Below are 243793 nucleotides of genomic sequence, written 5' to 3'. Positions count from 1 at the left end.
TTCTCATAACGTTAATTTCTCTTATAATGAGATTCCTTGTAACCCATGCAATCATACTGTTTGCTTTACTGATACAACTTTTAATATGTTTCGACCATTTCAAATCTGAAGAAGTTAACACTCCAAGATCTTTCTCTGCTTCAATACATTCAAGTGTAACACCACTAAATACATATTCTTGAAGGGGATTTTCATTAAATGGAACATGCATTATTTTGCATTTGCTAGGATTAAACTTTAACAGCCACACATTTTGCCAGTTTTGCAAGCTTTCTAACATATTGAAAGTGCTTTCAGTGTCATTGGCATCCATAATAACTTTAAGATCATCTGCAAACAGTTTAGATATACCATTAATACAATCAGGCAAGTCATTGATAAAAATGACAAACAATAAAGGACCCAAAACAGACCCTTGTGGGACGCCTGATAAAACATCACGAAGGTAGGAATATGCTTCACCAACGAATGTCTTAAATCTTCTTCCAGATAAAAAGTCTTTCACAATATCTAAAGTGTTACCACTTCTACCCAAATTTCTCATTTTTGTAAGTAGTCTATGATGTGGAACACTATCAAATGCTTTACAAAAATCTAAGTAAAACACATCTACGGGTGCACCATCCTCTAATAGTTCGATGATACATTCTACACTCTCTAATAGATTAGATAAACAAGATTTACCTTCTACAAATCCATGCTGGTTTGATTTATCTTCTTACTAACAAAACTCATAATATGCCTCCTTACTAATTTTTCATATAATTTACATAAAATGCATGTAAGTGATACTGGCCTGTAATTTAGGGCATCTTTCCGACTACCCTTTTTATAAAGAGATGTAACATTTGCTGTCTTCCACTGTTCTGGAATTTTTCCACTTGAAGCACATGTTTGAAATAATTTAGTCACAGCAGAAACAAAACTTGAATTATTATATATATATGTTCAAGTTCTTTTAATAATTTAGGATGAATGCCATCTGGCCCTTTACTTTTACTAATATTAATTCTTTTCAGTTCTCTGCCAACATCATCCATTGTTATCTCAATATTTTCAATGTTTAACTCATCCGCAATAAAATAACATTCTCTGTTCAAAGGTCCATCTGGTTCTTTGACAAAAACTGAAGCAAAAGCATCAGCCAATACTTCGGCAGTTTCAAAATTACTTTTGGTCAAAGATCCGTCCGGTTTTTCCAGGGATGATACACAACTTTTTAACACTCTTTTCCCTCTTAAATATGCATAATATGGCTTCGTATTATATTTCATACACTGTGTAATTTTTCTTTCATAATTAACTTTACATTTAAATGACTTACTATCAAACTGTCCTTGTTGGTTCAGTGCAACATTAAGATTTTCAGAAGAAGGATTATTATCAAAAATATACCAACATTTATCTGTCTTTTTCCTGCATCTTTTTAAGGTTGAGTTTGCCCAAGGCTCACATTTAAAGTTCTTTTCCGTCGGAACTATATCAGATACTAAGTTAAGCTTTGAGTGTAACTCACTCCACATATCTTCAGAAGTTAAAGTACCCTCACTAAAAGACCAGTCAATTTCAGCCGATCTGTGTAACAATTCTTTGCCAGAGACTTTTCCCCATAACTTTCTAGGCTCCTTTGCAGCCTCATCATCTTGCTCACTGTTACTAAGACTTAGATATAATTCTACATTAAAACAAACATGATCGCTCTTCCCCAAGGGGGAGACAATCATTACTTCATTGACAATAGCTTCGTTTGTAGAGAGAACCTGATCTAGTGTACTCTCTTGAAGTTTACCGCTGACAACTCTACGTCTGGTAACTTCATCTGTGATATACCAAACCAAGCCATTGTCTTGTACACATTCCATAAAATTCTTTTCTATAATTAAACTCTTATTACTTGTTCCTAGAGGAGCATTAACAGTTCCACTAAGCCAAGATATATTTGGTAAATTTAAATCTCCAACTAGGATTGATTCAACATTAAAAACAGCTAGTTTTGCAATCATTTTGGTCATCGCATTGTTCTGCGCTTTAGAAAGAGACATTGATCTATAAATACATGCAATATTTACCCTACCAATGTTGCTATCGAATTCAACAGCAATCGAATCAGTGACCCTAAACCAATCTATGACAACTGGGTTCAAAGAGTCTTTAATATAAATAATACAGCCTCCACCACTACTAACAGAACTTTCTCCTACTTCTTCATTAACTGTAAAATCTCTATCTTTTCTAAATATTTTGAAACCAGGTATGCTAATTTCAGCATCAATAATTTCATTGTTAAAATGAGTTTCATTTATGCAAACAATGTCAGACTGGTACAGCGAAACAGCATTTCTCAATTCACAAAACTTGTTATATAAACTATTACTGTTACTATAAAACAATTTAAGGTTTAGGTATTCTTTATCTTTGCTTTCTCTGCAAGTCGCTTTCTCCGTTCCTGTCTCACAAAAAATTGGACGTCTCTGTCAGCTCTGTTCAGATCCTGATTGATCCAATAAACTTCTTTCTTTGCTTTTTCAGAATCCACTTCTATCTTCCAACCTTTACCATAGTTACTCCAATGCAATGCAGCCTCTTTTGATTTTAGTTTTACAATCAGCGGTCTAGGTTGATGTTCCCTGCTTTCACCAGATTCAGTTAATTTACCTGCCCGGAAACAGGACACAATCACGTCTTCTTCCATGCCACAGGTTTCATGTAAAAACTTGAGATCATTGCTTTGAGATCTGTTCTCTTTGATAGCCATTTCGGGAACGTGTCTGATGATCACATTACATTCTCTTTTGATCCGTTCGATCTTGTCAGCATCAATCTGTTGGACTGTTGCCGTCACTAATTGAGTTGGTGGCTTGTCACTAATAGTTGCCTGGAGGTCAACCTTTGCTGCATCAACGTAGCTCTTCACTTTTGAAGATGATTCATTGACTATATCTTTTTTGACAGCAGCCATTGCTGTTGGTAACTCGTTCTGCAGACTGTTTTTAACAGCATTGGTAACCGTTTCATTAATGGTTTCACTCAACTTAATCAGCACTGTTGTCGCATTGACAATGCAGTGTGGACACTTATATTTTGTTGATCAAAAGCACCTGATCCTCGTCAAGTCCTGTCAGTCCAACACAATCAAGATGACACCATTTGTTGCACCAATCACATCTGATCCATAGAGAATCATCAATGTGTTCGTTGCAGAAACAATCTTCTTCAGGTTTAGTACGTTCTTCTTCAGCTTGTTCATTCGTCTCTACATGTTCTCTACTGGCTGGGGCACTATCAGTGTGCCCCGTTTGCCCGTCATTGTTTACCATCCCTGAACTCAATAAATGTAATAGATTTGTAGTGTTGTAATTAGTTTAATTGTCAAGGACAGAAAGTCATACACCAAATGAGCATTATTATATGTTCATTGTAATAAATTTGTTGATCCTGTAAAATGAGCTAAAATTAAATTTCTTGTTTCATTGAGTTTCTTGTTTCATTGGGAACAGAAAATTTAGCAGTTCTTCTCAAACAAAGAAATATCCAACTTTTGATAACTAGAAGTGATTGTCTGTGATTTGTAATGTAAGCTGCACTAATGTTATCATGATATAATTTTATATTCTCAGATGTCAGTAGATGAGTTTGAAGATAGAGATGACAAGTGTGTAAACTGTCTGGAGATCAACCCTCGAGAAGTGAAGATCAAGTGCGAGGAATGTCCGGAGGGCCTCATACTTTGTTTAGAATGTTTCAGTTGTGGTGTGGAGGTGGGACAGCACAAGAAACATCACAGTTACAGCTTTTTTGATCCCGGAAGTTTTCCTCTATTTACCCCAGATTGGTGTGCTGCTGATGAGTTACAGCTCCTAGATGCTCTGGAGGAATATGGTTATGGTGATTGGGACCAGTGCACACGGTACTTAACAGACCGTACTCCTGGTGAGATCTGCAGCCATTTTGAAGAGTTCTATCTCAGTGGAGTTATTGCCAATTATCTGAAGGATGTATTACGAGATCCAGCCGCTAAATCGTGTTTACTCTCCCCCAGTCTGACTGTTACTCCAATGAGGGTCGAGGTAAACAAAACAGATTGTCTAGAGTTGGGCTACCTTCCTAAACGGGATGATTTTGAGCGTGAGTATGACAATACTGCTGAGGAGCTGATCAGCAAACTCGTGGCTACTCATAACGATGAACCAATTGAGGCAAAGCTGAAGTTCACACAAGTTCAAATTTACAATAAGAGGTTGAAGGACAGGGCTATGAGAAAGAAAATAGCAAGAGAGTACGGTTTGGTGTGTGACAAACAGAGAACTGTTGTGGTTAAGGGAAAGAAAATGGATCAGAAAGAACTACGTTCAAAATTGCTTCCGTTTGCCAGATTCATGACTTGTACTCAGTTTGATAAATTAGCATGTGGGTACACTAAATCTGAGAAACTGAAGGATAAAATAGAAGAGCTACTTGCCTTCAGAAATCAAGGAGTTGCTAAGATGAATGATAGTCGAGAGTATGAGGTTAGGAGAATGCAGCGAGAAAAGAGGAGACGTGAGGAGAAAAATTGGAAACACTCCTCCAAAACGGCTCTCATTTAACTCCATGAAGAGCATAGAATGCACCTCTAAATCAGAAAAAGAAATCGGAGAATTTTCTGACTCGAAAAGTTTGTCAAAAAACGAAAAAGACTTGTGTTCGTCTTTGCAGTTAACGCCTCAGAAATACATGTCTGCTAAAATGTGCATAATAAGAGAAAAACTACACCGAGATCTTGGTCTGGCTAGCAGTAGCAAGGCTAGTAGGTTCCCTGACTCTGTTACCAACCTTTCAACAATAGAAAGATCGAAAATAACTGAGTATTTACGATCAGCTGGTTTTATATCACTAGCTACCTAGCTGGATCTAAAGCTAGGTATAAATTATTTATAACCAATCAATATCTTTATAGTAGTTACGTGAATTAAGTAAATGTTAACTAGTGTCTAGATGGAAAAGCTCAGTGGAGTATTGAGTAATCAGCAATGGCTACACTTTTACCGCAAGGTACGAGCTCTGATAATATTTATGGTTCATTGAAGTTTGAAGTGTTGGTAGATTGCAGTTTACAGTATCATATTCTTATGAGTAATTGTTTAAAATAATCTTATTCTTAATGTTAATGATACTTTATACGTAATGTTGATTATATTAACATAGCGATGTGGTGGTCTATATTGTCCATGCTATTTCATGAATACCTCACTCAGTATTTGCAAAACTTTATACTAATACTATCATAGATTGTGAGAATTATAACGTGAGAATTAGCTTACATCAAAATAAGTTTGAGAATAATTTGTGTATATGTTATTTGAATGACAATGAAAAGTTTCAAAGCATAATGTTTTGCCATAGTTGAAAAAATCATGTTTAATCAACTTTGTCAAGTTTATTACATTATAATTGTATCTAACCGATTTTTTTCTTATTTTTTATGTCACAGTCACACCTAAATTTACTGGCAATCTTATTAGTTATTTTAGCATCGGTCTATGTCTTTAATTATAGGGTAATTTAAAATTATTGTTTGTTTTGATTTGCGTAATTATAACATAATCACATAATTAGTTTTAACGCAAAATCGTGTCCTTTTCTAGACATTGCTGAGCTGTTCCCTCTTACTACAGAATGCTATACCGCAGCTCTAACTTTATATCTTGTTTACGACTGTATAAAAATAGCTGCGTTATTTTGTCAAGATGTAAGTCTTCTTATGGAGATTTGGTAAACAGCAAAGGACTCGACGGGGCAGTAAAACTCGGCGACTCAAAGTTTTGGGATGATCAGTACTCTAAAGATGATTACAAGAAGACTGAATGGTATATAAATGCGACAAAAGCTGCTTCTTTTCTCCACCAAATTTTACTGCAGCGGGATATTCTTCATCCCAAAAAACTTAACATTTTATTGGAAATAGGTTGTGGAACAGCCCCTCTCATCCTTCCACTTACAGAATATTTCAAGAAATCAAAGTTCAAAATATTGGGTTTTGCAACTGATGCCTCTAATGTTTGTATTTCTGAGCTGAAAACAAGCCATGCAAAGTCTGTTTCTGACCTCAAAAATCCAAAACAAACTATTCTTCGATGTGATGCTGATGGGAATGCCTTAACTTTTATATCTCGAGGAGTTTACTGCAGTGTTCTTGACATCAGGGATTTGAAAGCCTTCTCTCAGTACATGAAGTATTTCCCTATAACAGACATCGATTCTTATAAGAGTCAGGTTGGCTTTAAAAAAGGGGACGACTTAAAAGGTTACAGGACAAATATCATTGCCATTGACAAAGGATGTTTAGATGCCCTGATATGGGATAAAAATATAGAGCTCGTCAAGAATGTACTCGGTCATTGTGATGCTGTGGTGTCAATATCCGGTGAAGATCCAGACATCAGGCTAGATTATTATCAAACTCATTATGGTAAATTATTTTCTGTTCATTTCATGGAAGATTCTGAAATCTACGGCTATAGCTTTATTAATAAAGGCAAGAATCTATCTGACTGAACTAAGAGCATTAATGTGAGTCACATATTTAATTTTATACTGGAAGTGGTTTATTTTAGCTTATTTTATTAAGAAATTAAGTTGTAAATATTACAGCTAATTACAGAATGTTGTTCCTTCCCGATTGTTCAGTTCCTTGCACATCATGATGTCACCACTTATATACAACATTGTATGGCTACATTAATCATCCATTTATTTAACTTTATACAAACAATTCTCGTGGAGTTTTATTGCTTGGCTGGCATTGTTCTAGAAATTTAACTCATATCAGTGTAATGTATAAAAGTCTACACAATTACCATACGTCGTTATGCTTTGAATTATGATAATATGGGCTTTGTGATCTTTCTGCAATTGTTGTGTTACTCGATTTGCAGACGTGCCCCTAATCATGCTAACAACTTCTTTCCAACCACTTGTTACTCAAACTTTACCACAACTTAACTTAAGTAGTGTTTCCAGAAAGGTTCAAGGTTGTACTAGAAATGGGAGTCGCTGATGAGTTATTCATGACACTTGTAGAGTTCATCTCCTCGGCGTTTATGATATTCGGGGGCGCTTTGCCTTATATCCCACAGTATTTACAGATGAGGTATTTACTGACTTGCTACTTAAAAACATAAATGACCGCATATTTAATTATAGGTCTCAAGTAATGAAGTAAAAAACTGAACTGGTTTCTGTACTTATCATAGTTGATATCAAGTTTATTTAATGTGTTATAATTTCAGAAAAGAGAATTCTTCGGAGGGATTCAGTTTAAAAGTTTGTTTAGTTCTGCTGACTGCGAACATTCTTCGTATAGCTTTCTGGTTAGTTAATTTAATTAAGTTAACTCGTTTCATTCTGTTTAAGTAGCTGTTTAAACAAAATTATCTTAATCTTGTAAATTTCGATGGATCAGTTTGCCAGCTTGATTGATCTGAATTCCGCTAATATTTACAGGTTTGGCAAGTTTTACGAAACACCTCTCTTGATACAAAGCATTGTCATGATATTTACCATGCTGTTCATGTTAGAGGTATGCATCAGACTTAGGAAGGAACATCCTTTGAGTTCAAACCTCAAGAAATCATTCACGGGTAAGGTTTTAGCCAGGTCTGCTATAATTGTGATCACGAAAAGTTTAAACTTTTAAAAATCTGATTATATATGGTTTATAATCTGGACTCATACTCCTTATCAAATTACCTACTCTAAAATATACGTATAATTAATTTAATTATCGTACCTGTTATGGTGTCAATACTAAAATAATTTACAGATTTTGAACCGAGTGATTTCTGGAACTGGAGTACGTATACTGATTACCTCCAAAGTATAATCTCCATGATAGTCATCATTTCCTTGCTCACCTACGCGTTTGTGGACAGCTCAGCGTATATTGAGGGTATCGGAACGTTATCTCTCTGTACAGAAGCTACTCTGGCATTGCCTCAACTCTTTAAAAACTTCTCGAGTGGATCGACCCAAGGGATGAGGTACTGGTCACTGTAATTTAAATCACTGCTTTGTTGTTGGAGGATAATTTGTTCCCGAATGCTGTTTGCATTCAGAATTTGTGTAATGTGCGCAACCCTCCGGCGCCTATAATTGATATCTAGCATGAAACAGAGTGGATTACTGAACTTTAGCCGTATTGCTAGTTTTTGGATGTTTTTGGTAGCCTTCTCCACGCATCACGTATCTGTTTTCGCGCGCACGCGCGCGTTCGATAAGTGGCCGGATCGAGAGTCGATTCAAAACAAAGCCGTGGACCGAATGTGGTAAACGTGGTAAAAGAAGAGGGTAAAGTTTTGAGTACCTATTTACGAGACATATTTGTATATTTGAATGGTACGAAAGTCGGTGGTTTTCGAAAAAAAACACCATATTTTCGGACTACCAAAATTTAGGTCACCATCATTATTTTAGCCAAATTATTTTTCACGTATTTTCCTTAATTATGACTTTATCGATTTACTATCAACTTTTCAATATAGTAAGTTATTAATATGATTCATCAAACAATTAATGAACACTAGTAATCGATCATGAATTGCTTTAAAAATGATTTTGGGCACGTTCCATTAAAAATAAGCAAGCTCTGTCACTACATTATTGGCCACGGCGGTGAAATATCGGGATTAGTGGAAGATAACAAACATTTTCGGTCTCCTTACCCTCTGGAGGATTATAAGTTAAATTGAGGCTAACTTTCAAAGAAATTGTTTACAAGATGAAACAGCTGATGAGAGAAAATCTTTGTATTTAATTTTCTCAAATTTTGGGTTTCATTTTTATAAAATTAGGAGATGAAAAAATCCCCAAATTAATTTGGGATACGAAATGTGGCGGTTTTCGGGAAAAAATTCCCATATTTTCGTTCCCAAATCATTGAGGTCACCGGAATTATGTCTCGTAAGGTATGCAGAATTACCGATGAAATTCAGTATGTGCGGAGATCAGAACGTCAGCAATGTGACCTTCCAGTAAAGGCTATGATTGATGCTGAGTATGTGATATGGTTGATACTGGAGTCATGGAGTGTGGGTTGAGTTAAACTGTTATGGTCGAGTTAAACAGTTTAAGTTTGGAGTTATGATTAAAGGGGAAATCTCAACTCCGAGAGTTTTATCTGACCCCATCTCTGATACTTTAGGTTGAAAATTTACATAATTTCTTACAATTTGCTTACCATTGCTTATACCAATTCCGTCATCAAATCACTCCTTTCAGTGTCAAGATGGTAATGCTTTGGTTCCTAGGAGACTCCTTTAAAACATTGTACTTCATCATGCGAGCAGCTCCCCTTCAATTCTTGCTCTGTGGATCAATCCAGACTTTGGTCGATGTATTTATCTTATATCAAGTCCTTTCTTACGGTGATGAGAAACCGAAATAAAGCGAACAAAAAATGTTACTTAAAATTTCTCCCACTTGTTTTACTAACCATTGTTTTAAGTTTTCTTTCCTGATCTGATATTTGAAAATATGTATTAGCTGGATAATAGCCTGCTGTTGCGGTAAAGGCCCACTTACAGCCGGTTAATAGCCGGCTACTATCCATAACAAAACACAAGTAAGTGTCTACTATTAGCCGGCTGTTAAGATTTCCCTTAAAATAAAGAGATCACCGAGTTGGGTAAAAAGGGGTGTTCAAAATTCAATTAAAACGGTTATTAGCCGGTTGTAAGGTATTTGTGGCCCCAGAATGGCTATTAGAGGGATTTAGAGGGCTGTTATCGTAACAGCCGGGTAATAACCGGTCGGCAGTGTACCTATTTGCCCTAATGTTTTGTAGTTTAGTGTTTTTTAATATATCAGGTGAACTCTTTCATTTTAGTTTGCGCCTCATGAAAACTATAAACCATGCACAATTAATGTGGATACTGGTGGGGAGGTGAACTATATGTGTTCTGGTTGGTCGCTGCTGGAAGTTGATAAGTTAATACCTGACTTGGCTCACCTCCCCACAAATATCCAAGTTTACAATTTTCAGATTTTTTGTTAATTAATTTTCGTTTGTAACCTCTGTACCACTATCATTGGCGTATCTTCTTAACTTTGGATGGATATTTGTCAAGTTGAATACATGATTTTTAGTTTTAGCCATTATTTTACAACAAGATATTAAATCCGACATCACTTAAGTTAAATTGAATTAAATGTTCATTCGAAATATATGTTTTTAGATAAAACTGCTCGCAGCAAATTCTGTATGAAAACGAATAAATTATCTCAAAATATTGTGACTGAAAGGCGATCTAAAATTTCGATGTCCACTGAAGTCTTTCAAAACAAGCCATCCAGGTTATGGTCCATGCTTCATTCAGGTGATGTTGTAAACCGCCTTTATTCCGTCAAATTGCTTCCTGTAGCAGGACCTGGGCACAAACGTGTCCTTTCCCAGAAGAATTCCAGTGCTTGGTCTCAGATTGGGTTCTCTGGTGGCTGGCGGTGCTGCAAAGTGGTTGGAGTGGGTCGTACCCTCACCCAGCGAGGTTTTGTCAAACAATCCTGGTTAAAATGTATTCGTTAGAAAACATACATTTTTAGGTGACTTCTTTTAAAGCACCTACAGTTAAAGTCAGTGGTATTAAAGCAAAGAATTCTAAGGTCCAAGACATGTTTAGCTTAACGTTTTGCTCTGATTCAGGTCATCCCCTTAGTCAATAGTCAGACATCCTCAGCTTGCTCAGTACATATATATAGTAGGGGTCGTAGCCTTGGGGCTTCTATCAAGAGGGAATTTTCAATTGATGCCCATACAAATTGATTTACCCAATTAAATGCTATAATAATTATTAGAACTACCAACCAGTATCAGGAATATAGCTTATATGAGGTCGGCCGTAGTTGCGTTTAGAGTAATCGCCGTTAGTGGTGACGAAGCTGCGGTCCCCGTTGGGACCGGGCAGTTCCTCTTTGTGGGGGAAGGGGGCATCTCGTGTGCTTGCCTCACCCGCAAACTGGTACGAGTAGCTCGTCATATTCTGAGGTGGTATCACTCGTAGGGTCTTGTCTGTTTTAAATTTAGACGAATCAACATTTATTTGATTGATATTACTCTAGTAGCAGAGAGGAGTTGAGTGTGCACTTCAATGTCCACAATTTTAGACCACACAGGGTCTTTCATTAGGTCATTCCAAACCAAAATCATCTAGGTAGCAATTTTGTATCGCTAGTCCCAGTCCTACAGGGCGAAATTTCTAAATTGCCCTCAGGCGCCAATTTGGGATTTTTGTATCTCGGCTTCTAAAAGACTTAGAGACTTGAATATTGGCTTAAAATAACGGCAATACCCTTATTTATATACAAGTTATGAAGCAATATAAGGTCTCAAGTGCCTAGTTTTAAAGATATTTACGAAAAACTGTTTTTTGGCTCATCGCAGCCGGAATTATCGGATTATTTTTATATCTCGAGCTAGAAAGGTCGTAGAAACTTCTCCGATATTGAAAAATATTCGCAATGAGCACATGTATATAAGACTTATGAATCATCGAGCCAAACCAGCTAACTACCGACCTATATCACTCACCTCTCATGTGGTTAAAGTATACGAGAGGGTGATAAGAAAAAAGCTGGTAAACTATTTGGAGATCAACAACCTCATATGTAGTAAGCAGCACGGATTTAGATCTGGCCGGAGTTGCCTTACTCAACTTCTCCACCATTTTGATGACGTTTTGGATTCTCTGAGCAACAATTCAGATTTTGATTCAATATACCTCGACTATGCCAAGGCTTTCGATAAAGTCGATCACAAACTCCTACTGAGAAAGCTCCAACTCTATGGAATCCATCCTAAAATCATAAAGTGGATAGAATCTTTCCTCTCAGACCGGAAACAAGCAGTTGTTGTTGACGGTCATCTGTCCATCCTTGCACTGATAATCAGCGGAGTTCCACAAGGTACTGTTTTGGGGCCGATCCTTTTCTTGATTTTTATCAATGATATCGAACATTGTATCATGCACTCTATAATTCGATGTTTTGCTGATGACACTCGCATATCCATTGCTATCAAATCGAAGCATGACGTCAAGCTCCTCCAAGAAGATCTGCAAAATGTCATTGACTGGTCTGAAAGAAATAATATGGCCCTTCACAAAGACAAATTTGAGTACATGTGTCATAAATTCAACCACCAATATGTACTATCTGAACTTCCATTTGTGGTTGAACACTATCAATACTCAGTTTCCAAAGACACTATACTTGAGCCAATACATCAGCTCAGGGATTTAGGCGTCATAGTGTCAAGTGATCTCTCTTGGTCCCCTCACATACGAGCCATTGCAGATAAAGCTCGCCAAAAAGCATCATGGGTTCTCAGTGTATTTCACACACGATCTCACTCCATCATGCTGACGCTATACAAATCAATGGTTCGAAGTCTGATTGAATATTGCTGTCCATTATGGCATCCCTCAAAAATCAGCGATATCCAAGAACTGGAGAGTGTACAGAAAGCATTCACCGCCAGAATATCAGGAATGCGCGATCTCCACTACTGGGATCGCCTGGTCTATCTATCTCTGATGTCTCTTCAACGAAGGCGGGAGCGATTCATCATTCTCCATATGTGGAAAATCCTCCACGGAAAGACCAGCAATGATCTGAACGTTCTATTTGTTTCACGCCCAAGGCTTGGAAACCTTGCAGTAATTCCATCAAAACGTAGAACCAGTTCAACAGCAAACCTCACCTTGTTTGACAACTCATTTGCAGTTCAGGGACCTAAATTGTGGAATGCAATCCCCTACCATCTGAATGTCATTCAAGATCTAGAGCACTTCAAAGATAAGCTCACAAAGTTCATGTTGTCTCTCCCTGATAAGCCGCCGATCAGGGGATATACTCCACCAAATACGAACTCTCTGCTGTGCTGGCGCAACGAGCGAGACTCTACTTCGCTATGGGGTGGTCAGAAGATGTGATGGCCCCGTCAAGTCTTGACGAAACTCAACATAGGACATAGGTAGGTAGGTCATTGTATGCTCTAAAATGCTTATTTGTAGAGATATTAGCAAAAATCGGTAATTTTGGCTACACCAATACAAATTTGGTAATTCGTTTTGTCTTTATTTTGCAAATTTTCACGTTGCAATTTTCAAGATGCGGTTTGTGGCTATCGATAGGGCTTTATATGCTATTGTATGGTTTTGATACAATCCTTCAGCACCTAGGACATAGGCAATAGGGGTCACAAACTCTGAAATGTCAGGAACTGGGCAGTGGCCGAGATACATATTTGATAATTACTTTGACTCTTGACTCACATTCATCTTTTCAACGGTTAGTTAGACATCTTAAACCAGTATTGAACGTTGAGTAAAACTTCTAATCCATTTGTAGCTCAGGTCATGTGCCCCAGAAAAACACGCCTGAGTGACAGTGGGCCTTATCGATCATGAGCCGCAAATCACAAGGGCATTCGTACTCTTGGCTTAAATTGGCTCTTCGTTAGTATCATCAATTAGGTTTTTAACTTATATTATATCATCTGCCTGTCCAGTGTCCATCCGTCTCTTTGAGATTCATTATTAATTCAAGTTCAGTCATTTCGTTTCTGTTCAACTGTAGGCGTAATGAGGAACTTCAGTCCAGCAATAAAGTCAATATCTCTAGATTTAGCAATATTTGGTTTCGCTACTTTTAAGGTTCAAGATTATATCTAGAGATAAAGGAGGTGAATCTTTTTTTATGCCAGTATGAATTATGATAGGGAAGACTGCTGAAAAAGGAACTTTAAAATGAGCTATGTTAAGCAAAAAATCAGCATTATACCATGTGCATTACCAGTGCTCCAGTATAACTAGTGCCCCGGGGGTGGGGGGGGGGGGGGGGGGGGGGGGCAATATTTTGGGGCAGTAGGGGCGTAGGGCTGGAAACTTACAACCTTGCTTGCTGAACACAATTACCTTAAAAGTAGCGATACCAAATATTGCTAAATCTAGAGATATTGACTTTATTGCTGGACTGAAGTCCCTCATTACGCCTACAGTTGAACAGAAACGAAATGACTGAACTTGAATTAATAATGAATCTCAAAGAGACGGATGGACACTGGACAGGCAGATGATATAATATAAGTTAAAAACCTAATTGATGATACTAACGAAGAGCCAATTTAAGCCAAGAGTACGAATGCCCTTGTGATTTGCGGCTCATGATCGATAAGGCCCACTGTCACTCAGGCGTGTTTTTCTGGGGCACATGACCTGAGCTACAAATGGATTAGAAGTTTTACTCAACGTTCAATACTGGTTTAAGATGTCTAACTAACCGTTGAAAAGATGAATGTGAGTCAAGAGTCCAAGTAATTATCAAATATTTATCTCGGCCACTGCCCAGTTCCTGACATTTCAGGGTTTGTGACCCCTATTGCCTATGTCCTAGGTGCTGAAAGATTGTATCAAAACCATACAATAGCATATAAAGCCCTATCGATAGCCACAAACCGCATCTTGAAAATTGCAACGTGAAAATTTGCAAAAAAAAGACAAAACGAATTACCAAATTTGTATTGGTGTAGCCAAAATTACCGATTTTTGCTAATATCTCTACAAATAAACATTTTAGAGCATACAATGATTCATAAGTCTTATATAAATGTGCTCATTGCGAATATTTTTCAATATCGGAGAAGTTTCTACGACCTTTCTAGCTCGAGATATAAAAATAATCCGATAATTCCGGCTGCGATGAGCCAAAAAACAGTTTTTCGTAAATATCTTTAAAACTAGGCACTTGAGACCTTATATTGCTTCATAACTTGTATATAAATAAGGGTATTGCCGTTATTTTAAGCCAATATTCAAGTCTCTAAGTCTTTTAGAAGCCGAGATACAAAAATCCCAAATTGGCGCCTGAGGGCAATTTAGAAATTTCGCCCTGTAGGACTGGGACTAGCGATACAAAATTGCTACCTAGATGATTTTGGTTTGGAATGACCTAATGAAAGACCCTGTGTGGTCTAAAATTGTGGACATTGAAGTGCACACTCAACTCCTCTCTGCTACTCTAGTATATTGGTTTTAAAAGGAGTTCACTGATTAAATTTCGAAACTTAAAGATGCGTACCCCCATCTTGTTTGCAGACAGTTTAATTTGAGACTTGGGTCTGGCAGGAATGTGGATAGCTTTGGTTGTTTTCACCATACTGAGCTTTCCGTCCATAGTTGGTTCCCTAGCAGCAGCAGTTGGGACGTAATTTTTACCGGAGTATGGCCTGTATGCGTCTTGTAATGTAGTCGACTTTTCCATTCTGAGGTGGGAAATTGTTATTGACTCGAAATGGCACCGCTACAATTCAATCTCAATAAGATTGGAATTAAATACTAAAGCAGTTTCAAAGCAGTTAGCTCAAAAGGTCTCCTAGCTTCCTAGCCCCGTTTCATATATTGTTAATTAAAATAGCACAAGTCAAAAGAAGTGTCGTATTATTACCCATCTGAAGATAGTTTTATTAGGTCAGGTGGTCCTGAGCTGATGAACTTCGCATTCGATTTTGCTGAGATACCGTCCGAATAGTCTGACGCGAAAGTTGTTGCGTGTGCCTTGTCTCCCTGGAACAGATTCAAAGAATCGGGGAAATTGAAGGCAACCGGTTTATATTCCGCTAACTTCGACATGTTCTGAGGAGTTCGAAGTTTAGATAACTAAATCAATATGTATTTTTTAGATTATAAAATTGCGAATGCAGTTTATTCAAAGTTGGGCCATCTACATGAAATATCAAAAACATTAATCAAGCAAAATATGTTATATCGTTTCGAACGATTGCTTAAATATTGTGATGAATAGTATTAGTCGTTATTAGAAAGTAAATACTGATAGATTTTCGACCATGCAAGATGATACAAGTTCATATATATCGTTAATCACTTTCCACCACGCTAGTACAGTCATAACAGATAATGAAACTAGAAACACCCCGCAAGAACAATGAAAGCTTTCGATAGCAATTAGACAAATTGGAACTTTATTTTAAGCTATCTGTGATCACTGATCAGGTATGAAAGTGAAGAACCTTTGCTTAACAAGTTTTGTAAAGTATTATTGAGCAGTGCAGGGGTGCAGCTGGGCCACTCAGAACAGAGCACAGCAGCAAAGCAAAGCTCGAATCACTGGAGATCTGCACGACACACATAATACCATAATGATATTGAAATTTTTAGTGCAAGCTGCACGCAAACTAAATTTCCTGATAGAAAACAGCCGGTCTCCATGTATTTGTAGAGTGCAAACACTGGGTGGGGGCTATTCTGTGGTTTTGACAGTAATTGATCACATGTGGTGATAAACCTAAATTAGACGTGAAAATTTTATTGAAAATTTGGTGGAATAATCTTTGCAAAGTTTGATGTATAGCAACAACAAAGGTCATGTAAGACACAAATGAAAGACTGAGTTGGTAAAGAACGGAGCGAGATCAGCCATGCAGGGGTTTTAAAACTTGGGCGTCTTGAGATGCAGCACATCTTAAAATCATGCTTAGTTACGAATAAATAGAGATGGACAACTTGTTAATCTTTTATACTTGGAACAGCTTCCGTAAATTTAAAATAATTTATTCAATTCTATATAATGATAGAAGCGAAGTTCAGCATGAGAGCTTGTGCAAAGTTTGCATGCAAACAATCAGAGTGTTTTATCGATGCACTAAACGGAGGTAAGAATAAAACGGCTGGACGGCATTTTGCGGTGTAACAGTCTGGAGTAGAGTGAGAATACTTGTAGATTTAATTTGTTTCGTAAATGTACATGAAGTACCAAAGCGAACGGAAAATACTGATCTAGAGTTAGATAAACAAAATTCTTGCATATCAAATGATCCATGAAAGTAGTATAAATGGATTGCACTTACCAGTAATGGATCTTCAAGTTGTAGATAAGATTCAAGATTCTTCTATTGCAGCATTTTGCGACGTATATGATTTTTATTTTAATCATGTAAAAATCATGTATCATCATTAAAAATGTAATCCGCAAAATTCTGTAGTAAAAGGTAATGACTAATGCATAATGCTACAGTTAATCTTTAAATGGCATGAAAATTGGTACCAAACTTATGCATTATGGGCCTGATCTTTGATATGTATCTAAACAATACACAATATAATATCTAATCTACAATTTACGACAGCTACATTCAAAATTTGGACACGAGTCTTGAAAAACCCTTGATACATGTTACGTATCCCAAATATCAGAGATATATATTTTTAAATATATATTTATTAAAGTGGCATGCAACGTATGTCAAACAACCACGTAGATCACAGAAATACCTGGTCCCAAGAGAATTGAAATGGTTCCATAAAATGGCTTCGGGATCAGGGTCAATTTTTGTTATTGGGGCCTTAAATCACATTTTCCTCACGTTTCGAGTCATCTGTAATCTGTAATTTAAATTACTGTCCTTTATGTTTAACTCGTTTTCGAAATTTATGTCTTTCCAATAAGATGATTGCCAATTAACCAACTGCCTAGCAACATTCAGAGGAAAAGATTTTCCTCAAGAAGTCAAGACCAGTTCACAGTTCAACATTTTCCGTCCCGAAATCGTATTTTACCCTGAGCTTCATTTTCAAATGTTTGCCTTCATTTTATATACTTTAGTTAAAAGCTAGCAAATTAAAAAGTGATCGATATCAAAAATCTTGTTTAACCACGTCACTTGACAGGATCTATCAAAAACTGTGGGGCTGGCACGAAGGGCAAATAGTTTGTAGTTGAAAACTATTTGCTCCCCCCACTGAGACCGCAAGCACGACGTGTTGCTTTTACTTGGGCCATTTAAAATCCTAGAGATGGTTGATAAAATGTCTCTACAGTGGTAGTAGTTGAAGTTGTAGAAGTCCTACTCTTCAGGGATAGAGATGATCACCTCAGCTGGGGCAGGTGCGACCATTACTTGGTGAGTTTGAGTACTCTGACATCCCACTGTAATTCCTTTTCCTTCTTCCATGTCAATGATAGTTGACATGTCTTTAACCAGCAGTTGGCTTGGAAGACTGGCAGCTTTTTCTGTAGCCCAACAGCCACGTTGTTAACAAGAACTGTACCGCTCAGAGGTTCTCCTGTCCAGGTCCGCTAGTTTGTCGTATAGTTCACGGACTGAGATGAAGGGTAGACCTCTCTCAAATCCGTGGCAGCAGAATACCATAGTCCCTCCTCGGACGATGGCGATGAGAATCAAGATTGTACTTGGTTCCATTAATGTAGTGTTCGTTAATCTTCGCGAAAGAGAGATGCAATGAAGTAATTAGCACTGAACACATGCGTGCGCGTTGTCATGGTTGGGAGCAGTTGGCACGTGCAATTCTATTTCTACATTTTGTGCGTACTGATCCAAGAAACAGTGTTCATCTTTGGATCGGTGCCAACTGCCCGAATCAATATTTTAGGCATCTGCCTCCAAACCGGCACATAATAATGCATAATGCAGAGTTAAGTTGACGGTATCGTGATTCGTGATATATTAGAAATTTTGATATATTAGAAATTTTGATATATTAGAAATTTTGTAGGTATGCCAGATTGTAGCAACCCAGGCGGCAGGCTAATGTAAAATCTAACATGATCGAATATGCAAACATTTGTAGTGCCCAATATTTGCTGCCTGGAGTCCTACTACGTACTTGATTTTAGCTATGTCGCCTCTGAGCCGGAGTTGATTATTGGAAGTAGACGTTTTTAACTATGAATATTGAATAGATGACGTGATTTTTTATAACAAGTTATGCTGGGATATCACTGCTTGGTCAAATCCCCCGATTAAGATCATACAATTAATCCGACTTAGTATTCTCTGTCTACTGAAGCATATTAAGATTGGTACAATTTAGATCTGACTACTTTAGTTTGGGTTGAGTCGGAGGGTCCGGTTCATCGTACTTATACACAAAGACGGCCAGACTGGAAACTATGTCATAATAAGTTACTGGATAGCAGCTGTGTTGGTCTGTAGTCGAATCGGATCTTTTGGCCATGCATATTTCGCGGCTGTTAGTCATATGTTTGTGGAATTCGGAGAATTACTCAGTATTTAGTATCCGGCTAACTGAAAGAAACAAAGGCTTGAATCCATTAGCACTATCAACGCAATATGTAATGCATTACGACATATATCATGGGTTCACGTTCAATGGACCTCTTAGAATTGCTCAACTTGGCATCATTTGTTTCCGTTTCACGCTCTAATCCGATCTGAACAGTTTTCTGATTCCAATTTCTACAACTTCATTAGGTGAAACCTACGTGCTGCGCGCAGCATTATCAAAATTTTCACCGAAATCGAAGACCGTCTCATCACGTTTTACCGCTTAATTATCCCACCGTACCACTAAAATTTCTGATATAGATTTGTTACCAAAATACATACTCTTCCGTTAAGAATAGAAAACTTAGTTCAACTACAAAACTTGAGCAATTTATAACACACCCTTAATTACAATGTGATTAATATTGAAATTGATCAAACATATCTTGAGTGAAACCAGCGATAATCCAATTTAACATAGAATGAAAAATGTTTGCCCCATATCAATTACATTAATATTTATAAATTTGAATGAGAAAGGGCTTTACACCTAAATTAATTAATCTACTGGTAAATTAAATTTCTATAAATGGAGAAATCAAGTCTTATAAAAGAGAGCACACGGGACAGTGTATAACAACTCTCCACAAATTCACCGTCCTCAACAATCTTCCACTTAGAGTCAATGAAAGTCAATCAATTCTATCAATTATTACCATCCTTGTCAGTGTAAAACTCACAGCGTTTGGTTTAATAAAAACCAAAATTTTGAACTGAAAGAATAGCCCAAAATTAAAAGAAATCTGATTTCATCTCAAAACTTGAAAAGCAAGGAATGAAAATCCATTCATTGGGTTGAGTGATAAGAAGTAACATTTCTAAATAAGCAATTGCATAACATTATCAAAATTAATTAGCTAAAACGCGGCAGAAAAACGCAGTCTGTTTACCAAAAACAGCACATTTATCATAGTTCTTGACAAAATGTTGACAAAAATATATCTGTCGATAAGACCTAGCTTGGGCAACAAATTTGAGCCCCTTCTTTCACATCATTATATAATATAATCGAGGTGTAGAGGCGCTAAAACAAAACATTTGATAAAATTATTTTTCCCACGCACAGAGGTACTCCTTTTTGTTGTCTCTGAATTGTGGCTTTTGTTTGGGGTTATCAAGAGGCTTCACTAAAAATAAGCGCTCCTCCCCATTTGGCGACGTAAATATTGGTGATTTGTGGGTATAATGTCTAATGATGTCCTCCATCGAGTTGAATCGTCGGTTTCCTATCGCGTACTGATTTTCGATTAGCTGAACTTTAAAGTGCTTTGGTTTGTCTAACGCTTTCAAAGATATCGAGTAGTCACCAACCTGTAGAGTTTATATTATTGTTTACTAAATAAGTTCCTAAAAATAAGAATAAAAGGGCTAAACTTTGAGTGGTATCACTTAATCAAGGCCTGTTTGTCACAAAAAACGGACTTGAGATATTGATTATCATTTTAATTACAATTTAATTACAATTTTGATATTACTTTCACTTTCAAATTTTATCTGACCTTGCTCTCGCTGTCTCGGATGAGGAAGTCTCCCTCATTTCCGTTCTCCATGAGAATGTTATCACAACTCCTCCGCGACATGGGACCGAAGTACCAGGGCTTACCAGAGAATGGACTAACATAATTGTCCGCTGGGCGCTCAACCGCTTGTGGCAGACGCGGGAAACTGTGGAAATATCTGGTTAACGCGGTAAACTGTTAAATAATGTGGTAAACGCGAATAGGGTGTTGAAAACGAGAAAATTTGTGAAAATGTGGAAAACGCGGGAAAGTTTCTTTGGGAATTTGTGGCCTCTTCGAAGCTGGTGTGTAAAACGCTATGTATGTATGAACTGAGTAATGTACAAAATGTGCACTGTATAAGTACAAATCGTATCTGTAAATGACTGTAAAGTACAAGTGCACTGAGCCCCTCACAGAGTACAAGTGCACTGAGCCCCACACAGAGTACAAGTGCACTGAGCCCCACACAGAGTACAAGTGCACTGAGCCCCACACAGAGTACAAGTGCAATGAGCCCCACACAGAGTACAAGTGCACTGAGCCCAACACAGAGTACAAGTGCACTGAGCCCCACACAGAGTACAAGTGCACTGAGCCCCACACAGAGTATGCACTGAGCCCCACACAGAGTACAAGTGCACTGAGCCCCTCACAGAGTACAAGTGCACTGAGCCCCACACAGAGTACAAGTGCACTGAGCCCCTCACAAGGGCTCATGATACAAATTTAGCAATTTTGTTTCGTTACTTGTAAACCACACTATATTTATACGATTTCATTTGCACACTAGGACTGCCATAGTATAAACATGTGTCACATGGCTTCCCTTTATTTCATGATAAATATCATATCAGCTGATTTCTTAGCTGATTTCTCAGGTGATTTCTCAGGTGATTCCTCTGGTGATTTCTCAGGTGATTTCTCAGGTGATTTTTCAGGTGATTTCTCAGGTGATTTTCAGGTGATTCCTTGACCATAATGATAACTTCGGATTACTGAATTACCCAGATAAGATAAATGCTCGTACCTCACTATTATGCTTGTGAAAACACTGCTTCACATCTCACTTACTATCGCACAACATTGACATGAGTCCAAACTTCAAATATGCACATCTTTCAGGCTCACTTCACGCTTCCCAGGTCAGAGAGTATCTGAATTTAGGAAGAAAACGTCTCGCAGCAGTTCATCACATTGGTGTTCTCTCGAGAAGAGTTGGTCACGTGCGCTACCATGGTAGCCTAAGTAGTGATTTACATAATACGATTAATCCGGTATAATTTCAACGCATGGCAAATAAAAGTTACTGTGGGCTATAAAAGATGTACCAAAACTTATTTGAGACTTGAGGGTATCCTGGCTGATTCAGCAGCTTGTTCTATCACTCTAGCTTGTCAGTTTGCTGCCGATACAACATTTACCTTTCATTTCATTTGCTGTACTCTTGACTTTGCACTTGCTTTTTCAATTATGTTTCTTAGAGTTACACGAGCTTTGACAGTTGTATGACATCATTAAGCTGTCACTGACCATTCGCCTCTCTCTTTTTTAATATCAACTCTTAATCAATATGTGAGAAATCTGTGTTAGGGTGTGTTATAACAAAGGCAGCTTAACAACCAATATCGTCAGCTAAATAGATAACTCCTATCTGCTTTTACACCAAAAATAAACGACCGACTTTTCTACACTACATATCTAAGGAACTTTCACATTTACGTCAGCAATTTTTTGCCCAATTTAGAGCCCCTGACCCCTTTTGCCAGAAACAGTCAGCATTGAACACCCCTCCCCTTAAATAGGTCAGCATTACGTCTACCTTTATATTTATAAACCAAGACAACACACCCATTCTTAACCATACGTTACAACATGGGAATATTACTGTATATAACAACAAACTCTCTCCGGTCCAGTCTGACTCATTGGGCAACCTTTTGTTGCACTAACACTGCCGTTTGTTATACCGCAGATCTGGTATCTTATTACAATAAATACAAAGCTAGTAGTATGTCATTGGCAGTGCAACACACCAAGATACACACACTCTCAATGCTATCAGCTCACAAGTACATAACAATATCCACAAAACATAATGCGCATACCACCAATGTACACATTTAAAAAATGATACAGAGATATCGTGTACTTATTATATACCAGGGGAGACACACTCACACACATGATGCGATAATATCACATCTCTCTCTCTCGGCAGCAGTGGTCATGTCACGTACTGCGGACCAGGCTCTCTGTATTGCAGTACAGAACATGTGACTGTGTGTATAGCTGCAGTGTGCAGTGTCAAATAACACAGCGCTCTGCAGTTGTAGCCGTTCGTGACTTTTGCTATTTCGGAACATTTCCACAATAATTCTGGTAAAGGAGTAGTGTGGGGTGTAGAGTGTCGGGTAAGGCTGGTTCTTATTTTACCATATAAGGTCATGTTACCATGGTATCACACTTCCAATAAGTTTATAGTGTGAAGTGTATCACTTAAACTAGTATATACGGTAACAAACCAAATTACTGTGAAAAGAGCTATCTCATTCCTGTTTTTCCCAGCACTCCAACAAGTTTTGCACAAGTTTAACACAATACATAATATCTACAGTACAGCTGATGGGAAAAGGTGAAATAAGGTAGGTGCTGATATTCATGATCTAAGAGTAGTTTAAGACCAGGGCCGGGTTAGCGTAATGTTGGAGAGTTTGTCACCCCAAACAACAGTGTATTGTAGTGCAACCAGCCTATATATGTGTCACGTGTATAGTGTTCTAGTCTGTTCTACTACAACATTCGTGCAGTTACCCAAATTGGTGTCATTCTTTTAACAGTATCAACACTACTGTTAACAGTTCCGCCAAATTTCATCCTTTTAACAGTATCACTAAAGCTCCAGTTCTAACCAATTTCATGACAATGGAAGACACATTACAACTTAATAAAGGTGAAGTATTATTACAATGACTGTAATTACACACTGAAGAGCAGGTAGCGGCGGAAATGGCCGACTAAAGGACTGGATCTAAATATAGACATTACCATATAAGGCAATGTAACCAGGGTTACAGTTCCATGTAAGGTTTAAGTGCGGTTCTGGTCGGAAATGTTCAGGATAGGGCTGGATTTGGATAATGGATTATAAACATTATAATTGAGAGAGTAAGTGTGATGTGTTTAGACTCAGGCAGTTACAAAACAGGGCCTTCACAGTTCGTGATGATTGCAATTATTATAGCAAGTAAATTTACTCTTAGAAGTATTGTTGTTAGTAGAGTTTCCTGGATTTAATTGTTTAAACTAGATAAAAACAAACACTTCACTGATAAGGAAACAAAGCCGAATTGTCAAGTTTTCCAGCGCACGTTTAAACGTAAATAGCAACGAGCCAATTTGCAAACTCAATTTAATAATTGAGACAATTAGGTAATTTAAATATGCTTGTCACACTATTAATCTGGCATTTAATTACTACACCAGGCATATAATTACTTCAGCAGTTACCAGAATAAAACTATAATTATAACTGTTGATAATATTCATTGCATTGCTGTCAATTTAGCGCACTAAAATCACCAATTAGAATATGTGCCGCATTTTGGCTGTCGAAATATTGCGTGTTAGAAATCAGTAAATTGTAAAGCAAAATCTCACCTCACCCATCTCGAAGATGGCCTGATTTTTCGCACTTAACACAGGCCAACTTTGAGACATTTCGACGGAATAATTTACTTACGGTAGAAAAAAAGATTGGATTGTGGAATTCTGAAAAGTGGAATACCCATATAAGCCCCGCTCTTGCTCTGATTCAAGTGACGAGATGACACCCAGGTCACAGCACCGCTTGGTACAGACATTACAGAACTCTATTTATACGGTGAACTCAAACTTTCAATAAGTTCACTGACATGGCCCTTGTCAGAACTCTGTAGGGCTTTGTAATGTCAAATTAACAAAGGATTATAAATGTCAACGTTTCAATGTGTTACGATATATTATATACCGTATTTTTTCTATCTTTCACCGTGACCTGGTCTGCTTGGACACAGCTCAGGTCTAATGATGATATAGTGGTGTTTTACTTGACTTAAGATCAGAATTACTGACCAAAATCCAAGAACAAGCTTGGAAGAACAAACTAAATTTTTTATCAGCGATGATTTAAAAGGTTGAAATAAAAAGAAGGCATGCCCAGATCTGTTGTATTGTTAACACTATGATTACTTCTCGTCGTCCAAGCATGATTGGATATATTTTATATTTTTTCGTTATTTTGAATGATACTGAACACTACGTTATATTAGCCGGTCATTATGATCAATAATAAATTAAATAACATTTTATTTATACCAGTACACATAAAAGATAAAAATACATTATTTTGAAACCCGAGAAGCTAATAATACAGCTGCTAGCGTCACTAACGATGGTTTAAAACCTTGCAACTACCCACTCTGGTGAGGTTGTTAAACAGAACACCATATCTTTAGGTTTGAAGGATGTGCAGGTTAGAGACAGGAGGTGGATTGTGGAAAGTATACTAACGTTATACTAACGTTATACTAACGTTATACTAACGTTATACTAACGTTATACTAACGTTATACTAACGTTATACTAACGTTATACTAACGTTATACTAACGTTATCTAAAGTATACTAACGTTATCTGTTTAATTTTTAAGATAATTTATTTTCTCGGACATTTCAAGTGTTTGTGCCTGTAACTATCAGTGTTTGGACGAAATTATCGCAGTAATAACTGTGAATCTGAGATGAGTAAAAATTGTGTTGACTTGTCACTTTTTTGCAAATTAGAAAAAAAAACAGGATAAGACACATTGAGAATGAGAGAGAGAAACTTCTCCCACTTTTGAAGTTCAGACGTGGTCGGTAACATTCACCTCAGTTTAATAACCTGCCCCAAAAAGAGCACAGAAAGTATGATACGTCAGAGAGCTCCTCACTTATTACATATTAGGGCAGGTTATATTTGCACCCAATAATAATGAATATATTGTGGTAAATATAGTACCCTGGAACTGTGACTTACACCCTGGAGAGTGAGAGAGGGAGGAGATCAAATTACATACCTCCCCAGATTCCAGAACTTTCATCAGATCAACACAAACACACACACCCTAGATAAGTATTATTACATCTTAGGGGATCAAGAGGTGGGTAATTCTGGGGGCCCGGGGCTGATTTTACTAGGTCAGATCATTTTAAGGGAGGGTAGCGTCAGGTGATTTCACAGACGAAAGGTAGAGACTGGAGTAAGTTATACGTTACAACATGATACTCTTACGAATACACTAATATGTGAGCTCTTATCTTTAGGATGGCCTGATATTGCTTGGTAGAACGATTATTAAGGAATTTTGGGCCATGGTGCGTGACTGCTTACGTTCGGTCTAATTTAATGTGTGGGGTTCTGAAGAAACGTTTCATTTACTTTTTACCTACTTCCAATACACATTCGATAGGATGTATTTTGAGCTCTGCGGGAAATGTCTTTTACTTTAACTTTATAATCCCCTATTCAAACACACTTGACTATCAGCTATGAGTAGAGGGGAACTACAGCAGGGTGTCAGTATAATTTGAAATGTAAATTCCCGTAATTGGTTAATACGGTTGCTGTCATGTGTCAAAACAGACAATTTCACTTTCTCACGCTCTTCGTCCGTGACGTCATTATCGCTTAGAACATCAGAGTGTCACGCTGATAAACCCCCTGCAGTGCTATTGCCTCATCGCTACAAATAAATTATGAAATTCCCCAGACGATATGGAATCTCTATCTTTAATGGCTCTGTGTATGTCACGTGTTTGCCACGGCCTGACGGGTTAGGAAGGAGTCTATTTATGTGATATGTACCAATCACCAGCGGCTTGCTCACAGACTGGCAAAACTTACAGTACTAAAACGGGCCATAAACTCAAAGTTTGGTTCACACGGCCCACAAGACTAACCTTAGAAACTGAGTAACATGTTCTAACAGTGATTACAGAATGGAGCTCAATAATTGAATAGCTTCTTACAGTTTAATTAACAATACTATTTGAAACCTGATAAAGAAAATTGATACTGTTCAGAATTATTCTTTAGAATTGTATTTTACTTTCAGTCTCCAGGAATCTATGCCCGTCTCCATGACAACCAATTATCTACCTCAGTGCACACAACTTCTTCCGGAACACAACATTACGCAGTTCACTGGAGGATTTCCTGCTCGCTAAAGTTAATTGTTGTGTTTAATGACGGGTTCTAAAATAGCTATTTCAGGATTTCTCTGACATCACATACTTTCCAGTACAATACTATACCAAATTACTGATTACACATTATTTTGTAGAAAATAAAAGTGAACCACTTCATGGATTAAGCTTCTTTTGTCTTAACTTTAATGTATTATTTATTAATTATTAGTATAGTTAACAAAATACGTCTTAACATCGCTATCCGCATTGAACTATGAAAATTTGATCTTGATAAACTGGTGTCATGCAGGTGGTGCTATTTTTATGCTGACTAATAACAAAATTCAGTTGCCCGATTTTATTACAAATTTACAAATATTAAGTCGGTAAAAATATGCGTAAGTTGCACTTGTAGCTGTTAAATACCAACCTTCTAAAAATAGGCCTGGCATAATAATACCCAAACTCCAAAGCTCAGAGTACATTTACCGGTTAGTTATATTTTCACCGCTGATAAATTACCCTCATATATCATAATATAATACGAACAGGTCGAATTTAGAGAAATAAGGACGAATATTAGGGGAATAATAATTCGTACCGTTTAAACCTGTGGTTTACGCATGACCACACATTCAGTGACTTTTCCTTGCAGTAAATAGTCGTATTAAACGGTTGGAGCATCCCACGGTTGTATCCTACAATTACTCTCCCTATTCCAGTAAAGTTGTATGTGATACTGATAACAATGTTCAGAGGAAACGTGCCCAACAAAACAGCATTCCCTGCTTGTGTAGTTGAATGATGGGAGTAGCCAAGATAGTGAATGTTAATTGATCCAGTTAGTACTGACAATCTTGTGTTATGATAATCTAGGACATGGGATTGGGGAAATGATACCGCCCTTATTGGATGAATATGTACACTGAGTGTAGATGAACGGTTCGTTATTTTGATTGGTTGTCAAGCTTCTCGACTGAGTGGACACAGACTTAGTCTGTGCTCAACTTTTCCTTATTTCACGGTAACTGGAAAGTAATTACACTAATCAGGACAGCACGAGATCTGTTAATTTGGGAGTAATTAGTGAACTGTGGGAACTGTGTGTTGTCTTGGTTAGATTTGTCTTTTAAATTAATGAGCAGATGATGACCATAATCAAAGGTGAGGATAAAAATGGTCTCACTTACAAACTCCGATTAGAACTCGGGTGAAGTGAGGAGCTAATATCAACTTTTTTCAAGAGATTCAAACTAAAATTAAGACGAACTCAGAAAATGTTTCCCATCATTGAATTCATAGTACTTAGAGGACATCACTCTTGCACTGAACTTTTGGCCAAGGGAAGAAGAAGGAAAACTTGAGAAGACAATACGAGCCCCTAAGACTATTAACTCTTAATAGCTCAAGATTCGTGCCCTCATTTCTCGAAAAAATAGATACAATTCCATCTCTCAGGAAACAAATCTGTTTTTTAAGGGTAAAAACTAAAAATATGTTTAAAAACGTGAAACTTACTCAGGTGGGGCGGGTGGAGTGTGGATCGCTGAAGTTTTGGGGTTGAAGTAGACTGGAATTGCGTTAGGTACTATATCTACCATGTGCCTCAACACGTATCCTACCTTACCACACGACTGAAGTTATTAATTTATTAACATAATGCAGTTATTAATTTATGCAGTTAATTTATGTAGTTATTAATTTTTAACATAATGAAATAATTGGAATGATTTCTGAGTCAGGGGTATGATGTCGCAGGATAATTTAAAGGGGGAATATATTATATATCTTCCTGTCATTTCCATGATATCATCACCTACTTGGAAAAAGTTAAAAAGTTATCATTAATAAGTTGCATTAATGCCGCACCCCATGCACACTAAAATAATTGCACCTACTTTTCTTGCGATCCATTTAGGTTGGTCGGTGGGATTCTTAACAATGTCCATCAGTTCTCCATTAACGAAGCTGAGATCGTTGTGTGAGACAGCCTCGCAGTTATCCTTGGCTCTAACTCCGCAAACAAATTCGTACTCCTGAGGAAATTAAATGTTAATATCTCTTAAATAAGTCATCTCTTAAATAAAGTCATTATCTCGTCATATTAAGTACTCATTATTCTGTCTCATTAGTCATAACCCTTATCATATTTCAAACCACACATTACATCACATCAGAGACCACACTTTACAGATTTGGCGAAACATAATATGTGCAAATAAATAACAAATTCAAATTTTACACAGCACTGTATCGATACATATTTGAAAATTCCGTATATTTTGTATCCATATTCTGCAGCAGGCTGATAATTTCAGTGCTGTCACATGTCAAGTAAGCCACTTTGAGTTTGGCAATAAACATCACATTTAATATGCCTTGAACTCAAAGTATTTCAAGATCTGATACCACCAACAGCAGAGATGGTAAATATGGGTATAATAATTGAACATGACACATTGTACTGACGAGTACTGGTCAGTGTAGATAAGAGTGCGCATATCTACATATCTACATTGCAGCTAGTTCCACCTTACTTCATATGTTCAGATGTTAGGATTATATTTCTTACACATATATGTGCAATGTGCATACTGCATATTAGCTGGAATTTTCTGGAACTGTAGATCCAAGTTGTAATATATATTATGGAAATGTGGGTTGAACTGATTGTGATTAAAGAGAGTAAGTTTGGATATCAATGAGAGGAGTTTTAGTAAAGTTAGACAAGTTTTAACGGGTTAAATTACAGTGATACCAACTTCCAACTGTTATTTAGTCGTATGTTTTCGGCAGAGCTTCTCAAATGGAGGCCGTCAAAGAAATTGTTTTTAATCGAAAGTCTCCAAGTATCATTCCACAATCCACACCATACCAAATGAATTGCGTAAAACTATTTCCGAAGCGGCACAATCTTACTAAGGGACCAGAATTAATTACTAATCTAATTCCTCAGAATTACCATAAAACTTCAGGGGTGGCTTCTTATCATGTGTCACTGTTGTCAACTTATGAGAATGACGTCAGACACGAAGTCATCAATCAGACGAGCCTACCAATGACGTGTCTTAAGATCCAGTCACGTGGTAAAGAAATTTTACGATGTTCTGTGTCCAGAATAACTATCTTATTAATACACGCCGTTACAATTTGTACTTATTTCAGAAAAGTGGTTAGATTTAACTTCCTACTGTCCGTGTTATATAATATGCTACACACAGCTGGTCGTTTGAAATGTGTACATTATACACTTAATACTAACTTACGGATTAGTACACAATAAATATTATCGTTTGTCTCATCTTGGCCGGCAGGTGAGGTGATCTAAGGTCTTGGTATTAGATCATTGAGATTTGGTGATCCCATTTCGAATTTTGGGTCAGAGAAGTATTTGAACTTGATACCGTAAAGAGAGGTATTTCGTTTTTTGGGTGCCCAAATTTGCTTTTTGCAAATGATTATTAAGGTAGTTATTGTTTTAAAACGTCTCATGGCTTGGTTTTTATGTATAAATAGTATTTTACAGCTAACAACTTTCCAACTAATGAAAGCAAAGTTTCGCGAGAAATGTTATACATATATTACAATAATTGCACATATATATATACGTGATATGATCGGTCAATAGATAGGACAGTTGAAAGAGTAACCGACACAGCTATTGAGGTGTACCATATAATAGGATTTCATTCCAAGTAGACACAACAATAAATTGTAAAAACTGTTTACATAAATACAACTTTAACAGTTTAACGCAAGGACTAAACTTGATCGTGTATACCTTACTCGGGAATATTATGACTGGGATAAAGTGGTGGGTTTGGGAAAATTCCGCCATATTTTTCCCGGTCATTAATTTTCCCAGTCATAAATTAACCCGCTATAAGATTCCCGAGTAAGGTAAACTAATAGTAATGCATTTTGATGCTTGGTGGGTTTTGGAAAATTCCGCCATATTTTTCCCGGTCATTAATTTTCCCAGTCATAAATTAACCCGCTATAATATTCCCGAGTAAGGTAATCGACCCAAAAACAATGTTCCAGCAATGTTTATTCATAAGATTACTCAGAACTAATATTTGTTGTTATGAGTCTCAGAAATGAGTTTTTGTTGGTTACAATTCTGTCCGTAAAATTTCCTATCTGCTTGTCCTTTTCTTTTTTCGTTGTGACGGAATTGTAATGAACAAAATCCTTATAATTATTTATGATATGTTTGATTTCTTGTTTTTGTTTGTCATTCAAATTTGGTAGACGGCCCAAACGTTAATGTGGCTCTAGCTATGCATATAATGTGTTGGTTCAGCCGAATGAATTATTATGTAATCAAGTTTATTTTTCTCGTTAGTTGTCATCCAGCCAAACATTAAGCAACTTATATTGCAGTAACATTTATCAATTAGTATATCAAAATATGTCATTGTAATTTTGCATGGCTGAAATGTAACGCTTGATTTATATATATAATGATTAATTGAATTTTCAAATAAAAAATTAAAAAATCGATCATCAGCTTGTTGTTCATATGTTTAAGAGGTTTTTGAAATATTTCACTTTTACTCACATCATCTGGATCAAACGCACTCTGCTGCTGCTGCTGCTGCTGTTGCTGTTGCTGCTGTTGCTGCTGCTGCTGCTGTTGCTGCTGCTGCTGCTGCTGTTGCTGTTGCTGTTGCTGCTGCTGCTGCTGTTGTTGCTGTTGCTGTTGCACGTTTACGCCATTATTACTGTTTGTCTGCACAGGGGGTGGTGGGAGAGGATACGTGGGGGTAGGCGGCTGGGTGTACGGAGCGTTGGGAGGGGGTATGCTGAAGGAGGGAGGTGTGGGATGCGAGGGTGTCGTGGGGCTGGGAGTGAGGTCTCCTTCTGACACATAGTTTGAGGGGAAGTATCCTGTTTGTCCGTCCTTCTCCCCCTTCCACCATCCATCTTTCTTCTTTTCCAGAACTATTAACTTGTCACCTGAGTGGAGATTTGTCAGCTAAAATAAGGTTTATTTTGTGAAACTGAATGTAGCATTCTATTCACGATTACAACAAACGATGAAGTCACTTTGATTATGAAAAAAAGTAATTCATTAATTTGCCAAGCACAACAAATAATGTTCTTCCAAAACCTTTATTAAGACTAAGCTCATCATCTCTTGTAGCTTCGAATTTGAACTTGACAGTAGCCATGATGTTGAGGGGAGCTGCAACTGCTTCAGATGTGGACTGCTTGGGTGCTGCTGTGCTGGCTTTCTTCTTTTTCTTCTTGAACAACTTATCAACAAACGATTCTCCTTTTATTCTCTGAATTTATAATAGTTTATCAAAAAATAAAAACCACAGCGAAATGCAGTTGTTAGCCACCAGATTTTTTTTCATCTGCAACACAAATAAATATTCATTAATTTAGCTGTATTAAACGGTGCTTTTGTTAAGTAACTTAAATTGATGTGTTGTATAATGCTTCCTATAAGAATCCTGTTCTTTTAATGGGGTAACCTAACTAAAGCCAAAATTTGAATAATAATAATATTCAGTGAATCTCATTAAGACTTAAGTTACATAGTAATATAAATTTCACTTCAGTGATAACGACGAAACATGTTGAAACAGTGAAATACCTCAAGATAATTGGATGGGACATATCCACAGAGCTGATTGTCATTTCGGACTCGCCACCAAGAACTAGAAGAATCTAATACGACCAATCTGTCATTCTTGTGTATCGTTAGTTCAGAGTCTTGGTTAGCAGTGTAGGAAAACCTGGTGATATTTTGGTTAAAAGGATGGATTTAGGCAAACAAAATAAAGTTGAATGGTCAAGAATTTATACTTATATCTGATCCATTTATGCGCTGAACCAGAGTCTAGTTGCAGGACAAAAATTGTTTTTATCGCTTAAAAATTGTAGCATGGTCATAATCTATGATTTAAGTTACATTGTTTGTAAAATATTGAAATGGTACAAAATGACATTTTGAATCAAATTAGGGATTTCAACATTGTTGAGTAACTTAAATTGTTGTTGTTGCATATTATGTATTATGGGTATGAAATCAAATCTTTGTTTTATCAACAAAAAACAACAAACCTGGCTAATACAAGTACTTCTTCTACCATTTTCGGATCATTGAATTGACAAGCGCACTTACATAAACATTCTGAGGATAATCTTAAGTAATTGTTTGGTCTACTTTCTACTTTTGCATTGGGAAATTGAAAGTCAACAAAACAAACATGATAAAATATTAAAGTCAAATTTCATTGAGGTGAATCATCTTATAAATAATGCACAGCTGCACCTTTGATGACATTCCTGACAAAACTCTGCAAATATTGGATGAAATGCTCTTAACACCATGGAATGAAATGTAGCGATATGTTCCTGTTGAATTGGAATACATCTGTGCTGCTCAAAGCCATGTGCAATGTGCATGGGAACTGAAATCTCTGACTGCAACTATTCTTACAGTTTGCACTGTATGGTCATGACAACTCTTAAACATTGATGGTGAGTGTGAAATAATATACTTAAACTACTATTTTAATTCTAATATCCAACAAGACGAGAACAGCAGTATTAGAGAATTAACGATCCAGCTAGCACACAAGGACATGATATCATGCTGACTTCAGATATTAGCACGTGATTTGATATGGAGTGCATATTGCAGTATTTGATCAATGCTCTGGTTTTAACTAAAATGATCATTAAAGTCCAAGTTTCAACCTGTTAATTTTACAAATAAGAACACATCAAGGTTGCACATGACAAAAGCCCAGGTATGGTCCATTAGAATATTGTATATAATAGTATATTAGCATATAATATTATGTTTGCAATTAGTTTTAAATTAAGGCGCATTAAATAAATTGACTGAACCGTTATCGTATAAATTAAAATATAATAACCAAGTAGACATTTGAAGCGGCCAGGTAGCGCAGTTGGTTAGAATGCCAGCTTTACAATCGTTAGGTTGCGGGTTCGAATCCCACTGTCTGCCTGGTCGTGGGGTGAGCGTTGTTGATGTTCAGCTAAGGAGCCTGAGTGGTCTTTGCAGCCCCCGGTCTACTCAGCCAAATACTCGAGAAATCGGGTGTGAGGGTTAAATGAGGAGCTGCACATTGCAGCAAAGTCTCGGGCGAAGAAAGTATGGTACACACTACCTTAACCGTCACTGGCCAAATAAATCCTTCGGCTTCCTGTAATTGGCTGGTTGCACTTGTGTAACAATGTGGCTGTTTTTTTAATTTTTATTAAATGCTTTTCAAATTTTACAGAGTACAGCAATAGATGAATATAAAATAGAATCGTTCAAAATATCGCCCCCATCTGTAAAATATGATGGGCACCCAAACACGGTAAACACATAGTGAACTATGTCCGCAGTAACTTGGACCCATTACATCGAATTAATCTAAATCCAAAAATTTATGAAAAACTATTTAATAACAAACAAATCCATGGTGAATAACTGTTGGAATACACCAAAGTAAAATAAGTGTCTTGATAATAGTAGTAGTAGTAAATCTTTCAAAGTACGAAATATCTCTTTAAAAGAGCATCCTAGGCACCTTATAGATATCAAAACGCATAAAAAAGAAAACAAAAAACATCAACCATCTTCTAACTTCTTCCACTCCTCCCTATCTAAAGCTAAAAATCTAAGGTCTTCGAAATCAGTCAAATTCTTAAGTCTAATATCAAGATTTCTACTAGTCAAGTCTTTTCTAATAACATCTAATAAGTTTAAACATGGTCTACCCCGTCTCCCTTCCATAAAAATATCAGAATTTATAGCAAATAACATAGAGGTGTATGCTGGTGAGTCTTCCTGTCCTCTTAAGATATGTCCTAACATTCTCCATCGAAACTTAGAGACTCTCACAGACAAGGGAGTGACATAACAACGAGCATAGAGTGCCTCATTAGAAATAACCCCAGTAGGCCATCTGATGTTGAGGATTCTTCGGAGGTGTTTGCGATGAGCAATATCAAGTTCATTCAACGAAGCTAGTGGTGCAGCCCAGGAGTTGCAGTTGTAGAGTAGAATAGAGACTACTTGTGCCTCGTAGATTTTGATCTTCCTTTGGACTGAAATCTTGCTCTTCATCCAAACTTTCTGAAATTTACTAAAGGCAACATCACCAAGGAATATTCGATTCTTGATATCCTTAACAGTGCACATCAACGATCCTAAAGTTTTGTTAGAGCGCCACTCTTCATCACCTCTATACACTTTTCCAACAATCACCTTGCGTTTAACAGTGGGTTTAGGATCTGCTAAATAAAAATGGACAAATTCAGTCTTGGAAGAATTGATATGAAGGTCCCACTGCTGGAATATATCTTTAGCGATAGGAAGCATTTCTTTGAGTGGAGCAAGTTCAGTGTTATTAAAGTCAATATCATCAGAGTATCCTGTTTCGAGTGGCATGAATTCTTCTGAGATAGGAGGATTAGGGATTGGATGATTCACTGGGTAAGGTGTTGATGATACTTGGGAGAGTACAGATCTGAGAATGAGTATAGACATGTCAAGTGCCTTTGACACCATCAGCAGAGAAACAGTACTCAATGTTCTTGAAGATGCTGGCTGTACTAGTGATGAAATTAGGATGGTACGGCTCCTACTATCAAACACAGTGTTGAAAGTAAAAGTCAATAATACTGTATCAATTGAGTTCCGAAGCACAACTGGAGCATTTCAAGGAGATGCACTATCAGGTAATCTATTTACTGTTGTTGAAGCCGCTGCACTTATTCACCTCAGATCTGTCTTGATAATAAAGCTTGAAAATGTAGTTGAAACGACAGCGAAATTTATATAATTCTTTTGATTTGTCAACAGATTAGCTGATCTCATAGCCAGAAAGAGGAAGAAAGATTTCCTGATCCTCTTGATTGATTTCAAAGACAGTTTAGTAAGTTAAAACAATTCGGTACAATAGCCAAATTTCTATTTAAAAAACCTTATCAAACTTCCCAGTGGAATAAAGATTTATAAAACGCTTTTTTGCCACGTAAGAATGAAACCAAAAATAAATATGGATAAATATGTTAAAAGGAAATAATGAAAATAAAGAGTAGTAAAAATGTAATTGCTGCATATCGTTAGTTTGACAACAAACTCGTCCAGTTTAATTCGAGATAGCGCTCGATTTTTGATATATACATAATGTCGGATTATTTAAATGTACGTGATGATAAATTTGCGCAGCGTGTATTTTACTATGTATTAAATTATTTCATATCCAAATATAAATGCAATTGCAATTGCAATTTTTGTGTGCAGAAATACAACTATTTTTAATTTGATATAATATTTATATAAAAACAATTCAACTAAATAAAGCAACGTTTATTTTTAGTATAAAATATTGCTCTAACCAGAGCCCTCTCGCTTGCAGTAGCGCGTGACCGCCGAAGCTTATATTCTACTTGTGAAACAAGCGCGAAAACAACAATTTATAATATGTTATACATTATAGCAATATTATAAAGAAAAAACTTTTAAATACGCAATTAAACCAATATTTACGGTTACTTAATTTGCTATTTTATTGTTTGCTCTACTTTAACGGGTGATACTCGTAAAATATCTGTTCCATATATTGTATATATATATATATATTTCATGGCTGGACTTCTACACAATAAAAGAAAGCGGTTGTGATTAGATCGTCGAAAGTCTTTGCATCATTTATTTACATCAATTCTGAGAAATTATATCATTAAAGTAACTACAACAAATACGAATCATATACAATTGAGAATAAATACAAACTAAAAGCAGTGGGAAAATCTGATGAACTGAAATTTAAAAAAGAAACTGAAAGCCGTTAAAAATGTACTCTTATCTTATCTCTCATCTAAATACTGATAACTGATTCTCGGAAAATCACTTAAAATCACAACAAAAAACCTGTAAAATTAATACTAAAGTAAAAAATGTAGTATGCACGTCTCTGGAATAATGGTATAACTAAATAAAATCTACAAGAATATACTAAAACTAAAACTAAGCTCCGGCAGATTTAAAAAGTATATGGTTACTATCAAGGGTGTTCATACCCCCAAACCGTTCAAGGGTTTTCAATTGGGTCTGGTAGAACCCCTCTCTAGCTTCCATAGCCTTTTCTTTGTCTGCTTTACTAATATTAGGCTCAAATACTAAAGCGTCTACTATAATGACAGAAAGGTGCTTACTAAGTGAGGAATTATAGGAGGCTATGGTACTAAAATCTAAATCATGATCAATATCTAAAAAATGGTTAACTAATTTACAACTTCTTATACCTTTCTTTATGTGACTCTTATGGTTAGAGAATCTCTTAGGGAGATTTGAGGTAGTATAACCGACATACGACTGTTTACAAGTCTTACACTCCATTAAATAAATGAGGTTATAACTCTGACAAGATATATACTTAGTTATAGGGAAAACTTGTTTAGAATGGTGACTACTAAAGTTGGAACAGGGGGACAGGAAATTTTGCTTACAAACATAGCATTTACCACAAGCATGGCACCCTGGGTCGACAGCCCCGGGAACCGCCCTTAGACTTTCGGAGTCTGGTTCCTGGATCTGACTTGCAGTTGTTTCTCTCTCATTATCACAGTTTAAAGTTCCACTGGCACGGTACTTATTGTGTACAAGCATGCCACCGATAGTTTGATTCTTTCGATGACTCACGAATACACTGTCCGCACGTACCAGCTTCTTCAGGGCCGGATCAAGGTTGAGAAGGTGCTTATACTTATGGATAATGCCCCCCATGTTGGGAAGTGCTGGATTTTGATCCATCACCATGGGTATTAAACAGGCAGTCGACTCATCCTTGTCTTTAAGGGTATACAAGTTTTTCCTATTAGCTATATCACTAAATTTGTTAAAGGCATCTTCTATAATACTGGAATGATAACCTCGGGCTAGAAGGTAACGTGTATAGACCTCTCTCTGCTCCAAGAAGTTAGTGTCTTCACTGTTGTTCTGTCTCACCCGCCTCGCCACTCCAAAAGGTATGTTTTTTACAACATGGTTCCTATGGCATGACGTGGGGATAAGGTAGCAGTGGGTGTCACTAGGTTTAGAGTAGAGTTTGGTGTGGACAACATCACCAACAGCATAGACATAGGTGTCTAGAAACTCAACGCCGTCCCTAGAGTAGTCGTAAGTAAACAAAAGGTTTGGGTGGATACTATTGAGCCATTCCATGAATTGTAATAGTTCCTCAACAGTACCGGGCCAAGCCATATAAATGTCATCACGTAATCTACCCCAGAATGCTGGTCTATGAGGCGGGCCATATTCTAGATCTCCTTCGTTAAGGCCAGAGGGGGGGGTAAATGGCACTTTTGTAGTTTTTGCATATTTGATAATAGCTACTGGAGACGAACAAAAAGAAAAAAACCGGATCAAAATCTGACCTTGCGCTTCTGAGATATCGCGCGCTCAATTTTGAGGTTTACCTGTAATTACATGTTAAACTGGAACTTTAAACGGCTGTAACTTTTTTGACCTTTCGATTCCTTAGTTGAGAAAACCGGCCAATCCCTGATCTTGAGATTTGGTACAGTGGTTCCGTGGACAATTATCCTCACATCTGGTGCAGCGATTTTTTTTATTTGACTCTGTTCTCAAATTATGAGGTTAACCATGTCAAAAATTCGGAAAATTTAATTGGTTAACCTCATAATTCGAGAAACGAGTCAAATAAAAAAAATCGCTGCACCAGATATCTAGATAGTTGTCCAAGGAACCACTGTACCAAATCTCAATATCAGGGAGTGGCCGGTTTTCTCAACTAAGGAATCGAAAGGTCAAAAAATGTGTTTTGAGATAGATGCAATTTAGTGTTTTCAAAATTTTGAATATTCACTGGAATGTATCACAGTTCGTTAGTTAGGACTTTTTATACACTTAATAACGTTTGCTTGATCAGACCTGGCCGTCTCCTAAATGATTTTAGCCACTTTCAGTAGTTAATGTCCTTGTATTGTAAAAAATGAGGTTAACCAAGACTTCCTGTAAACACTAACTGCTTAGAATTTGGTTGTTAACCTCGCTTTAGACCATATAACACTGGGATTGGTTTATCAATATGTTACTATATATGTAGTAAAACATTTGTACAGTATAACGATTAAGTTTTTGAGGTTAACATGTAATTGACTGGTCAGATATTCAAAAAATGAGAGGTTAACCTCATTTTTTAGCCATTTACGGGTAAAATCTTCTACTAAAATATGGTCAGTTCAAATCACCTTTGTCACGTGATTATAGTTGTAGGCATTGTGATACCAATAGATACCTCACTTCGATATTGTGGTACATTACATAAGTAAGAATCGTATGTATATTCCCTACGGTACCAAAATGTGATGGTTAACCTCATTTTTTTCATTTTCTCAAGATAAAAGAAAGTCAATCAACACGTCATCTATTTAGAAATTTGTATACCGTAAACTTACGATGAAAATAATAACTCTATCATTTGATCTATTCTCGATATATCTAAAAGAAGAGGTTAACCTCATTTAATCACGTTTGGATATTACTTTTTCTGATAATTATGAACCTAAAATTTAGAGTTTACATTTGCTGACCGAAATAACAAAAAATTATGGCGTGTAATAAAATATGAACCTCAATTTTATTAACCTCAATGTTGTATAGTCAATTTTGTGAAAATCGGTTAACCTCAATTATAAAATAAAGTTAATCAGCTACAAATATGTGAATAGCAGCAATGTTTTTGTCATCAAAAATTAAATCGATTTAGAAAATAATATTTTGGTAGAATTTTTTGACCCCTTACCCCCCCCTCTGGCCTTAACTAAGATATCAATCTTATCCATAGCACAATCAGCATACTCACATGAGTTCTTAGGACCCATCGCTGCTCCACGCTCCTGGCGGTATGTTATACCGTTAAATGAAGCAATGTTGTAATCAAGAGTAATTTCTAGTGCACTAATAATGCATTCTGTACTAAACAATTGATCACCACTACTCCTTTTATTCAGGTGCTTAGTGCATTGTTGGATCCCCATATCCCTAGGAATGTTGGTAAACATGTTAGATATATCGATGGCAACATGTATAACCTCCTTTCCCAACAATATGCTAGACTCGTTCAGGCTATCAATCTTCCTCAGAAAGTGAGGGGTATCAATAATTCTATAATTCAAAGTAGCCTTCTTCAATTCATACGCAGTCAAGGCAGAAAGGTTTTCAATGTATGAACCACAGCCGGTGGTAATCATCCTCCCAGGATACAAAGGTGGTTTGTGTGCCTTGGGATTCAGGTACATGTTTCCAGGCTGGTTAAGCTCAGTACATGGAATAACCCACTCCTTGACCTTTTTTGGACATACCTAATTCATCTTTAAACTCAATTGTCCAATTCGAAATTTTATCAATCAATTCTACAACTAAATCATCTACATTATTTACAATACTATATACAGATCTATCATTTAAATGTACACCTATTCGTTGAATATAATCTTCTTCACTAAGAAGGAAGAATCCTACTCCTTTATCGAATGGTCTGATAACAATGTCTTTCCAACCTTTGACTTCTTTGAGAGCTGCTCTGATGGGCGCAGCGATGTTATCTGGTGAGACGAATTTCTGAGTTGGCCTGTGGAGGTCTACTTCTGCTCTGCAGCATTTTATAAACGCCTCAAGTGCAGGGTTTTTACAAGATTCGAAAGTACGTGATGCATCAGTCTTTATAAGACAACGTTCCATGTCAGTAACTCTCTTATCTGCTTTGTTGGGTCCACATTTAAAGCTATCAAATACAACTTTAGCTCTCATTTTAGAAAACCATCTACACAAATCGTTCTCGAAGCGGCTTAGATCTGGTAGGGGAGGTGTAGGTGCAAACTTGTGAGACAAGAAAAAGACATAGAGTTGCTCTTTACTAAGCTCTTTGTCTGTAAGATTTACAACTGTTCTGGACATGTTTTCCATTGACAAGTCTTCAACCTTGGGAAGAGTACCTTTGATTAACGTCCTCTGATGTCTGTGGGATGTAGTACGATTAATCTTTTTTCTCTTCCTTCTTCTCCTCTTCTTCACAGGTTTAGCATTATCCACATATGAAGGTGCAACATAAATAGCATAGTCCTTATCTCTCTTCAACTTAGATTCATGACGCTTGGTTATATATATATATATATATATATATATATATATATATATATATATATATATATATATTTGAGACATTCAGTGAAACAGTAAAACACGAAATTCACATTAAGCTATCGATTGTGTAATCTTTACATGTCTCATTCTGAAAGCAAGTTTATTAAAATAACTGTTCTATGAAGTAAATTAAAAACATGACAAAAATAGATCAATACTGAGATGGGAAATTTGTGAGTAAGTCTCATTCAATCATAAGATATAAACAAAAGATGCAGAGGTGAAAGTAAACATCAAAATATATATATATATATACAGGACCGTCGACGAGTCCAACTCGGTACTCAACGCGCGTCCTGGTAGGTTGTAAACCTACAAGCTCTACTTGCTCTACTTTGGAGGACTTCGCCGCTTCGACGCGCCGCGCAAACTAGTATTCTTGCTTCGCACCGAAGATCGTTTTATATTCACATTTCTATTTAAAATTCAATTTAATGTATAAGTCAATAACTGGCCGCCAAAGCCGCGCATTCTTGAAAACAGGATTAAATTGTTCATGATTATACGACAAATAGAAATAAATTTAAAACTATCTGTGGTTTTTTTAAAATAAATTACAAATTATAATCTTACCTAAATCCAAAGCCAGCTTTGTAAAATTTACTATTAGATCATAATAATATCGTCAATACTCAATATTTACAATGCAACATTTCATTAATCTACATACAAGCGTACTCCAGCCCCTGCACGCATCCGTTCTTATGCGGCGCGGCTCAAGCTGCGCACGCACGTATTATTTTATACTTTTTGCTTTCTAATAAATATCGTGTCAATGTGTACGTCTAAATGTTCATGTTTTGTATAAACCGAATCCAATTGAGATTAGTGACAAGGATAAGGACCCAAGTGCCTGTACGGCTTTTTCGGACCCCTGTGGACCACTACTCTTGAAATCGCTCTACAACAGTACAACTATTGAACATTTATAACTGTTATATAATATATAACGTCATTTGACAATTATTATCATTAATCTACAATCTAACTGTCTTGCTGAGGGGAGTAGTAAACGCTTCACAAACTAAAATACTTACAACATACAAAATTTAAAACCATCAACACGGTTATAGTTAATATCAAGGGCCAATTTGGTATACCGCTATTTCGTTGTAATATCTAGTATATCTTCGCATCTTAATACTATAATGAAATACAATAGGATACATGTTTCGAGAAAGAAAGGTTGGTCCGATTATTAACAAAAGTAAACAAAAGTCCATCAGGGACTCCACGGAGTCGAAAAAGGTACACGGCTGCTGTCTGGTGCTGCTAGGCATTTGTTGATCAAGATGTTTTATTGTATTGGTTTTTGATGATTCTATTGTTCGTGACTAATCAAGTTCTAAGTGGGGGTATAAAGTGCTGCTTAAGATACTTCGTCATCTCATGTCCAGTATAATGAATAAGATAGTAAACAATACAGTTTCAGTAGTTGACCCATACAGTTAAGTCCGTCATAACTCACAATTGTTTAATCATCTGTCAATAGTCAAAGTCGTCGTGTGTTTAGTCGCTGAGTTAGCAGTAAGATAAGTTGTTACGCGCGCGCGCGTTTAATCCCGTCGACGTGAGATGTGACAATGAAAACGCTACAGAATTATTGTTTTCGCGCGTTACGTAGAATTTACTAGTGTGTAATACTGGTTAACACTGGGTGTACACTGAGTGTAAGTCGCTAAGTTTCATATACGAGCCGTTGAATATTTCCAATTTTGAGTGTATCGTGAGCATGTTTTACAGTGCAATTGTTCAGTACTAGTGTGTTTGTGTGTATATATATATATATATCATCTGTGGAGTATGGTGTGTGGACTGTGGTAAATAATGTGTTTAGTTGGAGTGCAGTGGTTGCATGTATGAGGAAAGATAAGTGGTTATTTTAGTAACTCACATTAATCAAAACTTGAGCTCATTTGTGGCAAAATTAAGCTCACACCAATCAAGTGTATCACGCTTGAATTGCAATTCTTGTAAAGCAATTTTCAATGTATTCTTGAACCCGTTTGTCGGAGTATTAAAAATTATCTTACTTGATGTTTGTCGACAGCTGTTCCACATGTAGGATGATTGGTAGATGAATTGTGAGGATGGTTGTGATGTGATGAAATAATCCTCTCGTCGTGGTGACCTGTTGAATGATGAGTACAGTGATAATGGTTCCTCTAACTTATTAATTTTGAATAGTTCTAAGAGACAAGTGTACTTATACAGGTTGTGAACAGTTAACAATTTCTGATTCTTAAACAAGGGCTTAGAGTGTTCTTTTTTCGTAAAAGTCCACACCTAGTCTTTGCTCACCAAATGGTCGTGTCCGGGCACAAGTTCTAAATTTTTCTAAGTAAAACAAAATTTTAGGTAAAACAAAATTTAAATTTTATTGCCATTACAATGAATAATGATATCATAATAAATATAAGTAGACATCCGATAATAAACTTGTTACATCCAGTACAACCCAAGATGTCAGCCGACGCGACTTACAAAAATAAAGAAAGCTAGCATGTTATGTTCATTGTTCATAGTTTTTCTAACGAGCATGCTTAGCACTTAGGCTGTACGGAAATAGCTTTAATTCTACGTCATATCAAAAACTTTACGTCATTTTTGAGATACAAAAATAAATTTTAAAATAAATAACTCTTTTGCTGTTTAGGCGCGGCACCGCGCTTGACCCACATGCTATACAGTGTGTAGCAACACAGCGCTGAAAACAGAAGCTGAATGAGCTATAACATATAAGCGGCGCGTGCGCCGCGCCTAAACCTAAAACCATAAACTTTAAATATTGTCAAGATATTAAACGAGTTTTGCAAAATAATATAGCATGCTGACTTCGTAGGATATTACAATTATACCAGTGCCAGTTCCAAATGTGAGTCAGCGCTTAAACCAAAAGCAGTTGGCAAAAGGAGCCAGTTGCCAGAAGTAAGCTTCTTTATCCCCAAATAGAATTCTTATACACTTTTTCTGTGTTTTAAAGAGAGGTTCGAGTCGGTTGTTGCTAATACCACCCCATACAGATATTCCAAATCCCAAATGTGATTCGAATAAAGTATGATATAAATCCTTATAATACTGTTTAGGGACAATGTGTCGTATTCTGCATAACTTACCTACTTCACATTTAAGTTTTGAGTTAAGTGACCGTGTGTGAGTTTTCCAATTAAGTTGATCATCGATAATGACACCTAGAAATTTAGCTTCTTGGACTTTTTTAATGACAACATTGTTCAAAGTTAATATGTTCTCGTCATTTTCTACTTCCTCTTTGACACGTGACGGTCTAAAGTGGATAGAGAAACAAATTTTAGAGATACAAATTTAAATTTTGATCTTTATTACAGATTAAACATATCATATATAACCATAAAAGCCGCGCGTCGGCTGATTGCCTCAACTTGGATTTGTAGTAATTTCAGTTTACAGAAGCTGAAGGACGGCAGCTCAAAAGCCCCAGTGAACCATCGGAAAGATCAAGGACTCGAGTGCCAATAGTGGCTTTTTCGAACCCATTTTCGCCGAATTGCTGTGGCCCAGATGAGCCGCGCCCTGCTGCTTAACGGCACATGATGGTTTTTGTTTAAATACTTATTTAAATTTAAGCGATAATTCATTTGGTGGTTTACAGTTTTTGAATCATGTTCATCATTTATTTTTCGTTCAATTATCACGTGTTTACAATTCAGTCATACCATGCATTATCATTGAAATAGGTTGATTTAGTAAACATAATCATATGAGTAAACCACGGTGTTATTGCAAAAAACCATGACAAGGGTATCAGACCTATATTAATCTAAGAGACGACACAAAACGAATCATCATACAACAAATTTTAAAATCCTGCGGCACAGGATCCTGTTGTTTTCCTACTCTACCTCTCCCAAACCCCTCTCTCCTTCTCCTCTCTTCAGGTTTATTCTTCAATTTTTAAAATTAGATAGCAGATATATTTTCTTTTAAATGAAGTAATGGCATTATACATTGTTTGTTATCGTGTGTATGTTGTGTATAGTGTTTGCTGACTGGGTATATGCGTCTCGTCCCATGGGTGGAGTTGTAGGCTGAGTATGTGTACAAATCTCCTTACTTCGTATGGTGAAACATTGAAAGGTTTGCCTTAGCCTTTGGGACGAGTGTTTGCCCAACGGGGATCCAAATATATGATTATCATGGACATTACTTTGACACATAAACTAATCAAACGACTTTAATGATTCCAGAAAATTTTACTAACTGCATTTAGCTAGTTTATAGTAAATACACACGATCGCAGAATAGAGGAGCACAATTGGGTTCCCTGTTCTGCGACTGTGTTTCCTCGGTGGGCCGACAGGTTTTTGTTGTGTAGTAGTGCTGGGGAAAAAAACGCTTTAACTATCAATGAGAGTACAAATTTTTAATTCTTGACCTTAGTGCCACAGTTTCTGTGGTAAAAACAAATTTATAGTTAAACGTTATATATTGTAGAAGGGCATGATTTACTCACATCACTAAGCATCTGGATGGATAATTAGCACACAAAGATAAACTGACCTTTAAACATGACCACCAGCTATACCACGTAACCATAGCTCCGAAATAAATAAATTGCTCTACATCTGGCCTGATCCTATCACATTGTGGTCCCCAGGGGTTCGGTAAAGCCCTTACAGGCAACTGGGTCCTTTTACCAGCCACAATAAAATTGATCATGCCAGTACTGTCATCTTGTCATAAACTGTAACCAACTATTTAAAAATTAGATATCTTTTGCTAAATTTTAAATTTTAAGTCATTGAGCAATCTTCTCAATTTTAAAATTTTTAAGAATTATATTTTACCCTAACTATGATGTGGTGGCATTTCATGTTACAACCTATTCCTGATACACAATTAAATGGAATGTTAATACAAAATAAAACTCGGAATTATAATAAATAAACTGAAATAGAAGGTGTTAATAAATTAACACTAGATATTATAATAATTCACTTACTCACTAACCTCCCTAGACCTGTACCCGATTCCCACTATAAACTAACTACTAACTAACTACTTACTAAAACTACTACACTAAAATATCACCAAATAATATCCGAACTAAAAGTCTTTACTTCCTACTAAAATATACTACTAAAACTATGTTTATACAAATTACACTTCTTCGTTACTATCTTCTTTCTTCTAGTTGACTACTACTTACACTCCTAGCTACTGTTTACTATATCTTCTTATCTTCGTTCCACACTCCACTACAATACTACACACACACACTAAAAACACCTGAAATATGATTCATAAGTAATACAATAAATATGAATCATTTACAACATAAGAAATATATAAACCTACAACTATCATCAATCAATATAAAAGAATAAACCTAAACTATAACCTACACTAGAACCTACCGGTGTTCTACTACACTATCCACGAAGGACTTCGCAGGCTGGTACACCTTCTACACAGCACTGTTACTCTAACACACCTTCTGTTACTCCTTCCTCGTTGGATCTCTTCTTTACCTCTTCTTCACCGTGACACCTTCTCACATTAGCTATAATATATATTTATAATACAAAGAATAATCTTAGAACTCATATATTATAACACTCATCCCAATTTAAAAATTTTTTAAAAAAGCCCGAAAACCGATCCACCAAAATACAAAAAGAACTGTCGTGCACAACACGCCGCGCCGTTCTAAATTTCAAATTTTGCTAGTAATAAGCAAAATTTTCCTCTCACAAAGGAAAAAAGTCTACTTAAAAAATCGTTTAAAATCCACGTCATTTTAAAACTTCCGTCTCAATCATCTGAATCAAAAATTATCAGATTTACAAAATTCAAAGTACCCCATAATACTGCAGAATTCTGCAAAATCATAACTTACGATTAAAAATGGTGTTTTCACCGAAACTCCCTTTTTAAAACATACCGTTTTTCTTGAGAAATTGCTGTGTTAGAATTTTACTAGAAAACTGATTAAACTGGAGCTAGGTCAATATTCCGAAGAATAAGCCGACAGTTTAGCAAAACCTCTCTTAGTTGAACTGGAAAAAAGCTTCCACCAACTGTAACAATCAAAATATAGGTTATTGCTCAACTGTTTCTAAAACTCAGTTTTCCAGTAAGATACAAACTAATCAACAGCTTTAACAATATCTTAACATGCACACTCGATATTTATATTTTATATGAATTGATCTATTTGTTAGCAGTGTTAAAATTGATACTGACAGGTACTGACTAACTGACAAGAAATTAACTGCGAAAAAAAATAAAGTGATGTTAGGAGATAGGACTTTGGCACTGAAAATTTGTTGTTAATAGTTACCAGTTCGAGATCATATACTCGACCTGAAAGTTTAAAAAGTTTCCGTTCATGAAGATAGGGATCTGTAATTCGGGGTTAAAATTATAGGAAAATACGTAAATGAGGTTAACTTTACACAGTGAATGTATCCAATTTTCTTAGTTTAAAATACCCAACTTTCTAAAATTTTAAAATCTAACTGTTAGGAAACACTGCCACACTGCAGTTATCAACATCATAACAGGTGATGTTTGAAATATTACAAATTTCCCTGTCAAAACACTCGCTGTTAAACAGGTTACAAAATTGAAAATATACATGAATATTAAAACAAGCGTTTAAATATGCACGTAAAAAGTATATAAAATTCCCGTTAAAAGTTGTAGTTTTGAACTACAATACAAAACTATAGATAAATTCTTGTAAAACAAATCTGTTAAAGTAATTATTAATAAAATGACACAAATTGGTAAATTACATTACACGTGTTGGTAATTAAAATGACATGAATGGTTCTTTGACACTCCTGAGTATAAGCTCAGGTCTTTGATGGTTGACACTGCGAATTCTGGAACAGTCCTGTCTCTATTTCTTTCTGACGATCTTCTGCGTTGGGACCTTTTTTGGGACCTGTTTTGGTACTTCTTTCGTGACTGTGAGTTTGTCTTCTTTTGTACAAAGCAATCTTTCCACCTTTTTATCAGTTAGGTCGATTACTTGAGCCTCATCCTCACCATCAACGTGCACATTATAGCTGTTCTTTTGTGCACCTGTCGCCTTTCCTGCTCGACTGTCTATCAGCCCACATTTCCATTCTTCATTGTCTCCATCTCTGAATCTTATTGTGTCACCCTTTTTCAGTATGACTGCGTTTTTCTTTCCTTTAGGTTGTTCTTTACTTGTCCATTTCGGTTGAGTCTCTTCTTCTTTGATTTCAACCGGAGGGGTAACCTCTTGTGGTATAGGTGTGATTTCCTCTACTTCAACTGAGGGGGTAGCCTCTTGTGGTAAGGGTGTGGTCTCCTCTTGTCGTACTGCTGTATCAACTTCGTCATTAATTGCTGAAGTAGATGTTGAATCTTCTTCTGAGTCTGAGTCTGAATAATACACAGTCTCGTAGAACCAGGTCGCTGTCTTTGTCGGGATTCTTTTCTCTCCCTCACTCTCATGAGAATCACGAGTCTTTGCCTTTGGATGAGGTCTTTGCTCTTTCTCTGGTACATCATCAGTTTGTGAGCTCTGTTCATTTTGTACTATCCTGCAGGGGTTAACGCGGTTAAACGCTCTTCCGTTTATTGACACCACTAAATGCCCTGATGTAGTATCTAAAATGGGTTCCTCTCCTCCCATTGCATAAACTTTTTTCTGCCTCATGTCGATAACAAAACGAAAGTCATTCATCATTTGTCTTGATAGTAACAACGGTATTTCACTATTTACTACATAAGTCTTCAGAGTGAAGTTTCTTCCAAACATGTTTACTGGTAGTGTTACCAGTTGAGTAGATGTTACCCTATTTCCGTCTCCGAAGCGGAACGTTGTTTCACAATGTTCAGTCTTTATCTTTATAGCTTCTTCTGGTGATAACGATTCTTTATAGATCTTTAACCATTGCTTTCCACAGACAGTAGAACTTGCTCCTGTGTCCAACAGTGCTTTATTCACTGTTTCTTCGAGAAGAAATGTGCATCTTTCAGCTCTTTCTGGATGGGCTATTGCTGATTCCAGTTGTACTACCTTGGTTAAAAACGTCAATCTTTTACTGTCATCTTCTTTCTTTCTTTCTGGAGTGAACTTATTATAAGGACACCCGATTACTCGATGTTCAGGCGAGTCACATATTAGACAAGTTGTTTTCTTGAAATTCTCTGCCTTTTTCATAAGATGTTGTTGTTGGTAGTAGTTGGGACTTTGTCTTTGGTAGGATTGTCCTGTAGGTCTTTGTCCTTGAAACTGTTGCTCTGACGAGTTAGGTCTTTGGTAGGATTGATCTGATGGTCTTTGTCTTCGGTATTTTCCACCTTGGAAATACAGAACATTCTCTTCATCGTCTTTTTCTCCGTCACTAGTACTGCTATGCTGGTTTCTCTTGTCACTACCAGACGAACAATATCCGCTTCTGTCACTAGCTGAGCTGCTGCTGTGGTAAGAATCTTTGGTATAAAATACTGGTTCTTCTTTGATTTTTATACCACTAGAACTAGCTGCTGAGAAGTAAGGATTTGCGTTCTTTCCTTGATCATTGCTGGTACTGCTAATAATTCCAGAACCATCTCCAAAAGTACGTTTCAGAGCTTTTACCATGCCATCATACGTAAGCGTTTCTGTAGTTGCTCGTATGAGTCTTTTCTGTTCTGATGTTAGGCTTGCTTGGTGAAGTAACTTGAATGCTTTAATCCCGTCCTCATAAGCTTCTTTGTCTGATCTAAGAGCCTTTAGGCGCTTGTATTTCTGTTCAAATGATCTGATGTATTCGTCAATACTAGTTTCTTTAGAGCGGTTGTACTGCTCAAAGTCTTCTATGGCTTGAAACAAATTTTGCGTGTCATCTTTCAAGAAGAGTTTGTCCAACTCAGTTGTCAGCTTCGCTACAGTTCCGAGTTCTTCAGGAGGAATCTGTATTGCTGCTTCGTGAGCTTTTCCAGACATAAATCCAATCAATCTGGCCGCCTGTTGTGCTTCTTTAGCTTGAGTTCCAAGTACCCATATATTGACTTCTTTCTTCCATAGACCATAATCTGTCGCATCATTCAATACTGGTATTCTTTCACTACCCATCTTTACTTTACTTTAAATCTTTACTTTTCTTTTACACTTTACTTTACTTTTAACACTTTACTTTTCTTTGACTCCTGATGGTTTTCTTCCTGCTACCACTGTTACAACCTATTCCTGATACACAATTAAATGGAATGTTAATACAAAATAAAACTCGGAATTATAATAAATAAACTGAAATAGAAGGTGTTAATAAATTAACACTAGATATTATAATAATTCACTTACTCACTAACCTCCCTAGACCTGTACCCGATTCCCACTATAAACTAACTACTAACTAACTACTTACTAAAACTACTACACTAAAATATCACCAAATAATATCCGAACTAAAAGTCTTTACTTCCTACTAAAATATACTACTAAAACTATGTTTATACAAAATACACTTCTTCGTTACTATCTTCTTTCTTCTAGTTGACTACTACTTACACTCCTAGCTACTGTTTACTATATCTTCTTATCTTCGTTCCACACTCCACTACAATACTACACACACACTAAAAACACCTGAAATATGATTCATAAGTAATACAATAAATATGAATCATTTACAACATAAGAAATATATAAACCTACAACTATCATCAATCAATATAAAAGAATAAACCTAAACTATAACCTACACTAGAACCTACCGGTGTTCTACTACACTATCCACGAAGGACTTCGCAGGCTGGTACACCTCTACACAGCACTGTTACTCTAACACACCTTCTGTTACTCCTTCCTCGTTGGATCTCTTCTTTACCTCTTCTTCACCGTGACACCTTCTCACATTAGCTATAATATATATTTATAATACAAAGAATAATCTTAGAACTCATATATTATAACATTTCATACTTAACTAAATTTCAACTTTGAAAGTAAATAGATTATTAGTGACAACAAAATTATAGTTTAAGACATCCATTCTGCATTGTGTTTCCAATATTAGAATTTATGATATGTATTGATTGAATAATTGGTAATAAATTTAACTTTTGTTTTATTAACTTTTGTTTTATTAATACTATTGTTCGACAATACAAATTTCTATTGAGATTGCTTGCAAGAGATGTAAAGTATTCACAAAATTTGTTAGCAATTATTCGTCTGCAAGTAATTCTCTGGCCATCTATGACAAAATCGTCCTTACGTCTAGACATATTCTTACCACGGAGTTCATTGATAACTTCCCAGGTCTTTTTTGAGTTCATGCTGTACTTCTCGAATTTTCTAGTATAGCACATAGCTTTTGCCATATTTATTGAGTTTTTGAGAAACTTGTCGAATTCCTTGTAGCAGATGTGCTTGTTTTGATCCCCGTCAGGTAGTTTTTATGTACAAGTCTTCTTTCATTCGAAATACAACCTGGCTTTCTTGTCTATGGAATTAATTAGCCCCTGGGTAATCCAAGGGTTAGTTATGCTGTTGCGTTTAGTGGTTCTAGGAGTGAGAAGTTTGCAAGACAAATCTATCTTTTCTTGAAATAACTGCATGAAAGAGTCAAATGTGTCACAGCTGTGCTGGAACCTATCTATATCGTTTTCTATTTCAAGACAGAGCTTCTCTAGGTTAGCATTACAATAGTCGTAGTGTATGGTAATTTTGTCTGGTGAATCAGGTTTAGGCACAGAGTTAGGGGGAAGCTCAACAAGAGTGAATACAGGGTGATGGTGGGAGACGACATCTGGGTCCCTACCCTCGCACAAGATTATTCTCAATTTTCTTGTTGTGTTCCACAACTATACTTCTGTATACTTCAGTGATTGGGCTGATGACTCCAGTGAAAGGGCTGGTGACTCTAGTGAAAGTGCTAGTGACGATGAGAAAGACCATAAACCAGGGATTCCTTCGGGAGCATGTAAGATTATATCCAAAGTTTGTTCGCCAATGGGGTGTGTCTGGGTGTCAAAGATCTTCAAGGTGGGTGCTACTTGTGATGAACTCTAGAAGGATGGGGTGGTAATACTCGGTCTGGCCGTCTGGAAGCCCATAGAATTCCAGTTCAGAAACCGAGTAAGGAGGTGCGGCTACTGATGAGAAGCCTCCTTAAAGTTTATTTGGGTTAGAAACGACATCTGGGTCCCTACCCTCGCACAAGATTATTCTCAATTTTCTTGTTGTGTTCCACAACTATACTTCTGTATACTTCAGTGATTGGGCTGATGACTCCAGTGAAAGGGCTGGTGACTCTAGTGAAAGTGCTAGTGACGATGAGAAAGACCATAAACCAGGGATTCCTTCGGGAGCATGTAAGATTATATCCAAAGTTTGTTCGCCAATGGGGTGTGTCTGGGTGTCAAAGATCTTCAAGGTGGGTGCTACTTGTGATGAACTCTAGAAGGATGGGGTGGTAATACTCGGTCTGGCCGTCTGGAAGCCCATAGAATTCCAGTTCAGAAACCGAGTAAGGAGGTGCGGCTACTGATGAGAAGCCTCCTTAAAGTTTATTTGGGTTAGAAACGACATCTGGGTCCCTACCCTCGCACAAGATTATTCTCAATTTTCTTGTTGTGTTCCACAACTATACTTCTGTATACTTCAGTGATTGGGCTGATGACTCCAGTGAAAGGGCTGGTGACTCTAGTGAAAGTGCTAGTGACGATGAGAAAGACCATAAACCAGGGATTCCTTCGGGAGCATGTAAGATTATATCCAAAGTTTGTTCGCCAATGGGGTGTGTCTGGGTGTCAAAGATCTTCAAGGTGGGTGCTACTTGTGATGAACTCTAGAAGGATGGGGTGGTAATACTCGGTCTGGCCGTCTGGAAGCCCATAGAATTCCAGTTCAGAAACCGAGTAAGGAGGTGCGGCTACTGATGAGAAGCCTCCTTAAAGTTTATTTGGGTTAGAAACGACATCTGGGTCCCTACCCTCGCACAAGATTATTCTCAATTTTCTTGTTGTGTTCCACAACTATACTTCTGTATACTTCAGTGATTGGGCTGATGACTCCAGTGAAAGGGCTGGTGACTCTAGTGAAAGTGCTAGTGACGATGAGAAAGACCATAAACCAGGGATTCCTTCGGGAGCATGTAAGATTATATCCAAAGTTTGTTCGCCAATGGGGTGTGTCTGGGTGTCAAAGATCTTCAAGGTGGGTGCTACTTGTGATGAACTCTAGAAGGATGGGGTGGTAATACTCGGTCTGGCCGTCTGGAAGCCCATAGAATTCCAGTTCAGAAACCGAGTAAGGAGGTGCGGCTACTGATGAGAAGCCTCCTTAAAGTTTATTTGGGTTAGAAACGACATCTGGGTCCCTACCCTCGCACAAGATTATTCTCAATTTTCTTGTTGTGTTCCACAACTATACTTCTGTATACTTCAGTGATTGGGCTGATGACTCCAGTGAAAGGGCTGGTGACTCTAGTGAAAGTGCTAGTGACGATGAGAAAGACCATAAACCAGGGATTCCTTCGGGAGCATGTAAGATTATATCCAAAGTTTGTTCGCCAATGGGGTGTGTCTGGGTGTCAAAGATCTTCAAGGTGGGTGCTACTTGTGATGAACTCTAGAAGGATGGGGTGGTAATACTCGGTCTGGCCGTCTGGAAGCCCATAGAATTCCAGTTCAGAAACCGAGTAAGGAGGTGCGGCTACTGATGAGAAGCCTCCTTAAAGTTTATTTGGGTTAGAAACGACATCTGGGTCCCTACCCTCGCACAAGATTATTCTCAATTTTCTTGTTGTGTTCCACAACTATACTTCTGTATACTTCAGTGATTGGGCTGATGACTCCAGTGAAAGGGCTGGTGACTCTAGTGAAAGTGCTAGTGACGATGAGAAAGACCATAAACCAGGGATTCCTTCGGGAGCATGTAAGATTATATCCAAAGTTTGTTCGCCAATGGGGTGTGTCTGGGTGTCAAAGATCTTCAAGGTGGGTGCTACTTGTGATGAACTCTAGAAGGATGGGGTGGTAATACTCGGTCTGGCCGTCTGGAAGCCCATAGAATTCCAGTTCAGAAACCGAGTAAGGAGGTGCGGCTACTGATGAGAAGCCTCCTTAAAGTTTATTTGGGTTAGAAACGACATCTGGGTCCCTACCCTCGCACAAGATTATTCTCAATTTTCTTGTTGTGTTCCACAACTATACTTCTGTATACTTCAGTGATTGGGCTGATGACTCCAGTGAAAGGGCTGGTGACTCTAGTGAAAGTGCTAGTGACGATGAGAAAGACCATAAACCAGGGATTCCTTCGGGAGCATGTAAGATTATATCCAAAGTTTGTTCGCCAATGGGGTGTGTCTGGGTGTCAAAGATCTTCAAGGTGGGTGCTACTTGTGATGAACTCTAGAAGGATGGGGTGGTAATACTCGGTCTGGCCGTCTGGAAGCCCATAGAATTCCAGTTCAGAAACCGAGTAAGGAGGTGCGGCTACTGATGAGAAGCCTCCTTAAAGTTTATTTGGGTTAGAAACGACATCTGGGTCCCTACCCTCGCACAAGATTATTCTCAATTTTCTTGTTGTGTTCCACAACCAGATATCACACCAGAAATAAGGGATTGGTCTACTACATTGGTGTGGATATTGTCAATACAAGTCCTGGAACAGCCAGGCATTTGGTGTGTTGGTACTGATATGGTTGGTGTGAAGCCGTTGTTGAATATTATTTCTTGGAATTTGTCCTCTGATGGAGATGGGTCTTTCAAAATGTTGACATTGAAATCACCAAGAATGTATACTTTTTTGCCATTCAATTTTGAGAGAATACGAACATATGCTTCGTTGAACAGTTCAAGTGATGCGTTTGGGGGACGGTAGATAACCCCTACAACAGTTGGGTCTTGCAAGCTAGTGATAGATACAAATAGTGATTCTATGTGTTCATTACAGAGAGATAAGCCAGTAATCTTGTTAAAGTTAAGGGAATCGTGCAGGTAAAGACACACTCCTGACCCTTTACTCTTGAACTGGTTTTTCTTTTGACAAAAGTAACGTGATTGGTAACAGGAGGAGTATCCGTTAAGCTGATACAGGGCTCCATTTTCGGGATTGGTGTTTGTTTCTGCAAGGCCGATAACAGAGAATTTGTGGTCGATACAAGACAGCTCAACTGCAAAGTTGTCAAAGTTGGATGCATTTCCATCAATGTTAAGAAATAATTTGGACAAATATTTAACTGAATTTTTAGGTAGGATGGTGGCATTCAACTCTTTTATGGAGAATATTTTGCAATTTTCAAGAACCTTTGAGCTATTGTAGATAGATTCTATATAATTGACTGGCTCATCATCAATGAGGCCATTGTTTGCAAAGTGGGGAGCTTGGTAGAAAGGGTTGTACCGAACAATATCATTGGCATCAGTGCATATTTTGCAGTATGTTCCATCTCGAAATTTGACTATGTTATCATCAGTTTTGCATTTTTTGTGCATTATTTTGTCACACATCTGACAAATTATGAATGGATGTCCAGCACGCACACGTCTATTGCAGCAGCAGCAAATTTCGCATATTAATTTGACTATCATGACTGAAGTACAGATCTACGGGGACGTGGGGAAAATCTATTTTGGGCCTTGGCAACAGCACTGAACAACCTCCCATCAACTGGGCTACCTAGGATCTTATGGGCAATTGCCCCGGGGGAGAGTTTAAAGATACCGTTTGATCCAAGGTGGATTGGGTCATCCGGCTTCTTGTATCTACAGAACTGCTTGTTCAGTAGACCCTCTTCATCGACAAAACTATCAAAATCTAAAGTTCCTATCCTAGTGTTAGTATTACAGTAACCAAATAATAAACTATTAAATTCCATGGCTCTGTCATTCAGCCAGGAGGACCTAGTTGGTAGGATGGGTGAGACTATAACTTTAGAATATGGACACAAATCACAAATATTCTTGAGCTTCTTCGTCAGCTCATTAGCCCAATGTTTAACATCACCCCCTCCCCTTTTAATATTATTTACACCACAGTGTACTACAACGTTCTTGTATCCTACACAAATAGCAGGGTCTAACTGATCTATTGTGAAACATTCAACTCTTTTTCCAGGCAGTTTGTGACCAAATGTCCCTTTCCCTGCACCAAACCTGAGGAACCGGGTGTTTGAGTCACCAATAATCAATGTTGCATTGGTGCTGTTGCTAACATAACGGAACGTTATACTGAATCTTATGTCCCTCTTCTCAGTGCTCTTATCTATTCTGTGGTCCCAGAGGAACTGGGACTGCTTGCTCATGATATAAAGACTGCGTCCCTCTATCGTCTCAATGACTTCCCCATTTGTTGAGCCTTTCATTGAGAACTTAACCGAGCACTGGCTTCCTAAGGATACTGTGAAAATCGAACTGTCATGCACAAGCGAGTTCTCGTTGTCCGAGTGTTTGGGGAGAAAGCTGCTCTCATCATTGTACCGGTTGATCAAGCATTGATTAATAACTGTACCAGGGCAATGCTTCTTTATTCTTGAGGCAAGTTCAACAAGAACATCGGGGAGGTCTTCTGATTTGGGCTTAGCAGCTTTTGCCCCAGGGTAATCATATGGTTCTCCAAAGCTTATAACTCCATGCCCATTTTCTGAGTTACAGTCAAAAGCATCTTTCTGTTGATCAAGGAAATCTAAGAGCCCAGAGTTCAAGGTGGTATCAATGAATTCTGGTACATAAGACATAATGTGCTTGGACTTAGGTTCGTCTGCACTTGATGGCTTCTGTGCATCCAGTAGGAGTTGTTCATGGTCTGATTCGCAGGCTGCTGGTGACCCTATGATAAAAGGAGGTAAGGCCAGGTCAGGAGTGGACACGTTGGAAGACCTACTGTTTTTGAAACAGTTAATATCAAGTTTAAGTTCAGCAAGCTTGGAGTTGATGGAGTCAAGAGTCCTAAGATGGCTATCGTTGTCTTTCAAGCTTTTGATGGATATTTGGATGGCTTCTAAAGACTTGTGTATAGAGCTTCCGTCAGAGATAGTATGACCCATTGGAATGCTGGAGGGAGCTGACAAGTATGACGGGGACTTAACGTCGTGGTCACATTTCTTGCCACTAACAACAGCACAAACACTTTCAGCAAGGCCAAGCAAGGATAGGAGACCCTCTGCCAGGGTGATTTTATTAAGAGAGGAACAACCCTTCACCATAGATGGCGTTATGATTCCAAAGTTGTTCACTTCAACTTTCAAAAGGTTAGAAATGTTAAGCTTGATGATATCTATCTCTGAGCGCAGGCTCTGCGAATGAGTTAACAAAAAGTTGTCGAAGGGGGCAGACCCATTTGAGAAGAAACTAATAAGGCTGCTACAGTTTTTATTTTCCTCTGATTCATGAAGTATTTTGTCGACGTCGTTCAGTACTTGAACATCAATATCGGCAATGATATTTATAGTGGGTGTAGTCTGGTCCAGAACCGTAGCGGGTGTAGTCTGGTCCGGAACAGGTTGTGGACTCTCACACTTTTCTGGGTGAGTGTCGTTGGATGTATCAATCATGGCGTAGAAGCGTTGAGGGTACCAGACAGACCAGGGGGCACCTTCACGTCCAACCAGCACACTCCCTGAAAAGAAAGAAGAGCAGATAGCAGTTTCGAATGTTCTGTATTGGAAGAAAAAATCCAGTTTACAACAATGAAAGTGTAAACGGGATTAGTCAAAATGATTCAAAAGATTGAAAAATTGAACAGACTGACGGACTACGACACATGGGACAAGAGAGTGAGTGAGTATGAAAAATATGAGGTGGTTGGACTGGCAAGCCCTATCATTGAATCAGAATACATTACATATATAATCCATAGGCCACATAATATGTCAGCCTGTTCTTGGAGCACAGCCCCAAAAGTTATCAGAAGTGATGTTCAAGTTAAAAGTTTAAAATTCTTTCAACACTATCTACACATTAATCAGGGTTGTCCAATTGTCCAATTGTGGATTGTGGTGTGAATGGAGTTATACATTGCCAAACAGAAACATTATTCACTACAACTACTTAACTTCTTAATAGGTTAAGAGTGCCAGTCTTCTGTTTCAGCACCCCCTGGACCATCATAGTACCCCCGATGCAGTTGACTTTAGCAAGCCATGGACATATTGGACATCCTCAAATTATTTGTTATATAGTAGTGTTGAAAGTATTAAAACTCTTGAAAGTATTAAAACTGGGCCGCGCTCAGCCTGTCATTCCGCCTAATCTGAGATTAGTAATCTCTATTCTATATGTTTATGAACATGATAGCCTGAGGTCCCCAGGTAAGTTAATTGACGATGTCAATTCATCTCAGCTCGGCGCGGCACAGTAGCGCTTCTCGCCGACCTAGAAGCCTCATTGAGTGCGCAGCGCAGCACAGTAACGCATCGCGCTACAATGAATTTTGGGACTAAAAGATTTCAGGTTTTTGTCCGTTGTTACTAGACTAACCCAGCGCGTGCTATTTGTATCACGACGTGGCCCTCATTTTCTTATCACCGCTAAAGTACCGGGGCGAAAGCAGCAAACCCAGAAACAGCCGCACACTCGTGCGCGGCGGGCCTACAACGTGCACCAACGGCTGTAATAAAATTTTGAAAAGAAAGCGACGCGCGCTACTTTTAAGAAATTTAAACGAGAAACATCCGTCAAAAACAATCCTTGAAATCTAAATAATACAAACAACGAACAAATTATGTTGTAGCGCGATGTGTTACTGTGCCACGCCGCGCGTACCACTGGACAGGGCATTCACAGGCGTAAGGGTACTCCGCGACCAAGCCCAGTCTCACAGTGACAAGAGCATCTCACAGATATGCCAAACTCATGAGAAAAACAAAAAACGTGAGTACAACGAAAGATTCCTGAATGTAGAGAAAGCTATGTTTACCCCACTTGTGTTCAGTACAACAGGAGGAATGGCATTGGAGGCATCACAATTCTTAAAGCACCTTGATGAGAAGAAGGCCAAAGGTACTGTGATGAAATGTCGTTTATCAGACGCAGACTGCGAATCGATCCGGTCAGAACTTGTATCATCGCTATCAGGGGTTACGGTGATACAAAAAAGTTTACCACCCACTACAAGAAGTGATTTGGACCCTAACCTGCGATCAACACTCCTAGATTATTAAAGGTCGGGAGTGCTTGGTGGGCGTGGGCCAGAATCGCTTGTTAGTAAAACAAATTTTTTAAATTTTATACCGTGATTTTTAAAAATTTCTATTATTACATTTAATTTAATTTATTGGCTTATTCATTTTTGAGGGTGTATAACCTTAAAACTAGGCAATTACCATTGTTAGAATTATCTGTGTATACTGTTTGAATAATTTTTGAGTATGTACTCCTGTTTATGGCTGCAGCACCATGCTCCATATCTGACACTGTGCACAATACTGGGAGATAACTTCCAATTATATATATATTATAAACCTGTGCCATGTGACTATATCATCACATTTGAAAACGCAATAAAATTAATCCAGTCTCGTTACCATGGTGAACAGCATTGCCTAGCTTTATATCATCCCAACCCTTTTACATTGACATCTACTTTGGCAAAGCATACTTGATGCAAGAAAAAACACAACTTTAAGATGTGAGGAGGATGTGAGGAGGATGAGAAGAGGAGGATGAGAAGACAATTTTCAACAGTCTTCTTTATACATTGGTTACAACAACCATCTTCCCAATCTCATACCCAAGATGAATAAAATTCAATATGTTTATAACATCAACACCTTTACATTTATAGTTGAATCATATAATTATTAAATAAAAATTAAAATTCTCATTCATATAACGCTTTGAGTGAAATCATGTAATCATTCCAACAGTTAACTCTTTTTATAGGTTACCACAAACATGGCAAGGATTTCTGTGATTCTTAAAGAAATCAAATCAGAGTTATTCTTCCCTGTTCCATGTTTACAATGCAAAGGTTCCAAAACATGTTGTTCTCCACCAACATCTGCAAAGGATTTAATTTCAAAGATGCGGTACAGGGATCAGATGAGCAGGAATAATGGGAAACATCTTCACACATTTAGCAGGTAGTTCAGATTTAAAATTTCGTTTTTTATGTATGTTCTTGTTTTGAAATATTGCACACTTTGTTAAACAATTTGAAATGAGATGTCCTTTTTTTTGTAAATACATTTTTAGATCAGATACTATACCCAGTATACGTATGCAACTTATCTATATTTTGCAGGCCGTATTTTACTCTTTGGGTGATGCTTGTGGATACTTTGGTTCTTATAGCAGCACTGTGCAGTTTTAGTTTTGCACCAATAGGAACAACATATAAACCAATCAAAAAACAACTGTTAAGACACAATCTTGCCTATGAAACTGTCACTCATATGCAGCAGGAGAACTTTTGGATTGGTCCAGAGTATCAAGCCTTGATTCATCTTGGTGCTAAATATGCTCCTTGCATGAGAAGCGATGTTGCAATCTTGGAAATGGTAAGATGATATTATCATGGTCTTAAGGTTCAGGGTGTGAATAATTTATTGTAATGTACTAACAAAGATACAAAATGGTCTACTCGCTCTCAGTATTGCAACTAATATCAATTCCATTATTTTTAGGCGGAGGCAGAAAAGAAGGTTGAAGATAAAACTGGTTGCTGCGTAAGAAAAGATCTGAATGTTTGTTGGCAATCCCTGTCTGAAAATTGCACCAGTGCTTTTTCTAACTTCTATGAAAGCAAGGTGACTTTGGAATTTCATACAATATAACTTAACAGTAATAATGATCTGAGGAATATGCTCAAAGATAAAAATATCATTTACAAATGTCCCATTAAATGTTAATTTCTGATAGTATCGTTTTTAAAAACTCTTCATTCTTCGACATTGGTTCAATTTCTAAATTTACGTTTGCATGCATTTTTTCTCAGATCTGTGGCATGAGTCGAGAGTTTTGTCATCATCCCGAAGATAAAGCTAATGACTCAGCATGGAAGGGACCCATAACAACTTGGCCCACTCACTGTGAGGTCGGAGAGAATCGTACAATATTCAGTGAGTCATATTTACCTGTCAAATAGTATTAATAAAATTGTCACGTTTCAATGTTTCAATGTCATTGTCATCTTCAAATTGCTAACATGATTAAAACTACAATATAAATCAACATAAATGTATTAATTCGAGTTTTATTACGTTTTGTTAGTTAAAAAAATGTTCCGTCCTTTTTTAACACATGTGGTCAGGAAGAGAGAAGTCTCCCACCTTGGCGTGCGAGGTAACAGCTAGACCTTGTTGTTTTGGACTTCAGGGCCAGTGTGCTATCATATCTGAGGTTGGTGTTATATTGTCCTTCGTCATGACCTGACGTAAGTTTTTTTTCTTGACAAATGAGAATCGAAAATTTATTGAAATAATAATGATTTATACGAGGCCTTGAATTGACAAGAGTATATAACTTCTTTTTAAAAGTTTGATGATCGTTTTTATATTAAAGATTTGTTTTCCAGGAAGAATGTGCGTTTAGAAGCGGATATTTCCACCCTCATGCTGGTCTGTGTAGCAAGGTTTGTGTGACACTAATTCATCTAGGTGACTCATTCTGAGAAGTTTCAAACATCTCTGGTATATAGTATTATTATTTATACTGGGAAAGTTTGGTTTTACGTTCAAATATTGAATAGCTTTATGTCGTATGCGTGCAAAATATACAATTAATCCTGATTTATGTCTTATAAAAAGCACGGAACAATTGTTTGAATAGCTTGACATTTTTCAATATGAATATTAAGATCAGCTACGTACCTGTGGAATTACGTTAATACATGGTATTTATTCAGAATATTTTGTTCATAATATATTTTGTTTCAGGTTGATTGCGTTAAACATGTGTGTGGTGTTGACGTATCAGGGCTATATCAGTTTTACCGGTTCTTACTGCCTATATTTATTCATGGTGGCATTCTTCATCTTCTTACTAGGTAAACACATCATTGTGAACAAACATTATCTTAATATTATTATTAGATTATCTTAATATTTTACTGGAAATTAATATCTAGTTGGTTACTGCATTTCAACAAGGCCAGGGTTTATATGTGTATGAAGTGTTATCTCACTTTTCAATTCTGCTATGATAATATATGCTATGATAATATATAATATTAATAGCTGTTCTAGCGGCTGAAACTTTTGAAAATCACACACAAAACCCACAGTTTGGTGTTTCTGTATTTTATTGTGCGCCCCTACGAAGAGGGGGTTGGCTGGTGGAGGACAGCTCTGGTTTATTGTGTGAGCGGTACTGGAGGCATCTTGTTATCTGCTGTTCTTACCCCTTATCAACCAATGGTGCGTTTTACTCAGGATAGTTGTACAGAAAAAAACTTGATTTACCGTACAATTTGGGGAAATAATACAGTTAATCGGGGTTTTACTTTACTACATGTTCATAATTAATAACGATTTTTTTCTCTTTTAAATATTTAGAAGTTTTTTGTTTTTATTAGTAACGCTATTAATTCTTCTGCTATATACATAGTTAGTAAGTATTATTACCAAAATAAGCTGCCCACAGAACTAAATATGAACCCCCCTTCCTTTCAGGTAGGAGCATCAGGATCCTTGTTCGGTATCATAGGCTCCCACATAGCCCGGGATATAATAAAGATACGAGAATGGAGACAAGGGAGGAGTTTACTAAGAGAGCATCAGACCAGGAAGATGCTGTGTTGGCTGGGTATCTGTGTGTTCCTTCTTATACCTGGCCTCCTCCCCTGGATAGATAACTGGGCTCATGTGGGCGGGTAAGTGTACTAACTGGGGGGGGGGGGGGGGGGGGGGGAGGTCCTAACAGTGGGGGTGGTCCTAACAGTGGGGGGGGGGTCCTAACAGTAAATGCACCCTCTCCGGGAGGCGGGAGTTATGAGGTAAAGGACAGTACTGAATTTTATGTAAATAGTTTATTTTAAATCACTAGTGTCATGAAGTAGAAGTAAAAACACACGATGATTGACAGGTTAGTGTTTGGGTTCCTCGTATCCATGGTAACGTTGAGACATGAAGTACCACGGTGCACTGGTGACTACCTAATACGGATCACTGTCAGGATTATTCTGGCTTCTTTTGGTGTTCTTGCTGGTTTTCTTCTTACATATCTTTTCTTCTTAAAACAGGTAAGTACTGTTAAACTATGGGAATTGTTGGTTACAGGAAGCTATTTTAATATCTTGAATTGAAAATTGTAATTGTGGTCGGATGTTACAGCTGTATTGAAATAACCCAGGATATTTATACCAAGTTAAACCTTGGTTTCTTTAACTGCCTCCCATTCACCTCAAACTTCTGTAAAGACACCTACATGGATCTACAACCAAGGATCACTAACGTGTAAAGTCCACGTCTTGTAAGGTTTGTTTTTTTTTTTTTTTTTTTTTTTTTTTTTTTTTTTTTTTTTTTTTTGAGTGGATTGTTAGGGCCCTGGCATTTGCCGACAAAGCGGTTTTTATTTTTATGTTTTATAATCCTGTTGATTTGTATATACCGTTTTGAAAATTTTTCAAATCTAAAAAAAATCTAATCTGTTAATTGATCACGTGGTTTGTTGGGGTGACGTGGTTTTTATCCAACCTTCTTTAACCAAGTACAACTGTTTTCAAATTCCCCTTGAAAAATGTATGCAATTTGATGGTTTAATAATTTTAACCAGAGTGTTTAAATTCAAAGCTCGCGATTCCTATCAACGAAGATATCATAATTTCAGGTCGAAACTGCTTGGTTTGTTATCAGATACAGACAGATTGACAGACCAAAAAAATAGCTGCTCTAAACTTGTTAACTGACAAACAGATAGACTGACAAACAGACACACTGACAAACAGACAGACTGAAAAACAGACAGACTGACAAACAGATAGACTGACAAACAGACAGACTGACTGACTGGTCGACGGAATTACTGAGAAATATCTTTAGCTTTCATTTTAGACTTCACGTCTCCCGAAATAAAACTGCGAACAAAGTTCCTTGTTTCACTTTGTTCGCAGTTTTATTTCGGGAGACGTGAAGTCTAAAATGAAAGCTAAATTCGTCTCAAACTCACGCTCAGCCTTAAGATCTATTTGAGAAATATCTTACAAATTATTTGACAAAAACTAAACAACTGGACTTAGTAAAGTTTTTCATATCATGGACCTTTACCTTTAGGTGGCATACAATTTTCTTTGCTTCTAGCTCTTGAATGTTTTGTTCTATCGGCAAGATATTTATAAAACGTGTTTATAAATATTATGTTTCCTCTTACTAAGTTTATCCACCTCTAATGCATAGTGTAATAGTGGTTATTATAATGAAGACAGTAATGATCATCATGTGCTATCGACCCAGTTTTTTTATTATAATTTCTTTGATTATCTTTTTTATGTTATCGGATACTACACAAAGTTTGATAATTGTCTAACTTGAACTATTATGCTAGGTTTCATGTACAAGAGAATAACAGATCAGGTGATAAAACAGATCAACCCACAGTTATTTGTTGAAAGAGCCCTACGGGTCGAGAAAAACAAGTACGTAGTGGTGTGGTGTGGTGTGGTGTGGTGTGGTGTGGTGTGGTGTGGTGTGGTGTGGTGTGGTGTGGTGTGGTGTGGTGTGGTGTGGTGTGGTGTGGTGGTGTGGTGGTGTGGTGTGGTGTGGTGTGGTGTGGTGTGGTGTGGTGTGGTGTGGTGTGGTGTGGTGTGGTGTGGTGTGGTGTGGTGTGGTGTGGTGGTGTGGTGTGGTGGTGTGGTGGTGTGGTGTGGTGTGGTGTGGTGTGGTGTGGTGGTGTGGTGGTTTAGTAACACTGTCACCATGTTTTATCATTTTGTTTTATTATTTTTTTTAAGACCATAATGGTTTTGATACCTTAAACATTAACACCGTATTATCTAAAAAAGAAGCTGTAGAAATATAACATAGCTGCAGCACATTTCGCTGATAGTTCCATTTTAAGATTGGTATTATATAATGAATATAAACATAACGCATTCTTTAGGTTGTACGTGGGGGTAAGAGAGTATGAGCTAGATGGTAATGTCAGCGTTATCGGATTTGGAAAGGCTGCCCTGGATATGTTCATTCCAATTAAACGGTAAGGAAATATTCAGATGAGTTGGAGGGGGTTCAGGTAACTTAATAAAATTAATTCGAATTTGATTTAAGCAGTTCATTTATCTTGTTGATTATTCGTTTTAAGGTTTAAAAAGATCAGTTTAAGTCTTAGTTGTAGTGAACGTACGGAACGTTCACTAAAAATAGTTTGTGAACGCGTTTGCTAAAAGATTTTAACGTTCGGAACATAAGGAACGTTAATTGCTATTATGAAATTAAAATACCGGACATAGCCCAATTATCCGGCTAAGTACTATAGCGTTTCCATTGCCAGGCCTTCAGGGCCTTGAGGTATGTTACAAATACAAATGTTGTTTGATCTTGAGCCCCATTTCTGGATAGAAGTCGACTATTTATGCTCAATTCTCGAGCCGATAATAGTCTTGCTTAGATTTTCAGACAATAGTCTTAAGATTCCTGTTGGTTTCATCGGTGTAATTTATTACAAATATTATCTGTTCACCTTAAAGTTAGCAAATTTTGCTTTCCGCAATAGAAACCATAAAAGTGATATGGTTAGTCTTGCCAACAAAAGGTGGCTCGAGCTCCATTCCCCTCTACATTCAGTAGGGTTTTGTGTTCACCCGGCTTATCAGGGATATGATCAGCACACGAATCAGGATGTCTGGAAGGAGTTTCTTGATGTCATGGACACGTGGTGTGACGGCGCAACAAAGAAGAAGATACTTTCGCAGCACACGTTCTACCGAGAGAAAAGATGCTCATTCTCTACTGACGCTGCCTCAAGTTTTAGCCAAGATTCTGACGATCCAGTCTCTTGGTGGAGCAACTTCGGTTGCGAGGTACCCGAACTACAGAGTTTTGCAATGAAAGCGCTGTCGCAATCGACATCAGCCTCACCCTGTGAGACGAATTGGAGCTTGTACGACTGGGTATTAAACAAAAAAGAAACCGCCTCACAGTTGACAAGCAGCGAGACCTTATATTTATGTTAACGCAAGTTTGCGTCTTATGAACAATTCACGAATTAAAGAGCAATAATTTCATTACTATTTGCTATACTAGTGACTTATTTTTATTCATTATTGTTTATTTACTGTCTAATTCCGACAACATGGTTTTCTCTCATTGTTTATGAATGACCCCTTAAAGTTAAAAACTATCGGAAAAATTATCAAAATATTGACTAACGTTCACTAACGTTCACAAACGTTCACTACAAAATGATTGGAACGTACGTTCAGTACGACTAAGTTCAGCGTTCACTACAACTAAGGTTTAAGTATAATTGTAACGAAAAATATTTGATAAGATGTACTTTAAACAGTTAAAAATCAACTCAAAAATTTTGTCCGAGCGCATATTTTTAATAATTCATTACATGAATAACAATGAAAATCATATTGAATGAAACGCGAATTAAGAAATAATTGTACATTTAAACATCAATAATTGATAATTATTGTAATTTGATAAGCATAAATTAATAATGAGTATTGTAATAAAACAAATAATATATTTATGTATGGATAACTACAGTAATTAAATTACTAACACAAAGTATAAAAAAGAAGTTAAACTCAAACTCTGGATTTTCCACACGAAAGAATGTGCAGTATGTATGCAGTTTTATACACTCACATTTAAACGGGGTGAACTTTTAAATTACTCTTATTTTCAGTGAAGTATTTAAAACTCAGTGCGTCAACGCAACTGGCTATTCTGAACTGGACAAATTTGTCGGTCATCAGATATAATTTGTCATCTTACATCTAATCCTATCATTAAATACTTACTCTGATTTATCACTATTATACTGGTCATTGGTCAAGCTCTAAGATTAATCAAGTGTGCCCTATCGTAATGTTAGTATGCTTCATAACAAGCTGTTACATTAGTGGAGCGAACAAATTAAGGAATAATTCACTATTAAAGTATCTATCACTCGGAAGCGGAAGAACTTGACTCATTATCACAAATCTTGTACTGTTCTCCACTATTGTTAAAACTTAGAATGGGCACAACTAAAGAAACCACACAGACCAGGGCCAGACAGCCCCAGAAAATACCCGCACGATGGAAATCCTCCTCAAATACCTGGTCTATGAAACCTGCCAGATATGCTCCAAACGCGTACGACAGGCCATTACCAGCTATCCAAAGAGAAGCCATGGTATGTTTCTGACTATCACTGGGTTCCCTGGCTCTGGCGGTGCAGTAGAGGTATATCATAGCGGGAGTGGTGTTGATAGTGCTGTATGCGTCAGACATTCCAATAAGGCAGAGTAAAGGATAGGTAGCAATGTGAGCAGCGGAGATCCACTGCGGAGACGCATCGTTAGCAGGGAAGATGAGGAAAGCAGCTACTGTGTCGATAGTGCAGCACAGTAGAAGAATGTGGAGGATTTTGTTGGAGCTGCCGGTGAAGAGGAATGTGATGATGACGTTGACGATGGCGATGGAGATCATCAGAACGAAGAGAGGCGTACTTGCTGCCACCACGGAGAATCCTAGCTTTACTGCTGCGAACTTTGGTAGAGCCAGTTGGAGGTAGCTGAGGTAGGCAGTCAGGATGTAGGACTGTACGAGAGGAATAAAACTCCTGTATGGGAGAGAACTAATGGCCCCACTCTTATCATCTTCTTCAAACTTGAAGTCAAAGTCCTTAGTGACGAAGATAACGTAGGCAGCGGCAGACAGAGCAAAGGCAAGGCATCCAAATATGTAGAGTGGGGGCGCGTAACCATTCCAAGTGTTGTAGATCCAGTTAGCGATGACCGGCACCACTCCATGTGGAATAACCGCTCCCAGATAGTAAGTCCCATTAACTTTTCCCATATCATCCCTGAAGTAAGCTGACCCCAGAGAGAGACTACTGAGGGTAACAGAGCTCATCAGGCCTCCTTGGATCCCCTGAAAGAGACAAGTCAGGATCTGGAACAGGACTTTGTTGTGAGGTAGAGGGGGCTCCTTAGTGTCCAGGAGCACTGTGTACACCACTGCTGCTAGGATCATGCACACACCGTGTCCGAACAGACCAAAGAGGATGACACAGCGAGCGGAGAAGAATCTGAGGATCGTTTTGTTGAGGAAACCCATGAGGACGTAGCCGACGATGTAGTTTGCTTTGAATAGTCCGTAAACGTAACCTGAAAATATGGTTTAATTGTCTTAGTACTTAATTAAAAAAGTTTCGTCAATTTGTATCGTCAATTTTATATGATATGCCCATATATTAATATCACATTTACTTTCACTCTTGCACCAGGTTTAATTTATTTGAAAATCTTAAACGAGTTTATAAAATGATACATTTAAAAGATTGGTGGAAATTGGAACTTTAAAGCGAGTTTACCTGTTATACCATGTTGATCAGCAAAGAGCGCTAGGAACCCATCACGAGCACTGAAGCACATATTAGTGATAAAACAGCACAGAGCAATCAAGAACAGGGCCCACTTCTTTTTCCGTTTGTGAGCCTCATCTGTCCTCTCCGACTCCAGGAAGGATTTTTCCATGCCTAGTAGTAGTGTCCCGATAGCTATTTGAGTGAGTTAGTGGTAGTTAGTAAGAGAACGGCAAAGTAGGCTGAGCAATATTGCAAATCAATTTTCTCGAGTGGTTGAATCTTTAGCATCGAACATGCTTAAATAATAAATATCCAGACTAACAATTTAACTTAAGAGGTTCTTGTTTCGCATCTAATTGGCGACCGACTCGGACCATAATAATACAATTACAAGCATAAATATGTCTGAGAAAAAAACTGACCCCCAAGAAAAATACGTAGAATTGTCTCAATGTTTTTGGAATAGCATTGCAATTTTAATACAGTAAAACCTCTTTAGCTCTTTATACCGGCCCTCTCGGGGGGAAACAAAAAGTTACAGTTAATTGACTTAAAGTTTGGGAGAAAATAAGAGGACCGCTATAGAGAGGCACGCTATAGAAAAGTTCGGCTGTAAAACAATTTGACTAAGCTACTGGTACTACAACAATCGCAATGCTTTTCAATATCTTCGTTTGATTGGCTATATTAAGCAACAAACCTACAATTTAATAGATCATAATATTTGATACAAGAGAAACGCCATTTTCGGACGTGAGGAAAGTTAGGACTCCTCCAACGTCATCAAGTAATTCACATGACGTTATCTCGAGACACTGAAGAACTGGAATTTATCTGACATTTAAGAACCAATTGAAAGTAAAACAAATCAAGCAAAACTATTCGAGCGAGGGACTACATAGATGGGAGCATCTAAATCACTTCTGTTGAAGGACATCTGGTTCAGATTCTGAGTCGCCGACAGGGGTTGTTCTTCAGCGTACCTCTGAGCGATGCGAGGAATTGATTCCCGCACTATATAGTGACAACACTATATAGTGACAACACTATAATATAGTGACAAGCACTTTATAATGACATGTCACTATATGGTGCTGTCGTTATAAAGTCGTTACAGGGCGAGGTAGCAGTGACACATGGTAAGAGGGTTGTTCTTGTACCCGAGCAGAGGTGAGAGCGGTGTCCATGGGGTTTCCTCCTGGAGTAGATCCGTCAGAACCCAGAAGCTGTTAAACTTTAGTTTGATTAGTGATGAATTTGGAGAAGGTATGCATGTTGAAATAATTCGATAATCGATACCGCTGTCGTTCATTTTCCAGAATTTGTAATTAAGATCTAGGCCTGGAGGGGGTTCTTGAAACATATAAATAATCTAGGCCGCGATTTACACCTGATCGGCTGATGAACTTGCCTCATGTTTCCAAGAATGTTTCGCCATGCAATATTCGTCACAGAACATTGAAATTGATAAACGTGGTCTGTTTTATAACTAAAGCAAAATGAAAGAGACCCTAGAACTAAGATGTCAAACTGATCAAAAATATTTCACTACGAAAATGATAATACAATTATGACATTTATAGACAATGCTATCTGACGTGGCATAAGAATTAATGGTCGTCATAGAAACAATCTTTAAATATAACCAGTTTCCAACAGCTACAAGACGTAATATCACTAGAGCACCTATTGAGCACGTGCTTCGTGCGCTATGACCCGTGACCGCAGTTATCTCACTTTTTCCTGATCGGTAATTGTGCACGTGATTCGACTAACTGCTGTGATAAATTATATCGATGGCTCGGGCTCTAACTACTTTGTGGCCTCTGATCCAGTGCTACTCTACACGTGCAAATCGGCAATAGTAATGCTATTTCGATTTGTGGGCCGCAATACATCTTTTATTCCTTAACGAAGGAATCCCAAGAATCCAGACGTGTGCACGTGGGAAATAGAATCTGCTGGAAAAAGAAAAGATCTAGATATTTTTGAGTGCACGTGCTGGGTGCGCCACCTATTCTTTAATTATCTGTACTTAATCGCTGATCGTTTTAAGGGTGGTCAGATCATTTGGAGTAATAGGTTTTTTGCTCGACGAGATAAAGAGCTGATAGATTAAACTACGTAATGGCCAAAATGATTAATTATTATGTCCTTATTGCGAAATAATGGGATCTCACAAGACAAGAAAGCTTTTGTAGTCGCAAGTATTTCGTCAACAGATCCGCTAAAAACGAAGGAAAAATAAAATGCGACAAGTGAACTGCGCAGTTTATCGTGATGATTATAAGCAGCAAATTTCTTAGCGAACCTGAAACAGAGTTCAATTGTTAATATCGACAATAATAGAGTATAGACTACATGGAAAATATAAATTGCTTTTGCCAGAGCAAATATCAACGACCAGCGTATCTGCATTTTGTTGTTTAGTCGTCCGTGGTTTCATATAAAAACACATCATAATTCATATTAACTCCTTATTTAGCAAACCGGAAAAAGTTGTAAAGATGGTGAGGAGACCAAGAAGTGGTTAACACCAGGATACGTTAACCACTTGCACTTCTATAAACACGTTACCACCACATACCAAGGATAGTTCTAAAGAATATAAGATACTCACAGTGCCCGGAATCATAGCAAAAATTAAAAAAACGCTCTTATAGTTTATACTTGTGCAAGAAATGAAGTATTTCCCTGAGTCAGTACTCAGTATCAAACTCTATTATTCTATAGTAGCATAATATGCCAAGTGCCAAAATACCGCTCCGACCTTGTAAGTAGCACTGCTTAGTGATTGGTTTGAGAAATATAGTTGCTTTAATATTCTTTAAAGGACTACTACTAGCTATCACCGAGACCAACATTAAAATTGCTTCCCTTCCTAGCTTATTTTCGATAAACATCTACGCCAAACGTATTATTCTCAAGCAATAGTCAATTGGATGAATAGACGGCGCCTGGCTCGTCTTTCTGTTTCGGACAATATTCCAGGCCTAAGAATGTCGAATAGATAGCCATCGCAATCAGAGTAAAATTAAACCATCAGATAAGATAAAAACTAATTTTTCTACCTGTCGCCCTATAGCTTAGATTTTCCACCAGTCGACTGTCAAACTCATCAATCAATCATTTAGATTTTAGGTAGAAGGAGAGGGGTCAAAGAGAAGGCCGAGGGGACAGCAAGGAAAAAGTTCAGAGGTTTTGAGTAGTGTAGAAGTAGTAGGAGTTCGGGAAACGGGAAGTTGAAATTGAGGATGTGGAAGAGGATAGAAATAGTTAGACGGATCAGAGACAATAAGAATCGGGCAATCGAATTTAAAAGAAATGATTAATCTAAAGATAAGAGAAGGTAGGTGCGGTTCACCCCTTTATACACACATGACACATCACTAGCCTATCCTCCTTTGACCTAATTTAATCGTCGTCAAATTTCCTCATATGGCCCTACTATACTGGCCAAATTCTCATGTCTAAGTGATCAAGATTCCAGGCTGTCATTTAAAAAAACGATCGCCAAGAGAAACGCCACTTGAGGATGCGAGGAGGGTTATGGTGTTATGACTCCTCGAACTACATTAGATATATTCCTTCTGTATTACGTTAGCCACATTTTGGCCATTTTAAACCACCTTCCGTAAGCCACTAAGTGTTTGTGTACAAATCATAGTTACAATCATACCCGGCAGGATCATAAAGCAGGATATCTTAGGATTCAGTTTGATCCTTGGCCCTTGAAATTAGTATTACTGTTGACAAGGCTTAGACATAGGCAATACGGCACAGAAAGAACCAGTTGCAGTTGAAATATAAACTTATTATCAATTACGCTGGCATATCTTCATAATCCTGATTAGCGTAATACCGGTTTGACAGGACCAACAATAATGAAAATAAGCAGCTGGCACTAAATGCAGCCGAAAGTACTTACTAATGGCAGTCAAATGCACCTTGGCCCATATAAATAGGATCTTAAGGGGACAGTGGCTATCTCTGCGATTGAGATATTTCCAAATAGTGTTGGAATTATAAACTGGTATACCAACCCATGAATGACACTTTAAGTGTTCGTTTACTGAAATTAATCTCTAAATACATTTGGACGTACTTATATTAATCTAGTCAACTTTCTCCATTTCGTCAGTGCATTCAACTGCATTTGGATTGAAACACGATATTTCCAAGCTGGCAATCAAGTCAGCTGCTACCAAAATTGAAATACGAACAAAAACACTGAATTATCCAAGTGCATCATAACTAAAGATAATCAACAAATTAGGAAGACCGAAGACCTCTGCAAAAGAAACTGCAAGGTGTCTATATTAAACGAATTGGGGATATGAGGTACTTGATTATGATTACCTGACAGTGACCAGTAGGGCAGATCCATGTATTATGCCAAATAATGACGAGATGGTTCCTGAGCACATGGGCCGTAGTGGTATGAAATAATTAATAATTATATCCAATAATTATATCCAGAGATCCTAAGCGTGGCGTCTTTTGAGACTGTAATTGATTCCGGATAATATATTATCTGCACGTAGTTGGTATGCTTTTTTGGCCAAGGTGTCTTTTCAAAAGAGAGCTGATGATAGTCTATTCTGTGATACCAAGAAAACGACAAGATGAACTCGGCAAATTCAAAAGTGGCATCTGCAGCGTCAGATCTAGCATCACCAGTTATATGTCACAGAAACGTCACACTAATCAGTACTCGTAACTGTCATTAACTTCATTAAATCTTAATCGCTATTTATAGTTAACCATTCATCATCCCTGAAGCCCTCGCTATCCTTGATCTCTCGATGGAGATTTCATTATTTTGCTCATAATATTTGGCCAAACATTATAATTGTCTCTTACTCACGACAGATTAAAAATGAATAAGTCATGCAGTACGTCACGTCGGGGACTGCATCATTTGACACTGACTAGACTATACGTAACGCAAACTCCTCCAGTCCTCCTCGCACACCTCACATTGGGCCCAAAACTAGACTTGTGAGTGCCTAAATCCACAAGTATGCAAAAATATTACGCCGAAATTTTAAGAAAATAGTACTAGAGATAATCTATATTCCCGATATATTGTTAGTTCAGCTTAAAATTTCAGTCAAAATGAGAATTTTGAACCAGATAAAATCTCCAACGATGCGAAAACTATGATACCTTGGAAATATCTTCCTTTACTCAAAATCATATTATAATTGAGTAATTTAAAAAAAATTCATACTCGTGATCGTGTGCGGATGCTGGTTCTACAGTGCAGAACCAAGGACCACACACTTGAAACTTCTACTTAATTTCCGGAATGAATCAGTCCTTACCAACGGATGCCAAGTTGGCATTGACAACGTTGTAGTGAAGTCCTGCCTTAAGAATTCCTAGAGAGTACCGAAATAAATTCGGCGAGTCAAATTTGACGGAGATGATAAAATGAGTGGGCAACCGCTAACCATCTTCTACCTGGTCGTACCATCTTCATAGCCAATTAATAATGCAATGATAACTCGGAATTTCAGATTTAATCGCGGTTCTAGTACAAGCACCAGTTGGTTGTAGAATCCAATAAAGTAATAAAAATGGCAAGAAAATAAGATGCGTGTCCTGGCGCCATCACGTGATCAGTAACGGACTGATATATTGGGTGAATACTGAACTAGTTGTCCGATCAAGTAGTATTTAGGTCGTCCGCCATTTAAAACGATTGAAAATTAAGGTCTGGGTTTGAAATTTATATTAAATTCGTTAAAGTAATCCAGACAAACAGTTAATATGCCAGACCACCAGATTAAGGGTTGCCGGTATGGTTTTACCATGCTGATGATGATGATCATGGTACAACCCCGAGCTTAAATTCCAACTAACAGTAACAGCTGTACAGGTCACTCTAACGTTATACAGTGTAACCATTCTTGAGGAGACCTTGACCTTTTTGTATCAATTTATTATTTTGAATATTCAACAACGTTGTCTAAAATCGAGAGCTCGTCCCCGCAATTATGATAATATGAATAGTGATATGATAAATAATGAGTGATAAACGTCTACGCTATGTGTTGTAGGGGTCATGGGCGGAGATCTTCAATTAATGCAATCTTAGACATTTAATATCGACAAAAACATGAGATCATGTATCAGAACGTCAGAAACTATCGTAAAGAGTAACGGTGCAAAGCAAGAGCGTCAAACTCGATGAGTTAAAAACTCAAAAGTGACTCAATAATAAAGTTAAGGATCGTTGAGAATGGATATTAATTATAACTATTATGCGGTATGCTTCAACTCAATACCAGTGCAATCTAGTTGACGAGTTAAAAGGTGACCCAGTTAATACCTTACCTTTCATACTTTTGAATAGGATATTTAAGGTTCGTTGAGAATGGATATTAATTACTATGATTATGCGGTATGCTTCATTTCAATGCTAGTCCAGTTGACGACTTAAAAAATGACTCCACCGATCAGAAATATAATGATAGATGAGAATAGATATCAATTTCATCTATCTATTCATCTTCCGAGTACTATTATTTGGGCTTTAGAGGTGCAAACTGTGAACACCCTGTCAGGGAATAATCTTGTAACGCATCAGCCCAACTTCTCTCCCAACTCTCAAAAACGTTTGAACTTAAATTTAAAGCTAAATTGTTGAACATAGGATACATAACATGAAGACGTTGTTGTAACTTTGTATGAAAAGCATTAATAGTGCATAACAACTCAGTAACACTCTACAAATCCACGGTTACTTAGTAACGCTCTGGTTACTTAGTAACATACTGGTCCACTGCATCAACTTAGTAACACTCAATAGAATCATGGCAACGCCCTACATTGACTTAGTACACCACAGAGCTCGATAAAAGCTATCATCATTGAACAAATCCCACGACCTTCTCGTCAACAAATTGTTGCTGTCCTAACTAGAAGTTAATTGTAATTTAAACACCCTTCTTAAGTTATTAACACTACCTCTAGACTCCCCGTCAAATCCTTTGCAAAACCGGTTATAGTTGGTACGTTAAATACGGTCGCTTAGTAAAGCTGTAGGTAGTGCCGCTGATGGTAATCTTGAGTGGTTTCCAGATTAATGGGGCACCTTATTTCGTGGTTAAGTAGTTATAATACCATAATACATTTAACCTTATAGTTATAAGTTCAGATTAGATGAACTTAAGTTCTAGAGAACTGGTTTAATTTGGCGTGGGACCACGTCACGTCATGATAGAGAAGTGATGACGTCATGATAGGGAAGTGATGACGTCATGATAGAGCAGTGATGACGTCATGGTAGAGAAGTGATGACGTCATGGTAGAGAAGTGATGATGTCATCACTTGCACTCATCATAGAGAACAGGACAGACACCAGTAAGTTACGTCATGTGAATTATATTTTTATGAGGACTTTGTTATGTCAATTCATTCCATCACCCAACTTTTGAGAGGACAGCTGTTGTTCAATGGCTAGATATTGAGTTATCCCTCACTAATGGTGGACACTGGACACATTATCAGGGCTGTCTTGTTCTTATTCCTACTTGGCCCTATTCTTTACCTTAAGTGGTCCTAACACTAGTGCAAGACAAAACATTGATGAAAAGTAGTAGTATTTCAACATGATAATATTCCTCGGTTCGAAAATAGACCAATAAAGAAGTGCTCACAAAAGATGCTCTTCTAAATCACAATGTGATGCCCATAATCCCAATTATACAGGAATTACCGAACTAGAAAGCCCTCAACCATGAAAATCAACGAATCGCGACCCTCGTGTCGAAAACGAATAATTTAAATGTCAAAAATTGAGAGCAGCACCTCAATTTAACGGCTGAGCGGTGAATGAGGTCATATTTTCATGGCGTTCTGGCTGTTGAATCTAGTACTTTAATTACTCCACTTTCAGCTTCTATTCTCCGAAATTAATCCCGAAAGGGAGTGGTTAAAGATTTAAAGGGTCATATGTGTTATAGTGGACTGTACAGTGATTGTTTAGGGTGTCACAAGAGAAAGGAGACCAAGTTATTTGTATTAATAACTCTAGAAGTTCAGCCTGAGAACACCATTAGAATTTACGGGGTGTGTGGGGTAGCCCATTCGTGGAGGTCTTGGCAGGCGTGTTCCAACCGATGGTAAGACAGTAGATTATATGTGGGAGAACGTCAACCAAAAGAGTGAAAACTGAAGAAACTGAAGAAACAGAACTACAAGATCTTGAAATTCGCAATTCGTTGTACGAAAAATAACTAATATATTTATAAGTATAACTTTGAATACTAGTTCAAGAAGTAATGTAATGTGTGGTGTTTTCTCGCCGTGGACTAACGACATAATCCACGTTAAGCAGACATCTATCAATTCTGCTAAGTCATGCAATCAACATGATCATAATAGCTGTCAAAATCGTAGATAATTAAATCGGCTACAAACACTGCTAATCAATTTATACGAATTCTAAACAAATTCAAAGAACCCCCAATATTCAAGTCCACAGTATATATTATAGTGTTACCTAATCGATCGATTTAGTATTATCATATCTTCATATTTGATTATTAATTTCGGAAGGGTCATCTTGATTTTTACTTTATTTTAAATCATCAGATTACTTTGAAAAATTTATTTTTAATTTTTCAGAAAGCTGGGGAGGCATATAAAGCGCAGCTATTTCTCTATACCGGAGTCATCTCACGTTACCATGACTACAAATAGCAACACAATAGATACGAGTAGCAATTCCTCAGAGGTAGTTGCACGTGCAGCGCGCAACAACCTGCCTGACGAGAACACTCTCGCTATTACAGGAGATATTATCAAGTACTCGGAGAGTTTATCAGAGGGGGATCTGTGTATCTGTCTCATATCAGGTGAGTTGGTAGTTGGAGGAATTTTGCTTACAGCTTGTTTAAAATACGTGGTCCAGCAAAGGTCAACTTTCTTACTTTTTTATTGTTAATTAATTCAATAGCTCTAGCTGATAATACTTTAAGTTTAAGTGGGGTGCTGGTTTCAGAAAATTGCGAAAATTGATAAATATAAATTCATCGAATTTTAAATTTAATTGTTTTCTTCCCCACTTTACACCAGACACCACCTATGATTCCTCACTGCAGGTGTATTTAGGTGGCGGATCCGCTCTGCTGTGTGATCCTGTAGTTCCGTTACCGGACATGATAGATACTATAAAACTACTAACTTCTCACTCTGCTACTATACAACAGGTAATACTACTTCTAACTTCTCTTTTTAGTAGCATCTAAAGTTTGGGTTTTCTCAATTCAGGACGTTATTGAGAACATTAGCTTAAGGAAGTCGTTGCTTGATCTTTAAGAGTAGAGCTACGAAACCCTAATGTTGGCCGTGTTTCCAGCATGTGAATATGAATTATGAATATCTGAAATTGAAAGAAAAATTAATGTATATCCCTAAGCATGTAACTACATAACTACATGTAACTAAATAGGTTATCATTATTATTTATCAGAGGATTCGCTTGGCTTTACGACCAGATACCACACTAACAACTAAATTACATATTTATTTCCGGTTTTTTCTTCTTCTTATTTTTGTTCTCTTTTCATTTACTTTTTGTTGTTAAAAATCAAACAAGAACGGAAAACTATTAGGTACCTATCGCAATTGTAATTAAAAACGTTTTCCGAGCAGCTAACGTGAGTTCACTAATCACTGACTGTAAAACTTTATGAGAAGTGAGAAACATTAAGTTTAAAACCATTTGACTTCAAGTAGTCAAATAAATTTAAACACTTTATTTTCGGCATCAATATCGCCATTGGTATTTAGGAATTAGATGCATACCATTTTCCCATCATTGATACACTATTTGAAATAGGACATCACTACAAAAAAAAGTAAGATCAAATGCGTTGCATCACTTTAAAGTTTAAATTTGCAAAATTTGCAAAATAGTTGGCACTAAACTGACAAGCTATGCATCTGAAAATAGTCTGATTCTGAAATGAGGTCTGTGTTGAGGGCACTTACCTCTTACAACCATAGCTTATACCGTGCAGCCATAGTATTGATAACCTGGCTAGTAAAAGCTGGAAATTAAATAGGAATGCACTTAAAACTGGCTGTTTGCGTATTTCGCTGCTAGATCACGTGACATTAAAATGCAAGCCCCTCACCATCGGACAACCTTCTGCATCCAGATTTGGACATCTCACAATACACCCCGTGGTCTAGTAGTAGGGTCTGGTGACGTTTTAGAGTGCATTAAGTTAGTCTGGGTGTCGGTAACAGGTCCCGTTAAGAATCACGTGACCTGTGACGTAGCAATATTACGATCCAAGTACATATTTGGAAGTCTGAGCGATACGTTTCACCATGCAATCTTGGATGGAAATAAGTACAAAAGACTCAGCTCCCATGACACATGATATCATTTCCTTTACTTGCCACTCTCTACAGTCATGACTCACTGTTCCAGACCCCACAAATACGGCAGCTACGATGACTACGATAGAGAGGGAATGTTTACCACTGAAGCTAACTGTATGCAGTTCCTCCTCGACATGAAGATCTTGCGGACTCACAACCACTGCCCTAACTGTAACATACCCATGACCCTGGCCCAGTGTGCTGCAACACAATGCATAACTCGCTGGAAATGCCCGACATGTAAAAAGTGTATCACCCCTAAAGTTGGGAGCGTGCTGCACCGGAGCAGCATTACAGCCGGGCAGTTTATTGTAATCATGGCTGGCTTCTCAGACGGGAAAGCTGTCGGGGAAACAGCTTTTGAGGGAAGTGTCTCCAGAGCTACAGTTCGCAAATACTTCAAGAAGATACGTGAGCGGATTGCTGCTGAAGTCAACACGGATACAGACGAATCTCCGGAGACGGTGTGGAGAAGACGGAAGGGTTTAACAGGTTCTGGAGAGGAGGTGGCTGCGCGGATATTCTCTAAAGAGCTCCCTGCTCTTCTCTATTATAGGAACTTTTAAATCTGCAATATTTTTTGTGCAAACTGTTAGATTTAAGTCTGGATTAATAAGATATAAATCACAGGGCCACGATCATAGTGCCACGACTCAGTTTGTTGGTTTGTCATGGCGAGAGTATTGACTAAGCGTTCACAAAAGGTGAATAGTTTGAAATTACAGCGCTTAGTTATTTAGTCTCATCTCATTCTTAGTTATTTAGTCTCATCTTATGCTTAGTTATTTAGTCTCTACTGTTTACTGTCACTGTAAGATTAGAAGTAATATATGAAATTTAAGCTAAGCTTGAATAATCTAAATGCAAAGCGAATCCGTTAAAGATTAATATAAATGATTATATTCGCATTTTATCAATTGGTATAACTCTGGGTCATTATTATTTAGATGGAGGGAATTCCTAACTTATATATAGATATAAATTACCATTAAAATGCGATCTCAATATGTCAGTAATTTATTGATCAACTCACTATTATAATTATATTGGAGTGTTGTGAATTTTAATTTATCTATTAGGTCGGGAAAGAATCAATCCCGTACTATTAAAATGATTCGCTTAAACTACGATCTACACCAAATGAATGTTTACCGACTGAACATGTTCTCAACCCGATTCCCCAAACTAGTTGAACACAGTGCGAACATACCTCTGTAAAGTAAAGGGAGGTGGTCTGGCCCGCTTCATATCTCCTGCTACGATACTATCTCTGATAATATCAGATGTCATCGGGGATCCTATCAACTTCATAGCAAGTGGTCCAACCCTACCCACCAAGGTGAATATTTTAGAATTTTACCCTTTTCTATTTTCCACACGTTAATGATTTGTAAATTTCCAATCATAACCTAAACTTGAAAAATGAAGCTCTGCTATGAAACTGAACTATGAAACTTAACTATGAAACTTAACTATAACCTCCGCTCTACCAAGGTGACAAGAGATGACGTCATCAGAACCTTGGCAGAACTCTCCGTGACTCCCACCCAACTACCACAGTCGGTTCAGGGTCTGCTTCATTGCGAACATTCATCTGTTGCCACGTGTGGAAATGACATCTACAACCTCATCATCGCCTCCAACAAGGTCTTAATACACTTTCATCTTGTCTACCCTTGATTGGACATAATCTAGGTGTCGATACATTTAAATTTGTTATATATGTAACCCTGACTTAAACCCTGACTTAAACCTTATTAATCAATGCTACCATTTTATAGCACGGTAGTTTAACGGAAGTATACCTCTTTTTAGTATTGACAAGTGATGTCACGTGACCGCTGATAGATATCATCCTATTCCTGTTTAGGTAGCGTTAGATATAGCGTCACGTGTAAGTGAGAGCGAGGGATACAGTCCGTTTATTATTACAGACACTTTGGATGGGGAAGCTAGGTTAGAATTCTTCGTCAGTTTCGTCAACTTCTTTCAATTAGGATATCAACTATTTCAGCTGGCTTAATCGCGTTGAATGCAAATGGTTTTTATGTACACCGTTGACCGTACTGTTGATAAACTATACACTTACAGATTTTAAGTGTAGAATCTCAATTAAAAAATTATCATTTTAAACGAAAATCGATTTCGAATGTATGTACAAGTAAGATATGTAAATTATTCAATTTCCTCAGAGATGTAGCAAGAGAGCTGATGGAATGTGTGGCAATACCCTCTGAAGACAAAAAATACGAACATATCTCTCCTGAAACTGGTGGCAAGATCAGATCAGCTTTATCTTCTAAACATAACAGTTTGTACATTACATTACATTGCTATAAATTGGTTTTTTATAACAATGGAGCTGTTTAGTGTTTAATTATATAAACTAACCAACAAATCTGTGTTTTCTCAATAAATTATTAAGTTATTAGTATTTTCAATGAAATTTTTCATACTGCATTTAAAAATATCATGTACGTTAATAACTCAATACAATTTCATCGATGTGACGTTTCCACGTCATGTAATATATTCATCAGGCAGGTTTTATATGTATAAAATATTATACATATAAGTATAATATGTCATGTAAAAGTGTTGGGTGTGTCCTCAAGTTTCATCAGAACAGAAGCCCTAATTATTGTGTTCGTGTTAATAATATTACGAATATGTACAGATTATTCAACAATGTACAAAAGGGAAAAGTTAGGTCCCAATTTCTGGAAGAAATTACTAAAGAATATTAACTAAAGAATATTAACTAACGAATATGAACTAAAGAATATGAACTAAAGAGTATCAACTAAAGAATATCAACTAAAGAATATTAACTAAAGAATATTAACTAAAGAGTATTAACTAAAGAATATTAACTAAAGAATATTAACTAAAGAATATTAACTTAAGAATATCGATTAAAGAATATCAACTAAAGAATATCAACTAAAGAATATTAACTAAAGAATATCAACTTAAGAATATCAACTAAAGAATATCAACTAATGAATATTAACTAAAGAATATTAACTAAAGAATATCGATTAAAGAATATCAACTAAAGAATATCAACTAAAGAATATTAACTAAAGAATATCAACTAAAGAATATTAACTAAAGAATATTAACTAAAGAATATTAACTAAATATGTTTGATGACATCACATTATCCCCGCCGAACTGTTGTAGACACTAGACATACAGGTATTATTCATACGTACCCTTTTTTAGATTTATACACTAAATCCCGCCCTCAGATAGTGGTAAAAGGTGTTTAATATTTGGTGGAGAGACAACAGTGACAGTGCAAGGTGAGGGGCTGGGTGGGAGGTGCCAGGAAATGGCTCTAGCTGCAGCACTAATCCTCGGTCAGTTATTACAGTGTTTTTTATTTTGTTTCTATGTATATTATATATACATTATTTAGCCGCATAAGTGAATAAAAATCTCAACTGCCTGTCATATATAACAATTTTTTGAATTGTTAGTACTGAAATTATTATATGATGTGCAGCTCATTTAAAATTAAACGTCGTGGGTAAAACTTCATAACACTTTCAGGACAAGTTGACACAAGTTACAAGATCACTTTTCTAGCGACGAGCACTGACGGCCAGGATGGGCCCACTGACGCCAGCGGTGCTGTCATTACTCAAAACACAGCTTGCCAGGCACTTCAACAGGGATTGGATATGGGGGTCTTCTTGGAGGAGAGCGATTCGTATAGATTCTTTAGGTTGTTAAATGGAGGTGATAATCAGTTGAAGTCGGGACTTACAGGAACTAACTTAATGGATATTATTTTTATTTTTATTGACTTGTGAGGTTGATCATTACAGTATAGCAGTATGCAGACGTATAGTGTGTATCTTTAACAATTTCTTAATATTTTATTTTACAAAATGTATTACGAGGATAAAATGAAAGCTGATACATATTCGCACCGTTTTATCGGGGTTGAATGATACAATTTAATTCATATTTAGATGATTCACACATCAGAACAAACCGGTTGTTTTCATGTTTTATCTATTTTATGAATTACACTTGATTAATTACACTTGCGAGTGATCTTGTTTTGTAAAAAGTTCTCAAAATTCATCATTTAGATAAGTAACAAGTTAGGAAGGCTGAAACTGACAACGGTATTGGTAACTTGTACATTAAACCCTAGCTGAAGGAGTCTGTTGATGAGCGATCCCGTAGCTGGTAACGCAGCGCCCCCTCCCGACGCTGCGGCCGCCTCCACACCTCCTCCAGATCCTGCAACTACCCCTGAAGCAAACCTCATCGACACTAAACTCCTTGCTAATGAGCTCGTTAAAAACTTGGACGCGCCTGCGGCTGAGAATCAGATAACCCCAGCTGCTGATCCGGGACCTGAAGTGAAGTTTAAATTAGTTTATAACAAAACGAACTATGAGATAGTCATGGGGGAAAACAGAACGGTCAGGGAGCTAAAGGATCACATAGAGACTCTGACTAAATTACCAAGAGCCATGCAGAAGCTTATGTTTAAAGGTTATTGGAGACTTTTCTTTGGTATCTTTAAATTGAGCTTGCTGAACTTTTTGTCTTGTCAACTGTTAAGTCCTTTAGTATAGTTTCATGTTTCATAAATATGTGTAAGCCCATTTGTGCTACTGCCTCCATACTACGTGTTTGCTAAAGGTTTTAGAATAACGCCTGGTTTTTATGGCAAAATTTAAGTTCTGTCACGAATCATCTATCTCTTTCAGGTCTAGTGAAAGACGACACGAAGACTTTGAAAGAACTCAAAGTAGTTAAAAATAGTAAAATGATGTGTGTCGGCACTACAATGTCAGACCTTGTAGCTGTCACTACTAAACCCAGCTCATCAGAAATAGTCGCAAATACCTCATCAGTCACTAAGAAGGAGCCTCTTAGTAAACAAAAGGTTTGTGTTATTTTCATGCTTATTATTTTAACTAATCTCAAACACAAGGAAAATGTTTATTAGCATATCATTGATGGAACGCGCGTTCATCTTTTTTGCAGGGCTTTTCGCGCGCACGACAGCGCAAACGCGCGCGCTAGGAATATTTGAATTCTGCAAAATGTCATTTTCATATTGCACAACTAAATAAACGGGAGTTTCACTTTCAACAAAATAAAATTAGCGACCAACAACCTGGTCACAGTATTTTCGCATTTAATAGTTTCTGTTTACAACAAAATGAGTTAAATCAAACAGAAAGTGTATTGACTCTCTGTTCAAAAGTCAATTAGGTCCCGCGAGCACTAATAGCATTGACAGATGAGCATGCTCTGCGGGACGATATAGCTGAGAAAACCCGCTTTTCATGGTTTGGGATGATAAGATAAAATCCTCTCTGAACATTTTAGGTCTCCTGAAACGTTCGGTACACAGAATTTCTTAACCTTGGCCTTGTTTTACTACCAAGACCTTACCTGGTCCCAACCGTAGTGGACAGACATACACGGAAATGGGTGTTTTTACAGGGGCACCTTTATGTTTACAGTGGCTTCATTTATCGAGTATACATTCTAAAAAGACTCAAATCATTTGGCTACAGCTCTGAGTATATTTTCCCGCCCATTATTTCACCTTGGACATTAGCCAATAGAATTGTGGCAATTCTGTACAGCTCCTGCCACTAACTGAACTGTCAATATATCATAATTCTCATTGTCAGTGTTTTTCTGCTGGATTTTCTCCTCAGCGATTGATTTTAAATCTGATAAAATATGACCAAACTAGAATTCAGACATCCGAGGGCACTTTATATAGGCTACGAAACCAACATCAATCTGAGTTCGTTTCATCTGATCAGATTCTAGTTACATCATCCCATTCCAACTCGCACTCTTACTCCTTGTGGCGTATTGGAGCATATTAAATAGGCATCTGTTAGGTTCGTGAAGGCTATGACACTAAGGTGGAGGACAGTACGGCGGAAAGTCCGCCGTGGTATCCCGAAATTTCCGCTAGAATAAATTCCGAAGCTTTAATGTGTGGTGACTCACGTCTCCTATCCTGATCAACGACGTGTGACATGCGATTCATTCTCGTTAAATTTGCTGACACAAATAATAGGATAGAAAGGTTAATTATTTTTAACAATATTTTGGTTAATATTCGAAACGGACTACTCTATATTAATTGCAATATTTCCCTTTGAATCACAAAAGCTTTTAACAAAGAAGCTTACTAATGTATGTATAATGTATATAAGTCAAGAGAGTCAGGACGCAATGAGAATTATGACTCCTCGGACTTCATAAATAGTATATTTACCACCTTGTTTATACTTTTTTCCATACGGGCACTAATTTTCCTGACTAAAAATATAGTGGAATTGAAGTGAAATCTCCAATTTAGACGTAAACCAGGATCCAACGAATTTTAACCAGGCCCAACAAATCCACTCCACGGGTCCACTGCCGTGTTCAGTTTCCCTTGTGAAAGGTGATTAAAGAAGAATGTTAGTTAACTTAATCAGAGGTAATGGTAATCACAGGGTATTAAAAGTCACGTGTTCTGTGAGCTGATCACGAGACCGTAGTTAACAATGGTCCTCGACGTGCACGTATTCTATGATGCGAAACTTTATTAACCCATTGGGGACGATAGGGTCGTTTACTTAGTTGTAAATTTAAAATAATAGTCTAAGCATAATAATAATATGTACCATTGTCCACGACTTTCCAGGGAAAATATTATAAGCAATATACAGCTTTAAGCATCAGTCATTTTTGCAGCTTTAGTTATGGTTGTGAGACGATTAAATTTTCCCTCGATTGCTGCTTTAAGCATAGTCCTTGTTCTCGATATCTGCATATGTGAATCGTTTACTGACAAGGAAAGGAGTCAATTAAACGGATTAAAGAATCTGACAGGATTGGAGGAAGATGTTGTTTTGACGTGCAATCTGGCGCTCTTTCCCACTCTCACTGACTACATGACTGCAGAGGAAAAATGTGAACAGTTCGATATGGGGACTGGAAGAGGTGGACTGTTGGCAAAAATACCGAACGAAAAAAGGAACTCGCAGGTTGCAAAACTGCTAGAAGTGGCCTATCCAATAAATGAACAACAAAAAGATCGTTGGGCTCCCACAAAATGGGTTTGGTTTGGACTTCGAGTGAAGGATCAAAAGGGTTGGTTAATGTCGGGGAAATACTACCCTGGACAGTGGGAATATGCAGACGGTACTCAAGCAGGGGAATATCAGAGCTGGATGCCAAGACAACCTGATTATAGGAGATCCAGACATAGTGAAATAGAAAAACTGTGTGTAGGAAATACGCCATGCCAAGAAAAATTCGTGAGAGTGAATCACGAGGGCTTTTGGGATGATTCGTTTGTCAATATGGCGTTACCATACGTGTGTCAGTACCAAGGAAAGTATATGGTTTCAGGAGAGCGTAAAAGCTGGGACGAAGCTAACATTTCTTGCAAAAATGCTGGTCTGGAATTTGCTAAAATCCGGTCTGATGACGAGTTAATGAAACTGGTGGGAGCAATAGAATATTTCCTCGGACCCAGATCTGAAGAGAAAAGATGGGATGATGACAACTGGGTGTGGATAGGTGGGCACGACATGCACGAAGAAGGGGGATGGGAGTGGTCTGACGGGCAGCATATTGAGTGGGAGGTAAAGTGGGCGCGTGGCGGAGGAAATGACAACAGAGTCCGCCATCATGTGGGTGGACAGGATGTTTTGGCGGTCTCAAGATGGGGAACAGTTGATGACTCCTACGCTGTGAAGATAAGGCATTTCGCTTGTCAATGTCCTGGGACTTAAACTCGTCAGATACTTACGTGCACGATATAAATTTTGGTAGACATTTTATTATGAACACTTTATTTTGTACACTATTACTATTTTACATTGGTTTTTTGACAATAACATTTTACTGAAAATTGAATTTAATTAAATACCTTACTATAGTCTATTAAAACTAAGTTCGTAATCCTTGGACCTTATTTCCATATCCGTAACACATATCCAGGGTTGGAAACGACCAACATTTCGGTTCGGTTCAGGTTTTGGCTTTTTTTTACCGGTCCGGTCGGTTTTTAATAACTTAAATGTACATCTTCGTTAGCTAATATTTTCATGTCGAATCGTGTAATAAATGTAAGAATTTATTTATTCTTGCAAGTCTAATACTTGGTAAACCTCGTTCCCCATTGGCGCTAACCTTAGTCTGTTCACTCTCGTGGATCGAGATTCAAGCTGCGAAACAAAGGCACCCACTTGGCGTGCGATGTTTGCATTGTGCACGAATAATGGAGTAAACATAAGAACCAATCTAGGAAACTGGAAAATACAACTGAATACAAAGAATCAGCTATCGCCAAGCTATCCTAAAAGTTCGGTATAATCCAAGAAACCCGACCCACCAAATATTATTAATACACAGTTTAACTCCACTGTAACGTGTAATGGTGAAATTGAAGTGCAACCTTTCAGTCGCTCGTATTTGGTCGAAGTAATTTATGCCCCTCAATCACTGTGATACGTTTAGGAATCAAGGTCTTTTGTTTATGCCATTTAACGGATGCCAATATTCCTGACTAAAATTTTCAACTTGGATGTAAAATAGAACCCAATGTTTACCGTGCCAACGAATTCACTCCACCTCCGTACTACTACTATCCACCACCGTATTTCTGGTTTCCATTGTCAAAGCTGGTTAATGAAGAACATTATCTAACTTATATATATATATATATATTCGAGATTATGTTATATGCTATTGTTTTAACTATCGCTCCCTAATCTAACTAGACTAACGAGCTAGTTTAACGAATATATGACATGTATATTTGTCCTTGAACTTGATGCAGGTATCCAGAGGGTACTAAAGACACGTACTGTGTTCTCAGTTCTGAGTGTCTCGGTCATTAGACGCAACTAGACAATGGACAATGGTCCTGTTAAGACTTAAGGGGGGGAGGGGGGTTCACCCTCATTCGAGATAGCAATTGACCAACAAACTAGGGTCTAGGGCCTATGACCGAACTTTTGAGGGGGTTCCGGACTCCAGGCCTAACTCAAAATTCCACTACAAAACTTAAGGTTGAAAATATGCAATTCTACATTGATTCTGAAAATGTCATGAAAAAATATTGAAACCCTATTGAGTTCTATTGTTTTGAGTGAAATCAGTTTCGCGAATTTCGCGAACTGAGATATATTATGGGCGATTTTGTTAATTTTTTGCGATTATTTGAACACAGAATCCACAGTTAGGTAGACGTTGAGCTGATACCTAATCATAGAGAATGTGTAGTTTAGGCTTACCTTTTATATAAAGTTGGTTTAATTAAAAAATATTGATATTTGACCAATTTATGGGCCAAAATCAATCAAATTTGGTGCATTTACCTGATGCATTTGCATATGGTTTTTGGCTCATAACTCAGTCATTTTATGTCTAATCTTGATGAAAATTCATGTTCGAGTTCAAGGGTCCACCAGTTACAAGTACAGCACCTAAAATATGGGTTTTGAGCATATTAATGTGATTTGGCATAATGGGCGTGGCTGTCCCGCGGGCACCCGGAGTCCGGAACCCCCTCAAAAGTTCGTCCAGAGGCCCTAGTTTGTTGGTCAATTACTATCTCGAAATCAAATTTCACAATTTAATCAGGGTAAAACCCCCCCCCGGCCCCCGCCCCCCCCGCCCCCCCCCCCCCCCCCCCCCCCCCCCCCTTAAGATAGGTTTGTGCTCCCATTCCTTCGAATTCTTGCATATGCTCGTATTCAATGCGAAATTGTATTGATATAACCATGTAAAACTAGCAGTTATAATATACAGTTATGTAGTTATAAGCAGTTATACAGCTTTAAGCATCAGTCATTGTTGTAACTGTAGCTATGGTTGTGAAACGATTAAATTTTCCCTCGATTGCTGCTTTAAGCATAATCCTTGTTCTCGATATCTGCATATGTAAATCGTTTACAGACGAGGAAACGAGTCAATTAAACGGATTAAAGAATCTGACAGGATTGAAGGAAGATGTTGTTTTGATATGCAATCTGGCGCTCTTTCCCGCTCTCACTGACTACATGACTGCAGAGGAAAAATGTGAACAGTTCGAGATGGGGACTGGAAGAGGTGGACAGTTGGCAAAAATAACGGACGAAAAGAGGAACTCGCAGGTCGCAAAACTGCTAGAAGTCGGCCTATCCAATAAATGAACAGCCACTGGATCGTTGGGCTCCTACGAAATGGGCTTGGGTCGGACTTCGAGTGAAGAGTCAAATGCTAAACGAGGAATTTATTTCAGGGGTAAATTATCCTGGACAGTGGGAATATGCAGACGGTACTCAAGCAGGGGAATATCAGAGCTGGATGCCAAGACAGCCTGATTATAGGAGATCCGGCCATTCTGATAGTGATGTAGAAAAACTGTGTGGAGGAAATACGCCATGCCGAGAAAAATTCGTGAGAGTGAACCACGAGGGCTTTTGGGATGATTCGTTTGTCAATATGGCGTTACCATACGTGTGTCAGTACCAAGGAAAGTATATGGTTTCAGGAGAGCGTAAAAGCTGGGACGAAGCTAACATTTCTTGCAAAAATGCTGGTCTGGAATTTGCTAAAATCCGGTCTGATGACGAGTTAACGAAACTGGTGGGAGCAATAGAATATTTCCTCGGACCCAGATCTGAAGAAAAAAGATGGGATGATGACAACTGGGTGTGGATAGGTGGGCACGACATGCACGAAGAGGGGGGATGGGAGTGGTCTGACGGGCAGCATATTGAGTGGGGTATAAAGTGGGCGCGTGGCGGAGGAAATGACAACAGAGACCGCCATCATGTGGGTGGACAGGATGTTTTGGCGGTCTCAAGATGGGGAACAGTTGATGACTCCTACGCTGTGAAGATAAGGCATTTCGCTTGTCAATGTCCTGGGACTTAAGCTCATCAGATACGTGCACCATATAAATTTTGGTAGAAATTTTATTATGAACACTTTATTTTGTACACTATTACTATTTTACATTAGTTTTGTGCCAATAAAATTTTACTGAAGATGAAATTTAATTAAAGAGTATCTAACCCTTTGCCTTATTATTTATACCTATCTATAACTCTGTTTCTAATCCTTGACCATAAATGTAGAATGAACTTCCCTTCTCAGTTCTCAGTGAGAGCATTATCAACTGTAGTCTTGATTGTATGACTTAGACAGTGGTCGACCGGGGGCCGGGCCCCGGCCCCGGCCAAAATCACAACCCCCGGCCCTTCCCGGCCCCGGCCAAAATTTGGCAAATCGCCGGCGGTAAACCCCGGCTCTGGCCAATAAATTTAACCCCGGCCCCGGCCAAAAACCATGCATTTGCCGGGGGCACAGCCGGGGATTTCATGAATGATTTTGGCACATTTTTGAAAAAAATCAAACACAATTTTATGGTAATTATGAGATTTCAAAGTTGAAAAATTTATTGTCTACGTTGAGTACGTTTAAATATAGAAAATACAACATACGGCTTAAATTAGACTACGGCTAGTAACATAAAAACCGTGGTTCTTCCTTAGTATGATCAGACTTTTCAATTAATCGTCTCCGAGAAATTTACGATAAAACATACGTAGAAACTAGAAAGTAAACATACTGCACTGCAGCTAAAACTACGGCTCAACGTAAACTACAGAGCCTAACATTTATGGTAAATTTTTGTGAACCGAGCCATATTTGGATGTGGGATTACTTTTAAATCCCGAGGTCCAGATAAAGTAGCAGCTGAGGGTTATCCTCAGTTCCGAGTTGAGGATTAGAAATTAAGTATGGATCTCAAGATTATGAGGATTATCCTGAGTTGGTTCACAGCACGAAGTTGCAGTTTAATCCTCAAGTCGGTGAGGATAAGCCGCACCTTGACTTTAATCCTTCCCGATTACATCACACCAGCCTAAATTATTATCAAATTCATGTTTCAATTTCTGACTTCAATTTGGTAAACTACCCCCGGCCCCGACAAAATGGAAAATTTCCCGGCCCCGGCCAATTCTCAGTGTTCAGCCCCGGCCCCGGCCCCGGCTATATTGGGGCTCCCCGGCCCCGGTCAGAATCCTGCCCCCGGTCGACCACTGGACTTAGATGCACATATTTTAATGTCGAAGCGTATAATAAATGTAATAAATGTAAGAATTTATGTATTCTCTTAAGTCAAGCACTTTATAGTGCACCTCGTACCCCATTAGACCCTGACCTTTGTCCCTATTTTCGGGCTGCGAAACAAAAGCCCTCACTTGAATGCGAAGTGTGGTTGCATTGTGCGAGCTTGCTAAATCACTCAACACTCGACTTATCGATGTATTTTCGAACGCTGATTCCGAATCACCCTCATGGCATACGGTTAAAATGCTCCCCTGGCGAGATATCGGCGAACAACTGTCTTCATCTTGATCACGTGATACGACCATGAAATGAAGTTGGTATAATTTCTCTCTAGGGTTAGGGTTTCAGCATATTTTTCAGTTAGGGATTGGGTTAGGGTTACTGTTAGTGTTGGGATCAGATTAGAGGGTTATGGTTTCGAATAGTCATTTAGGGCCACCGCGAGAACGTGCTAAAAAGTCACGTGACAGTCAAGTTTAGAGTGATTAATCTTACTTACTATTTATAAAGCGAGACGATATATATATATATGTATATGTGTGTTTATCTGTACCATTTTACTGACACCACGGCATCAACTTTAACGCAAAAAACCGTAAAAGATATACAACTGAAACTTTTTTGACTGGTTCAAATGCTTTAATGGCCTCCAGATAATAATTATCTTAGTCTCTTGAGTCTTGAAACTATTTTAGGGTTATACGGGTTCCTGCTAGTCTCTATAATCCATATCTATGAACATTTAATTGACCTCCGACTCAGTTGTTAGTTAGCAGAATTGTAGACTTAGCGGAGAGATACATGAGTATGACTATCGTGGTAACTCGTACTCCGTTTTATAGATCTAGATTGCAGAGTACGCTATACAAGTATCTACCACATTGCATTATACCAGTGTAAAATAGTGTAAAAAAGTGAAGTGCCCCCCCCCCCCCCCCCCCACTACGCGCATTAATGTACGAACCGAAGGTGAGGGCGAGTGCGGCACGAAACTAAAGCGTATTAATTACAGTAAAACCCCGATTTACCGCGGAGTTTGGGGAAAGGAAACATCCGCGGTAAATAGGGGTTTGCGGTAAATCGGGGTTTGCAGTAAATCGGGGTTTTGTTTGTTTACATTATACATGTTAAGCTCTGTTTGGGGAAAGGAGATGGCCGCGTTAAATCGGGGTTTGCGGTAAATCGGGGCGCAGTAAATCGGGGTTTAACTGTATGTGTTATGATTTACGACTATTTCTGTATGAAAGAATGTGTATTAATACTAATGTGATACGCGCTGCTCATCATGGTGCGAAAAGAGGTATACAACGTGTATCAAACTCGCAGTCTGTGTTGATAATGTCCGCAACACTCGTGGGACATTATCAGTGCGCGCTCCGTGTTCACCACTTTTCGGGGGTGTAATTCCTGGAGAGAATTATAAAGTGAAACCTATTGGAATAACACTGTTCCTCAGATCCACCAGAAAGTATTAGACAAAGGAAAACCGGAGGATGCCATGCCTGGGATTATCGGGGTGAAACAACCGCTACCTTCACATCCCCTCAACGGTATGGTCAACAAAACTGGGGGCAAAGTCAGACTTACCTTTAAACTTGAAGAGGATTCATTGTGGATCGGAACTAAAGGTGGGATAACATGAGTGTGATAAAGAGATAGATCCTCTTTCTCTTCTAATAAGAGATAGATTCTCTTTCAAAATAACCGTATATTTGCAAAAATTTTCTTTCAGCTGTCTAATGGCTGTTTAAAGTTATTTGTTGTATCTCTTTATTATTGTAAACTAAGTCCGAATAGTTTAGAAATGCTCAATGCACATGAACCTGATACAAATGAGAAAGTGTTGGCGGCTAAACTTAAATGGCATTTCATGGCATAAATTTCAATCCAGTTTCTACTTTCTTGTTATTTTGTCTTACTGTAAAGAGCCCTAAGAGTTGATCGGTAAGAAAGTTTCCAATAAATATTTTCAGCACTCTTCTCTTTTTCAGCACGGACGGAGAAGATTAGTATGAGTAGCATTAGAAACGTTGTCAGTGAAAAGATTGAAGCTAACCCTGAGTACTACATACTGGTAAATATCGTTACATTAATTTCACAAACTTTTAAATCGTTATAGTACGTGTAATGACTTTTTATTAAGGTATGTGTACCTTTTTGAACCGACCGATCGCGATCTGGGGGTTTTGCTGCCGGACCGGAACCGAGTGTTTAGAAGAGTAACTTTTTGAAATCTCCGATCTCAAGCGACTATCCTCCTCCTGTGTGTTGAACTCTGACAGATGATCCGTTTCAGGGTATACAGCTGGGACCGACCGAATTGTCAATCTACTGGATCTACTGGATTCCCGCCCAATACGTGGACGCTGTCAAGGACACCATTTTGGGAAAATGGCAGACATTTTTTTAGATTTTCTTATTTTCGGCAAATGCTTTTTAACCCTAGTTATTTGGTTCAATCGAGACGGTTTTGCACATTCCGTGCTATACGGTCAAACGCTTTTTCTTTAGCTTTCAAAGTTAAGTCACTCAATTAGTTTCACAATTTTATGTGGGTCAACGTTCGCGATTATTTCGATAAAGTTTTATTATGAATTATGTAACTTATTTATAGAAGACAAGAAATCGGTATCATAAATTCAGCGAAACTTAAGTAAAACCACCAAAAATCACTAAAAAAGTCAACAAATTGACAAACTTGATGATTTTCATACGACTGTTTTTTCTCTCTCTCTCTCTCTCTCTCTATCTCTCTCTCTCTCAGTTCATCAGACCAGGTCGTCTGTTAGATCATGTTAGTGTCTGGAAGCTCGAACTAACAAATTCTTCATCTTGTCTATCATGACTCAAATTGTCAACGAATTCTTAACTTGTACACATCTGAATTTGTTCATTAGAACCGGTTGAAGCGTTATATAAGCACGAACAGACCACACATTTCCAACCGAAGGGTCTGAGGTCTCGTTAAACTGTAAGAGTCTTGTTATCCGTTGCTCACTATAGTTGATCTACTGTATATTGAAGGCTGGTTCCCATAATCCTCTACATACACTCTACATATTCTGGAAGGTAGCCCCGATCCATTGAAGAGGAGCGGTTGCTTTGATCATGCTCTCTAAGTTGGCAGTGGGTCGTGAGAAGTGGAGAGCGTTTACCGGCTGAGATTTGATGTGACTCGATCCTCCGCTCAATCCTGAACGAGGAAGTTGTTAATTGTTAGATTTAGGTTAAAAGTTATGAGATATTAGTGGAGTTGTTAACCCTCAGGCTATGGTGTACAATGTACAAGCTGTTTGATTTTACGAGTTTACAGATCGGATACAAAATAACTAACATTACTACACCACTAATTAACTAATTACAAGGTAATTAACAAACCACGGTGCCACACTTACCTAGCACAGTATTCTTAGATCCGAAAGCTCCGTGAGACCTAACCCTCTTATCAGGCAGCTGTTTAGTGTCTTTATACCAGTACTGGAAGCCAGTCTGAGCTCGAGCTTTGGATGTGTTCTTCTGTCGGGGCCGTCTCTTGCCAGGCTTTTGAGCGTTCTCGAAGTAGGATTTAGTGCCCAGAGATGCAGAGACGCTGTGACTGAAGTCTGATAGAGATTTTAGTCGCTTTGAGACCTGAAACAGTTGGGTTTAATTGCTGGCAAGTGCTGGCAAGATCGTAGCTATCGTGCATCAAGATTGGTGTAAACTGAGGTTTGTAGTTCGTCTAATTTTAATTTATTCATAAGATACGAGCAATAGCGTGCTGTTGTGAAGCCAAGTCAAAATCTTTAATAAAAGACGTAAACTAGATTGCCGCGCTGGTGTAACATCTCAATACTCAATAGTAGATCCACCCCTCATTAGTTCAGTAGGTCTGCTATATCTTAGTACTATCATCTACGAATTGATTAACGTCCCACAATATATCCCGCCACTATTCCCAACCTTGAACATCGCAACTCCTACCTCAGGGTTAGGCTTGAACTCCTTTTTAACTGACGGAACATGAGTCAGATTGTCACAGTATGTGACAATATATCCATTAGGCAGCTGATGTCTTGAGAAACTACGGCTACCGGTGGGCGGTGTTTTTTGGAGCGGGGGTAAGCTGTAGACTTCGTCCACGAGGGATTGAGCTTTCATTATCTGCAAATCTACTGAATATATCGAACTACAAGCACAGAATACGAAATAATTGCGGACAAAGAGTGTAGTGCTGAGTGTCATGCATCAGTATTTTAGCTTGTGAAGAAGTCACGTGCACTGCTACATCGATACAGGAGATAGCTCCTAGAGTGTGACACTTCGATTACGGAAAACGTTTTATTAGCTAAAATGTGATATATGAACCTATGTAAATTTAAAATTTATCTGTATAAAGTAAAGGCGGACATGAAATGTACAAATAGTAAGGGCACCAGAACATAAGCACACCTAGAAACCTGAGCCCATAAATTATGGAGCCTTAAACGCAATGTTATGGGATTATGTAACTGTAAATTAAGATCCTAACTTCTGGGATTTTTACACTTACAGTCGTGCAGAGGAAACTAGTAGTAGTATCCTAGGTTACAAAAAGTGTAACCAAGCTATGGTATGTAGAGTATGAATTTCAACTCTTACGATTTTTTTGTGATTCTTATGTCTTGAACTCATAATCCTGTTTAGCATTCGTCACTACTTTGCTTCGATTCAATGGATGATAAACTCCACTTCACATCGCAAGACTCTATTCAGTCACTTCAAGAAACAGTAAGATTTAGTCCCCAGTTTCAGCCGGCACGACTGCTCGTGCTAATGTTACTATTTACGACAATTTACCTGGATTATTGTTTGACCTAATCTGATGACATTAATTTAAATGCCCATTTAGATACAGGTAAGCCCATATTGTATCAAATCAGGAGTCGCTAATGGGATCCCATTGTTGGGTTTGAAAGGATTGGACTGATCTGTCACGTGAGATAATCTCGCGATCCTATTGGTGGACGCAGTCCTCGCCTGCACTTTGATTGGCCGATTTGATCACGTGACCCGAGATATTTCCGGAATCAGGATCCTGCGACCCAATTAATGTCACAGATAGGGTTTCGCTGCATGCTTTCACCGAGGAAACCTGTCACATGTTACCGTGGAAACCTATCACGTGATACATTTGAAGCCCATTCAATTAAACAGAACCTTGGGGGCTATTCGATTTGATAATATTGGGTTCCGCCTTACAAATCAGCTGCATGTTGGGCAGTATAAATACCAACCTTGGTATTAGGAACTTAATATCAGTATTTATCAGGAAAATTTGTATTCCTTGATCATCTTCTAGTCTTCGTCCCCTTGGATTACTTTTGATAGCTATCACTACTTCACAAGATCCAGAAACAATCGCAGCATGCTCATAACACAGGTTCGTCTCCATTTAAGCTTTTCTGTATTTAAACTTGTCATGTCTCTATGGTGTTTGAAATTGGAAATTGTCTCTAGATCTTGTCATGTCTCTATTTAACCTTGCCTCCAATTCTTGTCATGTCCTTACTAGTACTATACTTTTTTATTTCTTTTTTCTTTTTCAAGCGAACTCAATGTTCTCACATGGCAGCGATGAATGGGGATAAAATATAAATCTGCAACGTTTCATTAAATATATCAGATTGCGTTGATATTGTGCTACCCTTTGGTCTTTTATATCAAGGTGACACTAAGTCATTTTTTCATTGATACGCTCATTTTTCGTATCTCATTACTTGTTTACTGCATAATGTGGACTGCAGGGGTTTCTACATTATCCGTATCGTGTAGTGCTCAACATGTTATGAACCACCAATGAGTACTGAGCCCTCTGACTCGCAACCCTTTACAAGCTTATAAGCGACTAATATGATTATTGATTGCTTTCGCATTTCTTTGGTAAGAAAGCCGTAGTAGTAGTAAATACATATTTCATTTAATTGGAACTGGCACTGTGCACTGCACTCAGACAGTTCTTAAATAGCGAAAGTGGCCGTGATTATTGTTAACGTCACAGGTTCATATTGCTCTCTGCTGCTGTCTCTCTTTCCTGGATGCATCGCTGGTCAGCTTCTAGAGAAACTTGATACATGTTACGCGCGCGAAAAGTGGCATGCAACGTATGTCAAAGAGAAACCAATTTCGGTACTGGTGATTTTTAAAATCTTTGTTGGTTCCATTTCCATCGTCATACTTCATCTTTGTAAAAGGAAGTCATTGACGTATATTATGCTCACATGACGTATAATTATATCATGCCTACATGGGCAGTTTAAAACTTTGAAAATTAGTAGTCAGTTGAAAGATTGGTTGAAAGGAGGATTTATAACCATATTTGATCTTGAAGAAAAGTTGTGGTTTCGCTTTCCTGCAATAGTGATCTATCTTATAATTCGAAGATTTCTTTCTGCTTAACTTTATAAAATAACTTCGACTTCAAGAGACTAAGTGGAGAATTTGTAGCTTTTCTAGCTTTTATTTTTCTAGTTTAGTTCTCCTTATACCTATTTTTGACGAACCTTTCTATCATACATTACGTTCTCTCCGTGTAGACCATAAAAACGTTCAAATTCTTGGTTAATAATTTGACCCAAATCAACCGTTCATTATAACTGCTGTGACGTATACAGAGTATAGTTCAGCAACACCTTTCCTAATCTCTAGTAACCAGTTCTTGCCATATTGTTGTCAACATTTCCCAGACCAGTACGTGTAGGAGCTCCAAAAGTCACAGCTTCCCAAATATTTAGCGGCCGCAATTACAAGAGTCTAAAGAGCCGGGAAAGTTACAGTGGTATTTAACCAGCCACCTGTGCGAACAACAGTCGAGTATTGGGGAGTGTGTTAACACTTAACACCATTAATAACAGAGAGCTTCACAATTATAGACAAATAAATCACATAACTGGATTAGAAATCATTGCTGATCATTAACTTATTAAGTTATGCCCATCCTGATGAGCATGTAATCACACGAGAAAGCACGGAGCAGGACATTATTTCTTTGTGTGCTGTCTCTTAATCTAAGTTATCGTGCATTATTTTGGCTATGTCTACTATCTGCTTTTACATTGAATTGATGATATCAACAGTTATAAGAAAAGGCTCATTTTCATGATGGAAAGCAAATTTTCCGATTTTTCAAACCCCTTCCTGAAACGTTTGAACGAAGGCATAAGAAATTTGACATATTACCTATTAAGGTGTTTGAGCTCAAGGTGTTTGCCAAATGTTGACTAATAACCAACAAAACGTGATATGTCAATTAACATTTTTGGCATTTCTCATTGTTTCTTCAATTCAAATAGTGTGAGCTCATTAAAAACAGGTGCACGTGCCCTAGCCCCTGGGGCCTGGGCCTTGTTAAGTTACCAAACAGTCCTTTTTCTGGTGATATAGGATTCCACTTCAAAATTACGTAAAGATTCATTGCCATGATAATCGTTGGATATGTTGCTAACTAGACTAAATGCTAACTAGACTTAATGCTTAATGCCCTAGTATCTAATGATTTGGGACCATAATTTGGATCCACCGATTATCATTCCATCATATGCCTATAAATTTCCATCCGTCATCGTCAAAAATGAAGTTCCATTTCCCATAATCCGATATCTCGTTGTGACTACTGTTGTGACTACTACTGTAACTAGTTCTGAGCGCATAAGATAACCAAACCGGGATACCAGTCGTTCTAAGACTCCGGACCCATGAACATACACTGAATGCATTCTGCAGTGGTCCCATGTCCGGTTTGTAGGTGATGTAATCTGGCAGATTGTTCCCAAACTTAAGAGCATTGAAGCGACGAGGATCGTTTGGGTTCCCTCCTACTGGATCCACCAATAGTGTGATCAGTGTTATGATAATGTTCCCCATCATTTGCAGTGATCTTACTCGTAGATAACGTGAATAATGTTAAAATATTTACGTGGTAGTTTGTAGTTGGAAATACAAGATTGTCACGGTATGCGAGACGGATAAAATGTTCTATATTAACATATTGTTTACATTATGAATTATTGAGCTGTCGACGGAGTTAGTATGTTAAGGTAAATTCGTGACACAAAACATATTTTAAGAGCATACACTATCCTACAATGACTAGTGAATGCTGGTAAATTAGTAGCACAATACAGATCTCAACTTCTCCTATACCTTGGCTGTCGGTTATTATACAGAGTCCTCAGAAAGTAGCCACTGAGGGTATTTTGTATAAATTATGGTATTCAATATTACAAAACTATCGCTAATATTTCTTACACAATCACCATCTAATTTGTGGTTCCCTCACACCACTGCCATTAATCATACCACCAAATCCTCCATCGATTAATATGGGATTGATATTTCACGTTCATGAGTCGTGGCCACACCTAGCCCCTCATCAGAAGATAATGTTAATAAGAATCCTCCTAAATGTGATATCTATAAGAAGTGAAACCATAGTTAACTCTAAACCCAATTAGAAACCATTCTGTATGAGCTGATTCTTGTAGAAACAGGACCAATCTCAGAGTCATCCGTTCTGGGCGTTATTCGAACTGCTTATTCCAATCAAGTCAGGTCTTTATTCCCAGTGCTTGCGTACTCACAAGCCAATCATTTAAGAGTAAGTACAGGCCACCTTGTTGTCAAGTCCACCGTTTTTAACATTTGACCCAACCAAATGAGAACATGCCAAACCTGTCCTACTCAGATCACGTGATTATCGTGACCATGGTAACCAATAGTCCACGTGACTTGGTTTCACATGCGCTAATTGGATTGAGATGGGTCGTTTCATTAGCTGCATACCCGGTCAGTATTATCTCGAGTTTCACATTATAAGAACCCTACACTGCTGCTTTCCAGTATACTTCTCACACTTTCTGTCATAGTAGCTGATAGTCGCTCCACCTTTTTGTTTCCTTCACACCTACTTTCATTTCCTCTACCGATTGTTCTGCGCCAGTTGGAGTTACCTGTTACACCCCCTCAGGGATACAGCCTTTAATTGGTTAGTCACACACGTGGAAACAATTACCTGATTCTTTAAGGTAATTGTAAGGTGTTTCGTATGCTAATGGTAATCTAATAAATAAATTAGCAAAACTTTCGTTTAAAAGCGTTAGTCTGTGTGCTGCACTGATTCAAAACTTGATCTTAGTACTTTTTAGTTAACTGACTTCTGTTTGATTACCCTACTATGTCATGACGATCTTAACATCTGTTAGTTTGCTTATAAATGTTTGTTATCTGAAAGTATTTATGCTACATGCTTCTTCAACAATTTGGCTATGAAATGATAGTAGATTTTTTGAATCGCAAGCTATTGTGAACTCCTATTATCCTAGTCAATCTTTTCACATGTTACTTTATTTCCCACCGTATCTTTATTTTTATTGTTGATGTCATATAGCTCCTAGTCCTATAAACTCTTCCACATCCCACTACTGTATTTCTTAAGACCCATTTGCCTCTCCGAATTTTACTCGTAAATTTAATTTCTCCCACTAAAATATTTTCTCCTCAGAAGAAGCCCATCAGTCTCCTGAACTCAGAGAATAAGATCGAGCTAGTCTATCTGGAACACAAAATGCACATTGTAGCTGATACTTACGTTGTTCTGAACGAGATTAGCAGGTATGGAGAACTTTCTAGTACTTTCAAGAACTTTCTGAAACTTGATTGCATAATAAACATTAAACAGGAATGATTTTATCAGCGATGAGTGATTTATAGTTGAAATAAATCGTAATTTCAAACGTGTTATGTATTTTTCACAGCTAATTGAAGTTCAGTATTTACTACAGATCATCTTTACCCCACCACTAATATACCCTCTCTCTTTCCCCAGATGCCGTCTAGGATCAGTTCACCTCGCCACCCATGTTAAGAACAGATCGGTGGTCGCTATTAAGTTCGTTCCTACAAACGTGGTACAGTGCTTCAACAACGAGACCGTTCTTCAGAAGATATTCTGCAATCGGAAACAGGATCAGATTGACCTGGTAAGTACCCAAAATTATTGTTCTGGTTTTTACGTTCTTTAAATTTTTGTCAGTCAATTGTCCCAAATGTCGCTCATAAAAATACGACACAAGACTTAAAATATCTGTATATCCCCAATATACTCACCTCAATAATTTTCTCTATGATCAGCTATAAACACAGTAACCATCTCCGCAGACTGTAGGGAAGTTGCCCGCTGAGTTTGTGTATGGAACTGTTTGTCAGTCTCCAGAGACAATACGGTACGATGGCTGCTACGTTGACCAGGGTTGTTGGGCTATGGTGAGTTACCAGGGTTACCAGGGTTGTTGGGCTATGGTGAGTTACCAGGGTTACCAGGGTTGTTGGGCTATGGTGAGTTACCAGGGTTACCAGGGTTGTTGGGCTATGGTGAGTTACCAGGGTTACCAGGGTTACCAGGTTTACCAGGGTTACCAGGGTTACCAGGTTTACCAGGGTTGTTGGGCTATGGTGAGTTACCAGGGTTACCAGGGTTGTTGGGCTATGGTGAGTTACCAGGGTTACCAGGGTTGTTGGGCTATGGTGAGTTACCAGGGTTACCAGGGTTGTTGGGCTATGGTGAGTTACCAGGGTTACCAGGGTTGTTGGGCTATGGTGAGTTACCAGGGTTACCAGGGTTGTTGGGCTATGGTGAGTTACCAGGGTTACCAGGGTTGTTGGGCTATGGTGAGTTACCAGGGTTACCAGGGTTACCAGGGTTGTTGGGCTATGGTGAGTTACCAGGGTTACCAGGGTTGTTGGGCTATGGTGAGTTACCAGGGTTACCAGGGTTGTTGGGCTATGGTGAGTTACCAGGGTTACCAGGGTTGTTTCCAACGCTAATACTGTTAGAGTCGTGTAATTAAACCCACGCCAGTTTGTTGACACGCTGTTAATATGTGATATTATTCGTCATCCTACTTCATACTTCTCAGACATCACCAATTAACTGATTGCAGACTACTTGTTAACTGATCTCAGACTACTTATTAATTAATTGCATTCTAGCGCACTGTCTAATCGTATTGTCTCGTCAGGTTATGGAGTTTCCAGAGGGTTACTCAGTTCTCAGAGACTACGTTATCTCCCACGGTCCTCTGGACCTCCCTTCGCTTTACAAGGTACTAGTGATTTAGTTATTGTCCAGCCTCTCCCACTAGTCATTTCAAATTAACAAAATATAAATCTCCAAGCTAAATCAGTTAAATTTGAATTAACTCCCACCTTTTAATCTCCCCTCCTAACCCACCCTCTCCCCACAGTTAGCAAGACAGCTAGCTACAGCTCTGAACACTTGTGTAGTAAACGGAGTGGACCACCGAGACCTGTCCCAGGAGAACATCCTCTACAACCCAGCGACAAAGCAGATCAAACTAGTGGGATTCGGTCATGCTACCTCGCTATCTCACAGCAAGGAACCGTAAGTAACGCTAGACTAACTAGAGTGCACTTTAATGGCTGTCATGACTTAAGTTTCTAACTTGATTGTTTCCACCACCACTCACCGAATCTCTCGTTTCTAAATCATTTCTCTCTAACTCTAGATTAATTTAACAGTTATAAAGCACCTAAAGACAGCAGTAACCTGCCCCCGGAAGCTAAGAAATACGGAGTTTGTAGTCCTCTTCAGACTCTAGTCTGGAAGTAAGTATTCCCTCTAATCTTTCTTATCTTTCACCTCCGGCAAGAGTTTAGACGGCTGATTGCTTTCATTTTAAGTAGATTAACTTATAGATCACTTAAATGATCGAGAAAGATTATATCTACTACCACTCTGCACAACATGTGGCGTTCTCGCCTTAGCCTCGCCCCTAACACCTCTCCTCCCCAGGTTCGGTTCAGTCCTGCATTACTGCATGGTGGGAGCAGGCAGACTCAGCAGACTAAGTGGGGGAAGTAGCAGCCCTCCATCTCTCTCTTCCAGCAATAATCCCGTAGAGTTCATCATTCGGAGGTGCTTAGATAAGGATCCAAGGACCAGGATCCTGTTTAGCAACCTTCAGAAACACATCCACCAACACTTGTGATGATAGAATGGAATAGAGTTGTGAAGTTTAGTCTTTCACAGAACTGCTGGATTCTAGAATTGTGATGTTATTTCTGCTGATTTATGAGCCCTAGGCTCATGTTGTATCACGTTGTATCACGTTGCGACCCCCACGGTCGTTTCACAGGGGGAGCCGCGCACTTCGTGCGCGGCGGGTCATACAACGTATGACAAGGCTCATGGTAGTCGGTTGCCGCGCACGAGCGTTGTGACTTTGAACCTTTGTGATGGGTAGTTTTTGAATGGCGAGGATGAAGAAATGATGACTCTACAGCCTCCTCAAAATTGAGTTTATGTACAGGGTGGGCCAAAAGTCAGTGTGCAAACGTTGGCCTTAATAGCTCAGTCACTGAGTGCCCAATTGAAATACTTCCTTCTGGTATGACTTAGTACTACCACTGGTTCGAGGAATTTGTCAACTCGAAAAATATTCGCGTTCGTTTTTTTCAAATGGAGGTTCATTTTCACATTTTTTTGATAGTTTGGATAATCGGATCAAGCTAAATGTTATTGAATTGTGTTTGGCCATTCGAATTACGTTTGCCCTGAAAGAATGAGAGTTCTAGCTTCTCAGATGACCGAGATATGAAGCATAACAAGCTTGTTCATTACGTGTGATCAGGTGATTGGTTTACCTAATCACGTGATAAGGTGACCCCGTTAACTACCCCGTTAAACATTATGGGAATTGTTAAGGGTGCCCAATTAAGGTGTCGTGTCACGGTGTCACATAATCACCCAGTCAATTTGTTAACGAGATACACAAAATGCTTGTTAACTTCGTCATTTCTAATCCGTTTTGCCTCATTTTTTCAAATCATATGCAACATTTGATAATCTACCGTCTCTAAAAAAATTAGGCGTTCAGGATTTTCAGAGAAAACAATATAGGTGTTTTAATATTGAATGGGCGTGGTCTAAAATATTCGAATTTTCAAATTTTGACGACGGAATCCTCGAACCAGTAAGTACAGTATGCCATCTGCAAAGCAACAGCTCTCAAATATAAAACTCAGCGGAGGTATAAGACCCAACGTTTGCACACTGACTTTTGGCCCACCCTGTATCTATAAATGCAACTTTGCTGTGAAAATCGCAACCCAATGAATAATTGGCTCGAACACTTCTTCGTTGTTCGTGTGGTTTATATTTTGATAAATCATTAACAGTGGTTGTTTGAATGACATGTGACTCTTATAAAGAGTAAACAGTTGATTGGTTTTATACTATTTGTGTTGTTTTGTTTTACAGATTTAATTTATTCTATTCTAACAAAGTTGTTTAATTTCCATCTCCACTCTGATTCCATCTGTCGACCAGGTGTTAAAATTAGAAAATTTATTAACGTCATATTGTCTACCAGCCAATAGGAGTTGGTATAAACAGTACTTCGCCTCTGTGATGAAGGACCAAATGGCCTATTACAAATATTTAATAGACTCAACGAGGCTTTGTGAAGTTATTTCTAAACGTTCAATACTAAAATTTGACACTTGGTTCACCCTTAAAGAGGAAGACAGGTGTGAAATGCGGTTTAATTTAAATGAATCAAAGGATTGATCAGACACCACTCACCATGCCAGCACCGTTTGCAAATATTGCGCAAGTCCCGTTATAAATACTAGCTTCGAGCACGTCAACTTGGTTTGTCAAAGTTAGCTGAAATGTTGTCGTTGGTTTCGCTAGTTTTAGTGGCGGTGACTTGTGTGGATTCCTACAAAGTGGGGATTATCCACATGCACGGTGTGGTGGAGGGCTACTACGAGCACAACAACTTCAAAAAGTTTATCGAGAGGAATACCGGTATCCCAGTTCATCTTCTTGATGTAAGTCTGGAGAATAAACATTTGTTATACTCAATCTTGTCTTAATCTTAAAAAGAGCTATATAAAACTAACATCTATTAATTTTTCTCCATTGCAGCTCCATAGTATTATTATTATATCGTGCGCTAATCTGAGAACATGCATCAACTACACAACTACAAGTCATCCCCATCGCAGGCGTACAACTACGCGGCGAGTATTACTCCCATGCAGTACCAAGTACCGGACATCCTTCCTCGAGTGAAGAAGATCGCCGCCCAATACGACAAAGTCATAGCTGTAGGATACTCCCAAGGAGGGTTGATCTGGAGGGCTATGATAGAAGAGTGGGATGATCACAATGTTGAGCTGTTCATCTCGCTAGCTTCTCCTCAACATGGTGTTTATGGAGGTGAGATTTTATTATGTATTAGTGATGTTGAAGGTCTATGTACACGGTCGCTTTTCATTTTTTACCTGAGGACCCCAGGCTATTATGTTTATTAACAAATAAATATTTGGCGGAATGACAGGCTGAGCGCGGCCCAGTAATTCATTTTGCTCTAACCAAAGCCCTCGCGCTTGCAGTGGCTCGAAGCCGAAAACACATGCACATAGTTATAGGTCAATACAAGGTGAACCTTTCATCCGTGAAGTGTGCGGTTTTTAAACATTTTTACCGATGATACCAGCCGTAAAACTAAATTGTAAATATTTGTTTCAAGGCCCAGCAATGAAATGCAGCTTTTTCAATTTCTTGAGTCTCGGCTGAAACACAAACAACAAAGGCCTTAAACATCAAAACTTTCAGCACCACCATTGGCAGAAACTTTCGTTCCCTTCCTTCATTGGTACTCAAGAACAACAATCTACAAGTTAGTCAACAATTTATAAAGCATTCATTTTAACTATTATATATGTGAGCACGTGCACTTAGTCTGTCTCAATACAACTTTTTAAGAATTAGGAATTACACTTTGTTTTAATTCATAATGTAAATGGACTGATCTGGCGAACGCTTTGCCTTTACTCATTGCTGGATCAGTTTGAAATTGCTTGGGGCATGGGGTCAACATTTTAAGTTTAGTCTTCAGTCTTAGATGCTTATGATGTTCATGTTATGTTTTCGTCAAATTAAATTATTCACGTCCCCACAGAATCTTAACTTTTAACAAAGACTTTTAATTCAGGGTGCTTTACACATTCTTCGGGCAGACCTTCTCGATGTTTAACTACTACCTAGGTACTGAAACTAAGCAATATCTTCTAATTTATAGTTATACATTTTCAAGTTAAACTTTATCAAATCACATATAAAAACTTAAACTACGGCTACACCACTGTGAGTGTGTTTCATGACTTTGAAAATTTTACTTTTTTGAAAATGGACACGATACAACACATCAGATCCCACTCACTACAATATGTACCTTGAAGAAGTAGCCTTCTTCCCTGAACTTAACAATGAGCTCTCGAGTATCAGTCCTGAGGAGAAAGAAAGAAAGAAAATGAACTTTCTGAAGCTTAAGAAGTTAGCTCTTATTGGAGGGGAGTCCGAGGATGTAATCGACCCCTGGCAATCAACGTAAGTAGTCCAACAACTGAGACTTAGCCATAGTATGTATTACTATTATAGTAGGACTGATGAATAATTAATTCATTACTCAGATTTAGTGCATACAAACTCACATTAGTTTCGATGTTAAATTGCAAATAGATCCCAAATTAGAGCTGAATGTTATCAGGATGTTTGGGTCCTACACTGATGAAGGTTTTGATGGAGAAGTAATCCCAATGGAGGAAACAAAGGTGAGTCCATTTAAAAGTTAGCACTTCCATCATTACATACCTCATCAGTCATTACTCATTAGTTATTACCAACTGTCATATGATTGTAACCACATTTTAATCTAACAGACTATTTGATTTACGATGTCAATCCGTTCCAGCTTGTAGCTTTGCTACGATCTCGGCTCATGGTATTGGTAGTCCGAGTCGGGTAATTTAATTTTCAAAATTATATTGCAGTCAATTCATCGAATATTCTAAAATTTGCAATTGTAAATGTAACGAACATAAATATCTAAATTTCCCGGTCGGGAATTCCCGACTGAAAATTTTCGGGAATCCCGGTATCGGGATTGACTTCACTACCTGTAAGACCACCATTAACAATAAAATGACTACTCTCCCAGATGTACAGAGACAATCTGTTCGGACTGAGGACACTGGACGAGCGGGGTGGCATAGTAAAGTGTAAATATGACGGTCTTACTCACCTGCAGTTCAGAGACAATCAAGGAATGCTGACGACCTGTATTCTGCCTTTACTTCAGCCTTACTTCACTGACAAGAGTGTCGTTTAGATTTTTAATTTTAATTTTTGATCTGAATGTGAGTTTTACTTCAAAACTGGGTATATCGTTAAACACCAGTATCAAGATTAAGAGTGGGATAAGAGTTGGATAACAAGTAAACAAGTTGAACTTGTACTATTGTGGGGCCAATGGCATAAAATGGGGACTTTCTATGGAGAAAACGGAAAAACCCTTGACTAATTCTCCACTTATGCCATTTTATTTGCATAACTCCGGCCCTCTTCAGATGACAAAATAAAACTCATAAATATGCGGTCGGAATTGTGTACTGGACGGTACAATAACAGACGGTTCATTACATCGGAATTTAAATCAGATTTGATATACAAGTACAACAAACTTCATCACTGAATTACCAACGAATGTACTAGTACTACATGTACTACAATGTACTAGTTGTAGTAATTAATAATGTACTTGGGCTGTCCCTTCAAGAACTTTTGTCCTGATTCTCTCGTGAATCACTTGAGACAAGAAAAATTTATGAATTTTTGGGACAAAAACGTTTAACCTGTTCATTCGAGCAAAAAGGCAAAATATTTTCCCCAAGGCGATATGAACTATTTGGAAGAAAATGTTCAGAAGACTCATTCAACCCATACCAAACAAATTGTATCAACCTGAAACAGTTCTCGGTGAAATTAAGAACGAAATTCTTAATTATAAATGCTAAGTTAAACGTCAATGCGCTTTATACATATTACATATTCAATATTGTGGTGTAAATAACTGACGAACAAGAATATATCGGTATACTGGCAATCGCAGCACGTGAAATTGCAGCACTTGCAATCGCAGCACGTGCAATCGCAACCCTTTTATAGCACTCTGAGCTGTCTCGAATATGCAGCTGTCAATTTGAATTAAAATTTGGCACAGTTGACAGTGCGGCATTGGGATTTGACTTTAAACCTAATCGATTTAACTGTTAATGTGCGTTAAATTATAATCCTGTTTACGAATCGTTCAGATATTACGTAAGCAAGAAGTGGCCATTTTAGACCCCCTCCTCTCTCCGCAAGCTATTCTGAAATTTAAATAGCTATTTTTTATGATAGACTTATAGAGCAAGCAAGATGCAAGAAGTTCCGTACCCCCTCCCCCTTGGCAGTTGGCTGGCTTACGTAATATCATATAAACGGGTAAAAGTGATGTTCATTCAAGTTGTAATAACGCAACGCGTTTAAATACAATTCGAGAATCTGGAATATTTTAAGTATGTTAAGATTAAGAATAAAAACGTGAAAACTTTTAAAATGCACCCGCAACCCGGACACCGGATTTAAAAAGGTGAACAATAAGTTTAACTTAATCGGATCATGATTAAAATTCATTACAAATGTAGAATGAAGAGTAGATGTTCAAAAATTGGGAAGAAGAAAAACATACACGGAAAGAAAAATTGGAATAAAGAAAAATAAGAAGTGGGCCAACTTCAGGTCGAGATTTCAGATTTGTTATATTGCTTGCGAGTCAAGATTTTTTCAATAAATGCAAATCTCGACATCAGTTTTAGCACTCCCAGTTTGAAAACGGAGTTCCCTCAAAATCTATAAATCCCGAAAGAAAATTGGTAGATAGTGCTACAGGCGTACAGCTAGTAGCGTATCTTGAAATGAAGGAGCGATTCAAGAGCGCATCTACAAATTCAAAGTAAGATCAAATCAAAGTTCAGAGATCAGTAATGAAATAGAAGCGGTTAGACATGAAATATGAACACACTGGAAATATGAACACATGGTAATAATTCTGCCGAAATGATTGAAGTTAGTTGCGTCCTCGGGCACCCCGTCCTTTGCCTGGCCTCCGCTTCAGAGCATCAAAGTTGGGAGGTTCGTTAGTTGGTCTGTTAGGATGAGGAGGGGGCTGGTATCCCGGTCTAGTGGGACCCATAAAGCTGTTTGGAGCTGCTCCTCTACCGTACCCCCGTTCATCTCCGTATGGGTTGCCGTCGTTGAAGTCACGTGGCCTTTCCCTGTAGTGCATCTCTCCGCGCGCGTCATATCCGCGCGAGTTGTCATGGTAACCGCGTGCGTTGTCTTGGTAAGCACGTGGATCGTCGTGGTAATTGTAACCACCCCGCATTTCATCACGGTAATTCTTCCTCGGACTGCTCTGATACCCAGGATCACGGTAATTCCCATCTCGTGGCTCCTCGCGCCGATGGTGATCATTCCTGTGCTGCCGACTGTCCTGATGGTGATCCCGATACCTTTCCTCTGATACGACATTATCACTGCGGTTATTTTTCCGCTTGTTGTTGTTCACCAGATAAGGGTCCTGGTATCCAGAGCTCTGCTTGTTCCGGTGTTTGCCCCCTGATTTGGCACTGTGATCACCCTCGTCCCTCCTTTGACCGGCCCCCTTGTGGGGACTGTTGTGGAGTTGGTCAAGTAGCTGTTTAGAGGCCATGTTCTTGGGAGGAGAGTGGAAGGGAACCTGCTCCATGTAGGACTGTTGTTGGGGCGGCGGCGGTGGTGGACGGGGTTGATCGGTGTAGCGAGATTGAGGCTTTATTATTGGCTTCTCTGGACTGCTGCTCAGATAACTGAAATTTAGTAGAAGTTAGAAAAACTACATATTTAAAATTATACCTAAAGTGACATCATGTTGTCAGTTGTCGCATCTGAGTGTTCACTTTTATATTGCCACAACTTATCACTTTATCAATGTCCATAAAATATTCATAAGTCCCTAATAACTTATGATAATAACTTTGCAAGAGTTTTAAACTTAGAGTTATCCCCGATTATGCTGAAGTGACAGCCATTCCGAGTTATTTACTGTGTTATCATTGGTAGATCTAGATTATCTTGAAACTTTATTGGAGCAAATATGTCATTGTCACGTGTCACGGTCACGTTTATTGAACGCGATAAGTTTTAAACAGGAGTATTTTAGTACGATGTTTTGCTAATGGCAATACATGGACACACGAGAGTTAATTAAACTAGAATTTCGTCACAGTTACACCCAACTACCCAACACCACGCACGATCAATTTTCCCTACTATGTAGTTGTATCAGTAATTGTTTTAAATAAATTATTTTAAGTAAAGTGAGTGTGGTGCACGTGACAATCATGCTTTCATTTTAGGCGTGCAGAACTTGAACAACTCTGCGCGCCGTCGATCTGTGAGTGGTTTTGTTTCAGGTCACTTCCAATTTTGCGCTGGCCGCTGTGTTCATTTTCATGTAAATAATGCGTACATCATGTCACGTCATCTCAGTCAATAGTTATTATTTGTATCTAACATTCACTAACAACTTTCAACATTTTGATACTTATTCGACACTCGTACAGCACCATCGAGCCCTTGATTTGATATAAGATTCTTTAAGTTTTAAAACTTTTCCTGGATGTAAATGCAAAGTAAGATCCGTTTTCAACCGTATATTCACTTTTTACCATTTAGATCCGAACTGAATTTTGATTACGGCATCAACATGCCTCAGCGCAGTATGTATGCTGAATGTATTTTAAATAAAAATCGTGTACTAAGCTTGGAGCACAGCCTTCGTATGGATTATTTGGTAAATCTTAACGCAGACTGCTTTAAAGCCACATTTTTCGCAGGTAATGATAAGAAATAACTCGGTATTTTAAGGCTGTCTTTAGAAGATCTGCATATTTTCTGCATATTTTTTGCATATTTTCTGCATATTTTCTAGAGTTTTGTTCTTGAGCTAGAGGTTAGATCTGAATAAAACTTGGCACAGGTAAGCAATACAAATGGCATTTGTGAGTTAAAGCGATATAAATTATTGTGCTTTGCTTGCATACATTTGAAGACGGGCGTAATGAGATATTTTGTGTCTGAAGTCAGATTGCAATCGCGTTGACGTTAAATCCTATTGCAAGCATATTTTGCGACATACTTTCCCTGCGTTAATCTTCATTATGAAACAGCCAGTACTGGATTCTTCACTCCCCCCTCTAATATTTGGATTTAATTTAGAGATGTCGTCAAGAAACAACTGGCAGTGGTATTGCATGATAAAGACTAGTAATATAAACTGGCTATCTGATGAACATGTAAAATAACGTTGAGTTTTATTGAATCAATAATGCACTTCATTTTAAAAACAAAAACCGCTAGTCATGTAACTGCATGATAAGATATTATATTATGCGTCGGTGAATTCGAACCATGCTAATCATACGAATATTCAGAATCACAATTTATTAACGTAATTTGATACAGTGTGATAATGTTATATGGTTTGCTAATGTTATATATAATATGGTTTGCTGATGTTTGATAATGTTAATGTGGTCCCTTGATTTTTTGCCTACATTATTTGTACTTTTAATTCTTATCACAAGGAACCAAATGAGCTGCATGAAGAGAATTTTAGAAATTCATGCTATTTGATAATATACTTGATTTGTATTTTTCGTTGAGACATAATCAATCACACTGCATTAATTAATCATCGTAACTAATTCAAAGTGATTATCATCGTAACTAATGTAATTATCTCCTATCACTACAATATTATGATCATTTTTGGCGCCCTCTCACGCTTTTGCTAAGATCTAGAGATTATTAAAATGTTTACCAACTTTCCAATCTCCCAGCACTATGAAGAACTCAGATCTCGCGGAGTCAATGGTATGTCAACTATGTTACGCATACACCGTTGACTCATACTCGCCCACCCACCTCGCAAAAGGCAACCAAATATTCGAGATAGAGGGCGATGAACACATTTCCGTCTCCACAAACGAAACTGTAGACATGAAACTCCAATACTCTGACAGCAACTACACGGCCTCGCATCATGCAGCAGATAGCATGAAGGTTGGAGCTCACTTTAAAGCCTTCTCCGGGGCAGCCAGCATGGCGGTGGAGACGACGGGGGAGTCCAAGTACCACACGGTTAGAGTTGATGCCATCGGGGTGTGTACCAAAACATGTATAACTACCCGAGGGAGCTTCAGGACTCATCCACAGGATCATCTTACTGAGGATTTCAAGACTTCTGTTAAGGATCTCAGTGTGGAGGACATAGAGAGTAGGATCGGGGTGTTTTATGCCATTAAACTGCAACTGGGTGGTATGGTGAAGAGAACCTATGTGATGGAGGCAACCGAAGAGGACAATGAGTCTAAGATAACCGCGGAGCTCCAAAGTGCGTTTGGTAAGGAGTGTCTTGGTGCGAGTCTGGATGCTACAGCTTCCTTTGAAAGTGGGCGTGGTTCCTCCAATAAAATGGCGAAGGTTAGACACGAGTGGAGAGCTCAGGGCGGGCAAACTGACCTTTGGTTCAAAGTTGGGGCAACTGGTGCTGAGGAACAATCTGAAGTTTCAACAGCAACTGACATCGCCCGAGAGTGGGCTAAAACCATTGACAGTACGAATGAATACCCCTTTGATTTTGAATTAAGGCCTGTCTGGGAACTGATCCAATGTGTAGACAAGGACAAAGCAAGAGAGTTTAAGTCATATCTGGAAGATAAGTGGGAGAAGGATGGAAACAGACACATGCCCTCCATGTTTCTTCCGATAAAACTACGAATAGTCCAACTACCAGAAGCGTCGAAGACATTTATACTTAACACGTGTAGAGCACATGAAGTCGCACTGGTCGAGCAATCCGCCCACGCACAGCGCCATCTTGATAACCCCATCCACTTTGTAGACAGGAAGCGGTACAAGAGGTTGCGGGAATCAGCTGATTCAGGTATGGAGGAGGTGCTGGAAATACGGGATATCGTTTGCAATGATCTTGACATGAAAGTTGAGGAGCTCATTGAAACATTAGAGTGTCAATCTCAACGGCGGTTCCTGGAATCCCGGCGGTACCTCGGATTGTGGGGCAACGATTCTAAGAATTCTAACAAGGTTCAAAAGCTCAACAAAGCCGTATTGGATAAAATAATCAAAAGGTTGAACATAGATTTAAATAGACACGAAGCAGTCGAGGACTGGCACAATGACCTTGATGAATGCCAGCACGAAGTGTATGAAGCGATGGAATGGTTTGGAGATAATCTCGATTGTATGGAATCAGAAGAGAAGCGACAGAACATCACCAGGGCAGTAGAGCAGGTTAAAGACATTCAAGGGGCCCTGGCTGGGTTTCTAACAAGGCTTGAGAATGAACTCGAAGGAGTAGATACATAAGTAAATACTTATCAGTTTGAAGTATTGGTCGGCTCAGAATATTGCAATAAGCTAGGTAAGATATTATTTTTATGAGCAACATTTTGCAAAGTTTTATGCCAGCATTCTAATAAATCCATATTATGTATTTGCAAAAATGTTTCAAGGTATTACAGTTTTTTATACTATTGGTAGTTTCAATTAGTCTTTATGCTTTTTTGGAGAAGAGGGAGACCTTCTTAACAGGTGAAACTGCTTGTCATAAAGAGGCTAAAAATTTGTAAAAAGGTACTCACCCTATCCAATCAGGCTGTCCGATCTCCTTCTGGAGGGAGGCGCCCAGCACAGAATCAGCTTCCAATGAGGGTGTTAGGTCACCCCACTCGCTCAAATTGTTCGGGTCCTGAGGGTAACATAATTAACGGGATAAAATCAAGATTGCCAATCGTTAAAACCAAATATTCGAGTCAACTGGAACTGGTAGATACCAGTTAAACTAACATTTTGAGAGTCAAATATCTTACAAGTTAAGAGCTAGAGAAGCTAGCGTATATGTACAGAAACGTTGAGCCGTGTTAAGAAACCATTATATTGAGACCCTATAACATGAACAATTTATTGTAAACATATATAGTAGATACTATACTATAACATAAACTAGACTCACAGGTTCATGTATGTAATTGGCGGGAGTTGAGAAGAAGTCTGGCGCCAGATCCCCAGCGTACTCATCATCTTCCCTCTTGGGTCCGTACCTACTGCCCTCTATCTCTACTCCTGCACGGGAGAAATTAGCAATAACCTGATTAGTAATTAGTTAATTAACTCGTCATCCTCCCTCTTAGAATTATAATAGACTGTCACACTCACATATCGATACAATCTTCTTAAAATACTTCTCTTTAACCAGTATGTTAACAGTAAAATCTTCTTAATGTGTAAGCAGTATCCTTACTAAAACTCAAAACAAGCTCTGTTTAACTATCACCATGGTATAAATATAATAATAAGCTGATGAACAATGAACACAACACATGAACATGGTAAGCTTCATACCAGTATCCTCCCACAGCTCTGTCTTAGTAGCCTTCTTTCCGGTTCCTGGTGCTGATGGAGCCTTTACTTTAGACGTCTTCACATTCTGCTTCTTATTGCTGGTGTTTACTGCTGATGCTTTAGGCTTCTGGTCTCCAAACATGTCCTTTCTTACCATGCTCTTACTCTTCTTCTGCCTGGAATCTTCCTGGGAACCAAATATTAGGAAACAGGCAAATGGGCAAGTTTAAATGCAACAATTATTAAAGCTGTTCATGTTATTGTGAGTAGAACCGGCAAATAATAACAGCCTCCCGACCAGGCCCACTTTATATTTTAAAAGCTTCATTAATAGTGTGAGCAGCTAAAATCCGGCAAATAGGTACAATGCCGACCGGCTATTAGAGGGCTATTAGCCGGCTATTAGAGGGCTATTAGCTGGCTGTTAGAGGGCTATTAGCCGGCTGTTAGAGGGCTATTAGCCGGCTGTTAGAGGGCTATTAGCCGCCTATTTGCCCAGTTTAACTTACCTTGGCATGTTGGGGTATGGGTGTTGTTAGAGGGCTATTAGCCGCCTATTTGCCCAGTTTGACTTACCTTGGCATGTTGGGGTATGGGTGTTTTTAGAGGGCTGTTAGCCGGCTGTTAGAGGGCTATTAGCTGGCTGTTAGAGGGCTATTAGCCGGCTGTTAGAGGGCTATTAGCCGCCTATTTGCCCAGTTTGACTTACCTTGGCATGTTGGGGTATGGGTGTTGTAACGCTTCCTCCCATAAACGTCATGTGAGTAGACTGTTTTAGCTGAAAATGAAGTGGTACACACTCGCCAACATTGAACAATAGGTACATTATTATTCTGACATTGTCTCACGTGACACGGCAGAAAAACCGACAAAAAATCAAGATTCTTGTCAAAGCACAAAAAGAGTTGCCCCACGAATACAGTCTATTTTTGGGATGTATCAAGTAAGTAACAGGGTTGATAAAGAAGGACATAGGTATGAAAAAGTATAAAGTATGTTCCCACTCTTAAAATCCTTTAAAATCTCTTAAAATCTCTTAAAATCTCTTCCTACTCTTACCTTGTCTTGAGGATTGTTCTCCACACTACTAGCTCCCTGTTTCTTATTCTCTTTAACATCTTTAGTCTTAACATGCAGAACCTTGACCTCATTGCTTTTAGTTTTGTTCTCCGGTTCCATTACAGGGTCTGACCTGAGAATATCGAAAGTTATTTCCTGACACTTGATATGCAAAAAAACAGTTTCTTTTGATCTTTTAAAATAAAGGGAAAAATTTGGCGAGGGAGAGTGAAAATTAAAAAAGGAAATTATTAAGTAAGTTGCTGGAAAAAAAAAAGTAAAACTGATGGGTCTCAAATAATTGTTCAGCATTAGCGTATAATTAATCAGTGGTATCTTATCTGTAAAGTGAACTATCCCATAACTTATTTTATGCCTATAAAATTAAATAACCGTTGAAATAATTCATGCTGTCATCTGTGCAAGTTTGCTATTAACTCTAAAAAGTGAATGCCTTCTACTCTACAGTCAATACCCACATACATTGGTTTGGATTTGAGAGTTTATGGACACTTTACAGAAAACATTTTTTTCGAGAAAAAATATTCTTGACAAAAAATGTATGCATATTCAGTAGTATGAGCACATACAAAGTAATTTAAGTTTTTTTCTTTTCTAAATAAATACATGACACGGTGTCCAGTGGCGCTACGAAGGGCCCCGCCGTGCGATGGGAAGGCACTTTAGATTGCACTGTGGGAGGGACTTTAGGGGGCGTTGTAGGCCGGAGGGGGACTTTAGGGGGCGCTGTGGGCGGGAGGGATTTGGGCCAACATTCGCCAACGTTACGCCACTGAATTAGTGTCAGTCATTGCTTTGAAAAAACACATTTCAAGACAGGTGCCACCAGGAAATGCAACAATTGAACAGGCACAAATAATAGAATCAAGTTCAGCAGAACATGTCCTTACCGTAAACGAGCTGAATGCTCGGCCCTGAGGTTTAAAGTGATGTTTTAAGTGAGGTTTAAGTGAGGTTTAAAGTGAGGTTTAAGTGAGGTTTATGTGAGGTTTAGGTGTTATTAAAGCACTTGTAAGGCCGAGCGTGAGTTTTTAACGTTGTAGTGTTTAGTAGGTTTTTTAATTTTAACCAAGTTATTTACCTTGTTTTACTTTGCCTGTCGAGAGCTCCCTACTAAACACTTTAACATTATTACATGTGACCATCTTCATGTCACTTGATAACTTAGGTGTCAACTAGTTTGATCAGCACAGTTTTACCATACAATATGGGCGATTCCACGTAGTGTACATTACACTTTCCACAAAATATTGGTTTAATAGGACTCTTGCGTAAAATCCGAACAAAGCAGGGAAACAACTTTTTTCTTTCTAAATGATGCTTAAGTCTTTCTGCTTATGTTGCAACAAAAATTACAACTCTACTTTTCATAATTTTTGAGTGAGATAATAATAATTAAAACATTAATCACCCACAATAGTTAATTGAAATTATTATAATTGATAGGGAGGGAACTTATTCATTAGATTTGTTTTTTTCGTCACTGATTAACCTTTCCGCGGAATCGCCCGTATATGGCTATCAGGTGACGTAATACTAATAAACCTGATAGCTATGTATATTGTATGGAATCCAGCCCGCGTGACTTCCTTATGCCCAAATAAGGAAGTTAACATACCACGTGATACCCAAATAAGGAAGTTAACATACCACGTGATACCCAAATAAGGAAGTTAACATACCACTGCTTGAGAGGCACAAAGTCCTGGTCGCCCAAGAAGAGTCCTGTATTCTCTGACAGACTATCAGCCCTCTCTTTTGTCTCCGAACTTGTTCTCTTCTTCTTTTTGTTATTCTTCCTGGAGCTCGGAACAACCTCTGAACTCTCGCTCATACTCCGCGGAGCTCTGCGACCCCCTTCCTTCTGATCACCTGTGGTGGTTGTAATTGAGGAGGGATGTGGGGGGAGTAGGGGGGGATGTGAGAGGGAATAGGGGGGGGGGGGATGTGGGGGAATAGGGGAGGGGATGTGGGGGAATAGGGGGGGGATGTGGGGGGAATAGGGGAGGGGATGTGGGGGAATAGGGGGGGGATGTGGGGAGAATAGGGGAGGGGATGTGGGGGGAATAGGGGGGGGGGATGTGGGGGGAATGGGGGAGGGGATGTGGGGGGAATAGGGGAGGGGATTGTGGGGGGAATAGGGGGGGATGTGGGGGGAATAGGGGAGGGGATGGGGGGGAATAGGGGAGGGGATGGGGGGGAATGGGGGAGGGGATGTGGGGGGAATGGGGGAGGGGATGTGGGGGGAATAGGGGGGGGGGTGTGAGAGGGAATAGGGGGGGAGGGAAGGGGGAATAGGGGGGGGATGTGGGGGGAATAGGGGAGGGGATGTGGGGGGAATAGGGGGGATGTGGGGGGAATAGGGGAGGGGATGTGGGGGGGAATAGGGGGGGATGTGGGGGGAATAGGGGGGATGTGGGGGGAATAGGGGGGATGTGGGGGGAATAGGGGAGGGGATGTGGGGGGAATAGGGGGGATGTGGGGGGAATAGGGGAGGGGATGTGGGGGGAATATGGGGGGATGTGGGGGGAATAGGGGAGGGGATGTGGGGGGAATAGGGGGGGATGTGGGGAGAATAGGGGAGGGGATGTGGGGGAATAGGGGAGGGGATGTGGGGGGAATAGGGGGAGGGGATGTGGGGGGAATAGGGGAGGGGATGTGGGGGAATAGGGGAGGGGATGTGGGGGGAATAGGGGGAGGGATGTGGGGGGAATAGGGGGGGATGTGGGGGGAATAGGGGGAGGGGATGTGGGGGGAATAGGGGGAGGGATGTGGGGGGAATAGGGGGGATGTGGGGGGAATAGGGGGGGATGTGGGGGGAATAGGGGGAGGGGATGTGGGGGGAATAGGGGGGATGTGGGGGGAATAGGGGGAGGGGATGTGGGGGGAATAGGGGGAGGGGATGTGGGGGGAATAGGGGGGGATGTGGGGGGGAATAGGGGGGGATGTGGGGGGAATAGGGGGAGGGGATGTGGGGGGATGGGGGGAGGGGGATGTGGGGGGAATAGGGGAGGGGATGTGGGGGAATGGGGGGGGGGGGGATGTGGGGGGGGGGGGGATATTGTACATTTCACAACTCTCAGTGAACATCTGAAAATCAAATCTTACTTTCTCATAGATCACATGGGGAGCCCTACCAAATGTCACAGTCAGCTAATTAATAGGTAAGCCGACATAAAATGCTGACCATTGAATCTGTAGTCGTGGTTGATGACTCTGTGCACGGCAGGAGATTTAGGGTGTTGTTTGAAGTGGGGTGGCGCTGATTTACCAATCTGTACATCCGCAGGTTTCATGGCTTGTCCTATCCAGTTCTTCCGATCGTAATAGTCTGTAAATGGATGTCAATTTAAAGAATTTAGTATGTGAACGACGGGGGAAGTTTGGAGTAAAGAGAATTTTGGATGTATTGCTGCAATGTGTGACTCAACAAGGGCTGGATTAATGTAGGTCAACAATTATAACACAATATGCTAATTTTATTTAGCAATGCAATGTGCATCTGTACTTAAACTGATAGATCAGGCAAAGCTTCTGGCTTTATTGAACTTTAAAACAGTACATAAACAGGATCATATCCCGTTTTTAAGAAAATGTTAGTACCTGTATTCATACTAGGATTCTTGTCGGGACTTATTCTTTTGTAAGGCGAGTTGCCATGGTTACCGTGCTTTTTGTTGGGACAACTTTTACCAATGTGACCGTAACCCTTGCAGTGGAAACATTCAATTTTAGGACAACTGCTTTTACTGTGATCTGTAATTATAGTTGGTTATCTAGCTATTTAATCAGAGTAATTATAGTTGGTTAGTGAGTAGGAAACGAGGAACATATTATTTGGAGGAAATAGGAAAAGAGAATTGAAAGTAAAAGTATTATTAAATTAAAAAGTATTAGGTAAAGAAAACGTGCCAAGCAAATTAACGGTCACATTGTACGACGTACGTAGTTACATCAACAAACACGATACTGATCTCGGTATCTCAATCAATTACTCAACTTATTGCTCAATTAACTACTCAACTTATTGCTCAATTCACTACTCAACTTATTGCGCAATTAACTACTCAACTTATTGCTCAATTCACTACTAAACTTATTGCTTAATTCACTACTCAACTTATTGCTCAATTAACTACTCAACTTATTGCTCAATTAACTACTCAACTTATTGCTCAATTAACTACTCAACTTATTGCTCAATTAACTACTCAACTTATTGCTCAATTAACTACTCAACTTATTGCGCAATTAACTACTCAACTTATTGCTCAATTCACTACTCAACTTATTGCTCAATTAACTACTCACCTTATTGCTCAATTAACTACTCAACTTATTGCTCAATTAACTACTCAACTTATTTCTCAATTAACTGCTCAACTTATTGCTCAATTAACTACTCAACTTATTGCTTAATTAACTACTCAACTTATTGCTCAATTAACTACTCAACTTATTGCTCAATTAACTACTCAACGTATTGCTCAATTAACTACTCAACTTATTGCTCAATTAACTGCTCAACTTATTGCTCAATTAACTACTCAACTTATTGCTCAATTAACTACTCAACTTATTGCTTAATTCACTACTCAACTTATTGCTCAATTAACTACTCAACTTATTGCTTAATTAACTACTCAACTTATTGCTTAATTAACTACTCAACTTATTGCTCAATTAACTACTCAACTTATTGCTCAATTAACTGCACTCACCAGGTTCATTACAATGTGAGCACCTATTCTTGTTAGGACACTCAGATATGTAGTGATCTCGGCTGCCACACCCGAAACATATGAAGTTAACAGGGGGCTTCTTGCCATCCAGCAGGAAAGATTTCTCCATGTAGTACCTGAGAGTGTGGTCTGTTCTATCTAGTGGACCTACAGAGTATCGGAGATACGCCTGCCTGAATACAGTCTTTATCACGTCGAATGTCTTGGCGCTCACCTAGGGGATTGGTTAGTTAGTTAGTTAGTTAGTTAGTTAGTTAGTTAGTTAGTTAGTTAGTTAGTTAGTTAGTTAGTTAGTTAGTTAGTTAGTTAGTCATTCAGTTAGTTAGTTAGTTAGTCAGTTAATTAGCTAGTCAGTTAGTCAGTTAATAAATAATTTCGAATATTTATAGTAAATTCACTTAAGTAAAAGTTAAAATCTGTATACCTGTTTTCCTAAGTTGTGATCGAGATTGAAAGGATCCTCAATATTAATTGGACGGAACCAGTTCTTATCAGTACACAGAAGATGAGCTTTCTGTTTGGGGGCGATCACGTTCTTACTGTAGTCAAACTCCTTGAAGTAAAATGTCAGGTTAATTATGCAGATTAATTATGCATATTAATTATACACATTATTTATGCAGATTAATTATGCAGATTAATTATGAGGATTAATTATGCAGATTAATTATGCAGATTAATTATGCAGGGTAATAATGTTATGTCACTTCATAACAAGAATAGTGCTCGTAAACCACAAATTTGTCAGTGGTTTACAAAAGTTTGATGCTTATGATAGACAGTTCGATGCTTATGATGCAGTTTCGATCGAGTCCTCGGTCAAAAATCATCCCTCGGTCGACCTTTGGTTTGTAAACTATAATTTGATTTTTAGTTTTCAGCAAAAGCAGGCGCCAAACATTCTCAAATTCGCAAATTCATAACATTTTTCCACACAACTTCTAAAAAGAAGACAGCTCCAAACCTCGTAATAAAACTTGAAGAACTTGAGAGCGAGCAGAGCAACAGAGTCCACATTCTCACAGGGCCAATCACTCGTCTGCTGGTGGACGTCAGAGTAGAAGTACGTGTCCCATCCTTCCTCTTCGTATACCGTCAGATCACGTGGTCTGTTGATCTCTTGTAGCACGGGGATAACTGGTGGGTCCAGCTGAAATAACAGGTAATAGTCAACCAGGAATACAAGGAATACAAGGAATACAAGGAATACAAGGAATACAAGGAATACAAGGAATACAAGGAATAAAAGGAATAAAAGGAATAAAAGGAATACAAATTTCAAATCTCAAGCTACAACAGTAACTGTAAATATAATAATCACATCATAAGGTGATTTCTCGTCCCACTCCAAAATAATAATATTACTATTATATGTCACGTGTCAACATGACAAGTGATATGGTCTGACGTGATAGTTAGACGACACGTACTCCGTATGTGACATACTGCAGACAGACTGCAGTACGAGGTGGGGTTTTTGGTTTTAGCTAGACCCTTCCTTAATTAAGAACGACAAATTTAGTCCAACATAAATTTAGTCAAACTTTTGACTAAAATTGTTGTAAACCAAATTTCATGTGACTAAATTTTTTGGCGACTAATTTTGAAGTATACCAAAATTTCAGTAGAGCATACATATGAATTAAATTTTATTGAGCTTACATTCTTTATCATATGTTTAATGTTTATGATAAACAGTTAAACATTGTTAACTGAACACAGGTCCCTACTGCGTGTAATAAGAAATGTTATGCTATGATATGTAACTAATGTATGTAATGTTGGCTCGCCGTTCACCGTTGGAATGTTCCTTGTAGGTTTACAACCTACCAGGACGCGCGCCGAGTTGGACAGATATTTTACGAGTATCACCCGTTAAAATGTTCCCAGATCGAGAATATAATCCTTACCAAAATACGGGCTTATGGTGTAAGTTACAGGATCACGAGGTTGATAATTTTTCCACGTGACCGTTTGGCGCGCGGTTTGCATGTGGGCCCATGGGAAATTTCTGATACATGTGTTGCGTTGTCTGCTCTGTACTTAGTTAACTCCCCGTCTTTTGTTACTTTCTACGTTTCTATACAGATTTGTACCTTGAGTTGTGCAGAGTCGTTACAATTTCCGATTTCATCATGAACTTCGACATACATTCTGCGAAATTGAAAAAAAAAACTAGCTTAATAATGGAAAAATCAAATAAATGGAATGGAAAATGGTCTCAAAAAGTCAAAAAATGCGACTAAAATTGTTGTAGACTAAAAATTTGCGAAATTTGTGCCCAAAATTATGGTAACCAAAATTATAGTAACCAAATTTATTGTGATCCAAATTTGTTGGCCCTAAGGTATAACACCCTATCATAATCGATTGCGTGTCGCGTTCCGTGCTAACGTGCCATCTAGCTACTTAGCTAGGGTATCAGCAGTTAGTGACCCTATCGTTCTGCTTTTGTTTAGGTATTCATAAAGCAAACGATAAGGAATTTTACAGTTGACGAACGCCAAATTTCAAATTTTAAAACTTAAATATGTGTTTCTACTACTATAGGCTACTTGACATAGGGACCTGTTGTAGGAAGTAGATGACTATCACGGTATAGTTAGTTAGTTAGTTATTTAGCTAGTTAGTTAGTTAGTTAGTTCGTTAGTTAGTTAGTCAGTTAGTTTGTCAGTTAGTTTGTCAGTTAGTTAGTTAGTTAGTTAGTTAGTTAGTTAGTTAGTAAGTTAGTTAGTTAGTTAATTAGTAAATTAATTAGTTGATTAGTTAGTTAATTATTTAGTTAGTTTTTCAGTTAGTCAGTTAGTCAGTTAGTCAGTTAGTCAGTTAGTCAGTTAGTCAGTTAGTCAGTTAGTCAGTTAGTCAGTTAGTCAGTTAGTCAGTTAGTCAGTTAGTCAGTGAGTCAGTTAGTCAGTTAGTCAATTAGTCAGTTAGTCAGTTAGTCAGTTAGTCAGTAAGCTAGTAAATTAATTAGTTGATTAGTTAGTTAATTATTTAGTTTGTTAGTTAATTAGTGAGTTAATTATTTAGTTAGTTAGTTAGATATTTGGTTGGTTAGTTAGTTAGTTAGTTGGTTAATTAGTCAGTTAGTTAGTAAATTAATTAATTGATTAGTTAGTTAATTATTTAGTTAATTGGTTAATTATTTAGTTAGTTAGTTAGTTAGTTAGTTAGTTAGTTAGTTAGTTAGTTGGTTAGTTAGTTAGTAATTTGGTGGGTTGGTTGGTTGGTTATTTGATTAGTTAGTTAGTTAGTTGGATAGTTGGTTAGTTGGTTAGTATGTTAATTAGTTAATTAGTTAGTTAATCAGTAAATTAATTAGTTAATTAGTTAATTGGTTAATTGGTTAATTAGTATAGGAACCTGTTGTAGGAAATAGATGACCATCATGGTATAGGCGTATGAAGACAAACTACCAGTACTCGCGTCAGCACACTCACAATTCTTTACCACCGCTTTCACCAGCAGACCTGCAAAACGGAGTGTTATCAATTAAATATAATATATACTGAATACATACAGCTTCTAAAAAAGGGTACAGGACACTTAGGGCGTAGGACACAAGGGCGGTAGACGCAAGAGCGGAGGACACGAGGGCGTAGGACACAAGGGCGTTACTTTCCTAAAAGAGTGGACACGAAACCTCAAAATCTGCTGCTGAGTTGGCTGAGATATTTAAGGAAAATCTCTCAATTTTTGGCTCCTTTAAATCTAGGTGATTATTTGTCACATCACTATGAGTATGTTTTGTTTCAGATTTACACGTGAGTAGATCCAATTCTTCGAGCTAAGCTTTACCTCAACCAGACTGTTGAGAACATCAAAAAACCCGCTTGTCCATGTTAAAGTGATTCATGTGATTCGCACTTGGAAGATTTGTCTACTGCTTCTCCAACATGATGAAACTGCTGATGTTAACTGTGGCTCTAGTACCAGCCCTGCTAGGAGATATCAAGATTCTGGACACAGCTGAGGGTGGGGATGGACCTGCTAATTGTGCTCGAAGTTGCTTTGGTGTAGGACGATGGAACGACTCGGTATGGCAATGGGAAAATTCTGGCAACTTTCCTGGGAAGGTGTACAAGGTTTTATACATGGCTGACTGTAATTTCGTGTCCACTCCTGTCATCACAGTTACGAGCAGAGGTCGAAAGTATGGTGGGTGTCCCTCGCTCTTCGTCTATTTCCCTATCAAATCAAGCTTTTATGTATACTCAGTAGAGAACATAACAGCTACCAAAGTGAAGAACAGCGAGTGTGACGTTCACTCGATAGCTACCGGATACACATGCTAAACTATCCGGGACCTTATGCAACATTTTGGAATCCCTTGAATTAATGTTTCTCAGAATTAACTGATTTTTGAGTAACAGACAAATTAATTTTCGTTTTTCTTGTCTTCATATTGTAGTTAATATGAGAAATTTTGAATTTATCGATAATATTCCTTATGTGGTCCTTAATGTCTGAACCGGTATAGAAATGCATAATTTTGATATTTTCATACTACTATTTGTCCATTGTGAACTGATAAAGATAATAGAATTGTATAATCTTAATTCTTAATGATTCCATAATAAATAAAAGTCACCGCACAATGCACATACTATGTGTAATTATATCTCTATCACATTTCATTTGCCATGCGTTAAGCGTTTATGTTCATTCTGTGTTCGTTTTCATTAAGAAAAGTACTAAGGTTATCAACATTGAAGTATTCTGTTTCAGTAAAGCTTCTCTTTGTTTGTATGTACTGCGTTTATTGCTGACAGTCTATGTACTCATCTATACACTCATTTATTTCGTGAATTTAAAGAGTTTCTTATAACTTGCGTTCTACTAAATTGACTGTCTATATTATATTGTAGTGAAGTAACAGCCTAACAAGTTTAAGTTTAGTAGTGAAAATAAAACTTAATTAAATTAACGTAGTAAATTGATTATCGTCTTGTATAATAATAATAGTGAGCAGAGTTAATATTATTTTCGACATCAATTTATTTTTTAAAGAGAATTGAAACGCAACTTAGCGCATTGACCGTGTTCAATATACACGTGCTTTTTTTTTTGCACCAAACCAAACTATTTTCCACTACAATTCTTTCGCAAACATCAGAAGCGTATCACTAATTAGCTTAATAAATATAACATGCCCTTATTTCTCTGTAAATATCTTTATCCAGGGACTATTATCACTAACTGCGAGATTGTTGGCAGCGCTTTTAATAGATACAAATTACCATTTATATTAATTACAAATAACCGTTTAATCGCATGTGGAAGTGTGCTATGATCAAGCTAGGACTCCCGTCTCGCTTAAAACACTATTGTTAGCTTACTCCAGTCTTAATGAGGTCTGATCGTCATCTTCTTACAGCGTTCGATGTCTGTGTGAAGGTAAAATGGTAATATCCTCTGGATCAGGCAGAGGTCGAGTGTTATCGGGATTATTTCTTTAGTAGTCTTGTTCAGAATTAATCTCAGCAGAATTTTAAATCCTAATACAGGGTAAGTTGAAAATAGTGTGTAGAATGTAAAAATCGATATATTTTTTTATGAAGGAGCAAATTTTGAAAGGTGAATTGCTATCAGTTCATAAACGTTACAAATTTCATTCTTGCCTCTCATTTGATTCTAACTCATAATTTGGTTGATTTTTGGCAGTTTTCCAAAAATTCGTAAATTCGTCCTAATGGGGTTCTCAAATCGCGTGCCCTGAAAATCGAATCTAAAAATCTATCTCCTCCTACATTTTTTGAGTTATCACCCTCAAACTTTCAGGATATGTTCTAGGGATGCATTTTGTTCAGGTTCAAACCTGGTTGCAGATGACGGAAGACCTTGTACTTGTACGAACATGCAACAAGTGGTTCAGAATCCTCATTATATGGACTGTTATCTTTCTACTCGCTGTTGTTTTCTTCAATCCGAACATTCCTCAAAGAACCACCCCTCAAGTTGCAATTAGTCGGGAACTTACAGAGGCTTACTATGCAACCCCTAGCCCAAATCCTATCACTGTTGCCTCGATCAAGATACAAGGCGATGTATTAGGAAGAAATAATGGTTCCAGGAATTCCTCAGTAGAGGACAGTGACAGTGACAGTGACAGTGACAGTGACAGTGAGATATACCTACATCCTCCTACCCAAGAGTGGATTAAAAAGCAGATTAACCGGACCATGTCCTTATTGGGAGATACGCCTCACAGTCCGCCTTACAAATGGGAATGTAGGCAGCCACGACAAACTTATTATTACCCTAAAATAAAGACCATTTTTACTGGAATCCCCAAATCTGGATGCTCAAATTGGATTGAATTCCTGCTGAGAGCAGAAGGTGCTTTGAATGTCACGTTAAAGAACGTTGATAGAGTCCATGACAACGATTTCGATTCATTTCGGTTGAGTTCTAGTGGTGTTGCAAAGCAAGCTAATCTAGCAAGTATTACTGGTGATGTTTTCGCCTTTGCTGTAGTTCGTAATCCCTGGACACGGCTCGTCTCAGGATTCAGGGATAAACTGTCTGGCGAGAAACGACCGCAACCGAGCCCGGAACCTTTCAGACGTTTAGCTCGTAAAATAGCTTCTGTCATGAACAAGAGAGACAATATCACTGATAGTGATCGAATAAACCCTACATTTAATCAGTTTTTGCGGTGGCCTTCAGAAAATCTAAATAACATCCATTTTACTCCACAACACCTTGCACTGTGCATTCCTGCAGCGAGGTACGATTACCTTGTGCCCCTCGAGTACAGTGGTGTTCTTAACCAACTTATAGGACAGAAAATAAACACATCAATGAAGATTTCAGGTTCCTATGATCAAGCTAGTGATCCTAGACTGCAATCCTCTGCTCTTTTTGCCAAGGAGTGGCTGTCCCAGCAAGATGATAAACTTATTGATAAAATGTACCGGATTTTTGAAGCAGATTTTGTACTGACATGGACTCCTCCAGCTGATAAATCCCACGCTTAAAAACCTTCTACCAGTGGCCAGGGATATCTGCAACCGGAACCAAACTGTGCTTCGCACACTCCACGCTTCAGGAGAAGCACTCCCTCCCAAGAGGATATACTGATTTATTTTGTAGTTACAGTAATACTTATAGTTTTTAATGGTTATGAGATTTTTTTTTTTTTTTTTTTTTAGAGAGGCTGGGCCATGATAGCCCACGAGAGGATAGCATTGAGATGCTCTGCCTACCTCTGGGGTGTGGCAACCTTGGGGAAGGTTGCCGGTGAGATCAGAGTGATTGGTGGAGGGTGGTGTAGGATGTTATATGAGTCAAAACTGTGCTTATGGTTATGAGATGTTCCGATTGATACTTTAATAATATAATATTGCTTACCTATTAAATTTATTAGATACATAAATACAGATCAATCGTATTTTTCAATTGCTCGTTAATAAAGGGCAATTTTATTATTTTTAATAATAAAATTGTGTCCCTGAAAATTATATTGCTCATACATATAGTTTAATACTGTCACCAATATAAGTAATATAAATAATGATATCTATCATCATAGTAATAAATAATAATTCATATTGCCCGAATGACCGCGCCCCAGGTGGTTTTGCCCGAGATGTGCCCGAGATGTGCCCCAGGTGTGCCTGAGATGTGCCCCAGGTGTGCCCGAGGTGGTTCTGCCCGAGGTGTGCCCGAGGTGTGCCCGAGATGTGCCCAGGTTCTTTTCCCAAGGTTTCCCAATTACCATGCCCGAATTTTGCCCGAGATGTGCCCGAGATGTGCCCCAGGTGGTTCTGCCCGAGGTGTGCCCGAGGTGTGCTTTGTGCCCCAGGTGTGCCCGAGGTGTGCCTGAGGTGTGCCCGAGTTTGTGCCCCAGGTGTGCCCCAGATGTGCATCGGCAGATTACCGAGTTACCTCGACATCAATTTATTTTTTAAAGAGAATTGAAACGCAACTTAGCGCATTGACCGTGTTCAATATACACGTGCTTTTTTTTTTGCACCAAACCAAACTATTTTCCACTACAATTCTTTCGCAAACATCAGAAGCATATCACTAATTAGCTTAATAAATATAACATGCCCTTATTTCTCTGTAAATATCTTTATCCAGGGACTATTATCACTAACTGCGAGATTGTTGGCAGCGCTTTTAATAGATACAAATTACCATTTATATTAATTACAAATAACCGTTTAATCGCATGTGGAAGTGTGCTATGATCAAGCTAGGACTCCCGTCTCGCTTAAAACACTATTGTTAGCTTACTCCAGTCTTAATGAGGTCTGATCGTCATCTTCTTACAGCGTTCGATGTCTGTGTGAAGGTAAAATGGTAATATCCTCTGGATCAGGCAGAGGTCGAGTGTTATCGGGATTATTTCTTTAGTAGTCTTGTTCAGAATTAATCTCAGCAGAATTTTAAATCCTAATACAGGGTAAGTTGAAAATAGTGTGTAGAATGTAAAAATCGATATATTTTTTTATGAAGGAGCAAATTTTGAAAGGTGAATTGCTATCAGTTCATAAACGTTACAAATTTCATTCTTGCCTCTCATTTGATTCTAACTCATAATTTGGTTGATTTTTGGCAGTTTTCCAAAAATTCGTAAATTCGTCCTAATGGGGTTCTCAAATCGCGTGCCCTGAAAATCGAATCTAAAAATCTATCTCCTCCTACATTTTTTGAGTTATCACCCTCAAACTTTCAGGATATGTTCTAGGGATGCATTTTGTTCAGGTTCAAACCTGGTTGCAGATGACGGAAGACCTTGTACTTGTACGAACATGCAACAAGTGGTTCAGAATCCTCATTATATGGACTGTTATCTTTCTACTCACTGTTGTTTTCTTCAATCCGAACATTCTTCAAAGAACCACCCCTCAAGTTGCAATTAGTCGGGAACTTACAGAGGCTTACTATGCAACCCCTAGCCCACATCCTATCACTGTTGCCTCGATCAAGATACAAGGCGATGTATTAGGAAGAAATAATGGTTCCAGGAATTCCTCAGTAGAGGACAGTGACAGTGACAGTGACAGTGACAGTGACAGTGACAGTGACAGTGACAGTGACAGTGACAGTGACAGTGACAGTGACAGTGACAGTGACAGTGACAGTGAGATATACCTACATCCTCCTACCCAAGAGTGGATTAAAAAGCAGATTAACCGGACCATGTCCTTATTGGGAGATACGCCTCACAGTCCGCCTTACAAATGGGAATGTAGGCAGCCACGACAAACTTATTATTACCCTAAAATAAAGACCATTTTTACTGGAATCCCCAAATCTGGATGCTCAAATTGGATTGAATTCCTGCTGAGAGCAGAAGGTGCTTTGAATGTCACGTTAAAGAACGTTGATAGAGTCCATGACAACGATTTCGATTCATTTCGGTTGAGTTCTAGTGGTGTTGCAAAGCAAGCTAATCTAGCAAGTATTACTGGTGATGTTTTCGCCTTTGCTGTAGTTCGTAATCCCTGGACACGGCTCGTCTCAGGATTCAGGGATAAATTGTCTGGCGAGAAACGACCGCAACCGAGCTCGGAACCTTTCAGACATTTAGCTCGTAAAATAGCTTCTGTCATGAACAAGAGAGACAATATCACTGATAGTGATCGAATAAACCCTACATTTAATCAGTTTTTGCGGTGGCTCCCAGAAAATCTAAATAACATCCATTTTACTCCGCAACACCTTGCACTGTGCATTCCTGCAGCGAGGTACGATTACCTTGTGCCCCTCGAGTACAGTGGTGTTCTTAACCAACTTATAGGACAGAAAATAAACACATCAATGAAGATTTCAGGTTCCTATGATCAAGCTAGTGATCCTAGACTGCAATCCTCTGCTCTTCTTGCCAAGGAGTGGCTGTCCCAGCAAGATGATAAACTTATTGATAAAATGTACCGGATATTTGAAGCAGATTTTGTACTGATGAATTATAGTAATTTTTCCCATCCAAATTTCCCTTTACCAATTTATGATGAGAATTGATGTTGGGATTGAGGACTATATCGACTATCTGATTGCTAATAGATTAATGTTTGTTTATCATTATTTATAGTTATATTTTTCTAAATATTGTAATGGTATTATTTATTAATATCGGTACACTGACGTCTGATTCCTTGTACTTATGATAATAAATGGTAAATACTGAATAGTATTTAAAACTATTCGGGAAAGAAAAACTGCACAAGTATTGAGGATAAAGATTCAAGATGGAGAGATGCAGCTACTTACAAAACTTAATTTGAGAAGATCGACACTGCATTACTCCATGATATCGATGTTCATCACCTATTTATTTTGAATTAGCTCTTCTTTCTTAATTAAGACAATTCTGTACACGTCTCGAAGAAACCCACCAATTCAAAATTAAGAAAACTGGGGATGTGGAGAAGTGGTTACGAGGCCGAGGGTCACCGTATAATTGGCTGCAATTTCGTGCCTACCCCATTTTTACCTCAAATACTAGGGATCCAATAATAATATGTGCCTCCAATCTCTGTCCAATTATGATAATAAATCTCTGTCCAATTCAACAACAAAGCAGCGTTTACTTTGTACGCAGTAGAGGTGAATAAAATCACAAGGGTTAATAACGGCACGTGCGATGTTTACTAGTATAGTCAGTCTCTGGTTTCACGTACTAAATTCTCCGCACAGTCACCATTAATTCATGTTTTGTTTAAATTTAATTGTTGAAACCCCAAAAAGTTTCATATTTATTGTATACAGATGATTTAATTGGGGAATGGGGATAGTTTATGTGATTAACCTATTTTATTGACTATAATTAGCTCGTTATTAATAGCTAGTAATGAACCATGGAACGAACCATTCTTACTGATGAAGATCAACCTATTTCAGACCACTTTTTCGCACAAAGGATATCGAATGTTTAAAATTTGATTTAAATTTTTCGAATTTCTGACATGGTTAACCTCATAATTCGAGAACCAAGTCAAATAAAGAAAATCGATCAATCAGATTTATGAATAATTGTCCAAGGAACCACTGTACTAAACCTCAGGATCAGGGAGTGACTGGTTTTCTCAACTAAGGAATTTAGAAGGTCAAACAAATTAGAGCTGTTTAAAGTTCTAGTTTAACATGTAATTACAGCTAAACCTCAAAATTTGGCGCGAGATATCTCAGATATTGAGTAAGCCAAAAATATAGCAGATGGCCAAGTTAATTTGTTTTAGCTCTGTTAAACTTAAAAACTGTCACAATCTTCACTTTATTTATAAGCTGTATAAGAGTGTCTAACTGTCATACAATCAATAACTACATTGGTGATAACATATGAATCTCTAATTTAAATCCGTTCAAAGTGGACCTGCTCGGTATTTGATGTGACCCTGGGAAGCGGGCTGTACCTGATGCAGGAAACCAATTAGTAATCTGCTAACCAATTAGTAATCAATTAGTAATCTGCTATGATCTGTTGTGAATGAACACGTGTCACGTGATAGTTATTGTGAGGTATATCTGGTTAAGAGTACATTTAGGGACTGATTTGGAGTTTTAAATTGCTTTAAGCCTAAGGTTTGACGATGATAATTTTATTTCTAGATTGAGTTCTAAGTACGAGTTTGAAGCACCGAGTTTATTTAATTACCTATTCTCCTAAACTAAATTATGAAGACAAGAAATAAACGAAAATAAATTTGTATGTTACTCAAAAATCGATTAAATATAATACAAATATGATACAAATTGATTCAAGGGATTCCAAAATGTTGCATTAAGTCCCGGATAGTTTAGCATGTGTATCCGGTAGCTATCCAGTGAACGTCACACTGGCTGGTCATCACTTTGGTAGCTGTTGTGTCCTCTACCGAGTACACAGTAAAATATGATTTTGAAAGGTCCGTGACGGATACAGAGGGGCACACTATGCGATTACTATCACTCGCACGCTCACCTTTAGTAGAGACAATGACTACAGGAGCAGACACGAAACCACAGTTAGCTATCTGCACATAGTTATACACCTTCCCAGGTAAATACGAAGAATCACTCCAGCCGTCCCATCCATCTACGCGGGAGCATGTCCGAGCACAGGGAGCAGGGTGGTAGACCCCATCAGGCGTGTTCAGAATCACGATATCTCCCAGCACCACAGGAACCAGAACTAACATCACTATCAGCAGTCTCATCATGTTGGCAGCAAGTAGGTTTGGTAACAAATGAATAAATCACTGACAAATTAATAAATCACTGCCCTTTTTATATCTAATATTCAAAATACAAAGGGCGTTGATGAAGCAAAGGTGAACAAAGGTGAACATCACTTCAACACCAGCCGGCCGTAGAGTAAATTATTTTATCACGCCGCTCCCTTATCATCAGATTATCAGCCGATTATTAACCTTAGGGACCTTACCAGTGAGGAGTAAAATGAGCACAAACGAGAAAAAAGCACAGGTAATTTAATTCCTATTTTTGTTGTGAGGACAGCCCTTTCTCATAATCAGCTGATTTTTATTAAGCCACCGTCTTCAGAAAATCAGCCAGCCGGTTAGTAAATTATTTTATAACGAAGCTCCATTATGATTTGATTATCCTCTAATTTTTATCGAGCCACCGTCTTCTGAAAATCAGCCATTCGCAAAGCACATTAACTTGTTTTATTACCACAGCTGGTATTTCAGCGATAATAATTTAACAAACTACCATAGATGAAACCTGCTTATCAGACCAGGACCCTAGCTATTATATATAAGCACTGATTAAGACACTAACTAAAATTAAGGAGAGTACTAACCAAGTCTGGGTACTCGTTCATCAATCTCAGTGTAGGCCTTGATAAGGCGTGTGTTAGCGATGGCGAGCATGTTCCCCACCGCGATGTCTCCTGTTAGATCATTGTCTGTCCGTCGGAACTTAACAATCGGTACTCTAGCAGCCAAGATAACCTCATCCAGGATAAACAACTTGTTCTTTTTTATCTGTGCGGTGTAAAACTCTTGTTATATTAATTATTATATTGATATATTAGTTGTATATAATTAATATTGATGTATATTATTATTATATTAATAAGCATTAAAATACACTGTGTTGATTGTAGATGTTAATGGAATGTATAGTGTGATGATAGAAAAAGGAGTCAAGCTGTGAAAAGTGAAGGACTAACTTGTTTGGCGAGTTCACTAAGAATATGAGTTATATTACTATTATATTACTATTATATTACTATTATATTACTATTATATTACTATTGGGGGGGGGGGGGGGGTCCAAGGGGAACTTTGGGGAGTTTTGGGGAACTTCAGGAAACCTGGGGGACTTTCCCAAAGTTCCCCAAAAAATTATCAATGAAACAAATAATTTTGGGGAATTTTGGGGAACTTTTTTTCGGGGAACTTCAGAAAGTTCCCCAAAATTCCCCAAAGTTCCCCAAAGTTCCCCAAAAAAATTATAATGCCAAACAAATTATCATGCTGCAAGTATCAACAAGTAAGTTAAGATTATACCTTATAATAACATACATGTTAACATTAATGGGTATTAATGTATATTAGAGAAATTTTGAATAATTTTGAATAATTTTGAATAATTTTGAATAATTTTAAATAATTTTGAATAATTTTGGGGAATTTTGGGGAGTTTTGGGGAACTTTTTTTTGGGGAACTTCAGAAATCTTGGGGGACTTTCCCAAAGTTCCCCAAAGTTCCCCTTGGACCCCCCCCCCCCCCTACTATCATATTACTAATTAATTATTATATTAATTAGTAAGCTGTGAAAAGAGACTAACTTGTTTAGCGAGTTCACTAAGAATATGAGTTGGATCAACTGGTCCTAGTTTGGTAACGTCCAATGTGATATCCATATCTGAAATCAACAATCATATTATTGGTTATCAAAACAAAAAATAATGTGAAAAACTCAAAACGTTAATTACAAATCCGTTTCTATAACTCTTTTTTGTTGTTGTTTTTGTTCAGAACTCTTACGAAGTAACTAACCGGAGGTGTTAAGTACTAGTCCGTTTCTGGAGGACCCGAACCAAAGAGGGCGGATACTCGGGTTAACTTGTCTCCTCACCAAGTCTCCCAGCTCGCTGAACGTTTGTTCTCTCGCTCTGTTGTCTTGGTCGGACAACTTGTACTTTTCAGTAATCTGGGAGTGACAGTCACATCAGACACAATTCTCGAGTGTTGTTCAAATGTAAAGGTAGTATAATATGTGAACATGGTGAAAGGAAAAAACAAAGAAATAATACAAAACGGAAGAAATTTTAGCATGTTCATCAAAATGTATACAATAATTCTCATAGAATATGCGCTTCAAACACCATATCTCCTCAACATATTATCATACCTTATCCACTATCCTGTCTAGTGCATTGACAGCTCCTTCAGTTACTTTCTCTATCCCTGGGAGCTTCTCCTGCGGGGGCTGCCTGTGGTCGTCGGAGAACGGTGGAGGGATCTCGTATCTGAAGATATGATCTTATATTATTTAAGAAATCATATTCAAGGTAAAGGATCTATGATCAATGATTTTTTTCCCGATCCATGATTCAAGTTACGAAGGCACAAAAGATTCAAGGACAAGGGTTAGCGAACGATTTCCTTTTTGTATATGGTAGCTTGCATCCGTCGTACGATCGTGCCCACGCACAGATGTCGCACACGTTCCTAACTTCGCAAAGGTATTTTGCGCGATATTCTGAATTGTTGGTTCGCGGCGCTGAACTGATCAAGTAAAGCGTCAATTTCAGCATGTTGTATGTACGTATCCCACAAGGCACTAATTTACGAAATTGCCTATAAATACTGAAGCATGTGGTCCCCAGGTTGTATGGAATATGATAAAGACGCCATCATGGATCAGGAAATTGAGCGGCCATCCACAAAAGAATAGTGGCCGCATTTCTTGTTTAAATTATAAAGGAGTTATTTATTGGTTTTATGGCGAACTAGAGAAGAACAATACGACTCGACAAATCTTGATCTTAGACCGCATATAATGAGTGTGAACTTTGGGTAACCCCACAAGAAATTCCCAAAGAATCTCTCTCTCTGGACGTATCACGGGTCTACTTACTGATCTTTCTTGTAGTTGGTACAGAGCTGGAAATATTGCTGAGGGTCGCAGTTCATTTCTTGGAGTTTGTAGGACAGGGCCAGCAACTTCCAACAGCTCGGAGGTGAGCCAGGCACCTCGAATAACATAATCTACTGGCTTGAACAGGTGATATACTTGAACAACTACTCACTTTGTCAAATTCAAATACTTTTAAATCATCAAAACACGTGGAATTGCTCAACAAATTCGTCAAAAATAGTTGCAAGTGAAAGAAAATTAACAGTTATCCTTTAAAAGGAAGTACCAATACAGTATAAGGGTAAGAACCAGGAAAAAAGAACACGGTTTGCACGATAGTTTCCCATATCTGGACAGCAGCAGCAACTATCAGCTAAACAACAGTCGGGTTCGGGAAATCAGATCGGACATTACGCGACAGTGAATGGTATTTGAAACACTCAGATCAGACATTACACGACAGTGACTGGTATTTGAAACACTCAGATCGGACATTACACGACAGTGACTGGTATTTGAAACACTCAGATCGGACATTACACGACAGTGACTGGTATTTGAAACACTCAGATCGGATATTACGCGACAGTGAATGGTATTTGAAACACTCAGATCGGACATTACACGACAGTGACTGGTATTTGAAACACTCAGATCGGACATTACACGACAGTGACTGGTATTTGAAACACTCAGATCGGATATTACGCGACAGTGAATGGTATTTGAAACACTCAGATCGGACATTACACGACAGTGACTGGTATTTGAAACACTCAGATCGGACATTGCACGACAGTGACTGGTATTTGAAACACTCAGATCGGACATTGCACGACAGTGAATGGTATTTGAAACACTCAGATCGGACATTGCACGACAGTGAATGGTATTTGAAACACCGGAACGTGGCAAGTTATATGTTTACTGTTTAGTACCGTGGTCCGCAGTGGCAGTGATTCTGCTAATATAAACTGCTGAGACTCGCTTATCGAAACATGAAAACACCATTCCAGCAAGCTATATTAATGCCAATCAATGAGGACTGCTGATTACTGGCGGATTAATTCCCGGTGAGATATCATGTTTTAGTACCGTCTATCCTTAAAACCGAAACAGTGTCGGTATTGACTCAGGCTGGATATTTTCTCAGACAATACCACATCTGATACCATTTAATCAGCAAAACGTATTACTTGAATCAAAAATTAAACTTCAAGTACGCAACTATTCATGATTAAAGAATCATTTGGAAACCCAGGCTAAATGCAGATTGCAGCCAAATGCGTTCCATTCAGAGCTTACATTGAACATCATCATACGGTAAGTACTAAGTACTAACACGGCTAATTAGGATAATTAGGATAATTCAGATTTACAGATAATAATAATATCGCCTGCGCCCAGTGTCACATTTCAAATTTAATTGTAGTAAACAATTTAATTAGGAATTTCAAACGGCCATAGTTGACATGTCAGAAGATCCACTTAGGCCCTATCCAGAAAGCACGTGATCTAGTCCGTGCACCAGTCCGCGGACCAATCTTAACCAGTCCGGCAGTCCCGCAAAATGAGTTCGCAGTTTATCAAACAAAAGTCGATTATATATCATTGGCAAAATTCAAAATTGACAAGAATTCACTAAAAATCAGCCAAACGTTTACGTTTGGTAAATTGTATGCATGGTAACAATTTAACCCTAATCAACAATTTTATCTCATATTTTGTTCGAGATTGTTAGACAGAAGGAGTAACTTTTAATGTGATCAGTACAATTTAAAATTCACGAGATTATGTTAGCAGTGTTGATATGGAAGCAAGACTGTTTACTGATCCCAATTGACTAACAAATGTAATCGTTTGGACACAAGAAACCTTATCACGAAACACGAGAAAACTGAATAACTGATCTGATAGCGAGATTATTTTTTATCAGAATGATTAATTTGTAATACATCAGTCAAGTTTAAAATTCGCACACTTATGTTATCAGTTATAGAAAAATGTAAATGCTTGTTTTAAAAACGTACTATAGTACTAAAGGAATTGATGATATTGGAGAAAAACTGTTCGCTCATTGTCGTTTAAAATCGTAAAAGTTCATCACAAAACAGAATAACTGACCTGATAGCGAATTCGAATGGTGAGTAAGGAGGTTGTCTGCCGTTTTCGTATCCAGGGGAGGCGAGACACAGCTCAGCCTTGTGAGGTCCCTCGTAATAGTGTCTCAAGATCTCATATACTGCCTTAACATGTCGGGTCACTGAGATTGGGGAAGGTTTAACAGCGAGATGAGCTGATGATAACTAACGGTGATTGACGTGAGTCCGGTGTGATTGCTTATATTTTTCTATGATTATTGTAAATTTGTAGGTCGTTTACTTCTGGTGAACTCCCCAATCAATGAACGTTGAACTAGTAATTCTTGTCAGTGTTTGTGAAACTTATATATTATAATAGTGATAAGATAAGTGGTGGAGTAAACACTGCAGCTGCTAATTATAATGTTTCAGGCAAATAGTAATTAAATATGTATGGCATAGACGTTGTGCATTGATGGAACCATGATTATGTAGACACTAGTGTAACCGGGTAACTCGTGCCTACGGCCGGGACTTCACTATCGCAGATGAAATACAAAAGTACAGGGTGGGCCAAAAGTCAGTACCCGTACGTTACTTGTTCGAGGATTCCGTCGCCAAAATTTTAAAATTCGAATATTTTAGACCACGCCTATTCAATATTAAAACACCTATATTGTTCTTTCTGAAGATGCTGGACGTAAAATGGATTAGAAATGACGAAGTTATCAAGCATTTTGTGTATCTCGTTAGCAAAATTGATTGGGTGATTGTGTGACACCGTGACACGACACATTGATTGGGCAGCCTTAACGATTCCCATAATGTTTAAGGGGTGGTTAATATAACGGGGTCACCTTATCACGTGATTAGGTAAGCCAATCACTTGATCACATACATACATGTTACATGGTAAGGTCTCCTCCTAGTCGTTGGAGTGGCCTGCATCACACACATCGCGTTGGCGGCGTAACATATGTCTCCACTGTACTCGGTTGGTAGCCAAAGCTTCTGTTGTGTCGTTGTCGATGTTTTCAACACCTGTAAACTTAGCAGCATCTTCGAGTACGCAGGACTTCCAGTTCTTACGGGGTCTGCCCCTTGACCTCTTTCCATAGTTTGGCTTCCAGTTCAACAGAAACCTCGGTAGTCTAGAGTCTGGCATTCTAACTACATGTCCATACCAACGTAGCCTGGCAGCACTGATGAAAGTCTCAACTGACTTGATGCCAGCCCTTGCATCAAGTTGAAAATCACACATAATGAAAAAACTCGTTATGCTTCGTATCTCAGTCATCTGAGAAGCTACAACTCTATTTTTTTCAGGGCAAACGTAATCCGAATGGCCAAACACAATTTAATAACATTTAGCTCGATCCGACTATCCAAACTATCAAATAAATACGAAAATTAACCTCCATTAGAAAAAAATTAACACGACAATTTGTCGAGTTGTCAAATTCCTCGAACCAGTGGTGCCTGGTGGTACTAAGTCATACCAGAAAGAAGTATTTCAATTGGGCACTCAGTGACTGAGCTATTAAGGCTAACGTATGGGTACTGACTTTTGGCCCTGTATAAACCCGCCTATTATATTCGAAAACATGCATTTCATTTTCGTAGTTAAGAATGCGAAAGTATGAAGTCGCTCAGTAGAAACAGTAGAAACAGTCCGCAATTAAATTCTGAGTGCCCCTTACGTATCTAATAGTAATATTTGAAAGGCAATCTTGAGGTCCCCTGACAAATTACCCAAGACAACTGAACCCAATTGAACCTAGTTCCCACGCAGTTAACAGGCACCAAATTGGGTGACCAATCAGCTTAAATCCCAAAACGACAACTGAACCCAGGTCATATCACAACTGCACCCAAATTGGAAATTCGACAACGGAACCCAAGGAAATACGACAACTGAACCCAACGATCTGATTTTCAGGTTCTCCTTCTTCACAAGGGACTGTGGTGAGTGGTCATTATCACTATCTAGCATAGATCATGACCACTGTAATTTAGAGCATTGGAGCCCTGTGCTTACCCCGGTAAAATATTAATACATACATGAAGATTGAAGAGGTCTCCTCCTAGTCGTTGGAGTGGCCTGCATCACACACATCTCTTCTACTTAGATCAGATCTCGCGATCGAAAGGCACCTGAGACCTTGCCATCTATTAGTACGCTTGTTATACAGATCGGATCAATACATAAGGAAGAGAGATGGTGGTCACAGTATCGAATCATGGCTGTCTTCAGCAAGTACATCAGCGGACAAAGAGGAGCTCAACTACTTCTGGACACAGACGGTTTCCTCTACACCCGGAGAAAGGATCGAGATACCCCTACTTAACTACCTCTACTTGGAGATGCCAGAAGTACAGAATCAAGAAATGTCCTGCTCATGTATTCCTTGACCATGGACCATGAACCACTTCTGCACCATTATGGTAGATCCTGAAAATCCCCGGACCAGTAACATGGTGGAAGGTTTCCACCGTGGTTTCAGGTCAAGGGTTCCTCGGGCCAAGCCCACTGTTCAGGAGTATTTCAGGGCTATTCGTGAGCAGCAGGTGACAACCGATTTTCATATCGATCGTCTCGCTGTTGGAGTCACTCCCTCCAAGAGACGGAGGAACACGAGCTCGAACCTTGAGTTATATGATATATGTTCTAAGTTTGACAGTTTTTATACAGTTTTTATACAGTTTTTGATTATCTTTTTGCCATTGCTAAGTGCTTTGGACACGATGTTACTGCTTAAGCTGAAATATTATGATGACTTTGTGTGAGATTTTAAGTAATAATTATTATATATTTACAATTACCTATTAAAATTAACATTAATGAAATATTGTCTCCGAAATTATAGCACTAGAAACAAGGCAGCAGCTAAACTAGAACGGTATATGGGAACCTGTTAAACTGTTAGTGATTTCTAGTGACGATTGGGTTCAGTTGTCGTTTCAAAGTTAATTAGGTAGTCTGATTGGGTTTATAATTATTTTCCCAAGCTACCCTGTCTAGGAAAAGTCCAAATTGGGTTCAGTTGTCCGGTAGCCGTATTATCACATTTGGGTCACAAAATTATCAATTAAACCACTTATCACCGGCCGATTTAGAAAAACCTTAATCATTTGGCTCGGTCAGAGTTTGTCGGCACTATACCGAAAAAAATAGCCCCGTAACTCGTACCGTTCGGAAATTACACGCGAACGTCCGAACGAACACACAATCACACATCTTGAGATTATTAGTATAGATCCTATGGAGAAGGCAACCGGCAACGTCTCAACTCTGACTTCAGAGGCCAACAAATTATATACTGAGGCACATTTCAACTACAATATTTCAGGTATAGATATCCCATTTTATTTTCATAAGATTGAAAAACTAAGGAATTAGAGATCAAATTTAAAAGTAGCTGAGATCAGAAGGCAAACTGCCAGCCGATCGTTGAGTTGATCACGTCTCACAATAAAAACGCGCATATCCCCGCGCGTTCAGTTCCAATAATCACGTCCATGCGCAACAAACCCTACAAACAAACTATCGCGTCTCCAAAAAAGTATGTTCAACACCCAATTAAATTGCCAATGTCACAAACATGGAGCTACTTACTATCATGGTATATGCGATTTCTGCCAACTTTCTTGTTCTTCTTGCTTTTACCACTCTGTGGTATGTTGTACAGGGATGTACCAGGTTGAAATGGATCTGAAACATGCAGTCATTGCAGTCAGTCACAAATAGAATAGCTGACATAACAATACCAATGACATGAAACGGGTTTAAAAAATTAATTGACAGCATGTGATTACGTTTCAAGGCGCTGAACTGCTTACATCATGACGAAATTGCTAGAGTTTATGAAATGGAAATACGTTATACAGTTCAAATAATCTAATCAAGATGCACACTCTCAAATATTACCTTCAACAAAAGAGTACTTGTTATGTTCAGTATCATCAGATGACCGACATATACTGATGGTACTGTTTTCAAAACTGAACTTTGCGAAGAAGCGGACCATTTCTTGAAACAGGCTGTGGAGCTCCTTGTCGTTTACTGATTCCCAACTGTAGCACTGTGAATAATAATAATAAATTGAAATTAAATAACATTGCTTTTAAGATAAAACTTATACTCAGCAGAGTTTAAACTAGTCATCCCAGAAAATAACATAAGCATTAAACGTCTTCTAACTATATTTCAAAAGAAGGAGAACGAACTTTAAAGAACTTGACGAGTTAACAATCCAGTTCAAAACCTTGTTAACTAACAACTAAGGAAACTAACCTCAGCTCTGATACCATCCATGTATTGATCACCCCACTTGGATAACTTTATCTTAGTTTGTTCTTCAACACCATTCCAATCAACTCCTTTTTCTTCTTTATTGGAATACCGTTCTTTCTTTTCTACAACTGGGGGCTGTTTCCCCTTTTCCTGATGTTCTGCTGGTTCAAGAGACAGAGCTTCAAGAGATGGTATAATTTCTTGTTCCACTGCTGCTCCTCCCTCAGTTGCAGCTGAAGAACTGAAAGATGTTTCTTTAAAAAGGATGACAATCATAAGTCTTAATTATGACTACAGTTTTGTTTAATGAACTGGGTAATTACCAGAATGATTATAACGAGAATTAACGTTAAACCTTGGATGAGTTAAAATTCTAAGGAACAGGATTGATAAATTATAGCACAGTTTACTGGATAAATTTGAAATAAATTAGCGTTAAACCTTGGCTGAGTGTGGCTGTTATGGCAGGAGACATCTCCATTCCAGGCGCTCTCTCCAGCATCACACACCACTCCGCCAGCATTCCAGGGGTCGTTCTCTATGGTTATTTCCGGGAAGATACTATCTACCCTGGCTTCTTTCATTATTCTCTCTATCTCCTCAGCAGTGATGCTCACCTGTTATTAATTTATTGATTAATTTCTACAAACATATTTCTATAAACATTTATAACTAAACATAAATTTTAAGTATTCCACCACCAAACATTGTTTTGGTCCCACGTTCAACTTTAACAGGATTTATCGTGCTCTTAATACCCTTTAACACGTGACCAACGTGTCCTCCACGTGACCTCCACGTGACCTCCACGTGGTTTGTGGTGAATGGTTTAACGAAAGTCAGAGTGATATGTGTGCGTGTCATAATATCAGGCAGTCGCCATTGAACCAGCACTACTACAAACATTGGCACGGACTTTAAATATATTACTGTAGCCTTCATTGTATCGATAGCTCATTTCGGGTTGGTACGATTATTTCCATTACACACGCAGATCTAACTTTTAGATTACTTACACCATCTTCAATAGATATCTGTATCAGGCTAAGCTTGAGTGAGTCCTTCACCGCAGCTGCAGCAAAGTTTTCAATAGCTATATCTTGAGATGAACGTTTGTTTTTCTCCTTATTTATCTCTTTTTTCTGTTGTTCTTGCAGTTTTAATTTTTCTTTTTCTCTTCTCTGCAATCTCTCCTCTCTGTTGCATCTATCTTCTTCAGATTTGCTCCTGAATTAATTAGTACATCATAACATATCTCCTCCCTTTCCAGTACACTTCGACACAATTGCTATACACTCGTGTTGATTTTGAGTATGATTTGATTAAAAACGGTACAAATCTCAAACTATCTAAGAATCACGTTCATGGCCTGCATGTTGAACATTACCACGATATACTCAGAAGTTTAACTATGTGTTTCAGTGTGGCAATGTATAATGTATAATGTATAATGTATAATGTATAATGTATAATGTATAATGTATAATGTATAATGTATAATGTATAATGTATAATGTATAATATATAATGTATAATGTATAATGTATAATGTATAATGTATAATGTATAATGTATAATGTATAATGTATAATGTATAATGTATAATGTATAATATGTCAGAGTGTATGTGACAATGACAGTTAACTTATTTCTATAATTAACCACTTCAAAATGAAAAACATGGATGGAGAGTTTGGAGACAGACATACACACAAGAAACACACAACATATACACAAATAGACAGAGATAAACGTTATAACGAACACGCATACAAACACACAAGCTGAGACAAACAAACAGACAGAGCCAACCACTTGACTACTGACTAGTCACTTGACTAGTCACTATACTCACACAATTTGAGACAAACAAACAGACAGAGCCAACCACTTGGCTACTGACTATTCACTTGACTAGTCACTAAACTCACACAAGTTGAGACAAACAAACAGACAGAGCCAACCACTTGACTAGTCACTTGACTAGTAGTCACCTGACTACTGTCCAGTCACTATACTCACATGAGATGATCGTAGTCTTTAACGAATTTAGGAAGGAGAGGAGGTTTGGTATGCTGAGCAAAGTACACTGTCATGATGTAGAACACGTGGTTAGCAAACGTTCCGTCCTGGGGGGGAGTACACTGTCAGAATTAACATATTGTCAGTGTAACTTATCTATGTCATAACTCATAACAAAATCATGAAAGTGTCACTTCATGGTTTATGTAGACATTGATATAGAATAATATCATATATAGAGCCAAACATAGCTGATTCTACACTGTCAGAAGTAAAGTATGGTGAGGAACAGCAGAGTGGTAAACATATTGTGAGGAGAAACAACAACAGTGGAGCAATTACAGACCTGGTTAAACACTGGCAACATGTGAATTTATTAACAGGGATTTTTTTACAGGACGTCATAATTTAACAGACACACAATGTAACAATTGTAGTCCCGTATACTAGTACAACTGTTAAATTCAAAATTAAAATAACAGTATCAAGCCATGTTTAATCAAAAGAAAAACTTCCGCTCCACAAGAACATAACTCTCTCAAAACATCCGCAAATGTTTCTAACAAAAATCCAAACAAAATCCAAAAATATTTCTATCCAGGTTAAAAAGATTTTATCTTGGTCATCCCGACCTCTGATGTTTCTCTTATTCCCAAAATGACACATGTTTCAATTTGAGCACAATGTTGCATAATTTTTACGACTGAATAATTATGCAATTCTACTAATACATTATGTTACATCATGTTTACTACTGAATAATTATTCAATTCTACTAATACATGAAAGTAAGATTAGTATACATTGTACATCTTTGCAACACTGTTATAACTAGAACAGCGGGGTCGGGTTTCATACTTTATATTCTGAGGAATTGGTAATATTATGGCTGGGTAAATTGTGACCGTTAGAAATATTGATCGTTAAAACTATGGGGGGATGCCTGAAGTACCGCCACATTTTAACGGTCATGATTTTAACTGCGACTATAACTACCCCTTCCTTGGAAATCTCCGATTACCATGAAAAATTGCTGATACATGTAATTATGTGTATGTTAAATGTGTAATTATGTGTAAATTATGTGTAAATTATGTGTAAGTATGTATAAATTATGTGTAAATTATGTGTAAACCGTTAAATTCATCTCCTCACAGTGTATCTTCATAAGTCTCGCCAGTTGCAACGCTTTCTCGTCACAAGCAAGCAGGTGATTCATCAGGGTGGTGAAATTTTCACTGAAAATAACAACGTAATTGAAAGATGAAATAAATCTCAACTTAGGTGCAATGTAATTACCATTAAATTAATATAAATAAAAAGAGGATGTAAAATAATTGTATGAGGATGATCAAGATTGAAGTTGGTAGTTACAGTTCGTACCTTTTGGGAGAATGTACACTCATGAGAATACTGAAACCGGTTTGTTTGTGCAGGAACCTAATTCTGGGGAACCTGGAGGTGTAAAATGTGTAAAATGTGTAAAATGTCAAATGTGTAAATGTGTAAATGTGTACAGATTTATATAGTTCGATTATAACAAATGTAAGGATTATAGCTTGATCGAGGTTGAAGTTGACCATCTGGATGTCACTGACAGAACAGACTTTAACAGAGGTCTACAAAGTGGTTTACAATGTGCACTAGATAGCTATTGGATACCACTGCAACATGAGAGCGATCTACATTTTAACATTGAATAAATTAATATTATTACAATCTAAGTACAGACATTGAAAATAAAATGATATTATGACAATGTTCGATCTTTTTCTTGAATTTATAAGATTATTTATGTTTTTCTTTTTACTAGTACTGCACAATCATACTACGTTTTGATCGTATGGCGTAGGTGAGAACTTTTGCTATTAAATCATGGAAAGGCACTAGATTGTTCATGTCAACAGTACAGCAGGGCTAACTTAGTTACCATAATACGCTAATTAACTAATGAAAGTGTTCTAACAAAAAGCAAACGCATAAATTAGATCAAGGTAATAAATTGACCTTTCTCTTGACCATCTGGGCGCCACTAACTGACAGAAGAATAGGGTTATTGTGTTGTTGAATTTACGCCCTTTTTTAATCCTAACCAAGAAACCAAGATAAACCAATTTACGGTTTACTGTAAGTCTAGTTTTCTAGAAAAAGAGACAGTATTTAAAGTGGGCCAGATCATTCTTTCTTGAATCGCTGGTTGTCGTTTGTAAAACGCCCCACCATGAGAACACTCTGCTACTTTCTAACGTTAACCCTGCTGAGTTGCACTCTCCAAAGTAGCCTGGTAATACTGGACACCCCTGACCACGCCCAACACCCACCACCCTGTGCCCTTACTTGCTCCGGTATCAGCCGACACGACCACCTTAACTACAAATGGTATGGTCGGGCTTCAGCCAAAGCAGGTAAAGCTATCGAAATGATACAATGTGGGTTCGTTGCAGCCCCAGTTGTCACAGCTATTACAGTAAGAAGAGGAGCCAATGACTGTCCAGCAGTTCAGGCATGTGTTTTGAAAATTGTGTGTATAATGTATATATTGGATTGTTTATAGTTCAAAAATATTGGTAGCAATGGACCATTTCTGTTACCTATCATGTATTGTGCTCTGCCAATTGCATCACTTGATTTAATTGAATGTATATATTGTTTGAACGACCTTTTTAATTCAGGCATTTTATATCCATGCCCGGATCTTCTATGTGGAGACGGTGGATAAAACATATGTTCATCATAAGGAGCATGGGTACTGTGATGTGCACTGGGTTGCGACTGGTTACAACTGCTAACATGCTGTTATCTACAGTTTTACGGTTATTTACAGCTGTTTTTTGGTGTTTTTAACAACTCTTTAGTTATCTTTAGATCTAATTATTTGTGTAAAATTTACAACCAACAAATCAAGGAAACTTTATCATTGCAAATGACGCAAATATAAAGCTTTATTTAGTGAAGGTGGATGACAAAGTTATTTTTTAATCATATGGCGTCACATTTTTAGGAAGGAATCAACAGCGTGTATAATATGTGTATAATATCCCGGGTGGTCAAGGAATAGGATGTTATGATAATTAATGAATAATAATTAATATAAGACATTAAATTAAAATAATATAAATAAAACTAGAAAATGTTTCACTAACTTGTGACCGGAGGTTATGGTGGGTGTTTCATAGAGTTCGTCATATTGAGTGATTATCTCAGTTACCTGGAATGTGTAGCTAATAGGTTACTAGGTTACTAAGTTACTAGGTTACTAGGTTACTAGGTTAATAGGTTACTAGGTTACTAGGTTACTAGGTTAATAGGTCAATATGTTACTAGGTGTCGAAACTACTGATTGGATTGAATGTTTAGTTTTTTAACAACAAATTAAAAAGATAAAGAAGATCGTACTGTTTTGACACAGAGTAAGTACTCCTTCACCCGTAGGAAGCAGTTGATATCACTGGTCTTAAGGGCGACATTAAACGCGCTGCTGCCGTATATCTCTACAGCAACTCCTTCCAATACAGGGAAACCTGGGAGAGAGATGTTAGTTAGTTAGTTAGTTAGTTAGTTAGTTAGTTAGTTAGTTAGTTAGTTAGTTAGTTAGTTAGTTAGTTAGTTAGTTAGTTAGTTAGTTAGTTAGTTAGTTAGTTAGTTAGTTAGTTAGTTAGTTAGTTAGTTAGTTAGTTAGTTAGTTAGTTAGTTAGTTAGTTAGTTAGTTAGTTAGTTAGTACGGGCAAACTTTAACATTTCATGTTTTACAAATGCACGTAAATTGAAGTTAGAATACAACAAAAAGTAATTCTTACTCTTGCTTTGGTGTTGGAAAATAGACTCTAACTCTGAGACAACTTCAACTCGTTTCTCGTACTCCTCTACACCTCCACACCTACAGTAAATTGGAGGTTCTTTTAGTGGGAAACTATCATAATTTGTAGTAGTACATATAATACTGACACATACCACTACAATTCATTCACATTTCACGTCTTTAGTAATCAATATAATTGTATCCAACCATCCAATGAGTGTTAGAATTTATAATGAAAGAAAAAACAACATTAATAATAGTTACTTACATGGGTACAAAAAACCTTAACCTGGTAACCTTGTTGCCTGTACAAGAGCAATTCTAACAAACTGATATGAATCCTATAGCTATCTGCACACAAAACCTTTCTAAAGGCAGCATGGTTACTAGTTACTATACGTACCTATCTTCTAGGAGGCACTCTAGGCTATGCTGTAAACACCGGCCATGGTACTTGGTGTCTGTGTATTTGTCAGCTCCATCTTCTCGTCTCTGTGGGTTTAGTTAGTTAGTTAGTTAGTTAGTTAGTTAGTTAGTTAGTTAGTTAGTTAGTTAGTTAGTTAATTGGTCAGTTAGTTTGTTAATTGGTTAGTTAGTCTCTGTGGGTTTAGTTAGTTAGTTAGTTAGTTAGTTAGTTATTTAGTTAGTTAGTTAGTTGGTCAGTTAGTTAGTTAGTTAGTTAGTTAGTTAGTTAGTTAGTTAGTTAGTTAGTTAGTTAGTTAGTTAGTTAGTTAATTGGTCAGTTAGTTAGTTAGTTAATTAGTCAGTTAGTTTGTTAATTGGTTAGTTAGTCTCTGTGGGCTTAATTATTAGAGTTTCTATATTGAGAGGCAGTAAAACTATCGGACTGCGATAATTGGGGACTTGCCACCCTTAACCCTATGGCAACATTAAGATATATCGACTCTGTTACATTTTTTCCTCAGCTCTTTACATCAAACTCCGTAATACTACACTGCATATCAATGAAAAATTATAACGATATTGGGGTCAGTTCTCAAGGAACTAAAGGCACCAATTTTAATGACAGTAAATATCATATTTGTTTGAAACTCTGAAATGCCGTATTAATACATATAACATAAATATGTATAAAGTCAGTTATATAAGTCGGGAAAGATAACAAATTTACAAAAAAACTTAACGTTAGTCGTTATCTTACATAATATAATTAAGAATTTTCAAATGGTCCACAAATAAAACAGCATACAGTACACCACTAAAGTTGTTACAATTTCCAATTTCCTGGTCTCACGCTCCACTCAAGAATCCTCTAATTACTAATTACTAATTACTAATTAGGGGTCGTTCACATGTTACATAATCAGCCGAGGGAGGAGGGGGGTTTCGCTAGTGTACTTTTGACACAATAGCTATGACGTGTAAAACTGATTACGGAGGGGGGAGGGAGATTAAAAATTGTCCAAAAAGTGATCACGTAATATGTGAACGACCCCTTAATACCTAATTAATAACTAATTATATTTTATAACCAACCTTGACAATCTCTGAGTGCTTAAGGTTCGCCACATGAGTTATCAGGGTCAGATCAGTGAGCCTTTTAGTTTTACACAACACACATTCGTACTTTGTCTCGCCCGTCTGTGATGGAATGCGCAGAATACAGTTCTTCTTGAGGAACTCTGGAGTTATCCTGGCCTGTGGAATGTTATTTAGTTATTGGGGGGGGGGGGTATCCTGGCCTGTGGAATGTTATTTAGTTATTGGGGGGGGGGTATCCTGGCCTGTGGAATGTTATTTAGTTATTGGTGGGGGGGGGGGGGGTATCCTGGCCTGTGTAATGTTATTTAGTTATTGGGGGGGGGGGGGTATCCTGGCCTGTGTAATGTTATTTAGTTATTTTGGGGGGGGGGGGGGGTATCCTGGCCTGTGGTATGTAAAGTTGCACACTATTATTAGATGGGATTACTGATTTTTTGAATACCGAGAAAGTAGGTGATAGATTCAATGGAATAAAGTAAAGATGATGAATCCCAAAATGGTATGACGGACAAATTTAGTCACACAAATATCAAACACTTATTATGTGTTTAACGAGAGAAATATTTTAAATACTTTAAGTATTAAAAACAAAGTGATATTAACACTTGAAGAAAGAGCGGAACACGTCAGCGATATACTTATAGACCCAGTTATTTTACCAGGAGTATGGAATTTTCCCTTCCTACATTATCAACAACCATTATAATAACCATTTGCATTATAATAACAATTCTCAAAATCAACTTACTGATTCACTAGCTGCTGTTTTCATGGCCTGGTGTTACATAGCTGAAAGTGAAAACGTAAATTAAATTTGGTAACTTTTTAAATTTTTCTAAGTGTGGTTGGAAGTAAATGTCGCTGATTAACAATCACCCAATCATCCATTCGATTAGTAAAACTAAAATCATTTATAAATCATTATATAAATATCATCCATGATAATTGATAATAAACATTCATTTCTAATATTAATACAACAAAATACAATTTCAGAGCTCATTCAAAATCTTAAACTGAAATTTCGTCGAATTTAAAAATATTAGTCTCATTTTAGTAGATAATTTACTAGAATATGATAATATATCATTTTTGTAAAAGCACGGCGCCTGTTGATGTTGACCCTTTTTAAAACCCATAAAACAATTCCAAGAAGTAAAATATATGTTTTCTCTATAAAATTTGTCAGTTTAGCGAAGAAAGTTTCCGTTCCAGAAATCCCTTGAAGAGGACTCTACAGAGGACTCTAAAGAGGACTCTAAGAGGACTCTAAGAGGACTCTAAAGAGGACTCTAAGAGGAGTGAGAGGATTCGAAAAAGGACTCTGAGAGGACTCTACAGAGGACTCTAAGAGGACTCTAAGAGGACTCTAAAGAGGACTCTAAGAGGAGTGAGAGGATTCGAAAAAGGACTCTAAGAGGACTCGAAAGAGGAATCTAAGAGGACTCGAAAGAGGACTCTAAGAGGACTCTAAAGAGGACTCTAAGGTATACAGATCCTTCACCTAAGTGGTGAGTAGATTGACGGTTGCATGATGTTAACTTGAAGATTCTTTATCATCGGAACTGAAAATAAGTGAATTCGATCAGAAGAGAACAATGAGGATACTATTACTTCCCGAGTTTTGAACTGCAAATTCTTAGTGGGTTAGTGTGTCATAATGTTATGAATCCATGCAAATTTAATTGAAAAACCTATAAATTCAAGGCAAATAACACTATAAAGAATAAAGACAATACCGGTTTTAATGACAAGATCCGCCCATTCCCCACTTTGCCAGCTCATATCTCTCTCAGTTTTACGGTGTTCTAGGTCTGTGTACCTCCAGATGTGATGAACTGTGTACATATCACCTATCTGGGAACACAGCCCCATCACTGCATCTTTCTCTCGCAAATTCACTGCCTTTGACCTGTCACGTAGGATGGTTAGGACTAATTAGGGCTAATTGGGGCTAATTGTGATATGGAATTCATGGGCTAATTTAGAACCTCAAATAAAGTAACAAATCAAACTCATTATATCAGCAGCTACGTAAGATTATAAAAACAAATTTAGAAAAAGTTCTGAAAGAATTCTGACCAGGCATTAGCCCACTCATACAGACATCCCGCCTGAAATAATCTGTTTAAATAAAGAACAAAACTGTAATATTTTATTTAATTAATTAATTAATTAATTAAATAAAATACTGAAAGTCGTTCAAACAGCAAAACGATTCTCTGCTAAAAATGTCTCATGTTGAAAAAATCTTATCCAGATTTAATCATTTAATCGAATGTTAGTAATTTAATTAACAAATAAATAAATAAAATACCTTAAGGGAGTATGATCTCAGTTCAAATATTCCACCATCGTAGTAATCATCATACTGGGGCCAGAATGCGAACTCATAGCAAAGCTGCTGTTCTCGTTTTCGCAACAGTTTCCCTTGTTCTTCCAAAAATTTCCCATAGCCTTTAATTTGATTGAGCTGTAGCAGTGTTTTGTCGACCGCACTATATCCATCTGAATGTCTCCAAATTGTATAAATCCTGTCCAACTGACCCAGCTGAACGTGGAACTGACCATAAAGTTCAACAGGTATATCATTGTCAGCGTGGATGTCTGGGAGGACTTTTTCCCTGCAATACAATAACTGATATTATTTATAGTACATACTACCTTTTAATAAGTTAAATTATGTATATTTAAACTGGAGTAATTACAGAATGGTGAAAATATTATCTGACTTCCTCTAGCTGGACATTATGATAATAGTCTTGAGCAATTCTAAGGAGGTCTCATTTCCCCAACATGGAAATAGTCAGGTCTAAATTCGAATTAATTCACTTACGCATTTGATAGGTATTCAGAAACATAACCAGGTTTCACATCTTGAACTGAAATAAGTTAAGAAGATGTCAAATGCTGTCGTTATCATGTTATCATAATTCAAATGAACAAATATAAAACTTCCTTATTTATTATCTATAAGTTTAATTGCCCGGATAGAAATCAATCCAGATTGCATAACATTTTAAACTATGTGAATTAAATCAAACATACTTTCAATATTGTATATAAGGTTGCGCTTGGCTAGAAGCTTAGAATGTTGGTCTTTTACTGGTGGCTCTGCGCCAATCAAATATTTATCAAAGGTGTCAGTCCATGTAGAAAAAAGCCTTTTCTGATGTCTGAGCTGCCGAAATAATATGAGCATTTCTGTTTTCAACCTAAGAAGTGGGATAGTTAAAATCAAACACAGAAAAAGATAGAAAAAAAGGTCAAGTTAACATGTCAGGCAAGTTCAATTTCCTGTGGGTACATTTAAAAGTGGGACAGTCAATAGTTTGAGAATAACCCTGGTACCGGTACCAAGGACAAATTATATGACATCCCAATGACACACATGATCAGATATGATATGTTGATCCTAAAAAGTTAAGGTGCCGGTTGAACGCATGTAAAAGGGAGGGTATATCCGTATTTCGCTGCTAGTGATGCAGTCCTTGGCCTGGTAGCTAAGGCTTCCCCGTTTCTTGCTCATTTGTGCTCCGATGGGCTTGTGACCTCTGCGGGGGTCAAGTGCAGGATGAGGGACATGGCCGACCGGGAGAAGGTTGTTTTTGGGAGATAGAGTAGGGTTGGTTTGGTGTTGTGCCTCCGCAGTTTAACTGTATCTTTACCGGAGCTACATAGATTTGACGAAGTCCTTGACTAACTCCAGGAACTTATGGTCTTGTTAGACAGTCCTTAATCGAATCTAATCTTAGGCTAGTTAGGAGTTAAACATTAATTTTATGAATTAAAATATTAACCCTTGTCTTCCCCATTCAAACTACTAGGAGCTGTGAAAGTAAAGTAAAGTAGAGTAAAATTTATGACATAACATCTTGGAGTGAAGTGCTTAAGTGTGTACCATATGTGTACAGATACACGAGTATTCCATAATACTTGCACTTATCTCCCACCCCAGTATAAAAAATGACATAACATCATCACAAATGTCTACAAAATATCATCGCATTATGTGAAAAAATTAAAATAAATATTTCCCCACCAACATTAATTATTAAATTAAAAATATGTATCTAAAAACATTATCCTATTTTAAAAACCTAATCAAACTTCTCAGTGGAATATAGATTTATAAAACGTTTCTTTGCCATATAAGGATGACACCAAAGACAATCGTTATTGTTTTTTAAATACTGACATAACTGTGCTTCATGTTTGTATTCACAATATTCACTTGTATACTTGCTTTTGATCAAGTTCATCCTAACAGTCTCACACTGAAGCTTTATTATCAACCAGCGCCCCACCCTCTAGTCATAGATATTTGTATATATATAATATATATCTCAATATAGCCTAAAATGATTTAAAATTGAATACTTTTTCTGTCTTCATTGGCTAGATCTTTGGTCTGCAATGAGGTTAAAGTGATAGAACATTCCTCTATATCCTTTGGTAGTATTTCTACCCTTAGTCGTCTACGACCAAATTTCTCAATCTATGGTTGTAAAAGCGCAACTTCTAATTTTAATAAAACAAAATTTTAATAATACAACATTTTATTTTATACCCACAATCAATTCATATTTAGTTCAAGTATTTAAAGTCAAAATCACCATTTCACAGAAGTGGTTTTATTATAATAAAATGATTTGTGATATGTGTAGAAGTGATATAAATTATTAATCAACTATATACAGCAAACGCAAGATAATAGAAAATAAATCATAAAATCGAGTGGCCGAGTAGTCTCGACTTACCCATAGCTTCTCCATAAGCGTCTATCATGAGCTTTGTACACTAAATCGTTGAAATTACTTAAACTAAATCTTTTATTTACAATCACAATAATGTTCTTTATAAATAATGTTCTTTATAAATGAACAAATTAATTTACACTAAAAAATGTACAAAAAATACACAGTTTTTACTTAATGCAACACTTGGTGGTTTTACATTGTCTGAAGTTGGACATAGCTTCTGGGTTTATATTAATACCCTTACATTTAAGTTCCAGTCTGATCATGTGGTTTCTTGATTGATTCAAATAAATTTTCGTGCACATACAGAATGAATGGTTAATAATTTAATTTATATGTAGACCAAGCTCTGTGCACGGGATGCTTCCTGGAAGAATCCAGTTCTTTTAGCAGGGCACCCTACCTTTCTGGACAGTATAATTGTTTCAACAAATAACTAGTCTGTAAAGCTCATAACTATCTGGGACCCATTTATAAGCCTAATTTTAAAGTGAAACAAATTTTAGTGAAACAAATTTAAAATTGTATCCTTTATTTTACAATCATAATATAATAAAATTTATAAGCCTCCGTTTTGAAAGTTTTAAATTTTAATATATCCACATTTCTAGATTCAATTTAATGTATAAATCAATAACTGGCCGCCAAAGCCGCGCATTCTTGAAAACAGAATTAACTTGTTTATAGTTATACGACAAAGTAAATTTAAAACTATCCCTAGTTTTTAAAAATAAACTATAATTTTACCTAAATCAAAATCCAGCTTTGTAAAATTAACTATTAGATCATAATGTATCGTCAATTTTAAATATTTACAATGCAACATTTCATTAATCTATAAACAAGCGTACTCCAGCCCCTACACGCATCAATTCTTATGCGGCTCGGCTCAAGCCGCGCACGCACATATTATTTTATACTTTTTGTTTTCTAATAAATATTGTGTCAATGTGTACGTCCAAATTGTAAATGTTCATGTTTTGTGTAAACTGAATCCAATTGAGACTAGTGACAAGGATAAGGACCCAAGTGTCTGTACGGCTTTTTCGGACCCCTGTGGACCGCTACTTAGCTTCACATAGCCATGTGTCTACACGTACTGCGGTCGCATGCTATTGCAAGTGAGAGGGCTTTGGATACAGCAAGACCGCTACTTCTGAAATCGCTCTACAACATTGAACATTTAAATCCATATACAATATATTATAACTGTTTTATAATATATTATGTACTACGTCATTTGACAATTATTATCATTAATCTAACTGTCTTGCCGAGGGGGAAGAGTTGATTCACGATGTCAATCCTTCGCATCTTGCCGATCTGCATAAGGTTGCGAGAAGATGCGCGGCGCGGCCCAGTAGTGCATCGCGCTACAAGGGGAAAAGTAAACGCTTCACATTAAAATACTCACAACATACAAAATCTAAAACCATCAACACGGTTAGTAAATATCATAAACAATTTGGTATAAATCTATTTCGTAGTAATATCTAGTCACATTTGCTTTATCATAATACTATAATGAAGTACAGTAGGATACATGTCTCGAGAAAGAAAGGTTGGTCCAATTACTAACAAAATTAAACAAAAGTCCATCAGGGACTCCGATCCGTGGAGTCAAAAGAGGTACACGGCCGCTGTCTGGTGCTGCTAAGCATTTATTGATCAAGATGTTTTATTGTATTGGTTTTTGATGAATCTATGACTAAAAATGTAGATTATCTAAACAATTTGTGGGAAAGGGAAAAAGTACTGTTAATCCGGATTTGCAGTTAATCAGGGTACGGTATATCGAGGTTAGCGTGTATTAATGTTTTTCATACAAGTTACAACAAAGTCTTCATGTTATGTATCCTGGGTTTGGACAGGATATTACCCGCTTAAAATATTTCCATGCACAATACATAGTACTCAATTAATGTATTTAATTTTTTATTATTGTATTGTTTATCAATGATATTCCTCTTGGCCTTTCGGATAATACTGATATTGTTTTGTATGCCGATGATACAAAAATCTGGCGTAAAATACATTCATCTTCTGATAATACTAATTTACAAATGGATATAGACTATCTCTCTGACTGGGCACTAAGAAACAAAATGCGATTCCATCCAGCAAAATGTAAAGTGCTTATTGTTTCAGGAAAACCATCTTTATCTCCTCCATTTGCATATAATCTTGATGGCTCTCCTCTTGTGTATGTAGAGTTAGAAAAAGATCTTGGAGTCGATGTTACTCCTAAGCTAAGTTGGAATAGTCAGTGCGACAGAATTTATACTAAGGCCTGCCAACAACTTGGTATGGTCAGAAGAGATGGCCATATAGTCATTGATCAGAAACGTCGCCGGGCGCTTTATCTCTCCCTGGTTCGTAGCCAATTCGAAAATTGTTCCATAATCTGGCGCCCTTGTAATAAATCACTTAGTGATAAATTAGAAAGTCTCCAAAAGAGAGCTATTAAATGGATTCTGTCTGAAGAGGGCCGCAGTTATCCACCTGAGCAATATGTCAAAAAGTGCAAGCTTGTCGACATTCTCCCTTTGGCTCAAAAGTTTGACTTGAATGATCTTATTTTTTTCCACAAAGTTCTTAACAATTTAATTCCTGTATCGCTGCCTCACTATCTCTCTTTATATCAGGGCACTTCTCGACTAAGACGTTGCCACCTCGACAGTCTGTCTATTGTGTCATCAATTTTACCTAAGTTAAGTCAGAATTCACACACCACATGTACCTCAAATAGCCCACTGGCAAAATCATTTTTCTACAGAACCCATATACTGTGGAATGGACTCCCTTTACAGGTAAGACAGATTGTGTCTACTAGTCTTTTCAAAGCTGAGGTCACTAAGCATCTATGGAAATGTTTATTGGATAGTGAAACAACAGTCTAGCCTAGTCTCTTTGCTCCCCATATTATTATTATTTTTGTTTTATTAATTTTTGTATCTACCTTCCTATACTTTCAACATCATATCACACTTCACCCGCACACCTTTTCACACATTAATGACCATTTCAGACCTGTATCTAATGTATCTGGAATTTGACGTATTGAAATACAAATTTTGACTCTATATCCACAGTTATTCACCATGGATTTGTTTGTTATTAAATGGATTTGTTTGTTATTAAATAGTTTTTCATAAATTTTTGGATTTAGATTAATTCGATGTAATGGGTCCAAGTTACTGCGGACATAGTTCACTATGTGTTTACCGTGTTTGGGTGCCCATCATATTTTACAGATGGGGGCGATATTTTGAACGATCCTATTTTATATTCATCTATTGCTGTACTCTGTAAAATTTGAAAAGTATTTAATTAAAAAAAATAACAGATAAAATTAAATGCTTCGAACAGTATACAGATAAGTTCAGCAATGGTAATTGTCTCGCCACATGGACAATCACCCTCGAAAAATGAATAAACTAATACAATAGATTAAATACTATAAAAATGGTACAAATTTTAAAAACTGAGGTAAAAAATAATACCCTTTGTAATATTATATGAATGGTCAAGTAAAAAACTAAATCCGCAAATTCACATGATCACAAAGAAAAACAAAATTTGTAAGAAAAACAAAAATTTTTTATCTACCACAAAGCAATCAATACAGATAAAGTTATATTCATAAATAAATTAAAATTTGAAATTCAGTCATATACACAGCCCGCCGCGCACACAGCCACACATTGGTGAGAAATCATTATAAGTGCAAATGTCAGCGCCGGGCACAGGGTCTTTTCAATTGTTATTTTACAATTACAGGTCACATTTATTAATTACTCAAATGTCAATACATATCATGTTATTCATAAATAAATTCAAATTTAAAATTCAACCATATACAGAGCCCGACGCGCACACAGCATCACAACAAAACGCAGTTGAGACCACCACCCAACACGTTTACTTAACCATGTGCTTTCACGCTTAAATTAGTTTGAGCAATTTCGGTGGTCAGAATTATTTGAGTTATCAACGAATTCATACTTATTTTGTCATTTTTAGACCTCTTAGTCAAGGCCAATTTCTCCCAACTAATTTAGGTTCGGTAGTTAAGTATGATTGGAAGGTTCTGACAAATTTTTCAGCATGATTCGTGTTCAGCAACCGAAGATATTCCCAGCAAAAGTTACTGGCTGGTGGTGGTATTGCTCTAACCAGAGCCCTTTCGCTTGCAGTAGCGCGCGACCGCCGGAAACAAGTGCGTCACGCAGTACGCGTAGGCACATGGCTATGTGAAGTGGTGGTACTAGAGTTGGTTTAATTTAAACAGACGGCTTGACCTCGCGCGCGACATTAAGCATGATTTGCACGTTGCTCTATCCAGAGCCCTTGCGTTTGCAATAGCGCGCCCCCGCCTTGACTTGTGAAACAAGCGCGCCCGCAGTGGCGCGAAAGCACATGGTTAGGTGAAATTTGCACGCGTGGCACATTCCAATGTTCAAGCAGCTAGCACGTGACACAATTCAGCCAATCAAAGTACAGGAATCCGCAAAGTTAAAGTTGCAAACTTTTGATCGGCCCAAAATGGGAATTTTCTGGAGATTTTGAGATAACTCTTGAAAAACTACGTTGTCTTAAATTTTCCTCCTGGGGAGGCCGAGGTAACGTTACATTTACAAGACGAACTTCGAACATGTTACAAAAAACCGGAAGTCTCTAACTCTTTTACTTTCAAAGTTAGGCCCCATCCAGTAAGGGTTTCTGGGATGACAGAATAATACAACAAAAATCAACGAATTTCGTATAATTACGCAACTTTTACACCTAATTTTGCTCCAAAAGCCGCGCATCATCAAATATGGCACCTAGGCGAAACTCGCTGATCATTCCGAAAAGGTATGACAGATTTGGTACCTTTTCTTGTACATCATCGTAAAGGTGGAGAGCTGATTCTGAGTCTATTATTTGTATGTATTCAAGGATCCCTTACAAGATGATAGATCTTTTGTATTTCTTAGTTTGTTTGATGCAATGGTGTTTTCATATCATTAAAATTTGACTGTAATTACCTCTGATAAATTTGTCAACCACACTTTTGACCAGCTAATTTCTATCTAAAACCACGCATCTTTGTAATATTGATATCCAGCCAACAAGCAAAACACCGATTATTTATCCACAGCGGGACACAAAGGAGAAGAAATACGAATGTGGAATGATGTTGAAAGTTTTTAAAGATGCGATGTTAGTATTGCTGAATCCTCTTGTTCGCTACTGCATACAGCCTACCCTTCAATACGCTTTAAACTTGACATTTGGACCCTGGAAGAAATGTCATGGTAATGATCTGGCTGATTGTTATGATGTTTTCATGAACCTCAGATTAAATGTCTTGTGGTACAACGGACTTCACTGGTTCCTCCTAAAGTTTAACAGAAAAGTTGACATAAGTGTGATTGAGCAGGAAAATGTTCACTTGTATACTGTCTCTGACTGTTTTGAAGAATTTGTTTTTGTGAGAATGATGCCTGGAGTTGATCTCTATGATATTGATAAATATCCTTTCACTTTTTTTAGTTCCCATGATCATGCAGCACAGGTGATAATCATACCTCGTGAATCAGTATACAGGTATCTGATGAAAAAACCAGAAACGAATGGCAGCAACATCACTATACTACACAATATTGGCAGGTGTGGCTCAACTTTGGTTTCATCTATGGTTTACAAGACCAAACAGTGCCAAGTGCTAGCAGAACCGTATCCGTTATTAGAATTTTCGATCCTAACTAATGCAAATAGTGCATCAAAGGACCGTCCTCTAGACTGTGAAGAGAATCTAAATCTTCTAAAAGCAATTTTGCTTCTTCTTTGCAAGGATCCAAACAAAATCTACTTCATCAAGCCAACTGGAGTTTACACAGGAAATCTTGTTCACTTAGTTCACAGGATTCTTCCAGGAGTAAAAGAATTGTTTCTGTACAGGTCGTTAAAGCCGACACTCTCGTCATGGCATCGAATGTTTGGAAAGGTTTTCATGCAAACAGTGCCTTTGGGAACAAAAGAATGTATTTCGATTAAATATAAACATATTTTTGATAAGATTGGTGCTACTATGTCAAATGCTATCGAAACATGGTTTTTTGTCCTACTTTGTCAAATGCATCCATTTTATCTTGAATCTCAAGAAAGGAAAAGCATTAAGTCATATAGCTATGAGTCACTTATACATGATAGGGAAGGATTTTGTAAAAGTCTGCTACATGAGATAGGAATTAAACAGGATTATGTTGCTGCTGCTCTTACTGCCATGGAGAAAGATTCTCAAGAAAATTCTGTTTTCAGTAAACGCATAACTGGAAGAAATACTGGCTTTATTTCTATAGAAGCTTGTAAGTGGGCTCGGAGAGTGGCCAAAGATGAGTTTGGGATAGAGCTTAAAGGGAGTGATTGTGAGGTTTCCAACATGCCAAATCTTTGGAATTCTTAGAATTCTTGTTGCAGATTAATTAAGTGTCTTAATAACATAGCCCCTCAGCCCTCAGTACTTACAAGGACACATCAATCTAAGAGAAGTGCGAAGACGAAGTTCTAGACTAGATGATGACTTTTATTTGTTGAAAATTCCTCCTGCTCCTCATTTCAGACGAACAGATGCTGCATTTATGTTTTGTGGAACAAAACTTTGGAGTGAACTACCCTACTCAGTGAGATCATTATCATCTGTAGAATGTTTTTTAAATGCCCTAAAGACATTTTATTTCCACCTAGCTTTTGATAATATTCCTAATATTTGTCAATAATGTCTGAATTGATTATATGAAAGTGCATAATTTTGGTAATTTTATACCAATATTTGTCCATAATTATTAAAATATTAAATCAAAGTTCTAAACAAGGGATAGTTTAAAAAACAACGCCCAAGTCTAATCTTTCCCTAAAACAAAATTAAAAAATAAAAACTTCATTGCAATTTCCGCCAATATCTCTTGTCATAACTCAAATTACGGAGATAATGCAGGTCAAAGATATTATTCAAATAAAGATTTCTTTTACATAAATCATGCACAATCAGCGAGAATAGATTGCTTTGGGGTCTCCCTCTTCTCCCTGGTAAGTCCAGTGTATTGATGGCAAAAATGAGGGAAGAAAACGCTGGTCCGTCAATAGGACCCCGCAAAACATGTCCTAACATTCTCCACCGACTACGGGCCACTTTTTCTGACAATGGTTCAGCATTGCAGCGTTTATACAAGTTTTTGTTGGAGATGACTCCTGGGTACTTTATATTCAAAATAGTGCGAAGATGTCTGCGGTGAACAACATCTAGTTTTTCAAGGAATATTTTGAACTAATAAAGTAATAAAGAAGTGCATAATCCTGACATTTCCACACTAAGTCTCGCTTGAATGACTTAAATGTACATCTTTGTTGGGTATATTTTAATGTCGAAGCATGTAATAAAGTAAAGTTTCCCCTGTACTGTAGAGTGTAGACAATCGATGAGTGAGTTTAAATATTATATTCGCAAACAGCTTTTTTAAGATTGTTGTGAAAAAGAATTTTATTCAAAATTTGTGCCTATCCTGACTTTAGTTATGCTTTGAAGTGCAAGCGAGTAGGCGTGTTTGTGGCCTACCACATATCTTGGTGTTTACCGAATACACTGGTATTTGTAAACATTCCTCATTTTATGCTATTGTGACTGTGTAGAATAGATATTTGTTCATAGATTCCAGAAATCTCCACGACTCTTTCAGTCTTTCGTTTCAAAACAATTTATTATGAGGTATTGACAATTGAAATATCAGCAAAATTACACAGAATTGTGTAGCCAATTATCGGCAGTTTTAAAGAGGTGATGTCTGATCATAATCCTAATTTCGTGACCTATAGCAATATACTCTACAATAGAGTATATAGCAATATACATAACAATAGAGTTTCTAACATGTTCATAAACATTAAACACGTGTATAAGCGATTCAATGTTGATTGGATGAGGCCCCTAAAAATCGAATTTTCAAATTTGACAACTCGAACGAGTAGTTACAGTATATATACTTTCTGCGAAGTTACAGGTCTCAAATATGAAATGTGGTTATGTTCTAAGAGTGAACGTATGTGTATTGACTTTTAAGAAAGTGTACTACACTGATATGATTGAATGTACAATATGTGTATTATTTCCTTGCCACTTTTTGAACTCCTGTTTACCAACTCAGATGTACAGCCAAATGAAATGAAATGAAATCATAAAAACACTGAAGATTATCGAAACGAAACAAAATTTCAGTTAAAACAAAATTTCAATTTCATGCCATTTGTTACAATAAAATTAGGGTAAAACAATTCAATTTTCAAGATATTTGGAATTACGATGTGGATTGTGGTATTTTTGATGCACACAAATCATATCTCAACTTAAACACTTAACTGATTAAGATGGTTTAAATGATTGCAACAATTAGTATTTTTACATTATTTGTACAGAATACTATGAAACTACCATAGTTATTACTATAATTCTGCCCCATTTGCAATAATATATATATAATTATGTTTTATTGTTTTATAGATAAGATAAAAAACTGAAGTTTTTCAAAATCTGTTCAATTTTTGTCACTGACAAAACAATTGTCTATTCTTTGTGCCATCAATTTATAATTTATATTTATTGTAATGATTAAGTAAGGATCTATAATAAATAAGCCAAGAAATACGAAACTATAAGTCATTGGAATGGCCCTCAGCAAGGCATTTACACTGAAATTTATGTGACATGGTAAATGTTTTCAGTTTGCCCTAGATCTCACTGGGCCTTAAAAATGGTCATCATTCATGTACCAGTTACTGTTTATTGCAGGAACTCGCATAATGCTTGTTGATGCGTATGGTGTAGCATATGGTGAAGGACTGGCTGATTGAGCTGGGGATGGCACCCTCTCCACTTGTTGATCATCTCTGTTTGGTATGATTTTACTTTCCATCGTTATCTCCTGCAAGTAAAAGGATTTCATAATGAAGCTTTCTAAGTTTTATCACTGCAAGAATCGCAGAATTCTAAGCTGTCTTACCCAATAGGAGGGTAAAACTAAACCCAAAAGACATAACTCGGACTGGCCCTTTAGATGAAACTGAATTTATGCTAACCACACAGCTACCACCCAGTTTCAAACAATATATAAGTTGCTATGTTATAAGCTATATTATATAATATATATTATATGTAAGTTATTAAGCTACCTTTTCCTCCAGTGGCTGTGGCTCTTTGGAAGATTTCCATGCAGCAATTATGAATTGTTTAGATCCTGAAAAAATGCAGAATTATGAACAAATTGGTTCTTGGAGCTGATTTAATATTCAATTAAACTGCATTAACACACAGTTATTTCATAGTGGATTGCTATTCCACGAAGGAATTATTGTTTTAATCTCATATAAGAAATTATAATTATGTCTACCAATTATGCCAAGTTCTAACTTAATCATAATATGCATGATTTCAAAGAAAGATGACAACCACGTACCACAATAGCAGTAAAATACACAGAATCCTTGTAGAGAGTTACTGATGGCAAACAGATACTGGAAGACAACTTTTGTTGTGAGAATTGTGAAGAATCCAAACATCCAGGTGCATCCCAAAACAATCAGTAATAGAAAGCAACTTCGTAGATCAGATATACAGTTTATCTTTCTTGTTCTGTGGGAAGAGGCTATGTTTAACATTTCTCTCTGAATTTGTACAGTTTTTTGGGGTAAAGCGAAAATGCCTTGTTAACTGAGCTACACTGTAAAGTGTAAATAGCAGAATAATTTACACGAATACATTACTTGGAGAAAGGATAGTGACTATTTATACAATAACCTTTATAATCAATTTGCTATGATAGTTTTACCTTGCATTTTTAGCAATGTACCTCAGGACCATTACATAGAGCACTGTGTTCACTATAGCTGCAAGGTGAATGCTTAGCTATTAGTTTAAATAATACAATAATGTAACTGACAAATGTAGCCTGCTGCCTCATTCAAACTACCTATTTATATTTATGTCAGTTTGATTATCACATCTGCATTAATATGGTCCAAGGTATTATAACAAGGTATAATAACTTAATAAGAGTCCAAGGTATAAAAAATAGCCAACTATGAAGAGTATTTGTGGTGACCAGTACCGCATATTAGGCTTAGTCGGTCAATGTTTATTTTAATATTTAGTTATGATTAAATAAAATTGTTTTGTTATTGTTCTACTATATACTTACCTAGCAGAATGACTGGTGCTGCAAACCAATAAATAATTGCATCTTCGCTCAGCCAACAATATTTGGGATTGGTGTAGTTTGACAAGCTAAAGTCAGTTAGCACTGTAAATGCCACCATTAACATAGGGCAGCCTGCCAATGAAATGTCGTTATAAATTACAGAAATCTTAAAAATGTAACATGAAATGATTTCAAGTTAATCAGTTTCTTTAATCTTTATTCCTATTTCCTATCACTATTTTCTCAGCTTACCCCAAGCAACTGCTGCCATGAGGAGAACATGCTTGTTGTTGGTGAAGATTGATTGGACGCTCATATACAAGTGTACAGCTTCACAGAACATCCAACACACAGAAGCCAGGAGAAAGTAGTGAAGGATCATTGCAGCTGAGAGTGAGAGTATTCATTAAAATTTATAGTTTAACGAGGTGAAATATCCAAATTGCGATCATAAAATATTAAGGATAATGTGTTCTGCACCTTATCGTTTATTTTGAACAATATCATTTAATATTTGAGTGCAATATGCTGTGGCCTGTGACTGTAATTGTAGTTTTTAAACAAACCAGCTTTGCACAAGGTTCCATAACTAGTAAGGTCAATGAAGATAAGGAAGACGAGCAGAGCTCCAAAAAGGGAAGCAGAAAAGTTGATATGTATGATAGAATCAGTCAACCTCCTTATGTGGGGGAACCTGACCAACCCCACTACAGTGGCGATAAGGCAGATAACAGACACCCCACAGCCAGCAACACTGATGATATCAAGAACTGTTTTGTGGGTCTGTGGGATAAAGCTATCGTCTCTTGTCATCAGTACACTGAAACTAGTTAGATGGGTTGTCTGGCAGACCACGTATTCATCAGTTTCCTTTATCTTTTTCGTGCCAGATGTTGACCAGCTCTGTGTTGAAGTGTCCCAGTACATGCAGTCTGCGTTGTTAGGTCCGTAGAAGAGTTTATTCAGGGTTATGTTAGCAACAAAGCCGGACAGATCTATGTTGGTTTGTTCTTTACTAAAGCTAGCACCAATTATATAGCTTGCAACGTTGGTCGATGTGTATCTGCAATGAATTAGTTCGACTAAGAAATTAGTATTACAGTAAATACATCATCTCTTTTTATTTCCTTTCTGTAAGCTTATAAAATAGGCCAAAGAAAGCAAAATATACTGATGCTTAATTTTACCCATCAACTTTGGTTTCAATCAATTCAAATCTAAAACCGTAATTACAACTTACACGCTACTGTCATAAACTGTAAACCACATGCGTCCCATGGCATGAGAAATTGGTATGGATATAGAATTTGCTGTGTCATCCAATTCAACATACCAATCAAAGTACTGCATATTATCGATTGTGGTTTCATTGTAAACAACGAAAGTGACGTCGTTGTCCCTGAAGTTTGTAATCTTTATTCATATTATATTAATGTATTATGCAAAGAATCTCTATAGTGATCTCCTAGTTTTAGTGCTATAGAAGACCTAAATTACCTTCAAGATTTAATTAATTAATTATAGAATTTTGGTTATAGAATAGGAATTGTTTACAAAATGATTATATTTTACTTACTTTTGTTCGATATCTACAGCTGTTAATCCCAATCCATCGCCTGCCAATTTAAAAGTAGACGATCTTTCCACATTCACATTTTCCCCAATAAGATCTACTATATCTAAGCATGCTTGAGTCTGAGTCACATTTTTTACTCCTCTAATTCTTTTCTTAGATACTGTGTTGGTTGCTTCAAATATGTTGGCTAATGCCTTGTTGTCACTGTACGATTGTTCAGCGATTCCCTTCAGAATACTCACTGCATAATCGATTTCTGACGCAAACATGAAATTATTTTCTTTGACGATGACAAGCATGTCCTCTGACATTTTCTGTGGCTCCACATGTCCCTCTTTGACTTGATTACCAATATCTTTTAACTGTCCATCCATTATGCTGGCGCAATAATTATCATTGTTTGGCTCAAAGTCTCCTCGTTCAATACATTTGACTTTCTCAACGAGTGAGAATCCCTCGTCACATATTATGTCAACATATTGCCCCACCTGAAAATGTTTTTAACTAATACATTTAGGAATTACAAGTTTTGGGTTTTTAGTGACTTCCATGTGACTGTACCACATGTTTATAAAAGATATCAATGAACTGTTATCAATATCATGACGTGGTTTTCGTATTGATGATAATATACACTGAACAAAAAAGTCAGTGAAATACAAAATATGTGCTTTACCCTAATTTTGTTTCCGTCTACTCTACCGTTATTCATTCCCTGCAGATCAGCCGGATCACAAGTCTGTGCCCACTCAACATTCTTTGTGTCTGATACCTTGTCGGATTTGCACGTGTACATTCCAGGATGGTCTACCGTTAGTGCTGTTGTCCACCCTTTCTCAGTCAGGAAAGATTTTGTCTCTAACAGGTCATTGGCGGAATGCCAAGTCAGGTTTACGTAGGACACATTTATGGCAGTGCATAAGATTTCAATACTTCGATTAGATTTAAGAACAGCATTGTTTGCAACTCTTAAATTCAGCTCCAGGATGTCTTTTATCAGTTGAAACTCCGTGACTTGAACTTGCTTTGGCCATTCGATCTTTAGTCCAGACAGTTTGGTCGGATCTTCACAGTTGATGCCGTCAAGTTGATGAAATTTGCCACTTTCTTGTTTGGACAGGCTTATTACTTCGTCTTGGATCTCAACCTGTGAATTGTGATGCACTAGTTACGTTTTGATTTTATAATTTTCTTAGAATGTTGTAAACAAATCTAATATTATACACTGATATGATAACTTGATGAGTTTTCCGAAATTATCATTAAGAGCATTATGGTAAACTATGATGTGCTGTATTTCAGATACCTACCTCTGCGGTCCCAGGACAAGTGACTGTTTTCTTTATCACTGCATATCCATTTTCATATGTATTGTCGTACTTTGTAAACATTCTTACTTCCCGAACATGCTGCCCCTGTGTGTGTGTGTGTGTCGAAGTAGAACAAGAGTTCGATCTGCACGCTGCAGATCTATGATCTATTATATAATTAATCTGATTTCGAACTTTTAAAATCCTGTAATGTAAAATCCTGTAATTTGAACAAACAAAACCCCATTTACTGTGAACCCCGATTTACCGTGGTAAATCGGAGTTGTACTGTACCAGGTAGATGTTATATTGACTTACAGAACTAAGGCTGATATGGAGGAAGTGGGATCCTAACTTGTCGGATTGGAAGGGATTTTCGAGGTCATCATCAAAGAGAATCCCAGTTTCGTTATTTAAAGTCACTGAAGAGCTCTGTTCTAAACCTTTTGTGCCCGACTTAACTGTGCTGTCCCAATTGTCATTTGTATATTTTAGCTTCAGGTGTTCTGCAGAGGGAGGTGTATTAGGTGTGTAACTGTGTGTAACTGTGTGTAACTGTGTGTAACTGTGTGTAACTGTGTGTAACTGTGTGTAACTGTGTGTAACTGTGTGTAACTGTGTGTAACTGTCCGCTAAAAAACAGTAACTGTCCGCTAAAGAACACGGATATACGATAATTTATAACCACTTAAAAGCTTACAATTTTAGGTGGCTTCCATGTCTATTTTTATATTTGTTTTATAACTCTATAATATATTATAGTATAATATTGATATAAGTTCATTTGAATTTGCTGTACAAAATGGAATATCATTTTCATCATTAGTCATGTGATTAGCCTACCTGATAGACGCTTACAAACTACCAGTGCGGTATTATGCTTGCGATGGTTAAAATTCTCCAGATTACCGTCTGTACTGAGAACTACTGGCGTTGAATTTGGGGTACATTGGAATGTGTCATTATCTCTCTTTGTAATTGTCTGAAAATATTTAATCCGTCTTGCAGCTGATCGTGTTGATTAAAAATATCCAAGATTGTTTTTAACGAGTAGACATGAATAATATACATGGTATAGGTCGGGATCAAGTAAAGAGCTCCTTTTAACTTTTTAAATGTTCATTTATGAGAATAACTGGCATCCACTGGTACTGTTTAAACGGATCATAAGTGTAAGATCGACTTTAATCAAGATCACTGACCGGCTCAACTTGGTAGTTTTTCCCGGATGTATCACAAGCAGCTACGATTAAGTTCTGGTGTGGGAATTGCACTTGAACCAGTCTGATCTCAACCTCAGAGCTGGGTGATACTGGTACTCCACGGTCTTTCTGGCATACAACTTTCAAATTGCCACTGCTTGCGTTCTCACGTACGTAGTACTCCACTGAAAATAACACATTCCTTGTTAGTTACAATTATTAAACTTAATCGAACAAATAGTAATGGAAAATAAGAGGAATATCACAATTTATGATGATAGGTTTTCCTGTGTTCAAAACAAAATGTTTCTAACCTTCGGTAACAGAGCATGCAGTGTTCCAACAATTTCGTCCCACTATATTGTAACCATGACAAATGTTGGTGTAGCCTTCTAAGCTTTTGCTGAAATCGAATTCAGTTGTTTCGTTGATTTGGTACAGTAAAACCTCGATTTACCAAGTAAAACCGTCCTTTACTGTAAAGCCCAATTTACCGCGTGACGCCTGTTTCTATTACCCAAACCGGTAAATCAGGGTTTTACTGCTGCCAGTATTATAGGCATTTCTTTTCATAAAGATAACATGACTTTACATAAATAATGTAGAAAGACATAAAAGCATAAAGAATAATCGGCATACCGTGAAATTGTATTGTAAGCACCATCGTCTATCTTTGGGCCGTCACTTCCCTTCAGTAGGCCAATCCAGGCCATCGTGGCTTTATCTTCAGGGGGCAAATTTACAGAAAGGGATGCGTTTTGTTTCCTACACATCTTGATTGCTTTGTCTTGTGATACGTTCTTTTTGCTTACTTTGGGTAACTCTACACGCTTCCCATATGGAGCTGTAAATTCTATTGTAAGCACCCTAGAAACTACAAGCCTACTCTGTCTTTATATTGATTTTAGAGTCCACAATATAAGATGGCATGAGATCCATGCTAGAGTATAAAATTTCCATTTTACCATGTACTAAACACACCCGTACTTAAATAATTATTTTCCTCGCACTGAAATAATTGAAATAATTGAAATATTTTAATTCTATAAAGAGACTCACATGGTTTTAAAACCTCTATCTCGGATAAGACTTGTTCCAGTTTCCTACCCTCTTTCAGTTGGATTGTTATGAAGAAGTCGTTCAGCAGCTTTGGAGGATCAAATAACCAGTACCTTTCCCCGCTTGGTTCCACTTTCTCTGTGTAATCTTCCCATTTCCAGTGAATAAAGTAATTCTTTATTGCACCCTGAAAAAAGTGATTATATAAAGTTAATGTTGTTTGGCTAATATTACGTTGTTATCCAGGTAAAATGCAATTACCGTAGCTAAAATGCTAAGAGTAACATTAATAGGTCTAGTTTACCTGGGGGTGTTCATCATTGGGTGCGTGAAGTCTAATTTTTGACACAAAAAGTGGAAGTTTATCTTTTTCCAACGGTTCGGTAGCAAGATCAATTTTTAGTAAATAAGATGGTCCATTCAGTCCGGTATTGCATTTGCAGGGTTCTTTAAAATTTTCGTCATGTAAGCATGCTATATCGTCGTTGCTGTTTGCATCCTTTGCAACGCTAACTAATACAGCTGAAATTAATAAAATTGTATGTGATACCATGATTGATCCTTAGACAAGCTTAAGGCAAAAAAGTCGGTATAACATTATTTGTGGTCATTTCTGTCCGCTAAATTATCGTTAGAAATTTCAAAAACATTTCACTTGCTGCTAATTTAAACTGCTGTTGGGTCCAGAAACCACTTTCAAACCACTAACAATGAATAGGAATCCTCTCTTCGTTGATATACTGTTTGACGATATCAGGGATGTTATCAGTACAATCACCATTTTCTGTTGTTAACGTACACACTTGGAACCCTGGGTAATAATCATCGAATTTTGTTCGGAATCAGTCTTACTATAGTTATATAACTTATAAGTGTAGTCACTATTCAGATGCCAACTTTGCGTTGATTGTGGTTATAAGTGGAGTTATATTTCATGAAATATCCATTGTTACTTTCATAAATCTTGTTAACGTAGAATTAGAATTAGAATTAAATTTACACAGCAATACAATAAGAATAAAGATAATCTAAAGAAGCTTCAAACTGCAATGTAGGACATTCAAGTCAGTCAGAAACTGTTAGAAGAATACCCTTCTAGGGACATAGAATCAAAACATATATTATGTCATAAGCTATAAGTTAATGAATATGGTACAGTGAGATTTAATATTAAACTGTGGGTATGAAGGTTATTTATAACCTATCCATTATCCAAGCATTGTTCAATTCGTTGGACACAAATTTAGAAACAGTAACCCTGCTAAAATAAAAATACTCACCCGACTGACAAGCCACCTCGTAAAGTAGAGCGGACCAAAAGACCAACAAAAACATAATGCTTAACTATCAAACTGAAGAACATGCACCAGCCAGCTAGAGAGAGAGAGAGAGAGAGAGAAAGAGAAGGAGCTGTTTCGTCAAACAAACACCTGGGTACTGCAGCTCCCTCCTGTCTCACAATTACAGCAGAACTCGGTAAATTACTCCCCTTCTCCAGCTCGTAATGTCTTAATATGAGAGTGATTATAAAGCAGCTGAGTGTTTTCATTCACAACTCTACGGCCTTCTTTCCTTAAAGTATCTGCTACGTGACAATTCAAAAAAGAAAAAGTCCACATAAATTCTGAGCTTACGGCTAATCAGCGGTTGCCATGGCAGCGAAGAAATCAGCCCGGGCACCTGTTCAGATGTCAAATAAAACATCATGTCCCTGACCTCAAGCTGATAATTGCTGTCACGTGACCCCTTGTAAATGTCACATGACCCCTTGTAATCTGGTCATCTAGAGGTTGGGATTAAGTTTGTGAGCAGCTGTCCGACTATTCATCCGCCCAATCGCTCTGCCTGAATCGATTACTGCTGGATCAAATCTTAGTGCAAAACTTATGTTTTATAGAGTACTGATCTTTATTCTTTATATATTTATACATATAATAGTTCTGTACCCTAACGTATTGGAATAATAAATTCCAATATTTATTGGTACATATATTATAGCAATCGTGAAGCGTTCGTACGGAGCGATTTCTGATTCCTGTTTAACATTGCCCGACGTGCAAACACACCAAGCTCCAAGCTGCATTAGGCTAACTGACCCTGACTGCATGAATGAAATGTATATAATATTATATATTATACATCCGTATCATCTATTAACATAATACGAATTCGAACATACCATAGCCTTGTAGATGTATGTATTGGTGTATCTGAGATCGTTTGCGAGATCATTTGTTGAGTCAGTTATTTCAGCTGTCATGATATTGAGCAGTGCATATACCAAACAGGGTGAATTGTAGGCACAATGCTTAAAGTGAGCAGTGAACTATCTGAACACCTGGCGGCTGACAACTAATAGCAGACCAATTTACAATTATTCAACGTAGAAGGGTCGAGGGGGATCTAAGTGACCAGAACTTGGCTGATATTGTATCACGTGTTAATGTTAGAACTGTGACCAAATATGTGACCAAATATTGAAGAATATGATCTAATGATCACAAACATCACTATATATATAAACAAAAGCTCTAAGAAACAGATAGTAAACAAAGTAAACATTTCTGTCCCCTAATCTTTCTCAAACAAAAGTCATGCAATTTGCATACTTCTCCATTTAACTCTATTCTGAGCAATTAACGTTAAATAGTCCAAATCACATAAATTATTTAACGATAATTTTCGGACACTAAGGTCGTGTAGAATCAGTGAGAAAAGGTTTGACTGCGGTCTTCCACGCCGCCCTTGAAGCTGTAAGGTGTTGACAGCAAAAACAAGCGACGAATAGGCTGGGCCATCTGTAGGCCCACGCAGTACATGTCCGAGCATCCTCCACCGACTACGAGCCACTTTAGCTGACAATGGTTCGCTATTGCAGCGTTTATACAAGTTCTTGTTGGAGATGATGTGAGGGTATTTGTAATTCAAAATTGATCGCAGATGACGTCTGTGAGCAATATCTAGTTTTTCCAATACTGATTTAGGGGCAGCCCAGCAAGATGAATTGTACATTAAAACGGATACTACCAGAGCCTCATACAACAGAAGCCTCTTGCTCAGAGGGATCTTATGGTTCCAAGCTTTCTTGTATTTGTTAAACGCGGCATATCCCAGACATATCCTTCTAGAGATGTCCTCCTTGCTACAAAGCATGGAGCCAAGCGTGATACTCTTTCTCCAGAGCTCGTTCCCTGCAATTGGCTTACCCTGATCGTCTTTAGCTCCCTTTTCAGCTAAGTACACATGAGTGAAATCAGTTTTGTCTTCGTTAACGAAGAGATTCCAATCTTTAAGGACTTCTGTTGCAATAGGCAACAGCTCCCTCAAATTGTCTTCATCTTCATCATTGAAGTCGATATCATCAGCATACTCACTGTCAAGTGGAAGACCAATATCGGTGATAGGTGGGTTAGGCCTATTCGTTGCAGTTTCAAGCCTGTTACGGAGGTCACGCAAGGCACCCGCTAAGACAAGTGTGAACAAGCATCCAGACAGACAGTCACTCTGGAATTCAGCAGACAGTGTACCGTTGATATTGACTTTGAGCTTGGTGTTGGAAAGCAAAAGTCTTACTAAACGGACTTCGTCATCATCACAGCCACACTCAACAAGAAGATCGAGGATGGTAGATTGTCGTATAGTGTCAAAGGCACTAGACATGTCGATCCCCATACGATGGTATTCCCACCTCTTCCTCTGGACAACTGATAACATCACACGCTGGCACCATACAATGTCAGCACATGATCTACCCTGCTTGTAAGCACATTGCCATGGACCAGTGAAGGCATTGACTTTATTCTCAATTCTCTTCAAGGTTGCCATTGAAAGAATCTTTCTAACAGCATTTGAGAGAGTGAGGGGTCGTAGATTCTTCACTGGACCAATGGGCTTATTTGGCTTCTGTAAGGGGGTAATGTTTGCCTGTCCAATGGGGTCAAGGTAGGAATTGGTCTCGAAGCTTCTATTGATAATGTCTGCAAAACGTCTGTGTACTGATCCAGTAGAATACTTGAGAAGCTCATTAGGAATCCCATCTGGGCCGTTAGCTGCGCTCGACCATTTTTGAGACTTCTAGCAGCTGATCCGATTTCTTCACTAGTGAATGGCTTAACTAGTGGGCGAGGAGGTCCTACAAAAGGTTCTAAAGGTGCTTCATCACGAGTAAGTTGTTGCTCAAGGTACTTAGCAACTACGGCAGCTTTACCAGTTTAACATCACTATAAATAAATAAATGTCACAGAAACAATTATTAACGATTTAAACTATTCTTGATCTTGTTATTTTTAACATAATTGTTCTCTAATCCTTTCAATTTATTAGGTTATAGGATGTAAAAGATAGAACCAAGAGGAAGAGAGAGTCTTACAGGATAGTCTTACAAGATCCACTGAGCAGAACAGTATGGGCCATGACGTGTAGTTTTGGGAGATGAGCCAATCTACTAAACTTGGTATGTAGAAAATATTAGATCTACTAAACTTGGTATGTAGAAAATATTAGATGGTTGGCATTTCGCCAGCTGTCCTGACAGACAGTTGATCAGATATCTTACTACTTGTACTTGAAAAGGTCTCCTCCTAGTCGTTGGAGTGGCCTGCACCACATAGTAACTCCTTTCTCCGGTATATTAGACCTCTCCAGTGAACCCTGTCTGTAGCTTGTTGTTCTGCATCTTCTATTGTGATGTTATCGACACCTGTGAAGATTGCTGCATCCTCCCGGACGCATGACAACCAGTTTTTCCGAGGTCTGCCTCTTGATCTTTTACCATGCTTTGGGATCCAGTGCAGAAGATATTTGGGTATTCTTTCTTCTGGCATCCTCACCACATGGCCAAACCATCGGAGCCTAGCTGCTCGTACGAAAGTATCAACAGGGGCGATGTTAGCCCGCTTTAGTACGTCAGCATTAGATACGTGATAAAACCATTTGATTTTCAGGATTCTTCTCAGACATCTATGATGGAACACCTCGAATCTTTTTATCTGCGTCTGAGTGGTATTCCATACCTCACTTCCATATAGCAGTATAGTGAGGACAGCCGCTTTGTATATCCTGATTTTAGTTGGTGTCTTGATGAACTGCGACTGTACCATATACTGCTAAGCTGATAGAATGCCCCAGAGGCTTTTTGAATTCGAGCTGATAATTCTTTGTCAATTGTTCCATTCCCACTGATGATAGCACCCAAGTAAGTGAAACTGCTGACCTGCTGTATTGGGAGACCTTCCACACTGATGTCCATAGTGTCGTCTTTAGAATACGGCCTCTGCGAAGCACTTTTACTGACAACCATGCTCTGTGTTTTGCCAGCATTAATCTTCAAACCCGCATAGGCACTGTATTTGCAGAGAAGGTCAGTGGTTTCCTGCAGCCCTTCTTTTGAGTTATCTAACATGGCCATGTCATCAGCGTAATCAGTGTCCAAGAGATGTTTCTCTTCTACCCCGGGGGCTGGCAGCTGTAATAAAGCCCCCTTACTAATGACCTTGTTTAGTTCCATAAGGTATGCTGAAAAATTCAAACAAAAGTTGAAGACTGGTGGTCCCTGTATATCACCTTGCCCACTTCCCGAGTTGACATCAAACCAACCTGTTACCTCTCCATTGACCCTAACAGCACTAACTGTGTGAGTAAAGAACGCCTTCATGATTCTAATGTACTTGTCAGGCAGGCCGTAGTGCTGCATACTTCTCCAAATGAACTGCCTGTCAATCGAATCAAAAGCTGCTTTGAAATCAACAAAATTAATATACAGAGGGATATTATACTCAATACATTGGTGTATAATACAGCGGAGTGAATAAACCTGGTCAATACATGAGCGATTCTGTCTAAAACCACTTTGATTCTCCCGGAGAAATTTCTCCATGCCAATGCTAAGTCTCCGCAGGAGTATCATCTGAAGGAGCTTCGAGGCTGTGGATCTTAATGTTATGCCTCTGTTGTTAGCGCAATGAGAGGTGTCACCCTTCTTTCCAACGATGATAATAACACCTTTGGACCAATCCTCAGGAATCTTCTCATCTTCCCACACTTTCTTGAACAACACAACTAGTTGATCAACCAACCCATCCTGTCCATACTTAAGTTGCTCGTTGGTGATACCATCCACTCCTGGACTTTTGTGATTCTTGAGTTTTTTAAGGGCATCAACAATCTCGTTTCTAGTAGGAGCCTCATCCGAATCGGAAAGGTCGTCAAAACTGGGTTGCGGAGGGATGTTGTCTAGGTCAGACATATTGGCCTCTTGTGGGGGAGGGTTCAATAGCCTAGAAAAGTGCTCTTTCCACCTTTCTTTCTGGGCATGTGGGTCGGCAATCAACTGGCCAGATACGTCTCTAACTGCAGTTGACTGCTTCTTCTTCTTTCCAGATATGACATTGATCTTCTGCCATACCTCACGTTGCTGGCCTTTTCTCGCAGCTTCTTCTAAGTCATCGGCCATTCTAAGTGCCCAGTTGTTATCGTCCACCTTGCTACTTTTTTTAAAGAGCTTATTCAATCTAGAATACTCTGACCTGTTAGCGTTCGAATTAGGGTCTTTACGCTTAAATTTCTTACGGTTCTTCAATAATTCTTTTGTCTTCTGAGATTGGTGCCTGTCCTTCTTTTTTCGAGGCCTTTGCCCAAGGACTTCCATGGACACTTGTGTGACAGTTGTTTTGAAGTTGTCCCACATTGATTCCAGGTCAGCCTCAGGTTCCAAACAGTCAAATTTGTTTCTCAGAACAATGTTGTATTCGGAAATAAGTGAATGATCACGCAAGTGCTCAATAGCAGGAATCTCGAGCTTATGTTCTTGCTTCTTTTTCACTGACATAAGCTTCATTCTTAGTCGTGCTCTTACCAAATAGTGATCAGACCCAATGTCAGCCCCTCTACAAACTTTTACATTTAGCAAAGAGCCTCCAAACTTCTTACTGATACAGATGTGGTCTATTTGGTTTACAGTACGACCATTAGGTGATCTCCACGTACCTTTATGTATATCCTTTTGCTGAAACATAGTGCCACCGATGGTAAGTTGGTGGGCGATGCAAAAGTCCAACAATCGGGTACCATTGTCATTTGATGAGCTGTGAAGCAAGTGTCCACCAATGACACCTGACATAGAACTACAGTCCGATGTGATCTTAGCATTAAGATCACCGAGCAGTAATTTTAAATCATGTCGGGGTAGCTCATCGAATGCACTTGACAACTGCTGGTAGAATTCATCCTTATCATTATCTGAAGCCCCCTCAGTTGGCGCATATGCCACAACAACAGAGATGTTCGGGTGTTGACTATGCAGCCTTGCACTCAACAAACGGTCAGATATTGGTAGATAGGAAATTAATGAATTTTTAATCCTCTTTGAAAGGGAAAGACCAACACCTCGCCTTCTTATACCGTCTGTCCTCCCTGAATAAATAAGTAAGGAGCCATTATCCAGTAGCTCTGATCCTGTACCAGGCATATGGGTCTCAATTATACCCAGCAAGTCCAACTTATACTCAGAGATATTCTCTGATAGCTGAAACAACTGACTTGAGCTGCTGGTCAGAGATAATACATTCCATGTCCCAAATGTAAGACCTGTTTTAGAATAATTCGCTGGCTGTTTCTTATTAGAATCGGAGTCCACATGGGTGATCTGCGGAGAAATAAATCTGCTACAATGACGTGTTCTCCCAACACTCATCTGGCCACGGGGGTCCATTAGGCTTTGCCCCGCCACCTTCATACTGGTATCATCCGTCCTTGCAGAGGGAGCCACACACCGTTTCTTGTTGTTACTTTGTGATGTTTCTGCAGCAAATGTTTAGAGAGGAGAAGTTGCCAGCATCTCGCACCCGGTTTTTTATCGACCTTTGCCTGTCTAGATCCATAGTGTTTAGTTGCACGTCATCTGTTTGAACTGGGGTCACCCAGGACAGATTACAATGCTTAATAGTAGCACCTCGAAAAGGATGTGATTCTTCATCACGCACTATGGTCATTGGAATAGGAGAGGTTATAGGTGACACGATCACTATTCCCTGAGATTAAAAATAATCTCTTACCACCAATAATCTCTTACCATCTTAATCAGATATCATGTCAAGTATATTATATATACTGTGGTATGCGTACAATTTCATGATTTGTACAGCTATGTAGATATTATGTCTGTCGTATATTAATTGATGTATCGCGTGGGTATTTTCTCGTGTGATATGCAAGACTTCGGACTCAGTTGTCATAGTTTTTTTTTTTCTCAGAACTAAGTTAATACTTTTCCTTTGCGAATGTGACTTAATTCACTGTTTTAAATTATCATGATCTTAAGAAACACTTTACACGTTAAATTGTTAACGTTCCACATTATTCAGGTCTGATCAAAGAAAGTATCAAGAAGTCGACCCTGCTAGCATCCCACAACCTCCAGAACTATGCCCTCACAAAACGGAACAACTTCCTCTCCAAACCTATCATCTTCACTCTGAACAACCAGGTTAGCTCGTAACAATTAAACGTTTAAGTAAATGCTACCATTTAGCGCTAAAATCTATTCGAATATTAATTTAATGGTTGATTGTGTTTGTTGATTGGTAATAAATAGTAAGATTGTCTTTTCTCAAAATGTTTTTTCTCAGTTTCAGCACCTGGTGTCACCTGAGAATATAGAGCATGTTAAGATGAAATGTGATGAAGCGTACCATAAGGTGGCTGGAACAGAGGTTACGGAGGTTCAGGATAGGGTGAGTTTACTTTTATTACTCTCTGAGAACTGATTTATTGGAATTTTCAAATGTGTCCGCCAACTTTGCAAATTGTTAATTGATGTTAATTGAATCGCTTTGTTTTATTAACATGATAATCTGAGGTTGATCGCTGAAAGTGATCGTATATTCTTTGAGTACGGTAGACGCACAGCTGTAGGCCCTTATCCTTCTAAACTCACATTCATTATAACATGATATAATAGGTGTCCGTTCCGGGGGTTTTTAATGGTGAAAAATGGTGAAATTTTACATTTTGTACACTCAATTCACCATAAAAATCATTCATCATTTTTCACCATTTTACACATTTTTTCACCATTAATATTATATAATAGGTGTCCAATCTGACAAGTAACGTTATTTGTGACAGGCCCGTGAATTAGAAAGTAAACTGAACATGAAGCGTAAGAACATGTTAGAAGCACGTGAACAGATGGACAATGTGAATGAGCGTCTGAGAGGTATTGCAGTGGAGCTGGAGAATGCTAGACGTGGAGATCCCAAACATCTTCATCTGAGGCAGCTCGAGTACGATACCATTCAGGTACCTTGTTTAATGTTTATCGGAAAATGTGACAACTTTGTAACCTTATTTAGCCTGGAATAGAAAATATAATTTAGCTTTATAACATGTGTCTTCCTGTGACTCTGACTTTACTTGCAGGAGGAGATGAAACTGAGTAAACTGGTACAAAAAACAGAATTTTCAGAACGTGAGACGTTTACCTGGTTAATGAACGCTGTGAGGGAGAGCCATGAGACTGAGCGGAACTATAATCAGAGGATTAAAATGCTATCACTCATCGGTAATTACTGCATTGTTACTTTATTTGACATCTAAGTGTCCCTTCGTTTTTAGCTATTTTTAAAATTAAAAATTATATGTTTTAATTTTATGATATTATTTGATTACTCACTATTTTGTTCTTCCAGGTGCAATAATAGGTCCCTTCATTGGATACATGTTCAGTGCGCGGCTCAATGCTAATCGCTTCAGAAGAATGGAGGATATTATCAACAGGAAGCTTGAGCTCCTCAGTTTCACAACCCTCAATGCCATCAGGGAGATTCATGATTTAGAGCCAGAGGTAATGTCTGACTCAGAGAAGGAGGGCCTTGTCTCGAGGATATTTGGCATCTTTAATATGATGCAATCGTTATTGATAGAGTCTTACAACGTTGCTGTTAGTTCTTCGTCCGACTTATTACAAAACCTCAAAGAAAATACTGAGAATAATGTGGCAATAGCTGAGGTTGTGGCTGAAAAATCTAAAAAGGTTCAAGAGAAAAAGGCAGTGGTAGAGACCAAACCCCAAACCAAGGAAACTGGCTCACAAGTTACAACAAGCATGCCTGTTGAGAGAATTGTGGTTGAGAAGATAATCGAGAGGCTAATACCACAGGAAATAGACTATGCTAATCTACCTGAGTTTAAATCTTTGATGGGATCTCTGAAGACAATCGAAGAGAAACAAGACAACTTGAAGCAGCTTCTGATCACATCTCAAGAACTTCACGAGTCCGGTAAAATAGAGGTTTCTGTGAACTCGTCCGATGACGAGATCATCTCCATGCTTCAAGCTGACCAACAGATGGTCAGGAAGCTTCTGCTCTCAGTTTCAGACCTGCTTCAAGACTCCCGGACAAGTTTGGGGAGCACTTTGAATTCTGTTGTATCAAATATTGAGAGCTTATCTATGAAGATATCGAACAATTCAGAACTTTACGTTGGGAACTTGGAGCATTCCAAGATAGTCAATGACATTGTCAAATCTCTTGAAGACGTGAAATCTAGTATGGACACCATTGAAACGTATAACATGAACGGTTTGAACAAACAGTCTTCAGAAATGACGAATATCCACGGTGATTTGAGCAAACAGATAGATGGTGTTAGGCAGGATCTTGATATGCAGTCGAGTAATTTAGATCAAATCAATGATTCTTTAGTTAATGGGTTTAACTCGCAGGATAGCTATGTTTCAGATATTGGTAATCTTCTAAATGCAATAAGTGGGGTAGTTTGTGAAATTGAAGCTGATAATTCGGTTGATTCTGTAATCGACAAGGTAGATCAAGTGACTGCTGCATTAGCTGAAATGAGGAGTTTATTGGTCACATCAACTGATGCTAGCTGTGAAAAACTAGACGGCGTTGAAACGATTATATCAAATAGCCTTGACAAAACTCTACAAAAATTCGAGGAAAGTATTCTTAGCCAATATCAGAGCCGTTGTGATGCTTTAATGGAAAAAATAGACGAAATAACCATACAACCTTCGACAATTACCTATAATACCATTGAATCTGCTGTAGAAACAGAGGCTCAAAGTGTGGAGGATGTCGAAAAGGTTATATCAGATAATCTGGACAAGACTCTTCAGAAGTTTGAAGAAAATATCATCAGCGAATACCAGAACCGTCACGAAGTTTTACTAGAGAAGATAGACGAAATATCAAAAGTACCTCCCACAGTTATTTACTCAACAATCTCAACGTCAGAACCGGAACCTCAAGATGTTGAGATTGCGTCTGGGTTCGTAGGTTTTCCCGAAGAGATTCTTGATGATTCCAACTTTCCACCATCGCTTACAGAGGGAGAGAATGAAACTATTTCAACTGGAGTTGAGGACCAATCTAGTGCTTCCACTGATGCAGTTGTTGGGGATTCTGTAATAGACATGGTGAAGACTTTTAGTTCTAGCTCTCAGTTGGAAGAAACTGTAGAACCCCTTGATGGCGCTGATGAATCTGCAGTTGAATCTGAAAGTAAGGAAGAAAGTTCACATTCCTATACAGATTCAGCAATTGCATCTGCCAAGTACAAGCGACGTTGATACTTCCATAAAGTTACCAGAAACGATAGAACCTACCCAACCACCGGAAGATGATTTTTCTGACCCGGATATCAACGTTCCTATTAAAGATACCATTGAAGAAATTATGTCAGATTTAAAAGTAACATCATCTGACCCTGCTTTTGATAAGTTTGACTCTTCTAATGAACTTGTTGGTTACCCTGGGGCCCTGGTGACCGAAAAGAAATCAACTGTTTATCTTTACAGTGTTTTTGTCGCAGTTTCCACTGTTATTTTGTACTTTTTAAAATGATTTTAATATGATCGCGAGTTTTTGACATTGTATAATAAAATATTATATATAATATGAATGATGAACGTATTTTCTAATTATTTTTCATGGGCCTAGCTATTAAATACTTAAATAAGGGGGCTATTCGTAAATAAAGATAACTGCAACTTTAATATTTATAATTAATATTAATCAAGTTTATAATTAACGTTCATCTGTTGACTGTTATGTTGTTCATTTCTAAATCAATGATAGGTTTATAATGACGGCTCACTAATTTTAGTCATTGCAAAGTTGCGTTCTGAGTAATTGGTGGCAATAGCTTGGCTAACTAACCACCAGGAAATATTCACCATCATATCTTGAACGATCCGCAAAAATTGTCAGCCATTTATATGTATCACAAACTGTTCTAATTTCATTCGGCTTACCATTGGTCTCTCATCATGATCTTCAACTGAGAACTTTAACTAGTAGGATGTCAATCTTCAGTTCATCTTCCAGGTTTATCAAAAATGATGCGTTTTAAGGGCGTAGAGCAAAAGCAAGATTTAGATAATACTCCAAAATAACGTCAGTTCTTTTTACGCACTGGTCACTAGTGCTCTAGATGGTCTAATAATCTTTAGTCTTGTAGAGTTGTTATGCTCGTGAGTTGATAACGGCAACACGTACACGTCTTGTAGACAGAGCTTCATCCTGTTTACTTGTACACTAACGATTTAGTTTTCAATGAAACGAAAATTTTAAAGATATAAAGATAAAGAGGTAGTAGAGCGTTCTAATGGTTTATTTTAAGAGCAGGTCTTTAGGCTCTTCCTGACCCTGGATAGTCATATTATGGCCTGGGGATGTTGTCTATTACTGGAAATACAATGGAGTATTTTTTCTCAGTCCGTATGATTGGATAGAGTGATCCGACGGAAGTGTGGGCCTAATGAAGGGGTTAGTTCTGGTGAATGTTGTAATTACTGACCTAGGGGGGTGATGTGTACGATATTGTCGATCGAAAAATATTTGTTATTTGTTAAATTTATTTGAAATACACAATAATATTCAACCCTGGTAACTAAGAAGGTACGTTTAAGATATTAAGTCGAGTCATGATACTAGTCTGTAATTAAGGTTTGAACATAACAACTTATATGAGTGATGACAAAATTCCCAATGTATCGACAACATATAAGTTGCAATTTCAGAATTACAATTTTTAAGTAATTATTAAGGATTTTGTTGTGCAATTTATTGTAATCTTGCCTCACCTATAGCCATCTCAGCCATCTGTATAGCAGTCTTGAAGGTGAAGTTGGGAGAACTTATTGCCGTCAATGTCTTTATCTTGAAGTACTCCACATTTTCCCTGCTATTTATCATGAACTCTGTTGACTCTACTCCGTTTATAGTGACCTCATAGGTATCCTGTGTAACTTCAAGCAGGATCTCAATCTCTAGTCCATCTTCCAGGTCCATCGGAAAGTCAAACCGCTTCTCGAAGTCTAAATCTGATGCGGAGGCGTATTTGTTTCCATACATGCTGGAGACTAAAAAGTAATTCAAGTTGCCCCCCAAAGGTTCCGCTGTGTAGTTCATCCGTAGTTGTAATATCAATGGTTGGTTTCTGTCATCATCGTATAGGAGAACTTGTGCATTGCTGTTACTTGAGGGCTCAATCTTGTAAACTCCAGTAAACTCAAATCTTGAGCCTACAGTGACAGGGAATACTGGTTGTTTAACTTGTTCAATCTTCAACGGGATCTCTAGAAAGATCTGTGATCTTCCAAGACCAAGACATGCACATAATGCAAGTAGTAGTAGTAGCATAGCGTCCTCCAGTTTCCAATTGCTAGAAAAGAAGCAGACGAAAAGTAAAAGTAAACGAATCTATCTGCTCTCTGACGAAGGGTGCGTTACTGAGCTCAGTGTACGTGTGGTTGAACAATGCTATTACAGATCAGTACCCTCGTGACAATACTGCTTTACTTCCTGACACGAGGTATTTTTATCTTTATCAATAACATTAGTACAGTCTAACCAATGTGAGTACTAGGTAGCCTTTACATGCTTAATGCTGTGATGGTTCAGAAACCACACGTAGGAGTTCTTAGTCTTGCAATGTTGTTAAAAGAGCTAGTGAGGTGGAATACAAGGGCGTTAACGGGACCATGTGTTTAATGGAGAGTTTTAAGGCAGAGGGGGGGGGGGGGGGGGGTGGGGGCTAAGAGACAAGCCCTATTTTTTTACAACTTTTTAAAAACAAATATATGATTAATTACAACTTATATATTGTGTGCTGACAAATTTCCCAATTTATCAGCTCCATAATATATAAGTGTATTATGAAATCACTCTTAATTTACTATTTAAGTGTTTATCAGAAATCATTTAAATCAAATTGACTCACCTATCTTAGTCATCTGTATGGCAGTCTTGAAGGTGAAGTTGGGGGGGGGGGGGTCCAACCCGATGTCCGATATGAGGGTTGATGAGGCCAAAATCGGAATCGGAAAAATCGGAAAAATCGGAAAATTGAGAAATTTAACAGAATCGATCTCTAAGACCTCTCAGAAGTGATATAATTCAACCAGAACCCCTACATATGCTATATTGTTATGAGAAAACGAACCAATTGGACATTCCAATAGTATGTTTAATGTGTTTTCCACTGGGGTCACGAAATCCTCTCCGAACCTCCACGTGGTGTGGCCTGGTTGGCACTAACGGGTGGTGTGCTCTCTTGTTGAGTACTAAGGTTGGGACTTGCCAACTCAAAGTTCCCATGGGAACCAGGAAGTCAACAATAACAGCTACCAAGCACCAGGAAATTTCTCTTTCAGTTATCAGGTTACAAGATAGTACACACACAAATGACGATACGTTAGACACAGATACCTAGCTCTAAGAGCTATTAAATCACCAGGAAATTCTCTTTCAGCTTTCAGGTCCCATCGAAGTCACCCACCACAGAGCTAGGGATTCCAATTCGCTCATCCTGACTACAAGGACACACTGATAATGAGTAGTCTTGACACTTCTCTCTCCAGTAACCACTTTTCAGGTCTTTTCAGTTAAGACAGCTAATGCGTAAGGGCTGACACACGCTAGACACAGGCTCGTGATAAGACAGAATTAGGGATTTCAACTCTGACTACGAGGACACACTGATAACGAGAATTCCTGGCACTTCTTCCTCCAGTAATCACTTTTCAGGGGACCGGGTTAGCTTTGCCACACTCTTTATTGAAGTTTGACTGGACGCTCTACAATCATCTAGTAGCAGCAGAGTTTGACTGACATCCTTTCTGGTTCTATTCAGTTTCTACAGCGGAAGTTCTCAACACTCGAATCAGTTCATCTTGGACATCCTACAGAGATGCTTTATCACAGCCTGCCCCATTACACGGGGAACCCTTAGATCTACAGTACCCTGGTGGACAGCTTAGCTCATTAAAGCATAGTGGACCTCTTTAGTTCTGAGACGCAAAGCTAACCGGACCAGGAATAAACATCAATGCAATGCTTAGGGGATGCAAATAGGACATACAACGTTTAACGATTTACTCGAACTTTTGATTCATTTTTAAGCTCGACGTTACATGTTATCAATTCAGGACAGATATTCCTTCTTCAGGTTCATTGAGGAAATCGTACCCGCTATTTGCGTTATACATGGCAAGTATCTGGACTAATGATATAACTTAGGATCTCAATCAATCATAAATTCCTCTCAGATTCCCAGGCTGCATTTAAAGCGCTTAACAGCACCAATTTTAACTCCAGGTTCGTTCTGAACATCTCAGACCAACTCAACTCGCTAGGTTTTCTCATCGAGTAGAACTTTGTTCCAGGACATGAAGGAGTATACGGTAAAGAACTATAATCAACACCCAAATAAAAGATTATCTCTTCAATCTCCTTATCAAGAAGTTTAAACAGGTGGCACTCAGTGATAAAGGAAAACCCCCACTAACATTTTTCCTCAACAAAAACAGGTACAAGAAAATTAACATCACAGGCTAGGCACTCACATCAGATGGCTAACATGGCTACTATCAGGACACAGCCCACTAGCATACTTCCAGACGTTAGCAAACAACTCCAATTTCGAAACACAAGACTGTGAACAGTGCCCAGGGGAAGCAGAAACATCACAACACTTCCTATGTGAATGCATCCAGCTGATGACAACTAGAATGAGGATATTTGGTAAACCCATCCTAACAATTGAGGAACCCATCAATAGTAAACTCGACCACATTATCAAATTCGTGGAACAGTCAACAAGGTTTGACAGAGACGATCTATTTGGATAAGCATCTAGGACATACACCAAGGTTCATAAACAATCATACACTAGACCCACACAGGACTATCTCAGATAGTGATACATATTCAGGTGTGGACCATGCTCGGAAGTCCCTCGCCTGCCCGCTAAAGAAGAACATCTGAAGTGGGTTTGCTCTGAGCAAGGTAGTAACAGCTTCGAGACTCCAGAGGTCTGTTGCGTTGATATCTATTATTCTATGTTTTTGTATATACTTAGGGAGTCCTGGAGTGTGGCTAGCAGGAGTCACACTCTGTGGGCACGGCGAGAAGGCCTCCCTCTTCACTAGGAGGCCAGAAACCGTTGACCAAAACAGAGAGAGAGAGAGAGAGTGTTTTCCACTGCAGGGGCTAGTATGCTCATTACTAGTTGGAGTTGTCATGTACTCCCAGACCCGAGTGCTTTGGCCTCTTGACGTGAGATCGATTGTTTCGGCTCATTAATTTTATCCCTGTTACTTGTTATTATGTATTAGTACAACACTAGGTACCGGGTTATATTTTGTGGTCTGGTCTTTAAACATACCATACTATCACTAGTACACTGCACCTTAAATGTATAGTCAAGTACATTTGTATCGTAACACATGTTTGGCTGGGGGATCATGTTTTGTGTCCGTTGGGTACTATGCCCTATATTTTCAAAACGGACAAAACGTAGGGCGGACAAAAACGGACAAAAACAGACAAAACATTTAGATGTCCTCCTCAGTCTTCCTCCTCCTCTTCAGTCCTCCTCCTGACTACTCCTCCTCCTGAGTCCTCCTCCTTCCCCTCAGTCCTCCTCACCCTCCTCCTCAGTCCCCCTCCTCCTCATTCCTCCTCCCCATCCTCCTCCTCCTTCTCCCCATCAGTCCTCCTCCCCTGATAGTCGTCCTCCCCCAGTCCTCCTCTTCCTCCTTCTCCTCCTCGTCAGTCCTCATCCTCAGTCCTCCTCATAGTCGTCCTCGTCCTCCTTTTCGTCCTTAGTCCTCCTCCTCCTCCTCCTCCTCCTCCTCCTGAGTCCTCCTCATCAGTCCTCCTACTCCTCTTCAGTCCTCCTCTTGACTCCTCCTCCTCCACCTCCTGAGTCCTCCTCCTCCTCTTGAGTCCTCCCCCAGTCCTCCTCCTCCTCCTCCTTCTCCTCCTCATCAGTCCTCATCCTCAGTCCTCCACATAGTCGTCCTCGTCCTCCTTTTCGTCCTTAGTCCTCCTCCTCCTCCTCCTCCTCCTCCTCCTGAGTCCTCCTCATCAGTCCTCCTACTCCTCTTCAGTCCTCCTCTTGACTCCTCCTCCTCCACCTCCTGAGGCCTCCTCCTGAGTCCTCCTGAGTCCTCCTCCTTCTCATCAGTCCTCCTCCTCCTCCTAAGCCTTCATCCTGAGTCCTCCTCCTTCTCCTGAGTTCTCCTCACCCTCCTCCTCAGTCCCCCTCCTCCTCCTCAGTCCTACTCAGTCCTACTCCCAGTCCTCCTTCTCCTCCTCATTCCTCCTCCCCATCCTCCTCCTTCTCCCAATCAGTCCTCCTCCTCAGTCGTCCTCGTCCTTAGTCCTCCTCGTCCTTCTCCTCCTCAGTCCTCCTCTGGAGTCCTCCTCATCCTATTCCTCATCAGTCCTCCTCCTGAGTCATCTTCCTCATCCTCCTCCACCTCCTGAGTCCTCCTCCTGATTTCTCCTCCTCCTGATTCATCCTCCTGAGTCCTCCTCCTCCTTATCCTCCTCCTCCTTCTCCTCCTCATCAGTCCTCATCCTCAGTCCTCCTCATAGTCGTCCTCGTCCTCCTCCTGATCCTCGTCCTTAGTCCTCCTCATCAGTCCTCTTCCTCCTCTCCAGTCCTCCTCCTGATCCTCCTCCACCTCCTGAGTCCTCCTGAGTCATCCTCCTCTTGAGTCCTCTCTATCCTCCTCCTGAGTCCCCCTCCTCCTCCTGAGTCCTCCCCCAGTCCTCCTCCTCCTCCTCATTCTCCCCCTTCTCCTCCTCCTCAGTCCTCATCCTCCTCTAATCTTCTCCTACTTATCAGTCCTCCTCAGTCGTCCTCGTCCTTAGTCCTCGTCCTCCTCAGTCTTCCTCCTCTCCAGGCCTCCTCCTGAGTCCTCCTCCTTTAAATTCTCCTCTGAATCCTCCTCCACCTTCTGATTCCTCCTGAGTCATCCTCTTCCTGAGTCCTCTCCATCCTCGTCCTGAGTCCTCCTCCTCCTCATCAGTCCTCCCCCAGTCCTCCTCCTCCTCCTCCTCCTCACTCTCCTCATTCTCCTCCTTCTCCTCCTCCTCCTCAGTCCTCCTCCTCATCCTCCTCCTCCTTCTCCTCTTCCTTCTCCTTCTAATCAGTCCTCCTCCTCAGTCGTCCTCCTCCTCTTCGTCCTTAGTTTTTGTCCTCATCCTCCTCGTCCTCATCCTCCTCGTCCTCATCCTCCTCGTCCTCATCCTCCTCGTCCTCATCCTCCTCGTCCTCGTCCTCGTCCTCCTCATCATCCTCCTCCCCCTCCTCAACAGTCCTCCTTCTGATCCTCCCCAGTCTCCTCCTCCTTTTCCTCCTCATCAGTCCTCATCCTCAGTCCTCATCCTCAGTCCTCCTCATAGTCGTCCTCGTCCTCCTTTTCGTCCTTAGTCCTCCTCCTCTGGAGTCCTCCTCCTCCTCCTCCTCATCAGTCCTCCTCCTGAGTCCTCCTCTTCATCCTCTTGCACCTCCTGAGTCATCCTCCTCCTGCGTCCTCCTTATCCTCCTCCTTAGTCCTCCTCCTCCTCCTCAGTCCTCCCCCAGTCCTCCCCCAGTCCTCCTCCTCCTTCTCCTCTTCCTTCTCCTAATCAGTCCTCCTCTTCAGTCGTCCTCGTCCTCCTTTTCGTCCTTAGTCCTCCTCCTCCTCCTCCTCCTCCTCCTGAGTCCTCCTCATCAGTCCTCATCCTCAGTCCTCCACATAGTCGTCCTCGTCCTCCTTTTCGTCCTTAGTCCTCCTCCTCCTCCTCCTCCTCCTCCTCCTCCTGAGTCCTCCTCATCAGTCCTCCTACTCCTCTTCAGTCCTCCTCTTGACTCCTCCTCCTCCACCTCCTCAGGCCTCCTCCTGAGTCCTCCTGAGTGCTCCTCCTACTCGTCAGTCCTCCTCCTCATCATCCTCCTCCTCCTCAGTCTCCTCCTCTTCATCCTCCTCCTCAGTCCTCCTCAGTCCTCCCCAGTCCTCCTCCTTCTCCTCCTCCTCAGTCCTCATCCTCCTCAGTCCTCTTCCTCAGTTCTCCTCCTCCCCAGTCCCCAGTCCTCCTCCTACTCGTAAGTCCTCCTCCTCATCCTCCTCCTCCTCCTCCTCCTCAGTTTTTCTCGTCCTCCTCAGTCCTCCTCCTCCTCTTCCTCAGTCCTCTTTTTCCTTCCCCTCCTTCTCCTCTTACTCCTAAGTCCTCCTCCTTAGTCCTCCTCCTCCTCCTCCTCAGTCCTCCTCCTTCTCCTCCTCAGTCCTCCCCCAGTCTTCCTCCTCATCAGTCCTCCTCCAGTCCTCTTTCTGACTTTCTCCTCCTCCTCATCCTCAGTCCTCCTCCTCATCCTCCTCCTCCTTCTTCTCATTCTTAGTCCTCCTCCTCAGTCCTCCTCCTTCTCCTCCTCCTCAGTCCTATTCCTCCTCCTCAGTCCTCCCCCAGTCTTCCTCCTCATCAGTCCTCCTCCAGTCCTCTTTCTGACTTTCTCCTCATCCTCAGTCCTCCTCCTCGTCCTCGTCCTCCTTCTCTTCATCCTCAGTCCTCCTCCTCATCCTCCTTCTTAGTCATCTTCCTCCTCCTCAGTCCTCCCCCAGTCTTCCTCCTCATCAGTCCTCCTCCAGACCTCTTTCTCCTCATCCTCAGTCCTCATCCTTCTCCTCCTTCTCATTCTTATCAGTCCTCCTCCTCAGTCCTCCTCCTCGTCCTCGCTCTCGTCTTCCTCCTCGTCCTTAGTCTTCGCGTCCTCTTAGTCGTCGTCCTCCTCCTCCCCGTCCTCAGTCCTCCTCCTTCTCCTCCTTCTCCTCCTTCTCCTCCTCCTCCTCCTCCTCACCAATCCTGCTCCTCTTCATCAGTCCTCCCTCTCCTCTTCAGTCCTCCTCCTCTTCGGTCCTCCTCGGTCCTTCTCCTCCTCCTCAGTCCTCCCCAGTCCTCCTCCTCCTCAGTCTTCCTCCTTCTCCTCCTCCTCCTCAGTCCTCCTCCTCTTCAATCCTCCTCCTCCTCTTCATCAGTTTACACAATTTATTGTTACTAAAATGTTTTTAAACGCATTTGAGTCTGTAACATATTGACATGTTACTGTTACTGACTCAAAATGTGCTCGAGAATTTTGTTGTTTAACAGAGTCTTACTCTCCAGTACTATGGAAAAGTTGGTACATGATAAATAAAGATTTTGACAAATAAAGTGATTTTCATCCCTTTTAATGTTATTAAAAATTGTGTAGACTATTCTTTGTATCTAACTGAGGATTGGAAGTTTGAGAAAGGACCATGGTCATTAACCGTGCTACCCATTTCTGCAGATAGCCTGTTACAAATTGTGGAGACAATTTAAATCAAAAGTTACTAAAGTGTTCGCTATTTGTTACGATTGTAATTACCAACCGTACCTCTTTCAAAGTTTCAATTGTGGACCGGGGTGGATGTTTCTGTCAAACAAGAGTTGATACGACAATGTGTTGATTTTCGGACGAAACAATTCTTGTTTGGAACAAGAAACCATTTTGGGATTCTGGGACCACCACCAATCGATTTCTTGTCATATTTAAGTACAGAAATAGCTACCTATATCGCCTAGAAACCTCAGAGGGAAGATTTAAATTTTCCCGATTTTTCCGATATGAGGGTTGATGAGGCCAAAATCGGGATCGGAATGATCGGAATGATCGGGTTGGACCCCCCCCCCCCCCCCCCCCCCCCCCCCCAGTTGGGAGAACTTTTTACTGCTATTTTCTTGCTCTTAAAGTACTCCACATTTTCCCTGCTATTTATCATGGACTCTGTTGACTTTACTCCGTTTATAATGACCTCATACGTATCCTGTGTTACTTCAAGCAGGATCTCAATCTCTAGTCCATCTTCCAGGTCCATCGGAAAGCTATATCTTTTCTTGAGCTTTACTGCCCAGGTACCATTATACCAACTGCTGACTAGGACGTAATCAAACTCGCTTCCATAAGGTGCTTCTCTGTAGTTAAACCTCAGTTGCAATACGAACACTTTATTACTTGCACTGTCATATAACCTAACCGAGGCTAAATGTTCACTCGAAGGTTCGCTCTCATAAACTCCGTAGAACACGAATCTTGTGCCCACACCAACAGAGAAAATAGGCTCTTCTATATTATCAACCTTCAGTGGGACCTCCAGAAAGTTCAAAGATTTAACAAGACCAACAAATGTTAATAATGCAAGTGCTAGCAACATTTATAGAACTGATTCCTTCCAAGGACACTGACAGAAACTAAAACCACCGGGCCAGAATGAAACTTTCAAGTGGTTAGTTAAGGAGTAGTTCTTTATATTATATACCTTACAAGACTTTTTTGTGGCGGACCAATTTGCGACGACCGAAATTTTGGCGGTCCGAAAATATGGCGAAATTGAACAAAAACCGTCAAATTTCGGACGTCACAGAAAATAAGGGTATTGTTAATCATTTTTTGTGACAGTAAGCAGTAAGGAAATTTCTGAAATTCGGTAAAATCATGTTCAAACTTAGTCTGTATTAAGACTGTAAGACTTTCATGTTAGCACATAGTACATGTATTTTAATGCAAATTTAAACTGTATTGCTTGACATTCAATTTGTCATTGGTGTGGTAATAATTTGTCCCAAGATGCCAGAATTTATTTATTTATTTTACTTGATATTACTTTTTAGAAACAAAATAAAGCAGTAAAGGCACAGTCATTGAAATAAGCTAAAAGATAATGCGACGGATTCTATTACGACGACCGAAATTTTGGCGGTCCGAAAATATGGCGAAATTTTCGGAAAACCGCCACATTTCGTTCGTTATAAATATGTCTTGTAAGGTAGTACAGCGGTACTACCTCGGTCTCACAATTCTAAGGAGCTAGTTCTAACGAACTGTCTGTGGGGAGGGAGGGACTGTCTGTGTTAATTATCTTATTTGATGACGGTCTACTGGTATAATTATGTGAGCCTCCACAATTAACATTAGTTTCTGGACTGGCTGATCTATAATCATTTCCATTAAGTATGGCACCTGTATAGAATTAAAGTCCTCAATCTCGTTACAGGATGTTATGCCAAAGAATGACGGGAATGTTAGCGAAGATATGTTATCCCCGCAACGTTTCGCACCTTTCCTGAACTCATCCACATCCTCTGAAAGTACTCATCAGCGACAAGGTAACACTCTTCAATACCAGTTTGCCTACATCAAAGACGGCACTTGTAACACCTGTAATGATGCTCAAGCTAATAACACTGCTCTTACCTGCTTTTTGTGTAAATCGTCATTTCATGCTGTTTGTCGAGATGCTGATAAAGATAGGATTAATACTGATGTAATCTGTCCTCGCACTTTCTTCAAAGCATATTCCGACAGAAACGCAACCACGGGTGTTAACAGTTTCCAGATTTGGACTTTTACGTTTGTGTGTAATGTCTGCAAGACACACTCTGAACAGAACTCCGCAGTCAGTGCCGAAAGTAAAGTCGACCTGATTGACAGGCGAGTAGATAATCTGACCCAATCTATGGAGGACATGAAGGGTTTACTTATGAAAGTTGGTGAATATGAAAACATCTCCAGACATAACTGAAATTTCTTCTCCTTCATCTCCAGCACCAGTTTGCCCCTTCATATCGCTCTGTATTAATCATGTCCAGCAAAACACCAGAAAATCAAGATCAAGATCGCAAAGATGTTGACATAATCATCAAAGACAACGCCATTCATGCTGACAAACGGTATGTCAACAAGAAAGGGGAAATTGTGGTTGTGTGTCCGACAACGGCTGACAGGGAAAATCTTGTCAAGAAGGTATCCCAGCAACTTCCAGAAATAAAAACGCACCAGCCACCAGAAAGTTTGCCCACAATCTCTGTTGCTAACCTTGCTGATAATTATTCTGAAGAAGATCTAGAAGACCTGCTCCTTCAAGCTCACCCCAACATTAAGGCATTTAAAAATCCCAGGGTGAAACATTTTCCGTACTAAAAGTTAAACCTCAGATCAAAACAGCAGCAAGCATCAAGCTACTATACGAGTTAGTAACAATATTAGGAAAATCATAGACAACAGGGAGATCGGGCTATACATCAGTTCGTTTAGTTGCAAAGTTTATGATCAATTTCATATAAAACGATGCAACAAATGCCAAGGTTTTTGGACCTACAGGTCGGAGTGTGAATCAGAAAAAGCTATTGTGTGGTTATTGTTCCAAGAATCATACGTCAGAAGATTGTCCAGAAAAAGAAAACTAATAGTCTTATCCCATGTTGCATTAACTGCTCTAAGGGCAAGTATCGGGATGAAAGAGACACACACACGGCATTTGATAGGACATGTCCCTGCTTATGTTCTGAACAGCAGCATCTCCGCAAAAACTATCAATTACTACAGTTCAAAAAAACCTTGTAAGCAGTGGTCTGAAATTCCTCTCCAACAGAGATTCTTGGCGGTTGCTGGGAATGTGAGTATCTCTCACATAATAAGATTCAACCAATCATGGAATCTATAATCGACCAAAGAATCTCTGTCCTTTTGTCACTGAGACTTGGCTCACCAGCATGAAGATGATGTTACTGCTAACCATCAATCTTATGGCTATAACTTGATTCACTACATCAGGAAAGACTCCGCTAAATGCAGAGGCGGAGGAGTTGGAATTATGTTACAATCTAGTGATTTGAACCTTACTTGTGTTTTTTAAGGTGGAGATAGTTTGAAGCAGTTTTTAGGGCAAAAATTTCGGGACCCCTCGGGTGATACTTTCCCTGTGTTTGTGTTTTCCCCACCAGGTCATTGACTGATTATTTTTTTTAAATTTGGAATTTTTTGGGGGAAAATATTTATGAAATAAAAAGAAATTTTTAATTGGGGGGATTTAATATTTTTTTGGTAAAAATAAATCAAGAAAAAAGCCAAAAGACTGAAGTATTGGCCCCTATGGATGCATCAAAACTGAGAGACCAAACCACCAAAGGGAATATTCTGGATGTTGAATCTCCTCCCATCAATGTCAATCCAAAGATTCCCCCAGTAACCGCACCCTCGGAAAAAGTTCCCCAAAAAGTACCTTTCCCCCTTTTCTTTTAGCCTCACAAAAAATTGCAAGCAATTTCAAAACCCAAAAAAAAAGGGTTTTTACCAAAATGTCAAAAAATTGACAAAAAAGTTTTGGGGGAAAAGGGTGAGGGAATTGGGGGAGTAATGGTCCCCGAGGGGTTATCACAAGTGAAATCCGTCATTTGAAAGCCCCCATCAGCCTATACAACTCTAATCCCAAATGTGCTGAAATAAACCGTCCTTCCTCACAAAGGTCAAAAACGTAAGTCTGCCCTTGGGTTTTGGGAAATTAAGCATTTGAAGCCAAAAGAAAAAAACCCAACAAAGGGAAAATTCCTCTTTAACTGACAAAACACAGATCAATCAGAAGCATGCACAGAAACTCTCAAAAGGAAAAAACATGATTTTTTCAAAAAACCCCCCCCCAATCAAAAATTCCCATTTTCTAAAAGGTTTTTTGATTTGGGACACCTTTTTTGTCGGGTAAACATTGTTTGTTGTCCCCGGGGTCTCAAGGGCCAGTCGAAAAAAATTTAACGTATTTTAGGAAAAATAAAGGGAATAGAATAACTTTTTCATGGGGTTGAGTTTAAAGCCCCCCTTTTCTGCGGAGAAAAAAAAAATTTAGTTCTTTCCCCTATCTAAAAATGAGGAATAATCAAGGATTGAGCAAGTCTTCTTTAATTTACCCCCTACCGCAAAAAATTAAAGAAAAACCGGAGGGTTTACTCCTGCTAGGACATGAAAAAACCATTTTCTTTTGGCGTATTTATGGCGCTAAACTAGTTACAACCCTTGATCAAGGGCCAGGGGTTTTAAAAGTGATAACCAAGATTTCAAAATTCTAAAACCTTTGTTTTTTTCCAAATTTAAAAAGAGTGTGCTCAGGCGTAAATGAAAATTTGAAAACAAAAAAAATCCCCGCATTTTTGGATTCCAATAAAACCCCGGAACCCGGCTTGGGTTTTGGGGTTTAACGTTGCTCTTCATCTCAAACAAAGGAACTGTTTTTCTTTCAGATCTCGCGCACTTTTGATAATTTACCATGCAACCCCTGAACTCCTAAAATGGGGGGGAATACGGGCAGCGGGGAAAAGGTTTACGCCCCCACGGTAGATTAAACTTAAAGTTGGAAATGTGAATCTTATGAGGTAGTGATTAAGTTTGGAGGTCCCTACAGGGCTCTGTGGCGGGGGTCCGGTCCGTTTCTACATCTTCATTCGGCTCTTGGTACTCTGCTGCACTTTGGATTTGAACTTTCTCCATCCAGGGGTACGCCGACCGATCATCAGCTGTATAAAAGTTTCAAGCCAAACGAGGAGCCCACCGTCCTTATCAACGATGTTCCCAAATGTTCCAAGAAATTAATGACTGGATGAAAAAACATTATCTACAGCTCAATGCAGGAAAAACTGAGATTCTTGTTTTTGGGACACCGCTTGTTCTCCAGCAGCTGTCTATAGGGGGGCGTGTTTGTTAACTCTGAGACGTGTGTCAGGCTGTCACCTGTTGCAAAGAACCTCGGATTTCGTCTCGACTCTCAACTAAACTTTGGTGAGCAAATCAAGCAACTTAAAACATCGTGTTTTCTGAAACTAAGAGACCTTGCTAAGATGAAAACATTCCTCACAACCAAACAGATGGGAACACTGACTCAAGCAATTGTAATCTCATCGCTTGACTACTGCAATGCGCTTTACTATGGTTGTAGTCAAGCCTCAATTACGCAGCTGCAGAACATTCAGAACCGAGCATGCCGTCTGGTTTTTGGATTAAAGAAGAGAGACTCAGTCGAGGAGAGGCTCAAATCCCTTCATTGGCTCAAGGTGAAGGAAAGGATTGAGTTTAAGCTATGTTTACTGATTTTCAAAGCAGTCAATGGTGTTGCTCCTGCATATCTGTGTGATCTAGTAACATTTGTTAGTTCGAGTAGCAGAAGAACTTCCTCCTTACACCTACCTGTCGGATCTACAAGATCGCACCCAAGAGCGTTTCAGACTGTTGCTCCGAAAATCTGGAACCAACTACCAATTGAAATTAAGACTTGTTCTGATGTTGATCTGTTCAAAACATTATTAAAAACTCACCTGTTTAAGAAAAGTTATGGCTTGAGCGATTAATTGACAATATAACTTTATGTTATTTGCTTAAACTGTTTAGGATGCAACCTAATGTCATGATCTTTTTGAACTTATTAGCAATTAGACTGTTAGCTCGCTTCATAAGCATATCATCTTCTTTCCAAAACTTTTTATGTCCTATGCATACACTCCTGGATAGTTATCTTGATCTAGTATCTTTGTTTCACACAATAGAGCATAAGTTTTGTGGTTTATCCACTGGGCTTAGAGTTTGTGTTTAAGCTACCAAATTTTATTATTATTATTTATTAAAGCAAGGACATTTAGCGAACTCTATTTTTAGAGTCCAATTATATTAGTAATGTACAGTGCATGTTCAATGTTTAAATTTTGGGAAAACAGGTAAAGTCTGCTCTTAAATCTGGCAAATCAGCCTGGATTGTATAAAACATTATGTATCTTGTTGTAGTGAATAAAAATTATTGAAGTTGTAGTTGCCCCCGGCCCCCCCCCCCCCCCCCCTGTAGTTGTGTTGAAAATGTTAAAATATCATTAAAGTATTATTATCACGTCATATAGATTGCAACTTATATGAGTGTTGAAAAAGTTCCCATTTTATCAACACCATATAAGTAGCAATCTTAGAATTCGCTAATGTTTGTAGTATAGTATTCATTTAAGTGTAATCTTGCCTCACCTATAATAGCCATCTCAGCCATCTGTATAACATTCTTGAAGGTGAAGCTGGGAGAACTTATTGCCGTCAATGTCTTTATCTTGAAGTATTCCACATTTTCCCTGCTATTTATCATGGACTCTGTTGACTTTACTCCGTTTATAGTGACCTCATAGGTATCTTGTGTAACTTCAAGCAGGATCTCAATCTCTAGTCCATCTTCCAGGTCCATCGGTAAATCAAACCGCTTACTGTATGTTCCGGCGTGTATACTTCCATACTTGCTCATTGCTGGTGACTAAAACGTAGTTAAAGTTGCCCCCCAAAGGTTCCGCTGCGTAGTTCATCCGTAGTTGCAATATCAATAGTCGGTTTCCGTCATCATCGTATAGGAGAACTTTTGCCTTGCTGTTACTTGAGGGCTCAGTCTTGTAAACTCCAGTTAACTCAAAACTTGAGCCTACAGTGACAGGGAATAATGGTTGTTTAACTTGCTCAACCTTCAACGGGATTTCTAGAAAGGTCTTTGTACAACCAAGGTCAACAAATGTAAGCAATGTTAGTAACATTGCTGTCGAAGGAGCCGGACATATCCCCTTTACTCGCACACGAAATGATGCTTAGAGTGGTTAGGCCTCTCTTTGGGGAATAGTTTGAATATTTAACAGGATTTTGGCACCTGTAAGGACTAGGGCTAAGTGGCTAACATTAAGTTAATGAGAATTACATTGGGTTCTTTATAAGTTATAATAAGGTCCTCACACCTAAGTTCTTTATGATAAGGTCCTCTGTAAGCTGTAATTATCCTCTGTACTGCAGTAGGTTTACTGAGTATTGTCCTTAGAGCTTTAGAGAGCTAGACTGACCCGGGACCTCATTAATAATTAATATCCTAGAATAATTTGGAAGTTCGACCTTTCTGGCTCCTCACTTTAAAGTCCATGACTGTAACTTTAATTTCCATAACTTATGGAAAACGAAGTTTAAATTCCTAAAGGAATTATTATAAATAACAAATGATAATAACAAATTCTGACAGACTGTTATTTCTAGCAGGTCAAAAATTCATATTTTAGACTGCATATTTGTTGAAATATATAGAAAGAGGAAATGTGTAGAAAGGGGAACTAGTATCTAACCCAACTCAAATGAAGCTAGGAATGTTGTCAGTAAGTAGCAGCACGGTGGTACCAGCCCCAGACTCCCTGGCCCAGATGTTAGTGCAGGCCCTGACCGCCCAAGATCATGCTCTGCTCGAGGAGGTTCGTGTTTGTGTGGTGCTGTTAAAAACAGTTTTTGTTGCTTTAAACATTGTTCAATGTTCACCTTAGAAAATCAAGCTTAATTTGTTGTCAACTTTTAAAACTGCTGACTTCAGAACCTTTCTTTTATTCCACATTTTAAGTCGAAAGCGTTTGACTGAACATTACAAATTTCAGGTTTTGCATTACAAGAAATCAGTGACAGTCGAGAAAACACTCGGCAGGTTACCCTTATCCCATGTTATACCTCTTATTCTAGCTATTACAGGCAAGTAACTAGTTATAATCCGGTAGTTTCACGATTCTGCAAGTTTTGAGATTTTTAATATAATGAAATTGTAATAAATCAAAGTACAACTAAACTCTAAAGAGATAGTCTATATTACGGGGAATCCATCTTATTTGTTATGAGCATGAATACTGGATAGTTTATAGATTATACCTAAACCCGACGCCACAAACCTCAAACCTGACCTTGAAAAACAAAAATCTGTAAACCTTTCCGAACCTGCTTCTCATATTCTTATCTTCTTATCTTAACGCACCTCACTCCCACAGAAAAGATAGAATCTAAGCCGAGCAGAGGAGGAGAGCTGAACATCTGGCTCCGACAGCTGTTTGTAACTCACAGATCCTACCTTATTTCCAGTCCAGATGTAGCGGCCAAGTTACAACCACTTTACAAACTCATTGATATGCAGTTAAATAACTATCCTAAACTTACCAAATTACAGGTCAGTGCCAGTCGGGTCCTGGGGTCCTGGGATGTTTTAAAATTGTCAAAATTCGCATTTGAAATTATATATTTTGTAATTACTATACTAAGGTCCCCCGAGCTGTTAGCTGAGCTCTTGTCCCTGTAATTATTAGGACTGTACATGTTAGCTGAGCTCTTGTCCCTGTATGTGCTTTTATGTGTGAGTTTCAGAGTTTGGCACTGTAATAATACTAATATTATTACAATATTATACAATATCTAATAATGAGCCTACTATAAATAATAACGAGTAATGACCCTACTAACCTGTTACAAAACCGCAGGGTAAACTAGAGCTGCTCCTCCAAGAGAAAAAGAGCGACGAGGAGGTAACAGCTCCTTTATCGCCGGTATCTTTAAAAGAAGAAGAAGAGGAGGATGTTATTGACTCTGATGATTCTGATGATATGTCGGACTAGAGGGTTACATCTTTTAAGTGTGATGGGTTAATTTATTTGTTTTGATATTTTTAACTATATGAGATATTATTAAACGGCTATGAAGTACTATAATCTAATATAATACGATTGATCAGTTGTTTCAAATTTCTGCTCTATGAACGACGTTTCGAGAGATAAGCTTCTAGGCCGGAACAAGATTTATAATATTATCTCAGTATCATATTTTTAACTTTACCAAACTGATAACGTTTTGTGAACATGGCTTTTTAAATAGAACCAAATATCAGACCATGACCATCGCTTCCCTTTTTATTTATTTAAAGGAAATTCAGTTATAATATGAAACCAGATTTCAAACTCAGGAACGGTACTTTATCATAACTTCCTCAGCTGTTTGTTTTACTTGCCTTGTTTCAAATTATTATTTGTTTTGAGTTTCACATTATAAATTTCAAGCAAATACGCAATAACATAAGACTCAACAATCTCAGATACCGCACAACTCCTCGAAATGCGCGGTAACTTTTCCTCAGATGTTTGTTTAATTATAAATTAACAAGGAATAGCATCTTGACAACATCTAAATTCCTAGCAATGGGAGTTCAAGGGCTATGGAAGTTGCTAGAAAGTACGGGTCAGACAGTACCTCTGGAGTCGATGTCTCACAGGATACTTGCTGTGGATATCAGCATTTGGCTCAATCAGATCATCAAGGCGATGCGTGATGCTGAAGGTATAATACTATGATATGTACCATTGATATTCCTATAGTTTATTTCAATATTTATTAAAAACCATTTCCTGGCGGATTAATTTAAATATTAAATAAAGCATATCATTATGAAATAACATGATTAATAACTTCAATCGGTACAAAGTTTCCCTCTTTTAGCCAAGTCATGCAAGTTAGTTAACTTCTATATTTTCAGGTAATAGGCTTGCAAACGCCCACATTATAGCAGTTTATCACCGGATCTGTAAACTCCTTTTCTATCACGTCAAACCAATCATTGTCTTCGACGGAATGGTGCCAGATATCAAGCGACGCACGTGCGCTAAGCGTAAAGCACTCAAGAACCGCGCCACTGAGGTGGCTATGTCACAGAAGGACGAGAAAGTCAAGCTTAGTCTACAGAAGCTAGCTGTAGCTCATGTCATGGGGAAGGAAGTGGAGCTCCCACAGCCGATAGAAAACAGGAGCACAGCGGACAAAAATGATATGTTTTATTTGGACCCTCAGAAAACTGACAACTTGTTTCAGAAGTTTGATAGTGAACTCGACGAGCTCCAGCAGGTCCCTCTAAGCCAGCCTCTCATCTAAATTATCAATCCAAGAAAATTGATCCGTTTTCTAAAGAATTCCAATCCTTGCCTGCACATATTCAACACGAACTCTTGATAGAGCACATCGACTATATAAAAGAGAGAGCAAAAGTGCTGTCATATGATCAAAACACATCATCTGATAGCTTCTCTCAAAGCCAAATTGAAAATGTAGTGGCAAAGAACACACTCAACACAAGGCTCGTTGAGTTGAGAAAGTTACTGAAAGAAAACAGTGGGTCACAGGAGGAAAATGGCCACACCGTCCAAGTTTTTAAAACTGGTCAGAATTCTGAAATTGTGTTTACCAAGCAAATCAATAATACTGATTATGATATTGTAGATACGAGACGTCAGAGGAGGGTGAAGAAAGAAGTGATCGTGAAAAAAGTTGATATTCCGGAACCTGTGATAGAAGAGCCAGAACCACAGAAATCTGATGAATTGAAAAATTTGTTCTTTGGATCAGATTCCGAGGATGATAAAGTTGAGGAAGAAGAACCTGAATCTGAATCTGATGATGATAGAGAAGTGAAGAATGTGCTGGGTTTGAGTCGAGGGCATCCAGGTACTTTCCGGAACCCATACGCGAACAAGATGAAAAAGACTACCGTGGAAAGTAGCGGTCTTCAGCTTAAGATGGGTAACGCTGACTACTGTGATGTGTCTTCCAGTTCAGAGTCAGAATTTGAGGAGGTTCAAGAATTGGAAAAGCCCGGAAGCAAATCAGATTTAAATGGAGACAGCACAGTGGAAGATGCTCCATCGTTAGCCATCGATCAAGTTTATGTTATTGATGCAGATGATGTTGTTGATCTTCCGACTAAAACCCCGAAAGCAGATGCTATCGGAGATCAGAATTTGATAGCCTCGGATTATAATCCTCTCGAGGGAACTATAGATTCAGTTGTGGGGTTGAAAACTAACCCACCACTACCTCAGATTAAAGAATCAATTGATAACATTCAGCAAAGTATTACAGCTCAAGTTGTGAATGCTCCAACTAAAATAATTGATGTTCCTGACCAAATCAGTATCCCAGAGACCCATACCTTCTTGCAAGATAAAACAGGAGACAGTGTTTCTGATGAAAGTGTTCCTCTGAAGTCTGTCAATGACACTGATAACTTACCAAATATCCATGATATAAACAAGAGTAGGAATGGTGATCATGAAGTCGTGGACTTGGAAACATTACAGGATGACATAAACGAAGAGCTAGAAGCAGTCAAAGCAAAACATCGGAAAGCTATGTCAGTCGGTGATACCGTCAACAAGGGTATTGTTACAGATGTTAAAGAACTTCTCAAAATATTTGGAATTCCATTCCTGGATGCTCCAGGCGAGGCTGAGGCCCAGTGTGCGGAATTGTGTAACCTGGGAATCTGTGACGGAGTCATCACTGACGATTCTGATATTTTCTTGTTTGGAAATGTTCGCGTGTACAAGGACGTGTTCAAGAAAGACCGTGACATGCGTTGTTTCACATCCGATGAAGTAAAGGAAGGCCTAGGTCTCAACAGACGGGCACTAATCGACATAGCCCAGTTCGTTGGAAGTGACTACTGTACTGGAGTGCGGGGTATCGGGTGTGTCCTGGCTTTAGAGATAATTTCCAAGTATCAAACACTGGAAGAATTTGTGGAGTTACCGGAGCTGGAGGTCGAGAACAAGTTCAAGAAGTTCGATTTGTCGAGTATTCCCAATGTTGCAGCTGTTGATGCTTACCTTCACCCAAAGGTGAACAGCTCAAACGAGAAGTTTAGCTGGGACGAAATTGACGTTTGTCTGATAAAAGATTTTCTGTTCAAAAAGCTAGGCTGGAGAGGCACTAAAGTAGATGAAACGTTAAAACCGGTGCTGGAATCTTTGAGCAGCAAAACCAAACAAAAATCAATCACCAATTTTTTCGGTTTATCACAACCAAAAGCCCCCATTGGCAAGAGAGTTCAGAATGCCGTTGGTGGAATTAGAGGTGGACGTCCTAAACCAAAAACTAGGAAACGGAAACCTGCTCCTAAAAACTCGGGAAAATCAAAGGCAAAAAAGACAAAGTTTGTGTGTAGTGAGGATTCAGATTCGGATTTTTGAGGTACAAAATTCGAATCTGTATAATTTTGTTGTTTTATTTCAGAGTAGAATATTTTTTAGAGTTGACGTGAATAATATTTTTGCATTTTATTGAATATGGTGAGATTTTCTTAAGATTGGCACTCTTTTTTCCTTTTTTCAGTACAGGTTTTCCGACTTAATGTGTATTTATAGATTAATTGCTGTCCCTATTTATTATATAATTTCTAAACGAAGAAATTACCTTGTCTTGATTATAAGTACTACTGGCTGTGTGAAATATTGTTCTCAAATGTTGTTCTCAAATGTTGTTCACACACGAAGCTTCAGTTCACTATTATAACCCTGACTTTTACAGAAAGTGGAAATTAATCTATGGTTTAAACGCTGGAGGACTGGAGTATGGATCACTTAACTGCTTTACCAGCAGAGTTATTATTCCACATAGCTTCCTTTATTGAACCAGATGACTTGGTTGCCTTGTTGTCCGTTAACATATCTTTGAGGGATTTGTCTAGAGAGATCTGGGAAGCTTCTCTTAAACAGTTGTCACTGAAATATCCTAAATGTTTGGATCCTCTCGATTCAGATGTCCTTGAGGAGATTTCAGATTTGAAAAAGTTTTACTGCCTGGTTATCCGTAAAAACAAGCAAGTTTTGGGGGATTGGGTGCAAAGTGCCCAAAGTGATAGAGGAAGTGCCCAAAAAGATAGAGGAACTCTTAGTATTCGAGTCAATTTGGAGTTAGGTGGAATAATTGGATTTGTAAATTATGACTGCAATACGCCTAATGAGAAAGATGTGAATGCTATGGAATTCTTTGCACCAATCGACCTGGAAGCATGCAATAGTGATCTGAAAAAAGCAGACTGTACTAAATGTGGTAATGGCCACACGTGTGCTGTACAATTCAAGATGAAACTAGGACTATATGTTAGCTGCACTTATTTGAATCACTTTGATAACCCGGTGAATGGTCCGTCTTTCTGGCGATCACCTCGGACTTACAGGCCAGGTGTTGTTTATGTCAGATGTAGTTGTAGGAAATCATGCAATTGTGTCCTAGGTGAGGTTTGTCATAAAGTGTTACTATCTACCCTATCTAAAAGTTTTCAAACAATACTCAATCAGAGGTAACATATAAGTGCGGCGGGTGCGCATTCGCTCTATTAGCGGCACATATTCGCAATAACAGTGGTATTCCGCACTTTTCGCGCAATTTGGAACTTCTATCGAAAAATTGGGTAGAGTTCAGTTAAAAAGTTGGCCGAGGTCTGCACGGACACCATCCGATCCTGGCAGTAGTTTCCTGGCTCATAAAATGTCAAAAACAGTTTCCACTTAACAAGAGATATTTTGGCTGCATTAAGAGCTCAGGAATTTAGTTCGCATATTACCTACATAACTACATAATCTATTTTTGGCAATTTATACCCTTTCCCCTCCGCAATCAACTGTAATCAAGACCTATACCCCCGGGGTCCCATCGTATTAATTGGTGATGTGATCCATGGATGAAATTTCATTGACTTGGAAATGGACTAGATGAAGCCCCAAGACGATACCCAAGCTGGAACATATATTATGCCGACCGTACATATTCCGATATCCGTCACAAATTCACTCTTTCCCACTGTCTCTTGTAAACTGTAATATTATTTTGACTCAGTAAGTGAGTAGATCGTGGTCGTGTCGGGGTAGCTGAAATGGAGAGGATTTTATGTTTGTTGTTACTCGCCTACTCGGTGAGTCAAAACCAGAATGGGCTATTTCGACTTTTGAATTCTGTTTGTTATAAGGAGGCCTGCACCGTAATTATAAAGTTGCCACCAATGAAGATCAGCTTACAATTTCGTTAGTCTGTCGTCATCGTGCTAATGTTGAGCAGAATAAATTCAATCAGTTATTATAAATATTATAGATTAGTCCGCATATCAGATAGAAATAATACTTGGCTCTAAGGAACACATAATATACTGCAGACCATGATCACCAGCTATTGTATTGGTATCATTAAAAATTGCAATTTATCGGGGACCGAAATTTTTCAAATAACTCCCAAAACTCAAAAGCTGATAACTTTCGTCTCATGATGTAATAATTGTTGTGCGTTTATAAACCCTATCATTATTTGGAGGAGCGCTTACATTCAAACTGGCAGTCAGTTAGTGACTGGTTTTTAAACCACGCTGTTACTTTTATTTGTCACAACACTTCTATTTGGATTTATAGGTGTTGTTGTTTTTATGTTATAGGTGTTGTTGTTTTTATCAACATTTGTATTTTACAACTTTAGAAATCGAAATATATTTTTATCTCCAGCTAATCACTGATCGAGTCAGTGATTAAGGTCCTGTGGCTCTGTAGAGAGAGAGGATCAGTAGTCTAATTTGTTCATAGTGCACCACTAGTTTGCCGGCTCCTAAAAAGCCTATAAAGTTTCCTCCAAACAAGGTGATATTTCTGCAGCATTCAGAGCCTAGGATTTAATTCGTACTTGTATACTTACATCACCAAAGCCTTCTTCCTAGGTCGCATCACCAGCAAACTACTGAAGACTGGATCTTTATCAGAATCCGGTTAACTAAAGCTCTAAAATTTCGGACGGGTCTTAAAATATTTACTAGAATTATTAAACTTACCCCATGCAGTAATGTTTGAGCAGCTTTCCAATAAAGACCTATCGGGCTATATAATTGAAGAAAATTTTCCACACGCTTGCTGCACATTTCGCAAATATTCGCCGCACTATTCGCCAAATTTGCCGCAGATTAGGCTATTTTAGGCAAGCGTTGGATCGCGCTTTTCGCAAAATTTCGCTGCACTTATATATATATTGCCTCTGTAATACTTGATTCAAAATTTTCTTTATATTGGATCATGTAAAAACCTGGGGTTTGTTTGCTGTTTTTCTAAGTTGTACTAATATAAGCTTTTATAGATGTGGATACTGGCGGGGAGGTGATAATTGTTTGTTTACATTAATAGTGAGCACATGTTAAGCAGGCTGAGGAGGTGATAATTGTTTGTTTACATTTTAGGTCGAGCACATGTTAAGCAGGCTGAGGAGGTGATACATATTTTGTATTATAGAAGGTTTGTAACACTTGTAACGCCTTCTTGTTACCCCCCTTTGAGGACCCCGAATTATTTTCTGAACGAAAGCTCAAAAATAACCGAGAAATCGACCTTCTTATTAACTCATTTTGATGACTGTTTCTGACCTAAAATTGCACGAAAAATCGATTTAGCTAGGTTTCAGAACCTATAAACACTTCCTTATCCCTCAAAATTGATGTTTTATAGTTAATACGACCAACAAGCAACATATATTTTGATCCTTCGGTTCTACTCATGACCTAGACAGTTAAGCTGAACCCTACAGATTAAGGCAATCCTCACCTTAACTGATCAAACTGGTATTAACACAATTTTCAGATATAAATGTTCTTTGCGATACGTTTATTGCAGCTTTGCAACTTGAGTGAAGACCAGAGTACGAAAACACACAGCAGGTAAGCAACTCACTTTTGGTGACTGTTCCTCACGAACATTCTGATCCTGTAACATATGAACAGGGAGATCGTCTCCTTAACAAATCGAACAGGTACTATCACAATTTCCAGAGCACAGCATGATAACAAAGTCAAAAGAAACACAATGAAGGTAGGTTACCAACACCACAATATAACAATCATACTGACAACTGAATTAAATGTATTCTGACGACGGGCAGCCCTGATGTGCTCCGTGGTCCTCAACGAGCGACCACTTGTAATAGAGGTGTTATGTCATGTGACACCGATCCGTCCAATCACCAACAGGAAAAGTGAGCAGATCGATATCGTGTGTTTACTTTCCTTATCTTTATTTGACCCTCTGTTCACATTGTTATCTCTACCACATCTTGACTCGGCAAGGTCCGCGTGCAATATCTGCACCGCGGTAAACACGCCATGATTACGTCATGAACTTGAAATAGTGTGATTGTTGTACACTTATATAACCGCGGGCCCATCGCCCACGTACATTACAAACTGTTGGGGGGGGGGGTGGGGGCGGGAGATGGGGTTTAAGATAAACAACCGATCTTGATAGTGTGTTGGTCGCTCCTCCAACTGACTGTGATGCTAACCGTCCAGTCATGAACGGAACATTAACATTCTTTAGTTATAGCATGTTTCGGTTTCATTGTTCAATTGCGGAGATTAGTATTATTAAAAACATTTACTCTAATATGAGGTCGCGATTATGAACTGAGTGAGATTCCAAATGATGAACTGTGCTTTAAGTTTACACCAACTGGAAGCTCTATTACAAGTGGTCGCTCGTTGAGGACCACGGAGCACATCAGGCCTCAGGGCTGCCCGTCGTCAGAATACATTTAATTCAGTTGTCAGTATGATTGTTATATTGTGGTGTTGGTAACCTACCTTCATTGTGTTTCTTTTGACTTTGTTATCATGCTGTGCTCTGGAAATTGTGATAGTACCTGTTCGATTTGTTAAGGAGACGATCTCCCTGTTCATATGTTACAGGATCAGAATGTTCGTGAGGAACAGTCACCAAAAGTGAGTTGCTTACCTGCTGTGTGTTTTCGTACTCTGGTCTTCACTCAAGTTGCAAAGCTGCAATAAACGTATCGCAAAGAACATTTATATCTGAAAATTGTGTTAATACCAGTTTGATCAGTTAAGGTGAGGATTGCCTCAATCTGTAGGGTTCAGCTTAACTGTCTAGGTCATGAGTAGAACCGAAGGATCAAAATATATGTTGCTTGTTGGTCGTATTAACTATAAAACATCAATTTTGAGGGATAAGGAAGTGTTTATAGGTTCTGAAACCTAGCTAAATCGATTTTTCGTGCAATTTTAGGTCAGAAACAGTCATCAAAATGAGTTAATAAGAAGGTCGATTTCTCGGTTATTTTTGAGCTTTCGTTCAGAAAATAATTCGGGGTCCTCAAAGGGGGGTAACAAGAAGGCGTTACAAGTGTTACAAACCTTCTATAATACAAAATATGTATCACCTCCTCAGCCTGCTTAACATGTGCTCGACCTAAAATGTAAACAAACAATTATCACCTCCTCAGCCTGCTTAACATGTGCTCACTATTAATGTAAACAAACAATTATCACCTCCCCGCCAGTATCCACATCTATTGAACTCTAAATGCTTTTTTAAAACGATAATTTTCATTATAGCTAAATTTAAATTAAACTTATTTTAGGAAACGCATGGATCACTTAACTGCATTACCAGCAGAGTTATTATTCCACATAGCTTCCTTTATTGAACCAGATGACTTGGGTGCCTTGTTGTCCGTTAACAGATATTTGAGGGATTTGTCTAGAGAGATCTGGGAAGCTTCTCTTAAACAGTTGTCACTGAAATATCCTAAATGTTTGGATCCTCTCCATTCAGATGTCCTTGAGGAGATCTCAGACTTGAAAAAGTTTTACTGTCTGGCTATTCGTAGAAATCAGAATGTTTTGGGGGAATGGGTGAGATTGTCATTTTGTCGTGAATCTTCGTTCAGAGACAAAATTAGAGTTAAAGTTAAGTTGGAAGATGGAATCGTTGGAGTTGAATCTAAAAATGATAACTGTAACGAGGAAGAGGTCGTTTTCTTTGCTCCATTTGATTTGGATCACGGTACCAAAATGTTACCTGTTACTAAGTGTTTGAAGTGTGGCCAAAATGAAACAGTCAAATTAATTAATTCGTCTCAAGACACCCCTGGTTTGCCATTCGTTTCTTACTTTACTGAACACTGCATCCAAATAAGCTCAAGGCCGACGGATTGTAAATATCATAATATGATGGAAACATGTAGATATTCTGGACTAAAAGGAATGTATTATATCAGAAACAGCATAGAGATGAAGTCGGGTCGGGTGATGGTGTGCCCACTATTCTGCCAAGAAAACCGCAAAGACCACCTCCTTTAGCCGCAGGAGTGCTACCTCCATCACTGCTTATGGTGGCCAGAATGAAACAGAAGTTAATCAATTAATTCGTCTCAAGACACCCTGGTTTGTTATTCGTTTCTTACTTTTCTGGACACTGCATCAGGGAAACAAGTGATAACGAGAAACCAAAAGCTGTAGTGAAAGACTGAAAGAGATAGGTTCAAAATTTGGCGTGAGCTCAATGCTACTGAAAGATGTTTGGTACCATTTCCGTCTTATGTGTACTGGGATATATTATCGTCGTTTAAAAATAATGATTTTTGGGGCAAAATGCTTCCTTTTTGAAGCACAATGCTCCTTTCAACATTGTCTCCACTTAGAAACGTATTCCGTGCTGTTAAATGTGCAAGTGGTCGTTGCGAATGTTTTATATTAACGTTAAATTATAATTCAATTTTAATAAATTGCGTCAGATATTGGAAAAGAGTTGTTTTTATTTTTAAATTATGGGAATTATTTTGAATATTAAAATCTTTAATTCCTAAACGCTTGTGTAATTTTATAACAATGTATATAATTCAGTTTTGTATCGATTCTTTGATTTGATATGATTTGATATGACAAATTTGTCTCTTAATTTACGGCAAAATTATTTCATAATATCCAATTGATTTCGTCTCATTCACAGAATTTAAGATGATAGCAAGAAGATTGACTTGCTTTTATCCAAATGAATGAACAAAAATTGGTATAATTATTAATTCATATAATATTATAAAAATGCCATTTCTGCCCTATTTTGAAGTTAGGGACAAGTTTTAACAAATGTATCTCCTAGGATGACACGATTACATTTAGAACAGCACCCTGAGAAAGTCATAGATTACATGATCTTCAGAAATGTCCGCAACATCGCCGAACTGATAACCTTACTAAAGTCCGGTAAAATGAACTCCGTGATCCTCAGCGAGAACATGATAGTTTCACCTTTACATCTCGCAGTGGCAGCTAACAGAGCACTTCATAACGAGAAGAATAAAGCGATGAAAACAAAAAGCATCAACACGGAGATAATCCTGTGTTTGTCACCCAACAACAACATTTCACAGAGCCTAACCCGTTTTGGACTCAATGTTAATAGTTATAACGTCATTTCTTTATCAATCGCTGATTCGACTGGCGAGTTATCAGAGAAAACACAGGATTTGAAATCGAAGGTAAAAGCAGATTTAGTGAATGATTGTCGAGGGTTTCAGTACGATGATTACGAGGTTTATGATGTGTATGGTATCTCAAAGGAGGAACTCTCCGTGGACTCGCTTGAAAACTCTGTCATAACCAGGATCGCCACAAAAGTGTAACTGCGTGAACTGTGCCTGAAAATTTGCCACGATATTTATGTAACGCGCGGAGGTTATAATCTTTTATTGTACCCGCGCACGTACGTCGCGTACGTACCTCCTGTCTCGATTGCATTGGACATCCAATTTAAATTATTAACGAACGAAATTCAAATTTAATAAATTTGTAGCCCCAGACTGTGTGACAACTTGTTTGATTTAATTTTGACGCGGGCGGCGGGTATGGGTTTCATTATTCGATTGAATTCGATGAATAGTATAGTACTACCCGGTGAAATACAAGAGATGATCAATTTAAAATTCTTAAAAAGCATGGCTTTTTTGTGGTTACTGATTACAGATTAAAAAGCTCAACAAGGAGCTCGATGAATGTTGTATGTTAAACGAAATGATATTTGTGCCACGACTATTTGAAGGGTAATTGTGGGGTGCGATGCATAATATATTGTAATGTGGTTTCTTGGCTTAGAAAGATTGGTTCGATACTGAGCATAGTCCTCCAATCTTTGATGAAATGTTCGCGAGGTTTCAATGTTGCATGCTCCTTGGAGCCTTTATTCGGGTTGTTTTGAATTTCGGTTGGAGTAATTACAAGTATGGCTATTTTATGTTAGCGGTCAGTGTTTTGAAATTGCAATTATTTATAATTGTGCATTATTATAATATTCTATATTTGAATTGTATCTCGGAGTGTTATTTATCTCGAAATCTGGGTCTGTTTTCTTCTATTACGAGGCAAAGTTTGTCCCGGAACAATTCGACTAGAAATATCAAATATGATGCATAGTGCAACTTTCAGCCGCCATGTCCAAAGTTTGATGTTTCACCGCTGTAGTGTGGACGTATTCCTACTGCTTAGAAACAATATAACACATATTTTGTAAGTAAGTGTCACAACCAGCGACTAGTATACGACTCACTAGGGCACCCTTGCACCTCTTCTGCAGTATGCCGTGGAATTTCCAGTTGAATGTCCTATGAATTTAAACTATCCGTAGACAATAAGACATGCTAAGTAACAAAAAATGTTGTACCCTTGCGAAAATTTAAGTGACAATGTTTCACTTGAGGGTTTTGAAAAATATCTTTTGATTTAGTCACAATTACATTTGATTTTGGAAATTTCAGTTAAACAAATATTTTTGTGGACTAAATATTTCGTTAAAACATTTGCAATATATATAATTAATCAAACAACATCAGTTAAAATAGCAACTAGCACGCACGATTATTGCACCTAAATTGTCAATCCGCTCCTAATGAGTGGCATCCTTCTTACCCAAATTTAACAGGTTAGTTTAACCATAAACCTATGTGATAATGAAAACCACATTTGCCAGAATCTTCACAAGAGTGGCTGACTCCTAGTCACCTAGTGAGCACATTTCAAATCAAGGGCCTTTACTTGCTTAGCCAATTCATCCTCACTTGCGCTGTCAATGAACTGCAGGTACCAGTTTGGTAAAAACTTTTCAGAGTGAAACTTAAATGATATTTGTCTCCCTCCTGTGTATTCCAGCGACCAGATTTCATCTCTATCTGGTAGGGCATTGTACAACCAATCAATAAAATCACCTATGAAGCCAAACATTGCATTCGCCACCGGTTCTTTTAAAAGCTTAGAACCTGGTATACTTTCCATCTTGAACTCCTGTGGTTTTCTGGAAACTACACCCTGCTTATTTTTCCACCCATAGTACAGGACATCAATATTTCCCAGGTATGATTGCAGCCACGCAAAGCACATCTTTTGATCTGTAAGCTTGTCTTCAAAGCATGTTTTAATCTCCACCAGCGTGCCGTCCGTCTTTATCGCGTCCACCTCGGCACTCAATAAGATTTTCTTGTTACCAATCTTGCCTTTCAGCATTTTGAAGCTCGCTTTAGCATGAGGAGCCGGTTCAATGGCATGTTCCTCAAATTTTACACCCCAGTAACAATTCCTCATACCCCACTCCGTTTCACGATACCATTTATCTTCAGTAGGGAATCTCAAGTAAAGTTTCCCCTTATACTTGCAAGCTTCGATCGTCCAAGAGTTTTTGTACCGGTTGCTTATTGTGTGCCCTATTGTTTTGAATACTCCCTTTTGAGTGATAACATCGACATCAGCCAACGTCTGGTAGCCATCCTTGCTTTCACGAATCCAACGTAAGGGCTTTTCTGCGTGCGGAAATCTTGGCATCTTACTATCTATAATCTTAGGATCAAAACCCTCATTCAGGTTTAACTTCAATGGTGATTTAAGATCCTTTAATCTTGGAAAGTTAGCTTTGTCACAGTTGTCAAAGTCGCCCTCATTGTTGACCGTGAAGGAGCCAACATCGGAAGGCTGGTAGGTGGCGTAATGGAGGATCTTGGAATACTCGTGAAATGCACCAATATTGTAACCTGGTGTCGTTGCCATCCTGTGTTAGAAATGATTAAGCTTGTGATCTCTGAATAAAATTGTAAATCTTTAATGTTTCAAAACTTCCGTTTTATATGGACTAAGTACTTGTTGTACGCGAGTAAAGTTCAACGTGATAATCACGAAAGAAGGACAAAATGTATAAAGAAGATGACTGTTCCATATAACACAAAACAAACAATGTAGGCGTAGCATAGATTACAGTGTAGCATAGATTGAATTATATCACATGAAACTAATGAACAAATTCAACATCCAAATATATTAAAGTGTAACTTCTTTGATCTTTTTGACTGCTACGAGTTGCTATACAAGATAATTCAGATTTCAGAATATGAATGACGATGATTTCACCGAGGATGCATTTAAAACACGTATAAAAGACGACTCCAAAGTTACGGTGGGATCAAATATCACACATCAAGTAAATTCATTATATAATTATAGGCGCGGCATTGTATCGCAGTTTTCATCGCAATGTAAGTTCCATCGTAGTGACTAGTGTAATATGTATGTACTACGGCTTAACAATAACAGGCATAATGTTATATTAATCATAATGCAATGTTAATATCATATAATGCGATGTTATATTTATCATAATGCAGCCGAAATAGCCTAGATCTTATTGCAACTGTTTGAGCCATTGAAGTCATACAGTTCTAGTAGTGCATGTTGAAGGTTAAATATTTCTTCTAGCAGTTGCTTCGCTGAACGAAATTATATGCCAGAAATAATGAAGGATAAAATTAGTTAATCATTTCTCTTTCGCAGCCACTTCATCAGAACACAAATTATTTGTAGTATATAATAGTAGTGTTGAAAGTATTAAATTATTAATACTGTCAGTGACAAGAGGTATTGGCAGAAACTATAGCGAAGTTTAGACATTTAGAAATATTTGTTTAGGGAGAGATCAAACTTGCAACTTGGGCGTTGTTTTTAACTGTCCCCTGTTTAGAACCTTACTTCAATAATATTGTTAGTTTCATGACAGGTTAGTAACAGAAAGCTTAGTAACAGAAATCTTAGTAACAGAAATGTGCTATCAAGTTGTATGATGAAGTACAAAAGTGTCATCAAAAGAATACATTCTAAAGCTAACTGTGACTCGATTATAGAATCGCTAAATGAGATACATTAATTATTGCTCGGGTCAGCAAGGATTGGCTTAGAATTGCACTACGATAAAATATGGTAAAAGCTCGAGCGGTCGTCGATTGCTATGATCCTTAGAGTTAAGTATCAAGGATGCAAACATGGAGTCTCGAACCCAGATCCAGTCGACCAATCTTAGCCTAAAGTTAAATCGGACATAACTCACTAGCTGAACTAGCTCTGAATTGTCGGATTAAAACCTGTGAATCTGGCCTCCAGCTCGCCATTTTTGAGATTCAAGCAAATCAAAGATGTTCAAAGGGTGCAGGATATTCAGCTCGACAAAATACCGGTAGAAATTATTTCGTAAGCCTTATAGTTACTCCTCCAGATCCAGTCTAATTACCCTTCAATTGAACATAACTCAATAGCTGAAGTAGCTCTGATACGTCCGATTAGCATTATATATCTGTTCGAACAAACAATTCTTTCGCTGCGAATTTTGCTTGATATTTCACCAATCTACCAATGTAGCAATGTACTTTTTGCTAAGGGCAATTATACCATACGCACTTCTTTCAACTATGCCAAATAAGCTGCTTCATCATTTGCCAGAGCCTTTAGAAAATGTTCTTTGGCAAGTATTTGAGCGGTTGTATTTTGTATAGTGCGAGCTTTTTTTGCGACGATTGATTGAAATTGTTAAAGTTAATTTGTTTAACTACAGGCGTGGATTTGCAATTCGGATTTCATTTAATTCCGTTGCGATGGTAATACTAAAGTACACGAGGTATTCATGTTCGTCAAGTCACGACATTAGTTTGAGTTGATCCTCCACAAATTAAATAATATAAAATCCAAATGACGCCCGATAAAATCTGTGCGGGAGACGATCAAATCAAGCTTAACAAATCTATTCGATGATCCTAATCTTTAATTTAACTTTCTAACTTTTTAGTTTTCCTTTTGCATGCTTGAATAATGTTGTTATTTCTAATGTTCACAACTGCTGCCATTTGTAATGTATGCTATGTAGCTAACTTGACAGTATAAACTTTAGAAGGTATGGCTGAAAATACCAAAGTGTATGACATCAAGGGGATGTCAGAATACTCGAGATTACAGAATTTTAGAACCTACCAACCAGCCGAAGTTGGTGCATTTTCTATAGGTGAGGATGGGGACTTTACTAATTGCAACAAAGCAGATATGTCGACTCTGAAAAGCTTGAAACTACCATTTAATCTGAACGACGGTTACAATAAAGATTTATTGGTAGATTCCAGGAAAACCTATTTTTCTCGATGGGAAAAATGCTTGAAATGGATTCATGGAAGCAAAGACGGCTACCAATCCACGTCTGATGTTGACGTTATAACAGAAAGAGGGGTTCTATTGGATATTGGATACACCAACCTCAACTTTTACAAAACCCCTTGGAAATTTGAAGCCTGCAAATTCAAAGGGAAGTTGTACATTAGGAGAATAGATGAAGTAGAACAGAAGTTAGATGCATGGGGCCTCAAAAATTCTTATTGGGACAAGAGATTTCGGGAATTTGTGATGGAAAAAGAGACTGGAACCAAAGCCACTTACAAAATTTTGAAAGGAAAGATAGGCAACACAAGATTGTTGGTGTGTACTGAAGTAGATGCTATGGCATCCGATGGTAAGTATATGGAGGTTAAAACATGTTTTGCGGATAAACTGACTTCTAGAATACCTTTATCTTGGTTAAAGTCCCTCCTAGGAAAAGTAGATATTCTCTATTACGGAATGAAGAACAAGCAAGGTATTATTTCTGACGAACCGACACAGATTTCTGTGGATCAAATACCTGGTATGTATGTGAAAACATATGAGGCGAATGCTATGATTGGTTTCATTGGAGATGTAATTGATTGGGTTTACACTGTTTTACCAGATAGTGATGAAACCTGGGTGCTAAAATACACAGGGATGAGAGAATTACTTCTGGAATTTCAAGGAAAGCAGTTCATGCCCAGTTGGTATTTGCAGTTTGTGAATGACTCAGATAAATGTGAACCAGGTAGAAATACAATCTCTAACCTTGAATTGCCCGGTTTATAATTATATCTAGCGCTGCAGAAGTATGGAACGATCTGTCAATAAATTTGCTGTATTTCACTGTTGGTTCCTGTCGTGCTCCTGATGAGAGGATCGAATTATTTTTATATACTATTATATTTTAATCCATATTAAAGTTTGAAATAACGCAACCACGTCTGGTACCAACTTCTTTAAATGACTTTCAAACTTTCGCTGTCACTTTATTTCCACTTCTTAAGGATGCTGGATGTTCTTTGTATATATTTGGTTGACGAGCTGAAACAGGAGAGGATTTCTGAATTGGTTTTCAGTCTCGCCAGGAACATTAACTCAGGAGAGGCTGGCTTGAGTCGAGATCTTTAGCGGTTATATTATTCAATCATTCATGTTATTTACATTTGGTTGTTTCTTTTATTGCTCTGATTCGAGGTACCATAGCTTATTTAATAATTTAAGTAAGTGCGTAATTTTTATTATAGTAAAACATTTCGTTACTGCTAAGTGCTGACCGTGATAGAAAAACATTGATATGCAACCTTTCGATCCGTGGCTACTAACCATTACCAACGAAATACTATCCGATTGTAAGTTGCTCATTTTTTCAAATAATACTTCTGTTAACTCTGGGATACAATTTTTATTTTTTCGTATAATCATAGTCAGTAATGAAAACAATATTACAACATGCAACAATTTATATAGACAGGATTGAAACGACCCAAGAATACAAATAATTCAATGACAATCAGTAAACTTCCCTTTATTTTTCATTTACTTTATCACTTTTTAGTTTGTAACCAGTTGTAGATATCCATTCTCTTCTGTTATTATTGCCCATCCTCGCAGTCGAGCTGCTGTGAGGCAGCAACAAGTCCGAAACCACGGGGAACAGAAATTAAATAAAAATAAAAGTCGTGACGTACGAGACAACTGTTGAAATAGCTATTGTGTAAGAATAACTTTAACGTAATGAAACCCTTCATACTCCCCCGCACTTTATGGTTCACCTATATGTGAACAATCCTATACTAATTTATATCTATTGACTTTTATTATTAGACACAACATCAAATTATAATACCATGAACAATTGAACATACTCGAACATATACTTAGCATCTAGTAAGGGTCACAGTTCACTGTACTAACTCAGTACATTATGGTTGGAGTCCTAATTGTAGATCATATCTCAAATAAACCCGACTCAGGAGATGGTGCACTGGAGAAAGAAAACCGAATTGTTAACACTAGAAAGCTAAAAGGATTGTTAAATCTCAAACTCTGGACATATACTTGCGTATTAAATACCTCAACCCCGCTACAATAACAGTTGGTATTATGATCATATCTAAGTAGAAGTATTGGTACCAGGGCTGGTATCCTGGTAGCAGCTGGTGACCAGATGCCGCCATCTCCAGATATCCAAGCGCCTGATCGTCAGTGACCCTGGTTTGTAGAACCTGTCTTGACACCTGCTTCATCGTCTTTGAGTGCACTTCCAGAGTTTTAGAAATTTTATTCGTTATCTCCTCCACTGTTCTCTCAGCAGGTTTCATCAGAATTTGTTCGGCTGTTCCGATATCACTGTAATGCTGAGCTGTGAAGAACTGTTCTGCAAATCTGGGCACGAAAAGTAACGGCACTCCCGCACACACAGCTTCTATCTTGCTGCCGTATCCTCCGTGACTGATAAACATCTTGATGTTGGGATGGTGTAGGAGGGTTTGCTGAGGGAGCCACTTGTACGTTCTCACGTTGTCCGGCAGGGTTGTAGTGTGTCCCACTAATCTCCACACTACCGAGTAGGGTAAAGTTGAGAAGACCTTCACCCACAGCTTCACCTCCTCCTCGGGTAAACGATCCAAGTGACTTCCAAACGAAATCAGGATGAAACCGGGGGATGAGTCCACAAACTCTCTCAGATCAGCTGGGAGCTTATTCTCATCGTAACCAATGTCACAAGTAGACCCTCCTAGGTTTATAACCCCTGGTCCCATTGGTAGAGGTAGATCCACTAGAGGGTGAGGGTTGTAGTGCATGAAGACCACCCTCACAGTACTGTACATGTCCTTGTAGCCGGTGTAGTGGGGGAGGTGTTTGTAAGCCACTGTGTCTATTGAGTACCGGAAGAACAGACAGTTTAGTGCGTCTGCTACAAACACTTTTATCAGCTGTGCTGCTCGAGATAACATTGATTCTCGGAGGCTTGTTGGATCAGCAAGCCTGATGCCATCTACATTGTGGCTGGAAGCATACAGCGGGATTCCCAGATGAGTAATTTGGGTTGGTAGAAGGAATGCTCCCGGCATATGAAGCACGGAATTGTTGATTTTCAAGTGCTGCCCTAATGCTAAAGCACACCCATCTTGTGCCCCAAAAGCAATGAGCAAGTCAAATTGTTGGCCCGATTTAATCATCATCTGAACATTTGGCTCCTCGTAGAAAAGGTGACAGAAGCTAGAAATAGTCCGGAACACTTCATACTTCTCGGACCAGGATAACTCTATCCCCCAAACTTGCTTGTATGCTCCTCCGTCCATAGCTGTGTTAGCCACGTTAGCAGTTTTAGGTAACTCCAGCTTGATGACCCCCGAGTTCAGTTTCTTAGGAATGTTGGTTGAGAGGTATGTGACATGATGACCGTTAGTTGCCAGTAGGTTAGCCAGGTACAGTGAGACGCTTTGGTGGGATCCTCCTGCAAAAGGGTTGGCTACAAGAACCCTCCAGCTACCAGACAGAGCCAAGAGAGCGGTTAGCAGGACGAGGTGGAGCAGAGGGCTCTTCATTCTGAGAGAGGTAACTGTTAGCAGTTTAAACGTACAAAAGAAATATAACAATTGAGGAATAACTATGAATTAAACACACGGAACAAGATTGAGGAACTAGTAGGAACTACAAGTACAATGTGAATCACACAAATGGAACAAAACTTCGGTAGGTAAGGAACAAGACTAAGATCTCACAGTCACAGCGGTAAATTAGACCAGTACTCGGAAGGTTAGCCAACAGTCAGCTTGGTAAATGCTAACTCAGAAAATTATTTCGATATCTTAATATTTTTTGTTAGAAATGGTTTCACGTTTCAAGGACATGTATCGGATTACTGGCTACTACAAATGCTTCAGTTTAATTTTAATGAAGGCTAATAAAACGGTAAACAGATAGTGTGGAGATTAATCTCTCACAAATGCATTTCATTTTTTTGAAGTATTCATCAGATAAATTACTGATTGTCTTGATTTACTAAGGATCTAGTAAATTTTGATATTTGTGGTCCAGACAATCACGTGTATCGCAAGGTACCGATTACTAAGCACTGCCACTTCTGTAAGGGATCACGTTTCTTTAAAAATTTAAATTGTCGGAAAGTCAAATTTTTCGAAAATAAATGTTAGGTAAATTTTGATAACAAATTCGGGGGAAGGGAATTACCCGCGATCAATCGGGGCTTGCGGTAAATTTAATCGGTCTGAAATACGCCCTCAGATGAACAAAAAATCGGGCTTAGCCTTAACAGTAATACAATAATAAACGATAACAATAAGGAGGTAGTGGTACGCACGGAAAGTAATAACGATCCAAGTGATGAGTGAAGACCTACGAATCCGGACTATATTATGTGAACCTCCGCCGACTACTTAATGTTAAACCTATCACGATTCGCTATTCGAGGTGTAAAACAAGTCAATAGACGATAGTAATAAATACTTTCAGCAGACTGACGCGGTTGAATAATACTTATCAGGGGTTGTTCTTCTTCGTAGGGGGCTGTGGTCAAGATGACCACTAAAAGATAAAGCATTGAAGCCCTGTGCTTATCCAAGGGTTCGTTCATTCCATATAACTCATAAGTGTTTGCCATAGAATGGATTCAGTCGAACTAGACGAACCCTATGAAACGTGAAAGACTGCTCCAAAAGTTGATAATTATTCCACATTCGTTTGAAGATACCGTACCTATTTATTATATATTCATATTCAATACAAAGTTGGGCTAGAAAGAAATTTAATCATTGTTCGTCCAACGTGACCAGGCGCTTATCCTAGTCTTATATCACCCACTGTAATTTCATTCCTCCAACATTGCGTCAATTGAAACGAAATTTCACCCCTGAGATTATTCACCTCCCGTTATATTAGACCGTTTGAAAATTGAATTGATATCAAAAATCAAATTGGTCACTCGCTCCACTCATAAATTCATTCTTAATCGTGTGAGCGCAGCATTTTATGGTCTCCGCATAATTGCACCTAAAAAGGCTGTCAGGAACCTATGCACAAAAGCCTATAAACGTATAGTATATTCTATGGCTTAAAGTTAGCAGCTCTCACATTGCATCAAGCTGTAAATTGTAAAACCTATCTAGTGATCTATCGAATCTACTCTTAGTTTACCCTGTCAAGTGTATTAATTATGTGCATACAGCGTTGTAATTAGTGTTAATTATGTGCATATTACAGCGCTGTAATTTGATTAATCAATTTGGCAGACACAAATTCCGCCTATAATCATTTGCTAATTGGCACGTGACCAAACCAGGTCTGAAAAGGAAATTAGAATGTTACCAATCGTCCGTGTTCTGTGGTTACACGTATAAGTATTAAGTAGGTACGTGACTAAAAGCGTGGATCAGCTATAGAATTAGACTGAGCCATCCGAACCGAGTTAAAGTTAAAGATATATTAGCAATTTCTTAATTTGTGACCACGTTCGTTGGATAATGGATATATACCGAAATATTGATTCTTGATATACCGAAATATTGGCGATAATTTGGACGTTTTTAATGAGAACGCAAATTTAAATAGCCGCAGCCTTTATACTTAAACTAAACCGTTCGGTATTTTTTTCTATAATATAAGCCTGACAATGTTTGTCGTGTTATGTGGGCAAAAACGTTTATAGTTGAAGCCGTTTAACATTTTGGCTTCTCACTTTTATTTTAATTCAACCGTCCACATTTTCGCTAATGAGGGAGTTATCTATATTTGCTCACCGCATAACGAAGTGAAAAAGACGAGTGTCGGGTATCTCTTTAACAAATGAAGCTCGATTTTCATTAGAAAATTTGTGTGGAAGTGAGTAATGTAGGTAGGTATTAAAACAAACACAATAACCACTTGAGCCGGAGCGAACACGGTCTTAATCAGAGTTTCAATTTATTTTTAACCACTGTGACTGTGAGTGTTCTTCATTTCAAAATAACAAGTTTTTACTCATTTTTTGTTCACTCTGAAACTAAGTTAGTAAATTGGAAGGTTTCTGTACAAGATTGAAAATTATCACATATTCATTTCATAGGTGATGAATTGAATATTATTTTTGATTGCGAATATGTTAATTTATTGTTGTGTCACAATTACAAACCGTTTTGGTTCTGACGAGTTGAATATAAGTTCAGATTGCATGTTTGTTAATTGTAAATGACTCACCGTAATAGTTGCTAATTGTAAATTCGTAACTTTAATATTGCTACACACTTAGTCATTCACAATTTATTGCATTTGTTTCACGATGTCGAAATTTTTCTGTTTTACATTCTTTTGTTCTACATTTTGATATCTGGATGTATCTTTATCATCTTCAAATTTTCGCCGACAGTCATTTCTTTCCGTAATACCACTAGTAAATACTGAAAACCAGACAGTAAAGTGGTCGTAATTATAGTGATTATCAAAAACACATATTTCAATAAATCAATTTCCGCATTTCATTTCCTGTAGTAATGTGGTGAAGGATGTGACCGGATAACGGAAAAGTACCGGAGTTTTTCCCGGAGTGTTAACACCGGTCAAGCATCTGGTGGGGAATCCGGGGATAATGCCGCTGACTGGCTGCAGATCTCTGGCTTAAAAAGGTAATTTTACTCTTAGAACTATTTATTATTTCTATTGACAATTGGAATTTAGTGACCGGTATTGAGAATTCTTCGGAACTTTTGATCACAATGCCGATCGATTGAAAACTTACTAAGTTTAATAACAGATTATTTTTCTTTGATTAACAACCGAATCGACGAACTCTAGACATCAGAACCTGATCGTAACACGAATCATTGTGTATCTTTAGTTCTAAATCAAGGCAAAATTAACCCTGCATTAGGCTACAGTTCAACTAGTTAAGACTTAACTCAACTAATTAATGATTTAATGCATCTAATAAGCCCACTTAACGCACAAATGCTGTTGAATGACGTTCTAATAATCACCACTTACTTGTTAACTTGTGTTGTTTTGACTTTTACGATTTATATTTCCTGATTTACTGATTTGGCTCCTCGAGTATTTGGTATTTTCGCTGAATTGGTCTGCCAATGGTCTGTCAGTGCTCGTACTACTATACTAGTCAGCATATGGTAAGTTCATTGTGGTCAATTAATGGTCACTGGCCAGGTAATGCCAATGGTAAGTTAATAATAGGATAATACTCAGTTACAGCTGGAATGTGTGATATTTATTAAAACTGAGTTCCATTGTTTGTAATATTCGTTGTTTTGCCTCTGGACAATTTTGTTCCGAAACGCAACTTTTTACTTTTCAGTAAATCCTTCGAATAATTAGATTTGAGATAAGTCTGAATTTTATTAATAAAACAGCTATATAATATATACTATGATATGAAAAGATGTTGAAGAAAAAATAAACTTTAGCTGAAACAAGCAGAGTTATAACTTATAGCGGAGTCCAACATGGTTATAAACTTTTGGACATTCCTCTTCCGCGACAAAACTCTTCTTAGGCTCAAGTATTTATGAAGTTCATAAATAATACATACATACATGTTACATGGCGAAATCTCATAAATAAGCTCATAATAATACACTTTCCAATGAACTTTCTAATTTAACATTACTATAATAATAACATGTATAATACCTTACCTGGGGACCCCAGGCTATGATGTTCATAAACTTCATAAAATTCCGCCGAATAGAGATTCGGCGGAATGACAGGCTGAGCGCCGCCCAGTAAGAAAATATAAATACCTTGATTAAGATATGTATCTAGAACAGTATGAAGCAAGAATTATTATTAGGCCTATAAATAGAAGTATTTTACGTTAACCTAACTTTTACCGTTATATTTGTCATTTTTTCGTTTAATTATTACTCCCTGGTGGAAGGCCGTAAAAATCCGAAACTAGTCGAATTACAAAAGGGTACTTCACAATAAGATCACATTCTTATTTCTATTAATTATACGGCCACTTAACAAACGTCCGTACCGCGCTTGGTAAACTCCGCGGATCCTGAATGATTGTGGTTGGTAGTTAAGTTATAAATATAACCGCTACATGGCAGGGCGGCTGGCATACGGATATAAACGTGGAGCACAGTTAATTGGCCCTCAGTTATCTGACTCACTGTGCTTAATTATGATAATTTCTTTTAATTCATACCGAAATAGCCGACAAATGTTCGGGTCTTGAAACTGCATGAAATATGCTGTCTTTTTTGTGGTTGTCGTTGCCGCATAGACCTGGTTATACTGGGTTAGCTAGTTTGAAAATAGAAAACACAATCTTTATATCCAATATTCATACTGATTTTTCATTTTTCTTAGTCGCGTATCCTGTAATTTTTGCTAAAACCTAAAATATAACGAATATATCATATCTACTTCATGCTGCTAGAGTAACGCATAAAAATAAAAAATGTTAATGTATCGTCATCTGCACTTTATTTAGAATTTAAGTCATGTTTTTCACACTTAATTGAAGGAGAATAACTCACACTTGCAACTCAGACTAGTGCAATATATTTTCATGCAATTTTCTGGCTTTTTCGCTTTGCTTTAGAGACATGATATCGTTTCCTCCCTTCTCCCCTCTTCTTTCTTCTCAACATAACAACAAGAAAGATGTCAACATGGCAAACATTGTTGGCAGTTTTATATTTTATATTACGCAGGCTTTGCTTTATTTCCCAATACAAGACAGCATCGTTCATTGGTTGGTTGTTATGTAATTGTAACAGCCTCACATCCTTTATATTAGCGCTAAAAGCTGTAAGTCAGCTCACAAAGGAGCTCACAGCTCTCCTTTCCAGCAAATATGCAGTAGCTTTGACTCAAACCTCGCTAAACCTCAAATTAGTCAAACAGAGTTAACGTACTTAAACCTTGTCCAACAAGTCAACAAGTGTCCTTTTCACACTTTAAGTAAAGGTTTTGTTTGCTGAAGGGTTTAAATCAACACGGTTTAAGTTGTTTAATGTTTTGGAATACGTTGCTAGAGCCTTTGGGATGTCACGAAGGAGTTGAATTCCGTGGCTTTGAAGGCGGCACTGTTTAGTAAAATTTAGAGTGTCATGATTATTGATCAGAATAGTTTGAATCGAAATCAACACCTTTTTCACTCGGCCATTTCTACGAATTATAGCAATTTTTGTTTAAAATCTTCTTCTTCAATAACGTTTCCATGCCATGAATTTATTTACGCTAATACTAATAGTAATATTAATAATTCTTTAGAGTGACCACCATTTTTATATCCGGTCACCATACTTGAAAAATGTCTGTTGTCGACATATAAACTTTAGTTTAAACATCATGTCCAGTTTCCAATGGCTGCAAAGTTAGTACTCGAAAACGTGTTATTCAAAACCTGAAAGTGCTAAAAATAAGAAAATTAAAATTCTTTTGTGACTGGACAATCATGTCATGAGTCGCGACAATTGACAATAACCCAACTACGAGTCTGTCAAAATTATGGTAGTGTCACTTTCTGAATGGAAAACAGTCGAGCAGCGCTTTGATTTTACCATTTCCGACAGTAGCTCAGGTTTTTTTCAGATTTTGATCACGAATTTTTACTGGCCTTAGAGGGCCTCCCAGTTCTCAGTGCGGAGGAAAAGCAGTAAACATACTTTACAAAGTTAAGTTTAAAAGCCGCGTACACATACCAGAACACCAGACTTTCAGATGCCATTAATTTATGAGTTGTTGCTAGGCCAGTAAGTTGTTGTGCTCCGTTTCATGTAAATTAATATCCATCGATGATATTTTACAATATTGAACGTAATTATACTGTCGCTGTAAGTGTAAGCTTTAATTGCTGCTTCGGTATATAATGCTTAGCATATTTGTTAATCTAATGTAGCCCAAGTACGTGTCAAACTGATCGTTCTAATTATAAGACAATAATAGCTGTAGAATTAGATAGATTATTGGATTAGAATTAGATTATGAACTGACAATTAGAAAAATGCTAAGCGATGGAAAAAAGACGGCACCAGTGGAAATGTTTTTGATGCTACTGTCTTGCTCTAAGATTCAAGAAAGTCGTATCGACAATTATTGAAGATTTACAGAAAATGATTGTAAACCATTTCCTACAGTGTTCACGATCCAATTAAGTGATGGCTGTTGTATTTCCGTAACCAGTTTATTGAACATTTTTCGAACCGATTCCCGATGATTTTCTTATGAGATCTACATTAACAATATGTTGATCGTTATTTGAGTTTCAATTTTCATGCTCTAAATATGTATAAACCGTACAAACTGACTGTCAAGAATCATTACGTGTATCTGGTCACATTCCAGCATTTTTCTTGTAACATATGAGCATTATTCAGTCGGGGTAAGAGCACAATCATGTCTGTAAAGTTAAGCATTCCAGCCTTAATTGACAGCCATCAATAAGCATTTATTTAGATAATTTAGTATTTATTTTGTTGCTGAAAATCAATTTTAAGCCTTTCCTGCTGGATTTCCTGTAAGCTTGATTGAAGTTATGATAACAGTCAGTCTGCAATATGTAATATACAGCTGAAATATATTAATGATTTTAGATCGTATAAAAGGTTTATATGCCAAATTGGGTAATCATGACGTCATTGTGATGTAAAAGCAATGGCATCATTGGGTTTAGTCATCAGATCTTAAAATTTCAATAAAATTATCGATTGAATATTAAAAAATAAGGAAACTAGAGTTGGACCCAGGCAGGGTTAGCTTATGCCTGGTAGAAGAAATATAAGTGCTAACAGCAAGGTTTATTCGGAATTCCATAAATTATATCCCGTGCTATGAAATTACCCTCAGATTCAACTCCTTGTTAGGTGGCAGAGTCTTGTTAATGCTCATCTTTACCTAAACATGCCCAATTTGATCGTTCTGCAGAATAGAAAACAAAGAATCATAACGACAAGGTTGCGTCATCAAATCATCGCAGCCAGCTAAGTTTTACAACTATTAGAAATCGTCCAGAAATCCAAAAATTGCTGTCAGCACCTCCATTATTTAATCTATGGTAATTTAGATGCATTGGACTGTGTTTTACAGCTCCTCGATAACGCGGTCCTCTCCATTATCGGTGTCTAAATTTTAGCACGGTCCGAATATTTTTTATTATTAACGTCATTATTAGCGCATTTATGCGTCATTGTTGGAGCGTACCACGGTCCGTGGCATTAAAACTCAACATAAAATTTTACTGTCTTTTCATAAGGTCATAAAGGAGTAAAATATGTACCTCCAAAGCCGAGGAGGAATTTGTGTTTTTACTGTGCCAATTTTTATTTATTTACTCTACTCAACACTTCTCTATGTTCTCCTTTATCATTTGATAAGATCAGTTGCATTAATTTTAAGCTTTGCCTCAAGATTGCGTGTGTTCTATTGAATATGATAATCAAACTGGACTAATTTTGATTATTTTTGGCTCCATCTTTAATCATTTCGTGAAGTAAAATGGTCTAACTTCATTCAGCCCCAAAAACAGAGGAATACGTTGAATAATTGAAAATGAAAAAATCAGTTGGTTACGTTGCCATCTGTTGCCACCATATATTTTTATTACTTCCGTTGCTCATAGTTTGGCAGTAGGAATTTGGTATCGGTAAAATATCTACCTGATCCATCAATCATTTTATTGGACCCCTTTCTAATCCGAGAAGTTGTTGAAATATAAGTTGAACTCCTCACAACCCCACCCTTAACAACATGTCACTCTCGCTGTGAGTGTGAGAATTAGTGACCCAGCCAACAGCTGGGCTCGATGAGACAACTTGTCGCCGGAACTTGCGGTGAACTTTCTCCCACGTGATGCCCGTATAAGGAGCTGATAGTTCCAGCGGCTCAGCTAGAGGCTGATTCAAGTGGAGTAACTGGTACATGTTTAATATTTTATGAACGCTTTGAGGTGGAATTTCCGCACGTTATAGCAAATTTTGTGTCACATCAGCGGTTAGGATGTCTGATTCGTGATGTTCGTTGTGCGTTTCACTATATTGGTTACTCTGAGATCTGCTGCTCTGATAGTTTCTCAGAACAGCAAAAAATGTGGGATACTCTATTGTGATCAACATATTGTCATACCCACAGATTCCATCAAACCATCTACAGATTGCATCAAACCACCTATAGATTGCCTTAAACCACCTACAGATTGCATCAAACCACACTGCTGGTACGATGTACCACGTGTTTGAACTCCAATGCTTATTTACCCACTATACAGACCAATTGGTTGCGTACCATTCAACACGCTGTGGCAATTGTTCCGTTCAACTCGATATATTCGTGCTATGTGTACAATGGTGGCACAAATTTCCCGTCACGTACAATGCATGTTGTGGCAATCGAGGCTGACTGCACTAGTCTTGTAAAGGTCATTATCCCTTAAAGCAAGTGAACTTAATTTCCAAGAATTTTCCGAGGATGTAAATAATCCTTCGGTTATACAACTATTCACACGATGCTATGTTCATTGAATTTGGCTGCATTCAACCATTACTTTTTATCTTCAAGTACAAGCCCTTATTTTCCATCTGATAATGAATCATTACTCCGTTATCAGTTAATTCTTAATTCTAGAAGTAATGAAGTCACTTCTCCTGTGAAATGAACAACTCAGGCAAATCCACCTCAGTTCTACCATCTACCCCAACTGTTCGCCATAACGACAGTCAGCTGCCACTAATTGGTGGAAATGTCCGCGATGGAATATTATTTAACTTGTTAATTAATTTATCCTCAGTGCCACATACCAACTTCATTCCACTGAAAATTACTGATTCGCACTGGTCGTCTGTACCAGGGCATTGGATTTACAGGAAAGAAACATTGATCAAAGATACATTCTTACAGTTACCGACCTATATCGCAAACACATCATAGACTAAGACACAAAACTCCTCACAATTATTTTTCTTATACAGCTCTCAAGCTTACAATTATTTTTCCTATACAGCTCTCAAGCTTACCTTGTTTCTTCTAGGTTTGAAGGCAGAAATCGTTTAGCTATATTTTGGCAAAGTGTTCCTGTCAGCTATCCGTAAATTCCTGCAATTTGTTAACCAGTAACTCTAAAATATGCTAACATTCTGACTTTGGTCAGCAACTTACCTCCGAATCTGAATTTTTGTCAGCTATCGGCTTTCTTTTAAAGTTTATCAAGGAATTATTTATACAAAAAATCGCATCCAATATTACAATTACTATCCATTGAGCTACTACAAATATCCATAATATTTGATCATTTTTTCCTTTTCTTCCTTTTCCACCATACAATTCATTTACTTTTAGTATTCGATCTCATTGTTGGCTCATACTTTTTTCGTGACTTGGGTTTTTATGGTTTTGCAGCTGATCAACACAGTTTTAAATAAACCCTAACCCTAACCCTAAACAATCGAATTCGTGTTTCACTAGCCTACCACGTGACCAAAACAGGATTTTACTCACGGGGGCAATAAATTTGGTTTACAACAATTTTGGTAAAAATGTTGACTAAACTTATGGTAAACTAAATTTGTCGTTCTTAAGGTACTTATATATAATATATATTTACTTGTTTTTTACAATATTACTTGGTTACATTTACCCCCACTGACATCCATAACAATCCAAAATCATTTATTCATTAATGAATAATGACGAAGACTTATTAATTGGGTGAGTGTTCTAGTGCTTGCCGTCTGTACCACTCTGCGCCTTCAAGACAGCTAGGACATGTATTACTAATACATTCTAGTACTATTAAGTCTCTGGTACGATCAGGATATATCGACATATTGTTTGTATCATAGCCTGGCGAAGGTCAAACTCAGAGTTATTCTAATTAATAGTAACATTTTTGATTTTTCAAAACTATTTCAAAAATTACAATCGTCTTATCGTGATTTTTAAAGATTTTGTCTAAATCTAATTATTAGCTCTTTTTCTCCTCTGGATGATCGTAGCTATTGAGTAGGTTATACAACTTTATAGTTTAATGATCGAATAATTTACTACTGAAACTGAAAGTGAAGCTAGGGTTTTTATCTTTTATTCAAATACTTTAATAGAATGATAATATATGCAATTTACTTACTTAATAATCAGCATTATTTTCAAATTTCTGTGGCTAGCCCTGAATACAATAGTTATTTTTCAGTATTTCAAATTAGTGTTTTTAGTGAGATAAACTATAAAATACCCCTCCCCCTACAGGATGGTAAATTCTATTGGTGAGGATGGGACTACAACCAACTCCACCAGCCCTTCTCCTCTCACTGAAGAAGAAGGAGGAGGGCACCTCATCTACCTCACTCCCATACTCTTCACTCCTTTTCTCTTCATGGGCGGTTTCGCTACTTCCCTCCTACTTTATGTTATACTCAAGTTCTACCGTCGCTCCATTCATCCTTACTTCTTCTTGATCTTCTTTTGCTTCTGTCAGGTTTGTTATTTTCTAATGCTTCTACTGTTACCATTCATATTTATAATGCTAAAACATCTGGCTCATTTTGACCGTACGAACTTCAATTGTTGTTATGTGCCATTGGCTCATAAATATAAAGATACTGTTAAATAGGAGAATACTTGACCATCTCTATTTCAGATATTCGTTCTATCACAGTTCTTACTGTCCTTCTTCGGTTCCTCAACAAAAGAACTGGACTGTTCCTTCAACATGACAATGCGCTCCACCGCAGTGAGCATGTTATCCTACTCAATGAGCTGCATCACCACCGCTAGGCTCACTGCTCTCAAACTACCTCTCAGGTATAAGAGAATACTTCACGTTAGAAACCAACTGGCTGTATGTCTGGTGGCTATGACTTGGGCTTGTTGCTTGTCCATCCCTCCTATATTTGGTCTGTGTGGATTTGCTTACAATAGGGAGGAGGAGAGGTGCGAGTATTTGGACGTTTCAGAGTATGGCTGCTCCGCTTTTTATGGGATATATTGCTTTTTTGGGATCTTTTTCCCAAGACTAGTCACAATAACTTTATATGGGTTTATTTACAAGTCAGTAAGAAAGAATCAGAGTCTGAAGAAGAGATACGCTAGGGTAACATCCTTCTTAAACGGTCTGCAGAACGTGCTCTCCATAACCACCGTGCTAACCTTCGTGCTGTCGTCAGAGAACACAAGTAACAATGTCATACGATCCAGGAGAGTACCGGCCCCCGTCAGAATCAAGTCACCGCAGATGAGCCGGAGGGAGAAGACCATGTTTAACGGAGCAATAGAGTTCGTGGAACAAGTGCAGAGACCTCGCGGGTACAGCATTGTGGACAGGCACCCTTCGGGCCGTACCATGAGACGGTACACCAGCTTCGAGTGCAGGAAACGGACCACATACCAGAAACTGGTGGAGGACCTGCACAACGTGCCATTCGCTATTATCCTGGTGGTGGTGTTGACATCCCTCACTGTCCTGCCTCTGCTTTGCAATGTTATCAAGATCGGGCAGATTAAGGGAAACAAACATTCCTGGGACTGGTTTCTTGACATAGCTCTCCTCTCACTGCTCATTTCACTTAGCTGCTCTCCCTACGCATACCTCCTCACTATTAAGAGCATACGGGACAAATTGGATATCACCATGATTGGCTGGAAGAGATACTTTTATAGGAAGAAAGATAAATGGATGGATAAAATTTTAATTTGTTAATTTCGTGGAATTGTAGAAAAAGTAATGTTATAACGTGTATACTATACGGAATTGCCTGAGGGGTATTTATATTACAAAAGAGGCTACATTTTAACCGTTTTGTATAATCGGATCTTTTATATCATATCGGTATTGTTTACTGATGTGGTGATATAAACGGTTGATTATGTTAATTAGATTTTTATAATTTAGTCGATTCACGATATCAGCTTCTTTATTCGATTCCTAGTATAGCTTAATATTTTCGATACAATTATAAATTAGCGCAATTATATATTAGCGCATTTTAGAACTAGCCAGCAAAGGTGGGAACTGCATCAATTGAACATATTTGCAGTTTAAGCTTAAACTCAGCTCTATTACTGCATTAATATTGAGTACTGTGCTAACTACTAATAATATCCCTGCTTAACCATTTATCCAACCAGCATATCCTATTATATGCATAAAATATCACGTGCCTAAAACATGGGCAAAGTGGGGACTCTGGAGTATGCTGATAAACCTTTAATTTAGAGTTTATATTCAGAACGATTGTAACACCACCACGACACGAACTCTTGTAAGGGTGATCCTCCACAGCATTGACTTTTGTTCTGAGCTCCCTTCGCAGCTAAGCGTTACTTTTACTTATCTATTAGGGTCTGCCGTCTGCCCATACTACGCCATGTGGCCCGTCGCCACATGGCGTAGTGTGGGCAGACCCTTACTGAGTTCATGAAATCCTTTAATTCTGTGATCGCTTTCGATAATTGATTCAGTTTGATGAAACCGTGATGCCTATAGAGTAATAGTATAGGCGTATACAGTATTATTAATAATCAGTATTATCAATTATCAGTATTACTATTAATTGATTATACAATATTGTCTGATCCAGTAATCGGTGATGAAACGTTCACTTAATAACCGAAGAATGAAATGTTTAATTAATAACCGAAGAATGAAACGACAAACATCTGTGATTACAGGTAAGTCATCTATATTATTTTCTGAATCATCTATAAAATTGCTGCTGTCATTGCAGTGCTGGTCAGCATTTATTTGATGATAAACTATTAAATCAGCTGCTCTAAGTATATTAATTAACTATCGTATCCTTTTTCAATTTATTTTCCAAATTTTGTTTTACAGATACGTATTGATATCACCCTCTCGATCATATGAGTGATTTGGGGAAATTTAATTTTGAATCAACCTAGTATGACTTTAAATTTAATATTATCTTCACATCTTGCTTTACTGTTCAATTTCTATATGATTTATCTAAAAGTGGTTCGTACCGGTACATGTATGTTAGGGTTACTACTTACTGTTAAGGTAGGTACTTATTATTAGTTACTATTAATTGCAACTGTTTTGAAGGGTGGAGCTACTTAATCGTACACCGCCAAGCTGTGGCTTACTCTAACTGGCTACTGCTATTCTCATGAAATACGGCCGGACACTCGCCTGCACAGCTGTTTTACCCGACCCGTCAGTGAAGCCTTCTGTAGATTACAGTTGCTACATATATTAGCTATCAGTGAAATACTACTAATGAAGCTTTTCCGCTGACTGGTCCATAGTTAGGACAGTTAGCTTAGGCCTGAAAACCACTAATTTGTTGGTTATCTAGATGTGAGCCCTGAAAACCACTAATTTGTTGGCTATCTACTCCTAGACGTGATCACCACAACTCTCATTGGACTTGAAAAATATCAACAGAATAAAATATCAATATAATATACGCTGCTTACAAGCTTATCTGCTTGTTTCATTTATCGTATTATAGCAATTTCCATGCGTGTTCAAATATCCTCCTCTCGATATTTAAATGTGCATTAAGTTAATAAAACCCCTGTACGTATGGACATGGAAATGAAAGTTATTAGTTATTAGTTATTAGTTAGCCGCGTCATCACAACCAGGGCCGCTTTTAGATTCTGACCTCGGTGGTAGAACCGCGGCTGTATATAAACCGCACCATTCCATTTCAATTTCATATGCTATTCATGATATTATAATTATACATTTTCTGGTTTACTTTCTAGTTTACTTCGACTTGAAACCATTTTCGGTTCGAATATTTAATATTAATGAATGTCAATGTCCAAGTTTCCATGGCTCAGCTCCCTGATTGAGCCTTCAGATACTGCAAGAGGTGAGTAGCTGACTAACTAAGTAACTAACTTAACTAACTACAATAAAGCGCCACCACATGGTGAAAATTTTGATATTTTTCGCATACTGATAAGCATCAAATTCATCGCAAGCGTATTTTGTCAATATTAAAGAGTGCCGCGAATTTTATGGTATACATTTTTATACTGATCCAAATTGAACCAAACTGATCCGACCTCCAGAGAGATCAGATCGTGTCACCCAATCAGTGACTTATAATTGGTGATGTGATCCGGATAGCATTTGATTGACTTAGAAATGGACAAGGCCATAACATCCCTGAAGAGGACAGGCAGTCCTATGATATACAACAACTATTTATCTATAGTTTTAAAACTTAAACGAATCGCATAAGGCCCTCCGTTCGAGAGTATTTTCGTACTATAAAGGAACGACCTAGGTTATAATTGACTATCATCTGGATCGTCTGACTGTTGGAAAGACAATTCTTCTAAGAAGAGGGTTTCCTGCAGTATTCTGTACTACATTTGCTCGTTTTACATACTCAGAACCTGAGTACTTGGTAATCTGTATTAATTGGTTCCTAAATCTACTCTAATTTCCCACGGTGCTTTTCAAGCATTACTTGATGATCTGTATGATGGTCAGATCGTTTGGTTCCTGAAAGGTTCGCCGCCAGGTTTGTGACCTGATAATTTTATTAATCGTTAATTATTAATGAAAGAAAAGACGGAAAATGCGCTAGAAGTATGATCTTGCTTGGCTTAATTGTTAAATTAACAATGGATATTAATTTCGGAAACGAGTTATGCATTTTAATCTCGACGGGATGAATAAACGCCGCTATTAATACAGCAACGCGAATTTTTTGGTTTATGAACTTTGGTGAATTGGTGCGTCGAATTTGATGTTTTACAGAAATCAACACCGATGGCTCTAGCAATGATATTCATACTTTCAGAATTATGCTACTCAGAAATTGTTATAACAAATAACCAGCCATTTTTTGCCGTGTTTCATGGTTGGGAGCGAATATTATCTATTATTATTAATTTATTAGTTTGTTATAAGCCATTCTGGTTTACTATTTTTGCTTTGGTTAGTTGGAACTGAGTTAAAGTGAAGTTAATTTAGTCCAGTAATATTCAGTAATATTCAGTAGCACCCTATACTAAACTATACTAGCAGAGATACTGGCGAAACGTAGTAAAAATTTGAGCCACATGGAAACTCATTTTGATAAAACTTTATCACAACTTGCGGCGACACAAATTCCGTGCAGATGTCTTAAATGTGCAAAATATGGTTTATGAAAACGGATTGATCTCGCGAACAGGCACTACCAATGCAACTGTGATATTTATACATCATATGTGTCTACTGTCCAATGTTTATTGTATAAGTATAGACTATACAGTTGTCGGACAAATTTACACATTCAAAAACTAAGGGGGAATAAAGGTTACCGAGTCATTGCTGGTCGGCCTTAATCGGCGTTAGCGTGTCAGACAGTATAACGGCGGGTAAGCAAATTATATACTGAGACCTTGGTATGGTTGGAGTGAGACGTTTTTCATTTTTGTATTAATTGTAGAAGGAATCTCAGAGGTCGAAGTAGAGGGGTTCATTTCTTAATGTCGACCTAAACCTAGCTCGTACCCTACAGCTGCTAAAAAGTCTGCAGAAATAGCGATGGAGAAGCAGAAGGAGCGACGCAAAAGCCGAAGAGAGATGTTCGCAGATCTGGTGTCAAACCCAAGTAGCACTAGTAAGTAGTAAGTGTAGCACCGATATATGGTCTGAAACCCTTGCAACCCTTGCAGCAACTTCATTCAATTGAAGGCCTTACATTAGCATATTAGCACATTACTATTAGCGCATGGTATCCGTATTGTGAATTGTGGTTTTCATGCAACCGTCACCAGCTATACATATTGGATATGTCAAAAATTGTTACAAGTTTTACACATAATCAATAATAAATCACGCGTAATAAATCACGCGTAATTAAACACGTGATAAAGCTGTATATAATTATACTATATGATTATTGGTTTTCGTTCGCGTTTGCCCGCCAATTTGATGCTCCTGCTTAACTGCAGTCCGGCAGTCGAGCACTCTCATTGGCGCAGAGTTTTGTCGACACTATACCGAAAAAACCAGTCCCGTAACTCTTACCATTTTCTTTGTATAACCGTTCGGAAATTACACACGAACGATCAGACACACACACACACATTCTGGTGTTATTAAGTTGATTTTTATCGGTCATGAAACATTATCAAAACTATCAAAATTTACAAAATATCCAAACAAATTCTAAACAGTTTATTGTGTCCTGGTGTCCAGCCAAATTTTAAAATTGTCTATGAAGTAAGGTAGTAAGAAATCTTTTGCTGAGATATCAACATCGTTTGATAACCAAAATCAACAATTAACTCTCAAATACGGATCCTAATTCTACCAGCTTCACGGAACTCAGTAAAGAATTTTCCTCTACCACTACTACCAGTCCCACTACACGAAGGCCAACGCAGTTTACAGCTTTAAAATTAAAATTTATTATTCCTCAATAAACTACCAGCGTACGTTTGAAGACACCTGCCCTTGCATCTTCTGTTGTAACATGTTGTCTGTATACAGATAACAGAATATTGATCACATACATATCATACATATATAAATAATAAATATGTATGTGATCAATATTCAATCATTTTTAATTTGAACACCACTGCACTAGATGTCGAGTCGGCCGCTTTTGAAGACTGCAGTACCTGACATTTCGTCGTCAGCCATGATCATTCTCCTGCTAAATTTTCCCCAAGACTAATTAAGAAAAACAAGATCGAGGTCCTGGTCAGTACTGAATATTTAATTTCACTATACGTCAGCGTCAAAGCCAGTTTCATCCCAACATCCCACTCAAAAACTCCTCGCAGTGGGGAGAGCCTGCACGCTCCTCGTCTTTCCTGTTTGGTGCTTGTATACAAACGAAGCTTAGTTTCTGTATTCGACAGATTTCGGACAAAATGTTTTAAATTTTATGTTAGACTAACTATTATCCTTACCGAGATCGAATCCGAAGAGAAATCCTACTTTTAGGCAGATCATGTAGAAATTTAAGTACTTCACTTACTTATTATGATGGCACGGGCCTGCTCCTAACAGACACTTTCGCCGCTTCCTCTGTCTTTTAACCTTATAGTAAGTTTCCAGATCTAAACCTGAAATTACAAAAGTCGACGTCGTCTCCTATATAATCGTGATCGCACTTGCTTTAATCCGCCTTGTTAAATTGTCTCCTTATCACTGATGCTGGGTTCTGCTGGGCTCTGCTGGGCTCCGTCAATGTGACATCGCTCTCGACGATATGCTTCTGATTTGCACGTGGGTGGTCGTTCATTGTTGAGAGCTGCAACATGTTCTTGAAGGATTTAAGCGCCGGTTCTAAAAGACGGGCTAGAGCGCTTCATCGTATTAAGGGATCTAAAAGGGCTCAGTGTGAGTAGATATTAGAATTATGCCAGACTTGTGTCTCTGTGTCTGATAGATGCAACCATATTTGTTTTGTCGTGTAACCTCCCCATTCAGGTCTGGATATAGTCTCTGGTCTGATAGATTTATATATCTGGATACTGGCGGGGACCATTACTATGTTGGAGAAAAATAATTAAAATTATTGTACCCTACGTATGAGACACGGAACGATTTAAAAATTATTTTCTTTAAGCTGTATTTCCTAAGAAGAATGCTATGAAATGAAACTGCTGATCGCTGACTTCGCTGCTTTGTGTTAATTAACTCGAAACTTCTCATCGGGACAATGAGCACCCCATCTTTGCTTACCTGAACCTCTTAAATTGCTGAAACCGCTGCCTGAAAGTGAACGCTTTCTTCCAGTCATCTTTTGTCCATAAAAATCAAAACTACACTACCAATTACATCAAACATACTGCAGATACCACGCCCACCTGACATACACTCAACAATTATTTGATTTGGCCTCCAGGGTTTGACAATTCATCTGTTTACTCTAATTTAAACTATTAGGTCAGACCAGCTTATCGACAATCGAGCAACGATAATTATGGGCTCTACATCAGCCTATTATTAGAGGACTATCAGCGGACGATTAGCGGACTATTAGCATTGTCCATTCTTTGTTAGTCGGGCAGCTCACTTCGTGATAACCAATAACCATGATAGTGATATGTATTAGTTGTAAATGCACATCATGACAGGTGCATATCCGGTTTTTATCAACAGCGTCATTTCAATGATTTCCCCCTGTTTCATGCAGCTCTCTGTTGTTCTCTGTTTAATGTTTGCTGCTGACTTATAAGGTTGAACTGTGCACTATAAGTATAATTATTGCTCTGAGATCACAAAAAGTGTTATTTTGTCCCGGTAGGTGGTTTATAATTTATTTTCACCTCTTTGTGTAAAGTGAACTTTCCTTGAAGCAACGCATAACTATTTCAATATTCAAACTGTTATTAATCGTTGTAGACGGACCATTGTACCTATTTTTTCGCAACTTGAGATTTCAATCGGGTGCTTATGTGCTGAGACTAGAAAAATAGAGAGAATAAATACCTGTCTGAGAACAAAACCCAGAGTTTTAACCGTGAATAATCTCAATCGTCTGTATTATCGTATATATCATAAATTGTGTGAACACCAGCTGATAAGGTGGCTACTGGCTAGTATACGCCGGTATTCTGCAGCCAATATAGCCAATATAGCACCCATTTCTTAGCCTGACTTGTGTTCTCATTTATAAATTTGCTACTTTTTAGTAGCGTCTAAGAACTGTTTACTGAATATTGGAGTGAAATTGATATCTAATCTCTTTTTTCAGTTCTGGATAACCTCAAAGGCGCATTTTCGAAACTTCGGGATCAGCCAAACTTCCAGGAGTATGTAGAAGCCAAAAAGACAAAAGGTAAGAGTAAGCCTTATCTTCACTAAAAGGTCAGAGTAAGCCTTATTTTCAGTCTTGAGACATAATCAGCTGCAGACAGACTGACTGACTATGATCCTATAAATTAATTGTTAATTTTGTTAAATTTTGTTAAATTTTGTTTAATTTTGTTAATTTTGTTAATTTTGTTAATTTTGTTAAATCATGTTAATTTTGATAGCTCGTCGTTAGCCCGTACATAGCCTCTCCAACAGACACCCTACATCCTAATAGAAAACAATTTCCTAAGAACTTGATGGTAAATCTGCCCGTGTCACAAACATCTTGTGTTAGGTTGATACTTTTTTTTTGTCGCTGGAAGTGACTAATTGAGTATCAATTAGAAGCGGTAAAGCGTCATTAACATATGGTTGTTTGATAGTTTTGACCAATAATGACGACTCTAATTCGAAACTGCTAAGCGGCGCCGGACTCTCTTCCAAAGTCGTAACTGTTAGTACCCTGTACAACGAACCGGAGGTTCTCAATCGTAAACCCAGAATTTTACCCTACCTTTGTAGAAAATTATTCAATGAATTTGTAGTAGTTTAGTTATAGAATACAGCTGACTATAAATGATCTATTTATATTTATAGTTTATTGCATGATACTAACTGTGCTTTGATAAGCCACTCTACCTTTGATGTTTTAAGAGTGACACCGTCGTCTTCGTTAAAGACTACAGCTGCTATTTTGCGTAATTACAACAAATTGCCCATATCTGTGGGGTCTTGATGCCTATTCAAATCATTACATAACTATATAATAGATATACATAACAGCTTAACGTTAATTCGCCGCTAAGGGTATTGATTTGTACGCCTACGTAAGCGAGTGTTGGTTTCTTGAGTCCCTGTGTTGTCAAGCTTATCTTTTAGTATGCCCCCCGCCTATCTTTTAGTATGGGTCATTAAACCCCCCCCCCCCCCCCTTATTATGGGTTATGGATTAAAAGAGGATCAAACTAGTATGGAACCCCCATCCAACCCCCCCCCCCCCCCCCCCCATCTTTGCACACATGTGTTAAGATGACACTAGTGTAATAATTGGGAAACCCCTCCCTCTCCCTCAGTGATAGCATAACGACAATGCGAACGATTAAGTTATTGAGTGAGGGCATTAAGTTATGAACTGGATTAAGTTGTATTCCAAGAAATGATGGTCAAATGGAGAGGAACAATTTGGGTATATTGGGAGGATTAATAACTGGGCTGTTTTGGTTAGACCAAGTGAAGGGAGAGATATTGTGAGGAATCACGTGAGTTAGGGTTAGACGGGAGAGATAATTATTTTTTTAATATCTTCAATTTACAATTATATGTAATTAAGTACAAGTTTGGTAGACTTGATACGGTATCATTTATGGTACTTCCGCGTCCGCATCCATTTAAACCAGTTAGCATTATTGTATTAGGTTCGATCTCTGAAATTAGTGGAACCAATTTGGAGTCTACCTTAAATAACGAAACATTTTGTAATTGTTTATGATATCCCCTACTTCAGTTTGATACAGTTAGCTTCTGCCGGATTTCATGTAATAGTGGCGTATTTATCACTGGGGATTTTGCATCATGCTCCTTTTGAAAAAAAAAAGAAAGACGAAACCTCAGAAAATTCCAGAGATCATTCTCAAAAAGTCTCTTTTGAATTTACGAATTGAACGAAGAGAAGGAAAGTGTACGTAATTGTTGTTTAGTTTTATTTTTTGAGTTTTTGTTTATTGGAATCTTTTCTGCGTTAAATTTGTCAAAAGTCACTTAAAAATGCTTAACAGACCGTAGTTCATTTCTTAAAAATGAATTAAAGAAAAACGTAAAAGTTTTTTAAAAACCGATTAAAAGATTAAAGTAGAAGTTTGACCCTGTCAGATTTTCTTCCAATACGAGCGCATTTTCTAAAGAAATATACGTATTTATTTACATTTTTGCTAAGTTTTAATTAATCTGTGTAAAAATAAAGTTTTAATATCAACAGTTTTCTGTTTTAATGAAACCGTACATAAGCCCCAAACTCAAAGGTGTCAAATGGATACTCAAAATTTAACGGAAATTGGACATAGGTGTATAATAAAATACTATAGAAATACACATGGTATTATATGTACAGATTATTACATGGACGCTATCAGGATTCCCAGCTATACATAATTGATATTATTATTGGATATTCATTACTTTATATAGCTTAAAGCTCTAATCGGTACACGGCAGGGGTGTTGGAAGCGGGGGGGGGGGGGCAGGGGGCAATCTCGGAAGGCAGGCCTCCCCTTCGCAATACGAGCTCGGAAGCGGGAGCTCTGCCTTCAGAGGTACGTATCCAGTATCGAGAATGACTCGGACCGAAAATTTTCTCAGTCAAAATTTTTCAAAGTTTTCCTGGAAATTACTTTTTTTCATGTTTCATGCTATCCTGATCATTATGAGCCGAAAATATTTTTGTTTTCGAAGTCCGCACCTACATTCGGAAGGTTGTGGACATGGTTGGTTTCATATACTTTACTTATAGAAAACGTGATATTTGGACCGTAGATTTGAAGAAAATACGCGAATTTGGTCTTCAGATTTAAAAGAAAATGCGCTATTTGTCGCGGAGAACTGAACATTTTTTTGAAATGCAGGCTTTGGCGTGAAGCGCCAAACAAATTTAGAATTTGCCCATAGAAACGGTATTTTTATCTGAAATGTTTACCACTACTGCAAATCTTGTGGTTTGTCGTTGGTTTCATGATTTACGTTATTAGTTATATGGTTTAAGATGACAGGACTAATCCCAGTCTCATATTAGTATAATAATCGTGATCTGTTGCATGTCCGCCAACAAATCCAGGCTGTGAAAAACTCGCGGACTTTATAAATCTCTTGTGAGGCTAAAAATTTGTAAGTTTGCTCCGTTTGAATTTAATGCAGTTTAATCCGGTTTTACTTGATACAATTACTTTTATCAAGCAGAGCTTTTAATCTTGGTCAAAGAAACGGTATTTTTTATTTGAAATGTTTACCACTACCAGATCCTGTGTTTTGAAGTTGGTTTCATGATTATGGAAGATGACACTAATCCCAGTCTCAAATTAGTATAATAATCGTGATCTGTTGCATGTCCGCCAACAAATCCAGGCTGTGGCGCGAAGCTCCAAAAAATTTAGAATTGCCCCCCCCCCCCCCCTCCCCCATGAAGAAAATCATTCCTACACCCCTGGTACACGGGTCTCCTGATCTTAGCCTAATAAATGGATCCAATGTGTGAACCTTGCGTATTCACAAAATTATACCATTCCGTTTGCTTCTTTTATTTCTGATAAATATAAATGGGCTTATCATGCAGTCGATCACCCAGAAATTATTCTGAATGTCGGTATCATTTGTGCGAAACTCGCGGACTTTATAAATCTCTTGTGAGGCTTAAAATTTGTAAGTTTGCTCCGTTTGAATTTAATGCAGTTTAATCCGGTTTTACTTGATACAATTACTTTTATCAAGCAGAGCTTTTAATCTTGGTCATAGAAACGGTATTTCTATCTGAAATGTTTACCACTACCAGATCCTGTGGTTTGTCGTTGGTTTCATGATTATGGAAGATGACACTAATCCCAGTATCAAATTAGTATAATAATCGTGATCTGTGACCATGCTAACCATGTCCACAATGGCTCACAGAGATCTAGTTAATTCTGATCCGCGTATTTGCCTCTGGTCGTCTAGACGGAACCCAATATCTTTAACCTTACTTGATTTATTGATTGTGATTAATTTCAGATAACAATGGAGAGAGACCGTTGCCAATACCCGTCAGTCTGGATTGGCACGAGATCCAGGAGTACGAACAAGCATTCAAAGACTTCGATCAAAATGGAGATGGTAAGCTGGCGGGATGTTAAACAGATACTGATAGATATTCATACTATACCACAAATACCACAAATACCACAAATACCACAAATACCACAAATACCACAAATACCACAAATACCACAAATACCACAAATAAGTTATCTGGGGACCCCAGGTTATCATGTTCATAAACAACCGAATAGAGATTCGGCGGAATGACAGGATGAACGCCGCCCAGTAACAAATAAGTTGATAGTATCGATATTCGATATAATGCACTTTCACCGAAAAGCACAGAATAATGCTTATAAAACAATACAATTTTTGATGATCACATCCAGGTTGCAACCTATTGCAAATTGCTACGTTCAGTTTTAGGCTTAATTCATTTAACCTAAGCTTATTTTATCTATTTATATAGGTATCATCACAGTTGACGAACTTCCAGACGTATTAGACAGCATTGGTCTGAAACCAAGCCCCGAAGAAGTAGAGGTAGCACTTTAGATCTGAACTTTTATTCGTAAAACAACAAAAGTACAAGTATAGCAATTTGAATGGAAGTCGCTTTATTATTTCACCATAATCTATTATTTCACCATAATTTTACCATAATTTTACCATAATTTCAACATCATCCTTCCACAGGTAATGGTATCCAAAGTTGATATTAATAATGACGGTATCATTGACATATGCGAGTTTATCAGAATGATGAGTCTTCAGCAGAATCCACTTATTACCCCAGAGTCTCAACTTGAAGATATCTTCCGCATCTTTGACAAAGGCCATAGTGGCTTTATCACTAGGGTATGCGCTTTTATTTATAACTCGTCACCATTCAATAACTTAATATAAGGTGTCTTTATATTTTATCTAGGACGATTCAACTGAAACTTTGTGAAAGCCTTGAGTGTAGCTTTTTTTTCTTTCTATACTTATAGCTTATGATTGCATAACCACATTCTATGTCTTTCTATATCTTACAATATCTTATCTTATAATATTAATAACATTGACCGTATAATATTAATACTACAAAACACAAAACAGTAACTAGTTTTGATTTGCCGTTATTTTCAGGACGTTTTGAGGCAAGTGATGCTGAGTCTGATTTCCCGTTATTTTCAGGACGTTTTGAGGCAAGTGATGCTGAGTCTGATTTACCGTTATTTTCAGGACGTTTTGAGGGAAGTGATGCTGAGTCTGATTTACCGTTATTTTCAGGACGTTTTGAGGCAAGTGATGCTGAGTCTGATTTACCGTTATTTTCAGGACGTTTTGAGGCAAGTGATGCTGAGTCTGATTTGCCGTTATTTTCAGGACGTTTTGAGGCAAGTGATGGTGTCTGATTTACCGTTATTTTCAGGACGTTTTGAGGCAAGTGATGCTGAGTCTGATTTGCCGTTATTTTCAGGACGTTTTGAGGCAAGTGATGCTGAGTCTGATTTGCCGTTATTTTCAGGACGTTTTGAGGGAAGTGATGCTGAGTCTGATTTACCGTTATTTTCAGGACGTTTTGAGGCAAGTGATGTTGAGTCTGATTTGCCGTTATTTTCAGGACGTTTTGAGGCAAGTAATGTTGAGTCTGATTTGCCGTTATTTTCAGGACGTTTTGAGGCAGGTGATGCTTAGCCTGGCCCACCCTGTATCAGAGGAGGGTCTGGACGATCTCATGAAACGAGGAGACAGACGGGGAGAGGGCCGACTGACCAGATCAGACTTTATCAGGATGATGATGAACAGATGCAAGGAGAATTAGTGTAGCTCAACTTTAAGAGAAATGATACGTTGGAGCTTCTTCTGAGGTCGATACTTGTAACAATGTTGAACAGTGCACTGAGTGCAGAATAAATAGCTTCTCTCGTGATGCAGACAGTTGGAAACATAATCATCATTTATCATGATTCAGCGCTGTTTCTCTTGTTATGGATGTGTTACCGAAGACTTAGAGCACTTACAGAAGATATTGTCAAATTTGGACGACCTCATCCACTATTTTGACGACCCCATTTTGACGATATCGTTTCGACTGGAACCGGAACCGGAAGCAACAGCATATCAGTTCATGTTATTGATTATTTGTTTAACTTTAATCAATTTCATCGGGCTCTTCTTTGCAAAAGATGAACTGTGAATTTAATGATTAAATCGAAGGAAAGATATCGGTCTTGGATTTACGATGCTTGCAATTTATATTAATATTATACAATTTATGATGATAATGTAGAATGTTTTACAAAATACGTATCAAAGTTACAAATTCAAAAAATTAAATACTATTTAGTTAATAAAATTACTTCGCACAATTTTGCTGCGAGCGTGGTAAATCACTTTAAACTCGAATTTTTAGATTTTTCTGAAAGTTGAAATCAACTTGAGTCGATGTATCTTTGAACGCTGATTCTGAAGCACCCCACATGGGATAGGGTTAAAATACTCCCCTGGCGAGATATCGGCGAAAAACTGTCTCGATCACGTGCTTACTACCTTAAAGTTAATTTTAAATGTTAAATGATTCACTTTGTTAACATCTTGGAATTTAGTTTACTGTTTTTCCATCGCAAATAGAAAGGTTGCCTTAAGTTTCAAATTGGGCGTCCAATGTTATTACATATAATCTATTACTATATCTCCATATATGGGCATCACGTGACGTCGATATTTCCAGTTTGGTTATTGCCGATGATCTTGCTCTCTCATAGAATTTGCTACAAAGATTTGAAAAACACTCAGTACCAAGCCAGTGATGATAGCTCTTTGCGGTGAAGCAAAAGAAACCAAAACAGTGTCTGCTACACCTGCCATCAAACTTGTAGCGCGATGCACTACTGGGTCGCGCGCGCATCAAATAATGCTTCTTGCAACCACGTATGCAGATCGGCGAGATGCGAAGGATTGACATCGTGAATCAACCATCAAACCTGCACCTTGCATTATGCCAGATGTAATTTTTTTTCCATTGAGATTATCCCGTATACCAATTCCCCTACTAATTTTACGACCACAATAACAATTAGGTTTTCAATTCCATTACATGAGCAGCAATATCAATATCATGTAGCCGACTAGAATAATCACCGCAAGTGAGGTGTACAAAATTCTAAATCTTATC

The 243793-nt window shown here is 38.2% G+C and overlaps 19 protein-coding genes and 1 long non-coding RNA gene across 24 annotated transcripts; 13 read left to right on the top strand and 7 right to left on the bottom strand.

Moving 5' to 3' along the window:
- The first annotated feature begins 3614 nt into the window (after nt 1-3614).
- LOC134816274 (transcriptional adapter 2-beta-like) lies at nt 3615-4961 on the top strand. The gene is made up of 2 exons (XM_063825033.1): nt 3615-4539; nt 4604-4961. Exons 1-2 carry the CDS (start codon nt 3618-3620, stop codon nt 4882-4884), a joined length of 1203 nt encoding a protein of 400 aa, XP_063681103.1. The 5' UTR covers nt 3615-3617; the 3' UTR covers nt 4885-4961.
- Nucleotides 4962-6994: 2033 nt separating this feature from the next.
- LOC134816273 (solute carrier family 66 member 2-like) lies at nt 6995-9910 on the top strand. The gene is made up of 5 exons (XM_063825032.1): nt 6995-7129; nt 7269-7349; nt 7483-7619; nt 7802-8018; nt 9256-9910. Exons 1-5 carry the CDS (start codon nt 7023-7025, stop codon nt 9419-9421), a joined length of 708 nt encoding a protein of 235 aa, XP_063681102.1. The 5' UTR covers nt 6995-7022; the 3' UTR covers nt 9422-9910.
- A 9511-nt stretch (nt 9911-19421) lies between these two features.
- On the bottom strand, nt 19422-58190 carry LOC134816272 (SH2/SH3 adapter protein Nck1-like). Its single transcript, XM_063825031.1, has 9 exons — nt 58164-58190; nt 32920-32991; nt 32450-32591; nt 31958-32132; nt 31406-31803; nt 28740-28877; nt 28360-28475; nt 20632-20797; nt 19422-20443 (listed from the first exon to the last, which is right to left on the bottom strand). The coding sequence occupies exons 2-9, from the start codon at nt 32946-32948 to the stop codon at nt 20180-20182; spliced, it is 1428 nt and encodes a 475-aa protein (XP_063681101.1). The 5' UTR covers nt 32949-32991; nt 58164-58190; the 3' UTR covers nt 19422-20179.
- On the bottom strand, nt 45964-48222 carry LOC134816644 (uncharacterized). Its single transcript, XR_010160430.1, has 2 exons — nt 46447-48222; nt 45964-46318 (listed from the first exon to the last, which is right to left on the bottom strand). It is a non-coding gene; the product is annotated as an uncharacterized LOC134816644 (long non-coding RNA).
- Nucleotides 58191-64487: 6297 nt separating the features above from the next.
- Nucleotides 64488-82868, top strand: LOC134816696 (glycerate kinase-like). The gene is made up of 10 exons (XM_063825653.1): nt 64488-64574; nt 65039-65134; nt 77103-77332; nt 77589-77686; nt 80059-80208; nt 80364-80516; nt 80740-80825; nt 81062-81180; nt 82124-82234; nt 82428-82868. Exons 1-10 carry the CDS (start codon nt 64489-64491, stop codon nt 82688-82690), a joined length of 1392 nt encoding a protein of 463 aa, XP_063681723.1. The 5' UTR covers nt 64488; the 3' UTR covers nt 82691-82868.
- A 176-nt stretch (nt 82869-83044) lies between these two features.
- On the top strand, nt 83045-93626 carry LOC134816777 (ubiquitin domain-containing protein UBFD1-like). Its single transcript, XM_063825770.1, has 5 exons — nt 83045-83387; nt 83606-83784; nt 92449-92620; nt 92984-93066; nt 93289-93626. The coding sequence occupies exons 1-5, from the start codon at nt 83057-83059 to the stop codon at nt 93400-93402; spliced, it is 879 nt and encodes a 292-aa protein (XP_063681840.1). The 5' UTR covers nt 83045-83056; the 3' UTR covers nt 93403-93626.
- On the bottom strand, nt 93624-95286 carry LOC134816778 (uncharacterized). The gene is made up of 3 exons (XM_063825771.1): nt 94956-95286; nt 94388-94622; nt 93624-94185 (listed from the first exon to the last, which is right to left on the bottom strand). Exons 1-3 carry the CDS (start codon nt 95214-95216, stop codon nt 94046-94048), a joined length of 636 nt encoding a protein of 211 aa, XP_063681841.1. The 5' UTR covers nt 95217-95286; the 3' UTR covers nt 93624-94045.
- A 1015-nt stretch (nt 95287-96301) lies between these two features.
- Nucleotides 96302-103087, top strand: LOC134816715 (uncharacterized). The gene is made up of 8 exons (XM_063825681.1): nt 96302-96393; nt 100510-100619; nt 100834-100987; nt 101166-101270; nt 102026-102109; nt 102251-102408; nt 102546-102632; nt 102820-103087. The coding sequence occupies exons 1-8, from the start codon at nt 96379-96381 to the stop codon at nt 103013-103015; spliced, it is 909 nt and encodes a 302-aa protein (XP_063681751.1). The 5' UTR covers nt 96302-96378; the 3' UTR covers nt 103016-103087.
- Nucleotides 103088-104603: 1516 nt separating this feature from the next.
- Nucleotides 104604-107233, top strand: LOC134817104 (lysosomal thioesterase PPT2-B-like). Its single transcript, XM_063826210.1, has 7 exons — nt 104604-104861; nt 105039-105252; nt 105652-105715; nt 106031-106083; nt 106248-106425; nt 106586-106649; nt 107036-107233. The coding sequence occupies exons 1-7, from the start codon at nt 104700-104702 to the stop codon at nt 107204-107206; spliced, it is 906 nt and encodes a 301-aa protein (XP_063682280.1). The 5' UTR covers nt 104604-104699; the 3' UTR covers nt 107207-107233.
- Nucleotides 107234-107466: 233 nt separating this feature from the next.
- LOC134816713 (uncharacterized) lies at nt 107467-149746 on the bottom strand. 2 transcript variants are annotated; one of them, XM_063825678.1, is made up of 33 exons: nt 149700-149746; nt 148946-149107; nt 147852-147940; nt 147447-147526; nt 147046-147170; nt 146793-146857; nt 145033-145104; nt 144785-144887; nt 143650-143756; nt 142644-142854; nt 142069-142244; nt 141628-141868; nt 141262-141415; nt 140950-141045; nt 137377-137515; nt 134524-134641; nt 134169-134322; nt 133958-134034; nt 132964-133147; nt 123570-123676; nt 121171-121356; nt 120631-120759; nt 120186-120420; nt 119068-119220; nt 118652-118795; nt 117147-117336; nt 116355-116378; nt 115444-115576; nt 115094-115162; nt 114385-114571; nt 113996-114105; nt 113625-113731; nt 107467-109766 (listed from the first exon to the last, which is right to left on the bottom strand). In XM_063825678.1, exons 1-33 carry the CDS (start codon nt 149721-149723, stop codon nt 108986-108988), a joined length of 4932 nt encoding a protein of 1643 aa, XP_063681748.1. In that variant the 5' UTR covers nt 149724-149746; the 3' UTR covers nt 107467-108985. The 2 variants fall into 2 exon arrangements, with proteins under 2 accessions (XP_063681748.1, XP_063681749.1); XM_063825679.1 differs by lacking the exon at nt 116355-116378.
- Nucleotides 128894-130210, top strand: LOC134816714 (carbohydrate sulfotransferase 10-like). The gene has a single exon (XM_063825680.1). The coding sequence runs from the start codon at nt 128907-128909 to the stop codon at nt 130179-130181; it is 1275 nt and encodes a 424-aa protein (XP_063681750.1). The 5' UTR covers nt 128894-128906; the 3' UTR covers nt 130182-130210.
- Nucleotides 149747-149867: 121 nt separating the features above from the next.
- LOC134816776 (protein NipSnap homolog 2-like) lies at nt 149868-152162 on the bottom strand. Of its 3 annotated transcripts, none has more exons than XR_010160443.1 (7): nt 152000-152162; nt 151788-151833; nt 151269-151575; nt 151034-151065; nt 150691-150863; nt 150298-150516; nt 149868-150185 (listed from the first exon to the last, which is right to left on the bottom strand). XR_010160443.1 is itself a non-coding variant. In XM_063825769.1 (7 exons), the coding sequence occupies exons 1-6, from the start codon at nt 152151-152153 to the stop codon at nt 150452-150454; spliced, it is 777 nt and encodes a 258-aa protein (XP_063681839.1). In that variant the 5' UTR covers nt 152154-152162; the 3' UTR covers nt 150304-150320; nt 150410-150451. The 3 variants fall into 3 exon arrangements, 2 of the variants coding, with proteins under 2 accessions (XP_063681838.1, XP_063681839.1); XM_063825769.1 differs by lacking the exon at nt 149868-150185 and having other exon boundaries at nt 150304-150320; nt 150410-150516; XM_063825768.1 differs by having other exon boundaries at nt 149868-150516.
- Nucleotides 152163-173404: 21242 nt separating this feature from the next.
- On the top strand, nt 173405-181226 carry LOC134816775 (uncharacterized). The gene is made up of 6 exons (XM_063825767.1): nt 173405-173543; nt 177451-177572; nt 177715-177819; nt 178214-178387; nt 178508-178649; nt 178777-181226. The coding sequence occupies exons 1-6, from the start codon at nt 173522-173524 to the stop codon at nt 180678-180680; spliced, it is 2469 nt and encodes an 822-aa protein (XP_063681837.1). The 5' UTR covers nt 173405-173521; the 3' UTR covers nt 180681-181226.
- A 16142-nt stretch (nt 181227-197368) lies between these two features.
- Nucleotides 197369-198889, top strand: LOC134817077 (uncharacterized). Its single transcript, XM_063826183.1, has 4 exons — nt 197369-197472; nt 197650-197740; nt 198031-198206; nt 198514-198889. Exons 1-4 carry the CDS (start codon nt 197371-197373, stop codon nt 198646-198648), a joined length of 504 nt encoding a protein of 167 aa, XP_063682253.1. The 5' UTR covers nt 197369-197370; the 3' UTR covers nt 198649-198889.
- Nucleotides 198890-199224: 335 nt separating this feature from the next.
- On the top strand, nt 199225-202251 carry LOC134816716 (DNA excision repair protein ERCC-5-like). The gene is given in 3 exon segments (XM_063825682.1): nt 199225-199363; nt 199560-199946; nt 199949-202251. Coding segments are annotated over 3 exon segments (2622 nt in total). The 3' UTR covers nt 202045-202251.
- A 6526-nt stretch (nt 202252-208777) lies between these two features.
- On the top strand, nt 208778-209979 carry LOC134816882 (EKC/KEOPS complex subunit TPRKB-like). The gene has a single exon (XM_063825883.1). It carries the CDS (start codon nt 208823-208825, stop codon nt 209294-209296), a length of 474 nt encoding a protein of 157 aa, XP_063681953.1. The 5' UTR covers nt 208778-208822; the 3' UTR covers nt 209297-209979.
- A 689-nt stretch (nt 209980-210668) lies between these two features.
- LOC134817342 (uncharacterized) lies at nt 210669-211703 on the bottom strand. The gene has a single exon (XM_063826479.1). It carries the CDS (start codon nt 211701-211703, stop codon nt 210669-210671), a length of 1035 nt encoding a protein of 344 aa, XP_063682549.1.
- A 4001-nt stretch (nt 211704-215704) lies between these two features.
- On the bottom strand, nt 215705-217660 carry LOC134816662 (UDP-glucosyltransferase 2-like). The gene has a single exon (XM_063825614.1). It carries the CDS (start codon nt 217658-217660, stop codon nt 216149-216151), a length of 1512 nt encoding a protein of 503 aa, XP_063681684.1. The 3' UTR covers nt 215705-216148.
- Nucleotides 217661-220526: 2866 nt separating this feature from the next.
- On the top strand, nt 220527-229946 carry LOC134816863 (uncharacterized). Its single transcript, XM_063825864.1, has 3 exons — nt 220527-220732; nt 228312-228540; nt 228703-229946. The coding sequence occupies exons 2-3, from the start codon at nt 228313-228315 to the stop codon at nt 229759-229761; spliced, it is 1287 nt and encodes a 428-aa protein (XP_063681934.1). The 5' UTR covers nt 220527-220732; nt 228312; the 3' UTR covers nt 229762-229946.
- A 3626-nt stretch (nt 229947-233572) lies between these two features.
- Nucleotides 233573-242872, top strand: LOC134817258 (uncharacterized). Of its 2 annotated transcripts, none has more exons than XM_063826396.1 (6): nt 233573-233653; nt 236750-236833; nt 240604-240705; nt 241100-241173; nt 241327-241488; nt 242288-242872. In XM_063826396.1, the coding sequence occupies exons 1-6, from the start codon at nt 233578-233580 to the stop codon at nt 242438-242440; spliced, it is 651 nt and encodes a 216-aa protein (XP_063682466.1). In that variant the 5' UTR covers nt 233573-233577; the 3' UTR covers nt 242441-242872. The 2 variants fall into 2 exon arrangements, with proteins under 2 accessions (XP_063682466.1, XP_063682467.1); XM_063826397.1 differs by lacking the exons at nt 233573-233653; nt 236750-236833 and adding exons at nt 238034-238109; nt 238355-238528.
- The last annotated feature ends 921 nt before the right edge of the window (nt 242873-243793 follow it).

The sequence above is a fragment of the Bolinopsis microptera genome, chromosome 6, assembly GCF_026151205.1.
Source record: "Bolinopsis microptera isolate Bmic1 chromosome 6, MBARI_Bmic_1.0, whole genome shotgun sequence".
Classification (NCBI taxonomy): Eukaryota; Metazoa; Ctenophora; class Tentaculata; order Lobata; family Bolinopsidae; genus Bolinopsis; species Bolinopsis microptera.
Note: the sequence above shows the minus strand (reverse complement) of the source record. Positions and strands in the feature narration are given on the sequence as shown.

Bases quoted from the DNA above. Each gene is read 5' to 3' on its own strand.
- LOC134816713 (XM_063825678.1), bottom strand. From the start codon at position 149,723: ATGAAAACAGCAGCTAGTGAATCA. The intron at 134,323-134,523 runs GTATGATAATAT...TGTCACTCCCAG, and splicing joins TAGACAGGATAGTGGATAAG to ATTACTGAAAAGTACAAGTT. The intron at 115,163-115,443 runs GTAAGAGTAGGA...CTTCATTTTCAG, and splicing joins AGAACAATCCTCAAGACAAG to CTAAAACAGTCTACTCACAT.
- LOC134817342 (XM_063826479.1), bottom strand. From the start codon at position 211,703: ATGGCAACGACACCAGGTTACAATATTGGTGCATTTCACGAGTATTCC.
- LOC134816696 (XM_063825653.1), top strand. From the start codon at position 64,489: ATGTACAAGAGAATAACAGATCAGGTGATAAAACAGATCAACCCACAG. The intron at 77,333-77,588 runs GTGAGTTGGTAG...AGGTGTATTTAG, and splicing joins GTGTATCTGTCTCATATCAG to GTGGCGGATCCGCTCTGCTG. The intron at 77,687-80,058 runs GTAATACTACTT...TCCCCAAACTAG, and splicing joins ACTCTGCTACTATACAACAG to TTGAACACAGTGCGAACATA.
- LOC134816777 (XM_063825770.1), top strand. From the start codon at position 83,057: ATGAGCGATCCCGTAGCTGGTAACGCAGCGCCCCCTCCCGACGCTGCG. The intron at 83,388-83,605 runs GTTATTGGAGAC...TATCTCTTTCAG, and splicing joins GCAGAAGCTTATGTTTAAAG to GTCTAGTGAAAGACGACACG. The intron at 83,785-92,448 runs GTTTGTGTTATT...ACTGTTCCTCAG, and splicing joins AGCCTCTTAGTAAACAAAAG to ATCCACCAGAAAGTATTAGA.
- LOC134816272 (XM_063825031.1), bottom strand. From the start codon at position 32,948: ATGGTAGAAGAAGTACTTGTATTAGCCAG. The intron at 31,804-31,957 runs GTTTTGGAAGAA...ATCTCCACTCAG, and splicing joins TGAGCTTAGTCTTAATAAAG to GTGACAAGTTAATAGTTCTG. The intron at 28,878-31,405 runs GTGAGTAAAAGT...TAATTTCCTCAG, and splicing joins GTGCGTTTGATCCAGATGAT to GAGTACGAATTTGTTTGCGG.
- LOC134817258 (XM_063826396.1), top strand. From the start codon at position 233,578: ATGGAGAAGCAGAAGGAGCGACGCAAAAGCCGAAGAGAGATGTTCGCA. The intron at 236,834-240,603 runs GTAAGAGTAAGC...GATTAATTTCAG, and splicing joins AGAAGCCAAAAAGACAAAAG to ATAACAATGGAGAGAGACCG. The intron at 241,489-242,287 runs GTATGCGCTTTT...CGTTATTTTCAG, and splicing joins ATAGTGGCTTTATCACTAGG to GACGTTTTGAGGCAGGTGAT.
- LOC134816882 (XM_063825883.1), top strand. From the start codon at position 208,823: ATGATCTTCAGAAATGTCCGCAACATCGCCGAACTGATAACCTTACTA.
- LOC134816273 (XM_063825032.1), top strand. From the start codon at position 7,023: ATGGGAGTCGCTGATGAGTTATTCATGACACTTGTAGAGTTCATCTCC. The intron at 7,620-7,801 runs GTAAGGTTTTAG...AATAATTTACAG, and splicing joins CCTCAAGAAATCATTCACGG to ATTTTGAACCGAGTGATTTC. The intron at 8,019-9,255 runs GTACTGGTCACT...CACTCCTTTCAG, and splicing joins GGATCGACCCAAGGGATGAG to TGTCAAGATGGTAATGCTTT.
- LOC134816863 (XM_063825864.1), top strand. From the start codon at position 228,313: ATGGTAAATTCTATTGGTGAGGATGGGACTACAACCAACTCCACCAGC. The intron at 228,541-228,702 runs GTTTGTTATTTT...TCTCTATTTCAG, and splicing joins TCTTCTTTTGCTTCTGTCAG to ATATTCGTTCTATCACAGTT.
- LOC134816274 (XM_063825033.1), top strand. From the start codon at position 3,618: ATGTCAGTAGATGAGTTTGAAGATAGAGATGACAAGTGTGTAAACTGT. The intron at 4,540-4,603 runs GTGAGGAGAAAA...TGAAGAGCATAG, and splicing joins GCAGCGAGAAAAGAGGAGAC to AATGCACCTCTAAATCAGAA.
- LOC134816775 (XM_063825767.1), top strand. From the start codon at position 173,522: ATGAGCCAATCTACTAAACTTG. The intron at 173,544-177,450 runs GTATGTAGAAAA...CACATTATTCAG, and splicing joins GAGCCAATCTACTAAACTTG to GTCTGATCAAAGAAAGTATC. The intron at 177,820-178,213 runs GTGAGTTTACTT...TATTTGTGACAG, and splicing joins TTACGGAGGTTCAGGATAGG to GCCCGTGAATTAGAAAGTAA.
- LOC134816778 (XM_063825771.1), bottom strand. From the start codon at position 95,216: ATGACACTCAGCACTACACTCTTTGTCCGCAATTATTTCGTATTCTGT. The intron at 94,623-94,955 runs GTAGGAGTTGCG...CAACTGTTTCAG, and splicing joins AGTTCAAGCCTAACCCTGAG to GTCTCAAAGCGACTAAAATC. The intron at 94,186-94,387 runs GTAAGTGTGGCA...TTCCTCGTTCAG, and splicing joins ATCTAAGAATACTGTGCTAG to GATTGAGCGGAGGATCGAGT.
- LOC134816776 (XM_063825768.1), bottom strand. From the start codon at position 152,153: ATGCTCATATTATTTCGGCAGCTCAGACATCAGAAAAGGCTTTTTTCT. The intron at 151,834-151,999 runs GTATGTTTGATT...AACTTATTTCAG, and splicing joins CCTTATATACAATATTGAAA to TTCAAGATGTGAAACCTGGT. The intron at 151,066-151,268 runs GTATTTTATTTA...AGATTATTTCAG, and splicing joins TGAGATCATACTCCCTTAAG to GCGGGATGTCTGTATGAGTG.
- LOC134817104 (XM_063826210.1), top strand. From the start codon at position 104,700: ATGTTGTCGTTGGTTTCGCTAGTTTTAGTGGCGGTGACTTGTGTGGAT. The intron at 105,716-106,030 runs GTTAGTCAACAA...CTTTTAATTCAG, and splicing joins TCAAGAACAACAATCTACAA to GGTGCTTTACACATTCTTCG. The intron at 106,650-107,035 runs GTGAGTCCATTT...CTACTCTCCCAG, and splicing joins TCCCAATGGAGGAAACAAAG to ATGTACAGAGACAATCTGTT.
- LOC134817077 (XM_063826183.1), top strand. From the start codon at position 197,371: ATGTTGTCAGTAAGTAGCAGCACGGTGGTACCAGCCCCAGACTCCCTG. The intron at 197,741-198,030 runs GCAAGTAACTAG...TCACTCCCACAG, and splicing joins TCTTATTCTAGCTATTACAG to AAAAGATAGAATCTAAGCCG. The intron at 198,207-198,513 runs GTCAGTGCCAGT...ACAAAACCGCAG, and splicing joins CTAAACTTACCAAATTACAG to GGTAAACTAGAGCTGCTCCT.
- LOC134816714 (XM_063825680.1), top strand. From the start codon at position 128,907: ATGCATTTTGTTCAGGTTCAAACCTGGTTGCAGATGACGGAAGACCTT.
- LOC134816662 (XM_063825614.1), bottom strand. From the start codon at position 217,660: ATGAAGAGCCCTCTGCTCCACCTCGTCCTGCTAACCGCTCTCTTGGCT.
- LOC134816715 (XM_063825681.1), top strand. The intron at 100,620-100,833 runs GTATGGAGAACT...CTCTTTCCCCAG, and splicing joins GTTCTGAACGAGATTAGCAG to ATGCCGTCTAGGATCAGTTC. The intron at 102,409-102,545 runs GTAAGTAACGCT...TTAATTTAACAG, and splicing joins CTATCTCACAGCAAGGAACC to TTATAAAGCACCTAAAGACA.